This window comes from Macaca fascicularis, chromosome 13 (genome assembly GCF_037993035.2).
Source record: "Macaca fascicularis isolate 582-1 chromosome 13, T2T-MFA8v1.1".
Lineage (NCBI taxonomy): Eukaryota > Metazoa > Chordata > Mammalia > Primates > Cercopithecidae > Macaca > Macaca fascicularis.
The window spans coordinates 91,526,976-91,815,333 of NC_088387.1; the positions used below are offsets into that span (position 1 = coordinate 91,526,976).

The following is a 288,358-nucleotide window of genomic DNA, read 5'->3' on the forward strand; positions in this document are numbered from 1 at the left end:
TTTGTCACTGTGCACTCGCACCCACTGAGCAGTCCACCCCCTTCCTCGACCCACTCCCTGCTGCCGGAGGAACCAACCCTGAGGAACCAAGTCTGCCGCTCCCTTCCCTGGCAGGTGCTGGCCATAAGGGGTTATTTCTTAGATGGAGTTTCAATCTTACAGGATGAAGAGTTGAAGAGAAGGGCCCTTTCTCCAGCCAGCCCATGGGATAGAAAATTCCCATTGTCAGCAAGGTGGATGTAAATGGTTACAGGGAGCAGGCTGTGGTCATTTGTCATTTCATAATGGTTTCTGGAGATTGCACTGCCAACTACTGTCCACAACACCTACTTAGCCCCTGGGCAATGGACAAGGTGGTAACAGGGTCGGTGCCCTGGTCCTGGGCTCACCAGATATGTCTGGGAAGCCTTCAGGCCTGCCTGCACCCACATTTTTGTACCAGATACACGGCTATGCCTTTGCACAGGATGCCCTCTCTTGTTTATTTGCCCTCTTCATTTCTGTCTGGTTGGCTTCACATTTGGAAGCTAATGCTTCACAAACACTGGTTTTTTTTTTTTTTTTTTTTTTTGGAAGGAAAAGGGTGTGTGTACACATACACATGTGTGCATAGGGCAAAGAATAAAGCTTATTTATTTTTTGAGACAGAATCTTGCTCTTTCACCCAGGCTGGGGTGCAGTGGCATGATCTTGGCTACTGCAACCTCTGCCTCCTGGGTTCAAGTGATTTTCCTGCCTCCTCCTCCTCCCATGGGGGCACTACAGGCACGTGCCCCCATGCCGGCTAATTTTTGTATTTTTAGTAGAGGCGGGGTTTCGCCATATTGGCCTTGAACTCCTGACCTCAAATGATCTGCCCACCTCCGCATCCCAAAATGCTGGGATTACAGGTGTGAACCACTGCACCCACCCAAATAAAGCTTATGTATCTTTGCACAGTCCCTAGTCCTAAGCCGGGGCCCCACATCCAGTAAATAGTTAATATTTACTGAATGCCATCAACTTATAAATTACCTCGGCTTCCAGAACACTTACGACCAAATGCTCATTTTGCAAATGAGGTACCAGAGGCCTAGAGAGGGGAAGCCCTAAGTCTGAGGTCTTAGAAGGGCGGGCACCCTGGCTGCTCATGAGAATCACCTGGGAGCTTTTACGGCTCTGGAGGTTCAGGCTGCACACCTGACCAATAAAGTCAGCGTCCTGAGGGTGGGGCCTGGATGCAGGTATTAAGGTTCTGCAGGTGATTCTAATGCGCCTGGCTTAAGAGTCCTGGCCTGGGAGGGAGGAGACAGAGTCTGGCGCCAGGCTGGAGAGAGCCCTGTCTGTTCCCTGCTCACTCCCCACAAGCGGGGATGCTTGAGAGGTCATGTCAAGGGGGCTTTTGGGGAGAGCTTGCAGAGGGAGGCCTTTGGGGAGACGCTATGGTGGGAGAAGAGCTGACTGGATTTGGTGAATGTTTATCTGGAACTCTTCCTGGCTCTGCTAAGGGACTGACACTTTGGCTGGAAGACCCAGGACTGGATGAGGGGTGGCAATCCCCCTCCTACACTCCCCCAGAAGGTTCCTGAGTCCCCAGAAGCTCCCCCAGGCAGACAGCTATGGTGGGATGGTCTTCCCACACACCAGCCACTCAGCCGGCACGACCGACTGCCCAGGACTGGCTGACCTGCTGCCTGCATTGTCTAGGTGGAGCCCTACACCAATTGCTTCAGAAGTAGACTCGAAACTACTTACCGTAAGTAACAAAACCCTTAAGCTTATGTAGCACTTACCAGACTATTAGGAAGATGAGCTTCCATTTTCACTCTTAACAAATATACCCCAAAGTAGGTATTGTCTTATATTTTTGGTGATTGACTTATTTCACTTAGTATAATATCCTCCAGATTCATCCCCGTCACAAATAATAGTTCCCTCTTTTTAAGGGTTGAGTAATATTCCAGTGTCTGTATGTATGCGTCTATCTACACAACACATTGTGTTTATCCATTCATCCACCAGTGGATATTTGTGTTGCTTCCTCGTTTTGGTGCTTGTGAATAATGCTGCTATGAACATGGGAACAGATAAGGTGGTAACCAGTGTAATTGTACCATGGACTATTCAATCAGTTCCCCACCACAGACATTAGGTTGTTTCCAGTATTCTTATGGAGAGGGCTGTGGACTTTTGTTTATGCACCTTACAATTATCTTTGTTTTGGCCAGTGTACTGTTGGAATAGGTTCTTAGAAGCAGCACTGTGGGACAAGGGTAAATGTGTAACAATTATGTTAGACCTTGGCGAGTTCTCTTCTGCTCAAGTATAGAAGAGGGCATGGTGAAATCACCTGACGTAGGCTTCTTGAGGGTACACATGTTGAGCCCACTTTTCTAAGAGTTCAGATACTAATATTTTGGTGAATCATTTCAAAGTAATTTTATTCTTATCAAAAAAATCTATTTTCCAGAAGTAGATGGGCTTGCACTTCTATTATTATTATTATTATTATTATTATTATTATTATTTTTGAGACAGAGTCTCGCTGTGTTGCCCAGGCTGGAGTTCAGTGGCGTGATCTCAGCTCACTGAAACCTCTGTCTCCTGGATTCAAGCAATTCTCCTGCCTCAGCCTCCTGAGTAGCTGGGATTACAGGTGCCCGCTGCCATGCCCAGCTAATTTCTGTATTTTTAGTAGAGACAAGGTTTCACCATATTGGCCAGGCTGGTGTTGAACTCCTGATCTCAGGTGATCCGCTTGCCTCATCCTCCCAACGTGCTGGGATTACAGGCGTGAGCCACCGCACCTGGCCTTCAATTATTATTATTTTTAAATTTTAAATTTGTAAACTTCTCCACGCAGCTTTCATTTAGAACCGGATGCTTTATGAATAACTTCAGGCAATCACCATTAAGAATGTATTGTGCAAAAAGAATGGCTGAGCTGAACACTGTTTGGGGTAAGAGAAATATTAGATACCCTTATCTAGGCTTTCCAGAGGCTTATAATCCAATGGAGGTGATAAGACTGAAACATAACTGTAACATAAGACAGCTTGGAATACAGTCAAGCGAGAGCTGCAGAGAAATATCACCCATGGTAGGAGGAGGACATTTCAAGCTAGATTGATCAGGATAAGCTTCAGAGAAAAAGTGCGATTCAATTAGACTGGGGCTGGTTAAGCAAGCACCTTTCACAAATGAGAAATATGTGCAAAGTTGGGAAAGGGAGAGAGGACATGAGGTTTGGGCAACCAGTTGCGCTGGTATGAAAAGGTTCGCACAGGAGAAAATGCCTGGGAACAAGGTTAAGGCTGGGCTAGAGGACCCAGGGGAGGCAGAGGAGTCTGGACTGTCCAGCAGTTGGAAGGGAGCACTGAGTTACAAGAAGGGAAGCTCCATGATACAACTGGTGTCGCAGGATGATCAAGGAACAAGTCTAGTGCACCAAGACTGGCGTGGGGAGAATGTGGGAGCAGGAAACTGATGGGATGTTGCCAGACCTGCCCAGGTCTGATGCAATAGTTGTGGTGTGCAAAACAGAAGTAAGGACGGCCCTGAAGAGGAAGACGTGGCTGGTAGTGACAGTGTCAAGGAAGGAGGGAACTGCCTCTGCCAACACGGAGAGCCGTTAGAGCTGTAGTATTTACACTTCAAGAAACTTCCCATAAGGAAATGCTCTCAATACTGATCTGTGTGGAGGCAATGACTGAATAATTCAGATGGACCAATTGTTGATGAGATTGTCCAGACACAGCTATGGAGAACCCTTAGGTTCCCAGATATCCCCTGGTGTGGATGGACAAGGCTGCCCAGCCTCTTGATGTCTCTCACTGCACAGGAAATCACATTCATTTGCTCCAGCCTCCCTCCACTGGGAGGTCGGGAAGTTTGATAGTTGTGGTGGACATTTGTGGTCATTTGGCCATCCAGAGTCAGTTCATCCTGTTCTTGATAACAAGTTTAATTTTTGTCTTAAAATTCATCCCTCCCCCATCCATGCAGTCCAGGTTACTCAACAGGCTCTGCAAGTAACCCAGCGCTGTTAACACACATCATGTATCTGGGCAATTGACTGGTTCAGGAATGGGCACTGAAACCCAATACGGGGTTGTTGTTGAGCCACAGGGGCAGCAGTCTCTCTTGTTCTTTCCCACTGGACTTGAACCTGAGAGGATGCAGGGCTGAAGTGGCTGCAGGCATCATGCCACCCCACATGGATCCTGCAGATCAACCCAAGGACAAAAAAAGTTGTCTCTTTAGTAATTTAGTTTAAAAATATTTGAGTATGAAGAGTGCACTGTATATGTGTGGATTAGTATCTTGTGTCCATTCCAGGATGTACTAGCCGGAATTTGAAGCCCTCACTAGAAATCCACCCTCCAGAGAGGGTTGCTTAAGCCTTTTCTATAATTTATCAGTGAAAAAAATAATGCTGAAGGTAAGTAGGTGGTGAGAAACAAAGCCCTCCTCTTCCTTTTGCTTAAACGGAGGACAGGAGTCCCACAAGCACTGGTGCTCTTGGGGCCGGGCCTGTGCTCTTCTGGTCCTGCATTTCCCTTTCCCAGGGAATAACGCTGTGGACTCCCCTCCACATGAATCTATCACACAAGGTGCTCACTTGAGAAGACAGAGTGGGGCATTGCAGAAGGCCCCATTACAAGAGACTCCATGATTCTCATGTGTTTGTTTGCTAAACACATTTTTATACATTTGTCAGCTTTGGGTCCAAGATAGTTATATACTCTCCGACGTGAGGTCAGGGACCGGGGCACAGAGTCCCATTTATCTTAGCTAAGAGTTGGTGATGCTGATATTTATGTAAGATCCCACATTTGTGGAACAACCAAATTGTTCTCAATAGCAAGGCTGTGCTAAGAGATGGAGGAAAAGCAAGTTCTGATGACATTCGTTGAGTCCTGAATTCAATTGTGGTGCCTGGACTTTTTCAGTTGTGGGGGTAGTACATTCTTTTCTTGATTAGGCCACTTTTCTTGACATCTGTGGAAAAAAAAGAGACCTAATTGGCCAGCTTTTTCCTTAACACTAGACACTGCAATGCAAGGCATTGCCGGGGGGGGGGGGGGGGGGGGCGGGGGGAAGTAGCACCTTCACCTGCAGTTACTTGTCGTTCCTGCAAAAACAGAACGTAACACGCATGCAAACTATTTAATTCACTCCTTTATTCTGGGATGTATATTACAGATAACACAACTCAAATACACCATCAGACATTGAAAACTAAGGCCTTTCTGTGAGTTATTTTAAAAACTTGGTGTTTTGCACATAATGATCTTTAAAAAAAAATGAATTACCAAAACCAAGATTCTCTTCTGAAATGACAATTTAATGTAGGTACAGGATAACTTTAGGGCTATAACTAATCTGAAGCTTATCAGGTAGCAAAACCATTTTCGTTTTCTACAGCATAAATAACAGCTCTAAGGCAACCACTACCTCAGCATGAAGCTCACTTCTCCACCTCAGAGTAGTGTTTACCTGCTACAGTGACCAGTGTTTAGAGACCATTTCCCTTTCATAGCAAAGAGGGACTTTACCTAAGAAACAGACTACAGACTACAGAATCCTTGGAACAAGAAAAAGAAAGGGAGCTGTAACTAAGGCACTGAAAGCACATTATTTGTATAAAGAAATGTAAACAATTTAACACCAACAGGCTCCCTCCGTTGGAGTCTTTATTGTAAATGCACACAGGGCATCATAGTCAGGGCCAGAGTTTGAAGTCTGGGTGAAACAAATGTTTCTGCGGAGTTCAGAGTCTTGGCTGCCAATATATGATTTCTAACATGGTGCAGTTGAATTAAGTAATTTCAAAGTGACTCAAGCGGAAGCTGTTATTTCCCTTGAATCTGAGATTTAATAGTATTAACAAGGATTTTATAGGAGTCCTAAATTTACGGGCTCTTTTTTAACATTTATTTGCGTCTTTTATCAAGTTCTTCTAATGAATTTTAGGATTATTTTGGCTTATTTCATCGAGGAAGTTTGGTATAAGAACTTGTTACCTAATGAGTGCCCTTCCTTGTGAGTTCATATTTTAAGTAGCATGGTTCATGTCATAAATAAACCACACTTGCTTTAACACCGTTCAGAATGGTACATTTAACAATTGGACATATAGCACTGTAAACAATTCAAAGTCCATTGAGCTTACCATGAAAGAACTGGAAGTGCGTACGTAGGAACTTGTCCTGCTGCAGACAAGCAGCTGCTCTGGCTCTGGTGTGGTGAGGTGGGCAGGTGTGGAAGGGAGAATTCCTGAGGCCAGTCACAATTATTGAAGCTAAATTAATTTCTTCCTGACACTTTAGTATTAATTGTAAGTAGTTCTAAGTTCTAAACCATTAACTGTATAGTTCTTTAATTTTTTTAAATCAAAGAAGAAAAAGACTTTCACACAGATGAATGTATAGGAAAACACAAATAATGACAATTTTCAAGAGCCTTATTGCAAAAAAAAAAAAAAAAAAAAGGACAATTATTTTTGGAGTTACTATCTCTAATTCTTAAAAAGCAAGTACAGTGTCTATATCCCTAAGTTTTAGTGCTATACAGCATTAAATGTACTTTATGAATTTGGGGTAGGTCAAGTTTGTATTTTATCTTAAACATGTTTTCTATGATGAAAAGGAACAAAATTGTAAAAAACGAGATTTTCCCTTCTAAAGGTTTCAAAGCATTAGAGGGCATGCAATGAAATGTTGTTACACCTTGAACAATGAGCCTCTTGAGTTTGTAGGAAGGGCAGACGGGCTCCATTACCAACTTTGGGGTAGAAAGCACAGCTCTCCTCTTACCCAGCACAAATGCAATCCTGATTATAAAACTACTTGTGTTCCTAAATACAACCAAAGGAAATCTTAGAGAAACACGAATTAGAAACTTCTTTTATTAAGGCGAAACAACCAAAAAAGGTGCTTTAAAAAAAAAAAAAAAGAAAGAAAACAAGCCATAAAACCATGAAGTTAAAGAGCTGGGTATGGAGCAGATGTGCATAATAACTAGCTGCTCCCAGCAGGATCAGAAACAGCTTTGGGGGAGCTGCAGAATATGGGTTGGTGTGTTTCAGAAGAGGCACCAGTTAATACTCTTCCAATAAAAATGATGTGTCCAACAGTGTTCAGCCTCGACCAGTGCTTTCTCACAGAATCTGCTTGGTAAGTTCAGTTCACAATGTGTTTACTTTTCATGGCAATGCATGATGCAATTATTGGGTAGGTCACTGTCAAGCAAAAATGAGATGTAATTAAAGAGAAGGCATTCATGCCCAAAGAGTACATAAAGCAGTAAGTAGTTTCTGAGGCTGGTTCACTGCAGAAGTAAAACTGACAGGTTTGCTAACAGCTAAAGACTTTTAATTGCCTCATATTTTCTGCAGCTCTGACCAGCATCCCTTATATGACCAAAAAAAAAAAAAAGGGGGGCGGGCAGCTCCAACAGAGTGAAAATGACAACAACACTATTCTTTTGCCTCAGAAGGAGACTGGTGCTTGGTGTGCTGGATTTTCCACTGACTCCAAATGACAAGAATATTTGGGCAAACAACTGGTCAAAAGGGGGTTTAAATATTACTATTGAAAAAGGAAGGCTAAAACTAAAAAGAAAGGTCACTTGCTATCATTATAAAGGATTAATTTTTGTGTTTTCATTTTGGTTTTAAGGTAAAATTTGTCAAGGCTACAAGGGGTTGAATAATTTAGGATAAACCATTACCGCCCTGTCTGCAAGCCATTTGTTGTTTTAATGGTAGATGTTAGATACCCACACAAATGTAGAAAAAACAACCTTCCTTTTTTGGTAGGTTGTAAAGAAATATTTCAAAAGACGGTTTCTGACTGGAATAACAGAATGTTCTGAGTGTTCCTTTAAAAAAAGTATGTGACTTCATGTATACCATTTTTAACAAAAAAAGCTACACCTGCCAAAATGTTGTAAGGAAACCAGCACTAAGCATGCAATACTGAGTGTGAGAAAGGAACTTAAACTGTATTACTTCCTATCTTTTAAAATTCAAACTAAAGTTTCAAAGTGGAGAGCCTGTGGTTGCTCCCTGAGTCCAGGTTTTAGCTTCCATGAGAGAAAAGGGCACAGGTGGTTTTCTGACATCTTGGTCAGCACACGATGTTATGAATAATGAAGGGCTTCCTGTCAAAACGCTTGATCAGTTTCACGACAAGGGGGTTCCGTTTTCTGATCTTAAGGATGAGATGAGTTTGGCGCAGGAAGAAGTGTGCCAAGGGAGGGAGCCTGGGCACCACCGGCCTTAGTACCTGGAGGAACAGCGCTCACCTCAGTGAGGTGACCTGGGCAGTCCAGTAACAGCATGTGATCTGGGCCATTGTTGACGAGTTCCAGATCTGCCTCTGGTATGGGGAGTCTGTTAGGATTGGGCCTTTAAGGAAAATGTGTGTGTTCCTTGTCTGCTAAAAGCCTGATGGTTGTTTAATAATATTCTGGCCCAAGTTATTTCACCCCGATCACTCCCTGCTATGTACACAGTATCGAAATTACATTCAGAGATTTAAAAAAAAAAAAAAAATTGTAGCAATTATTTTCCCCACAAAACTAAGTGCAAAATATCTTTAACAAATAATGATGGCAGTAAGAAATATTCGACATAGTCATGCAAAAATGCATCTGAGCTTACAAAGGTTTAGAACATTTCCAAAATATGCCCTAGGTTTTTACAAGGTAAACCTTATAATCTTACTCATTTTTCTTTGAATTTAAATGTGGCTGTTTGTGTAAAAGTCGGTAACATGCAAGTTCTATGATCTCCAGTCCACCAAATATTCTTTCTTGCAGCACAAAGATTACAATGGTGATTATAAAATACCACCGAACAAGACCGTACAAATATATGAGTAGGCACATTGCAGGGCTGAACAGGGTCCAATACAGTATAGAGAGCAATTTGACCACAAAGACCCTGACTTCAGACTTGCAAGGTGGAATGACACTCTGTCCGGTAAAATAAAAATTCTTCTCCCCTTGATAGAAGGAACGCAGCCTCTCTTCTTTCTCTTCCCACCGTTTGTGGCACCACAGTTGAAGGTCCTCCTTGGATGTGGGGAGGGTGTCTATTGGATACCGGTGGACGTGAAAGTGGATTTCCCTGGGAAAGTCTCCTCGGAGGAGGTGCTTCTCTGATTGAGGAATGTTGTGAGGATATGCCACAGTGATATCATGTATAGCATCAAGGTTCTTACCTAGGTTTTGAAAAGATAAAAACATAGATTAAGCAGTGCTCAATTTGGGTGATAATGCTGATTCACACTGCAGGGCAGCACCAGAAACTGAAAAGTCAGGACAGTGTGAACCACAATGAACAAACAAAGGTTAGAGATACTGGTGTTCCTGGACACCTGGGTCAATATTTACCAGTCATCTTTAGTTTTATTTCCTGCTTCCTAATTACCACAACAATCTTTAGAAAGAAAATATCTTCATTTGCAGAAACAGTAATCTGCCATTCTAAAACTATTAAGCACATTAACTCAAATTTGAGATGGGAATTAAACATTACAGGGCTAGCTCCTTAAACACCAACAGAATTCAGTTTTGATACCTCCTGTTATTATACCCATCTCTCCAAATAAAAGTAGACTTTCTCACCTTTAACCCAATGTTACCATGATAGCTACTGAAAAGAAAAACTGAAAATCAGGCTTAGGTGGTGAGAAACGTGAAAAGTTCCATATACTTTTTTGTTTTTAAAAACATCAGCTTGAGCCACAGGGGCACACACCTGTAGCCCAGGTACTCGGGAGGCTGAGGTGGGAGAATCACTATATTGCCCAGGGGTTCAGCCTGGGCAATACAGTGAGACTCAGTCTTTAAAAATAAATAAATAAATAAACCTGAACTCCAAGTAAGATGCTGATCCTGTATCCTGTCATCCTGAATTTAACTTAGGGGGTTAAGTGTTTTCACTTATGTGTTTTCAGCAGTCACAGGCCAGATTGCTAGACGCTGGAGATAGACAGTGAAGTAAGACATGGTCCTAAACCTCACTCAAGATGTTCTCAACATAACTGGGGAAGCAGGCATGCATAAAGGCCTAAATAGACCTTATGGGAACACATAAGGGGTTAGTAAAGGAGAGGAATGAGGTGGGGTAGTGGCAGAGCAAATGTTTCGGTAGAAAAGCACAGTGGGGATGGGAACACTAAACGTAGGCAGCAGCCATGTGTTCCAGGCCCTCATGTTATCATTCTTCAGAATTTAAACTCAATTCTGTAGGTAGCAGAGAAGCATTTTAAATGGTGGAGAACTACTTAAGGATTTCAGACAGAAGGGACCCATATGTTTCATTTTAGCAAAGATTACTCTCTGGGGACAGTGACCCCAGAATGGTTTAGAGAGGACCAGAGGCAAAAGAGATAGAGTAGTTTGATGGCTGTTACAGTACAGCAGGCAAGAAATGGAGAGGAGGTAGGGGCCAAAAAAGACATGTCCAAAAAAGTTACGAGGAAGAACTGATGTGATACTATACAGTGGTCAACTGGATGTGGGAGAATGGGGAGGGGGAGCAGGGAGGAGTGAATCTAGGTTTGTTTCTGGCTCGGGGTACCGAGTAGATGGTGGGGCCATAGAGATTAGAAATGTAGGTGGAGTGTTGGACCTGTAAGGGACCTTGAGGATCACTTAATCCAATTCTTTATATGAGGCCGAGAAGTTTGGTATTTTGCCCAAGGGCACACGGCTTGTTGGTGTGGAGTCTCTAAATGTTACTTTCTTCTGAACCATGTTACCTTCGGTGAGAAACTTTTGATGAGGACTTTGATTACTTACAGAACCATATGAAGCAGACAAAATAATCTGTGCTGACAGAAATCAGAACAGTCAGTGGGAAACAATGAGAAGGGAGCCTAAAGAAATTTTCTGGGTGACACACTCTAGATTCAGGTGTGGATTACATGATGCTTACCTATGTCAGAATAATCAGATTGTACATTTAAGACATGCACATTTGACGCTTTACATTTTACCTCAACAGCAGTAATAAAGATATGAAGCAATTCCCCCACATTTACCCTTTCCACTGAACGGGTTAGGTTATATTCGCTTTTTAAAAAATGATTCTTCAAGTTTTCTGCAAATGTTTCTCAGTCTCCATTACTCTGTGATTTACTTTAGGGTAAGAACCAGGCTTCAATTTGGTTTCATAACTGAATTATAAAACAATCAGCACTTAATGAGAGCTACTTTATAAATGAAAATGCCTACATCAACAGGCTTAGATTCAAAGTTGAAAGGAGAGCCCTTCAGGAGTGCTGTATATTGTTCGTAGGGGGTAGAGGAAGTGCAAATGAAAGGCTCATTGAAGAAAGCTTCAGTGGAGCTGTATTTGAAGACAGACTAGGCCAGACCTGCTTGGCTCCAAAGAAGAGAACTGGGGGCTGGGTACGGTGACTCACACCTATAATCCCAGCACTTTGGGAGGCCGAGGCGGGTGGATCACCTGAGGTCAGGAGTTCGAGACCAGCCTAACCAACATGGTGAAACCCCATCTCTACTAAACATACAAAAATTAGCTGGGCATGATGGTGCATGCCTGTAATCCCAGCTACTTGGGAGGCTGAGGCAGGAGAATTGCTTAAACCTGGGAGGCAGAGGTTGCAGTGAGCTGAGATCATGCCACTGCATTCCAGCCTGGGCAACAAGAATGAAACTCCATCTCAAAAAAAAAAAAAAAAAAAAGAACTGGGCCAGTAGTCAGAAGCCCATGGGAAAAGCTTTGTGACTTAGCTATCAAGAGGTGATTTATTTACCATTTGAGAAAGGGCTGGCTGACCACTTGCCTTGTATGCTACAGTCGCAATTTACACGCTGAAAGGTGGGCTGTCCGATCAAGCATCCAAAAAAGACGCTATTCCATCACTGATAGACTATGATACATTCCATAAGATGTTAATATGTCTCACCTGTTAACTCACTTGCATCAAAAAAACCAAGCAATCTTTCGTCTGTATTACTTCATGAGAGATGAAGCTTTTCCTTGACTAGACAGTACAAGCTAGTTTAATATTTTAGAGCACTCTCTATCTGCAGACCTCAGAGGCCATTCATTTCTGCCCGCCAACTGCGACCATAATCCTTGTTTTAGTTGCCTTACCTAAATGCCACCCACCCTTTTCTCTCACATGGAGGTAAATAAGATGTCTTTGCCTCCTGTAACTTGTCATGCCAATTAGCCAGATTCAGAACTATGTTCACATTCCATTTACTTTCAAAACTCCTCTGGAATCAATACTTCTGCTTCTACCTTCTGCCCAAATACTTCTCTCCTCAATCAGGATTATAGGTCTTCACCAATATCACCTTTCACAACAGCCTTGACCAATCTCCTTTCCCCATGTAGCTCCATCTACCTTTCTACTCAGTCATTCTACACGACTGTCACAGTTAATCTTAAAATCTTAGGAACAGCTCATTCACGTGGCCCAGCCTTTCTCATACAGGTGGTTCCTAATGCTTACGGATCAAACACAGTCATGTGTTTTTACAAATAGGTATTAAAATGGTGAGAAGAATGCCCCTTTCTTTCTTCCTTCTTGACGATCTACAGTAAAGGTGTGTGTGTGTGTGGACCACATGTGTCTGTGGCATTATAATGTTCAGTATAGAAATGGCAAGTTTTGAGATGGCAAGTTTGATGGCACCACTGAGAAATTTTCCTTGATGAAAGATTTTAGCTTCATGGCAGCACCGAGTGTGGAGGGCTGTGGACACAGACTGCCTGGGATCCTGGCTCTGCCTCTTGCTGAGTTACTCAATCTCTCTATGGCTTACTTAGTTCCTGTATCTATAAATTACCTAAGAAGGTTGTTGTGAGGCTTAAATAGCAAATTCTCAATAAAGGCTGTTTACTAGGCTGTACTCTTTTCCTCTAACTTTAGCTCCTGGAGTCCACTGATACCAACATAGTATGTGGGGGGAAATGACAATTCAATACTGTTTCCATACCACTGTCAACAGCACTATTCGCCTGGGCCCTGAGAATGCCAGTTAGAGACCTCCTAATTTAACTTTTCTACTCAACACAAATATTCTAATGAATATTTCACAAAATTGCCAAAAATACTCTCTCTGCCTCAAATATTCAGCCTTTTTTCCTGAAGTATTTCATCTCAAATCCCTTCAATGTCTAGTTCAAATGCCAAGGGTTCTAAGAAGGAGCTTGTTCAAGTACCAAGGCCCAAAGTGGCCTTGCCTCTTGTGAATGCTTAAAGCACATGCACTGATAACCTCATTTGGGTAGCTGGTTGCCATCCTGTGCCCTTACTAGATGCTCAAGTACATTAAGGGCAAGGACCATGTCTTTTCTTTTTTAGACTTAGTAACTAGCACTAGAAAGGCTCCACTAAAAAGGCTCTAGAAATGAGTAGTTGACCAATATTTGTATGGTCTGCTATCTTCTCATCTAAAAATATAGAAGATAATTATAATGCTCTCTCCATTGAGTTGTGTTGACAATTTGGTGAGCTAATGTACAGTGAGCTCTTTGGACAGTATTTGCCATATAGTATAGTTCTTGGATAGTAGCACCTTCTTTTTTTTTTTTTTGAGACGGAGTCTCGCTGTGTCGCCCAGGCTGGAATGCAGTGGCGCGATCTCGGCTCACTGCAAGCTCCGCCTCCCGGGTTCACGCCATTCTCCTGCCTCAGCCTCCGAGTAGCTGGGACTACAGGCGCCCGCCACCACGCCCAGCTAGTTTTTTGTATTTTTAGTAGAGACGGGGTTTCACCGTGTTAGCCAGGATGGTCTCGATCTCCTGACCTCGTGATCCACCCGCCTCGGCCTCCCAAAGTGCTGGGATTACAGGCTTGAGCCACCGCGCCCGGCCTAGTAGCACCTTCTATGACTTGTTCCATGGTATGTTTTTTTTTTCAACTTGGGTTCTACGAAGTCTTGGTTCTGAAAGAATTATAACAATCTTGTGAAGGGGGAAAGGGTTCACTTTACAAAAAGGTAACATTCCAAAAGTTTTTAAAAATTGCTTGTTTAAAATCTAGAACTTTGGAATGATATAATTTAATTAAAATGCCATCTATATTATAAGCAAGTAAAGAGTAACGCTGTAATGTTAGAAACTAAAAAAGACAAAGTGATTAAGGGAACTAGGTGTGGAGAGAAGGAAGAGAGTTTATACCTTGACACTCATTTCCCTGAGCAGTGCTGCAGCCTAGGCTTTCCTTAAGCATCATAGAGACTCGAAAATGTGTTAACTCCAAAAGCGAGAGGAGGAAATGGAGAATCGCTTTTATACATGGAGAGAGAGTCGACTATCTTGATACTTTATATATATATATATATTTGTGTATGTATATAGCAACAGGGGTCTTGCTATGTCACTCAGAGTGGTCTTGAACTCAAGTGATCCTCCCACTTCATTCTCCCAAAGTCCTAGGATTACAGATGTGAGCCACCATGTCTGACCTGTCTTGATAATTTTAAAGCTTTATATTAAGTAAATGTCTCCAAACACAAAAGCCACAAAGCCACATGTAACTCTGTTCTTCTTGACTAGAAGAGCCAAATTCTGTAGAATAAGAACTGATTTCTCATATCCTATCAAGACCTTCTGGCACCATGGCCTCTGGCACAGGGAGCCAGTACCAACAGACAACTGAGCTTCCCCGTATAGGGAACAGGTAAAAGAGGTTAGCATGGCCTTGGGGCTTGGTTCATATGAAAGTGACAATAATGAAATGGATAGTCAAAAGTTGAGATGTGCCTCTTTCATTTACCATTTATAATTGGGCTAAAATACTGTAATATGTAAGAAAAAAATGTTCCTGCAGTTACAAAGGATTTATACTGCCTTTAAATCTTTTGGTATGAAAACAGACTTTTAAATAGGCAAATTAAGGTGGCTGCCACCAGTAAAAGCCATTTTTAAAAGATCTCATTGCTTTTTAGATGCTTTAAATTATTATTTATTTTTATTTTGAGACGGAGTTTCTCTCTTGTCACCGGCTCACTGCAACCTCCACTCCTGGGTTGGAGTGATTCTCCTGCCTCAGCCTCCTGAGTAGCTGAGACTACAGGCACACACCACCATGCCCAGCTAATTTTTGTATTTTTAGTAGAGATAGGGTTTCACCATGTTGGCCAGGCTGGTCTCAAACTCCTGACCTTAGGTGATCGGCCCACCTCAGCCTCCAAAACTGTTGGGACTACAGGCATGAGCCACCGCGCATGGCCAGATGGTTTAAATTATAAATCTAGATGCTGTCTATTCTGTCATCTGCCTATATGGGATTTAGAAAATGGGTTTGTTCTGTTTCAGACACTGTGACTATTGGAAAGTCTCATATTTTAATATTTTATAAAGCCAGCACTGTGTTAGAACAACCACACTCACTGGGGCCCATAGTTGTTTATTCCCTGGAAGAATGAAGCACTTGCTTAATATTTCAAATCTTAATTTTTAGTCTCAGAGTGAGGAAATCTTGAGTACTTTATTCATGTTTAAGTAACAGAAGCTTAAAGGCTATGACTGAATTTTACGAATGTAATATCCAGCATGAAGTGTCTCTAGGCACATCAAGCTGAGCCCATGACTATTACAAGAGTCCCAGCTCACTGAGAATGGGAGGGAGCCCAAATCCTTACACATCTGTATGTTTAAAACAAAAGAATGGAAAGAGGCTTTTGTAGTCTCTACATGCATAGCACAGTGAAGAAATCCAGGTTTATTCATGCCTATGTATCGGATCCAATTACACAGTCCAATGACAGATTAACACAATTTTTTTAACCCAGTGATCTCATAACAACTAAAATTTTTCTTTCTCCATTCCATAATCAAATATATGCAGACTATATAAACATGTAACTTATTTTATTTATTTATTTATTTTTGAGATGGAGTCTCGCTCTGTCCCCCAGGCTGGAGTACAGTGGCGCGATCTTGGCTCACTGCAACCTCCATCTCCCGGGTTCAAGCAATTCTTCTGCCTCAGCCTCCCGGGTAGTTGGGACTACAGGTGGACACCACCACACCCAGCTAATTTTTGTGTTTTTAGTAGAGATGGGGTTTTACCATGTTGGCCAGGATGGTCTTGATCTCTTGACCTCGTGATCCGCCTGCCTCGGCCTCCCAAAGTGCTGAGATTACAGGTGTGAGCCACTGTGCCTGGCCAAAATGTAACTTATTTAAGATTACATTTTAACACCTGCTTTAAAAAAATTAAAATAAAAATCTATTTTCTATTTTCCAGATCTAAATTCACAAATCTAACTGCATGGATTAGAGTTTTGAGTTAAGTAGCTTGTCATCTAAGATGCATCTGTGTTAAAAGGAAATGCTGAGGCTGCTGATTTTGTACATTGTTTTTCAAATTAAAAAGAAAAATTACTCCAAGAAGATAAAATTTGGATTTAGTAACTCAGCAATCATTCACTGTGCCACTTTGACACAGACATGTAACAGTACATAGCTAATAATAAAGCATGACAGATTGGCACTAGTCAGTAGATTTTGAAGAACAGTCTTGAATGGACTAATTCAGATATATTTAGACTAAAAATACCAATAAATAATATACCTTTCAGCTTCAAAATAAAAGGGTATGCATGAAACACTTAAAACCAACTGGTATTAAGGCTCAAACAGTACCATTTTCTTTGAGTATTAAAATACTATTGTTTCCTACTAGGAACATTATTCATTTCTCCTTCTACGTAAGTTGAATACTTAGGGAACAAAAGGTGCAGTCAGGCAGCTCTCAGTCCTGCCTTTGACCAGCTCTATGACTTTGGCATGCTCACTATAAGCCTTGGCTGTAAATGGACACAGCAGTCCCTACCCTCATAGGGTTTTGTGAAGAGCAAATGGGATGTGGACTTTACAGTGCTTAGAGAAGTGACTGGCACATACTCTTCACAGGTTCTTGTTGTATCATCATTATTCTTCCTCTAGGTGGGATAATCACTGTTCCCACTTGATGTGAATTTAGATTTAGGTTGCTATCCTTTACCTTCCTTCTTTCTCTAGATTTCCTTGTCCTTTGAGAGAGATGAGTCTGTTATACGGCGTGATGTGGTTTATTCTCATCATGCAGTCCACTCCTCTCCCGCAGCACAGAAGCAAAGCTGTTTAGAGGACTGACTCTGGCTCTGAGCCCTATTATGTCTGGCATATATTCCTCTCCATTCCTACTAACTCACTCCTTAGACATTTTAAGCGAAACGTAGACATTAAATTGTCCCATGGCATTCAGAATTAGAAGTTGATAATCTGTGCTCTAGGATCACTGGCCACCTGTTCCATCTTTTTGCTGTTGTTGTTTTTTATTAAGTCAAGGATAGTACTCAATCTTTTTCTAAATAAGAACCATCTTGAGCTTCAAAGTTAACCTTCAGCTGGAAAGTTAAAACTAAAAATGGTATACCTGTGAACAGTCTTGCTTATTCAACTTCAATTTGATTCTTTACAGATAGTTTTAGAGACAGCTATTTTCACATTTCTATCCTAAATCTGTTGCACTTTTTGTGTTTTGTATAAATGGTGAATCTTTTCAGTGCTGTTTATCTCTCCCAATGAATACTGGTTCTCTGGATCTTCAAAACAAGTGTAATTTTCTAGATAGAATAGAAATATGTCAACATGTTCCAAAATTTGACTTTAATACATTAATAGATCACTGAAAATCTGAATAACAGTATGCACTTGCTGAGGCTGAAGTTAAAAAAGAAGCAATGTGAAATTTAAATCACAGCTCTTGGAACTCTCACATATAAAAATGAATAGCTGCAAGTGCCTACCTATTAACAGTACTTATCTACTATGTCTATATTTTACTGATAATTTCTACAATTTAAAACCATGGAAAGTTAAGGCTGAGTACATGTTAATTTCAAGCTTCTTCAGTGAAAACATCTGAAATTTGCAAGGAATATTTTTCATATAATGCATTAAAAATAAAAGGAAAAGTAACTTTGCTACTATATTGAGCTTCCTAGCAAGTGTGATAAACATTGACCTCTACTGGATCTGGCAACATCTTGATACTTCAAGGACATCATATTATAATCACACTGGCCCTTCAGCATCCTGAATATTTCCTTCGTGAGAGATGCCAAGTGTGGTGTAGGGCATGCTGTCGTTTATTCTCTAACATTCAGTCTACTCATCTCCCGTAGCACAGAAGCAGAGCCTTTAGGATACTGACCTGAGCTAATCATGGCAACCCTATATCCCTTACTGGTGACTGGTTCAGGAATAAGTTCACCACTCAATTCGGGACAATGATATATGAGAGGTGTATGTCTAGGACTTCTAGAGAAAGTTGCCTTGCTCCCAAGAGAAAGTCCTAAGAAAATCACATACAGAAAGCCACAAGAAAACCACATACAGCTGACATCATAGAGGTCAGAATGGAGACAGAAGGTACCAGGACCTTGCTCAGATGGCTGGGTGCCAAAATCTAACCTTTAAACGTACCCTATTGCTAACATTGTGGCTGTGTCAATGCATTTCCTTACCTTTCAACCTGGTTTGAATCAGGTTTTTGGCTATAAGCAGTTAAAGTACTCTAACTGATGCAGTATCAACTGGTGGGAGTTAATCATCAATTACAACTTACAGGAGAAATTCTGGCATTTTCTATTTTTGAACAGGCTTTCCATTTATTTTGAGTGTTCTATTTACCTTCTACTGTTACCCTAACAGCATGCAAATCTCTGACTGATATATATGTGGACCCTAAGGAAGCATTTCTCCAGTATCACCTTAAAGATTCATACTTTATTTCAAAGTACATTTTGGTTCATGAGGTCAAGTCCCTTTTAGGTGACTCAATGCCTTTCATCCTAAAAAGCCAATGCCGAGAAATGGACTTTTCTTAAGTGAAGAGTTGGGGTTCATAACAACTACAGACAGTCCTACATGTGGGCCTTCAAGATCATTTGAAAAAAGTAGAAGGCTGTTTTCTCTGTGCTTCATATTTAGATATAAAAGTTATTTTATATTAGCATTATCACTTACTTTTTTCATGTGATACTTTATTTCTCTGAATTCGAAAAAAACATTTCCCTTATTACAAAAGGTAACAGAAGTTACTGTAGATAAGTGAAGAAAATGCAAGTCAAGTCTACAGAAGAAAAAAACTGGAATCATACCAACTGATTTCCTTTAAGGTATATATCCTTCCATTTGTTTATTCCTCCCCAAAGTACAGGTGATACTTATACACATAGGAAATGGATATTGTTATAAACAATTGTATCCTCAAAATTTATGTTGATGCCCTAACCCCTAATGTGACTATACTTGGAGATAAGCCTTTAAAGAGGTAATTAAGATTAAATGAGGCAAAAAAAGTGAGGCCCTGATCCAGTACGACTGATGTCCTCATAAGAAGAGGAGGGGACACCAGGAGTGTTCATGTCTAAAGAATATCATGTGAGGACACAGTGAGAAAGTGGCCATCTGCAAGCCATGAAGGAGAGTCTTTAGGAAAAACTGACCCTGCCAACACATGATCTTGGTCTTCTGGCCTCCAAAACAGTGAGGAAATAAATTCCTTTTGTTTAAGTCACTCAGTCTCAGTCTGTGTTATTGTGTTATGGCCTCTCCAGCAGACAAATACATATATAACATATGCCTTGGAAAAAAAAAATCTAGAAATGGAACCATACTATAATACTGTTGTATAATTAATTTTTCGTGCATCTTTCCATTGATGCCATTAAAGACTTTCTAAAACATGTTATGGATGCACAATATTTGATTATATAGATATCACATATAAAGTTGTTTTCATATTTCTAAGTTGTTTCCACAAAAGTCACGTTTAAATAGATACCTTCATAACAAGAATATGAACACCTTAACTAAAAAGGATATGAACACCTTAATAAGCTTTAGCTACATATTGGAAACTGACCAGAAACATCAATTTAAATGCACACCAAGAATGTATAATAGTGCTTTCCTTTTCACACTTTTACTAATGCCTGGTATTGTAATTTTAAGAAATTTGCCCAAGTATATCATTTTGTATATTTTTTTTCTTTTTCTTTTTTGAGATGGAGTTTTACTCTTGTTGCCCAGGCTGGAGTGCAATGGCGCAATCTCAGCTCACTGCAACCTCCACTTCCCGGGTTCAAGTGATTCTCCTGCCTCAGCCTCTCGAGTGGCTGGGATTACAGGCACGCGCCACCACGCCCGGCTTTTTGTATTTTTAGTAGAGACGGGGTTTCACCACGTTGGCCAGGCTGGTCTCGAACTCCAGACTTCAGGTGATCCACCTGCCTCAACCTCCCAAAGTGCTGGGATTACAGGGGTGAGCCACCACGCTCGGCCTCATTTTGTATTTTTATGTCTTTGATGAGAAAAAATAAGCTTATTGGAAAAACACAGTAGTAATATAATGTATTTGTCATCTTCTTAGGGCTTGGCAAGAGTTCTTTACCCTCTACCATATATATAGTAAATGTTTTCTACATACTTATTTTGCCATATAGCCACTCTTGGGTTTACTTTGTTGGATTTGCTCCTCTGTAAATGCAGCTTCATTTTCTTTATCCATTTTCTATAAGTTGTTTGTCACCATCTAGTCAATTTGCAAAGTCCCTTCTTTATCACAGATTATTAGTCCTCTGTACACTGTGTGGCAAGTATTTTTATAAGTCCATTATCTATCGACTTCATAGCATCTTTTCCAACATGTGTGTGTGTCTAGTCAAGAAAATTTCTGTTATAGCTTCTGGATTCCTAGTCTTGTCTGTCAGTCCCTAAATTATACATGTATCCTTTATTTCTCTGAAAGATGAAATACGTTTTTTTCTTTTAGCTTTATAATCCAGCTTTACTTTCTTTCAAATAGATATCAGTTTTTCAAGCAAAACAACTCTTTTCTCCTTGTATTGAAATACCAACTTGGTAAACTATACTTGGCTTCTCCTGGGAAACTGTTTTGCAATACAAACTTGAAGAGCATTTAATTCAATTCCAAAACAAAGACCTTATACGCTTCCCAAAAAACCTGTCCTGCAATTGTATTTGCATATATTTGCATAACAATTTTGGAAGAATTGGCAATTTTCTATCGTCTTCTCATCCAAGAAAATGGCTTCTCTTTCCATTTGAGCAAATGCTCAAATCTTATTTTATGTCTTCTAATAAATTTCAGTTTTCTTCACATAGCTTCTGTGACCTTTTTAAAAAAATTTATTCCTAAACAATTTCATAATTTTTGTCACATAATTGTGAATAGAACATAATTGTGAATACAACATGTGTTTCTATTTCTGTTTTAAGGTAATCACTGCTAGAATAGGGACAAATCTATTGTTGTATGTTTATCTGCAGCCAACTTACAATTTTTTTTATTGTAATTAAACTTGTAGTAGACTTTTTGACCTTATAGATTGCAGCAAAAATGGTTTTATGGTCAATTTTACAGTCTTTTGGTAGTTTTATTACTTTCATTAACATTTACTTTAAAGTTTTGAATTTAAAATGTGGGTTTTAAAATGAGATCTTTAGCATATAAGATGCTTACTGCTGAGTTTTGGTAAAACTCATATTAAAGTAGTTAACTTCTATTTTATTTTCCTAGTGTTTATTAGGAATGGCTTGACTTTATCAAATATCTTTTCAGCATCTAACAGTAGAATTTTGTTTTAAAGAAAATATTAGTCAAAGACCTATATGAATCAAAGTCTTAGTAGTTAAAAGGAAAGAAGTGCAAAGAGAAATTGAAAAATAATAAAATTATAGCGTAGGCTTCACTATTTCTACCATAACTGAACAACTCCAGTAGATAAAAACTAGTTAAATAAAGGAACTGAATAGCTATTGATAAATTTGGCTTAATAGATTTATACAGACCTGTGAGAAAATATTTTAAATGGTCCATTTTTAAGGCATGGTAAGTCTAAGTACTGGCAGCCAGCCTGCGAACATAACAAACTGCATGGCTCATGTACCTAGAAGGTCACAATAAGCAAACAGAATGTAGAGGAGGGGTCAGCCTATAAAAGGGAAGAAAGTTTCGTTATTGGGAAATCGAAACTTAAGTGGAGAAGGGGACCAGGGTATAACCTTGGCGGATAAATGAAGGCGGATAATGAAACTTTGGTGACATCAGAGAAGATTGTAACCCCATAGTACTTGACCAGTGGGGAACTGGTGGAGGGACTTGTGTGCTAGGAGATAAATTATCTGCTGTAGCTGCCCTGGGTGTGCCTGCCCACCAGACACTCGATCTTGCAAGACGCTATTAAAAAGTCTCACTTTTGCTGTTCTTTGTGCCTCCAAGTCCATTCTTTGGGTTTGGATGGGTGAGTGTGTTTCTCACAGACCCATTTGATACTCAAAAATATTTTAAAGGTGTTAGTAACCATGAGCATTTATAAAAATCTGATTACTTACCTAGTGGCAAGACAATTTAAATACATTTTGCAAAAACTGAGACTTTATGATGCACATTCTGACATCGATTCCATAAAAATAATAAAATAATATTCCTCTTTTAATAAAAAGTTTAGATAAACCATGGATAAAAGATAAAAGGAAAATTACGAATTATCTAAAAAGGAATGAAAAAGAGAATCTATAGGATACAATGAAGACAGTAATAAAAAGAAAAATTTATGACCTTACATGCTTCATTACTAAAAGGGGAAAACTGAAAAAGAGGAACTACTCATATTGAAAATTAGAGGGAGAAAAAAAATTACTAAAGATAAAAAGCAGTACTTAATAAAATAAAACTAAAAAATAAATGCAGAAGTTAGTTATTTGATAAGATGAAGAAGATACTTAAACCCTATGGATCTGACTGAGGGGAAAAAGCATAAATATTTAAGATTACAAATAGTAAAGGAAACTAAAATCATAATACAGAAGAGTTTAAAGGATTATGAAAACATGAATCTACACATATGATAAAAATCACAAAGACTTGTATACAACATATACATGTGTAAATTCATGTACTCATAATCCTTTAAATTCATATACGTTGTTTTCAATATCATTTTTGAGAGAGGGCATTCAAAATTCAATGTGAAAACAAGAGCAGTAACAAAGTATATTTTATATTACTGTTGGGCCCAACAAATTTGTTTACAAGTTGCCAAAACCCCTGCAAATGAAACAATAAAAGCCTAAAAGAAGCATGAACATGTGCATAATCTACTAATTTGCTGGTCTTTGAAATAAATGAGACCAGAGACAGCATACTATTATAGTTTCTATGCTCTGATGTTAGGATTGAAGATGATTAATGATGCACATGGCTATTACTATTTATTGAGTGCCTCTGATGTGCCAGGCATTATTCATGCAACCAATTATCTACAGAGCACTCACTGTGCCAGTCACAGCTGTAGTCATCTGGGGCACATGGTTGAACAGAAAAAAAAAATGCTTGCCCTTACAGAGTTTATCAGTGCACACAGTCACTTTTAAGTATCGTAGGAGCCCTTGAGAGATTATTTCTTTTATAGTTGCAGAAACTGAGCCACAGAGAAGTCACTTGTTGAAGATCACAGTTAGTGGTCAGTTCTGTGTGACTCTAAAGCCTTTCCACTATGCTACTCTACTTTCTAAAAATGGCATACTAAGAGCAGGAGCTACAGAGTCAGACTGACCTGGTTTTGTACCCATCAAAACCATAGCAGACTGTTTAAATTACATTCTTGTAAATCTAGAAAATACACGATAACAATACAGATTAACCCTGTAAAAATACGCCCCAATATAAAGTCTAATGTTGTTAATCTCCCTACCATCTTTCTGTGTGATTTTGCTTATAACAGAGTTTACTACAATTTCTTTTCTCCATTGAGAGGAAAAGCAAATTTGGCTGAAGATGGGATATTATCAGTGAGGTAGGGGGCAAGCTGCTGTCTTCAGCAGTAAGACAACTAGAGAGTAGAAGGTGAATGTCTCTGGTTAAGTTACAGATGGCAGTTTTGTCTTTTCCATGGCCCTGGTTGTAATAGCTCTCATTTCGTTTCTAACTGAGCTTATTTGGATCTTCTCTCTTCATTTTTTGGTTAATCTCACTAATGGTCTATCAATCTAATTTAACTTTGCAAATAGCCAGCTTTTTGTTTCATTTATCTTTTGTATTTTGTTTGTTTCAGTTTCATTTAGTTCTGCTCTGATCTTGGTTATTTCTTTTGTTCTGCTGGGTTTGGGTTTCGTTCTTGTTTCTCTAGTTCTTTGAGGTGTGACCTTAGATTGTGCTCCTTCAGACTTTTTGATACAGGCATTTAATGATATGAACTTTCCTCTTAGCACTGCTTTTGCTGTATCCCAGAGGTTTTGATAGATTGCATCACTATTATATTTCAGTTCAAATAATTTTCTAATTTCCATCTTCATTTCATTGTTGACCCGATGATCATTCCGGAGCAGGTTATTTAATGGTCCGTGTATTTGCATGGTTTTGAGGGTTCCTTTTGGAGTTGATTTCAGTTTTATTCTGCTGTGGTCTGTGAGAGTACTTGATATAATTTCGATTTTCTCAAATGTATTGGGACTTGTTTTGTGGCCTATGATACAGTCTATCTTGGAGAATGTTCCAGGTGCTGATGAGTAGAATGTATATTCTGCAGTTGTTGGGTAGAATGTTCTGTAAATGTCTGTTAAGTCCATTTGTTCTAGGGTATAATTTAAGTCCATTGTTCTTTGTTGACTTTGTCTTGATGACCTGTCTAGTGCGGTCAGTGGAGTATAGAAGTCCCCCACTATTATTGTGTTGCCATCTGTCTCATTCTTAGGTCTAGTAGTAATTGTTTTACAAATTTAGGAGCTCCAGTGTTAGATGCATATATACTTAGGATTGCGATAGTTTCCTGTTGGACCAGTCCTTTTATCATTATATAATGTCCCTCATTGTCCTTTTTAACTGGCTGTTGCTTTAAAGTTTGTTTTGTCTGATATAGGAATAGCTACTCCTGCTCACTTTTGGTGTCCATTTGCATGGAATATCTTTTCCACCCCTTTACCTTAAGTTTATGTGAGTCCTTACATGTTAGGTGAGTCTCTTGAAGACAGCGGATACCTGGTTGGTGAATTGTTTTCCATTCTGCCATTCTGTATCTTTTAAGTGGAGCATTTAGGCCATTTACATTCAATGTTAGTATTGAGATGTGAAGCACTATTCTATTCATTGTGCTAGTTGTTGCCTGAATATCTTTTTTGTTTTCCTCATTGTGTTATTGTCTTATAGGTCCTGTGAGATTATGCTTTAAGGAGGTTCTATTTTGGTGTATTTTGAGGATTTTTTTCAAGATTTAGAGCTCCTTTTAGCAGTTCTTGTAGTGTTGGCTTGGTAGTGGTGAATTCTCTCAGCATTTGTTTGTCTGAAAAAGACTGTATCTTTCCTTCGGTTATGAAGCTTCTTAGTTTCGCCGGATACAAAATTCTTGGCTGGTAATTGTTTTAAGAAGGCTAAAGATGGGACCCTAATCCCTTTTAGCTTGCTGGGTTTCTGGTGAGAAATCTGCTGTTAATCTGATAGGTTTTTCTTTTACAGGTTGGTTTCCTGATGTGTTTGCCTTACAGTTCTTAAGATTCTTTCCTTCATCTTGACTTTAGATAACCTGACAACTATGTGCCTAGGTGATGATCTTTTTGCAATGAATTTCCTGAGTGTTCTTTGAGCTTTTTGTATTTGGATGTCTAGATTTCTAGCAAGGCCAGGGAAGTTTTCCCTGATTCTTCCCTCAAATATGTTTTCCAAACTTTTACATTTCTCTTTTTCCTTGGGAACACCAATTTTTCTTACGTTTTGTTGTTTAACATAATCCCAAACTTCTGGGAGGCTTTTTTTTCTTTTTTCCCATTCTTTTTCCTTTGTCTTTGTTATTTTAAGCCTTGTCTCAGCTCTGAAGTTCTTTCTTCTACCTGTTTGATTCTATTGCTGAGACTTTCCAGTGTACTATGCATTTCTCTAAGTGTGTCCATTTCCAGAAGTTTTTTTATCTATGCTATCTATTTCTCTGGATAGCTTTCTGTCCATATCCTGTCACATTTAAAAATTTCTTTGAATTGGTATTCACCTTTCTCTGGTGCCTCCTTGAATAGCTTAACACTCGACCTTCTGAATTCTTTTACTGGCAATTCAGAGATTTTGCCTTGGTTTGGATCCATCACTGGTGAGCTAAAGTGATATTCTGGGGCTCTTAAAGAACCTTTTTTAATCATATTATCAGAATAGTTTTTCTGGCTCCTTCTCATTTGGATAGACTATGCCAGAGGAAAGACTGGGGGCTCAGGAGCTGCTGTTCTGATTCTTTGGTCCCATGGGGTGCTCCCTTGATGTGGTACTCTCCCCCTTCCCCTGGAGATGAGGCTTCCGGAGAGCTGAACTGCAGTGACTGTTATTTCTTTCCTGGGTCTAGCCACCCAGCGGAGCTACCAGGCTTCTGGCTGGTTAATGGGGAATGTTCGCAGAGTCGTGTGATGTAATCCATTTTCAGGTGTCTCAGTCGTGGATACCAGCACCTGATTGGGGAGTGCACTCTGAGGGTCCTTGGTTGTAGTTTTGTTTAGTGTGCTGTTTTTTGTGTTGGTTCACTTCCAGCCAGGAGGTGGTGCTTTCCAGAAAGCATCAGCTGTGGTAGTATAGGGAGGATACAAGTTTGCCCTAGGGCCGTCTGGATAAGTATTTGGGTTTCTCAGGTGGTAGGAGGGACAATAGAGCTCTCAAGAAATTTATGTCCTTTGTCTTCAGCTATTAGGACAGGTCTCAGAGAAAGACCATCAGGTGAGGCCAGGGTTAGGCTGGTCTGAGCTCAGGCTCTACTTGGGCAGGGCTTGTTGTGGCTGCTGTGGGGGATGGAGGTGTGGTTCTCAGGCCAATGGACTTAGGTTCTCAGGAGGATTGCGGCTGCCTCTGTTGTGTCACACAGGTCGCCGGGGAACAGTGACAGGCCACACCCAGCTCCCATGCAGCCTGAAAGGCTGGTCTTACTCTTCCGGTGTCCCCTCCAAGTTTATTTCCAGGCAGCCGGTGAGCAGGGCTGAGAACCTGCTCCAGGCTACAACCCCCCTCACTGAGAAAGCAAGCAGGCCTTTCAGGTTTTGTACCTCCCAGTCTGCCGCATCTTCTGTGATCATATCTGCACTCCCTGTTTGCCACCTTCACCAGATTCTGTCCAGGAAACTTCACATTCCATCAAAGTTGTTACAAAGTTCAGCTGGAAGATTCCTTTTCCCTGTGGTCTTTCCCCAATTGCACTGGCAGTCCTCCCCAAGGACTCCTGGGAGACAAAGTCAGAAATGGCTTCCCTGGGAATGAGAGTGCCCACAGGGCTCTCCCCACTGCTTCCTCTACCCCTGTATTTTGCTTGGCTCTCTTAAATTCATCTCAGCTCCAGGTAAGGTCAAATCCATCTCACATGATCTGGACCTTCAGGTTCCCCTTCTCACACTTTGGTCGCTCACAGATTTTTGGTTGTCTCACGGAGCCTGCAGTGGCAAGCTGCTTCCTTCAAGGGGTCTGTGGATTCTCTCAGCTTTTATGTTTCTGCAGTATTTCTTGGATCGAAAGCCCACGATGTGAGTCTCTACAGGCTGCTCTGTCCATCCGAGTCAGAGCTGCGAGTTAGTTCTGCCTCCTACCTGCCATTTTTTCCCCCTGTCCTTTCTTATAAGGTCACTCATCTCTTTCATGAGGGTCTTCATTCTTACAAGCTAATTTCCCCCAAAGGCCCCACCTTCTAATAAATATGTCACATGGGAGATTGAGGCTTCAATATATGAATTTTGGGGGAACACAAACATTCACTCCACAGCAACATCAAAACATTCATTGTAGTAGTAACTTTTTGTTTAAATTCAGTTAGAACATGAGAGTCAACATCTGGATGAGTAGTTACTGATCCTAAAATTTAAGCAGGGAGAATCACAATACATGAGGGGTAAATAAGAACTTTTAGTGGGTTGAACAGTGTCCTACCAAAATACCTGGCCACTGGAACTTAAGACTGTAATCTTATTTGGAAATAGGATCATAGCAGATTTAAGGTAAGGATTGAGATGAGATCATTGTGGATGCAGGTGTCATCTAAATCCCAAAAAGTGTCTTTACATATAGAAATATAGTGAAGACAGAGGCAAAGGTTGGAGTTACGCAGTGACAAGCTAAGGTATCCCAGGAGTTGCTAGAAGCTAGAAAAGGCAAGGAAGGATTCTCCCCTACAGCCATGGGATGGGTTTGTGGACCTGTCAGCATCTTAATTTTGAATTTCTAGTCTCCAGAACTATAAGAAAATGAATTTTTTATTGTTTTAAGCCACAAAGTTTGTGGTAATGTTTTATGGCAGTCTAGAATACAGTATTCATTAAGAAATATCTAATGACAAGGATTTTTTTTTTTGTAGTCTTGATTTTGGGGAAGAAAATTTCTTCTAAAGTTTTATTGTAGTTTTGAATTATAAAGTGGTATATTTTGAGAAGAAGGAAGCATGATAACCCAACTATATAGAAATAGCTATATATAAAATGGAGACTTTTAATTTTCTGAATCTGTCTGAACAGGTGAACTGCAGGTTCCTATGGAAAATAGGTCCCTACGGAGCTGCCATTTTACAGCAGTTACTACAAACTACAGAGATCTGTTCCTTAGTTGAGGAACAGAGGCTATGATAGTAGTTCTCAAACTCTAGTTGCCTAAGAATACTTGGGGAATTGAAAATGAGTCCTGGGCTTCATTCCCAAAGACTCTCCCTTAGTTTGTATGGCTGGGATGAGGCAATCAGTATTTTAACAAGCACTCCAAGAGGTTATGATCAGATACAGGGGTTGGAAAGGCCACACGGGGAAATACATATTGGGTTATGGGGATGGTTTTCAGCAGAGAGGACCATGGGAAGTTGTATTCAAGAGCTGGGTTCTGGAATCACACAAAATACTAGGTTTTTTTTTGGCTTAATTCCACTCCTTGCTGATGTATGGCCCTGAGAAACATACACAACCTTGGGGAGGATTAATTGAGATTATCCTAAGTAAGTGATCAATGAATGTTGCCTATTAAAATTATTTTAAAATTTACTTAAGGCAACAACAATTTTAACTTACATGATAGAGTGAATTACTAAGTAATAACAGTTAACTACCATAACTTGTGCTCATATAGTAGGAGATTTGTTTAGGGCATTGGAAATAGTTTATTCCCACTTTGGAACCTGGTAGATAAATCTTGCTAGATATGATTTTGGATAACTCTGGGACACGAAATGACTAAGGATTGGAGGGAAAAACTTAAAGGGAAGAAGGCAAAGATAAGCTCTGCCGATACTGCAATTTTGCCTGAAGATCCTGGTGGCTTCTAAGTTTAGTACTCAAAATGAATTCTTGCTGCATTTGGCATGCTCAGCTTATTAATGACAAAGTTACGTACCTGGGCTGGGTTGAATAGTGTCCTTCCTGACCTCTAATTCAGCCCAGTTTCTCAGTTAATCCCAAACCTTTATTCACAAGGAAAACAACCAGAAATTCTTTTAAAAATAGGTGCACGAGTAAAGTATCTTTTTTATTAGCACTAAAATATCTTGTAAAGTTTCATATCTGTAAAAACCTTCATCGGTGGGATAAGACAGAAAGTGAAAGTGGCAAGGAATGCAGACACCTTATAGAGGTTTACTGACTAATGCCAGGGTGAGCTGGAGAGCAGATCTGGTGGTCTGGAGCCTGAATCCTGAATCCAAAAGAGAATGCTATGGTCTTGGTGTTAGAGCCATGTGGGAAGTAAGTTTCATATTACCATCTTTTCAACACCAGTATTCACTCAGCTAGGGCTATAATTACCAGCAAAATTTTTATCTAGTTCTAGTGTCTATAAGTAGTATATAAAGATACAAGGTTAATGTATAATCAAAACTAGTGGTTCTCAACCTTTTTCCTACTCCTAGCAGCTCACTAGGGCAGAGATGCTCAACCAGGGATTATGTAGGAAGATGTGTTTGAAAAATTACCCAAGTCATTACGTGGACTATTCTTGGTCTTCTAAATTCCACATATCTAAAATAACATTAAGAAGCCATATAGCTCTACTATAGCACTTGTTACCTGACTTGTTACCATCTACATGATAGCACTTGTTACCAGACACCTGGCACTAGAGATCCTAATCACTGCAATAAGGCAAAAACAAAAAAGGGCATACAGATCAAAGTAAAACTTTTTATTCACAAACTATGATGTAGAGAATCCTTAGGGGTCTACAAAACTACTAGAACAGGTAAATAGATTTAGCAAGGTTACAGGATACAAATTCATTATTAAATCTATTTCTGGATACTAGCAATGAAGAACTGAACACTGAAATTTTATTTTTTTAACTTTTAGGTTTGGGTGTACATGTGAAGGTTTGTTACATAGGTAAACACACGTCATGAGGGTTTGTTGTACATATTATTTCATCACCCAGGTATTGAGTCCAGTACCCAATAGTTACCTCTTTTGCTCTTCTCCCTCCTCCCACCCTCCTCTGTCAAGTAGACCCCAGTGTCTGTTATTTCCTTCTTTGGAACACTGAAATTTTAAAAACACCATTTACAATATCAAATTTATGAAACACTTGGTAGTAAATTTTATAAAATATGTGCAAGAATGCAAACTATAAAACATGACTGAGAGAAAGACACATAAATGGAGAGATATACCATGTTCATAGACTGGAAAATTCAATATTATTAAGATGAAATTTCTCTACATTGCTCTATAGATTCAAAGGAATCCTAATAAAAACTTCTGGTCTGTTTCTGTGTATAAATTAACAAACTGATTCTAAATTTTATATAGATGTGCAAAGGAACTAGAATAAGAAAACAATTTTGAAAAAGAAAAAGGTGGAGACTGGGCATTAGCTGCTCATTTCAGGACTTACTATAAAGGTTCAGTAATCGAGACGATACTGTAGGAAAGTTAGACATACAGATCAGTGAAACAGAACGGGGTCTAGAAACAGATGAACACAGAAAATCTTTGTGAACTGACTAGGCAACAGTTTCTTACACAGGACACTGAAGAGCACAAATAATAAAGTAAAATTGAAAAATTGTACTTTGTCAAAATTAAACACTTCTACTCTTCATAAAACAGTATTAAGGAAATAATAAGGCAAGCCACAGATTGTAAGAAAATGTTTGCAAACCAAATATATTATAAATAACTTTTATCTAAGATATATAAAACATTCTTACAAGTCCATAATAAAGTAACCCCATGTTTTAAATTGGATAAAAAATTGGAAGTAACCTATCACCAATGAAGGTATATGAAAGACAAGCCCAGGAAAATATGCTTAAAGTAACACTTTAGTTACTATTAGGGAAACATAAATAAAACCACAATAAGATTCTAATATACATTTACTAGAATGGCTAAGTTAAAAAGGCTAACAGTATCAGGTTTTGGTGAGGATGGTGAACAAATGGAACCCTCAAATACTACTAATGGAAATGTAAACCAGTCTACACACTCTGGAAAACCAGAGAATGACAGCATAGGTATGTGCCCAAGAAAATATATGCCCATACAAATTTTTGTATTAATACACAAATGTTTGTAGCAATTTTATACATAATATCCTAAAATTGGAAATAACCCAGTTGTCTATCAGTCCGTGAATGGTTAAAGAAATTGTGGAATATTCCACACAATGCAATACCAATCAGCAATAAAAGGGAATAAACTACAGATTCATGCAGCAATATGCATGAAACTTAACAGCATTATTCTAACTTAAAGAAACCAGACACAGATGACCACATACTGTATAATTCCATTAATATGAAAATCTAGAAAACGCAAAACTATGGTGACAGAAAGCAGATCAGTGGGTTCCAGGGACCAAGGTCAGGGAAGGGGCCTGACTGCAGAGGTACATAGAGAACCTTTGGGGGTGATGGACATGTTTCATATTTTGACTGTGGGTAGATATGTGGCTCTATGCATTTAACAAAAGACATCTAACTGTACACTTAAAATGAGTACATTTTACAGCAAGTAAATTCTACTTCTAAAAGCTGTTTTATTAAGGCATCTCAAATATTTGCCCTAAAAAAATTTAAGTGATATAATATCACAAATCTGTAATATGTGCTATAGTCTAAACAGAGCTTTCTAAAAGGCTACATGGATTCTTGTCAAACCAAAATGTTAGAAAACATTAGAGTTTGAAACAAATGTATTCACATGTATGATTTCAATTTTTTTGGTATTAGAATTTATTTGAAACAAGATGTTTTCCTATTCATTCAAATAAGCATTAACATATCCCACAAGGTTTTCATTATTATTTTGCATCATTTTTCCTTTCCTGGTTCATGTAAGATATAATTCCCTAATTAAGGGATCACTTTAAGTGTAAGCTGACATTTAAAAATTTCTAGGACGTTAATTTCCTTCAGGGTCACAAATAATAACTACCATGTTTTCTTGATACTGTCTAGAAAGGGAAAAGGTTGCATCAACATACTTCTGAAGCAGTTACAAATAGTTCAATTAGAATTCACAGAGAAAAGAAGAAAAATATTAGAAGTGAGAGACAATGTGTTTTGCAATCAGTATTTTAGAAGCATAGAGCTCTAATTTATTAGATTACCACAGTAGTAGCAGGGCTTAGGTGTATCAAACAAAACAAACACATACACACATTCTTGCACCCTTCAATTCCTCCTGTAAAACTCAGAGCAAATATTACAATGACAGTGTGGCATCTAATCTGTTTGGTTCAGATTTGAAGGATGTATTTTTGCTTTTAATCAATGCTATGATACAGAAACTCAACCCATTTGGAAACTGGTTTAAATATCCATTTCAACTTTCTCCTGCTAAGTACTCCCTCAACCAGCAACCAAAATACAACAACAAAACCTTCACTTACTGTTGCAATTCAACAGCAACATTCCCTGTCAGCTGTGCACATGGTGTGACAGCTTGTATCAAAATCACCTTTGAGTAGCTTCTAATTACTCACGCACAGTTCTTACAGATGAAACTGGCCTGGGTAAACTGTGAAGGGTAACTCAGTGGAGACTACAACTCTCCCTCTGTCTAGTGCCTTCTACTCATTTCCAAGGTAGGGAAGGGTCTCATTTCAATCCCTTACACAAGCTGATCAATTCACTGATTATACTCCAACGTGAATAGATGTCGTAAGTCTTGATCATTCAATCAGTCTTAAGATATAACTGGCAAGTAATCTGATTTAGTATTCTTGATGTATTTTTTGCAGTATATAATGCACCTTTCCCAGATAAATTCCTTACCACAGACTCAGAAAGTGCATAAGCCAAACTAGATTTGAAAGCCCAGTTCCTAAGGTTTTATTTCCTTTCGCTTTACACATTTATATAAGTCTTATGGCCAAAGGCTTTTTGATGTGTGGTATCCCTTTTCTCCCAGAAACTTATTTGAGCCTATTAAGCACATGTTTTGGTGGAAGTATGTAAGCTTTTCGGCAGGGAATGAAGGCTACTGGGAGGCTTTGGTAAATTCCTGATCACTGGCCAAAAGCAGCCCCTTAGTACTGTTCAACATACATATTTCCTTAGTCCATTCTGTGTCCCAATTGCTTGGATTTGAGGACTTCATGACTCTGCTTTTCTCAAAAACTTCCAATAACTTCCTCACCATCCTTCATTCTCATCCTATTTCACTGAGAAAAATCAATAAAAAGAAACTTGCACAAACTTGTACCACCCTATCTACTCTCCTACTGCTGTGTGAGTTCGTACACTTTGCCTTCTTTTCTTTATAAGGACGATCTGTCCATGCACGTATTTAGGGCCAATCCCTCCCCCTACGTCCTCTATCTCACCCACTCTTGCCTACTCAGGAACAGAGCCCCAGCAGTTACCCTTTAATCAGTCATTCTGTCTTGACCATCAACATACGATAACTTCTCCCATCATTCCCTCTTGGCTCACCTCTCCTTCTAGTGACCACTCATCTCTGTGCTCACTTACACAGCCAAACTTCCTGAGCTGTCCATACTCACTGTCTTCAATCCTCTTCCATTTCTCTCTTGAACCCATGCCATTAGCTTCTGCCCTCATCACTCCACCAGAAGTGTCCTCGGTGACCTTTATGTACCAAACCCAATGCCTCCCTCCCTCTTGGCTTCCTGGCCACCTTACTCTCTTGGCTTTTCCCCAACTTCACAGGCCACTCTGAAGTCTCCTTTACGGATGGCTTGGTTCTCTGATCCCCAATACTGTACTGCCTACTATTAACTAGGCTGGGATCTTACTCTTCTTCATCCACACTCATTCCCTAGGTGATCTCTTTCAGTCTTGCAACTTTATCATATGTGGTCATGCCTACCAAATGTGTATCTCCTGCCTCTCTCCTTTCTAGACTCACATATTTACTAATTTCATAACTCCCTATGGATGTCTAATAAGTAGCTCAAACTTAACATGGCCTAAATGGAACTGCTTTTTGACCTTTCCCCCAAAACCTGTACTTCCCACAGTCTTTGTTGCAGTTAAAAGGCAAAACTGCCTTTCCTTCAATTCAGGCCAAGAACCTTGCAGTCACACTAGTTCCCTCTCATTTTCTTATACTCCACCCATCAAAAAATTCTATTGCTTCCACCTTAAAATATATCCAGAATCCAGCCATTTTTTTTTACAACCTCACTAATTTTACCTCACTTTCCACTTCTCTTTCCTGGAGTATTATAAATACTTTTCTAATTGGTTTCTCTGTTTGCCCACCTCCCCGACCCACAGATTTTTCTTAACATTACAGCCAGAGTAATCCTTTAATAACCTTAATCACAATCTTATAACCCCTCCCCCTTCACCCTTTCTCCTCAGTGGCTGCCCATCTCGGAGAGAACACCAAACTCTCTTGGTGGCCTATCTGGCCAACATTTACCTTTCTGCCCTCATTCTGTGCTACTGTTCACGTGACTTGATCTGGTCTAGCCACACTGCGTTTCTTGTTCTTTGAACACACTAGGCACACTCTCATCTCAGGCACGTTACTGTTCCTTCTATAAGGGATCCTCTTCCCCCAAATTCCTCTTTTCAGGGGGGCCCTGACTACCCTACTTCAGTCTTCCCTCTTCCTAGATTTATTTTCTCTGTAAGCCCCATCATCTGACACACTATAAACTTTACTTATTTATTGTCTGAATTTTTGTTTATTTTATTCATTGGGGTATTCCTGTGCTGCTTCAGTGAGCTCAGGAAATATATAAATTGAGTAAGCAGAAAAGGGGAAACTGAGCTGAGCTTCTCTCTCTGGGGTACTTCTTGGCAGAGAGCCTAAGAATAGAGCCTTCCCTAACAGCCTGCAGTAGAAAGGTACATTATGAGAGACTGTCACTGGAAAGTAATTGTGATTAATGATCCCCCAGACCATGGCAGAGAAGGCAGACAGGAATTTATGCTTCTGCTCTGGAGCATGAGACATTCTTTGCTAAGCCTTAGATAGATACTCTGCAGTTCTGCCACTATCTGTGCAATCACTATATTATTGTTAAAGCACTGGGGTTCTTCATGAGTTGTCAGGTAAGCTGAGATAATAATGTTTCAGAGGATATGGTGGGAAGTCAAGGTCACATGTGTGTGGTGTTAACAGTAGGTCAAGGGCACTAACGGACCAACATCCAAATAGGCACAGGGCGCCACAAGGACAGGAAGCTAGAGACCTCTTCAATGATGATAAGTGCCTTTTATAGGTTTAAAGAGCTTATGTGAGTTTGATATGCTCCTCTTTCCCTCTCCCTTCAAACCCTGAGACAAATACTCTTTAGTTTATGGCATATTTGACAATGTTAAAACATATAGTGTTGTTTTTAAACTAAAAACATTTAGTTTAAAATGTTCCTGACATTCTGGAATGCAATCCCCTGTGCTTGCTTCATTTTCTCTATGATAATAACAGAAACTTCATTAAACATTCCCGAATAAAGTCTCTTCATTAATCGAGGTATTACTGTAGAAGTATTTGTTTCCTAATCAATTCTCAAGACTATGTCTTTAGAACCACCAACCTCCTCACAGAAAGTCTTCATTTTCTACTGTGCTATTTTTTTTTTTCTTTCTATCCATAGAACACATGGGAGTCCCACCAGCTTGAAAAAATATTTCACAGAGCTGGCATTTCTATCAGTGCAGACACGGCTCTGAAAACAGTAATTGCTGCCTTATGGACATGATACTCTCATTTCTACTCTGACCTCCTCCCAGGAGAATCTCTTCTGCAAATGACCACAGTACTTCACTTGAGTTCTGCGTCATCCTCCTCCTATTAGTTCAAGTGGTCTGCTAAGCGATTCATGAACCACTTCCCTCAGCTGACCCAGATGAAGTAAGCTCTTCTTTGCTGCTATGCCCAGAGCCCAGACAAGTTAAGAATCTCAGCCTGACTTGGCCTGTTATCCCTCAGCTTCCAGTCCTGACTCCAAGATGCCTTCTTTCTATAAGTCTTCACCCTACTGACTCAGGTTCCTACCATACACACCACTGTCTTCTGAGAACAGCACACATGGGGCAGAGCAGAGTCAAGGGGAGAGAAAGAAGAGTTAACAACTCTCAGAAACCTGAAAATAAAGAGGATGTGGCTAGAAATGGGACCTCAGAAAGTTCCACATGCTAGAATGTCTCTCCTTTTGCTTTCATGGCACTCCCTTTCACCCTCAACTGAAAGTGTGAGTGTATACACACATACTCGCTGTTCTCTGGGATTTCCTAAAACTGGAGCTAAATTATAATTAGGACAAATTATATAGTTTATTTTCAGGAAATAAGAATAGCTCCATAAGTACAGACTGATTTAATTTAATATGATTTATCCACTTGTGTATCAAGGTCTGGTGGAATTTGTTTTTAACACCGGAGGATTGTGAATATTAAGATCATCTTTATATTCACAGATCTCTCAGGTATTTAAGACCTTGTTGTCTGAATAGTTATATAAGCCTAGTTATATGCAGCAAATTAGAATATATGCTTTGGTTTCACAGAATTAATTCATGTAGCTTTATGATGTTCACATACAGCAATGCAAACATTCTCATGCACATATAATGAAGGAGGAAAGACTATAAAAGGACCAAAAAGAAAAAAAAAGGGCAAAAAGGTCAGAAGAAAAAGGCTAATGAGTCTGTCGACTACTGATAGGACAAAAAAAAAAAAAAAAGCTAAAAGTAGAAGAGCAGGTAGTGAAGCCAGAATTTAACAAATTAAGGGAGGAATATTGGGGGAAAAGATGATCAAGGAAGAAGTGAAAAAAAAAAAATTAAGCTCAGTATTTGGTATCTATTACATGGACAGCATTAAAAAAATAGAAGAAAAGCATAAGGATGGTAACAGGTGAGGAAATAATAACAGTTAAGTCCAATAAATTTTTTAAAAAGTTGTATTCATGTCTGTGTAGGCCCTTAATTCAGAATATATATCTATGATTTACTTGTTTTTAATAACACTGAACTTCTGGTAAAACAGAAAAGACATTAAATGTGTTGGACCAACCAATTGGAATGAAAATTGATTCCCAAACCCAAGTAACACAAGAATGTACTAACTCTAAGCTCCAATATTTTAATATAAAACAGAATCCGTATTGTTTTTAATGACAGCCTGTTACAGCACTTGAGATACTCTTGAATTTAGCAGAGTGACATCAGACCTAGGCTTATATAACTATTCAAACAACAAGGTCTTAAATACCTGAGAGATCTGTGAATATAAAGATGATCTGAATATTCACAATCCTCTCTGGTGTTAAAAACAATTTCCACCAGACCTTGATGCACAAGTGGATAAATCATATTAAATTAAATCAGTCTGTACTTATGGAGCTATCTTAATCAGAAGGAAATTTAATGAAAAGTGTTAGCTTAGAGGAATACTCTAATTATTATAGGCTAATATTTGTCCACAAAAAGAATTTGTTTCAGGATTAGACAGAGACCAGGAGAAGCCAGAGGCATCAATTCAATAATGGAATGCCTAATTAAATGATAATGAAATCCTAATTATAATGTATTGCTTTGCCCTGCATATAATTTATTTAGCACATTGCTTTTCACAGGGTTTATTAAGGAAACCTAAAAAAATGCAATTACTAAAGAAGGAAAGAAAAAATCAGTAAACTAAAACTTTTTAAGAAATAGAGGAAGTAAGATGTGACAAAGTTCTAGTTATTAAAAAATGCAGGGGGTATGCTGTGTTCAATTTGTACATGTAGAAACTGCATATTTGTCCTATATTCTTCAAAAAATTGGTTATTGCCCTTATGTGCTTAAAATTATGTTAAGACATGCATTCATCACATCAAAAGTATCGATAAAGAGTTAAGTAATTGCTCACTACATCATGGTTATGATAATGATTATAAGTCCTGTGCTAGCTACAGCTACCATGGGAGATTTAAAGACATGGAAGCAATCCTTGCCTTTCAGAAGTTTATAATCTAGTTGAAGTACAAGATATAAACATGTGAAAAGTTAAGTAATAACACAGGAAATGAATACAAGCTAATATAAAATTTTAAGAGAAGTGAGGTGAGTGTAGGAGAGAATGAACACTATGAGTTCAAAGGAGGACAGGATTACTGTGGGCTGAAATGCCTAAACAGCTCAGCACACAAAAAGGCTATCCTGGTATAATACATGCATAAACTAAGTCCTTGAGATTTAGAAGAAACTGGGTCTTCACTATGGAAAATACATTCTAAAAGAATCAAGTGGTTATGGAAAAACAAGTATCAGAATGGAGTTCAAAGTCATTCTCATGAATATATGGGGATTTAATATATGATAAAGGTAACATCACAAATCAATGGAGAACAACAGATTAAGTACACAGTGTTGGAGAAAAATGAAACCAGATCCTCACATCGAACAACACATGTAAAGGACTCCAGATGGATAAAGCTGAAATATAAAAAATAATTACACAATTAACAAAAGAAAATGGAGACGAAGTAACAAGGAAGGTTTTTAAAAACAAGACTTCAACAGCATAGGTTGTAAGACAAAAACTTTTTGATTACACTAAGAATTTCTGTTCAATGAATATGTAATAAAATAGAACATACCTGCAATGTCTAAAATTGAACAAGTGATTATATCTAGAACATAAGAACCAGTGCGAATTAACAAGTCACTATGGTAATCCCAATAGCAATATAGACAAGATATAAACAGGAATGGATAGATGAGGAAACCCAGAAAATAACAGGCATGTGAAAGTTGTTTGTAATCTGACAAAACCAAATTAAAATATACCTATTTGACTGGCAAGGATTAGAAAACTGGATGATACCAAGTGTTCATAGGAATGAGAGGAAACAGGCACCCTTGTGCATTGCCAGTGGGTGTTCAGAGAGGAGTATCTATTATGTAGTATAATTTGGGGCTGGTCAAATTCAGGTTACCAAACCCTATGACTTGGCAGTTCTACTCTTGGACATACAACTGTGTGTCACTTGACAGGGATATGTTCTGAGAGATGTGTCATTAGGCAATTGTTGTCATGGGAACATCATAGCACATACTCACACAAACCCAGACAGCATACAGCCTATGACACACCTAGGCTATAATGGTATGGCCTATTGTTCCTAGGCTACAAACCTGTACAGCATGTTACTGGACTGAATAGTGTAGGCAATTGTAACATAATGCTAAGTATTTGTGTGTCTAAACATAGAAAAGGTACGGTAAAAATACAGTATAGAAGATGAAAAATAGTATACCTCTATAGGGCACTTACCATGAATGGAGTCTGCAGGACTGGAAATTGCTCTGGGTGAGTGAGTGAGGGTGAGTGAACGTGAAGGCCTAGGACATCACTGTACACTACTGTAGACTTTATAAACACTGTACACTTACGCTACACTAAATTTATTTTAAAAACTTTCATCAATAATAAGTCAACCTTAGCTTACTGTAACTTTTTTACTCTAAACTTCTGAAATTTTTTTTTTTTTTTTTTGCGATGAAGTCTCACTCTGTCACCTAGGCTGGAGTGCAATGGTGCGATCTTGGCTCACTGCAACGTCTGCCTTCCGGGTTCAAGTGATTCTCCTGCCTCAGCCTCCCAAGTAGATGGGAATACAGGCGCCCGCCACCATGCCCAGTTAATTGTTGTATTTTTAGTAGAGATGGGGTTTCACCATGTTGGCCAGGCTAGTCTCGAACTCCCGACCTCAGGTGATCCACCCGCCTTAGCCTCCCAAAGTGCTGGGATTACAGGTGTGAGTAAACTTCTAAATGTTTAAAACCTGACTCTTTTATAACACTTAGCTTAAAACACAAACCTATTGTACAGCTGTACAAAAATATTTTCTTTCTATCTTGATTCCATAACCTTTAATTATAAAAACTTTTTACAAAACTTTTTGTTAAAAACTGAGACACACACACACACACACACACACACACACACACGCCTAGGCCTACACAGGGTCAGGATCATCAATATCACTGTCTTCACCTCCACATCTTGTCCCACTGCAAGGTCTTCAGAGGTAAAAACAAGCATAGAGCTGTCATGTCCTATGAGAGCAATGCCTTCTTCTGGAATATCTCCTGAAGGACCTGCCTGGGGCTGTTTCACTGCTTTTACTGTAAGCAGAAGGAATACACTCAAATAACAATAAGAAGTATAGTACAGTAACTATGTAAATCAGTAACATAGTCATTTATTATCATTACTTACGGTATATAATTTTATGTGCTACCGTTTTATACAACTGGCAGCATAGTGATTTACATCAGCATCATCACAAACATATGATGCTGTCACTAGGTGATAGAAATTTTCTAGCTCCATTATGATCTTATGATCCTGCCATCATATATATGTTTCGCCACTAACTAAAACATCATTATGTGTTGCACGACTGTATATCCCAAAGGAATTCTTACACAGGTACACAAGAAGGCATCTATAAGGATACTTCCTGTGATGCTTTTTTAACGGAGACAGTTGGAGGCTACATGGGTGTATGCTTTTAGGAACCTGAATAAGCGACATGTGGAAGGGACACAGCATGAGAAGCTGGTCGTCGGAAGCCAAGCACTAGACAGGCTCAAAATAACACAAATGTATCTTTAAAACAAAATGCTAAATGAAAAGGTGACATAGGAATATAAAACAAAACAAAAACATTTCACAGAAACACAAAGACCCAAAAGAGATACACGTTACATATATCAGAATGACTGCCTATGGAAGAAGAAATGGGAGTAGTATATAGGGATAAAAGAGATCAAGTAAAAAATAGTAAGAGAAACCATGCTCAAGACCAATAATGATAATGCCCTGTAAAGAGGATGACTATTCTTCTGAACCTGAGGTCTTCATTAAGTAATTAAGAGTATTCTTAAATAATTAATAGACACTTGAAATACAAATCAGGCCCTTTAAAATAACCACACACACACACAAAATCTTTAGCTACATTATCCCCTCAAATAATGGCATATTTAGAAAGGAAGAGCTAACACACAATTTTCAAAGCAAGGATTTAAAGGTCAACCTCCCACTGCCATGGAACACTACATGTTTAATACACATCATGGGAAAAGGAGGAGGGGATGGTTTGTCTGAGCCAGTGAAACCCATTATAAACTGGAGTACTACAAGTTCCTAGGACAATATTATTTATATCTCTTTGGTTAAGTGCATCATTTTAGTTTTTGGTTGTAGATCAAGTGATACAATGGAAGCCAAATATTTTAAATATAGGAATGCCTCTGTTGTGACCTCTCAGTTTCCCTTAATTGTCACATATGAATCTATTATTTTACTACAAAGGCATCTGAACTCCAGAATTTGATAAGGTGTATTAGTCTGTTCTCACAGTGCTATAAGCAAATACCTGAGACTGGGCAATTTATAAAGGAAAGAGGTTTAATTGACTTACAGTCCTTCAGGGCTGGGGAGGCCTCAGGAAACTTAAAATCATGACTGAAGGAGAAACAAACATGTTCCCCTTTACATGGAGGCAACAAGGAGAAGAAGTGCTGAGCAAAAGGGAGGAAGCCCCTTATAAAACCATTAGATCTCGTGAGAACTCACTAGCATGAGAACAGCATGACGGTAACCGCCCTCATGATTAAATCACCTCCCATTGGGTCCCTCCCACAACATGTGGGGATTATGGGAGCTACAATTCAAGATGTGATTTGGTTGGGGACACGGCCAAACCATATCACAAGGTATATGTGGTCGTCTTTCTGTAAATCTCACAGCTCTTTATGTGGACCTCTCTTATAGCACTTAACCATTTTTTTAGTTTATGTTAAGTGTTACTGTCAAACCACAACAATTTCTTGGATTAGATTATATACTCCTCATGGGCAGGCTGCATGTCTTGTTTTCATATTCTCCATGTTGCTTTGAACATACTATGCACACAAATACCGGTTGGAGGAATAATTCCTTTATATTTTGATGACTAAGAAAAAAGAAACAAACTGACTGCCAAATAGCATGCTAAGTACTTTCTCGTAAGATTTTATTCAATATTCAACCCCATGAAGTGGGCCTTGATATTTGAAACTCAGGTTGAGTAATTTATAAAGCCTGTAAGGGACAAGGTAATGGTTCTAACCTAGGTCCAATATTGGGAGATAATTCAGAATTTCTCACTTCAGTTTCATCAACTGAAGGTTAGAGGGATTAAGTGATTTTCCAAAGATGTTTAGAGTTTGCTGAGTAGAAGGACTACATTTAAAAACCAGGCTTCCTGCCTCCCAGCTTCAGTTGGCCCTTTCCATTACATCAAAGGACTGGAGCAAAGTCCTCCAAATTGTGCTTTGGTGTTCTCCATAAGCACAGTTTTTAAAAGTTACAATCTGGAAGGATGCAGCTGGTCTTAACATTATCTTTTCAAAAGTCTCTCAAAACATTAGGTTCAGCAGCAAAAGTGTTTTAGGCAAACGGTACACATCTTAGTTTTATCACACTGCAAATCTAACTGAAATTCTTTCTACTTCTGAAACAAAACACCAATTAACATTTACCCACAGGAGAAGAAACACATTGTTCTGAGAATGTGTCCAACAGAAAAGCACTAGGCTAGGGTATGTTTTCCTGCATATCGTTCTGAATGGAAAAGCTTTCCATTACTCTTCCAGGTATGATTATGAATATCTAATTCTGTTTAAAAGAATTATGGCCCACATGTGAATTTTTAAGTGGTTCCTTCATTTACCTGCAATAAAGTGAGAAATTATATGGTTGATTGCATTCTCAGGGTGAGCTATGTTATCTTTTATTCCAATGAATTTACATTGCTTGGAGTAACTTTGCTACTTAATATGAATAAATCTCTTCTTCATTAAAAAAAAAGAACCCAAAACTTTTATATCCAGTCTGACAGAGAAAATTAAATGTTTATAAATGAGTAGGATGACCACACAAACTAATATTCTCCTGTGATCATTAATCTTTTCCTACAGTTTTATCTTTACGGTGCTGCCACTTAGCCAACATTCTCATGAGAACCCATCAGTGGCTCTTGGGGTGACATCTCCTTTTCTCTCTACAGAATTTCTGTTATAGCTGGCTCAGCTAGAGTCCTGGTACAACTTCAGATTTCTCTGACTTGATTCTCTTCACATCTTTCTTTAGATGCAGCCTCCAACATTCTTATCCATGGGTATATATGTGAAAATATTGCTCACACTGAGAAGGTTAGGAAAGACAACTTGGTAACAAAAGTACACTCAACAAGACTCACTCAGAAACATTTGATTGCACATTTAAAATGAAAGCTAAGCTTACATTCTGGTGTGCCTTTCAGTCTAGAGAAGCAGCTCAGTGATTCTAAGGCTGTTTCATATACTGTAGCAGATGCAGCTGGTTAGAGCTCACTTAACAGTGGCAGTGGGGTAGGGGTAGGGTGCAGATCCTGCCCTAAACTCTAAGGTCAAAGTCGGTTTCATGTTAATGTGTCTATGCTCAGGGGGTTCCCTGAGAAGATGTCATTCTAGATCCTATCAGTGTTTAGGGTTTAAAAGAAGTCATAGAATCAGGTCTAGACTCTGATGAATATACTCAAATGAGAACAAATACTTGATACTGCCAAATATAGTTGTAGACTTTAGGAATTCATCATTCAATGATATGGAAGGAGGAAGCTTTTAATCTCATAATTTTTTAATGCATATAATTTTATTTTCTAGAAGGAATTACAAGGAATTATTAATAACTATCTTTTGGAAGAATAATTTGATGGGTTAGGAGAGGGCAGCTTTCATTTATTTTGTTCCTTTGTATATGTGAATTATTTTAAAGTTAGTGTGTCTTATTTTTATCATTTTTTTTTAACTTTTATCTTAGGTTCACAGGTACATATACAGATTGTTACATAGGTAAACTCATGTCACAGGGGTTGGTTGTACAGATTATTTCATCACCCAGGTACTAAGTGTAGTACCTAATAGTTATTTTTTCTGATCTTCTTTCTCCCATCCTCTGAAAGACCCCAGTATCTGTTGTTCCCTTCTTTGTGTCCATGAGTTCTCATCATTTAGCTCTCACTTATAAGTGAGAACATGCAGTATTTGGTTTTCTGTTCCTGCATTAGTTTGCTAAGAATAATGGCCTCCAGCTCCATCCATGTTCCTGCAAGAGACAGAATCTTATTCTTTTTTACGGCTGCATGGTATTCCACGGTGTATATGTACCACATTTTCTTTCTTTTTTTTGTGGAGTCGGGGAGACAGAGTGTCACTCTGTCGCCCAGGCTGGACTGCAGTGGCGTGACCTTGGCTCACGGCAACCTCTGCCTCCCGGGTTCAAGCGATTCTCTTGCCTCAGCCTTCTGAGTAGCTGGGACTACAGGTATGCGCCACCACACTTGGCAAATTTTTGTATTTTTAGTAGAGATAGGGTTTCACCATGTTGGCCAGGTTGGTCTCGAAGTCCTGACCCTCAAGTGACCCACCTGCCTAGGTCTCCCCAAGTCCCAGGATTACAGGTGTGAGCCACTGCACCCAGTCGCCACATTTTCTTTATACAATCTGTCATTCATGGGCATTTAGGTTGGTCCTACATCTTTGCTACTGTGAATGGTGCTGCAATAAACATTCACATGCATGTGTCTTCATGGTAGAATGTTAATCTCATAATTTAAAAAAAACTCACCAACTCAATTATTAATAGAAATTTTATTAAATTATATAGGTTTGTTGAGAGTAATGTCTGAGTATGCCATATGGTATTTAGTTCAATGTTGACTTATTACAGACATTTGATAAATATCTGCTGAATGACTGCAGAGCTGTTCTACTTAGCTTACTGAAAATGTCTCAACCTTGTTAACTATTATTTTCATTGAAGTATCCACAGGAGATATCAAACTGTCTTAAAATAGTAACTTTAAACTTATGTGGTACTAATGACTCATATGTCCCTAGTCACCCAAGACAACTGGTGGTAATGGTATCAGATCAGTCAAAAAGTTAAAAAATTAAAATTCCCTTTCATCTGAAATATAGTCAGGCCTCCATCTGTGGGTTCTACATCTGTGGATAAAAAACATTTGGGAAAAAAAATGTATGGCTGCATTTGTACTGAACATACACAGACTTTTCCCCCCTAAATAATATGTACTATTTTATAGCATTTACTTTATAATAGGTGTTATAAATAATGTAAAGATTTAAAGTATACAGGAGGATTGTCAATAGGTTACATGCAAATAATACACTATTTTACATAAGGAACTTGAGCATCCATGGATTTTGCTAACCTTGGGGGTCCGGGGGGTCCTGAAAGCAATCTCCCACAGATACCAAGAACCCACTACAGTTGTATCTGATCTTCAGTAATGTATCTAAGAAAAGAGCTGCATGATCCACTCAGTCAGGAAACACAGAATGGAATGTTACATGCTAAATTCTTACTTAAAAAATTAACTAAGGCAGTTCTACAATGGGTCTTCAAAAAGTTCATGCAAAATGCCTGTTATGAAAAAACTACACATGGATTTCAAAGTTTTTGACACCAAAATAAACTCATACCAAGTTGTTATAACATGTCTGAAAGGATCTAGTTTGAGGCACTAAGAAGGATAAGACATCAAGTTTGAAAAGAACCCCTGTCAGAGCAACATGAATCCTGCTAGAAGTGCAGCAAGAACATCATCAAATTGATGGTGAAGCTTGGATGGAAGAATGGTGAAATTATTGATGATTTATAAAAAGATTATGGAGACAATATCCCAAAGAAATCAGCTGTTTACAAATGGATAATTTGGTGTTTTTTTGTGACAAGGTCTTGCTCTGGTCCAGGCTGAAGTGCAGTGGGGCATTCTGGCTCACTGCAGCCTCAGTCTCCTGGGCTTGAGCTGTCCTCCTGACTCAGCCTCCCAAGTAGCTGACACCACAGGCACATACCACCACACCTGATTTTTAAATTTTTTTTTTGTAGAGACGAGGTCTCACCATGTTGCCTAGGCTGGTCTTGAACTCCTTGGCTGAAGCAATCATCTGGAATCAGATAGTTTGTTTTAAGGGATGAGTCAATGTTGAAGATAAAACCCACTATGGCAAACAATCTACAACAATTTTCAAAGAAAAAAATGCATCTTATTTGTGCCCTAACTGAAGAGGACCAATGATTAACAGCAGAAACAATAGCCAACACCATAAACATCTCAATTGGTTTAGCTTATACAGTCCTGGCTGAAAAATTAAAATTGAGCAAACTTTACTTGATGGGTGTCAAAAGCACTATGCCCAGATCAGCTACAGACTTTTGTCTACTCTCAGTAGAAATTTTTTAAAAGTGCAATTGAGATCCTGAAGCATTTCTTCAAGGAACTGTAACAGGAGATGAAACATGGTTTTCCCAGTGTGATCCTGAAGATGAAGCACAATCAAAGCAATGGCCACCAAGAGGCGAAAGTGGTCCGCTCAAACCACAAGCAGACTGGTCAAGAGCAATGGTCGCTGCAACCATTTTTGCTTGTTCACTTTCTGGAGGCCCAAACAACAATAATATCTGCTTATTATGGGAATGTTTTGTGACAGTGAGTCAAAGCTTTAGCAGAAAAACACCTGAGAAAGCTTCACCAGGGAGTCTTCCACTACCATAACAACACTCCTGCTCACTTCTGTCATCAAATTAGGACAATTTTGCTAAAGTTTTGATGGGAAATCATTAGGCATCTGCCTTATAGATGATATGGTAGATATGGCTCCTGACATCTGTTTCTTAAAATCATAAAAAATATTCAAAGGGTGCCCACATATTTTCAGGTAATAATGTAAAATGAACTACACTGACATGGATAACTTCCCAGGACCTTCAGTTCCTTAGAGATGGACTAAATGGCTGGTATCATCACTTATAAAAGTGTCTTGACCTTACTAGAGCTTATGTAGAGAACTAAAGTTTATATTTTTTATTTTTATTGTTTAATTCTATTTTCCATGAAGTCCTGAGGTGATAACAGATGAACTATTTTATTTCTGCATTAAATCTTTGTGAACTACCTCCTGGAATGCTTCTAGCTTGAGAGTATATAAGAATGGTGGCACTGGGAAGCCAGGGAGAAAGCAAGGAGTTTGGTATTAGACTGTATTTCGGGTGACAGAGCAAATATCTAAAAAATATTATCCAACCCACTTACTGGAGACACAGGTCAGACCTTTGGATACAGGTTACTGAGAAGCATAAATCTGGGAATCATGTGCAAACAGATGACAGTGACAGTCACAATCAGGAAGATACACTCTAAGGGAGTGACTATTAGAAGAGCTGGGCTGGGCATGGTGGCTTACCCCTGTAATCCCAGCACTTTGGGAGGCCGAGGTGAGTGAATCACTTGAGGTCAGGAGTTTGAGACCAGCCTGGCCAACACAGTGAAACCCCATCTCTACTAAAAATACAAAAATTAGCTGGGTGTGGTGGCGGGTGCCTAAAATCCCAGCTACTTGGGAGGCTGAGGCAGGAGAATCACTTGAACCCAGGAGGCGGAGGTTGCAGTAAGCTGAGATTGCACCATTGCACTTCAGCCTGGGTGACAAGAGCGAAGCTCCGTCTCAAAATAAAAAAAAGAGCTGAAGGCAGATGACTGAACTTTAGGGAATGATTTTCACCCCGGAGACCAGTGAAGGAAAGGAAGTCTGCAAAGGAGACCTAAAAGAAAACAGTTATGAGGAAAATCAGCATGATGGAAAGATACTGAAAAATATGTGAAAGGGAAAGTATAAGATAGATACTCACAGAGGTCTAGGCATACAGAACATTTGAATCTGGATTTTCTGCAGTACAAATCTGGATTTTCTGCAGTACAATCATTCTGGTAACTGGTTTGGCGGCACTGACTGGAACATCCTTAGTTTCCGTCAGGGCAGCAGCAGCCTCTTGGTCTAGCATAACCTTCCCTTGTGAGAAGTCAGTCAGAATTCAAGATTTGGAGAAGTTAAAATGTAAGCTTGGTATTTACACTGCGCTTTCAAAACATAAAAGATAATTTAAGGCTGGGCACAATGGCTCAGGCATGTAATACCAGCACTTTAGGCAGGAAGATTACTTGAGGCCAGGAGTTTGAGACCAGCCTGGCCATGGGGGTACATGGCTGTAGTCCCAGCTGTTGGGGAGGCCAGGGTGGGAGGGTTGCTTGAGCCCCAGCGTTCAAGGTTATTGTGAGCTATGGCTGAACCACTGCCCTCCAGCCTGGGCGACAAGGACTCTGTCTCAAAAAATAAGTAACTTAGAGGCCCTCACACTGTGGTAGGCCAAGTCTCACTGAGTGGTTAAGTTAAATAACTTATATAAGGCCAGTGCCCTTATACAAAGGCTGGAATGTAACAAAAGCCCACCAAGAGTTTTGCCCAGGACTTTCCTGAACCTTAACGCATGATTAAACAAGTTTTATTGGGGATCTGAAGAAACTCCCCAAATCTCTGTGATTTAGCAGAAGACAAGATAGGGGTAATCACCCCAGCACCTGGACCCATTTAGATTAAATTTACTGAGGCTCCAGAGGAAGGTCTTCAAGACTCAGACCTCAGTTATAGATTAGAAGAAGTTGATCACTTATGTCTTTAGATGAATGCACCCTTACACATAGACACATAGCTTAGAAGGTATATAAGCTCTGGAAAACTTTGTAATTTTGAGTTGGTCTGGTGGTAATTTCCAGGCCTTCTCCATGTAACCGGTTACAGAAAATAAAAACTCTCTCCCTCCACCAGTTCATCTGCATCTCGTTATTGCGCCAGGAGAAACAGCAGCCCAACCCTCAGTTTGGTCTGGGAACAACATGATATAAAACAGGGGTCCCCACTCCCGGGACTGGTATCAGTCTGTGGCTTGTTAGTGAAACTGTCTTTGCAAAATTATAACTAAGGAAATTATGATGGTGAAAGAAATCAAACCTAAAGCTGTCCTTGTTCATTCCCGGGCATCGGCTGAACTAACTTTGGGAAGGAATTCATTTCATGGTTTGACTCTGAAACAAAACTGAGAACAGCCCTTTCCCGAAAAGACCCCTTCTTGCCTGGGGACCAGTCTGCCTTTGCAGGACTAACAAATTAGCTACAAGATTAGAAATTACAGTTGAGGGGTCATGCAGCCTCTGGCTCTAAGAGTCTGAACTTCCCCAAACTGCTCCTGGGGATGACATCCCTATTATAAACCCTAAGATCAGTGCTTGAGAGATTCTGCAGACCCTGCACTCGATGGATCTGCTGACACCACCTGGACCAGTAATCTGGCTTAACTAGTTCTGCTATCCCACCCAGGAACAAAGACAGCAAGAAAAACTCATTTCGACCCCCTATGATTCTATCTCCGACCTGACTAATCAGCACTCCCCACTTCTGAAGCCCCTATCCACCAAATTGTCTTTAAAAATTCTGATCCCTAAATGCTCAGGGAGATTGATTTGAGTAATAACAAAACTCCAGTTTCCTGCACAGCCGACTCTGAGTAAATTACTCTTTCTCCATTACAATTCCCCAGTCTTGATAAATCAGCTCTAAGCAGCGGGCAAGGTGAACCCACTGGGCAGTTGCATCAGGAACCAGGCCAAGCAGCAGGCAAGCGAGCATGACCGCCTGCGCTCTACCTCCTGCCTGACCATCGGAGTGTGGAGAGGGGAGCATTAGATTCTCATAGTAGCAAGAACCCTCCTGTGAACTGCGCAAGCGAGGGATCTAGGTGGTGTGCTCCTTATGAGAATCTAATGCCTGATGATCCGAGGTGGAACAGTTTCATTCTGAAACCATCCCCCCCACTCCTTCCCCGATCTGTGGAAAAATGGTCCTCTGCAAAACCAGTCCCTGGTGCCAAAAAGGCTGGGGACCACTGACATAAAAGATTTGCTCATCCATTTCGCTATTAGGCGCTAGATTCACTCTGATCATTCGCTAAAACTGCTATTACACCTTTCTTTCTTTAAAGGTGCAGTTTCAGAGTTGTAGGGGGAAAAATGTATATTTCACTCTTAGTGGGAATCGTATCACTGATGAAGAAATTAAGCTTTCTTAGAATTCTTTTAAAATTCATTTTAGGTTGAAATTGCCTTACATATCTAAACGTTTGAACACTTTCTTAAACACTAAAGCAGTTCTTAACAGCAATACAAAGAGAAAGTCTGAATAAACTAAAAGCACAGTATGCAAATTGGTCTGCCTTAGAATAAATCTGCATACAGTGTCCTGCATTGGTGCATTTTATAAAGGGAATTAAAGCCATGAAATTAACATTTTAATGAAGCAGACAGACTACTGACGTCAAGACTACTCACTGATTGTAGCTTCCAGGTGGCCTAATGAGATAAAAATGAAGTTTATACCTTTAGCTGGTCTAAGCAAGGGCTGTTTGGATATTATGATTGAATTTAAATTAGAAAATACTGCTGTGTACAAACATGTTTAGGTTAGCAAGTAGTCTCTGTAAATCTCCGCACTATAAATGCTTAATTTAAAATAGTTAAGGCAATACACACAAACATTTTGGTCTTTTTTCTAAAGCACTGTCCTAAAACTGGTGGGAAGTTACTGTACTTTGGAAAACAATACAATGGTTTTATCAGAATGACCCATGTTAACTGTATTACAAGTCCATGTAATGTAACCATTAAAAGGGAGCACAGAGGTCATCTAGTGCAACCTCCCACCTGTGTGTGAGGGCGACAAGGACAGAGACGCCTTGAGGCAGCCTTTTTCCTGGCAGGCAGCTCTAATTTGTAGAAATGCTCTTATTACCCAAGGAAATTTGAGGCTGAAGTTTATCCCTCTGGGATTCCCACTCCTTAGTTTGTCCTCTAGAAACAAACAGTGTGATGCTTTTAACTTTTGTGGATAACAATCCTTCAAATATTAAAGCACGGGTTAGCAAAGTACAGCCCATGGACCAATTCCACCTGTGTTTGTACAACCTGAGAGCTATGAATGGTTTTTACAGTTTTTAAATGGCTGGGGCAAAAAGCAAAAGTATAACTTTATTTTATATACCTGAAAGTTCTATGAAATTTAAATTTCAATGTCCATAAATAAAGTTTTATTGGAACACATATTCATTCATTTGCAGTACAACAGAATTAAGTAGCTTGGAAAGTGACTGTATGGCCTGCACAGCCTAAAATATTTACTACCTGGCCCTCTACAGAAAACGCTTACCAATGGTGATTAAAAGACAGCCAGACAGCTGTCAAATCTTCTCTTAGTTGTCTTTTCCCTAAGCTAAGAAGTCACAGTCCTAAAGAACATAGAAGAGATTTCTAGACTACTGGATACATTCCTATTTATCCCTGTCCCTTGCAAGTTGCTGAGGCATGGGAAGAGGGGGCTGAAGGGTCACACTGTTAAAGCCCCAAAATGACACTCATTACATCTGCTCTCTGGCCAGAGTTAGTTGTGCCTTAATCAAAAGGGCACTTGGGGACATGTGTTTCTGCTGTCCCCAGCAAAGAGAGAAGAACTATGTTCTTCCATGGTCCAAATATAGTTATATCATAATTCTTGGTAAGTTCAATATTTAGTGTTTATATTATATAGCTAGGTAAATATTCACAGTATAATTATGTAGTAGCAATTACATTTCTTATTCCATGAATCATTTTTCCCTGGTTAATAATTACCTTATTTTTCTCTTAATTTTCTAGAGACCTGTCACTAACTTAGACCCAAACTCTCTGCTAGAAGTACAAATCTCCTTCCCATACATTCAAATACGCCAGATGATCTATCACTTTCATCTTCTTGGGGCCATTCCTCCTGGAACCCTTCATGTCCCTACTCTGATCAGGACTATAATCTTACATGCATGTTGCACAGCTGTCATCCTTGGATCCTCCTTCAACATAATGATCCTGGAGATTGTCTTCATATGTTGTTTTCCTTGTTTCCTAAATCCTTGAGCACTCTTTTTGGTTTATTCTTTTGTTGCAATATATCCTTCAACAGTTCCCCAAGAAAGGTGCAAAGGAGATAAATTTTATGAGATCTTGAATGTTTGAAAATGCCTATTCTGTCCTCTAATTTGATTGAGAATTTGAGCATGCTCGGAATTCTCACTCGGAAACCATTTTCCTTCAAAATAAATAAATAAATAAATAAATAAGACAAAAATAAAAACAAACAAAAAAAAACAGCAAAAATTGAAAGTCTCCTCCACTTTTTCTACCAGTGTTGCCTTGGACAATGTGATGTCATTCTAAGTTTTGATCTTCTCTTTGGAAGCTTTTAGGATCCTTGCTTTGTTGCTGGTCTTCTGAAATTTAATGATGATTATGATCTGTGTTAGGTCTTTTTCTTTCATTGTACTGTATCTCTAGACACTCTAGACACTCATGGTCTTTTTAAAATTCTAAAATTATTCATTGAATAATTTCTTGCTAATTTATTCTCTGTGGCAAAGCCTGCAACATTCAGAAAACAATTCTCTGAGTGTTTACTTTGTGCCAGGTACTGTGCCATATATATTTTAAATTTCTTACATATATTATTTCACTGAAGCAGCACAATAAGAATGTTAGGTAAAGTTTTATTATCCTCATTTACCAAGAGGATGTTAAATATACCACCCTAGGTCACACAGCTAATAAGACATGAAATTATGATTCTAACTCAATTCTTTCCAATTCTCAAATCCATGCTGTAAACTGTTCCACTGTTCATGGAAGGAAGTTGTATAATCTCCACTTCTAGACATCTTATCTTTGTCTAAATGTATATGTATTCAATCAAAAGACAAGGATGGGAAGCCAGGGCTTAGCTAATACTGAGCTAGTGTGAAGAGCAGCACTCCAGGATCAACCTGCTATCAAAGTAGATGGTCACGATGCTTAAAAACTTTCCACCATTAGAAACACTCCTTTATTTCACACCATTAAAATAAAAGCTGATATTAAATGTGCATAACATAGAGAGAGGAAGAAAAAAAGTCATTAGGAAGGAACTGATTAATCTGTGTGTGAAAAACTTTAAAGAAATGAGACAGAGAGGTGATTATTTTGGATGGAACAGAGTACAAAACAATTCCCAGTGCAGGTGTGTCTAGGCAGAAGTCTAAGACGGCCAAACAACAGCAGGATCTCAGTCAATGATAGGAATTACTGAAAGGGTAAGGTGGTGACCTCTGAAACAAAACTCACATTGTAGCCATTTTACCAAAGGATGGCTTCCTGAAAATTTCTCAAAGTTCTCTTTAACTCTTAGAGTTAAAATACTTTGGACCTGGTATTCTGGTGCAGAAGGAATGAACTATATAACTCCTCCTAGTGTGCATCTTCCAATTTGCTGGAAAGATCTAGTAAGATACACAGTAACAAAATGTCTGGTTTTAAAAGTTCAGCCATCTATCTGCTACACTGTTAACACAGCTACAAGCAGCATCTTTCTCAAACACACTTATCACCCTTTGTTTGCCCATGAAAGCCCTACAGTTCTTTCATTTATTTGTTTAGTTGATTACATCTAACTATTGCCTGCCACCTGAAATCCTATTGAGAAAGAAGCTGGGTGAAAAACAACCAAGTCTCCTACCTAACAAAAGGAAAGCTTGTCAGATGCCTCTTCCCCTCATCATATCTAGGCAGCCCACTGTTGGAGTTGGCCCCAAATGTGATTTGTTCTCAATTTTATACTGTTTCTTGATTGAACTGTTTTGAAGTTTTTATAGTTTAACAATCATTTATATATATATATATATATATATATGAATGACATGCCAATTAAATTATACTATTTAAGGAGAACTTACATACAACATTTATGTCACTTTGTTGGTATATCTCTGGCACTGCATTAAAGGAAGTAAACCTGCCAAAAAAAATGTTTTCATTAAAACATATTGTTTTCTGAAACTATTAATCTTGGGATCTGAAGCTTGCACTGCTGACCATGAGACTGTACTAAATTAGTCATATTCATGTGAATACTGTAAGTATTTGTTGGTGTATTAACTGGCCCACATGGGAATAAACCCACAATCTTGTCCTTATTGGTCCTTAACCAAAATAAATAATACACTGAAGTGAAGTTAGTGTTCTGCTTCGTTGTTTTACCACTTTAATAATTATGTTCACTTACAAAGCAACTTAGTGTTGAAAAATGGCCTAGAAATATTACAACAGCTACTGGCATGTAGAAAAGGAGTAACATATAGTATTCAAATTTAGAATCCCAAAATTCAGGAGCTCTTTTGCAAAACTGTATAGATTATTTGAAACCCTTGTTATAAATATCACCTTGTTATATGGGTAATAATGAACTTCACTGAGTTAAAGGAGTATGTTCTAACCCAATGCAAAGAAGCTAAGAACCACGATAAAATATTACAGGAGCTGTTAACCAGAATAACCAGTTTAGAAAAGAACATAAATTATCTGATGGAGCTGAAAAGCACAACACGCAAACTTCACAACGCAACCACAAGTATCAACAGCTGAACAGACCAAACGGAGGAAAGGATCTCAGAGCTTGAAGACTATGTTGCTGAATAAGACAGGCATTTAAGGTTAGAGGGAAAAAAATGAAAAGAAATGAACAAAACCTCCAAGAACTATGGGATTATATAAAAAGACCAAACCTACGACTGACTAAGGTACCTGAAAGAGACAGGGAGAATGGAACCAAGTTGGAAAATATACTTCAAGGTATCATCCAGGAGAACTTCCCCGACCTAGCAACACAGGCCAACATTCAAATCTCAGGAAATCCAGAGAACCCAGTAAGATACTCCATGAGAAGTACATCATAGACCAAGACACATAATCATCAGATTCTCTAAGGTCAAAATGAAGGAAAAAATGATAAGGGCAGCCAGAGAGAAAGGCCAGGTCACCTACAAGGGGGAGGCCATCAGCTTCTCAGCGGAAACCCTACAAGCCAGAAGAGACCGCGGACTAGTATTCAACATTCTTAAAGAAAAGAATTTCCACCCCAGAATTTCATATCCGACCAAATTAAGCTTCATAAGCAGAGGAGAAATAAAATCCTTTACAGACAAGCAGATGCTGAAGGAATTTGTCACAACCCGGCCTGCCTTGCAAGAAAGGAAGCACTAAATATGGAAAGGAAAAACCATCACCAACCACTAGAAAAACACACTGAAGTACACAGACCAATGACAGTATGAAACAACTACATTAACAAGTCTGTAAAATAACCAGCCAGCATTATGATGACAGGGTCGAATTCAAACATATTACCTTAAATGTAAATGGGTTAAATGCCCCAATTAAAAGACACAAAATGGCAAGCTAGATAAAAAGACTAGACCCATCTCACATGCAGACATACATAGGCTCAAAATAAAGGGATGGAGGAAAATTTACCAAGCAAATGGAAAGCAGAAAAAAGCAGGGCTTGTAATACTAGTTGCTGATGAAATAGACTTTAAACCAACAAAGATCAAAAAAGACAAAGAAGGGCATTATATAATGATAAAGGGTTCAATTCAACAAGAAGAGCTAACTATCCTAAATATATATGTACCCAATACGGGAGCATGCAGTTTCATAAAACAAGGTCTTAGAGACCTACGAAGAGACTTAGACTCTCACACAATAATAGTGGGAGACTTTAATACCTCTGACAGATCAAGACAGAAAATTAACAAAGATATTTAGGACCTTAACTCAGCTCTGGATCAAGTGGACCTGATAGATACCTACAGAACTCTCCACCACAAAACAACAGAATACACATTCTTCTCAGGGCCACATGGCACTTGCTCTAAAATAGACCACATAATTGGAAGTAAAACACTCCTCAGCAAATGCAAAAGAACTGAAATCATAATCGTCTCTCAGACCACAGCACAATCAAATTAGAACTCAGATTAAGAAACTCACTCAAAGGCCGAGTGCAGTGGCTCAAATCTGTAATCCCAGCACTTTAGGAGGCTGAGGTGGGCAGATCACTTGAGGTCAGGAGTTTGAGACCAGCCTGGCCAACATGGTGAAACTCCATCTCTACTAAAAACACAAAAATTATCCTGGCATGCTAGTGCACATCTGTAATCCCAGCTACTTGAGAGGCTGAGGCAGGAGAATCGCTTGAACCGGGAGGCGGAGGTTATAGTGAGCCGAGATCATGCCACTGGCACTCTAGCCTGGGCCTCAGAGTGAGACTCTCTCTCAAAAAAAAACAAAAAAAAACAAAAAAAAAAAAAAAAAACTCACTCAAAACCATAATGGAAATTGAACAATGTGCTCCTGAATGACTCCTGGATAAATAATGAAATTAAGGCAGAAATCAAGAAGTTATTTGAGAACAATAAGAGCAAAGAGGCAATGTACTAGAATCTCTGGAACACAGCTAAAGCAGTATTAAGAGGGAAATTTATAGCACTAAATGCCCACATTAAGCTAGAAAGATCTCAAATCGACATCCTAACATCGAGCAAACAAACTCCAAAGCTAACAGAAGACAAGAAATAGCCAAGATCAGAGCAGAAGTGAAGGACATAGAGATACGAAAAACACTTCAAAAAAAAAAAAAAATCAATGAATCCAAGAGCTGGTTTTTTGAAAAAGTTAATAAAATAGACTGCTGGCTAGACTAATAAAGAAGAAAAAGGAGAAGAATCAAATAGATGCAATACAAAATGGTAAGGTGATATCACCATTGACCCCAATGAAATACGAACAACCATCAGAGAATACTATAAACATCTCTGCAAATAAAAACAAAAAAACTCTAGAAGAAATGGATAAATTCCTGGACACATACACGCTCCCAAGACTGAACCAGGAAGATGCTGAATCCCTGAATAGACCAATAATGAGTTCTGAAACTGAGGCAGTAGTAACCTACCAACCAAAAAAAGTCCAGGACCAGACAGATTTACAGCCGAATTCTACCACAGATACAAAGAGGAGCTGGTACCATTTCTTCTGAAACTATTCCAAACAATTGAAAAGGAGGGACCCCTCCCTAACTCATTTTATGAGGCTAGTATTATCCTGATACCCAAACCTGGCATAGATATATTAAAAAAAGAAAACTTCAGGCCAATATCCCTGATGAACATCGATGCAGAAATCCTCAATAAAATACTGGCAAACTGAAACCAGCAGCCTATCAAAAAACTTATCCACCATGATCAAGTTGGCTTCATCCCTGGGATGCTAGGCTCGTTCAACATATGAAAATCAACAAATGTAATTCATCACATAAACAGAACTAAGGACAAATAGTTATCTCAATAGATGCACAAAAGACCTTTGATAAAATTCAACATTCCTTCATATTCAAAACTCTCAATAAACTAGATACTGAAGGAATATACCTCAAAATATTAATAGCAGCTGTTTATGACAAACTCACAGCCAGTACCACACTGAATGGGCAAAAGCTGGAAGCATTCCCCTTGAAAAACCAGCACAAACAAAGATGCCCTCTCTCACCACTCCTATTCAACCTAGTAATGGAAGTTCTGGCCAAGGCAATCAAGCAAGAGAAAGAAACAAAGGGTATCTACATTGGAAGAGAGGAAGTCAAATTGTCTTTGTTTGCAGATGACAGGACCCTGTATCTAGAAAACCGCATCTCTTCAGCCCAAAAGCTTCTTAAGCTGATAAGCAACTTCGGCAAAGTCTCAGGACACAAAATCAATGTGCAAAAGTCACAAGCATTCCTATACACCAACAACAGACAAGCAGAGAGCCAAATCATGAATGAATTCCCATTCACAACTGATACAAAGAGAATAAAATACCTAGGAATACAGCTAGTGAGGGAAGTAAAGGACCACTTCAAGGAGAACTACAAATCACTGCTCAAGGAAATCAGAGAGGACACAAACAAATGGAAAAGCATTCCATGCTCATGGATTGGAAGAATCAATATTGCCCGAAGCAATTTACAGATTCAGTGCTTTTCCCATTAAACTGCCATTGACATTCTTCATAGAATTAGAAAAAACTCTATTAAAATTCATATGGAACCAACAAAGAGCCCATATAGTCAAGACAATTTTAAGCAAAAAGATCAAAGCTGGAGGCATCACATTACCCGACTTCAAACTACACTAGAGGGCTACAGTAACCAAAATAGCATGGTACTGTTATAAAAACAGACACATATACCAATGGAACAGAATAGAAAACTCAGAAATAAGTCTGCACAACTACAGCCATCTGATCTTTGACAAACTTGACAAAAACAAGAAATGGGGAAAGGATTCCCTATTTAATAAACGGTGCTGGGAGAACTGGCTAGCCATATGCAAAAAACTGGAACTGGACCCCCCTTCCTTAAACCTTATACAAAAATTAACTCAAGATGGATTAAAGACTTAAATGAAAAACCCAAAACTATAAAAACCTTAGAAAAAAAAATCTAGGCAATACCATTCAGGACATAAGCATGGGCAAAGATTTCATGATGAAAACAACAAAAGCAATTGCAACAAAAGCAAAAATTGACAAATGGGATCTGATTAAACTAAAGGGCTTCTGCACAGCAAAAGAAACTATCATCAGAGCAAACACATTCTACAGAATGGGAGAAAATTTTGCAGTCTATCCATCCGTCAAAGGTCTAATATTCAGAGTCAACAAGAAACCTAAACAAATTTACAAGAAAAAAAAAATAACCCCATTAAAAAAGTGGGCAAGGCACATGAACAGACACTTCTCAAATTTATATGGCTAATAAACTTATGAAAAAAAGCTCAACATCACTGATCATCAGAGATATACAAATCAAAACCACAATGAGATACCATCTCATACCAGTCCAAATAGTAATTATTTAAAAGTCATGAAACAACAGATGCTGGCAAGGCTGTGGAGAGACAGGAATGCTTTTACATTGTTGGTGGGAATGTAAATTAGTTCAACCATTGTGGAAGACAGCGTGGCGATTCTTCAAAGACCTAGAACCAGAAATGCCATGACTCAGCAATCCCATTACTAGGTATATACCCAATGGAACATAAATCATTCTATTATAAAGATACATGCACACATATATTTACTGCAGCACTAGTCACAATAGCAAAGACATGGAATCAACCTAAATTCCCATCAAAGACAGAATAAAGAAAATGTGGTACATATACACCATGGAATACTATGCTGTTATAAACAGGAGTGAGATCATGTCCTTTGCAGGGACATGGATAGACCTGGAAGCCATTATCCTCAGCAAACCAACACAGGAACAGAAAACACTACATTTTCTCACTTATGAGTGGGAGCTGAACAACAAGAACGTATGGACACAGGGGAACAACACACAACACACACTGGGGCCTGTCATGGGTGGGAGTGGGGAAAGCATCAGGAAAAACAGCTAATGCATGCTGGGCTTCATACTTAGGTGATGGGTTGATAGGTGCAGCAAACCACCAAGGCACACATTTTTCTATGTAACAAACCTGCACACCCTGCACATATACCCTGGAACTTAAAATAAAATTACTTTGATATAAAGAAACCTCGTATTTGTAATGCACCTATTAAATTCAGCAAAAGCTCAAAGCAGCCAGGTGCTGAAGGACACTGGGTAAGAATGAAATAGCGAGGAATGGGTGAGAAAGGCATTGCAAACCAGGGCACAGGTTCTGGTTGGGAATGGGCATAAAGTGTTCAGGAGGCACTAAGAATCCAAGTTGAGCAGAATAGGAATAAGGTGGAGGCGTCTTGATAGCTCAATAATGCTTGGGACATAATTATACTCAAGATGTTAGTGATTTGAATGAATTACTAAAGCCTAAGAGAAGAAAACATGTGGGTCCACCATAAAAATCAAAAAGAGGGCAGCCTTAAGAGAAAGACATGGAATGGGGAAGAAAAACCCCACAAAGGATAGTGGTCAGGAGGGCTGCTGCAAACCAGTAATAACATATTACAGAGCAGTCCCCAGAAACAAAAGAGGCAAGAGACCGGAAAGTTTCAGTGATAAGAAACGGGTGTGTACCAGACAACACAGGGAAAACTAATTCAAGTTTCAACGAATAAAGGATACATAATCTCTTATTCACAAAAAGGCTATGATTAAAATTAATGTTTAAAAAACATAAATGAGAAGGAAAAGAGGTAAAGACAAAACCAATAAAGTCACCAGGCAATCATTTCTGGAGACTAGCATAACTGAATGGGATAGGCTTTAGGCATATGATTTATTGGGAAAATACAGGTATATATTAAAATAATGCTTATTTTATATTTGAGTAAAATATTTGAGGGTTATACAGCAAGATTCAAATATAGCATAAACTTTGTAGACATCTTTAAAAATATCCAATAAAATCTGCTTGGTTGTTTTTTCCTAGAGAAGTATTAATTATACATTGTTTCATTTAAATTAACATGGAACTCCTAAGAGGAGAAAAGAAAAAAAGATTACAATTTTATACATTGTGCTGAGATACAAGAGACTCTCCCACATAATAGTTAATCTAATAGTGGTAATTGGCTACTTTGGTGTAAACACCTGGAAATTCTGGTTGTGAAAATGTGTGTATACACACATACACATGCACACACACGAAGGAATCTTAGTCACAGAGCTAAATGAAACAGCAATAAGATTTGATGCAAATTAAGAAAACAAGCCAAAAAAGAAGGAATTCATAAAAGAACTCTAATCAAGGATCACATTCATCTAATCAGTTCTCTAAAAGAAACAGATAACTTGATAAAGGAAGTAAAATAAATGCTTGGAGGAGACTCTAGGTGGTATGTGTATGGGTGTTTGCTGTAAGCCTCTTTGAACTTTGCTATATGTTTGAAAATTTTCCCATGAAAGTATTGGAAAAAATTATACGAATCAGGAGGACTGAATACGGAGAAAAACATGTATTCTGGCAGGAACAAGTTTATGAAACTTGATTTTTTAAATTTAGAATAACATATAGACTAAAAATAACATAGATTAAAAGGTCAAATAGCACAATAAAGCTTATAATGAAAAAGGCTCCTAGCACATATCTGAGTTTCCAGGCCCTAAAAACAAGTGTGAAACTATGAAAGCTTTATTAAAACATAAAACCTATATTACATTTCTTATGTAATTTTTTTTATTGTATAGGTGGAATAAAATGAATTGGGGAGTCAGTGGAATGACAAAATTTTAGAATTAGAATTTTAATGTCTTTTTTTTTTTATTTGAGACAGGATCTCGCTCTGTTGCCCAAGGTGGAGTGCAGTGGCATGACCACAGCTCACTGCAGCCTCCACCTCCGGGGCTCAAGCAATCCTCCTGCCTTGGCCTCCCAAGTAGTAGGGACTACTAACTAAACATTTAATCTATGGCCATTCAATACCAAGAATAGGGCATTTAAAGCTCTTTAAATGGATTAATTAGAAAGAAGAGAAACTATTTTCCAGTTCATACTTTTATAAGAATCTTTACTTCAAGTATAGTTTATTAAAGAAAAGTGCTAGTAGTATTACCCAAAGCAATTTGCAGGTTAATACAATCCCTATCAAAATATCAATAACATTCCTCACAGAAATAGAAAACACAACACTAAAATTTGTATGGAATCACAAAAGACCCTGAATAGCTAAAGTAATCCTAAGCAAAAAGAACAAAGCTGGAGGCACCACACTACTTGATTTCAAATTATGCTGCAAAGCTAGAGTAACCCAAACAACATGGTACTGGTAGAAAAACAGATGCATAGATCCAATGGCACAGAATAGAGAACCCAGAAATCAGTCCACACACTTAAGAGCCAACTTATTTTCCACAAAGGTGCCAAGAATATGCACTGGGGAAAAGACAGTCTCTTTAATAATAATGCTGAAAAAACTGAATATTCATATGCAGAATGAAACTAGATACCCACCTTTCAGCATATACAAAAATCAATTCAAAATGGATTAAAAACTTAAATGTAAGACCTGAAACTACGAAATTACTTCAAGGAAACACTCAGTGAAATGCTATAGTTTTTTGGGGTAAGACCTCAAAAGCCCAGGAAACAAAAGCAGACAAATGGAATTACATCAAGCTAAAAAGCTTCTGCACAGCAAAGGGAAACAAATCAACAAAGTGAAGAGATAACCTACAGAATAGGAGAAACTATTTGTAAACTATCCATCTGACAAGGGATCAAGAACCAGAATACATAAAGAACACAAACAACTCAATAGCAAAAAAGCACATAATCTGATTTTAAAATGGACAAAACACCTGAAATAGATGTTTCTCAAAAGATGACATAAAATACCCAACAGGTATATGAAAAAATGATCAATATCACTAATAATGATCAGGAAAATGCAAATCAAAACCACAATGAGATAGGTGGTGGTTCACGCCTGTAATCCTGGCACTTTGGCAGGCCAAGGCGCTTGGATCCCCTGAGGTCAGGAGTTCGAGACCAGCCTGGCCAACATGGTGAAACTCTGTCTCTACTAAAAATACAAAAATTAGCTGGGCGTGGTGGTGGGGGTCTGTAATCCCAGCTACTCGGGAGGCTGAAGCAGGAGAATCGCTTGAATCCAGGAGGCAGAAGATGCAGAAAGCCGAGATTGCGCCACTGCACTCCAGCCTGGGTGACAAGAGTGAAACTCCATTTCAAAAAAGAAACCCAAAAAAACAAAAACAAAAACCCCGGCATTTCACCTCAGTTAGAAGGGCTGTTATCAAAAAGGCAAAAAATAGCATGCTGGTGAGAACGTGGAGAAAGGAAAATGTTCATACATTCTTGGTGGGAATATAAAGTAGTTCCATACTGTTTGCCATTATAGAAAACAGTGTGGCTATTATTAAAAAAAAAAAAAAGATAGCAAGTGTTGACAAGGAAGCAAAGAAACTGGAACCCTGTACACTGTTGGTGGGAATGCAAAATGGTACAGCCACCATGGACAACAGTATGGAAGTTCCTCAAAAATAAAAAAAAATAGAGCCTACCAGATGATCCAGCGATCCCACCTCTGGGTATATATCCCAAAGAAAGGAAATCAGTATGTCAAAGAGATGACTGCACTCTCATGTTTATTGCAGCACTATTCACAACAGCTGGACTCAACCTGTCTATCAACAGACGAATGGATAAAGAAAATGTATTCCATATACATAGTGAAATATTATTCAGCCATAAAAAGAAGGGAATTCTGTCGTTTGCAGCAACATGGATGGAACTGGAAGTAATCGTATTAAAATAAGCCAAGCACAGATAGACAAATATCTCACATTCTTACTTGTATGTTGGTGCTAAAAAAGTGGATCTCATGGAGGCAAAGAGCAGAATTATGGTTACCAGAGGCTGGCAAGGGAAGGGGAAGGTCGGGAGGGATGTAGAGAAGTTGGTTAAGATATACAAAAATAGTTAGAAGGAGTAAGTTCTAGTTTGGTAGGGAAATTATAGTTAATAATTTATTGCATACATTTAAAATAGCTAGAGAGGAAGAATTATTAAGATAATGTTTCCAATGCAAAAAGATAAATGTTTGAAGTAATAGTCCAATTATTCTGACTTGATTGTTACACATTGTATACAGTTATCAAAATATCACATATGCCCCCCAAAATACACACAACTGTTACATATCAATAAAAATTTTAAAAAAGTGTCAGTAGCAGATTGGTAAATAACAGGTCCTATTGGACCTACTTTAATAAGCAGATGATTATTTGTAATCAATGTATAACCACATTTAAATAGATGCTACTAAAATGTTTGTAATGGATTAAACAATCTTCAGTAGTTTTGATCAAATTGTTATTCTGCTTAGCAACCCTGTCTTTGAAATAATGATATGATATCTCAGTTCAGTTTTATAAACAACATAATTCATTTTCAATTGAGAAACTGACATTACTAGGACTTTACTATACATTAATATATCTCTTTTTTTTTCTTTAGACAGGGTCTTGCTCTGTCACCCAGGCTGGAGTATGATGGTGCAATCACGGCTCACTGCAGCCTCGACCTCCCAGCAAGCTCAAGCCATCCTCTCACCTCAACCTCCTGTGTAGCTGGGATTACCAACATGTGCCACCATGCCTGGCTAATATTTTATTATTTGTAGAGACAGGGTCTCCCTATGATGCCCAGGTTGGTCTATGAATATAAGTTAGGAAAGAAAAATAATGCTTTCCTATCAAGTGAACTGATTTTTCAATTTTCCTTTCCATGCTCGAGTTTTGGTTCATTTCTTTGATGTTCTGTCAGTGTCTTTCAAAGATGCATGTTGGAATATGGGAAAGAGATTGAAGAGGGCAAAAAGGTTGACAGTATCCATTCATTCACATTTATGGAGCGCTTTGTAAGTACTAAGTCCTGCACTAGGGCTGGGATCACAAAGATGAACAATACCTCTCATGACATTAACAGTCTGGTAGGGGAGGTAACATGTAAATAAACAAATTATTATACTATGTGATGAGGACAACAATGTAAAAACGTAGAAGATATAGGAACATTCAATGGAAGGAATGACTAACTATGGTAGAAGGGGCAAGGCAAGAAAGTTTCTACGAAGGGCAATAACCAAGCCAATTTTCAAGGTGTATAGGTATTCAGCTCTGGACTAGATAGGGTATTGGAGGCAAAGGGATAAGTAAAGAAAGCTGAAATAGTGTGCAGGGTGTTATTAACTGTTCACATGTCTGTCTCCCTTAATAGACTGTGGGCTCTCGTCTATTAGGGAAGACATGTCTATGTTTTCTTAATTTTGTTTTTTCAGAGCCTGGTCATAGCAAGTGGTCAATAAAACTTTGTAGGAATGATTATTCTATCAGTAATGTAACACACATAACATGAATATAGAGAACAGTTGTTTCTAACAGTTGTAGACAATAACTTAATTTAAAAATTAAACATACTACTTTGTTTAAAGAAAAAAAAAATCAACAAAAAACCAGTTCTAAAAGTACTCTTTCATTTGTTGACCTTAAAGGACGCAACATAAATATTGTACTTAAGGCCACTGCTCAAAGCTCAGCAGCTGGAAATTATCCTTAAACAGTTCATTAGTAACAATTTTGGTGATGTGTGGAACACTAGCGTGGTCTCGGTACTGAGCTAAGCTCTTTACACAGAAGTCCTTTGTTCCTGACAATAATCCTGAGGCAGGTATTTTCATTTTACAGATGTGATCACTATACTCTAGTTTGGAAAGTAACATTATTTTCCTCAATAGCTATAATATTTAGTTCCACTTTCAGTTGTACAAACTGTTTTTCTAATGCCCTAAACTGCAAAAGTCACAATACATGTATCAGTGCTCCAATTTTACCTCGAAGTTGAAGGACTGAGAAGAGGGAACATTTAGGACAGCAGAGCAGCTTTGATGTTACAAATCATGCAGTGTATTTCATTGTGAAATGAAATGTCTTGGCTAGGCATTTCTTTGCTGGTTATTAGTACTTAGTATTTATTTTAATGATATTTAGCACCTTTGAACTTTGTTTTATTTGTGTAAAAATAAAAGTAACCTGGCCCTTTTCCATGCTCAAGTATCAGAGTTTTCTATGTATATTTAATATATTTCCACGCCACTACCTGCTGCTAGATAATTAGTTTCTGAAACTCTTACTGAGTTTCAAACAGTGAAACATAAGATGATCTGTTTTAATGTCAAGTTTCCATTCCAAAGTAAATATGTAATTTGCTTCTTCATTTTCATCCTCCCTGTAAAAGCCATGTCTCATCACTCTCAGAATATAATAATATATTAGGTCCATCTTCACATAAGAATGGGTAATAAATAGGTTTACTGCCTCTTGGTAGGGTAAATAAAATCTTTTATTCCTTCTAATTCATTCTTCACTTCTTTTTAGAAATCACGTGATTTCCCTGCCATCTAATAAAGTTGCTTCAGCTAGGGAATACTAATCGACTACTGTTTCCTATTTAAAAAAAAAAATCTATCAAAAGCCTTAGTTAGAGTATTTTAAAGTCAATAATGGAACTTAAAATAGCTGGCAAAAATTATTTTTAAGTGAGATTTCAAGACACATCTTCACTCACAAATGTTCTCAAATCACTAGGCGTTTATTTAAATGAAGGCCTTTCCTAAGCAGAAGGATCCAGATTTCTTATGGACATAACAGATTCTAAAAACTTCTCTAGATAAAGTCTGAGTAGAATGATTATGTAAATGAAATGAAATGTACCAGAAAGGCAACACTGAAGGCAGACAGATGTCCTTGAGTAAGGAGACATGATTATCACCTCTCAAAACAAAATTCCATAAAATAGAATTTTAAATGCCATACAGAAGGGAGAAAAACTTAGTCTAAATCACCTCTTGGATGCTTTGATTTACTACAACAGATCCTTTCAAACACTGGATGAATGGAAAAAGAATCCTGGCCTATTACTAAACATTGGTCAAAGACATGAGTAGAAGCAGCAGACCCAAAGAAAACGAACTAAAAGATTAGTAGGTAAAAGTTCACCACTCATAATTGGATACTTTAATATGCTTTGAATATCAAAGATAAAATAGACACCATTATAAATAAAAGCTATCTGTGTATATACACATTTGTGTTTTTCATTTGCTTTTCAAGAAGATACCCCACGTACTAAGTACATTCAATTCACTCCAACAACGCTAGTGCTTAAAGACATCTCATCAACACTTTCACAACTTAGGAATGAGATGAAGAGGAGAAAGACATTCTTATTCTGTTGTATGTCTAATTTACATTTTCAGTAGGCAAGTGTCCCTCTGGATGACAGCAATATACTGTCCTGTTTCTCTGCTTTTTTTTTTTCCTCAACATGACACTCTCCTGATTTAGGATAAACATACTCCAGTTATCCACCTTTTTCTCAATTCATCCAACTGAAAATAAAGTCAGCATCCAGCTATGCTGGACAGTACTCTAACACAACATCCTTGAGGAACTATTGTAATTGTGTTGCATACACCTCCCCTACCAGAGAGGACACATTTTGTTCTCAATAAAACTAAACATGGAACAATATTTCAATTGGAAGACATTATTTAATATTTTTAAAACTATTTTGTGAAGTTTACTGTCATGAAAGAACTATGGCTGTAGGAAGTCCCAAGTGAACCTAACTGGAATTTAATATCTGATCAACTGGAAAGCAGGCCAATTTGCTAATGGGTCAATGCCAAATAACCAATTTACAGAATTTACAAAATGTACTGTTTACCAAAATCTTGTCTATCAAGTTTATAGCAATTCATAATGTTAAGTTTTTTAAAATAACCTGTGAAGATTTCTGCAATTTTATTTGACTGGATTTAATTGGGTCTTTTATTAATTCATTACAGCTGAACAACACTAGGGGATAAAGTGGCTGGGTGCTGTGGCTCACGCCTGTAATCCCAACACTCTGGGAGGCAGAGACGGGTGGATCACCTGAGGTCGGGAGTTTGAGATCAACCTGACCAACATGGAGAAACCTTGTCTCTACTAAAAATACAAAATTAGCTGGGTGTGGTGGCACGTGCCTGTAATCCCAGCTACTCAGGAGGCTGAGGCAGGAGAATTGTTTGAACCCGAAAGACGGAGGTTGCACTGAGCTGAGATTGTGCCATTGTACTCCAGCCTGGGCAACAATAGTGAAATTCCGTCTCAAAAAAACAAACAAAACAAAACAACAACAACAAAAAATAGCAAAAAAACAAAACTAAGGCACAAAGAGAAGAGGAGAGTTTGAGGACTCAGAGTCTGGTTAGGAGTTCTGGCTCCTAACTGCTCTAACGATATCTGCAGTATAAATTTTCATCCACTCTCCTCATCCCCATGTATATGCATGAATGATATGGCAGTGGGGAAGAGGTCTCTGAAGAGGATGTTTGGGGGCACAGTCACATGAGCAGAAACTCGTAAAAAGGACAGGAGAGGAGAGCAAGGTGTTTATCCCCAAGGATATGGTCTGAGTCCTAGAGAAAGAGAGAAGATTTGAATTAAAAGCTGAAGGAGATGAAGAAGTGCTTCCCAGGAGGGATCTCCTTCAGGACAGAGAGAGGCCAGAACCACTTGGCCCTTGGAGGGTTGAAAACGTCATCAGCGCACAGAGCCATGCCCTAGGTGTGAAGCAATGTTTCTGGCCTATACAGCCCGCTATGAGGTGACCTGATCAAGGTGGCTTCCTCACATGGATTTTGCAAGGAAGACTTCTACCAGAGGGCCAGAGCTCAGGAGACAGAAATACTTGGAAATTATTGTTGGACATTTGGGGAGAGATGCTGAAGTTTGGCAGCTAGGCTGAAGAAGGCTTCCAGACAGAACTTTTTGGTATTATTATAATCTCATCTGTATCTTTAGGCTAGGAAGACTTAGGGACATTTGGAATTACTACAACACTTAAAGACTGGTCAATTATCTTTTAATCATTGATCTTGGATAAAAATCAAATTGTTCTACTTCCAAAAGAGTTCAACTATTTTTCTAAGGGGAGAGCTCTTAAAAAAAAAAGTTACCATAAACCAATGAGTTATTCATACTAAAGATATTGTTAGGAAAGAGGAAATTATAAGCGATTCAAGTTTGCTTAACTTTTACAATGTTTAGTTTCTTCTTTCTCTTATATTACAAATTCATCCTGTTGTCTTTGAAAAATCAAATTAGATAATAAGCCTATTTTTATAAATATAAAAACCTTATAATGTTACAAGAGGACTTCTCAGACTTCAGAACTTCAAAAGACTAATTTAATGCATCAAAGTCTGTATCTTCAGATCTTAGGGTTTTAAATTCAGTAGAGCTCTTGTCTATTTAAAGTTTCCCTAGAGTGCTTTTCTATTTCTGAGAAATTTAACAATAACAAATAGTTACCAAAAATAAACCCTTTGAAATTACAGTAACCGCATGAGAAAGATGCTGCACCCCATAGTCTCAACATCATAAAAAAAGCACTACCATGTTTAAATAACCACAAATTGCCTAGACATTCTATTAAAAAAAGAGAACAGAAGATTCTTGAAATCTCAGAAAATGATCAAATATTAGAATTAAAAGAGATCTCATAAGTCTTCTAGTTCTATCCTCTTCACTAGTTCTCCCTAAGCTGGCCTCAAGGCAGAGAATGTTTCTAGAGGAAGGGGGTGTCCATTACGATCAAGTGTTAGTGACAAAGTAAGAAAAGACAAGGTCTGGAATTTACCACAATGTGGTCACTTGAGAGAGTGTTCAGGTTTAGTGGAATCTAAGAGGTAGAAGACTGATCACAAAAAGTTTTGAAGTTATTAGGGAAGAAGTGTGCGATGACAGTTCATCAACAGCTCTTCCAAGAAGCTTATATCTGAAGCAAAGACAGATGTAGTGTAGAAGCTTGGAGTAGGGGTGAATGGTGAAGGGGTTATAAAAAGTGTCCATGTAGTTGCATAGTTTTTTTTTTTTTTTAAGTCTTTTTTTTTTTTTTTCCTTTTTAAAGACTAAAGACATTTGAACAACATTAAATGCTGACGATAAGGAATGATTGGTAAGTTAGAGCTTAAAGATAAGAGAAGCGGGGACAAGAGTGTTGAGGATAGACAGGGGAGGCATGAAATTGCTACTGCAGAGAATGAAATGGTTGACTAGGGAAACGAAAAATGGTCAGCCAGCATTGAAGTCAGCAACCGTACTGTGTTGAAGAGTGTCCCCCAATTTAATGTCTACTGGAACCCCAGAATGTGACTTTATATCTGCAAAGAACCTATTTCTAAATAATTAGTTAAGTCACAATGAGGTTATTGTGGATTATGGTGGGTATCATGAGTGGCATCCTTAAAAGTGGGGAGTCACAAGGCAGAAGGCCATATAAAGATGGAGGCATGCTGCCATAAATCAAGGAATGCCAAAGACTGATAGCAACCAAGAAGAGGCAAGGAAGGACTCCTCCCCAAAGCCTTCAGAAGGAGCATGGCTCTGCCAATACCTTGATTTCAGGTTTCTAGCTTACAGACTGTGAGAGAATAAATTCCTACTTTTTTTTTTTTTTTTTTTTTTTGAGATGGAGTCTTGCTCTGTTGCCCAGGCTGGAGTGCAGTGGCGTGATCTTGGCTCACTGCAAGCTCTGCCTCCCGGGTTGATGCCATTCCCCTGTCTCAGCCTCCCGAGTAACTGGGACTACAGGCACCCACCACCATGTCCGGCTAATTTTTTTGTATTTTTTAAGTGGCAATGGGGTTTCACCGTGTTAGCCAGGATGGTCTCGATCTCCTGACCTTGTGATCCACCTGCCTCAGCCTTCCAAAGTGCTGGGATTACAGGCGTGAGCCACTGTGCCTGGCCATTCCTACTGTTTTAAACAACCTAGTTTATGATAATTTGTTACAGCAGTCCTAGAAAACTAATACAGCAACCAAGAGTTTATTTTGGCACTAATCTGCATGGTTTAGGGGATTTTCTCAGCAGAGCTAAAAGCCAGTGCAGGTAAGGAGAAGGCAAGCAGCAGGCAAGACCCAGGAATGCACTTCTGCTGACTGTGTGCCACCCAGGGCAACAGGGCTAAGGTGTTCAAGATACTAGCCAGAGTTTGGTTTAAGCAATGGACCACAGAGTATAACTGAGAAGAGAGAAAAGCATGAACACCGAAGGATGATTATGGATAGGGAAAAAGCATAAGGGCATTAAGGGAAGAGAGATCTTAATGAGACTAAAAATAGCCTAGAGAGTGAGATGTTGCAATTTAACGTTTAACAGGTGGAGCAATTCCTGAAGACAAGATCCAAAGTATGAAGTAGTGTGAATAATGAGGAGATCATGGAACTGGCATGAGTTATCACACAGACGGTAAACTTACCTAAGAGGATGGCTAGACTAGGGAGGGAATGGAGACTGAGCCAGGTGCTAAGTCTCCCCTCTCCAGTGAAACGAAGGCTGAGGCAGAGGATGTAGTGAAGGGTTGACTGGTATCTGAGAGAGGTAAAGGTTGCTATATTTAGATGACAAAAGGCTCAAAAAATGTTCTTTGACTCATGGTATTTTTTGTTTTTTAACTCCACGATGGATAAATCAGAAGTAAATTAAGAACACTATATGGTAGTGAGATACGAGAGAATGAACAGCTCTTACTTGAGAGGGAAACAAGGAAGAGGTATGGAGTCAGGAGACAGCTATGTTTGAATGAAAGCAATAAGGCAGATAGCATGGTCAACACAGAGGCAGTTTGAAAAACGAGCCCATCATCCCAATGATCAAGATTATTTCTCATTTACCCCATATTTACAGAGACTGTAACTTGGCTACAGCATCACTCTGATATATAAAACCTTACCTCTACTCATGTCCTTTAGGTAAGCCTAGAGGGTTTTCTTTTTTTTTTTGAAATACAGTAATATTGGTTCCTTATCAGGGCAGCAAGTGGTTCTTCCACTGGCAAACTTTTCCAGTCACCCAAATCACCGGCACCAAGGAACATTGTTGGAAAGATCACTGATGCTTTATGATGTGCTTGAGACATCACTGAAGAGCATAAAACTTTTATAATATATTAGAGTCTAGAATATAGCCAGTTTTTAAGGATTCTAATTATTACAGAGGCCTGATGGCCCTGAAGAAGATAAAAGTTGGACTAACTGCCATCATAGAACATTTTTTTTCTAAGCTGCATCAGTATCTACAACCAAATTCTGCTACTTAGAAAGCACTGTCTAATTATACACAGAAAATAAACTAGAAAGAATTACAGCAAGAAATCCTGAGAACCTTCCAGGATATTGTCAGTGTGTGGCCATATACCATCAAGCTCTACACCACACAAAGTAGTGATATTCTTTAACCCTCTTCAAGACTGTGACATCTGTACCTACCATATACATTATATCTTGAATGAATTCATTAAAGTCAACAAGAAGCCTTCCTTAGTATTAAAGCCATTCTAGATGTGATTCAGCCAGCCAGAACAGTTAATAACAAGAACAACTGCAACAACAACAAAGCTATTTTTGGCTAGATGCATTCAGTGCGGGTAAAAAAAGGAAGCAAGAACAGGGTAGTCAACAGGCTAACAGGGTAGAGAAGAGAGGTTCATGCATGCAACTACAACACACCCTGAGGAATCTTAATAGAAGTACAGTTAAACTGCTCTAGGGATTCAGAAAAAGAAAAGACCAGTTTGGCTGACAGGATTCGAGAAAGTTTGATGGAGGAGACGGTCCCAAATAGAAATAAAAACAAACACTGCATGTTCTCACTCATAAGTGGGAGTTGAACAATGAGAACACATGGACACAGGGAGGGGAACAACACACAGGAGGGCCTGCTGAGAGGTGGGGGGCTAGGGGAGGTAACTTAGAGGAAGGGTAAACAGGGACAGCAAACCACCTTGGCATACGTATCCCTATGTAACAAACCTGCACATTCCGCACATGTATCCCGGAACTTAAAGTAAAAGGAAAGAAAAGAGCCCTTCCCTTATCTTCTTGTTTATTTCAAACATCCCCATCTAATTCAACAGGAAAAAAACCAAACCAAAGCAAATCTAAAATTCTGAGTGGCTATACAAACACCACCTATAATATACATACCAATAATTAGGAGCCTGAAAAATCCAGTGGGTAGAAATTTAACAGTATTGGTAGAGACTGCCACAAAAATGATGGCAGCTCACTCGTCAAGATTCATTTTCTTCTTTTCTCTCCATGTGCTATCACTTTATATAATACACTGGCCAAATTCGGACAATTTCAGCAGATGGACCTGGAAGTTAAGGGTTTTATCTTTTCCAACCACCCTTCCCCAAGGTGGGAGTATAATGTTTCAGCATTATCTTGCCAGACAGAAACTGCATTGGGGGTTGTGGCGGGAAATCTGTTTACAAGTGGATGGACTAAAACACTGAAACAGAAAAAAAAAAAAAATCAAGTATGTGTTTTTTAGGCCTTGGGTAAGGACAATGGCAGCCAGAGGACAACACTGCTATTGTGGTGATGTAGAACACTATTTTTGGATAGCACTTTAGTGAAACAATGAAACCCATGATCTTGAAGTTTACAGAAATGAAATTTGAGTTATAATTGCTATCTATCTCTATTCCCAAGACAGCAGAAGAGGCATTAGATGCATCTGAGAAACTTCTGGTTTAGCTTGTCAAATTGTAAATTAAGATCTAAATACTGAGTTTTATTTTAACAATAAGCCATACTATCATCCTTTTGATTAATACCCAATAGCTAGTTATATCTGTTGGCTAATTTAGCTTATCTTAAACTTGTGTGCCAACACTTTAAATAAAAACACTTTAGATAAAGAGCTAATTAAGAGTATAAAATAAAATGAACTGGTTTATAGTGCAGAAAAAATGGTCAGCAAAATACAAATATCTGAATTATTAAAAGTTGTGAAGTCATAAAAGAGGATGACCTTTATAAAAGAACAGCAATCTGCTTCAATTTATGTAAATGTTACAAGCTATTAGCCAATGGAACTCAAGGCTGCATAAAAGGTGAGAATTCTCAGGCATATTCCATCATACTCTGTGACATCCAACATTCCCATTTTTTGTAATTGCTGCCTCTTTGATGTTTTCATCCTGAGTTTTCCTCTCCTAGCCAAACCTTGTAGGTCCAATAGAATATGAGGTTGCACTTGGTATACAAAGTTCCTTCAACATAGCACAGTGAGTCAGTGAGTGAGAAATAAACTAAAATAAAATTTTAAAGGAAGGCTACGAGGATGAAATTTTTTAAAGGAATCTGGGCTTATGATACATTATGGCATTTACATCCAAACTATTAGAAAAGTTGCTGTAAAAGCTACATAATAAGCAAAGTTGGACAACAGAGATTGTGCTTGGCATAAGCTCTTTACGGCTAGGAGAGTGCAAATAAGCCAAATACAAAATATCCTGAGCCACAATCACCTACAAATACAATATATTTCACTGCCATTGTAGAGGAGTTAGATATCCTCATAAAATAATATTCTTCAAGGTGGTGCCTGTGGGTTATTAGCCTCATAAAGAATTCTGACAAACATATTCCTATAGAAGTTAACTGATCTCATATACAATTTGATTGCAGTATATCTGTTATATTCATTAATATATTCATTCAATACTTATTGAACAATTTAGCACCATTGCCCTGGGTGGGGGGTGGGGCAGGGGCAGGGGTAAGGAGAGGGGGAAAGGAGAAACAGAGACTGACTGATTCAATGCTTTTACTGTGGTTTTGGAAGCTCCTTGACCCAAAGGAGCTTACACTCTAGTAAAGAGGAAAAAACATATTTTCTAATTACATGATTATTCTTGCTTTTTAGTATTTTTAAATGACAAATAATTGTACCTATTTACGAGGTAGTGTGCTATTTTAAGAGATGTATGCAATGTGTAACGATGAGATCAGTAACTGGCATATCCATTACCTCAAACACTTACTTCCTGTGTTGAGAACACTGAAAATCTGCTCTTTTGGCTATTTGCAAGTATACAATCAATTACTGTTAATTATAGTCACCCCACAGTGTTATAGAACACTAGAATTTATTCTTCTTATCTAGCTGTGCTGTTGTATCCATTAACCAACCTTCAGCTACTTCCCTTCACTTTTCCAGCCTTTAGTAACCACTATTCTACTCTCTACTCCTATGAGATCAACTTTTAAAGCTTCCATATATGAGACCATGCAGAATTTATCTTTCTGTGCCTGATTTATTTTACTCAACATTGTGTGCTCCAGGCTCATCCATGTTGCTGGGAATGATGAGATTTCATTCTTTTTTATGGCTGAATAGAATGCCATTGTATATATTTACACATCACATTGTCTTTATGCATTCATCTGATTATGAACACTTCAGTGGATTGTATACCCTGGCTATTATGAATAGGGCTGCAATAAACATGGGAGTGCAGATGTCTCTTCAACATACTATTTTCCTAATCACCCAGAAACTGTGTAAGTCTTAAGATGGGTTCAACTGTTGTAGGAGACTGGAGGGGGACTGATAGGACTTCCAGCTGAAGAGATCAAGAAATGATCTTCCTGAGATAGGCATAAAGGAACGAGGGTATCTGATCAAAAGCAGAAGAGATGGGAGTACTGCAGGTGGTGGGAAGGAGTGAGCCACTGTGAGGCATGTGAAGTCACCACTTTGGATGGAACTTAAGTAGAGGCAAGAGCCCAGATTGGCTCTGTAGCCCAAGGTTTGAGAGCTTAGCAATGCTCTTACTTGGTTTTAGTCAGCTTCCTTTTCTCATTTACCACAACAACTATTCCAAACTCTTATTAATCACCTCCGTCCCCTTGTACCCCACCATCATCAGCTTACCTAACCTCTGATCTGACAGAGAGCACAGGACCTTCCTGCAAAGCATCCCTCACCTTCTCACCACCTACTCCCAACCATAAGGTACTATTTTGGGATAACTATGATGATGCTAAAGCCAACAGGTCTTATTTTATCTTAGAACAAGTAGTAAACTGCTTAGGAAGGTAATAAACTCTCTTAGAATACTAAGAAGGGAACAATTTACTCACCAGGCTTGCAGTATTTATAAAGTCAAACAAAAATATATATTCATGCTGAACCTTGCCTCCTGCCTTACAAAATGAGGGTCCCTCTTAACCTGATTTCTGTTCCTATCCTCTCCTGATTTCTCAGAAACCTGCTCCATTGTTAATCCTTTCACATTCAGCTGTTCTTCTACATAATCTTCTCAGCATTTAAAAATGCTAAACTCTCTTATTCATCCTTGATGCAGCTTCCCCTTTCTGTTGTCTATGCCCCAGCCCTCTCCCCTTCATCAGGAAACTCCCTGTAGCAGTCATCTAAACTAGCTATCTCCACTTACATCACTCTTCACTTACATCTGGCTCCTGTTGCCTCCATTCTTGTGAAACTATCCTCTCTCTAAGGTCACCAAATACATTATAGTTGCTGCACCCAAAGGACACTTCTCAGATTTTATGTTCAAAGATCTTACTAGTACCTAAAATCCAGATAAACCGCTGATATCTTATAGAGCATATATCCATTACAGCCCATGGATATCCAACCTTGCAAATAGGCCAACTACGCTGGAAAAGTTTGATTCAGATCAAATTGATATTTGCAAGTATAAAATTATGACCATTTACAGCCATAAACATTAAAGACAAGATTTACTTGTTTAAGTCTCAAAACCATTAGTAAAGACATAAGACATTTCTCCAGAGTTTCTTTCCTAGGAAACATCTTTGTAATTGGGATGAATCATAGTCTTTTTCCTACTATATGCCATCATATAGTCTGTAAATACCTCACTCATGGATCAAAGGAAATGTAAAAAACATGAGGTATAATTACTTTTACTGAGTCTCTTTTAACTGAACATAATTCATGCAGAAGTCTCAAAATAAGAAACTATTTTGGGATAACTATCATGATGCTAAAGCCTTATTCTAAAGGTCTTATTTTATCTTAGAACAAGTAGTAAACTGCTTAGGAAGATAATAAACTGTCTTAGAATACTAAGAAGAGAACAATGTAGTCACCAGGTTTGGAGTATTTATAAAGTCATAAATACTAGAACTTTCACAGTTCCTACTCTTTCCTATGTAGTTTGTTAGAAGTGAGACTTCATGACAATTAAGACTACTTCTCTAACTTAGTTCTTGCCACATAAAAAGGCTGGTCTCCACTGCTGAGTATATAACCCTGACTATACTCTCCCAATTTCTTTACCAATTCAAATCCTGCCATTCCTCCAGATCAAACTCAAAGTCCTATTCCCTAAATTCTCCTAATCTGCCAGCCACAACTCTTTTCTACTCTGCACTTGTATGCTGCTTCTGTGACACTGGATCACATACTAACCTCCCAAATTTATGCATAAAGATGTGTTCATTATACATTTTTATTCTGATACTGTCACTAGTATGCCTTGATCACATGATATTAACTACAACACATAGGACTTACCTAAGAATCAGGTCATATGCATTTACAACAAAGACATTTTCTTAAAAATACTTAAATATAAACACCTTTTGTGTATACAACTTTAAAGATAGTATGTACAGAGGAAGCTTTTTGTAGTATGTTTCTCCTTTGCCTAAACTCTATTCATCTGTCAAGTCTAAACAAAATTCACAATATTTCCTGTCAAGTCTTTCTTAATTTCAGTTCTTACTAATGTCCATCCCTAAAGTTTTAAAATATAAGCCTTCGTTAAAACTAATCTAGGCATATAAGAGTGGCTACTGTCTCCTTGAATTACAAAAGGAACAGGCCAGGCGCCATGGCAACAGAGACCCTTTCTAATGAATTTAAGAAGTAAAAAATAAGTATGAATGAATAATGGAACCAACATGGTAAAGATGCTTTTTACTGATCCAAAAGGTTATTAGTAATTTCCATAACTAAAATTAATTGGCAAACTATTTGGTAATTTCTTTTGGATTTAACATTATGAACCTGTTGTGGTCATTAAGACACCATTCTGAATGAAAACAAGTAAATCTTATGAGCTAGAAAAAAAGTGTTCAATTCTTTTTAGGCACCATGGATTATAGATTATGAGTAATTTCCATGTACTCACATAAGGAACAGTATGAAGTTCCTCTCCTGAAACATATGGTCAAGTTGGTAGATCTTCTATAATAATGACATCTAAGATCAGTCCACAAAAATAGGAGTGTTTGTTTTTTAGCTTTGAGAGGTGCTAGTTAACTGAACGTAGATCTGCTGCCAATGAGTGATAACTGTGCCTAGAAAAGGCATTGACTAACACTTCTTCTACTGTAAGTTAGCTCATTACCACTGTAAGTCACCAAGAACTTAATGCAATGAGAAAACTACAGGAAAGCCCGTTTTGCCTTGACTTCTAAGGAGATCGGTGCTAAGGCTCAATGTTTGACTAGGAGGAGCAGCTTTCCTTAGCTTGGATAATACGCGCTTTCCCTTCAAGTCCTATGCACATACATACTTTATTACCTGACTTTGGCACGCTGGGCCACATTTCACTTATTTAGCTTCTGCTAAAGGCCATTTAAAATTCTACGATGAAACAAGGAAGATATAAGTCATAAATAAACTATGACTATACAATAGGATTTTAAAACTTTGGTACTGCAGTCTTACAAGTTATCAGAATTTCCACATGGAACCCCAAATTACTTTCAGCCTACATTTACACAATGCAACATTAACCCAAAGCATTCTAAGTTTTTGGAGAGGAAATCTGTCACTTCAAAGAAAGTGGCTGTGAACATAGAGATAAGACAAACAACTATCAACATAAATTTCTCACATTTAAGGTCTAAGAAATTGTGTGGCAGCCTCACACTTTCAAAGGCTAAGTGTTTAAAAGTTTACAAATACCCATTTAGTGTACGTAGACTATTTAAAAATGTTATATATGGTAAATAATAAGGAATCACAGACAGATGTTTACTTAACAATACTCAGATATTTCTTAGTGAAAAATATTTCGGTCATCAAAATCAGGCAGGTAGCATGAACAACAGAGGTAATTGCCATGGTCAAAGACAAGAAGAAGAATAGCACAAATATGAAGCTTGCTGTCAAGACAGTAAAGACAGTAATCTTTTTCCCAAGGAAAAATATTAAAATGAAAAGATGCAACACATTGTAGATTACTGTCTGTTAGTGTATTATAACCAAATGAGACTATCACTGGAAAAGGTACTTCATAAAACAAAAATTGAGAAACAAATGTAAATTAGTGGTTTCATTTTAATTTCCCCTTCAAGTACCATTTCCTATGAAAAAGAGATGAGTGAACCACAATGAAATTATGTGGATTAAGTTATTAATTATCACAAAATACAACACTTAAAAATATGCATTTTGTGTACATATGCACTTCTGATAGATTCTCAACATCAGTAATCTTACCGAGTAGGATCATCCTTGGAATTTACCCCATGTGGCCAAATGCAATACTCTTGTGTGGAGGGAGTGAAAGTCACTGAGAACACTTAAGCTTTACCCTCCTACGTAACTTCACTAGGGGAAGGCTGCTGATTTAGAAGTTACTGACATTCTTTCAATGTCTTGCACTTTATGCAGTGCAGAGTAGCCAACGTATGATAAATGAACCTGGACTAGTTTTGCTCAGCCCAGATTCTACGACAAGGTGAGTTTGCATGCTTTTTAGCAGTCAGATATGTATAGGGAGCCTATGTGGCAAAATATATATAATAATATATTGTTACATGATATATTAATATAATTTTATATAACATAAAAATATAATCTATGCAAAATAAAGTGGAAAAAACTACTTTCATTTAGAGAGCTGTGCAAATAACTTTCAACATTAATAGGTAAACAATTTCTGTATTTAGTTTCATATTTTTTACAAGTGAGGTATATGAATTTGGTTTTGCATGTGTACACACATATACACTCCAGCAAGTGAGTACTGTTTTAATATTGCTTTGCAATACTCAACACAAATATCAATTATGAAAAAATACAAAAAAAAAGGTTCTAATAATTGGAAAAATGCAGATAGAATATTTTGAATAAGGAAGAAAAAATCGATAAAGCTAAAGAAAAGGCACAGACTTTAAAAATAATGAAATGGACATATGTCAACAACAAAGAAGAAACAAGGTAAACCTTTTTTGGACAAACCCAAAAAAAGAAGCATATATATTCACAATGAAACTGCATACTGTATAAAACCAAAGGGCAGGCATAAGCTCCTGTTAAGATGAATTTCTGGATTCAAAGGTCCACGGGGTTCAGACTCAGGTCAAAATCTCACCTTGGCTGAGAATTTTGCTTTTCATATGAACAGGAAGCTAAAGTGTATTGTTACATACATTTTGCATATTCACTGAAACTCTCTTCTCTATTTTACTGGAAACGAGATTCTAAGTACATAAACATGTAGTGCCCATCTGCCACACAGTGAGTAAACAGCATTGTGATGACACAGCTACTCACACCTTCTGCAGTTGTTTTCTATCTCTCACTTTTGCCCTCCAATGGGAAACCAACAAAATTATTTCAATGTATGTAACAATATTCTTTTTAGTCAGTGTACAGTCTACAGAAAGTCATCACTCAAAGGCAATTCCACAAATTTTACTCACAAAAGCTGCTTCCAAAATTCTGAATTTTGAAATAAACACATTTTGTAAAGGTCACTGTTATCAGCATTTTTCAGTGTGTCATTCTTAAAAAATATATTAAACATTATACAGGGCACCAATATTTAGGCACAGACATGCCTTATGAATAAGTAAAATACAACTGTATATAATTTTCACTCATCTATGAAAATGATAATCTAATAAAGAACATATATTTTGAAAATTTTTTATTAATGGTGCTATAAGACACGCAATAATTATAACCCAGACCTACCTTTCACAATAGTAGGCATTTTTATAGCTGGCTGGTGGTAGAGAAATAGTATATAATAAACCCAGGGCAGAATTTTTCTCCTATTGAAGTCAAGTGGTACAGAGAAACACAAGGTTGCAATAACTATCTGTTTAACACCATATTAGAATCTGAAACTCATTGAGATACAAATATAGGAAACATTTAATTAAGAACCACATTTCCATATTGAATTTTACATGATCACATGCCAAGACCTTATTCATTTAAGTTACAAATGACGTTTTTCTGTAATTCTCTTCTAATAGTATACATAATCCAGAAAAAAAAGTACCCTTTTATCCTCCAGTAGTTAAAAAAAGAAGAGAGTGTCTTAAGATAGTTATTATTTGCTGTGCATCTGCCTCAGGTGGCCCTCTGGCACTGCCATAAATCTCATCTGTGTTGCAATGAAAGGACTCCATATAAATTAAAATCTGTAAGTGTCTGATCACTAGACTGAAGGGGGTAGGAAGAGCTGCTAATCAGATGTGCATATGTGTGTATGAGAGAGATGCTAAAATTAGGTCATCTTTAAGAATTTGTACCAAACTATAAATTTATTGAGTACCTATAATATTCCTGGCATGGTATTAGGACCTCGGATATAAAAACAAATACGGCACAGTATCTCTATTCTAAAGAAGCTCAAGTCCAATGAGAGAGATGGACTAAAAAAAAAAAAAAAAAAAGCCACTAAAAACCTACTGGTTATTAACAGAAATGTATAGATTATGATGAGAGTAAAAAGAGGGAACTCCAATAACCTGGAGAGGTCAGAAAATTGTTTGAAGTGGAAAAGACACTTAAGCTGTCTGGAGGAACCCATGGGAGCTAGCCAGATGAACAGGAACAGTTTGAGAGAAGAAACAGCATGAGTAAAGTGTGTCCCACATGACTGGAGTGAAGAGAGGGCATGAAGTCACAGCAATAAACAAGACCAAAAGAGCCACACAGACCAGGACCTGAGCTTTCAGCAATGGTCCACTTACTATGTGCAAGCATTGCAGAGGATACGAAAAACACATACTCCTCACTGTTTTCTAAGGACATGCTGGCAGATCTCAGTTTGGAGGGAGGCCTTCAATTCATGTGTGAAATCTCAGTAAGCTCTGTAATTTCCCTCAGTCCAACTCCTAGATCCACTTACTACTATCGCCCTTGACTCTGCAGCACTTCATGACACAAAGTATCTGTAGAACAGATGCCTTACAAAGAAAAATCAAACTCAGCGTGAACTAATTGTCATCCAATCCTCAGTGAGTGAAATACTTTTTAGGGAGAATCGTTTGAAGGACATGCAGTCTATCTATACCTTTAGAGTTGAGACACTCTAAATCCATATAGAGTCTCAGTGTTTTGAGCTTTTATGAGACTGCTCTTTCTCATGTAATGGAATGTGTTTATTCCATTAGCCAACATGGACAACCATGATGAGTCTATGTGGAGTAGTCCTAAAAATTTCATTGTATTTCCCATAAAGATTCTGTTCAGGATCTTGGTCATGAAATGTACAATGTGCTCTTTGTGAAAAGCCATGGGAGATATTCCAAGTTTTTCAAAAATGCTTCTTTTAATCATCTGGCTTGCTTTGACCTTATACACATGGTCAATGATACTTCGGTTTCCTTGTATAAAAGGCACAGAAAGCTCAGGGCCAATGTTTGGACTCGTATTATACAGGAATGTAGAAACTTATAACATGTTTTGTACAGTAACCTCACATCTAGTTTTTAAAAAATTTACCCCTATTTTCCCTTACCTTGATTTCTTCTCTTACTTTTGGTGCTGCTGCTATTATTATTATTTTTATTTTATTTTATTTTATTTTTTTTGAGACAGAGTCTTGGCTCTGTCACCCAGGCTGGAGTATAGTGGTGCAATCTCAGTTCACTGCAACCTCCGCCTCCCAAGTTCAAGCAATTCCCATGCCTCAGCCTCCTGAAGATCTGGGATTAAGAGGTACGTGCCACAATGCTTGGCTAATTTTTGTATTTTAAGTAGAGATGGGGTTTCGCCATCTTGACCAGGCTGGGGCACTGCTATTATTATATGATACATATTTATGTTAGCCATTTTAAATCTTTATTGGAACATAGGGTATAAAATTACATTGACCAATTAGTTGATCGGCTCAAAAAATTTGAAGGGTATCTATTATATGCCAGGCCCTGTGCTAAAGGCTTGAGAAAAAAACAGTCAATGAGATAAACAACTACGCAAGTGATACTATAGTAAGAAAAATGTACATAAAGCTAGTAGGAAAAGCATTCATACAGGGAATATAAAGCAAGGTACCCAACCAAGCCAAACAAAATCAGGAAGGTTTCCTGGATGACCTGTTATCTAAGGTGACATCTACAGGTTGAGGAAGAGGATACCGTGGGGAAGCCTCAGCATACTGTGCACTCTGGGAAAGAAGTGTGGTTCAATGAGGCTAGAACAAATGGTACAACTAGGGAGACAGGAGATACGGCCAGAGAGGTAGGTCATAGAAGGCCTGGGTAAATCATGTTAGAGTAGATTTAACCTTGGAATTCTGTGAGACCTGACTCCAATGCCTGGACACCTACCTCAGTGTGCTGCCACCCTCATTTAGAAAAAGGCTTGACTCTGGCTACAAAGTGGAGAAAGGACTGGTTAAGGCAAGACCAGAGCTAGAAAGACCAGCTGAGCAGCTGTATGATAATTCAGAGAACATACAATGAAGGCCCAGACCAGTATGGCATTGCGAATGAAAAGAATTAATTTGAGAGATCCTTAAGGGGTAGAACCAAAAGGCCTTGTTTGGGATTTCACAGCATGTGAAAAGCAGAGCGGGGTGAGCCAAGAATGACTCCCAGGTTTCTGGCTTGTGCAACAGGGTCAATGCCTTTAGTTTCTTCTTTATTAATTTTCCAATTTTTTAACAGTAAGTACGTTCTGTTTTTACAATTTAAAAAACTATTATCTATTTTTAATAAAAAATGAACCAGTGTTGAGAAAATCAAGTCATCAAGCTATTTCTGCAATTTGATGGCAAAAAGAAAGAAAACGATTGAACTAAAATTTTGTTTTCCCTCTTTCAACCCAGGTTCTGCCAGAGAATGGAACCACAATTTGAAAGGACAGAGAGTTTGAATGTCATGTTTTGTTTTGTTTTTTTAAAGATTAGAGAAATGGAGGAGGAACTGGTAAAGGCAGAAATCAGAAAAATAAAAGAGGCTTACAAAAAGAAAACCCTATATATATATTTTTTCATTTAAACAGAACTCACAGTAGAGCCAAGGATATCAGGCAGAAATCTTGGAAATAGAAAAAAACAAAAATCTACAAAGAATAATTTTTTTTTTTTTTTTTTTTTTTTTGCATTTGAAAAACTGTAAGCTTATTATACAGTGGAAAGAACATGAGCACTGGAACCAAAAAGACTTGAGTTTAAAGTTCCTCTGCTCAGCAGCAGTATGACCCTGCGAAAGTTGCTAAACAGAGCCAGGCTCCACAGGTGCAGCACAGGGCAAACTACCACCTAGCTTAGGTAGGAGAATTAGGGGATACGTATGAGTGGTGAAAGAAGTAGCGATGAGTCTAGGTCCCCATCACCAGATTGATTCAATAGGTCTGAGCTTGGACCTCAGTATCTGTATTTTTAAAAAGCTCTATGGTTGATTCTACTGCATGGGCAAGGTAAAGAAACGTGCACAACTCAATACCTGGCACAGAACTTGGTGAGTGTTAGATGGTTGTTTTTAAGTACACAGATAGGCTTCTATCCTTTTTCATTAAGGCTATCATGACTTTTTTCACTAAACACAACAAGATCTGTCCTAAATGAGCAGCTCAGATTTTTCGCTGGAGGGAAAGTGGGGGCGAGGTGGGCAGTGACTAAAAGGAACAAAGAAAAGAATATGAATTCCCTTTATGGTCTAAAGCAATACCATGGCATTTGAAAATTCAACATGAAGAGACATCAAAGGTCTCTGACATGCGGTCATGTATACTTCTCCTGGGGCAAATTTGAAGAATTTCTGCTTCATGACGTGCAGGTCACCAGGCCACTTAGGTGATCTGGGTGCTTATCCACTGATCAGTGTACAAACTTCATTTAGGTTTTGTTGCACTCTATCATGTTCCTTGTAAAATGGTCTCAAAAGCTACTAAACTACAAAAATATTTCTAAAACTGAGGAAATGGAAATTGTCTCAGAAAATATTCTAGCAAATGTCAAAAGTCTACTGTACAACCACATCTTATTTAACATAACGGAAAGGTCTTATCCAATTTCATAGTTTCCAGCAATAAAAGGCTGTATGAAAAGGTCAGAGTGCATGATATATAATGCACCCAATATTTCAATAATTTGTCTTTCTTCCTTGCCTCCTAAAACATGCTGGCTGTTTCGAAAGGGTAATTGAAATGCCACCCTGGGAGAGGCTTGCTGACTATTATAAATGCAATGTGAGCCACAGAGAGGGGTTTCTGTTGGTCACCTTTAGTCCTCCACTGTAGGCCACAGACAGACTGGATTGTTAGCTCTAAGCACTAACCAAAAATCTAAGAAATTAAAATAGTTTAACAATGCTACTGAAGACTACGCTGTCTATGATTGGTATACTGCTTTTATTTCCTAGGTAGCCATCAACTTTCTCAGAGCACATGAGAACTATTGTAGACAAACATCAAGAGTCCCACAAACAGGACTGTTAGACACTAATTATGTAATCTGCATGTTAAGTCAGCAATTCTCTCTCTCTGAATACAAACTGAAGAATTTGGTTCGGGGTGCTGATCCAAATTACCTAGTGGGAATTTAATTTTTATTTTGTGGTTAACCCTGTATTCCCCTGGAGTAATAGTGGAAAGATTACATCCTTCATTCCTTTATATTTAGAATTTAAGCATATGAGCTAAGTATGGATTGAAATATAAACTGCTTTCTTTGAATTCAAAAACAAGTATTTCAAACCTAAAACTCGAACAAATCTATATGATCTCAAGTCTTAATATATGAGCCTAAAGATCAGAAAGCCAGGCTGGGCCCCTTTCTGAGTCTTAGATTCCCATTCTAAAAGGGAACTCTGGACTAGATGACCTCCAAGATCCTCCTCACCTCCGATCACTAATGAAACTTCTCTATTTATTCACTTGAACCCCAAGAAATGAGAGTTGCCCTCAGCTCCCCACCTGATGCCTCCTTGGCCTCTGCCTGCTCTGCTCCCCCCCCATTATCTCAGGCAGCATCACAACCAGCCGCCTGGTGACTACCATCTCTCCGTGTTCTGGCCATATAGCTTCTTTTTAAATTCTTTTCCTATTAAACTCTTTCTTAAAGAAAATATTCCAGCTCACTAGTGTTAGAAAGGTGCCTAATGATCTGGAGATTTTGTTAACTAAAATCATACTATAAATACAAGCAGCAACTAGTTACAGTAGAAAGAACATGAGCTATTCAGTTAGACAAAGTGTATTCCAACAATTTTGATGAGGTTCTTTACCTCAATTTCTGCTTCAGTGTTGCACAATGAGATAAATATTTATAATGGTAACTACCACGTACAGTTGTTGTGAAGATGAATTGATCATGGGCATATAAAACATACAGCATAATGCTAGGTACCTAGTAAATGCTCAGTTAATGTTAGCTGCTATACTATTATAGTTATCCTCATCATATTTTTTATTTTTATTATTATAGTATACAAGTCCCATTCTATGTTTCTAACAAATAAAATCATCTAACTGTTGTTTTCTAACTGAAACAAATGGAATCATCTGTTTCTTTTTACTGATATGGGAGGGATGCTGGGGAGACCAGCTGCCACAACTGGCAGGAAAAATTACATATTGTGGTTGCTGACTAGTGCTTGGAGTGAGGACTAATACACATTCACCAAAGTTATAAATCAGTTTGCTACTAAAATATTTTCCAGATTTCAAAACAGAGCTCTATAGATTGTTCTATGATGTCAGAAATACCTTTAAAGAAATCATTAAATACTGTAAAATGGAAAAACATTGTTGAATGAGAAGGGTGAGTCTAAGTTACATGCCACAGTAAATGGTATCAAATTAAAAAAAAAAAAAAAAAGCATCACTACTTGAATGTCTTCGTGCCTCTCCACCCCACTCCACAGGCATGAAGAACCATATTCTCCATGAACTTCTATGGGTAGATGGGCACTCACTAAGCACATCCAACAGGAATGTCAAGCCCACAAGTCCATGTCATATTAGTTGTAATCACAGAATTTCAAAAGCAAACCAAACTAATATGGATAACATTTTTGGTTTACCATAGCATGTGATTTCGAATTGATTGTGAACCTTTCTTTAAATCATGGGTACGTGGTTATAAATATGCTTCATCTTGGCAGGTTATACTTTTTATCTTAAAGCATATTAAATCCTAAAAGAACAATAGTGATGCCACTGAGGGAAAGAAGAACTTCGTACCTTTTCTTACATAATGGTTCAAGACTTTTCATGTTATGCACAGCAGTTTTATGAAAATGTATCAGTTACCAGATGAAGGTGGTAATTTGTCACAGAGATCACCATTACAGAATATGCTTACTGGAAATCAGAGTGAAGAGCAGAAATGTGCAAAAACAGTTCTTCTGTTAGCTGACTGTGGGCTTTGAATTGTTATAAAATTAACACTTCAGTATGTTTCCAAATAGTTACTTCATATGTGTGTTATTTGTATGTACAAATGTGTATAAATATATAAACTTGCAAATATGCAGAACTATAATTAAAAAGTACAATTGGTTTTCATTTACATCAAAACTTAAGCATTTAAATGGGTGCGACATCATCAACGGAATCACTTTCTGCTCATATATGCCCCCGAATAGACGTAGTTTGAAAGAAGTGTGATATGAGCCACAAATAAGGAAGAAGAAGGTTCTATCCCTGACTCAAGTAACCTGTGAAAATGTACTTACCACAAGGTGGATGCCAGTTCTACTATAAAATAGTAGAGGCAGTGGCACTTCCCTTCCTACCAACCAGTTACTTGGTGGACTGAGTGAAATAATTAAAGTAAAATTATTTTTCAGATTGTTATATTTCTCTATAGCTTAAAATAGTAAGAGAATGATATATTCTCAAACCCTAAGAGCTGAACATATGGTTAGTTTAAGTGATAAGATTTTTTTCTTTTTTTTTTCTTTTCATGAGTACTAGAGGAATGGATTAAGTGATAAGATACTCTTAAGACACTTTTGGCCGGGTGCAGTGGCTCATGCCTGTAATCCCAGCACTTTGGGAGGCCAAGGCTGGTGGATCACAAGGTCAGGAGATTGACGCCATCCTGGTTAACATGGTGAAACCCTGTCTCTACCAAAAATACCAAAAATTAGCTGGGCGTGGTGGCGGGCACCTGTAGTCCCAGCTACTCGGGAGGCTGAGGCAGGGGAATGGCATGAACCTGGGAGGCGGAGCTTGCAGTGAGCCAAGATAGCACCACTGCACTCCAGTCTGGGCGACAGAGTGAGACTCCATCTCAAAAAAAAAAAAAGAAAAAGACACTTTTGCCACTTGGAGAAATATCCTAAAATGGAATTATAGCCTAACTCTATACATACATACATATATACACGCACACATACACACACACATGCACATATACACATATGCTATATGTGTGTGTATATATATAAAAGTATGTAACATAGAGTTATGTCTGTTCCAAAAAAGGGGAAAGAAGTTTTTACAGAGATCTCTTTTATATCTCTCAAGAATACACGGCAAAACATTTTAGTACATAGGTCAACTTGGAATAAAAACACAGTATCTCATTTCTTGAGATAAAGTATTAAAACATATTTTATAAACTCTAAAGGGCTATATATAAAGCTTAGCAATTTTTGCCACTTTCATTAAAAAGTACATGTTGAAATGGGTGCTTACCTTCTCTTAGACGGTCTACCACGAAAGTAAAGCCTGTAGTTCTTGGATGTAAAACATATTCATATTTCTGAAGTCCATTCTTTTCAGCAAATGCGTTACTTCGAGCCTTGCTGTTTTCTAAACAAAACAATGGACCATTATAAATCATTAACTAAAGGGAAATAAATGAGGTAAGGAAAGAAGTACAGAATTTTTTTTGATAAAAATAGCAGTTAGTTATTCTATAATGACTGAATACTGAGTCAAATGAGAAGATACAAACATTGCAGATGATCCGTTATCAAGATCCCAGACCTACTTATGTAACCAGACCCAGGTTTGGCTATTTGCTGCTCAAAAGGCCAAGTTTAGTGGGCGGGAAAGAAGGTTTTAAACAGAGAGTCAGCAAACTGAGAAGATAGGGAACTAGTGTTCTAAAGTCCCATCTTAAGTTTTAAAATTTATCATAGTGTTTTCAAAAGGAAACTTGCTATGGGAAATGTGTGGATGGCACAGGGTCTGTGTGTCTTGTTCTGATGGCTATCTTGGGTAACTGGCCATCCAGAGGTCCACTTGGCATTATTTTACTTCAGCCTGGTGGTAGTGGACTAATCGTTCACAACTCCCCCTAAGTGGAAGGATTCCACAGGGCCTCCATGCCTGGTTTGTTTCAAAATTAGCCTCTGGAATTTCTAAGCAAGCATATAGTAGATAAGCATACATGGTGCAAGGAAGTGTCTAGTGTAAAAAGAAGGAAAACAGAGTTTCAAAGTACATTTCGAGGCTATATTCTAAGACTAAAGAAAAAAAATGTTAAAATGCATTTCAAAGCTGAGATGCTCGGTTATACTTACCAGAATTAAAAAAAATTATAAGAAAGGCATAGATTTTTATACATTTTCTGAAATTCATATTCAAATATTTTAATTTCTTTAAAAGATTTCATAAAAGTCAACATTCTATGAAAATAAAAATGCTAATAAACTAAAATTTTTGTAAAACGATCCCTGTATAAGAAAATTGAAATATTAAAATATAAAATGCTAATAAAACAAAGACACTAACAAAAAAATATAATGACCTAGACATCCAGAAGAAATAACTAGCAATCAAATATATCAGATCAACATTCTTTAAAACCCAATAATTTAAGCCTTCCATGTAAACTGAAATATCTGCCTTGCTCAGGCACAGAGTATGCTAATATCCTAACCCAAACCACTCCATAACGGAATGGGCACATGATTAGCACATCATGTACAAACATCTGAACATGGTTTGGCTGAATATAGTTACGGAGTCAAGTACATGTTCCAGTTGTTGGCAAAACCTTCTTTTTCCATTCCATGAGGTAACTTTACAAGTTCCAAGAAGAACCAAACCCATTATTCAGCAAATACATTTGGAAAAAGTAAAGTGTTCAGAAATTTGGCCTCAACTGCTGGGAGAGATCATGAAATACTTTCTGATGACAGCAGATGTTAGAACCCGCAATCCTCAGCTACATTCCGAAATTTATAAACTATTATTCCCAGTTACAAGAAAAATACCTATATTGACACAACTTTACTAGGAGTGAATTTGAGATCACTGAATCTTCAAAGTCTCCAAAAACCATAGATGCCTTCCACAACACTGAAATATTCAAAGAACACTCCTATAGAAGGTGTTACATCATTTCATGATAGAGGAATTGAGCCAGGCAAGTCAAAAGTAAAGCCCCTACACATGAAGAGTAGTAAGTTCCTCTCATATTCATTTGAAGATATCCTGGGCATGGGGCTACAAAACAATACTTATATTATAGACAGCTGACAGGACCTTAAACGGGATTCGGAATCCCAGAGACACCACAAAGATGAGTAGTAACTACCCTTTAGTTTGGTCTTTCAGTTTATAAAACTCTGGGGATTCTGAAAGCAAAACTGAACTGTTGTAGAATGTGAGTACAAGTATAAACAGCTCTAAAACAAATAGTCACAATGTGGGAAGGTAAAAATGATCAGAAATACAGAGAGATTAGAGATGCAGACTTTTCCATCTACCCCCTAGTTCATCTACCCATCCCCAGACTCCGTTATTGCTAGTAAGTGCACTAGCATCCCACTTTCTGACCACAGCCTGTCTTGTCACGTTTCTCTCTATAACTATCCTACTCCTGCACTCCTTCCACCCATGGGACTACTAGCAGCTGTTCTCAAACCAGCTGGGCACGTTCCCACCTCAGGATCCGTGCAGTTGCTGCTCCTCCCTTCACCCAGAATGCCTTTCGCCCTTACAGCTGCATGGTTTTCTGCTTTGTTCATTTAGTCCCTACCTAAATAGAAACTTAATAGAGAGGCTTTCCCTAACCATCCTGAATAAAACAGCACCCTACACTCCCTCTATGACTCTCTATCTCCTTATCCTGCCTTATTTTTCTGCATAGCACTTAGGACTGACATATTTTTATTAACTTATTAGTTTATCACCTGTCTTTCCTCATAGAACGTAAAGTTCATGATAGTAGGGATAAAGATCCAGGCACTCATATACGAATTAAAAAGAATAAGTTGTATGTATATAGTAGGTGTTAAGTTATATGCAATAATATAATTGTTAGAATCTTTCCAAATCAGGGAAATGGAACCCAAAATCATCATATACTAATTGTGATGACTAATTTTATATGTCAACTTGAATAGGCCATGATACTCAGGTATCTCATCAAATATTATTCTAGATGTTTCTGGGAAGGTGTTTTTTAGAAGAGACTAATATTTAAATTAGTAGACTGAGTACAGTAGATGACCCTCCACAATGGGAGTGGGCCCCATCAAATCAGGTGAATGAAGGTCTTAACAGAAAAAGACAGAGGTGCCCTCCTCTCCTCAACAAGGAAGAAAGAATTCTGCCTCTAGACTGCCTTTGGCCTTGAATTTCAACTGCTTCCTGGGATCTCCACTCTGCCGCCCTACCCTATAGATCATGGACTTACCAAGCTTCCACAACTATAAGAGCCAATTCCTTAAAACAAATCTCAACCTCTTTCTATATATACACATCCTACTGGTTCTCCTTCTCTAGAGAACCCTAACTAATATGCCAATACAATATAGAACTCCCTAACCCAAGAATAAAGAATAAATACGGATGGGTGCACATATGTCTGCATGTGACCAAATGATTCAAAAGAAATGGACCAACATTAAAATAGTGTTCACTCATGGGCAGTGGGATTATAGCAAGTTTTGTGCACACTTCTATGTTTCCAAATTTTCCCTAATTAACATATATTGCTTCCATTAAAAAGTTATAACCAACAATAAAATATGAAGATAGAATATATGTAAAGTTAGATTTAAATGCACTAATTTAAATGTACATGCCAGCTAGATTCAGAACTTAAATTATAAAACAGTCCGACTGGGCTGAAAAATCCAGTTTAAGGTTAGTATGGTAGTAACTAAACACCTTTTAATTAACAGATACTTTTTCCAAACTGGAGATATTTTGTTAGCCTATTTTTAAAAATGATTTTTTTTTTTTACCAGCTCAATACAATTATCTGTATTATACTGTTAAAAAAATATTTAAAAGCTTCAGGATCAGTCTGTTTTTTCTCCTTGGCAAAGTCTAGCTTTAAAGGTAAATATCATTTGCATTTAAAATATATATGCAACTACATCATGTAATGGTGAGCACTCTGGACTCCAAAATTATGCAACTAGATGTAGAGTTCATCACCTATAAAAGGAAACCTGAGAACAAATATCGAATGAAAAAAGGTTTACATATACATTTTATGACTCTGAAGGTCTAATGTATGAACATATTAACACTAATGTAGCAGTAACATATGACCTTTCTTTCATTAGTTTTTGTTTACCAAATAACTTTCAGAGTTGACATTCTTTGGTGTATATTTTCGCATTCACAAATATAAATCTATCATTTCAGTAAATTGCTTTCTATACTCAAATAAAGCTGATATTTCAATATCGAAATTTAGGTATTATACATTCTAAATATTATAAAATTTAAATATGGCCACCTATCCCTTATAATTTCCTAACGATAATTTAGTTCTGGAAATCAACTTACAACTTACAAGAATATATTTTCAAGCTTCCACAAGCAGCCATTATTATCCTCAGTATTATCCTCTGTTATACAACCACTTTTAGAATCTCAACTGTAAAAATTCAAATATATACTACACAGTTGGCATATATTTTAGAGATCTGACTAGTATATAAAAAGTGCTACCGTTCATTTAGCTCAGTTCCATCTGCAATAGATGTGTCAAAGATCTCTTAATTGCTACCTACAGTAAATCCTAAAATACCTTAATTTCCCTTAACAATTATGGCTCAGTCACCTATTCACTTGCTTAAATATGTATGTAATGTCTATTTTTCATCTTGAACTCTCTTTTGTAATGAGTTCCATAAATTATTATGTCCACAGTGTGAACAGTATGTTCATTTACCTGTTCTCCTCTCTTAAATTCTAAGGGTTGCCCTTCTTAGTCTATTACCAAAAATTTGAAAGTTCAGTTCATGTTCTACCTCTCCATACTACTTGAGATTTTAGATTTCAGTTCTCTCCTGCTTCAGCCTGTCTTCCCTTATACAGCAGAGCTGTAAGATCCACTGAATCCTTCTCAAATTCTGCTGTATTTTTCTTGAAGTTATCGGGACTATTAAAAGCAAATTTTGGTCTTTTGAGTCCAAAGATTCTACAGAAGTACTTTCTGTCTAAGCTATGCCCCCACCGCCACTCCTCCCAGTATCAACCAGAGCAGTTCTGCTTTTATCTATCATCTAACATCCTTGATAGACGGCTTCATCTGCAAAAATAATCCATGGTTTAAAAAGTGTGAAAACTATTGATTTAGTAAGGATGACAGACTGTTGAGTATTTTGTTTATAGTTTTTGTAAGACTTTCTTGAAATCCATTGGCAATTCCTAGCCTATACGGTTTAAAATCTGGTAGCCAGGTGTGGTGGTAGTATCTGGTGTAGGCCCAAATACTATAGGCTTGAGCCCAGGAGTTCAAGGCTGCAGTGAACCATGATCATGCCACTGCACTCTAGCCGAGGTGACAGGCTCAAAGAAGAAGAAAAAAAAAGTTTAATATTTAGGAAGGCAGAAAAGTTATAAACATGTCTTCCTGTGTCCTCGCTACAACTCAATGATGGCTGAGTTTTCTTGAAGAAGGGCAAAGCTATTCCTGCTTGTAGCAAGGATAGGGCTTAAATATCAGGAGACAGGTAACCTGTTAATGTAAATCAACAATAACTGAAATTAGTTACTCTCAGATCTTTTTCTTATGAGGAAGAAGCTGAGGAGTAGGAAGGGTTTAATGGATAAATACCTTAGAAGAGGATAAGAGAATATAAACAACAGGTAGGGGAGGATAAACATTATCTAAAACATGATTTTAAAACTACGCTTACATAAGGATAAAAGCCTGATATTTTAAAATATATTCTGAGGCTTAAAATATAAAGTTCAAAGATGGCAAGTATGAATAATATGACCTCTTGGAGTTGCCTACTATAAATTAAATGGGCTAGAAACCAAGAGTTCTGAGTCCTAACATGCTATTGATTAACTGAGTGACCTTAGGGATGAGCCATTAATTTTTTTGTTTTGATTTGTTTTGTTTTGAGATGAAGTCTCGCTATGTAGCTCAGGCTGGTCTCAAACTCCTGGACTCAATCCATCTTCCAGTCTCAGCCTCCTGAGTAGCTAGGATTCCAGGCATGGACCACCACACCTGGAAGAGCCCTTATTCTTATTGGTGTTCAGTTACTTCTTCTGAGAAATGAGAAGTTTAGACTACATGATTTCTAACTGTGCCAAACCCAGGCTACCTTACCTGTGAGATCAGTCCCTTCTGGGAATATGAGGAGTTGAAGTGGTTCGTGAATATCACAAAAGTAATCAATCATGTCTTCAAAATGGCTCTTGTCATCCTTCCATTTCCTATGAATGAAGATATAGGCAGCAGCCTGCATGGCCCAACCTAGAATCAATTTAACAAGTATTTACCTATAATTTTATTGCCAATATCCACATATTATTGAATACAATATTTCAGTTTTCTGGTTTTACTATAAATTATTTATTATCATAAATGCTTCATGATATACCATTAATTCAGCACTGATCTTGGCTTAAATAACTAACATATATATATGAGAAGATCCTAAAAGAGATTTGGTAATCATGAGGTTTGCAAAATTCTCAAAATTATCTTTTCAAGCGAAAACTAGCTATTAAAATATTAAGGAAAGAATTTTTCCTTAGTATTTATCACTAACTTATCCAAAATTTTAACAATCCTAGCTAAACAGATATTTTAACCAAGATACCTACAGGAGATAAAAGAATACGTGCTGACAGCTTACAGAGCAGTAAGCAAAAGACTGTTGTCAAGTGTGTAAGCATTCTCTTTAATATTTCCCTTCTGATACTACTCGTCTCTAAATCCAACTGCTATTTTCAATGTTAGCCACTTTCTATTGCATTGAAAAGAAAAGGGAAATTGTGTAATGGTACTAAACACACTAATCAGAGTGTACACTGTGACTACATTCCTTTTCTCTAGGGCAAATCACTCTTGCTCTTTGAAGAGGGAGTCCTAGATGTGCCATGTTTAGATGACCAGCCATCTCCCCCTGGCCACAATGACCAGAATTACTATGGTAGATACCTAACTGAGGCAGCCAATCCAATAGTCTGTCCAATAGCCCACAAAGCATGAAGAGCTTGGGCAAACACAGTAAATACCTAGGCCAACTAAATGTTCCCCCTCAGAAATTTCACCGAGGACCACAGAGAAAACAGACAAGTTGGTAGCACACAGTCAAATGGACAGACCAAAGAGCAGAGGGGCTGAGGCAGGATAAAAACAGCATACAAGAGGCCACGTGCAGTGGCTCATGCCTGTAATCCCAGCACTTTGGGAGGCCGAGGCAGGCAGATCACCTAAGGTCAGGAGTTCAAGACCAGCCTGGCCAACATGGTGAAACCCTATCTCTACTGAAAATACAAAAAATTAGCCAGGCGTGGTGGCAGGTGCCTGTAATCCCAGCTACTCAGGAGGCTGAGGCAGGAGAATCACTTGAACCCAGGAGGCAGAGATTGCAGTGAGCTAAGATTGCACCATTGCACTCTAGCCTGGGCAACAAGAGTGAAACTCCATCTCAAAAAGAATAAATAAAAGCATGCAAGAGTGAAGGGCAAAAGCTCCAGATGAGCCAAGCCCCCTAAAGCTGACTATGATTCATAACAAAAGACAGTTTTAATCTCCGCAAGTCCTGGCCAGTCTACAGATCCACCTCTTGGATATCCCTGAGAATCCACCTCTCTTCCTGCTATGCAGGAATAGAGGAATAATAAACTCTCATTATTTCAGCTAGTGGTTCCTTGCAAGCGAAGAACGCAACTAAGACAACAGCTATCATCATTTGGTAAATACAGCAGTACCCTGAGAATACATAAAAATAATGTATTTAACAGTGATTAAATACACACATAGCCGGGCATGGTGGCTCATGCCTGTAATCCCAGCACTTTGAGAGGCCGAGGCGATGGATTACCTGAGAGACCAGCCTGGCCAACATGGTGAAACCCCATCTCTACAAAAATACAAAAATTAGCCAGGCATGGTGGCGGCTGCCTGGAATTCCAGCTACTCGGGAGGCTGAGTGGGGAGAACTGCTTGAACCTGGGAGGCAGAGGTTGCAGTGAGCTGAGATCGCACCATTGCACTCCAGCCACACAACAACGTAGTTGGGCAATGGAGCAAGACTCCACGTCAAAATAAAAAATACACACACACACACACACACACACACACACATACACACACCACGCTTTATTTGGTTTGGGTAAGTCCAAACTAGAATACTGTATTTTACATATATAAATAAGCATGTATTAAAAAGTTCACTTCAGTGTATAGGTCTTGCTGATAAGCATTCAGTTACTAGTCACTATAATGTCAGTCTCATCCACCAATATTGGACATGACCCCACACTGCCTGCTCCCACACATCTGTCCTTCATTGAGGACACTTAGGCCCACAGAGCAGTGTGTGTAAGCAGTACAGCTCTGGAGTTAAACCACCACAAGCCAGCTGTTCACCCTTCAGACCCAAATATAAAATGAGCACAATGCAACACTATTTACCTGAGGGGGATTGATGTGAGAAACAAATAAGATTATTTAGCACAGAGTGTTCAACAGGTAGGCACTATTGTTATAATTAACAAGTTACAATAATATCAAGAATATAGCATCAGGGATTGTAAAATGTAACAAAAGAGTTCCTATTCACAACAGCAAAACCAAAATGTGCAGAAATAAACCTAATTACCTTGCAAGAGTCACATGAAAACAATTACTTAACTAGAAAGAGATGGAGAGAGTACACAATGTTTTTGAACTCAACCAGTGATGCCAATGATCTCCAGTGAAAATTTCAATAGCATGAGGGTGTGTGAGAATTTGGCTATTTGACAAAGCCAAAAACTAAATAAAGCTACAGATTATCTATAATAATAAAAAGGTGAGAATATTCAAGATAACTTTGCAATAGAATAATAAGCAGGAAAGACATGAACCATTAAACAAGTGTATTATGAAGCAACAATGATTAAATAAAAAGTATACCTGCAAAAATAGGTGAATGGAAAAGAATGCAAGACTTAGATAAAAGTCCTTGAATATGTTAAGGATTTGGTACATAATAATGACAGAATTTCAGATGAGTGGGTAATGACTGAGTTGGTGTTTTTAAAACATTTTTATAGAGGTATAACTTACAGTGAAGTGTTCAAACAGTAAGTATATATAGGTATAGAGCTTAATAAATTGTCACATATACATATATGCCTGGCTGTCACCCAGTTAAGATACTGAACATTTCTAAAATCCTCAGATGCTCCCATGTGTCCCATTCCCAGTCAAACCTTCCCCTCCCAAAAGAAAACCACTACTCCAACTTCTAACACCATAAATCATACAAGTAGAATCACACAGTATATACTCTTATGTATTTTGCTTCTTATGCTCAATAATTTTGTCGATGAGATTCATCTATGTTGTTGTGTGGCAGCATTTTCTTCCTTGCAATGCCAGTATTGATATAATTGCTGGTGTCAATTATATAAATATGCCACTGTAGACCAATATACAGTTTATGCTTTTTATGAAGATTCCTTGTCTATTAGGAATAAAGCTAATACAGATAATCTTGTACCTGTCTTTTGTTGAACATGAGCACCCAATTATGTTGAGTAGATAACCAGCAGTGAAACTGCTGCCTCATAGGGTTTGTGTCTGTTCAGCTTCAGTAGATAGCACCAGTTCTTCAAAGTGATTATACCAATTGACACTCCCACCGGAAATGTTCCAACTGCTCTATCTATATTTTCCCCAACACTTAATCTTAGGAGTTCTTCTCATTTTAGCCATTAGAACTCACGTGTAGTAGTTCTGATTCACATTTCCTGTATAATAATGCTGAACACCGGTTTTTGTTTGTTTTTTGTTTTTTTGTTTTTTGTTTTTTTTTTGGAGACGGAGTCTCGCTCTGTCGCCCAGGCTGGAGTGCAGTGGTGTGATCTTGGCTAACTGCAACCTCCGTCTCCTGGGTTCAAGCAATTCTCCCGCCCCAGCCTCCCGAGTAGCTGGGACTACAGGCACCCGCCACCATGCCCGGCTAATTTTTGTATTTTTAGTAGAGACGGGGTTTTTGCCATGTTGGCCAGGCTAGTCTCAAACTCCTGACCTCAGGTGATCCAACTCCTGGCCTCAGGTGATCCAGCCACCTCGGCCTCCCTAAGTGCTGGGATTACAGGCGTGAGCCACCACGCCTGGCCAACTGAGCACCTTTTCATATTCAAATGAGTAATTCAGATTTCTTCATTGTAAAGTACCTCTTCCAAACCTTTTTTTTTTTTTTTAATTGATTTGTCTGTCTTTTTCTTAGTTTTTGGGATACGAAGTCCATCAGCTATAAACACAGACACACACATACACATATACAGAATATAAACATGTAATCTTCTCCACGTACTTGGTGTTTTCTGTGTCCTGCTTAAGGAATCTTTGCCTATCCCAAACTCATTAGGACATTATTCATGTGTTCTTCTATTAGCTTTACTGTTTTAACTTTCACAAGTTTATGCATGATCCATTTCAAATGAATTTTTGTGGATTATGTGAAGCAGAGGTTAAAACTCTTTGTTTTCTGAATGGACATTCAATTGACCAGTGGCAATTATTTAAAAGGCCAAGAGATTATTAATTTAAATAAAACATTTTAAAAGCATTATAAAAGAAATACATGTACTGTAAAAAAAAAAAAAAAAAAGTCAAATAATACAAATATAAGTAGACTAAAACATAAAAATACTCCTTTATCACTACTTCCCTCAATTGTACTCTACCAGTCATAATCTCTTATTTGTAATCATGATTAAAAATTTGATGTGGGCAGGGCACAGTGGCTCACGCCTGTAATCCCAGCACTTTGGGAGGCCAAGGCGGGTGGATCACCTGAGGTCAGGAGTTCGAGACCAGCCTGGCCAACATGGTAAAACCCTGTTTCTACTAAAAATATAAAAATTAGCCAGACGTGATAGTGCACACCTGTAATCCCAGTTTCTCGGGAGGCTGAGGCAGGAGAATTGCTTGAACCTGGGAGGCAGAGGTTACAGTGAGGCGAGATTGTGCCATGGCACTCCAGCCTGGGTGACAAAAGTGAAACTTCATCTCAAAAAAAAAAAAAAAAAAATTGATGTGAATTTTTCCACTCCTTGAGAATTTGTTACATATATGATTGGTGCTTTTAAAAAACATGTTAGTTCCAGTTAAGACTGGTTGTAAACACACATACACAGGATCACACCTTCTACACTTTCCTACAATGTGTTTATTTCATTGACCATGTCTACACATAGGTAACTACTTCATTTGATAAATAACTGCATTGTATTCTCTAGTAGCAATTCTCAAACCAGTTTTCTCTTTTTAATTTTCCAAACTTGTATGAACTGAGTTTTGTGAAATTCAATGAGTTAGTAGAAAAATAATCTCACACATGGATGTGGTAACAATGTCACATTATTATAAGCGTTTCTAGGCCGAGCACGGTGGCTCACGCCTGTAATCCCAGCACTTTGTGAGGCCGAGGCAGGCGGATCACGTGAGGTTGGGAGTTCGAGACCAGCCTGACCAACATGGAGAAACCTCGTCTCTACTAAAAATACAAAATTAGCCGGGCATGGTAGGGCATGCCTGTAATCCCAGCTATTCAGGAGGCTGAGGCAGGAGATCGCTTGAACCCAGGAGTTGGAAGTTGCAGTGAGCCAAGATCGGGCCACCGCACTCCAGCCTGGCCAACAAGAGCAAAACTCTGTCTCAAAAAAAAAAAGAGTTTCTAAATACTTACTCTAACTTACTCTGTTTCTATTCTTATCTTACTGTGGAATTTAACAGTTTGCTGACTGGTATTGTTATACAAATCATACTTCAATAGCACTGCTCTATGGTAGAGATACACCCTGATTGTCTAGTACCCTGTTATCATTCAGGCTACATCCTGAGAATTTCTTCTCTTTATGATAAAAGTTTATGCTGTTCACATTTATTGGGATAATTATTTCTTTTCCTGATATCTCATTTTATGTTTCCTGTTTGTTATACTCCCTTGCAGTTTTTTGCTCCCCCTACCCTGGTCCATTTTTCTCCCATTTTCTGTCTTAATTGAAATTAATTTCCTTTGTTCCCTCCCTTTGTTCTCTAATGTGGAAAGGAGCAAGCTATAGCCCATGGACCAAATCTACTCTGCTGCCTGACTTTGTATATATGGCCCACAAGAAGAATGTTTTGTGATGTGAAAAAATTACATGAAATTAAAATTTCAGTGTTTATTTATAAATAAGGTTTTATTGGCATTCAGCCATACCCATCTGTTTATGTATACTGCCTGTGGCTGCTTCAGTATTACAATGACAGAGGAAATAGGTACAAGAGAGATAGTATGGACCACAACCTAAAATATTACCTAGTCCCTTACAAAATAGTCCCTTTTTGACCCCTATAGTAGTGGTTTGGAAATTGTATACCCCGTTTTCTTCTTTTAGAATTTGCCCTTAAAATATTTTCACCCTTCTATTTTTGACAAATGCATTTAAACATCTAAGTCTATCAACATTGGGTTAATAAATAATAACCCCCGAACAAAAAAGCATGCCCTCAATTCTATCACTAATTAGAGTTTAGTTTAAATTTAAATTTCTTAAAATAGTAATAATATTAAAAAGGATATGCTTTCCTCTTGCCTTTCTTATAAGATTTGTAGAAATCACCCAACAGCTGCAAAAAATACTATTTTACTGCAACAGCAATTATATAATAATTACTGTAAGTATTATTATAACTAACACATTCCTTAAACTTGACAGAAACATTATTATTTAGATTTGACCATAAGTTTGCTGGCTTCTTTGCTCATCATTTCTTCTTGTTGCCTATGTCTTTCTATTAGTTCTCCTCAAAATAATTTATTTTAAAAAATGTCTGAGTCTTTGCATTCCTGAAATGTATTTGTTTTATTCTCAATTTTAGAGGCTAGTTTGGCTAAAAACAGAATTTTGCAGTTCCAAATCATTTTCTCCTCAGAATATCAAAGCAATTTTCTGTAGTTTTCTATCATTGAATATGGCTAGTAAGAAATCTAGCTATACAAATTTGTACAGATAGCTAAGTTTTCCTAATTGGGTAATTTATTTCTTTCTTCTGGAAGCTTTTATAATTTTCTCTTCATTAAAAGAAATTTAATGAATTCCTTTTATAGAAATTTATTAGAGTTAGTCTAGGTATGGAACTTTTTTCATTAATTCTGCCCTGCAGTTGGTAAACTCTTCTAATATTTGAGTCTTTCTTTAATATAGAAAACATTCCTTCCATTTAAGAAGATACATTTTTTTATCTTCATCCTCTCATATTTTCACCTGGAAATTCTGGAAATTCTGTTAGATGTTAAAACTTCTGGATCTCTCCTCTCACACTTTTCATTTCTTTGCCATTTGACAACTTTAAGGATAATCCCTTGGCTTGATCATCTAACTAATTTGTCAGCTAGCTATACCTGTTCTACTAATTTAGTTTATTTCAAAAATCATATTCTTAATCTTCAAGATTTGCAAGGTCTTTTTCATAGCAGCTATTTTTAGGAACAAATTGTGTAATTATAATAAAAAGGTTTACTGTGTGCTTACTACATGTCTAATATTGTTCTGAGCATTTTTCGCTAATTCAATTAATTCTCAAGACAACCTTATGAAATAAGTAAAATTATTATCCCTATTTTATGAATGAGGAAACTGAGAGACATTGAGGGCTAAAGACATGGTAAGTGGTAAAACCAGATTTTAAACACAGGCAGTCTGACACTAAACTTGATGTTTTTAAATCACTGTACTAAACAGCCTCTCTGCATAGATACTTCAACTTTCCACAGGTATTAATTACACATAGTTTAAATTCTCCTCAGATAATTATTTATTCATCAGAGATTAGATTTTCCAGTTTTTAGTACTAGATACTGTTTAACATTTTCCTTGAATGTTTACTAATTCTGCAGAGTCTCATACTTGTAAAGGATGTTCTAGACTGAACAATACTGACAGATCGAATGTATTTCTGCATTCCAAGTGAGAAAACTTCTTGCTCCCCATGTGGGATGGAAGTGGTAGCAATATCCATGAGGTTTTGCTATAAAACTTTTCTAATATTTTGTTCTATCTTCTAGAAACTCCAAGCCAATATTTCTAAATATTTTTTACTTCCTTTAGCTTAAATGTTTTTCTCTTTTTTTCCCCATAAAAAAAATCACAGGAATACCTGGCAAGGGTTTTGTTTTTTTCCCATTTCATTGTCATCAGTGCAAATTTTATCCACGTTTAAAGTGTTTCTCAGATTTTTCTTAATGTTGAGATCCTCAAAAATCACATTTTAATGACATTTATTTCATATTTCTATGAGCTTATGATAGTGCAACCTGTATCGTTAAAATTAGTATATATAATTTGTCTTTTTCATACTTTTCCACTGCGGGATATTCTGTCTTTAACCTGAATTTCTCAGACGAGGGCTGGGAGTCTGGCAGGTTTATAAAGATAGAATCTGTATATCCTGGCATAGCTCCACTACCGCTATCTTCTTTCTAAAACCTCATTTATGTTATCAGCATTGCCTTCTCAAAGCAGTTGTAAGTAATCCCTGGGCATACTCTATTGTCCAAACCTAGCTCATCATTTTAGAACACAGTTTTGACTTACATTCCCTTTTACCAAGTTTTAGAGTTGCCTAGGGAGGGAAAAAAATAACTATTTACTTGACTGTGTATTTTGGCATTATGCATTCTTAATAAAAAGTAAGGCTTTTTACAACTTTTTTTTTTCATTTCAGTGTAGATGAATATAATTTAGGGAGTAACGAAAACACCAGCACTACTCACCAATGCTCTAATAACTGAATCTCAACAATAGGGTAAAATTTATCACTGTTGTACTCATAGTAACTCAATATGGCATCTACTATGGCACTATGAATACGACACCAGAAACAAAAAGCAAGGCAGAAGAAAGATAGACAACTGCTCCTTCAACATTATTTTCAATCCTGAATAAAGGATGTGGATGCAACCAAGGAAATGCTACCCATAGTCCTCTATTAAATGAGAATGAACAATAGGAACAGATGCAAATTTTATACAAACTTTTATCACAAAGATCATAAGAAAATACTGTATTTACTGAGTGTGGATCTGTCCATAATAATAGTAGTTATACAAATAAATCAGGGAATTAAGTAACAAGTAGTTATACTTTTCAGAATTTCAACTTTTATTAGGGTGCTAAATGCTGGATAGACAAAGTTAGGGAAGATCTATCTTTTCTGAACTCACATTACAAACTGAGTAATGCTCTCCACATCCCTCTTCTAAGATGATTAATTTCCACGAAGGCTTTTAAAAACTCTGATGAGAGGTAATTTTATGACCTTTTTGCAGCAATAATCCTGTTGTAGTATGCCTGTATCGTTAGGTTTCAAATGTGACTGTGCTGAAAATACAAGATAGAAATCAAAGTATAAAATATGAGCAAGTAATAATTACATAATATTCTAACAAACTTAATTCTAAATATAATTTCAAACTTGAAACACCAAAAAGTGGAGAAAAATGGAGAAACCACTTGTACTACAAATTTCACTAGACTCCACAAACATAATCATATATACATGCAGACAGTAAAAATTCTTGCTTGACACTGAGGCTTCTTGGTTGTGATTACAATTTTGGGGTTCATGTTAACATGAGAGAGACCAAACTAATCTTTCATATTATATGAGATTGGAAATTTGACCAATTTTCTTAATGAGTTATTGTCTGAGATATTTCTTCCTGTTGCAAAACTGATTCCTAAGTACATTGCTAGCTGTGCACACTGAGAGGACCTATAATCAAAGACATCCCAGTAGCGATTAACATATGGTAGGCAGAATAATCATCCCCCAAAAGATGTCCACATCTTAATTCCTGGAACTGTGAATGCACCGTGTTATACGGCAAAGGAGAATTAAGAGTGCTAATCAGATGAATTTAACGTAGTGAGATTAGCCTAGATTACTCTGGTGGGCTCGGTGTAATCATAAGTGTCATTAAAGGTGGGAGAGAAACCCCATAAATATATATATACTTACTATGTACCTATGAAAATCAAAAATAATTTTTTTTAAGTGGAAGAGGGAGGCACAAGATGACTTAGTACTGATGTGAGAAGGACTCAACCAGCCAATGCTGGCTTTGAAGACAGAAGCAGCAGCCACAAGCCAAGGAATGTAGGCATCCATTAGAAGCTAGAAAAGGCTAGGAAACAGATCCCATACCAATCCTACAGAAAGAAACCAGTCCTGCCAATGCCTTGATTTCAGCCCAGCAGAACCCACATCAAACCTCTAAAACTGTTATATAATAAATTTGTGTCCTTTAAACCACTCTATATTTGTAGTATAAGCAGCAATAGGAAACTAATAAAGAGCATAGTAAGTGCCTAGATTTTAGTTTCTCACATCATTCTTCAAAAAAAGGGATCTAGGGCTCCTTAGAGAAATGCTGAGTCTAGGGATGGGGCAAGGAAGAATACAAGATGAACCTGGAGAATTTAAAGTGCCAAAAAATAAGTGGTTAAAAGAAAAAAGATGGCAGTATGTCAAAAGGACACAAGAGCCAACCTTCAGGAACTCCCAGGCTGGGCGCAGTGGCTCATGCCTATAATCTCAGTGCTTTGGGAAGCCAAGGCAGGAGGATGGCTTGAGCCCAGGAGTTCAAGACCAACCTGGGCAACATAGCGAGACCCCCCACTTCTCTACAAAAAAAAAAAAATAAAAAGTTGTTTTTTAAAATTTATTTTAAATTAGCCAGGCAAGGTGGCATGTACCTATAGTCCCAGCTATTAAGGAGGCTGAGGCAGAAGGATTGCTTGAGCCCAGCAGGTCAAGGATGCAGTGAGCTGTGAACGCACCACCACACACCAGCCTGGATGACAGAGCAAGACCTTGTCTCAAGAAAAGAAAACTCCCAATGGCCAAAGCTAGCCATTACTTTCAGTGGCAAAATAATGATAGTACCGGATTATAATCTAAAAAATAAAATAAATATGAATGAGTCCATACTGATATAATTAAATTACTAATTAAATAAATGGGGAGTAGGGGCAAATTTTTTCCACAGAGGTACGAATAATATATATAAATACTCTACGCTCCAGGAGGTGGAGCTTCATTCCTTTCCTCCAACAGCCAGCCTTTGAGTGTGGGCTGTGCTTAGTGGATAGAGTATGTAAATGTAAAGGGGAAAACAGCATCTTTGCAGTAGAAAAACCTGACAGATACCACCTAACTAAGTGATTAAGATTAACATCACCAGTGATAAGTCAGGCTGATATCATGAATCTCTCTGATACGAGAAGGGTACTTCACCTCTGCAGTATTCTACCCCCAAGCCTACAGCTCTAGTCTAATCATGAGAAAACATCAGAAAAACCCAAACTGAGGAACATTCTACAAAATGTCCAACCAGTACTTTTCAAAGGCACCATGAAAAGCAAGAAAACACTATCACAAAATGAAGAAAGACTACGGAGATACAATGACTAGAAGCAAGATAGTATTCTCAATTGGATCCTAGAACCACAAAAGGACATTAGTGGAAAAACTGGTGAAGTCTGAATAAAGTCCATTGTTAACAGTATTGTATCAAAATTAACCTCTTGTTTTGACAGATATACCATATAACATCAGAGAAGCTGGGTGAAAAAGATAGGAAAATTCTCTGTACTGTTCTTACAAATTTTCAATAAATCTAAAATGATTCCATATAAAAAGTTTACTTTAGAACATCTATTTGTTGATGCAAACTTCTGTTTGACTAAAAAAATACACAAATAATGGCCATTTTCCATTCAAAATCAAGACCTAAATAATCTTATTTGGAATTTGCTTACTATACCATATTACTTGGTTGTCATAATTGAAGATTATCAGTAACAGCATTTCTAAAGATATAGTTTTGACATTATTTTCATTGTGCAAGAACATTTTTAATTCTTGGCTACATAATATGTCCCTGCCTGGTATTCATTACACAGCAGTGTAACACTCAGAAACATCTGACTTCAAGCATAAGGAAAATATTTTCTGTAAGATTTGTTATAAGAAATAAATGGGGAAAAGCCATATATTTTCAATGACATATATAATAAATACAACAGCTAATTCATTTTCCCCCCAGGTCTTACAATGTTGCCTTTCTCTTTTAAAATACCTGCACAATTTACAGATACTCAGCCACAAGACAAAGAACAACAAAGAAGGCACTGGAGTCAAATTATCTATTAAAGTTACCAACTTTGAGATACAGTTGGGTTCATCTTGCATATCTTTTCTATTATTATTGCAAACTGCCGTTTCAAAGTTGGTTTAAAACTGATTATTATATGATTTATTTCATTTGTGTTTTTCCACCAAATACAAAGTAGATTCAAAACCCTAAATCTCTCTCCAATTCTGTATTTCTTTCTACTGAAGTTACCGTTATAAAAGCATGTCTTTCAGATAATTTTAGAATGTAATTATTAATTTAAGCAAAGGAATTCCTCAATTTTCAGCAGACCTGAGGGTACTAAAAGTAGCAGAGGTGAAATTCGCTTCCTAGCTCACATCTGGGATATCTAGCAGCCTAACGCAATGTAAATCTGCTGAGGTATTAGAAATAGTACACATCAACAGGATATCCAATTTAGGTAACCAATTGCATTAATGTCAGTAAGTGATTGATTAGATAACCTTAAAGCTCCGAGCCATTTCTCCTGGCCAAAGAAACTGTCAACTTCACACAGCTCAGGGCTTGAGCTCTATTCAGAAGTCAGCTAACATATTCAAAACAAAAGCTTCAGTTAAGTTACTTAGATTTCAGTGCCATCCTAAAAAATTACTTAGTTCTCAATGTCATTCTAGAAAGAAGGGTAATCCTGGTAAACTGCCTGGCAGATGATTTAAATGAATTGAACCTTTCTTTTCTTCCCAATGGAAGAAAGTAAGGACTAAGCTCTAATTTTTTATCTTGCCCAAATTCCTTTCTAAGGGATCTAGGGAATCACGCCCTACAAACCATAAATTCTCATCACATGAGCTTTGTTTAACCCTGTATATTGTGACTTACTTTCCAGTCTTACTCAGGCATAACAAGGGAAAAAAATCAAAATGTTTTACCCCAAAATATATTACCTTGCCATACCTTGAAATTGCCTTGAAAAGTCTTTTGTGGGAAAAATCCACATTCTATAGAGAATCCCCATCACCCTTTGTTTTCCTTCCTTTCTTTCCAGATCTGGGAGATAATCAACTAAGCGCCAGACACCCTTTTGAATCTGATAAGAAACATTTTACAACCTGCTCTCTCTCTCTGAAGTTTGCTATCTGAGAGATTCCTCTGCACAAAAAAACTTGGTCTCAGCAATCCTTTACCTTAACCTAAACAATCCTTTCCATTAATCCCAGGTCCTCACATAAACTCAGCCAATTGTAAACCAGTAAATGTTTAAATTTACCTATAGCCTGAAAGCCCCTGCTTTAAGTTGTCCTGCCTTTCTGAACCAAACCAATGTATTTCTTAAATGTATTTGATTGATGTTCCATGGCTCCCTAAAATATATAAACCCAAGCTGTACCCCGACCACTTTGGGCACATGTTCTCAGGACCTCTTGAGGGCTGTGTTACGGGCCATAGTCAGTCACATTTGGCTCAGAATAAATCTCTTCAAATATTTTACAGAGTTTGACTCTTTTCGTCAACAAAAGTATATCTCCACTACTTACCAGGCCATGCATTAAAACTCATCTCGGCCAAGCAATGCTGGCAACCAAAACTACAAAATCAACAATTACCAAAACTTATGTTTCAAATGCCAGTAGAATTGCTAAAATGAAATAATTTGTTATACATCTAAAAATAAGCAGAGATGTATGTGTGTCTTCCAGGCAACAGAACTAAAATATGTTTAATATATTCTACTTTACTTGATGGTTTTCATAAAAATTTTCATTCGTGACTAGCATTAATAAAATTTACTGAATGAGGAAATCAAACAATGGATACATTTCTCATGGCTTGGTGAAATAGGGGAAAACAAGTTACATCAGGATGCTTTTGGCTTTAAATAACAGAATACTAATCTAAAAGTCATATAAACAATTTGGGTTTACGCTTCTCACATAAAATAAAGTCTGGCCCCAACGCTAAGTTCAGGAGCCGGGATCTCCCATTCTACTATGCCATCCTCGTGATGTCTGAGGACCTCCCCCTCTTTGAGGGAATGTTTGCAAAAGCTGCAAGCCTCAGGTGCTAACACAATACTGACCACAAGCCGAAAGGGAGTGGCATTGGCCCCTCACTGACTTCTTTCATCTTATTAAGGAGGAATATCTTTCGCAGAGACTCCAAGACTCTCCCATAAGACCCTTTGGTTAGACTGGCTCAAACAACCATCCCTGCTGACAGGAGGCTGAGAAAGCCAGTATCAAGTATTTTCATTCTCTGTCATAGGATGTGTGCATCACCGTGGTTCACTGTTAAGATTAGTAAAGTCCTACTTCTGGCCTTTAGTTGTTAATATGTGGAATAACACAGGGGAAGAAGGCTGTTGTGAAGTTTTATATGATCAGTTAATAGGATATCATAATCTAATAAATGCAATAAAGAAGGCCAGGACATCAGAAAGTTTGCTGTGACAGTAATAGCTATAGTATAGTTAATAAGTAGCCAGGAATCCTTGACTAGAAGCCCTCTTTGAAGAAAGAGTCACAGGTGGAGCTTCAAACACACTAGCTGCAGAGATTCATTCCAGGAAGGCTCGAGCTGTTGTTACTTTTGGGTAATAAGGCACCTTTGCCTAATGTAGGTAGCAAAACTGATGCCTATGATTGCACTAAAGGAACTGGCAGGAGTGGAGTGTTACTGAGTCCCATGGGGCGTCTTCTACAGTTTGGGAAGGGACAACTAGCATGTACGTTTCCTGGCACAAAATCACCAATAAGATGAATCGATTCATCTTAACAGATTCATCAATAAGATGAATCCATTCATCTTATTCTTCTTGTTATGAGCAGGAGAGCAGCATGAAATTGTGTTGAATTAAAAAAAGAAGCCACCAAACTGGATAGAGTCGAAAATATTCATGACTTTGTTCTAATTTTAGTGAATGTCTGTTTTAAGTAGGAGGAAGCTGGTAAGAAAGGGGGTAAAGTTTCTTTCTCACAGGAGGTAAAGTTAGGCATTACAAATTTTAAATATGTCAAATAGACATCTATTATTTATGGTTAACATATGATAGTATATAAAATTAAGGTGACTTCAATAAATTTAGTAATTCTTAGAACTGTGTTGGCAATGGCACATTTATTTACACAAATTTATAATGTTTATAAATACATCAATAAACTACAGATCAAACTGGAAATCTGACCACATGAGTCTTTCCAATTCCCATATCACTACATTGAACCACTTTCATGTTAACAGCAGCATGCATTACAATCATGTTCCTATAGTGTACTAAAAAGGTAAACAACACATTGTAACTGAGTTGTTTTTATTCAGGATCTTTAAAAAGAAAAATTCATATGTAAAAATACCAACAGCATGTAAAATAAAATTCTAATCATTTCATCAGATTTGACTAAAAAATTATTTAATATTTTGGCAGTTTATATTCTGGCAGACTGAACTTCTGAACAGCTTCCTAACCAGTTTCCATTATCCTGTGAAAGCAGACCACTACAGGAACTTCTACATATGCAGTAACAGTCTTCGTATGTCCTGAAGAACTGAGAATGGATGAAAGCATTCATCAGAGGCCACGCTGTTCCTGCTGGCTTCTCTCTGATCTCACTCTGAATAATCCAGATATATTACAATGTGTGACTTTCCTAGTTTTCACCACTACACTACATTGCAGAATGTAATGCTTTAGAATTCCAGAATTACATAACAATTTAATATGAAATCATGATGTCATATCAGGAAAATTTCTAGCTTAATCCATGACTTGGCCAGGTTTTAAATCACTATCTCTTTAATATTACTCTCCTTTTCATGCTTTCTAAAAGGCTCAAACTCTTTTCTCACTCTAGAGTGATTAATGATCCAGAGAAACCAAGAAGCCATGAGTTGGGTTCGTACAATTGGCACATGCATTTCCTGGCACAAAATCACTAGGCAAATGGACTTTTTATGACAGTTTTAAGTTTAATATTTCATTTCACTAGTTATTAAGTGGTCATAAAATTGGCTAAAAGTAAAAATCTACATATGCAGTACCATCAGAGAGATGGTAGAGAGTTGAACTCTATGAAACATTTTTTCTTAAAATCCATTCTGTGTATCTTAATAAATTCTAAACAGTTTAGTTAATTTAACAAACTCTTTATAACTTGACCTAAAATCTAAATACTCATAATGATTTATTTCCTACCCTGTTACATAGGTCTGTTGCTTTTATACTTTAAGAAAAGAACTTTCTATTCTAAACTCTCATCCATTTCCCAACCTGGCATTACAGATACAGTGTTTTCCTTTAGTCATTTGCACAAGAATTAAATAGACCAGATAATTATATTCTAAACATCTGGTAAGCAAACATTTATTTGAAAAAAAAAATGTGAACAGCAATCTTAAATACACTCCCTAAAATTACACCAAATTGTCAACAAGTTAAAACTGGTATAGTCTCAAACAGTATATAGTTGACCACTACAATGCATCCATTCTTTTCCCTATCATTTCCTCCTACAAACTCCAACTTTAATTCCCTTTTAAACTCTCATTGGCAAACATGCTGTTTTGTTTGCTGTTTACATTTATGCCTTGATTAAATTACTCTGTATTTGTTTGCTTTCAAGGTTCTAAAATCTTTTTTTCTCCAATCCAAAATCTGTTCCCATTAGTAGCTTGCATTCTCATGAAATCCTATCAAGCTTACAAATAGTTAAGAGCCTACAATGGGTAAGGTACTCTATAAATAGCTTATAACTCAGGAAGGAAAAGAAAATAAACAAATGGAAAAGTTAAGACTGAAATACTTAAATGGGGCTCAAGACGAGTTTTCCTCTTGTCTTGCAGGACAGGTTTGGAATGATAAAAATGACTATACCAGTACAGAGTAGGAGAAATAAACACTCAGTGGTCAAGGAAAGAGATTATGGACCATAAGTCTAATATGAATTTCTGTAAGGTAAGGGGTAGGAGAGTGTATCCACCTTTATAAACCAATATCCAAAGTGGGCCTCGGGATAAACAAGAGAATAATCCCTTAGGCACAGGACATACATCAGGTATTCAAAGCTGATACAAGTAACACACAGAGAGGAAGTTGAGAAGACTCTAGCCCTACTGGGTATTTAAGGGTGGGACTGAAGGAAGGGAAGGATAATCCAAAGGACCAAGCTATCAGAAGCTCAGCTGTAACCTGGAAGCTACTAACAGCATAATTGGCAAGAGAATATTTTTATATTTTGAGAAAAACTAGGATTTGGTAACTAATTGAAGAAAGAATGAGTCAGAGATGATTCCTGTATTGCACAGAGAGAAACTAAGTAATCTCTAAATTTTATGTCAAGTCTAAAATCCTATGCTTCAGGAATCTTTTTCTTAACAGTTAAAAAGGAAAAAAGTCCTTAAGCAGTTTCCATTTTCTAGCATGATGGAGTTAAGACTCTATCGGTCAAATCGTCTCTGTAGAAAACAATGACAAAATTTGGACATAAAATAAAGGTAATCATCAGAAGGTACTAGAGAGGGAGTAGAAGCAGACAGACTGGTGGGAGTTCATGTTCACTTGCAAGAAGGAAGATGGAAAGCTCTAAGAGTATGTTCCCTTCTCCAAAGCTTTCAGCCTCGGGCTAAAGGCAGTCCACAGAAAAATATGTGGATACAACACACAACTACAGCAGTGCTGAAAGAAAATGTATAGTCCTAAACACCTGTGTTAAAAAAGGAACATGGTATCAGATCAAAGGCTTAAGCTTCAATGTCAAGAAACTAAAAAACTTTTTAAAAAGCAAATTAAGCCCAGAGAACATAAAAGTTAGGAAATAATAAAGATAAGAATAGAAATCAGTAAAACTAAAAACACAGATTGATGAGGGGAGGGGAAGAAATCAATGAAACCAAAAGCTGATTATTTTAGGGGAGAGGGGCAAATCAAAAAAACTGACAAAACTCCAGCCAGATTGAACAAGAAAAGTGAGAAATAAAGGAAGGGATTAACTACAGACTCTTTAAGCATTAAAAAATTAACAAAATATTATTAACAACTTGATGCCTTAGTTTGACACTTCAGTTTGACAACTTAGATAACACAATTTCTTGAAAAGAAAAATTACAAGAAACAGAAGTAAAGAATTCTATAACAACTCAAAAAATTTAGTTTGTAATTAAAAAGACACCCACTAAAGAAAATTCCATGCTTAGATGGCTTCACTGGTGAACTCCTTTAATCATTTAAAAAGGAAATAACATCAGTCCTATACAAACTCTTAACAGAAAACATGCAAGGAGAGAACACTGACCATCTGATTTTATGAGGTCACAAACAGATATGTATCTCACAAGAAAAAAGAACAAAATCCCTAATTAACACAGATATAAAAACTCTTTAAAGCTATTAGCATATTGAATCCAACAATATATAAAAAAGTTAAGTGGAGATAATCCTAGAAATGTAAGGTTAGTTTACCATCAGAGATTAATCAATGCAATTTAACATATTAATAGAACAAGGGAGAAAACTCATCTTATCATTTTAAAAGATACAGAAAAAGCATTAAAACCAAATTCAACACCATTTTATGATAAAAGTCACAGCAAATCAGGAATAGAAGGGAACTCCTCAACCTAATTAAGAGCATCTGTGAAAAATCTATAGTTAGCATTATACTCTACAGTGAAAGGCTCCAGGCTTTCTACCTAAGATCAGGAACATGGCAAGGATGTCTGCTCTCAACACTTCTACTTAACATTTTACTAAAAGAATAGCCACTGCAGTAAGGCAAAAAAAAAAAAAAAAAAAAAGGTATAGAAGTTGAATATTAAAATTAAAATAATATTTACATACAAGCAATGTGATTATGAATATAGAAACCCTAAGGAACCCACAAAGCAGGCAGAATAGTTGAATTCAGAAAAGTTGCAAGATACAAAACTCAACTGCATTTCTATAAACTGGCAGCAAACAACTGGAAAGTACAAATTTAAAACAACTCCAAAATAGCATGAATCAAACATATGCAGAAACAAATCAAATGCAAGTTGTGAAAGACCTTTATATGAAAAACTACAAGTACTGCAAAGGGAAATTAGATTGAATTAAATCACAATAAAAATCTTGAGGATTTTTTGAAGAAATTACCAAGCTTATTTTAAAATTTTAATAGAGAGGAAAAATACTCAAATAGTTGAAAAAAATTTAAAATAACTGTTGATTTCAATTCTTGCTATAAAATTACAGCATCATGACAGTATGATACTGATGAAATAACACTTACCGGACAACTAATTTTCAAAAAAAGGAGTTAAGTTAGTTCAGTGGATAGTGGGCAGACTTTTCAATAAAAGCTGATGGAAAACTGGAAAGCTGTATAGGAAAAAAAATAAACCTTGACCCTGCCTCACAATAAAAATTGCATCAAAATGGGTCATACATAAAGTTAAGAAGTAAGACCATTAAACTTCTTGGGAGGAGAAAATATTTGTGACACAAGGTTAGACAATGAAAGAACAGTAAGAAGAAATGGATTAAAAAGACCTCATGAAGATAAAGTTTGCTCTTTGAAAGACAGGTTTAAAAAAAGTAAAAAGGCAAACCACAGTCTGGGGTAAAAAATTGCAAAAATCATATCTATAAAGAGCCTATATCCAGAATTTTCAAAGAACTCTTACAGAGCAATAAAGAAGAAACAACCCATAAAGGAGAAAATATACGACTAGAACCATCACAAAACATGCTGTATGAGCATGTATGAATGGCCAATGAGCACATGAGAAGAGGATCAAAATCCCTAGTCTTAAAAGAAAAATTGTTGCCACAACAAAGGCACAAAAATAGCTGAAGTCAGAAAGACTGATAATACCTAATGCTGACAAGGATATGGGACACCTGGAACTCTCTCTTACATTACTGGTAAAAATGTAAAATGAGAAAAATTGTATGGAAGTAAATTAGAAAGTTAAAGACACATTTACCATATTATCTAGGGGTTTGGGTGCAAAAGGGCACAAGGATACAACTAACTCATCTGTTGTGAGTTACATGACGATATGCAATTTAAAACTGGTTAATTTTATTGAATATAAGTAATACATTAAAAGTAATAGAAGGGTATGGTAAATAAAACAGCATGGTACTTACGCATAATAAAATAAAACCTGATAAAATGTGACATTTTCACACTAATCAAGAAAAGATTACTTATTCAGAAAAGAGTACTGGGCTGAGTAGCTATTTGGGGCGATAAACAAGAAGTCCCTTTCCTCTAGATTTTTTTGTTTAATAACTTTTTTTTTTTTTTTTTTTAAGAGACAGGGTCTTACTCTGCCACCCAGGCTAGAGTGCAGTGGTACAATCATAGCTCAATGTAGCCTTAAACTCCTGGGCTCAACTCCTCAGCCAACCAAAAAGCTGGAATTACCATGCCCAGCTCTCCTAGCTTAGACCAGAATAACCATGACAAGTGAAACCATAAAAGCATGATGGAAAAGCTAAGTTTGCTATAAAATCCAGATGACATAAAAGATTAATCAGTTTGCACAAAAACAGTATTTCCACTAGAAAAAAAAATAACCTAAACAAAGAAAAAGGACAAAAGACAGAGGAAATATTAGCAACTCACCCCAGACAAAATGTTAATATTTCTACTAAGAATTCGTATAACCCAAAAGGATAAAGACTAACATTCCAATAGAAAAATGTCCAGCCTCTGCTGGGCGCAGTGGCGCGTGCCTGCAGTCCCAGCTACTCGGGAGGCTGAGGCTGGAGGACTGCTTGAGTCCAGGAGTTCTGGGTTGTAGTGCCCTATGCCTATCAGGTGTCTGCACTAAGTTCGGCATCAATATGGTGACCTCCTTACAGCCGGGGACCACGAGGTTGCCTAAGGAGGGGTGAACCCGCCCAGGTCGGAAACGGAGCAGGTAAAAACTCCCGTGCTGATCAGAAAAATGTCCAGCTTCATCACCTTTAAGAAAAATAAATATGGCCGGGGGTGGTGGCTCACGCCTATAATCCCAGCACTTTGGGAGGCTAAGGCGGGCGAACCACGAGGTCAGGAGTTCAAGAACGGCCTGGCCAACATGGTGAAACCCCGTCCCTACTTAAAATACAAAAATTAGCTGGGCATGGTGGCAGGCGCCTGTAATCCCAGCTACTTGGGGGCCTGAGGCAAGAGAATTGCTTGAACCCAGGAGGCGAGGTTGCGCCACTGCACTCTAGCCTGGGGGACAAGAGGCAGACTTCGTCTCAAAAAAAAAAAAAATTAAAAAAAATAGAAAGGAAAAGAAAGAAAAATAAATATAAACCTACATTGAAATATCTTCTTTATCTAACTATGTTTGACAAAGACCCAGGTATTTCATAGCACCATGTTTTTGAGAGTGTAATGAAACAGCATATATATCATTGTTTAAAATATAAATTGATTTAATCCCTATGGATGGATATGGACAATATCTCTCATATTCTGATCCAGGTTTCAACTCTTGCTGATAAATTTAGTTTTATGTGAAATACTGCATAGACAAAGAAAATCACTGCAACATTATTAGTAAGTGCTGAAGATTGGAAAAATTTAAACAGTGGATGGGTTAAAAATATCATGTATCCTTAAATACTATGATATCATTTTAAAATAATGCAGCAATAGATACACTGACATGGAATAATCTCCAACATATATTGCTAAATACTTTTAAAATAATATGAAGAACAGTATATGTATTTTGTTGCACCCATTTCTATTTAACAAAATTAAGTGGAAGAAAACAATCTGCTTGTTCATGCATGGAATAGCTCTGAAAACAACTATTAACAACTGTTTTGGGGAAACCGAATGACTACAGAGCCAGGATGAGACAAAACTTTATTTTCTGTATACAACTCTTTGTAGCTTTTGATTTTGTACAATGTACCTGTTAGTTATAATACATAAAAATTTAAGTAATTAAACATTTTATTTAAAATTAAATATTTTTATGCCTTGACTCTAGAACTAAATAGACCCGGTTTCATAATTTATTGCCACTCCATAGTATCTATGTGGAACAAGGCAAATTATTTAACATTCTTAAACTCCATTTTCTTTAAGAGGATTATGTTATGATATGCAGTTGTGACCTTTAAATAAGATAATGTATATAAAATCCCTTACACAGTATTCTGCACACAGCACATAATAACAAATTATTAGAGATTCTTTTACCTTTTCCTTCTCCTGAAATTATACCCAAATTGAATCATTCAAATTTTTTTTTGACATCTAATTTAAGATGGACCATGATTAAGAAGTACAAACCATTTATCCAAGAGAAGATTTCTTAAAATGATTAGCGGTTTACTTTAGCATGATCCATACACAGTGATATAAGGTTTTTGTTTACATAGTTTTATAATACATGTTCTTAAATAAATTGAAGGTAGACCAGCCAAGCCTGTTAAAACAGTATATATAACATTAAAAGAGAACATTTAGTGGTGTCTAGATCCTGACTAAACATGCTTGGCTCTAAAGTTCTATTTTTTAAAAAATTAGCCAGGCATCATTGTGCAAGCTTGTATTAACAGTTTTAGCTACTCAGGAGGAGGGTGAGGTGGAAGGACCACTTGAGCCCAGAAGTTCAAGACTGCAGTAAGTTATGATCATGCTACTGTACTCTAGCATGTGTGAGAGTGAGACTCTGTCAAAAAAAAAAAAAAAAAAAAAAGGGCCGGGTGCGCAGTGGCTCACACCTGTAATCCCAACACTTTGGGAGGCCGAGGCAGGAGATCACAACATCAAGAGATCCTGGCCAAAACGGTGAAACCCCATCTCTACTAAAAACACAAAAATTAGCTGGGCATGGTGGCGCGTGTCTGTAGTCCCAGCTACTCAGGATGCTGCGGCAGAAGAATCGCTTGAACCAGGTAGGTGGAGGTTTGAGTGAGCCAAGATCGCACCACTGCACTTCAGCCTGGGCAACAGAGCCAAACTCCATCTCAAAAAAAAAAAAAAAAAAAAGTTCAGGGGAGGTTGGTAGAGTTCAGTAGTAAAGCCATCTGATCCTGAGCTTTACTTTGCTGGGAGATGTTTTTAATAATTGATTTAATCTCATTACTTGTTATTGATCTGTTCGGGTTTTCTATGTTTCCCTATTTCAATCTTGATAGCTTATACGTTCAGGAATTTATCAATTTCTGCTATGTTTTCCAATTGGCTGGCATATAGTAACTCATAATATTCTCTAATGATCTTTTTTATATCTGTAGTATCAGTTGTAATATCTCATATTACATTTATAATTTTTTATTACATTTCAAATTTTTTTATTTTTTTATTTTTTTTGAGATGGAGTCTGGCTCTGCCACCCACACTGCAGTGCAGTGGTGCAGTCTCAGCTCACTGCAACCTCCACCTCCTGGGTTCAAGCGATCCTCCTACCTCAGCCTCCCAAGGAGCTGGGATTAAAGGTGCCTGCCACAACGCCCGCCTAATTTTTGTATTTTAGTGGAGATAGGGTTTCATCATATTGGCCAGGCTGGTCTCCAACTCCTGACCTCAGGTGATCCACCCACCTTGGCCTCCCAAAGTGCTAAACGCATGAGCTACTGCACCTGGCCTAATTTTTTTTTTCATCTTCTCTCTGTTACTTAGTCTAATGGTTTATCAGTTTTATTTATCTTTCCAAAAAAATCAACATTCCGTTTCATTGACCCTTCATATGTTTCAGTCTCTATTTTGTTTAGTTCTGCTCTAATCTTTCCTTTTGCTAATTTTCAGTTTGGTTTGTTCTTGCTTTCCTAGTTCATAGAGGTGCATCAGGTGATTTATTTGAAATCTTTTTACTTTTTTGATGTAGGCATTTACTGCTATAAGCTGCACTCTTACTACTGCTTTTGTTGTATCCTATAGGTTTTGGTATGTTATGTTTCTATTTTCATTTGCTTCAAATTTTTTTTATTTCCTTCTTAATTTCTTCACTGACCCATTGGTCATTCAGAAGCATGTTTAATTTCCAAGCATTGGTACAGTTTCCAAATATCCTCTTGTTATTAATGTCTAACTTTATTTCATTGTGGTCTGACAGGATACTTAACATAATTTCAATTTTTTAAAATTTGCTGAGACTTGTTTTGTGGCCTAACACATGATCTGTCCTGCAGAATGTTCCATGAACTGATGAAAATAATGTATATTCTGTGGCTGTTAAATGAAATATTATTTAAATATCTGTTAGGTCCACTTGGTCTATAGTGCAGTTTAAATCCAGTATATGTCTTGATTGATTTTCTGTCTGGATCATCTATCTGTTGCTGAGAGTGAGGTGTTGAAGTCCCCAACTATTACTATATTGGGGTCTAAATATAGATATATTTGCTTTATATATCTGGGGGCTCTGGTGTTTAGCGCACGCGTGTGTGTATTTTATTGTTACATCCTCTTGCTGAATTGATCCCTTTATCACTATATATTAATAATTGCCTTCTTTGTCACTTTTTATGTTGTGGGGTTTTTTTCTTTTTTTAACTTGAAGTCTATTTCATCTGATACTCTATACCTACTCCTGCTCGTATTTGGTTTCCATGTGCATAGAATTTCGTTCTCAATTCCTTCATTTTCAGTCTATGTGTATCTTCACGGGTGAAGTCAGTTTCTTGTAGGCAGCATATAGTTGGGTCCTGCTTTGTCTTTTTTTAAAAATTCATTCAGCCAGTCTATATTTTTTAATTGGGGAATTTAAATGCTTTACATTCAAGGTTATTAATATGTGAGCACTTATCCCCACTACTTTTAAATTGATTTCCGGTTATTTTGTATATCCTTTGTACCTTTCTTCCTGTCTCATTGTTTTTATCTATGCAATTTGGTGATTTTTCTGTAGTGTTAATGTTTGAGTCCCTTCTCTTTTTCATCTACATGTCTGTTCTATCAGTGTGTTTTATCTGCATGTTTTCATAATAATTAGATATCATTTTTTTACTCCAGATGCAGAAGTAATTAATCATTTCTTTTAGAGTCAGTCTAGTCATGATGAATTCCCTCATTTTCACTTGTCTGGGAAAGACTATTTCTCCTTTATTTCTAAAGAATAGCATTGCCAGTTATGGTATCCTTGGCTGGCAGTTTTTCCTTTCAGCACGTTGAATATATCATCCCATTCTCTCCTGGTCTGTAAAGTTTCTGCTAAGAAATCTGCCATTAGTCTGATGGGGATTCCCTTTTATGTGATTTGACACCTTTCTCTAGCTGTTTATAGAATTCTCTCTTGACTTTTGAGAGCTTGACCATAAAATGCCTTGGAGAAGCCCTTTTCAGGTTCAACCTATTTGAAGATCATTGGGCTTCCTGTATCTGGATGTCCATATCACTCCCAAGACTTGGACAGTTTTCAGCTATTATTTCATTAAGTAGGTTTCAATGCCTTTTTTCACGTCTTCTTCTCCAACTCCCATGATGCAAAAATTGATCACTTAATGGTGTTCCACATGTTCTGTAAGCTTTCTTCATTCTTTATTTTGATCTGACTGGGTTACTTGAAAACATGTGTTTTCAGGTTCAGAAATTCTTTCTTCTTCTTGATCTAGTTTATTGTTGAAGCTCTTGATTTTATTTTTATTTCATTTACTGAATTTTTCAGTTTTGAGATTTCTGATTCTTTTTATGATACCTACCATTTTCCTGAATTTCTCATTCAGATCATGAATTGTTTCCTGATTGTGCTGAATCCTTTATCTGTGTTCTCTTGTATTTTGCTGAGTTTCCTTAAGATCTTTATTTTGAATTCCTTTTCAAGCATTTGATAGGTTTCCTTTACTTTGGGGTATATTAACTGGAGCATGTTTGCGTTCCTTTGAAGGTATCAAGTTTCCTTGCTTTTTCACATTTCCCGTGTCCCTACACTGGTATCTGTGCATACAATGGAACAGCCACTTTTTCCAATTTTATGATATAGCTTTTATATGGAAAAACCTTTTCCTGTAGATATGCTGTATAGTCTCAGTTGGACAGGACACTTTGACTTTGGTTCCGTGCAACAACAGTAATATAGACTCCATATGATTTCTTCAGCTTTCATCAACATCAGTGGTGTCTACTGAGTGCCTCACTGGCCTAGGCTGCAGCTGTTTGTGGATGCTCTGGTGTGGCTTTACTGGAAGCAAGAATGCTGGGAAGGCAAGTTTTTTTTGACCCTGGGGGGTGAACACACGCATGCACACAATGCTCTACCACTAGAAGGGACAGAATTGCCGGCACGCCCCAGGTGCATGCCATTCTACTCTTAATCTTCTTCTCTCCACTCTTAGCACTCTTAAATTTGTAAAGATGGGAGGGCAGAAGGAAATGTTTTGGAATTTACTTCTCTTCATAAATCAATTGAAAGCTTATGGCATTATTTGTCTTCTCATACTAAAGAGATAGGTGATACATGGTTTTCTTTCCTCTCCTGCTTGATTTCATAAATTTTTCACAATTAGGGTGAAGAAAAATACACAGTTGCCATTGTCCTTCAAAAACCTCTGTAAGAAGACTTTTAATTATGGATTCAATCTCTATTAGACACATAACTGTGGCTTTTTCATTTTCTGTTGATGTCAGATTTTGTCAGTTGCATTTTTCTGTATTTTTTAAATCTCATATACACTTTTAAAGTCATTGGCATAATGTTATTCTTAATATCCTGTTAGTATATCTCATGTAGAATCAATCTTGCTACTGGTAATATGTGCCTTCTCTTTTATATTTATCAGTCCTCTTAGGGATGTGGCAGTTTTTAAATACTGACATCTTTGACACATCTTCAATCTATGGGGTCTATGCTCCGTCCTCTAGAATCTTTGAGGATAGTAACTGCTTCCACCAATATAACATATGGTAGGAGTGATGTTGTTTGAATTCTAAGGCTAGGTCATAAAATACCTTGTAGCTTCTTGCTGGTTCTCAAGTGAGACTGTTCTCTAGGGAAAGCCAGCTGCCATGTAAGAAATCTGACTGCCCTGAGATCACTATATTGGAAAAGCGGCAAAGAGAAAGATAAAGCTATAAGTACAAAGGCAATTAAAACACAAACAGTTGACCAAGTGCGGTGGCTCAAGCCTGTAATCCCAGCATGCTGGGAGGCTGAGGTGGGCAGATCACGAGGTCAGGAGATTGAGACCATCCTGGTTAACACAGTGAAACCCCATCTCTACTAAAAATACAAAAAAATTAGTCGGGCGTTGTGGCGGGTACCTGTAGTCCCAGCTACTCAGGAGGCTGAGGCAGGAGAATGGCATGAACCTGGGAGGTGGAGCTTGCAGTGAGCCGGAGCTTGCAGTGAACCGAGATAGCGCCACTGCACTCCAGCCTGGGTGACAGAGCGAGACTCCATCTCAAAAACAAAAAACAAAAAAACAAAAAACAGTAAATCAACTACAAACACCTTACTAGTCTATCCTGTGAGGGCCTGCCCTTTGCCCTCACAAATCATAAACCATGTCAGTACACTAATAGAGGCATGGTTTAAGAGAGTACATAATTTAAATAAGTAAGAAGTGTTACCTAGGTAAACCACAGAAGTATAAATATAATTAATGAGGCTGTCAGGAGGATACAGTGGGTACTTCATATACCCATGGGAATAACTGATTTGAATATATTTATAATCTGTCCCCTCCCTTATTTCACATTAAGTAGTAAGTTGAGAAAGGAGGCCATTTATTTTTAACATGCAATGCTGAAATATCCCTACTTCTGCAACACACAAGGCACATGTTGTATTCCTAGCCATTTAAAATAAACATTTCCAGGAACTTTAATATTATACAAGCAAAGTAAAAAGACTTTTTAAAAATTTTAAAGTTATAGATTGGGGAAGTTCAGAAAGTACTAGCACCTAGTATAATGAATGCTTGGAACCTAGGTATTCAATTAATATTTACTACACGAATATCAATCAATCCGTCAATGTCAAGTAGTTTATCAGCACAGACCAGTTTCTGGCCAAAATCACAAGTACTACCTGCAATAAAAAGTTACTAAACTATTAATTCATATCCTTCAATGTGGTGGTCCTCAGATACTATATATCCATTTCCTTGAGAATAGTTTATTTTCTCTTTCAGAGTAAGATTTTTTTAAAAAGAGATTAAAATAAAGTCATCTGCCATAACAGATCCACTAAAGACAAAAGAACCTGAGATTGTTTTTAGCCCAATGAGGAAAAAAATGGAATTGCTTTAATGCTTATGTCAGTTTTACAGCAAAATGAATGAGCCACTTAAAATAATGTATGAGTAACCTACCAAATCCAGGAACACTTTTGAGACTGGCTTTGAGGCAAATTTTCTCCAATCTGAGGTAGCTATATCTCATCAGACAATTCCACAGGAACATCCAGTCCATTCTTGTCCGATGGTTCATTATAATGACACTTCTTTCTCCAGGAACAAATGCATCGCCAGTTATAATCACTTTTACACCAAACATGGTCTCCAATAATGCCTAAGAAAATAATACAGATATAGAGAAAAATATGATTTTCCATAGGTAAGTTTTATCATGCCCTATAAATAAATCTTAAGATTTCCAATATATAAAAGTTAGTATTTCCCATGATCCTTGCTTCTATAATAAAAAATTGGGTGGTGACGTTATCTAGAAGAATGAGAATATCAAGCACTATTTCTATTTTAAGTTTCTGTGATTTCCTAATTTAAAAAATGCTAATTATCCTTGAAATCAAGATACCTTATTAAGTAAAAAGAAAGTATAAAAGGTTGTAGTATATCAAGATTCTACTGTGTAATATTTTAAGGATATATATATATGTAACATTATTACCTTTTTTCTAGAAAGAATAGTCAAAGAATTAGCACTGGGTACAGGGGAAAAAATAACCCAGAAAGTTAAACTGTTCACTTTATAGCCTCCTGTACTATGATGTTTTAAAAACAAAAACATAGATCTTACTTATTTTGACACTATATAAAGAATAAATTAACTATACATCTACTAAAATACTACAAGCCTTAATACCTGGAACACAGTAATGTTCAAATATTTGCTGAATTTGCTTAATTCACTTTTCTGATGGGCCAGGTATACAATACATATGAAATATTTAGAAAAACAATATATTACAGACTTACGAGTTCTTGAAAGTAAAATAACAGCTTATAATAAAACCTGATTATTGATTTCAAACTCCTATTTGAATTCTCAAATTATTTACATGTAACAAATTTACTAGTTAATATTTGACTTATTAATAGAGAAATTTATCTAAAGGCAAATATACAGTACAGAATCAAAAGTTCTCTTTGCGAATATCATGATAATCTTAAACAAGGTACAGCCAATAGACAAACTGTGGTGTACTCATATAATGGAAAAATTATACAACAATTAAAGTAGATGAACTACAAGTACCTATAGAAACATGAAAGATACACAGAAGCATAATTTTGAGAGACAGCAAAACAAACAAAAATATATACAATAAATGTCAATATACAAGACTTTCTAAAAGATTAAGATATTTTAAAGATGATTATATAGATGCTAAAATTATAAAGAACAAGAAGAAAATAACTATCTTAAAAGTCAGACGAACTTCTACCAAAAGGAGGGTGTTTTGATTGGAAGTCTAGGTAGCTTGCTGGAGAGCTGACAATGTTGTATTTCTTGACCTAGTTGACAGTTACCCTCAAAATTTTTCATTAAATTGTACATTTGTGTTTTAATAACTTTTTGGTATGTTTGCTATACTTCACAACAAAAAAGCATTTTTAAAAAAATGAAATATGAAACAGTAAGACTTTGAAACACATAATAGGATCAATAAAACACTGGTTCAAAATAATATTAGCTAAAGAAATATACTAGAAAGTAAAAAGAAGTTAGAAAAGTTTTATGTCCAAATTGCTACAGAGTCAAGGTGTTAACATCTTGATACAAAATCATTTGGACTAAGTAGCTACAGATATCCCATAGGTCCTCATTAAGTTACTTTCCCACAGCTGAGGTTCACTTTCAGCATGGGTATTTAATCCAGTACCTATTATGTCCTAGAAGGACGGCCTCCAAGAGGTCAATAAAAATGTATTCCTCTTAAGCTGTATATAAAGATATGTCAATGTGTACACATACTTTGTTAAGTAAAATGCTTGCAGTTTTCATCAAATTTTCAAAAGGGTCCATAACTGCTCAACTAATTATAACCCCTACTCTAAAAAGTCCCTTGAAAGTGAAATACCTACATGTAAGACCTCCTGGTAAAAAGGATCATGGCAGAGTCCTCCGGGCTTGGACCCACAGCAAAAAATGTCATTTTTTTTTTCTTTTGAGATGGAGTCTCGCTCTGTCACCCAGGCTGGAGTGTAGTGGCGTGATCTTGGCTCACTGCAACCTCCGCCTCCTGGGTCCAAGCGATTCTCCTGTCTCAGCCTCCCGAGTAGCTGAGATTACAGGCACCCGCCCACCACGCCTAGCTAATATTTTGTATTTTTAATAATGACGGGATTTCACCATGTTGGCCAGACTGGTCTTGAACTCCTGACCTCACGACTCGTCCACCTCGGCCTCCCAAAGTGCTGGCATTACAGGTGTGAGCCACCGCACCTGGCCAAGAGTTAAAAATCTTAAGCCTATAAATCCCAAACCTCATACATAACCCTATATATGCAATCTCTAACATATGATACCTATGGATTCCAAACAATCCTTTGCTTTTCATTATGAAAAATAACAAAATTTAAAAATCCAAGACTGGGATGGGTGTGGTGGCTCACACATGTAATCCCAGCACTTTGGGAGGCTCAGGCAGGAAGATCGCTTGAGGCCAAGAGTTCAAAACTAGCCTAGGCAACATAGCAGGACTCCAGCTCTACAAAAACATTTTAAAAGCTAGGCATTGTGGCACATGCCCAGAGCCTTAGCTACTCAGGAGGCAGAGGCAGAAGGATTGCTCAAGTCCAGGAATTTCAGGTTACAGTGAGATCTGACCACACCACTGCATTCCAGCTGGGCAAGAGAATGTTGTCTCAAAAAAAAAAAAAAAAAAAAAAATCACCTCCACCACCACCACCAAGATCGGGTGTCCAGGAACATCTCATATAACATGACATTCTCTCCTTTGACATCCAGCATTCTATCAGAATATGCCTGAAGGTTATAAATAACCTTCTGGGCAGCCAAGATCTCAAGTCCACATTAATCAGTTGTAATACCAGATGAGACATATCCAGTCAACCTATTTACAGCTCCTGCAAAGGCAGAAAAACAAATATACTACACAGAAATAAAGTTGTAATATCTATAAAGAACTCCAGAATTCAAATAATCCAGACTAAAAGACTGGGAAAAAAGACACTATTCTCATATTTATTTTATTTCTAGTATACGAGAGAGATAATAGTGTCAACAGTAATAAATCTTACAAAATTTTATAATGCATTGTTTCTTATATTGAAGAGTAACAATTCTGATAATTTTTACCTAATTGGTCAAAGATTTCTCTGTGTATTATTTAATAGAAATATGGAAGCATTTTCCAAGGATCTTTTATATACCACTACTTACTATGTCCAAGTGTTCCATCGTGTATAAAAACACAAAGATGAGAGTGGTTCCTCTCAAGATGACAGAGAAAGTTTTGCCATCATGCCTGCTGCTCTCACTCTCATTTATCATTCTGATGGATCTTTATTTAGTCTGAGGTAATAACAACTCATCTCCACATCTGCTTTTGCTTTTCAGGTTCAGCTTAGGTCTGGTTACCCAAATCTCTAGCTACTTGAGGCTTTGCAATCCCAACTCATTCTTCAAGACACTGAGCACCCACTTTGTTAAGAGCAACAGTACAGACAAAAATCACGTTCAGCAATCTATGTTTATTGAACATCTGTTTTATGCTAGGATTGGAATGGTATCAAAAGATCAGAAGGCTGTGGAAGAAACCTGTGCCCTAGGTAGACAGTTAGAAAATGACCTCTAAATTCTTAAGGCATGATTTATGGTGAAAGGACAGAACTCCAAGTAATTTTCATAATCCCAGGTAGTAATCAGACTGTTTGGTCAGAGTTAAGATTTTGAGAAGCAAAAACTGCTCTGAGCACATGCTGAGTTTGACCCTTACAGTATTGATTATGTTGAACAGAACTGTCCAAAAATGAAAGGAACAAAGACATGCACTCCAAATTATAGAAACATTCAAACAAAGACTGAATGGTCACCCTGCAGATTGTTCTTGAAGGGATTCTTGCCCACAGAGTTAGGTTAGACAAAGTGACCTCTAAGTCTCATCTAATTCTAAGATTCTAAAACACTTCACTGCTATGCCTCTTTTAGCACAGAAAATGTGCTCCTTAAAAATAGTAAGACAAGAAAAATCTTGCCAACGAAATCATTTTAATCCACAAGAGAAACTTAACGAAAGAGAAGATCATTTTGTGACTATTTTTGTGAAGCAATAATTAGTTTAAGTGCATTTATCCTAATTTATTTTTGGTGGAAAATTATTTTTAACTGTTTGGGATTGCTTAAAATAAAGTACATCAATAAGGGATAAGAATAAGTTTCAGATTAAATTCACTTTGAATTTAAAAATAATATATTTTATTATTGCTTAAAAACTCCTTTAGCTCTCTGTACAAGTATGAGATAAAAGGCGATTAAAGACACCCTTGAGAGTTCCTCTCCATTTCTTTCAACAGAGACATTCATTATCTCAAAACTAGGATATCAATTTTTCTGTAACCTAGCTATAAGGAATTCAACGTCTATACATTTCTTAACTAAAAAAACATTCTCTGCCTGATATGCTGTAACTAGTAAACTAAACAGCTGAGTGACAGCAGTTTTCCAAATGTATACTAATTTTTTACTAGTACTGTGGTAGTTAAATCTTACCTATGTGTTAAACTGTCCAAACAGCTAATAAGACAAAAGTTAGGAATAGGTGAAATTATCTTTGAAAATCTCCTAGGATGGTGCATCTCAAAAGATTACACTATCAGTAAGTCCAGCTCGGCCAATCTTCTCCCAAAATTGTACTATATTGCTATTACCCTACCTGACCATCAGACAAAGTGATTGGTTTGTATGTTGTTTAAAAATATCTATCTTTAAACATAAGAATCATACTCAGTAGAGAACCACTCATACTTCCCATTTCATCTCATATGAAGCAGAAACAATTCATTCTCTTCTCTGCCCACTATTCCCTTACCTATCTTAGTGCATGTAATTGAAACTGTACAAATACTGTGGGTGTATAATGTAATTCTGCAGTAATAGTAATGCTACTAATATTAATAACAGTAGAAACAGCTACTGCAGAATTTTTTTAGTAACTTGTCCTATGAATACCAGCATTTCTTCCAGAGTAAGAGTTTTAACTGTGTACATGGCTGCCCAGAAAAAAAAAGACATTTCCCAGATTCTACTACAGTTTTTAGCTGCTCTTACCAGTAGAGTAAGCAAAAGTGATACGTGCAACTTGCTATGTACTAGACACGTGAGTCACTGATATAGAAAGAAAGCATTTGCTCTAGACTTCCTCCAGAGTGGGGCAAAGAAGTGGCAGTGACCCAGTCTTGACCAAATACAAGAGGACATTATACCAGGCTGGAGGCCAAGCTAGATGGATTAACAGGATAGAAGACATCTGAACCCTTGATGACATCAGGACCCTTTGATGACCTCAGAGACCGTAGGTACCTTGCCAGCCTGGCCCTGTAAGTCAGTACAGTTCTACCGTATTTGAGCCACTATATTTTGAATTTTCTTTAAAACACCAGTTTAGCCTAAAATATAAAAGCAAAACTAAAACTAAAACTAAAATTAATATAATACCAAATATTTACTGTGTATCTACCAAATGGCAAGCATTATACTAAAAAGGCTATATATTTATTATCTCGTTTAATCATTATGATGACTTTCTGATATAGGTAGGTAGTATTAAGATCCATTTTTATAGAGATGAAGAAACAAAAGCTTACAGAGAGGCTAAGGAGCTTAGCCAAGTTCAAATGACTAGAAAGTGGGAAGGCCAATAGTGAAACCAAATACCTGTCTGCAATGTCTGTGAAAATGCTCGCTCTCCAAAAATTAGTGACTGGACACTGTAAAAGCATTACAATTATATTAATGTTTACCAATTCTCAGAACTCTCAAGGTTTTGGCAGAAAGATTCAACAAAAATGTGTGGTTCATAATTAAAAGATTATATACTACAGAAAACAGATGACATTTAGAAAATGAAGTATAGTAACAATACATGACTATTACAAAAAATCATTTAACCTCTGAATGTTTGCTTTACAATCAGATATACAATTCTGAATCTAGAATAAATCTCAAAGATCATTTACTCCAATTTATTTTACAGATGATGAAACAAACACTAAAAATAGTTATATAAATGACACGAAAACAGTCAAATGTTTCAATAGGAAATGTCTGATTTTACGATGACAGTAACATTACTTAGCATACAGTTTGTAGATGACGTTTTAGAAGTATCTACTTGTGATGATTAATATTATGTAAACTGAACAGTATTCTTATTTTACTTAATACATGTATATAGAGAAATACTCACTTTGTAAATAGAGAGTGATAGTGGTTAAGCAACAACATAAAATGAGTATTTTATGGTAAATGGTATGTTTAGGGTTGCAATGAAACACTGGGCTTCATATCATTAAAGCTAATTTTAAAATGTAACTCTAAAAATTAATGGTCTGGGAAAGTCAACTTCTGTCCTCTAAAAGAAAAAGATTTTTAGTCAAATGAAAGCCAGAAAAGAAATTAGTCAAGCTCTGTAAATTGACAATTAGGATAAGACATTTTAGGTAGAGGACTATCATCTTCACAAGGACAGAGATCATATCTGTCCTGTTCATCACTGCATCCTAGCAAAATGCTAGGTACACGGTAGACAATAACAAGTTGCTGGATGAACATTAAGAGATCCTGCCAACTATTCTTGCAATCCAATCACAAAACAAAGCATACTTATATTAAAAAAAAGCAAGAAGAAATTTTGCCTAAAAGACCAGCCCTAACAGAGTAAAAGGTACTAGACATCATCCAGCTGACTTAAAGGAAAATATGGCTATAATTAATAAATAGACGAGAAATCTCAAGAAAGTAACAGAACCAATAAAGAACCCAAAATAAATTCCAGAACTTACAGTATTTTAAATAAAAATTCACTAGATGAACAAACAGCAGATTAAAGATAATAGAAGAAAGGGTCATTCAGCTTGAAAACAGATAAATAGAAATCATTCAATATGAAAAATACAGGGGAAAAAATACAAGGGAAGAAAAGGAAGAGAGCCTTTGTGACATATGTGACAAGATAATCAATCTAACATACATGTAATTGTAGTTCCCAAAATGAGAAGAGAGAGAATAAGGCAGAAAAAAATGTGAAAAAAATAATGGTCTAAAATTTCCCAGTTAAAAAAAAGAACAAAAACCAACCAACCTATAGATCTAAGAAGCCCAATGGAACACAGCAAAACACATTCAGCCCTCTACATCCTTGGGGTCTGCATTTGTGAATTCAACCAATCATGGGTCAAATATATTCATGGGAAAAAAGGATGGTTGAACCTATACTGAGAATGCACAGACTTTTTTTTTCTTGTTATTATTCCCTAAGCAATACAATTCCCTAACAATAACAACTACTTACATAACATTTATGTTGTATTCGGTATTATAAGCAATCTAGAGAATATTTAAAGCATACAGAAGGATGTGCATAGGATATGTGCAAATATTGTAGAGACTTGAACATCCATGGATTTAGGTATCTATCAGGGGTAGGGGGCACTCTAGTACAAGCAGACAGTCTCCTCTGGTGTGTAACTTACCACAGGTAGGGTGAGCCATGTTGCCACAAGGCGGTTGTTGATCCAGCGATACCAAGACGGGTTTACAAACATCAAAGGTAAAAAGGGACCCAGCATGAAAATGCTTCCAAAAAAGCTTCCCCAAAACAGAGTCAGTATAAAGTAAATCCCTTTCCATGACGCCATGATTCTGAAAGATATTTAAAAAAAAAAAGGATATATTTTGTTACTATACATTTAACAGCTTGAATTCAATTTCAGGATGATGGAGCATAAAATGATCACTAATTTTAGGGCTACAGAAAGGCTCTAATAAACAATATAATTGCCTGAATTTCAAAGAGGTGACCCTCCTACATGCTCTACTGGTCTAAAAAGTTGCCAGTACATTAGAAATTTATATTCTCTGGTCGGGTGTGGTGACTCACGCCTGTAATCCCAGCACTTTAGGAGGCTCGGGGGTGGGGGGGGGCGGGCGGGCGGTGGATCACTTGAGGCCAGGAGTCCGAGACCAGCCTGGCCAACATGGTGAAACACTAAAATACATCTCCACTAAAAATACAAAAATTAGCCAGGTGTGGTACTGTGCCTGTAATCCCAGCTACATGGGAGGCTGAGGTAGATGTTACAGTGAGCTGAGATCGCACCACTGCACTCCAGCTGGGACAACACAGTGAGACTGTTTCAAAAAAAAAGAAAGTGATACTCTCAACAGAGCAAATATCTGACCTCCAAAAAGAGTTATCTAGTTTAAGAAGCCTTTTTTTAAAATCATAAAACCATGTATTTTCCTTTCTAAGGTGTTATCTAACACAAACTCATAAAATATTCCAGAGTGTTTTCCTATCCAGAACTAGAAGCAATTGACTGAAAACTACAGACAAGTTTCCCAAGTTGAGTACAACAGTCCCCACTTTGGATCCATTCCAAGACCCCTAGTGGATGCCTGAATCACACATTGTACTAAACCCTTCATATACATTACATACATACCATGATGAAGTTTAACTTACCAATTAGGCGTGGTGAGAGATTAATAATAACTATTATTAATAAAGTATTATTAAGTAAAATAAAGGCTCCCTGAACACAAGCACTGCTATACCCCGACAGTCAATCTGATCACAGAAACAGCTATTAAGGGACTAACAGGCAGGCAGGATAGCATATATTGCATCAACGCACTGGACAAAGGGATAATTCACATCCTGAATGCGACAGAGAAGCATGGCATCAGATTTCATCCCGCTACTCAGAATGGTACACAAATGTAAAACCCATCAGTTGTTTATTTCTGGAATTTTCCATAAAACATTCAAACCACAGTTGACTTTGGGTAACTCAAACTGCGGAAAGCAAAACTGTGGGTAAGGAGGGGACTACTATACACCTAAAAACAATGGCAAGTTAGCAGAGTACATTGAAATTTTTTAAAATCCAGAAATATTAATTCTTTATATTAGAATCTGAAAATAACATCTTGGGTACTTGGTCTTTAATTGGCTTTTTATGAGTTGAAGGGTTAAGTAGAACTTAGACTCTTCACTGGCTATTTCCAAAGATTACTGTAGGGGGTCCTGATAACCAGAACATCATACTGATGTTGGAATGCTTGTTGGAAACATAGTCTAATATGAATAAACATTTGATTTTACAACTTAAACTATGTTAGAGAAAAACTGTGTTTTGCCTCAGAATAAAATTGTTAGAAACATTGAAATGATGAAAAAAAATGGCCTTAAAATCTATGTAGCAAAAAGGTATCTCAGAGATCAAGACCTCTGAATATTTTAAAAGAATCACAACAGGAAACAGAATACATTTTCAAATGTCATGGTGCTTTTTAAAAATATCAGACAAACAACAAAACAGGTCAAATCCCTTAAAACACACAATTAAGACTGACAGTATACTAAGTTTTTATTTGTTTGTTTGTTTGTTTTAAGGTGGCGTTTCACTCTGTCGCCAAGCTGCAGCGCAGTGGCGCGATCTCGGCTCACTGCAAGCTCTGCCTCCCGGGTTCAGGAGGTTCTCCTGCCTCAGCCTCTGGAGCAGCCGGGATTACAGGCGCGCGCCACCATGCTCATCTAATTTTTGTATTTTTAGTAGGGACAGGGTTTCACCTTGTTGGCCAGGGTGGTCTGGATCTCTTGACCTCATGATCTGGTCGCCTCAGCCTCCCAAAATGCTGGGATTACAGGCGTAAGCCACTGCGCCTGACTGACTACTATTTTTAAATTTCTACTGATACTTGACAGTACCCTGTAGAAAATCCTTCAAAGTACAAACTGAATAAACATCAACTAAGAGCTGGCTTTTTGCTAAACTCTAGATCTAAACTTTTAAGAGGTGGGGTAATGGAGTAATAATGGAAAAAGACTACTGGAAAGCAGCAGGCTGAACAATTCCCAGAGCTCACACATGGGGCCTGGAGTGGTCTGTTACCACCTATCCTCAACTTTCCTTTCTCTGAGGCTCAGGTCTTCCTCTTTGCATTGATGACACTATAGCTAGCTTCTCCCCAGAAAAAAGAAAAAAAAAATACCCTACAAACATCTAAATTTGGTATTCTCAATGCCTACTTCCTTTTATACACCCGCCCCGCCCCCCAGTCCTGCAATGCTGCTGCTCTATTTGAAATCCCTGTAACTACCTTTATCTACTGTTGTTGTTTTTTTCTGCCAATTAGTGATTAGCTAGCTCTGTGTTTAGACCCTCACCCCTCAACTCCCTGCAGAGCTACACTTCACATTGTATCCATATATAATGCTTCCCCCATCAAGGCTCTGGCATGCTTCTTCCTCACCAATTTCTGATTTGATGTGATTAACAGAAAAAAATATATAAAGTAACTTAGCTATCATATAATAAAATATTTTCATTATGCAGTGATGAAGCTGAGGCTCAGGAGAGTTAAGAAGACTTTCCTAAATCCACACAACAAATTAGTAGCATCAAATCTTTTCTGCTTACTGCTGCTTCTGCTATATCATGCTCTCTTTCTCCTGTGAAGGAGCCAGAAATTAGCCCTGAAATATGTCTCTAAACATAGACTTAAACGGGTAGAAAGGTGTGTGTCACATGAATATACTGGGATTACTCAGACCAAATCTAATCTAAAATTATTTCCATCCTACTTCTATTCCTTCTCTTTCAATCATTTGTTGATTTTCAATGATTCAATAAACATACAAAGATATCCCAATTACTGTGTGCCAGACACTATGTTAGTCATCTGGAGATTATAACAGTGAATATGACAGAAATTGCAAAGCTCTCACAAATCTAATGGTCCCTCCATCTCTTCCTTATGAGCTCCTATGTGGCTCTGCATTTAATCTAGCCCTATTCTGTATCTTCTTCCAAGTCTCAAGAGTTTGATGGACAAACTTGGTTCCAAATTATGCTAGCTATATACTTATTTGGAATAGCTAAAAAAAAATTTTTTTAAACAATAAAACTACTGACAATACCAGGAGCTGACAAGGATATGCAGCAACCAGAACTTGCAAACACTGCTGGTGGGAATGCAAAATGGGATGGCCACTTTGGAAAAGTTTGGCAGTTTCTTAAAATGCTAAATAGACACTTACAACAAAATCCAGAAATTCTACTCAATATCTAAGACAAATGAAAATGTATGTTCACATAAAAACCTATACATAATTATTTACAGCAGCATTATTCATAATTACCAAAAACTGGAAACCACCCAATTGTCAGTCAGGGAGAATGGATAAACAAAACCATAGTACATCCACACAATGACATACTACTCAGAATAAAGACAAACTATTGATCCATGCAACATGTTGAGTTAATCTCAAATGCATTATGCTGAACAAAAGATATGGTTTTAAAATCTTTTACTGGATTATTTCATTTATATGACATTCCAGATAAGGCAAAACCAAAGGATAGGGAAACAGATCAGTGGTTGGCAAAGATTAGAAGTAGGGAGATGGTTTGATTACAAAGAAACAACACAATATAAATTTAGGGGTTGGTCAGGCACGAGGTGGCTCGTGCCTGTAATCCCAGCACTTTGGGAAGCCGAGGGGAGCAGATCACGAGGTCAGGAGATCGAGACCATCCCGGTCAACATGATGAAACCCCGTCTCTACGAAAAATACAAAAATTAGCTGGGCATGGTGGCGCGTGCCTGTACTCCTAGCTATTTGGGAGGGTGAGGTAGGAGAATCGCTTGAACCCGGAGTCGGAGGTTGCAGTGAGCTGAGATGGCGCCACTGCACTCCAGCCTGGCAACAGAGTGAGACTCCCTCTCAAAAAAAATAAATAAAAAATAAAAAAAGAAGAAGTTTAGGGGGTTGAGGAAATTGGAAACTGTTCTATTTCCTGTTTAGGTTATGTTACAGGAAAGCTGTCCTGATCCAGACCCCAAGAAAGGGTTCTTGCATCTCACACAAGAATGAATTCAGGGCGAGTCCACGATGCAAACTGAAACCAAGTTTATTACGAAAGTAAAGGAATGAAAGAATGGCTACTCCACAGACAATGCAGCCCTGAGGGCTGCTGGTTGCCCATTTTTATGGTTATTTCTTGATGATATGCTAAACAAGGTAGGGATTATTCATGCCTCCCCCTTTTAGACCTTATAGGGTAACTTCTTGACATTGCCCTGGCATTTGTAAACTGTCATGGTGCTGGTGGGAGTGTAGCAGTGAGGACCATCAAAGGTCACTCTTGTTGCCATCTTGGTTTTGGTGGGTTTTGGCCAGCTCCTTAACTGCAACCTGTTTTATCAGCAAGGTCTTTATGACCTGTATTTTGTGGTGACCTCCTATCTCATCCTGTGACTTAGAATGCCTTAACCATCTGAAAATGCAGCCCAGTAAGTTTCAGCCTCATTTTACCCAGCTCCTATTTAAGATGGATTTGTTCCAGTTCACACACCTGTGACAGTCACAAGACTATACACATTTGTGAAAATCCATAGAAAGTATATTTTTTAAAAAGGGAACTTTACTGTTTGTAGATTTTTAAATAAATTTTTAAAAAATTATGCTATGTGATATAAAATCTGACAATATTTACTGTTCTCTTATAATATGGGGAATTCCAATTTTCTGGATTATTTCAATTACAGTAACACCTAAAATGTAACTAGCTTTTAAAATATTCCAGGCACTGTTTCATGTATTTTACATGTCGACCTGTTCACCAGTCACAGCAATCTCATAATGTAGGTATTTTCATTACCTTAATTTTACATATAAAGCTATTGAGGCAGCAAGGGGTTAAGTAACTTACTAAAGCTACACAGCTAGTAAATAACAAAACTGGAACTTGAAGCCAGGTAACTTGGTGTCAGAGTCCACACTCAGGCTAAAATGTTACACTATGTTTCCTTTTCAAGAATATATTACATCTGTAGTTAAATATATACCTGTTTTTAAATAGGCTATAAAATAAAGATTTACAATTATAAACTAAATGTTTCATACCTCATACAAAAATTATTCTGAATTTTAGAATTCATAGAAACTTAGTGAGAAAGCCTTATGTCTTTCTTATCTTACTGTTACTGGCAGGTCTTTGTTCTTAGAGCTCCCAAGATGGTGGTGGGCTGCTCCCAAGATGGCAGCAAGCCTTCTGCTCTCTGACCTGGGGGGTTCTTGGCTTCACGGATTCCAAGGAATGGAACCTTGGGCCATGCGGTGAGTGTTATAGCTCCATTAGAAGCCGTGGGTCATGGAGGAGAACCATGGAACCCAGCAACTAGTGTTCAGCTCAATTAGGACAAACACACGCACTTAACCACGCAGAAACAATGGCGAGCCTCTAGCCTGATCGGGAGTGGCAATGGGCGCCTTGCTGGATCAGAAGCATAGAGGACACCGTGCCAGATCCATAGGGGTGAAAGTCAATGGCTGGTCTGCAACAGCAGCATTCAGCAGTGGTGGACGGCGAGCGAAAGTTCAGCTCGAGCCCTAACAAACATGGACCAGAAGAGTGTGCAGTTGCAAGATTTAATAGAGTGAAAACAAAGCTCCCACACAATGGGAGGGGACCCAAAGGGGGTTGCCACTGCCAGTTCGAATGCCTAGGTTTACATCCTGATCACTGTCCCTCCCCCTGTGCTCTCAGGCGATAGATGACTATTTTTTTTTACCTCCTGCTTTTAGCCTAATGGGTATTTTAGTGAGCTCTCTTTACTACCTGATTGGCCGGGTGTGAGCTGAGTTACAAGCCCCGTGTTTAAAGGTGGATGCAGTCACTTTCCCCAGCTAGGCTTAGGGATTCTTAGTCAGCCTAGGAAATCCAGCTAGTCCTGTCTCTCAGTTCCCCCATCTCAACAGGAAAACCCAAGTGCTGTTGGGGAAGTTGGCTGACAACCACTCTAACTGCTTCCTGCTGAACTGGGGCATAGAAGGGGGCATGCAGTTGAGATTTCCTCAGGAGGGGTGCCTTTGATGTCATCAACATCAGAGCATGGGCTAGCAGGCCAGTCCAGGGATCCGCGGTAGATCTTAGTCATGGACTGCATCTGGGGCTCCATTTAAAGAACCATTTGTAGTTTTACAGCATCGACTCCAGAAGAGACAAACTTAACAAGGAGGTTAAAGATACAGGGATTGAAATGTATGGCCTGAAGTGCAGGGGGAGGCACATCCAACAGTTAGTAGGGTTTGGGGATCAGCATAAGCCAGTATAGGCTGGATGTGTTCCTCACTGAGGGCCCAGGTGCCTTCGAATAATTTTAGCCCTAAGTATTTAAAACTTGCTGTGAGCAGAGCTGAGCCTTTGGTTTGGATACCTTGTAGCCACAGGTGGCGAGGAACTTTAAGAGCGTTTGGGTGGCTTGATGGCACAGGGTTTCTGAACGGGTGGCTAAAAGTAAATCATCCACATACCAAAGGACAAGAGTGTCCAAGTATGAGAAGTGGCTCAAGTCTTGGGCTAATGCCTGTCCAAATAGATGGGAGCTATCCCTGAACCCTTGGGGTAAAACAGTCCAGGTGAGTTGAGACGTTGAGTTTTAAGGATCTTCAAAGGCAAACAAGAATTGAGAGTCAGGATGTACAGGGATGCAGAAAAAGGCATCCTTAAGGTCCAGGACTGGAAACCACTCTGCTTCCTCTGGTATTTGGGAAAGCAGAGTATAAGGGTTAGGTACAGCTGGTACAGAGGGACAACAGCCTCGTTGATAATCCTGAGATCTTGCACTAACCTCCACTGTCCGTTGGGTTTCTGTACTCCTAAAAGTGGAATATTGCAGGGGCTACTGCATGACCTTGGGCTTTTAGGTCCTTAACAATCTTCTGGAGTCCTTGTTGGGCCTCAGGTCTAAGAGGGTACTGCCTTTGCTAGGCAAAGGAGGCAGAATCCTTTAGTTTAACTTGAATGGGACGGGCATTCTTCACTCGTCCATATTGTCCTTCTGTTGCCCAAACTTCAGGATTAATTCCTTCCTCAAGCAGGGGACAACAAACAGGTGTTCTTTCTCCTATGTTCAGGTGTATAATGGCTCCTACTTTTGCTAGGATGTATCTCCCTAACAAAGGAGTGGGGCTTTCAGGCATAATTAGAAAGGCATGTGAAAAGAGTAAAGTTACCCAGTCCCAACTTAGTGGCTGGGAGAAGTATCTAATGACTGCCTGTCCTAGGACCCCTCAAATAGTGACAGGTCTGGAGGACAGCTGTCCGGGACAGGAGAGTAAGAATGAGAAGGCTGCATCAGTGTCCAGGAGACAATTAACCTCCTGGCCCTCAATGGTCAAGCATACCTGGGGCTCTGTGAGGGTGATGGCATAGGCTAGCACTTGCCCCAGGCACCCTCAGTCCTGCTGCTGGATCATCTGGTTAACGGCTTCTGACTCAGAGGACTTTCGTCTGCTGGGGCAGTGGGCCTTCCAGTGATTCCCTTGACATAAGGGGCATGGACGAGGGGGCAGCTTATTTCTATTCAGACAATCTTTTTTAAAATCTTTTTTAAAGTGTCCTTGCAGACCACACTGGAAGCAAGCCCTGTTAGGCATTCGATTTGCCCAGCCTTTTCCTGTTCCAAAGCCTCCAAAGTTCACTTGCCTGAGGGCCTTTTTTTATCCCATTTGTCCCGTTCCGCCCGCTCTTCCTCATCACTATTATAAAAAACCGAGCTTGCCAGGTTCAATAGGGTTTCCAAGTTTTGCTCTGGGTCTAAGGTGGACTTACGAAGTTTTTTCTAATGTCTGCAGCTGACTGAATGATAAACTTATCTTTTAAGATTAGTTGGCCTTCAATAGAGTCAGGTGACAGAGAGGTATGCTTTCTCAATGCCTCCCTTAGTCTCTCCAGAAAGGCAGTAGGATTTTCTTCCTTTCCCTGTGTTATAGTGGACATCAGTGAATAATTTATAGGCTTCTTCCTAGTGTTCCTTAGTCCTTCTAGCACGCAAGTTAGCAAATGTCTGCGGCACCAAGCTCCATGTTCTGTGTCCCCAGGAGGGTCTACACTGGGAACTGCCTGCTGGCCTGTGGGGAATTGTTCTCTTTCCTCTGTTGTCATCCTATCATTGACCTGACTGAGATACCAGAGATCGCCAAACTCTTGGGCTGCAGTTATGGCGGCACTTGTCTCATTTGGGGTTAGTGTCTGATCTAGCAGTAACATTGTATCTTTCCATGTCAGATCAAAGGATTGTCCTAACCCTTGTAAAATCTCAATATAGCCATCAGGGTTATCTGAGAATTTACCTAGGTCTATTTTAATTTGCTTCAAGTCTGAGAGGGAAGAAGGTACATGCACGCTGGCTGGGCCGAATTCTCCTCCTCCCACTGCTTGGAGGGGGCATAATCCGGGAATACTTGCACTCCTTGGTTCATTGTTTACCCCTTTGCCTATCTCCTTTGGAGACAGTTTGGGTTGAAGGGAGGTCCTTATTAGTTGGGAAAGGAGCCAGGGGGACACCGGCATAGGGAAGTAGACTCTGAGGGCTTCCTGTACGGCATAAATTACACTTTTTACATAATTGTGAGTTGTCTCTTAATGAAAAGAAAGTTTGCACATACGGCACGTCACTCCTTTTGCCCTCTTTTCTACAAAAGAGGTCTAGCTGTAAGATGGTGTTATAATTTATACTTCCCTCAGGAGGCCAGGTTTCTCCCACTTGAAGAGGATATTGTGGCCAGGCGGTACTGCAGAAGAATATAAGTCATTTCTCTCTTAGGGTCTGAGGGTCAAATTGGTCCCAATTCTCCAGAATACATCTTAGGGGCGTTTTTGCGTTGGGGGAAACGTTTCCCATCTGGAAAAAGAACATAGGGATGCCAGCAGCCCTAGTCATTTTCCGATGAGCATTAGTCCTACGGCGTCCTCTATGGTCCTAATGCTTATTCCTTTCCAGGGTGCGTAACCACCCATGGACTTCTGCTTATCAGATTAGTTACGCTCACTGATGTAGCAGTCCTGCACTTGTTTTCCCACCTTTCTTGACCGACAAAGAAAGGGGTCTGGGCTGCTGGATTCCAGTGGTCCTTTACCAGCGTGCCCAACATTGCCTTTGTGCTCAGGGTTGAGTTCTAGAGCTAGGATGGGTTCCTAAGTGTTTCATAACAAACCAGTTGCCCCATCAAGGTGCATTCCCATAAACAATAGTTCCTAGAGGGTGTAGATAACCTTTTGAGTCAGGATTGAGATAGATTTTTTTTTTTTTTTATGATAACCATTTTTATCCAAAGCAAACTTCCTTCATGCCTGGGGACTAGACCGTCTAAGGCCACAAGATTAGAAGTTAGGATAATATATGTTACACTGTTAACTTTTAGCAACTTTACTTTTATTGAAAACCTTGTAAGTCTGGAATTTCAATTATCCTTTGCTATTAATAAGACTTTGTTTAGTCTAAATTAACTTAGAATTGGTATAGATCGTTCCTTCCTGGTTCTGTAAGTACTTTAAGGCTTGGCTGAGTGCAAACAGCTCGCACATTTGAGCAGACCAATTATTAGACAATTTTTCTAACTCTGCTTCTACAAGAGTTTCCCTATCAATTACTGAATACACATTCTGTTTTTTTTCCCTCAATCACCCAGGAGGAACCATCTATCATCCTATCCTGAAGGGAGTTCCTCCTAGGTCTGGTTGGAACTTTGTATGGTAATTAAGATTTAAATCCCCTGTTAGGAAATCTGCTGGGTTAAGGGAATTTTCAGTGGTTAATGTTAAATCATCTTCTTCTAACAGAATAGCCCCATACTTTAATATTTTTGAGTTAGTAAGCTACCTTTTTTACTTAGGATATTTCTGAACTGGTGAGGTATGCTCATGATGAGCTTTCCTCTAAAAGTTATTCTTCTACTTTCTTCTGCTAGCAAAGCAGTTGCCGCTACAGATTGAATGCATTTGAGCCATCTGTGGGTTACTGGATTAAGGATTTTTGATAGGAAGGCTACGGGTTGTCAGTGGCCCCATTGCTTTTAGCTATGCCCTTGTTTACACTGACAGCAAGGTGGGTATTAGAGTGTTATAGGGTCAAGGAGAAGACCTTCAATTATCAATTACAGGTTTTAAATTTACCCTGGCTTTTAAAGGAATAGGGTACACTGTTTTTTCTTTACTACTTCTCTTTCTCTCTTTTTGACTTTCTGTCTCTCTCTCTCTCTCTCTCTCTCTCTCTCTCTCTCTCTCTCTGACTCCCTTTGTCTCTCTGCCTCTCTCTTTTCCCCCTCTCTTTCTCCCTTCTCTTTTGATAGATGGATTTTGGGAACATAGCAGAATGACATTGCCCCCATTTGCCACTATAGGAATATGCTCTTCCCTTTAATTTACTCAATTCGCTTTCATCCTGATCTGTTATGTTGTGGTAGACCCAGTTTCAGTTGTTAAAGTACTGGGTTATCATTCTAAGGCCCTGGCCAAGGAGTTGAGGCTTGGAGATTGTATTGCGGGGTGGGGAGGGGGGAAGGGCCGGTAACCTGGTTAGAAATTGGGAGGAGAGCATCTTAAATTAATGGGAGAGCAATCCTCCCAGCCATTTACAAATCTAGGGCCCTGGCAAGGGTGGTGGGGAACGGGTCCCACATAACTGCCCATGTCAACAGCTGTATACCTGAACTGGGAGGGACACCAGGGACAAGACTCTCTGGGTTCATAGCCTAGATGCCTAAGGACACAGTGGAGAGCTTCCTCAGATCCCTTTGGAAATACAACTTGCTCTAATACTTGGGAGAGGAAATGAAAGCCTGAACCATTAGTACCTAGGAGGCAGGGATCGGAGGAAGTAGATTCAGAGGTAAGGAGAATTTTGGGGCTACACTTTCAAGAAAGTGGTGGTTGGGACCCAGGAGGTATGGGTCAGAAGGAGAGGTAGGGGCGCATGCATCAGCGACTGTGGAGTAAAGACTTCTAGCTGCACCATAATCTCGACCGGCCAATGCCAGGAGTTCGGGATGATAGCTTTCTGCCTCTAGCTGGCCCTCGGCTTCCCCAGGAAAATTGTAAAAGCAGGAGCTGGTTCCAGGCAGACCAACGCTCCCAATTCAGAAGGGTTGGGGGCTGTTAGCCTTTTCCCAGAAAGCCTGACACCTGAGTCTTAAGTCCGGCAGCCACGCTAATCATTTTTAAATGGCTGACAGATGCCCAGTATTTTCCTCCGACTCTAACGAAGGATAGAACAGAATAGCAAGTGTAAGTGGTCCGATATTACTCAAGGCTTTGGAGAATCCCTGTATAGGCCACCAGATGTTACTGGTGGGTCTTTGTTCTTAGAGCTCCCAAGATGGTGGCAGACCACTCCCAAGATGGCAGCAAGCCTTTTGCTCTCTGATCTGGGGTTCTCGGCCTCACGGATTCCAAGGAATGGAACTTTGGGCCATGCGGTGAGTGTTATAGCTCTATTAGAAGCCATGGGTCATGGAAGAGAACTGTGGAACCCAGCGACTAGTGTTCAGCTTGATTAGGACGAACACATGCACTTAGCACGCAGAAACAATGGCGAGCCTCTAGCCTCATCGGGAGTGGCAATGGGCGTCTTGCTGGATCAGAAGTGCAGTGGACACCGTGCCGGATCTGGAGGGGTGAAAGTCAGCAGCGGGTCTGTGACGGTGGCGTTCATCAGTGGTGGACGGTGAGTGAAAGCTCAGCTGCAGCCCTAACAAACATGGACCAGAAGGGTGTGCAGTTGCAAGATTTAACAGAGTGAAACCAGAGCTCCCATACAACGGGAGGGGACCCAAAGGGGGTCACCACTGCCGGTTCAAATGCCTGGGTTTATATCCTGATCACTGTCCCTCCACCTGTGCTCCCAGGCGATAGATGATTGACTATTTCTTTACCTCCTGCTTTTAGCCTAATGGGTATTTTAGTGAGCTCTCTTTACTACCTGATTGGTCAGGTGTGAGCTGAGTTACAAGTCCTGTGTTTAAAGGTGGGTGAAGTCACCTTCCCCAGCTAGGCTTAGGAATTCTTAGTCGGCCTAGGAAATCCAGCTAGACAGGACTATCATTACCATCCCTCAATACCTAATGTAATGTGTATGACACCAAAACTTGGGGAGGTGCAAGGAATGGGAGTTGCCAGCTTCTGATGGAAGAAAGTTGGGTTAAATAACTGACAAACTAAATATTTAATCTTTTTAAAACCCTTTAAAATAAAAAAGGTGACATAATTGAAAAGTAATTAAAAACACTGCAATTTAGTATCACATTTTGTGCATTCTTTGCATAATACTGATACCTTTTTTAAAAAGACATTTGAAAACTAACTGCAGTTTTAAAAGGGCATATAACATTTTATTGACAAATAACAGAGATAGGTATAACAGAGATAGAGAAGTGAACTGTAGATAATCCTGAAAAACTATGCCTACTTCAAGTGTAACCTAACAAGTTTTCCCAAATGACCACTTTCCTTTCAGCGAATTAACAACAATCTTAATAACCTCACTAATTTCCTAGCTCATAATATGATTATGATGCTTACCCATGGTGTCTAACCACTTATGGTTCAAACCATTGCATCACCAAACAAAAGATAAAATAGAACACATGAACCAAAATACAGCCCACCTAGACTTCTTACTCAGTTGCATGTGTTATTCCTAGAGCACGACAATGTGGGAGGACATTCCCTGACAAAGATTAACGGACTCCATTATGGATACCTATAGTCCCTTGCTCAGGAAGGAAACATTTTCATAGAATCTCCCTAGTTATTTTATTCACGTAACAAGTCAAGTGTTAGCAACTAGTGTTACTCTCAGAGTCTAATAGGGAAGCTAAGTACGAAAATAAATTATTGCAATTCACTGTGATACATGCTGTAATAGAGGGATAGGAGATATGCAACAGGTGTTAAGGGTAGATCAAAGTAGACAAGATGAACTCTGCTAACAGGGATTAAAGAAGGCTTTAGACTCTTGGAGGATAAGTGGTTGTGGGAGGGGAGAGAATACTCCAGGCAATAACCTGCAGAGTCACAGAAATTTGAAACAGCATGGCTTAATCAGAAAACTTTTAAAACTCGTATTACTGAGGTACAGGGTACACAATGGGGGCGGGGGGAGCGGGGGTTGCAAGAACATAGGCCTGAGGGAGAAAGTACACACACCCAGGCCAGGATAGCCAAGAAAACCACATTTGACAGGTCACTAGGGGTGGAGGAAAAATATCTAAGGCATATGAGTCATGTTTTAGGATACATGTTAAAAGTGAAATGTATATAAACGTTTCAAAAGTGAAATGTATATAAACATGAATTCAATCAGTATACAGATTAATTTTATTAAGAGCCTTCTCTGGATCTAAACAGAGAGAGCATGGGACTTGTTGGCAAAAATCCCAGGACTGACAGACGCTGGTATCACAGAGGTCTGTGATGCAGCTCCAACACTCAACAGCCAGAGGATCACAACCACATTACTTAACCTGGTCACTTCACTTATAAAGTTAGGAGGTTAGGGAAAAACCTCTCTGGGGCCTCTACTAACACAGGAATTCTAAATATAGGCTATCTTTTGCCCACTGAATACTTATCAGGAACTTTACAGAGGGCTCTTGGCATTTACATATCTAACACCTAGAGATTCAACTATTCATGAATAATCCAAAGGTCATAACATGGAAGTAATCTGCTGAAACTCAAAGCTCAATTGTGAACACTGCAAGGCTGATGTCAAAAAACAAACCATTTAGGTAGTAATAAATGACTCTGGCCAACTGTCTAGTATCCTAATCTCAAAAAGCCTTTATTCTCTTCTACTTACTTCATACGCACTTCTTTGGGGAAGTGATATGCTATAATAGATTTGTAAATGTGAAGGTTCAAAAGGACCTTGTTATATCCCTTGACAATGTCAAGTATGTCCTAACACTGGCACTTTACATTCTCACCTCATCCAAACAGAAGCCTCAAAAGCAAGCTGTTGATTTATCAGTAGTATTTACAGGTAAAGGAATGAAAGATTTAGTTCCATTAACGAGTCCCTGACACTTTATATTGAGTGAGGTAAGAAACCTATAACCAAGGAGATTCGCAGAAAATGCAGTGTGAGCCCCGAAAATTTGAGACAGATCACAGTTAATTTAGAAAGTTTAATTTACCAAGGTTGAGAACAGGCACCCGTGACACAGCCTCAGGAGGTCCTGATGGCATGTGCCCAAGGTGGTCAGACCACAGTTTGATTTTACACATTTTAGAGAGACATGAGACATCAATCAACATAGGTAAGATGAACATTTGGTTCCATCTGGAAAGGTGGGACAACTGGAAGCAGGGAGGGGGCTTCCAGGTCATAGGTAGATAAGAGACAAATGGTTGCATTCTTTTGAGTTTCTGATTAGCCCCTCCAAAGGAGGCAATCAGATATGCATTTATCTCAGTTTGCAGAGGAGAGACTATGAATAGAATGGGAAGCAGGTTTGCTCTAGGCAGTTCCGAGCCTGACTTCTTCCTTTAGTTTAGTGATTTGGGGGGCCCAAGATATTTTCCTTTCACAGAGAAAAGAGTTCAATTGCAGAGAGTTTAAAGGCCAAAAAGTAAACAATGAATAATAAAAGCATATAACAAATTAAGCATATTGTTTAAGCAAATGCAAGCTCATTTATTCATGAGACTAGGGGTCAATAAAGTACACACAAAACCACCCATCTACATTATACTACAGTTGCACTTCTTACATGTTACTCTAGTAACTAGGGAACCCTAGAAATTCCCCATTTTTTCCAAAAATATAGGAAAATGAAAAATTAACATGTGCTGACTTACATATATTTATTGATATTTATCTATTTAAATACATATAGCTAAATATAGCAAACTATATATTTATATATAACTACACATTAATAATTAATCTAAACTCAGTTTAGATTCAACAAATTTTCCAATGAAAAGCCCTAACACATCTTTTGTGAAATATGTTCATTAGTGATCAGTAAAATATAAAGTACCATTTTCCTTCTATCTCATTAGAAAAACTGAAAATACTCACAATATTTAACATTGGCAGGGTTATAGATACAAATGTATTTTTCTATCTTGCTACTAATATTGTAAATTAAGTACCACCCTTTAGGTTAGTAATAAGGCAGTACTTGTCAAGACAAAATGTGCATGTTTAATTAATAATTATACTTCAAGAACTCTATCATGCAGAAATATTTATAGGAGTTCACAAAGAAATGGGTACAACATTGTTCATGTAAGTATAATTTGTAACAATAAACAGTGGGCAATAATAAAGCCTACCAATAAGAGAAGGGGGAACATTTATTTTAACATTTATTTTGAAGTACTAAGCAGGCATTCAAGAGAATACGGAAACTCACATCATCTGATATGATAGGGTATCCTTGATACGCAGTAAATAAAACCAAGTGCAAAATATAACAGATGGCATGCTCCCATTTTTGCCTTAACAAGTCAATTTTTTAAAAAATGTATGCATCTGTGTATATCTGTGCATGTCAGTACATGTATTTCTAGGTGTATTAATAGGTCTGATTTCAATAGAGGGGCATAGTAAGCTCAAGACTATGCCACAAAGAGGCTATCTGGAGATAAATATCCTCTCCTTAATCTCCATCCACCCTTTTATCTCCTGTAAGGGCTTCCTTCCCCTTGACCTCACCCAACTGGAAATAAGGGAAAAGGGCACCCCCTGGGTCTCCTGAGGCAGACAAAAGAAAAGAATGTTGAGCGTGTCCAGAGGGCAAAGAGAAGACATCCAGTAGAACAATATGAGCATAAGGAAAATGAGGAGTTACAAAGCATTATCTAGAATATGATAACCTTTTACACATACATTATACAGTGTCAGGCTTCTGAGCCCAAGCCAAGCCATTGCATCCCCTGTGACTTGCACATCTGCCCAGATGGCCTGAAGTAACTGAAGAATCACAAAAGAAGTGAAAATGCCCTGCCCCGCCTTAACTGATGACATTCCAACACAAAAGAAGTGAAAATGGCCGGTCCTTGCCTTAAGCGATGACATTACCTTGTGAAATTCCTTTTCCTGGCTCATCCTGGCTCAAAAAGTTCCCCCACTGAGCACCTTGTGACCCAACCCCCCTTTGACTGTAATTTTCCTTTACCTACCCAAATCCTATAAAACAGCCCCACCCTTATCTCCCTTCGCTGACTCTCTTTTCGGACTCAGTCCACCTGCACCCAAGTGATTAAAAAGTTTTATTGCTCACACAAAGCCTGTTTGGTGGTCTCTTCACACGGACGCACATGACATTTTGGTGCTGTGACTCGGATCTGGGGACCTCCCTTGGGAGATCAATCCCCTGTCCTCCTGCTCTTTGCTCCGTGAGAAAGATCCACCTACAACCTTGGGTCCTCAGACCCACCAGCCCAGGGAACATCTCACCAATTTTAAATCGGGTAAGCGGCCCCTTTTTAACTCTCTTCTCCAACCTCTCTCACTATCCCACAACCTCTTTCTCCCTTCAATCTTGGCGCCACCCTTCAATCTCTCCCTTCTCTTCATTTCAATTCCTTTCCTTTTCTGGTCGAGACAAAGGAGACACGTTTTATCCATGGACCCAAAACTCCAGCGCCCCCATCACGGACTGGGGACGGCAGCCTTCCCTTGGTGTTTAATCATTGCAGGGACGCCTCTCTGATTACTCACCCACGTTTCAGAGGTGTCTGACCACGCTACAGGGACACCTGCCTTGGTCCTTCACCCTAAGTGGCAAGTCCCACTTTTCTGGGGGAGAAGCAAGCACCCCACCCCTTCTCTCCCTGTCTCTACCCCTTCTCTGCTTTTCTGGGGGAGAGGCAAGCACCCTGACCCCTTCTCTCCCTGTTTCTACCCCTTCTCTGCTTTTCTGGGGGAGGGGCAAGAAACCCGACCTCTTATTTTTGAACCCTGACCTCTTATTTTTGTGCCCCAACCTCTTACTTTTGTGCCCCATCCTCTTATTTTGTGCCCCAACATATTTTTGAACCCCAATCCCCTATTTCCACGCCCTGACCCCTTTCCTGCTTTTCTGGAGGGCAAGAACCCCCGAACTCCTCCTCTCTGTGTCTCTACTCTTTCTTTTCTCTGGGCTTGCCTCCTTCACTATGGGCAACCTTCCACCCTCCATTCCTCCTTCTTCTCCCTTAGCCTGTGTTCTCAAGAACTTAAAACCTCTTCAACACACACCTGACCTAAAACCTAAATGCCTTATTTTCTTCTACAATGCCACTTGAACCCAATACAAACTCGACAGTAGGTCCAAATAGCCAGAAAACGGCACTTTCGATTTTTCCATCCTACAAGATCTAAATAATTCTTGTAGTAAAATGGGCAAACGGTCTGAGGTGCCTGACATCCAGGCATTCTTTTACACATCGGTTCCCCCCTAGTCTCTGTTCCCAATGCGACTCGTCCCAAATCTTCCTTCTTTCCCTCCCGCCTGTCCCCTCAGTCCCAACCCCAAGCGTCGCTGAGTCTTTCCAGTCTTCCTTTTCTACAGACCCATCTGACCTCTTCCCTCCTTGCCAGGCCGAGCTAGGTCCCAATTTTTCCTCAGCCTCCGCTCCCCCACCCTACAATCCTTTTATCACCTCCCCTCCTCACACCCGGTCTTGCTTTCTGTTTCATTCCTTGACTAGCCCTCCCCAACATGTCCAGCAATTTCCTCTTAAAAAAGCGGATAGAGCTAAAGGTACAGTCAAGGTTAATGCTCCTTTTTCTTTATCCGACCCCTCCTAAATCAGTTAGCGTTTAGGCTCTTTTTCATCAAATATAAAAAACTTAGCCCAGTTCATTGCCTGTTTAGCAGCAACCTTGAGATGCTTTTCAGCCCTAGACCCTGAAAGGTCAGAAGGCCGTCTTATTCTTAATATGCATTTTATTTTATTACCCAATCTGCTCCCAACATTAAATAAAGCTCCAAAAATTAAATTCTGGCCCTCAAACCCCACAACAGGACTTAATGAACCTCACCTTCAAGGTGTACAATAATAGAGTAGAGGCAGCCAAGTAGCAACTTATTTCTGAGTTGCAATTCCTTGCCTCCACTGTGAGACAAACCCCAGCCACATCTCCAGCACACATCTCCACAACTCCAAATGCCTGAACCGCAGCTCCCAGGGGTTCCTCCAGAAACTCCTTCCCCAGGAGCTTGCTACAAGTGCTGGAAATCTGGCCACTGGGCTAAGGAATGCCCACAGCGCGGGATTTCTCCTAAGCCGTGTCCCATCTGTGTGGAACCCCACTGGAAATTGGACTGTCCAACTCACCTGGCAGCCACTCCGAGCCCCTGGAGCTCTGGCCCAAGGCTCTCTGACTCCTTTCCAGACCTTCTTGGCTTAGCAGCTGAAGATCAACGCTGCCCCATCTCCTCAGAAGCCTCCTGGACCATCACAGACGCTCTGGGTAACTGTTACAGTGGAGGGTAATTCCGTTCCCTTCTTAATCAATACGGAGGCTACCCACTCCACATTACCTTCTTTTCAAAGGCCTGGTTCCCTTGCCTCTATAACTGTTGTAGGTACTGAAACTAGGCCTCATAAAATTTAGAAACTAGGCCTCATATAGAAAAATTAACACCAGGTGGCTCTGGATAGGGTCCCACCCTGCCTCGATAGGGTCCCACCCTGATAGGGTCCCACCCTGCCGATTCCGGGAAACAACCTCATGGGGTCCCACCCTGCCAATTCCGGGGGTCCCACCCTGCCTCGAAGTTCCAGGAATCAGCAACTCCAAGAAAAAACCTCATAAGGTCCTGCTCTAACCAATTAGAACAAGACACCTTGCTCAGGCCATAGCTAGACCCAATTACCACGCGCCTAAAGCTTTGTTTGAATTTCGCGCCTTAAGCTGTGTTTGAACTTGTGTTTGCCTATATAAACAACCTGTAACAAGCACTCGGGGTCCCAGGGCCAACTTAGAGCTTGGGACCCTAGCGCGCTAGTAATAAATAACTCTCTGCTGTGAATCTCGTGTCGGTGATCCTTCGCGGCGACCCCTGCCCAGGAGGGAATCGACAGTTCGGTTCCAACAGTACTGACAGCCAGGCTTCTAAACCTCTTAAAATTCCCCAACTCTAGTGCCAACTTGGACAACATTCTTTTATGCACTCCTTTTTAGTTATCCCCACCTGTCCAGTTCCCTTATTAGGCCAAGACATTTTAACTAAATTATCTGCTTCCCTGACTATTCCTAGGCTACAGTCACACCTCATTGCCGCCTTTTCCCCCAGTTCAAAGGCTCCTTCACATCCTCCCCTCGTATCCCCCCACCTTAACCCACAAGTATAGGACACCTCTACTCCCTCCCTGGTGACTGCTCATGCACCCCTTACCATCTCATTAAAACCTAATCACCCTCACCCCACTCAATGCCAACATCCCATTCCACAGCACGCTTTAAAAGGATTAAAGCCTGTTATCAGTCGCCTGCTATAGCATGGCCTTTTAAAGCCTGTAAACTCCCCTTACAATTCCCCCATTTTACCTGTCCTAAAACTAGACAAGACTTACAGGTTAGTTCAAGATCTGCACCTTATCAACCAAATTGTCTTGCCTGTAGGTTAGTTCAAGATCTGCACCTTATCAACCAAATTGTCTTGCCTGTCCACCCCGTGGTGCCAAACCCATATACTCTCCTATCCTCAATACCTCCCTCCACAACCCATTATTCTGTTCTGGATCTCAAACATACTTTCTTTACTAGTCCTTTGCACCCTTCATCCCAGCCTCTTTTCACTTTCACTTGGACTGACCCTGACACCCATCAGGCTCAGCAAATTACCTAGGCTCTACTTCTGCAAGGCCTCAAAGACAACCCCATTACTTCAGTGAGGCCCAAATTTCTTCCTCATCTGTTACCTATCTTGACATAATTATCAAAAACACATGATAATGCTGATCGTGTCCGGCTAATCTCCCAAACCCCAATCCCTTCTACAAAACAACAACTCCTTTCCTTCCTAGGCATGGTTAATGCGGACAGAATTCTTACACAAGAGCCGGGGGACCGCGTCCTGTAGCCTTTCTGTTCAAAGAACTTGACCTTACTGTTTTAGCCTAGCCCTCATGCCTGGGCGCAGTGGCTGCCACTGCTTTAATACTGTTAGAGGCCCTAAAAATCACAAACTATGCTCAACTCTCTACAGTTCTTATAACTTCCAAAGTCTATTTTCTTCCCCCAACCATCGTTCAAGACAACGCTTATGCTGATAAGGTAGCTAAAAAAGCAGCCATCAAAAGGCATCAGATTTCATCACTCAGGACAATGTTTATGCTGATAAGTTAGCTAAAAAAGCAGCTAGCATTCCAACTTCTATCCCTCAAGGCAGTTTTCCTCTTCACATCAGCCACTCCCACCTACTCCCCTGCTGAAACTTCCACCTATCAATCTCTTCCCACACAAGGCAAATAGTTTTTAGACCAAGGAAAATACCTCTTTCCAGCCTCACACGCCCATTCTATTCTGTCATTTCATAACCTCTTCCATGTAGGTTGCAAGCCGTTAGCCCATCTCTTAGAACCTCTCATTTCCTTTCCATCATGGAAATCTATCCTCCAGGAGATCACTTCTCAGTGTTCCATCTGCCACTCTAGTACCCCTCAGGGATTGTTCAAGCCCCCTCCCTTTCCTACACATCAAGCTCGAGGGTTTGCCCCTGCCCAGGACTGGCAAATTGACTTCACTCACATATCTCTTAGTCTGGGTAGACACCTTCACTGGATGGGTAGAGGCCTTTCCCACAGGGTCTGAGAAGGCCACTGCAGTCATTTCTTCCCTTCTGTGACATAATTCCTCAGTTTGGCCTTCCCACCACTATACAGTCTGATATCAGACCAGCCTTTAATAGTCAAATCACCCAAGCAGTTTCTCAGGCTCTTGGTATTCAGTGAAACCTTTATATTCTTTACCGTCCTCAATCTTCAGGAAAGGCAGAACGGACAAATGGTCTTTTAAAAACACACCTCACCAAGCTCAGTCACCAACTTAAAAAGGACTAGACAATACTTTTACCACTTTCCCTTCTCAAAATTCAGGCCTGTCCTCGGAATGCTACAGATTCCAGCCCATTTGAGCTCCTGTGTGGACACTCCTTTTTATTAAGTCCCAGTCTCATTCCAGACACCAGACCAACTAGACTGCACCCCAAATAACTTGTCATCCCTACTATCTTCTGTCTAGTCAGACTCCTATTCACTGTTATCAAATACTCATAAATGCCCTGCTGGTGTTTACACTGCTAGTTTACACTGTTTCTCCAAGCCATCACAGCTCCCGGTGCGATCCCAAACCGCTACTCAAAATTCCCTCTTAAAGTAAATAAATAATCTTTGCTGGCAGGGCTATGCTGAGCCTCCTTAAGCACTCTCTAATTAGATGTCCTAGGTCCTCCCAGTTCTTAGTCCTTTAATACCTGTTTTCTCTCCTCCTTTTATTCAGACCTTGTGTCTTCTGTTTAGTTTTTCACTTCATACAAAACCGCATCCAGGCCATCACCAATCATTCTATGCAACAAATGCTCCTTCTAACAACCCCACAATATAGCCCCTTACCACAAGATCTCCCTTCAGCTTAATCTCTCCCACTCTAGGTTCCCATGCCACCCCTAAACCCGCTTGAAGCAGCCCTGAGAAACATTGTCCATTCTCTCTCCATACCACCCCCCAAAAATGTTCGCTGCCCCAGCACACTTCAACACTATTTTGTTTTACTTTTCTTATTAATATAAGAAGGCAGGAATGTCAGGCCTCTGGGCCCAAGCCAAGCCATTGCATCTCCTGTGACTTGCAGGTCCGCCCCAATGGTCTGAAGTAACTGAAGATTCACAAAAGAAGTAAAAATGCCCTGCCCCGCCTTAACTGATGACATTCCACCACAAAAGTGAAAATTGCTGGTCCTTGCCTTAAGTGATGACATTACCTTGTGAAAGTCCTTTTCCTGGCTCAAAAAGTTCCCCCACTGAGCACCTTGTGACTCCCACTCCTGCCTGCCAGAGAACAACCCCCCTTTGACTGTAATTTTCCTTTACCTACCCAAATCCTATAAAACGGCCCCACCCTTATCTCCCTTCACTGACTCTCTTTTCGGACTCAGCCCACCTGCACCCAGGTGATTAAAAAGTTTTATTGCTCACACAAAGCCTGTTTGGTGGTCTCTTCACAGGGACACGCATGACATACAATGGTTAATTTTTTATATTTTTGCTTACGTGTATTTGTTAATTTTGATAAAACAAATGTGTCATGAAATAAAATAAGAATTCCAAAAAACTAAAAACTAAAAAGGTCTGAAGAGATTTCACATTAAGATGAAATATCTAATTTTGCTCTCTCAAAAAACACACTAAAAATCCCACACCTACAAAGAATAACCAAAAAAAAGAACAATATTTTAAAAGCTGGAAAGCAGAAAGCCAAATGTTGACTATGTTGGCAGACCTGAAAAGACAAAGTGTAAGCCAGCAGAGGAAAAAGTTGAGAACAAACCCACAGAATCCTCCTAAGGCCTGGGAAGCGGAAGCATCAGGTACTGCTGGAGCAAATGGAGAGGTATGGCAGTGTGCCAAAATAAAGATGATTAGGTAATGAGGGAGGGGTGAAAGGAATGAAACACATCCCCCATATATCTCCCAACTCCCTGAGCCCAGCACGAGCCCAGCACAAACACATTCCTCCATATTTCTTTCAAACTTCAGAAAAACATCACCTGGGAAATCTCTGATAAGGACACAGCGGGAACCAATAAAAAAAAATGCTAACCAATTGTAATGCTGTAACCGAGAGAATAACCTTGTTCCCCTGTAACTTTACATATCCTGTTTACATCGGGCTATAAAAAGCAAGCACTCGCATTGTTCGGGGCCCTCTTGTATGCTGTGGAATGGAGGGACCAAGTTCGAACTTGTAGTAAAGATCCTTGCCGCTTGGCTTTGACTCTGGACTCTGGTGGTCTTCTTCGGGGAACAAACGGTCTGGGTATAACAGGGGCAGGTGGATTTCTAGATTCCCTTCTCTCTCTGCACCTCTGGGTAACTGTCCCTCTCCTACCCCAGCATAAACCTGCATGCCTATTCTCTAGAGAAGGTAAAACTGAGTTTCCCAATTAGGAAATGCACAGTTTAGGGCATGGTTACCATTTTAAGAACAGTGGGATTGAGTGACCATATACACACTGAATTCTGAATGCTAAAACCTCAGACCATCTTCCCTGGATGAGCTCTCAAGATGGCTGGCAACAAGATCCTTAGTCCTATGCCAGTTGTCCTATAGAACATTCTGCAATGATGGAAACGTTCCCTAGTTATGCTATCCAAAACTGCAGCCATTAGCTCCATGTAGCTACTGAGCATCTGAAATGTGGCTAGTGCCACTGAGGAAATGAATTTTTAACTTAATTTTATTTCAACTTAAATAGCTACATGTGGGTAGTGGCCACAGGATTGAACAGCACAGTCCTAGGCAGAAGACAGGAGTATATTCTCTGGGAAGTCTGACCAGGTTATGAGGAAAGACGGAAATACAGAAACAGGCCAGGCGTGGCGGCTCGTGCCTGTAATCCTAGCACTTTGGGAGGCCGAAGCAGTCAGATCACTTGAGGTCAGGAGTTCGAAAATACAGAAACATTGAGGGATTCCCTAATAAACAGCTCACATAAATCACCCTCAGTAAAGCCCAAAGTTCACAAGCCTCACCTATGTGCAAGCCTCTACTGGCTTTCTAAGTCACCTATTTTTTATTAGGAACAGATAATGAGACCTCTGAGCAAACACTCTAACATGACATTAGAGACTAAACTAAACAGGAAAAAACAAAGTATACTTGAAGGAAATAAACTATTCAGGGGAAAAGAAAACTTTAAAGAAAACTATAACATTTTCAAAAGACAATAAATACTGCAATCAGGAAACAATAACATATTCTTGTGGGAAAATAAAATGAAGAAAGGAAATATCCAGAGAATAAAAGAGCTACTGAAAGTTTAAAACAGCAAAAATGATTAGCAAAAATTATATACAACCAAAGAGTTAGAAAGTAGAGAAAAAATCTCCCAAAAAGCCCAGCAGAAGATGAAGAGATGGAAAGTAGAAAGAATATATGAAAAGGCCAAGACATGACGTCCCATATGCCAGTAATACAAGGGCCAAAAAGAGAGTTGTGAGAAATTGGAGAGGGGGAAATCAGCAACAACAATCTCAAAAAAAATCCCCCAGAACTGGAGAAAATGACATTCCACATTAACAGAGCCTATTAAAAGCAAAGATAATGGATGAAAACAGATGTTCACCAAGGAACACCACTGTAACTTACAGAACAGTGGAGACAAAGAACGTTCCACAAACCTTCTAGAGAGGAAAAAACAGGTCGCATACAAAGGACTAAAAATTAAACCAGCTTTGAACATCTCAGCAGCCAATACCAGGAGCAAGACAAAAACAACAATGACTGCAAGACTCTAAAGAAAATTATTTCCAATCCGTCCCTGTAGCAAGTGTTAGAATAGTTAGTAGAAAAACACTATCAGACGTGCCAGGTGTAAAAGCGACTTCCCATAAAATCTTTTAAAAAGAAGTTACTGGGAAATGGGCTCCACTAAAAGAAGTAAACAAAGACTAACAGAGATTTGAAATACAGCAAACAAGAGATCATCACAGATGAGAGGTCAACAAAGATGATCCTGAAAGGGAGATTTCAGGATGACAACTATACATTAGGTAGAGAAGGCATTCAGTCCAAATTCTGAGAGGATGGCACAAGAGGAAGACTCTCTGAAAGCTGTATCACCAAAATCCTTGCTACTAAACAAACCATCTGTTTGAGTAGAGAATAGAATGCCCAGATGAACCTGGCACAAATTCTAATCTGTACTTGGCTTCTTGACCATGTGCTAATAAAATTTCTGCTCTCCCTGCCACATCTGGCTTCCACATCAGCTGATAACACTAATTTTATCTGTCATTAAGTACTCTTTGTTGGGCGTGGTGGCTTACGCCTGGAATCCCAGCACTTTGAAAGGCCGAGGCGGGTGGATCATTCGAGGCCAGGAGTTTGAGACCAGCCTGACCAACATGCGAAACCCCGTCTCTACTAAAAATACAAAAATTAGCCAGGCATGGTGGCGCGCATCTGTAGTCCCAGCTACTCGGGAGGCTGAGGCAGGAGAATCATCTGAACCCAGGAGGCGCAGGTTGCAGTGATCAGGCCACTGCACTCCAGCCAGGGGGACACAGTGAGACTCTGCCTTAAAAAAAAAAAAAAGTACTCCCTGCTTTGACCTAATCCTGAAATATGGAGACAACACATGGTGAATTTAGAAACAGAAAATATATTCCCACTGGACAGCTATACTATTCAACAGCCCATTCATGTTGAAAACTCTCAATAAACTGGGCTTTGAAGGAACATGCCTCAAAATAATAAAACAGTCTATGACAAAAACCACAGCCAACATCATACTGAATGGGCAAAAGTTAAGGCATTCCCCTTGATAACTGGCACAAAACAAAGATGCTCTCTCTTACTACTCCTATTCAACATAGTATTGGAAATCCTGGCTGAACAATCAGGCAAGAGAAAGAAATAAAGAGCATCCAAATAGGAAGAGAAGTCAAATTATCCCCGTTTGCAGATGACATGAACCTATATCTAGAAAACCCCAAAGTCTTTGTCCAAAAACTCCTTAAGCTGATAAACAACTTTAGCAAAGTCTCGGGAAACAACATCAATGTATAAAAATCACTAATATTCCTATACATCAACAATAGTCAAGCCGAAAGCCAAATCACAAACACAATCCCATTCACAATTGCCACAAAAATAATAAAATGGGAATACAGTTAATCATTAAGGTGAAAAGATTTCTACAAGGAGAACTACAAAACACTGCTCAAAGAAATCAGAGATGACACAAACATATGGAAAAACATTTCATGCTCATGGATAGAAAGAATCAATATCATTAAAATGGCCATACTACACAAAGTAATTTATAGATTCAATGCTATTCCTATTAAACAGCCAATGACATTCTTCACAGAACTAGAAAAAAACTATTTTAAAAATCATATGGAACCAAAAAAGAGCCCAAAGAGCTTTTTGCTTACGTTTGCCAAAGTTGGAATCATCATGCTACCCAACTTAAAACTATATTACACGGCTACAGTAAACAAAACAGCACGGTACTGGTACAAAAACAGACACACAGACCAAAGGAACAGAATAGAGAACTCAGAAATAAGGCATCACACCTACAACTATCTGATCTTCAACAAAGCTGACAAAAACAAGCAATGGGGAAAGGACTCACTATTCAGTAAATGACTCTGGAAGAAGACTGAAGCTGGACACCTTCTTTACACTATACAAAAAAATCATCTCAAGATGGATTAGAGACTTAAATGTAAAACTCAAAACTATAAAAACCCAGAAGGCGACACTATTCTGGACATAGGAACTTGCAAAGATTTCATGACGAAGATACCAAAAGTAACTGCAACAAAAGCAAGAATTGACAAATGGAATTTCAGAAAACTAAAAACTTTTGCACAGCAAAAGAAATTATCAACAGAGTGAACTAATGGAAAGGGAGGAAATTTTTTCAAACTATGCATCTGACAAAGGTCTAATATCCACCATCTATAAAAACCTTAAACTTACAAGCAAAAAAATCCATTAAAAAGTGGCAAAAGACATGAACAGGCACTTTTCAGAAGAAGACATACATGTGGCCAACAAGCATATGAGAAAAAGTTGAACATCACTGATCATTACAGAAATGCAAATCAAAACCACAATTAGATACCATTTCACACCAGTCAGAATGGCTATCACTAAAAAGAAAAAATAACACGTGCTGGCAAGGTTTCAGAGAAAAATGAATGCTTATATGCTACTGGCGGGAATGTAAATTAGTTCAACCATTGTGTTAAACAGTGCGGCAATTCTGCAAAGACCTAAAAAACCCACAAATCCCCTTATTGGATATATACCCAAAGAAATATAAATTGTTCTATCATAAACACACGTGCATGTGTATGTTCACTGCAGCTATTCACAATAGCAAACACATGGAATCAACCTAAATGCCCATCAATGGTAGACTGGATAAAGAAAATGTGGTACAAATACACCAGGGAATACTATGTAGCCATAAAAAAAGAATGAAATCATGTCCTTTGCAGGAACATGGATGGAGCTGGAGGCCATTATCCTAAGCAAACTAACGCAGGACTAGAAATCCAAATACCACATGGTCTCACTTATAAGTGGGAGCTAAAGGCTGAGAACACACTGACACACAGGGGAACAAAACACCCTGGGACCTGTTGAAGGGTAGAGGGTGGGAGTGGATCAGGAAAAATAACTAACAGGTACTAGACTTAATATCTGGGTGACAAAATAATCTGTTTAACAAACCCCCATGACACAAGTTTACCTATATAACAAACTTGCACATGTAAGCCTGAACGTAAATAAAAATATTTAATAAAAAATTTTAAAAGACATCAATTAATCCCTGTTAGAATTATTTTTTGTTATAATCTCTAATCAAATACTCCAATAGAAAAGCAATCCTTGGGAGTCAGTTAAAACAAATATATCAGACAACTTTATAATTTTTCCAAGACAACTATAAGCAACACATTGATTTTGATTCAAATGACAAAATCAAATACACAAAATTAAAGTGAACACTAATGTCAATTATTGCATATAAAGTATATGCATATACAATAATAGTCATTATTACAAAATTATCATTAGCGATAAAAATAGAAACATTTTAAAAGACAGCTAAAATAATCAGAACCTGATTACTGAGGTTATTCTGCAATCTGAAGGAATTTAACTATGTTCATTATTTATATACCACTCTTCTTGTAAGCTTCACAACTAGACACAAACTGTTTTTTTCCACAAACATTAGTGAAATATTTATGAGCTAATTTCTTTTAAATCTATAGATAGATGCTAATTTGCACAGCCTCATGCTGATGAACTGCATTTTCTAACTGCTGTTAAAGAGTTTATGCAAGCCTTTCTGTGCAATCTACAAGGATCCATGTAATTTTCTTTCAGAACTTAGTAACATAAACTGTCCTGTCTGAAGAAATGGTATGCTTCTTTATTCCCCCAATGAGAACTGTATTTGTTTTCCTTTTGAGTCTCAAACGCTCATAGCTAAATTTAACATTCAATTCCAGGAAGAAAGATTGTGGCTATTACTATCTCTTTCTCCTCTTTCAATCTTTTATTTGTTTTTTTTTGTTTGTTTGTTTTTGTTTTTTTTTTTTGAGACGGAGTCTCGCTCTGTCACCCAGGCTGGAGTGCAGTGGCCGGATTTCAGCTCACTGCAAGCTCCGCCTCCCGGGTTCATGCCATTCTCCTGCCTCAGCCTCCGGAGTAGCTGGGACTACAGGCGCCCGCCACCTCGCCCGGCTAGTTTTTTGTATTTTTTAGTAGAGACGGGGTTTCACCGGGTTAGCCAGGATGGTCTCGATCTGCTGACCTTGTGATCCGCCCGTCTCGGCCTCCCAAAGTGCTGGGATTACAGGCTTGAGCCACCACGCCCGGCCTTATTTGTATTTTTAATAGCATTATCACGTGTCTTTTATTACAAAAAACTTTACTTTTAGGAAGCAACTATTAATTAAAAATAGAATGTCCCCATTAGTGACCTTACTCATCTTTACTTATTAATTTTAAAACAATGTCTCTATTAAAGTATGGTTTTGAGAAACCACTAGAAATATTTAAGAATTTATGTTAAAAATATTCCAAAGCCAGAAAAGTATACTCCTTTAATAAACAGATCATCAAAAGAAAAAACCTTTATCCATTTGGAAAAAAGAAACAGACAACAGGAAAGGAACAAACTACACAGTTTCATTCTTCCAGAAACAGTAAAAAAAGAATAATACTTTCTTAGGAACAAAAAGAAGTTACAAGATAACAAGCTTTTTAGTTAGGGAGAACTTAGGAGAAATAAAAGCCCAGTTCATCAATTCTGAACAAACACAGCAGGACAGTTAAAGAGCAGAATGGGGCCAAACTTCAGTTATATGTACCCAAAATGAAGCAAGGAAGGACTCTGAACCATTAATGGATTCAATAAACAAGCCTGATAATTCCCTGGGGGGAGTCTATTCTGAGAGTTCTTAAACCAGAATAAAGGTGGTTCGGATTATCTCAAAATGACATGATGTATCTCTTATTACTTACCTCTTGAGGTTTACTGAAAGGTTTAGTGTGAATTAAATATTCACAGTTCTCTAAACCCTGATATAATTATCTTGCTTAAAATTCAAGATAATACATAGAAGCCGAGTATATGTTGTATGGTTCTACTTATCTGAAGTTCAAAAACAGATAAGCTACATGATAATGTTACAAGTCCGAGTATTGGTTATCCTTGGGAGGTGTGGAGCAGGTATAGCAACTGAAAGCACTAGGGACCTTTTAAGATTTTGGTAATAAATGTGTCTTGAATTGGTTGTTCGTTACACAGAGTGCATTCACTTTATTAAAACTGAAATTTGTGATTTATGTACTTCTCTATATGTATATTATAACCATATTCACCCAAAAATGTTACATGTATAAAATAATTTAACCTGGATATTTTATAAATCATCTAATTAGACATATGCAATTTATAGGAAGAAAATACAAATGGTCAATAAATATACAAAGAAATGTTCAACTTCACTATTTTCAAGAAAAACAGTAAAACTTGATTCCCCTCTCCTGTAGATGGTTTAAAAAAAAAAAAAAAGTATACGTTTTGCCCCTGATATTCTAAAAATCATTGTTCGTGTCCTTGCCTTCAGAGCTGGAGAGAGTATCAAGTGGAATACCCAATTTAGAGAGCAAACTGATAAGTAGCTACTGCTATTCTGAGAACCATTAATTCCCTCTTAGTATTTACCCTAGAGAAATATTCAACTGAATGTACAAAGATGTTTCCTTGCAGCATTGTCTGTAACAGAAAAAGGAGAAACATTAATGTCCACTGATGGGGAGAGAGCTAAACTAACTATGGTACATCCAAATACTATGACACAATATGCAGCAGCTGGAAAGAATGCAGTCAAGCTGTACTTTCTAAATTGATCTGCTCTCCAAGATGTATTGCTAAGAGAAAATGCAATACCATTTTTGGAAGGAAGAAAATGCAATACCATTTAAGCTCCCCCAAAAAGCTTAATGCCATATGGTTTATATAAATAATTACAAATGCACAGAGATCTGTCTAGAAGAATACCTGCCCATGACACATACGGGCCTCTATGGGATGGGACAGCTGTGACTGAGGATGATGGTCAAAGGAAATTAAACCTTTCTCTAATGTTTCATAGAGAGTATTTCCATTTGTTATTTATAGGGTAAAAAGGAAAGAAGGGAGAGAGAAAAGGAAGGGGAGAGAAAAAAGAAGTAGCTTAGCCATAGCCAAAGTAAGCTGCCTGCCAGTAACTGCGATTTTTCCATGATCCCATAATCAAAGCAAAAATGATTAATGTTAAGGTAGAAACAACCCATACCGGCTTAGGCAGATGATTGCTTGCCATACATTAAGCCCAAAGTAAATTTTCAAAGACAAATTAGAAAGACTGAAAACATAAATTGAGATAGGAATGATAAAAGTATCTTAGTAAACTAAAACTACATTGGTACCGCCAAGGATCCTGAGCCTAATAAAACTATCATTTGGTTTACTGAGTAGCATTTATCTCTGTCCACTTGAAGTTTAAGCTCATGTTTTATTTTTCCCTTCATGAGACACAACCAGAAAAATGTATAATAAAAGAACTAAGTTATGAAGGCATACAGACTGTCAGAAAGCAGATTTACTGAAATTAAATACATCTACACAAAATATGAGCCCATAAATACATATGTTACATGTAATATGTTATATATATGTAACGCATATTATATGTAATATATGTAGTATATATGTTTATGTAGTATATATATGTGTAATATGTTATATGTGTTTATATATACACACACACATATAAACACACACACACAAGTCCCTTAAGCATGAAGAAAGTTCTAGCAGAAAATAGATATTTAAAAAGTCACCAAAAACAGAATGGTCATTCCTGACTATACTCATGTTTACTTTAGTCAAAAGCATATACTTAAAAAAAAAGAAAAAGAAGAAAGAATTTGTCTAAATTTACCAAGTTAATCATTTCATTTAAACAGCAAATAAGCATCAATGAGTCAGTCATTCCACAGTCATTAAAAACTCATATATTATTTGTACTATCAAATATTAACCATCTTTGGGCAAAGTACAAGGATAGTAACATGGAGTCTGCACCCTCATATGGGTATCACCTAGGTGGGGAGAGAATAATGTATTTCAATAAGGGAGGAAGGAAATGACAAAAAAGAATATATTAAATGCCACATTCTGAGAAAATAAGCAGGTATGTGATAGGGAGTTCATAAAATCTTACAGGCCTAGATCTACAATTAAAATCACTGAGCTTTAAACATCTTTCAGCACACCTATGAAGGAAGTGAGGAGCCGGAAGGTTGAAGGTCCTGGTTTGTACTCACAGAGGCCAGTTGTGACAGTCAGGCTAAGACCTCACATCTCCTGTGACCAGCTAAGTGTTCTTTCCATTAGAAAGGAGCCTTTAGAAGGCTAAGGAAAATCAACTAAAACACAGAAAAGAAATTAAGATACAAACAAGGCCTAAGTCTTGAGGGAGGACAGTGCTCAGTCAAGCTAGGACAAAATGCAAAGACATAAAGAAGCGGACTTCTTGACATTATTTTTTATGGTACACACTGCACAGTGATTGGTTTAGTCACAAGGAAGTTTTTCCATGGTCTCAGATTTCTGTTTGGTTTTGTTTTCTCCAAATTGTTTCAAACAATCTGAATTATTAGCAGCAAACTTTTTTAAATGTCACCATTTTTTTCTGCACAAATAGCAAGTACACTATATTTCAACAACTTCCTGTTACTACACAAAGTTTCCTTACAAGATATAGAAGTTAAAACCACATAAACCCACACTAAGTGGAACTCTACTATGTGAAACCATTTCAGAATGATTAGGGTAACTCTAGTATACTCCACCTAGCTGTTATTTAAGGGACTGCTTTTCAACTTACTATGGTCCTCAAAATGTTACACATAGAGTTACAATATGATCCGGCAAGTCCAGTCCTAGATATATAAACCCAAGTGAAATGAAAACATATGTCCACACAAAAAAAATATGAGATAGGAGACCCGCAGGACTTGTTTTCTGGTCACAACCCTACTGGTCAAAACAGGATCTGGCCCAGACAGGATGAAGTGAAAAAACAGGCAGTCATCCAACGATGGCAAGGAAAGCAATCCCTAGCTGCCCTCATTGTCCATTAGCATAAGACACTCCCACCAGCACCACGACAGTTTATAAATGCCATGGCAATGACCTGGAAGTTACCAACCCCTTCCTTGGCAAGGGCCTGGAAGTTATGGCTCCTTTCCTAGAAAGTTCTAAATAACCTGCCCCTTAATTTGCATGTAATTGAAAGTAGGTTTAAGTAAGTATAAGTGCAACTGCCAAGAGACCATACGTTGCCTACTCTGGGCCTGCTGCCTATGAGTTAGCCCTGTTCCGCAAGGAACTGTACTGCTCAATAAATGACTGCTGTCACTGGCTCACCCTTAAATTCTTTCCTGGGTAAAGCCAAGAATCCTCCTGGGTTAAGCCTCAATTTGGGGGCTCACTTGTCCTGCATCAATAGCAGCACTATTCATAATAAAGGTGGAAACAACCCAAATAGCCTTCACTTGTTGAACAGATAAACAAAAGTGGCATATCTATCAGTAGACACTATACTAAAAAAAAAAGAGCAAGAGAGAGAGATGAGGTACTGACACATGCTACAATATAGATGGACTTTGAAAACACTATGCTAAGTGAAAAAAGCCAATCATTAACGGCCACATAGTAAATGACTTCATTCATATGAAATGCCCAGACCAGACAAAGCTACAGAGACAGAGAGTAGATCAGCGGTTCCCTAGGGCTGGGGTTAGGGGGACCGTGGGAATGTGAGGTGTACTAATTAGTACAAAGCTTATGAAGGGGGGGTTCTAAAATTAGACAGTGATGATGGTTGCACAGCTCTGTGAACAGTCTAAAAACAATTGACTTATACAGTTTAAATGAGTGAATTGTATATGTGAATTATATTTCAAAACAAAAAAATAATAATATGTTACTTAGCTGAGAGATTACCAAGACATGAACAACTAACCAATTCTGCCCTGGAAGCCATGAATGCCGAAGGAAAAGAGAAACTGTGAGGATACCCATCGCCTTACAAATTCGAAACAAGAACAAACACAAGCAAAGCAAGAGAACAAAAAGGGACCAAAAACTAAAGAGTGAAATCACTGAACAAAAAAACACTAGACAAAAATACATCAAAATGTTACCAATGGCTGTCCCTGCATAGTGAGACTATAGTTTTTCCTCCCTCCCTTACTTTATTTTCCAAATTGTGTGCAACTAGTATTATTTTTACATATTAACAAAAAATATCCCAGCAACATCTGTTCCGAAGACAAAAATCAGAAGTTGGAATTTCTTATATTAAAGGACTGGACAAAAGTCCATCACTAACATACGTATCACTGAGGGTAGCATTAGCCACTAACATAAAGTATAAAATTTGAATTATACAATGTTAAATGGGTCCAATGTTTTTCATATATATAAAAGTTGATATTCAGACATTAATCTTTTTTTCTAATATAAAATTATTGATATTCACTGGAAGGCATAAAATACCACTGTTTCAGAGGAGGGCATCCAATAAGTCATTTGACTGGACAAGGAATAAAATGCTTTCCTTCATGTTTCATATTATATCAATTATTTTTTCTTTTCTTGAGACAGAGTCTCACTCTGTCACTCAGGTTGGAAGGCAGTGGTATGATCTTGGCTCACTGCAACCTCCACCTCCTGGGTTCAACTGATCCTCCCACTTTTGAGCCTCCCAAGTAGCTGGGACCACAAGCGTGGGGCACCATGCCCAGCTAATTTTTTTTTTTTTTGTATTTTTTGATAGAGACAGGGTTTCACCATGTTGACCACCGCACTCCGCCTACAATCAAATCTTTAAAACACAAACTGCTCATATTCTTTACAAAATCTATAGTTATGTCATTATCTTTAATAAAAGACTTTTTTAAAGTTACAGATTAATGCAAACTGAATGAACACACCACCATTTTGCCAAATAAAACAAAGACATCTGTTACCAAAGCACTGAGGGTTTGGTCTAGGTCCCTGCTGCTTGCAGCACAGAAAGCCAATCACTGAGATGAGTATTGCCAGAGAAAAAGGCTTTAAGTGGATGTGCAGCAAAGGAGATGGGAGATCAGTCTCAAATTCACCTTCTTGCCCTACTAGAATCAGGAGTTTATAAGCAGGAAAGAAATGTAACTACACACACACACACACACACACACACACACACACACAGAGAGAGAGAGAGAGAGAGAGAGAGAAAGAGAGAACAAAACAAAAAATGGAATTAGGGAGTGGTATGGAAGAGGAGACGGTCAACAGGCAGCAGGTGCTTGGGTCGGTCAATCATGACGGGTGAAGAGGCTGGTGTCTCACTGTCCAGATACAGTGATTTGGTAAGTTTCAGTTCTCTTTATACTATCTGGGAGGCCTGATGGTTGGTTTCCTGAAAAAGTAACTCAGATAAGACAACAGTAACTTTCTCGGGTTTTAAGCCTGCGAGGGTCAATTTCTATGTTTATTCAAAAGAAACTATAAAATCAGTTCCACGCGACAAGTGGGCTGGTTTCACATCTGTCATTCATATTATTTTTTCTTTTAACAGATACAAGCAAAATGATGAAAATATTTAAATCAGTTTCCCTCTTACAACCTGTTCTTCACATAGCAAAGGGTAGTTTACCCACAATGATTCATGAAATGTCTTCAAGGGTTTGGCCCCCTAAATCTGTCTACTATGTATAAGTATTTTTCTGCAGAGAGGATCCCTAACATTTTTCAGAAGTGTTTGTAACTAAAAAGAGTTACGGCACTATTGCTTTAGAAAAACAATTCAGCGGCAGCCAAAGACAGTCTTCTGCTAGAAACAAATTCTAGAGACGTGCTTAACTCTCATAAAACTATACTGTGTAATTTTCATTCATGAAACAAGCTTATCTAGGCAATGAGGTAGAGCCACAGATAAAGCATATATAGTCACTATTCTACAAAATAACTCTAACCTGAGAAGTCAAAAAACCATGAAGTACTGAAGAAAAAGTAGAAATAAAAGATCTATTTCTTATATATATATTATAGGTAGTATTATTTTGTTTCTACTTATTGGCATTAGATTTTGTTTATTAAATACTTGAGATGTTTTCATGATTAACATATCATAATATGAATGGAATCAAATAATTTTTTATTCAAAGCATTTCTGATTGAATTCTATCAACTAAGGAATTCTGTGTGAATGTTACTAATGTTAATAAAATGGGTGGGTTTTTTTTACTTATTCTCAAAGACAATGGCTTTATATAAAAGTATATTTTGTACAAATAGTAACAGGGTTAATTACTGAAACATCTGCTTGGCTATTAAAATGCTGACCCTTTTATTCTCTAGATTTACAAAAATCAAAGTTAAGTAACAGATGGAGAATGACCATACAACTCTATTTATCTTAAAGTGTTTCATGTAGCACATTCTTACCATTAATAAATAAAAACATATAGTTAATGTGACTGCCAATAAAAAGACTTTATTTGGTAATAAAATCTCATGAAGGCTTAAGAAAGGTAACTGGTACTCATAGGATTTTTTAAAAATTATTTATAGGGGCCGGGCGCAGTGGCTCAAGCCTGTAATCCCAGCACTTTGGGAGGCCGAGACGGGCAGATCACGAGGTCAGGAGATCGACACCATCCTGGCGAACATGGTGAAACCCCATCTCTACTAAAAAAATACAAAAAACTAGCTGGGCGTGGTGGCGGGCGCCTGTAGTCCCAGCTACTCAGGAGGCTGAGGCAGGAGAATGGCGTGAACCCAGGAGGCGGAGCTTGCAGTGAGCTGAGATCCGGCCACTGCACTCCAGCCTGGGCGACAGAGCGATAATCTGTCTCAAAAAAATAAATAAATAAATAAATAAAATAAAATAATTTATAGGATATACAGATGTAACTCTTTGATGGAGAGACTATTTTCAGAACAGTATAATCATTAAAATACTATGGAAGACATCCTTGAAAATCTGATCAATCTAAAAACCACATTGCCTATACAATCATATACCATGGAAATTCAGAGTTCAAAGAGGCTTTAGAGATAACTTAGTCCACTGGCTTGCAAACTTCTGGACCATGAAACTCTTCATCCAAAAATCCCACCAAGAAGTCTCATATAAAACAAGTAAAAACACAGCAGCAGGCTGGGAGCGGTGGCTCACTCCTGTAATCCCAGCACTTTGGGAGGCCAAGGTGGGTGGATCACCTGAGGTCAGGAGTTCGAGACAAGCCTGGCCAACATGGAGAAACCCCGTCTCTACTAAAAACACAAAAAATTAGCCAGGCGTGACGGCGGGCACCTGTAATTCCAGCTACTCGGGTGACTGAGGCAGGAGAATAGCCTAAACCCAGTAGGCAGAGGTTGCAGTGGACCAAGACTGCACCACTGTACTCCAGCCTGGGCAATAAGAGCAAAACTCCGTCTCCAAAAACAACAACAACAACAAAACACAGTCTCTATTTCAGAGCCCAATCCCACTCCTCACCTCTGCCAGGACCTCTCCTTCTTAGAGGTGTTAAAGAACATCATCTGAAATCAGTGGCCCAGGTAAACCCTTTCTATTCTAGATGAGGTAACAGAGATCAGATTCACTTTTGACAGTTTATTTTCCTTACTGCTAAGAAAATTTTTATCCAGACTGCCTGGTAGTTGTTTTACACCTTATATAATCTTCATTCAAAGTTAGTCACAAACACATAACTTTAGAGATAGAAGGAGCCTAAGGGCAGGCTTCCCACTCTCAGTATGGTCTCTCCAGTCTACTCTACCTGTATTAAAATTGGTTGCATTAAAAATGAGTATTTTTTCAGAAATCATTAAAAGACATGGAAGAAAAGAGAAATACCGTATAAAAAACTTTACATGCAATATTCCAATTCTCACAACTCTGTAAGGCGGTGAACCATATATCCATTTTACAGATGCAGAAAGTGAGTTCAGAAACATTTAAACATGCCCACGAGAGAGGATAAAGTAAGAAACCATGAGAGAGGATAAAGTGAGAAACCATGAGAGAGGATAAAGTAAGAAACCGTGAGAGAGGATAAAGTAAGAAACCCGTTAGGCAGGCATTTGGGGTGGGCCCTTGCTTGTTAAAACTCCTTCAAACAAAAAAGCCTGAAAATCAAACTGCAGGCCCCACATAAGAAAGAGCCCATGTCCTTCAATGGAATGCTTACTCTGCGAACCCAAAACCCTTTGGACACATTTCCCTCTCTTGGCATGCCTTAGTCTCTTACTTTTCATCTACTGACATATGTCTACCTTTCTGTAATTAGCCACAGGCTAAGTCTTCATTTATATAGGGTGAATCATCACTTCAGCCCCTGATTGGTCCCAGGCCAAGCTTTCACTTCAGCCCCTGACTGGTCCCAGGCCAAGGTCCTGGGCCGAGCCTCCACCTCTGCCTCCAATTCTTTACACTAACATACCTCTAAGCGGTGCTTTCTCCAAAATAGCCTGCAGACCAGTCAGCATATTCCTCGTCTTTCCAGTCCATAAAATCCCTGGATCAGCCTCACAGCTGGCAACCCTCTTTCAGGTCCCCTCTCAGTTGTAGAGAGTTTTTCTCTTTCGCTTATTAAAACTTTTGCTCCAACCTCACCCTCGGTGTCCATGCTCCTTAATTTTCTTGGTCGTGAGACAAAGAACTCTGGGTAACACCTCAAACAAGACTGCTTCACCTAGACCATATAACTGGCAAGCAGCAGAGACAGGATTTAAACCTACATCCATTTAACTCCAAATCCTGAACTGTTTCCAATAAACAACTTTACATTTGTGTAGCACAAATTCCAGGCTATGAAAGAAAGGAGGACTCCATGGTGCAGGCAGAGAAAAATGCCATACATTGTTCAAAATAGTATCAGAGTGGCAGTTATCTACTAATATGAATACCCTAAGTTACTGGCATTGCTGAAATGAGGTGATGAAGAGTATGGCTGACAATGCATTAAAAAATAAGAAGAAACAGCCGGGCGCGGTGGCTCACGCCTGTAATCCCAGCACTTTGGGAGGCCGAGGCGGGTGGATCACGAGGTCAGGAGATCGAGACCATCCTGGCTAACACGGTGAAACCCCGTCTCTACTAAAAATACAAAAAACTAGCCGGGCGTGGTGGCGGGCGCATGTGGTCCCAGCTACTCGGAGGCTGAGGCAGGAGAATGGCGTAAAACCCGGGAGGCGGAGCTTGCAGTGAGCCGAGATCGCCCCACTGCACTCCAGCCCCGGCGACAGAGCGAGACTCCGTCTCAAAAAAAAAAAAAAAAAAAAAAAAAGAAGAAACAAAGTAACAAGAAGACCAACAAAGCTAAGCTCAGTTTAAATTAATGAGGCCTAGATTATGAATGTAAAGAAAGTTTTAAAAATAACTATTCAAAGAATCAACAATGAGAAATTGAATCACTAAACTTAAGCAAAAGCATTAAGTCCAAAAGTGAATGAGAAAAAAATTTGTCAGAGGCTGCTACAAATGAGTAAATTACAATTTATTTACAACAAAATTATTTACAAAAGAGTAAAATGTTTTTCAGATATTTAACAAAATGCTACAAAAATAGTTATTAATGCACAGTCTACCATTCTTAATAAAAACTCAGTTTTTCTCTAAAAGATTTTTATCCTTGATTATACCTAGAATCCTGATAAAAAAGCAATTCAGTGTAAAGGTTAAAAAATATAAAAAGTTAAGCTACTTAAATTCCACATAACTAATAATTACAAAAGCAACATTCTAGAAGTTATTGGGGATGGCATTTCTCCAAGAAATTAAATGAGTTAGTGGGATTAAAGTAAAAAGGAACTGGTATTAGGGTTGCCTTGTATTGTGTTTACTCCAAGCACTTTGGTTTATATCAGAAAATGTGGAGTCTAGAGGATATATACAGGGCATCTTCCCTAAGTATCAGTTTTACTATATTTTGGAAAGAATACTTTTACCTTCATACACAAGCACATAAAGTAGATCATAAAAGTCTCATGAAACTTACGATCTAGCAGAGGAATCTAATTCTGAAATAAGTAAATAGTGACATTGTAATAAGGGCTATGAAAGCTATAACAAGAGTTGTATGCTCTTACAGGAAGGCCAGAAATAATAACAGTAGTAGAGCTAAAGTAGAGAAGTTTTGTTTTGGTTTTCAGCTTTTGTTTATGGGTTTATTGGGGGCTGCCGAGGTGGAGATAGGGCTGAAGAAAGCAGAGTGTGTATGGTATCCCACATCCCTGGGCAGGTAGGTGTTTGTTAGATTCAAGGAACTGAAATGAGATTCAGATAAGCATTTTTAATAATAAAAAATAGGACCATAATATCTTTATAACTCTAGAGAGGGAGGATGCTAGGCTTAACATTAATCCATTGCATTTGCATATGACACATTACATAGAGTTTACAAATCACTTTCCATTACACTCTCATTTGACCTTTGCGGCAACCTACAAGACAGAAAAGGTAGGAATTTTACAAACAAAAAAATGGGTTTGTGCCCAAGTCATAAAGCCAGATAACGGAAGCACTGGAGGTATCGCTGATCCTACTGAACATCCTCTAGTTATCATATGCGTGTCCACATGTCCACCACCTATACAATACCCGGAAGAAAGACCCCAAGAAACTCCACTAACTGAGAGGCTACTCTGTGCCAAGGACAGAATCAGAGGCAAAAGGTACAGTGAGCTGGCCTTACCCTACAGGATTCCCGCAACCAACTAATTCAGAAAGAGGGATCCCAATATGGTTTGGGTCTGTGTCCTCACCCAAATCTCGTGTCGAATTCCAATCCCCAATGTTGGAAGAGGGGCCTGGTGGGAGGTGACTGGATCATGGAGACAGATTTTCCCCTTGCTGTTCTCATAATAATAAATTCTCATGATATCTCGTTGTTTATAAAAATGTGTAGCACTTCCCCCTTTCTCTCTCTTCCTCCTGCTCCGGCCATGTAAGACAATCCAGCTTCCCCTTTGCCTTCTGCCAAGATTGTAAGTTTTCTGAGACGCCCCCAGCCACGCTTCCTGTACAGCCTGTGGCACCATGAGCCAATTAAACCTCTTTTCTTTATAAATTACCCAGTCTCAGATAGTTCTTCACAGCAATGCAAGAACAGACTAATACAGACCCCAATATATTATGTGTATCTCCACAGCAAAGAAGTCAAGAATAATACATAACCACCTATCTCATCAAAAAACAAAAAATGTTTTCATGTAAATCTTTAGAAAAACCATGAGGCAAAGAAGTTTGATACCTACTGACTGCTTAGACTTATACTCCAGGACTCACACTCTACTAACAACCACACCTGTGTAATCCATCCAACACCCTCTCCTCTGTCCTTTCACCCCCACCCTTACTTTCTTTACCTATGAAATGAGAAGATTGGGGCTCCATTGGTGGTTCTCAACAAAATGGCACTACCCATCTAACAGCATTTTGGAATCTGTTGGTGATTTTTCTTTCCTTTTTTTTTTTTTTTTTTTTAACTTCTAGCATAATCATACCTTATATTGCATTTTAAATTACATTCCTTTCATTTTTCCTTTATATTGCAATTAGAGAATTATTACTATATTCTTTTTTTTATGGGGTAAAAATTTTCATTAGGAATTTCATTTCAGGACACTGAGAGTATTAGAGTATTAGTAAGGAGAGTATTAGAAATATTTAATATGAAAGGGGGGCTATGGATTAGACAGAATTAAACATTAACAGACTAGATGGTCTTGAAGGTTCTTTCCAGTTCTATAATTTACTGATTTTATGAATATTTTGAGCACAAATAATGAGACAAAGAACACTGATAAAGAGAGTGTACATAATGATTTGTGGGCAAGAACAAAAAATCCTAAATCTGCTTCTGCACTTGATTAAATAATTAAATTTGTAGGAAAGCAATTACATCTTACTGCCTAAAATATTACATAGCAGAATACTATGTACTTTACTTTTAAGAAAAGATTAAAATGTCAAAAGCAAAATGATCTTATAATAGGAACTGACAAACCCAAGTTCAAAAGGAAGTTCTGGGATTGGCAAAGATTCAGCCCATATGTCCCAATGATCAATTTAAAAAAAAAAAAAAAAATCACACTTCATGGAATGGTTATATTGTGAACCAAACCTGGAATCATTAAGATAAACATATAGATTTAATATACTTCCCTCCACCCCCAAACAGAGAAATTGGTGATACATTTCAAAAAAAATATCAAAAATGATTAAAACAGAAAGATGAAGCTTTGAGGATCAACTGATCAATTTTTCCATGGGAAGAGCACAGGAGAGAATACAGAAATTAAGAAGACATGGCACCCCTTGAGCAAGCCAACATTCCAAAGCTACTGCAGATGTTTTTTTGTTTTTTTTTCAAAAAAATAAATAAATAAAAGAATGCCTACTATAGGTTAGGCACCCCCCATACACACACTTACATATATGTATGTATACTTATATTTACAGGTTTATATTTTTGGATATCATAACACTTAATAATCATAACCTTTCAAGGCAGATATTACTGTCCACTTTCACTTAGGAACAATATGAGGTTAAAAGACAATACAGGGATTTCCAGCTATCAGGACCATGTGAAACAAGTCTTTCAAAAATAAGCCTAAAAGCCTCTGAAGAAAAAAGCTGTCGAAATTTACACAAACTTGACTCTGTAGAAGAGTTCTGCTAAACTTCACCCACTGACTTAATATTATATATGAAACTATTTTGGTTTTGGTTTTGGTCTTTTTGTTTTTTGGTTTTAAGACAGGGTCTCGCTCTGTCGCCCAGGCTGGAGTGCAGTGGCGCAATCATAGCTCACTGCAACCTCAAACTCCTGGACTCCAGTGATCCTCCTGCCTCATCATCCTGAACAGCTGTGACAACAGGCACACACCATCATAACCTGGCCAATTTTTTTTTCTATTTTATTTATTTTTAATTACTTAGTTGGTTATTGAGTTATTAGACTGACTGATTGTAGAGATGGCAGGATCTCACTATGTTGACCAGGCTGGTCTTGAACGCTTGGCCTCAAGAGATCCTACCACCTCGGCCTCTCAAAGTGCTGGGTTATAGGCACGAGCCACTTTGCCCAGTCAAAACTACTTTTTAAATAACTAATGCCTCTATGTACTAAGAACTTCCATGACCATTACCTAATTTGATATTTCAACATTTTATCTTAGTTGGTATCATATTTAAGATATTCATCTGATTTGACAGCCCCCATTATTCTAGTCCATAAAGGAAGAAGAAAAAAGATCAGTGGTACCAGGGGTTAGGGAGAGAATGTGACAATAAAGGGATAGCACAAGGAGTTTTCTAGAGCGACAGAACTGTTCTGTATCTCGACTAGAGTTGGGGGTTACACAACTACACATATATTAACATTTACTGATGTATGTCAAAAGAAAAAAAAGTCAGTTAAAAAAATTTAACTGCACTTCTTTAACAGCATGATCTAGAACATACTTGGTATGAGAATATTCCTCCTGGACTTCATTTGCTTTCAATGCCACAGTTTTTAGCTCATGAAATAAAATGACTTTGTAGAAATACTTCAGTCCTCTGATTGTTCAGTTTTTTATGTACGTTCTCATGAAACAGTTGCCAATTTATTTTTTAAAACATCACTAAGTTCTATTGATATATCAACATTTTAAAAATCCAAGTTATAACAAAGTCAGACTTCACAAAAGTTACTGCCTTCCAAATTTCCTTGAGCTCCACTATATGAAAGTCTGTATTAAATAATAAGAAAGTCTATTTTAAGTCTCTGCTCACAACCATTTCAATCTTAGGAGGGAGGGAGACAAAATTTACTGAGTATCTACCTCCACGTGTGTGTCAGACATCACTGCAACTGTCTTGCTTCACTAGACAATCTCACCACCCCTGGGAGGGCGGTGCCTTTCCAGTTTTACAAACAAAAAACATGGGGTTCAGTAGGTTAAACAATGTAGCCCACGGGTCTGGGCTAATAAGGTAGTGGTGCCAAAATAAGCCAGAGCTTTTTTAAAAAGAGCTAATTTTAATGTGCCCCAAAAATAAGGGGATAAATTTACAGTATGTGGAAATGTATAAATGAAATTCACAGTCAGTGCAAAATACTGATTTGTCATCTCTAAAAATAGACAACTGTCAAGTTATTTGCTATGTGATAAAAATTCTTCCAACCAAGAAATCTGAGATTATGCTAACAAGTCAATTTCATGCACTAGATTTTACTAGTAACAAAGAAAGCAAGCTCTTCAGTATTGCTTATTACCAAGAACTAAAAATATCTAGCATTTTAGGTCAAGAACATAACTTATTAGTGATGTTCATCACATAAGCAGTAACTCAAGGAAAAAGTATCCTATACCCAAAGGGTTTTTTTTTTTTTCTTTTCTGTTTTTCTGCCCCCAACTCTTAACTTCTTAAGGAGTTCAAACTCCTACTGTTAAAATTCAAGGTCTTCTACAGCCTGGCCCCAAGTTAATTTTTGAAATTTCCTCTAACTATTCAGCTTCTTAACGCTATACTCAAGCCACAGCTGAATTCTTTCTATTGCCCAAGCTCAATTTATACCTCATGTCTAAGCATCTGCTCATATACCCGCTTTACTCCTCTTAAGGAAATTCAACCCCATCCTACAAGACCAGCTCAATTCTCTCTTCCTACAGTAACCCTACCCAAACCATCAGTTCAAAAAAGTCTCCTTCTTTCCCTAGAAGTATAAGACTTATCTATTCATAACGTACATAGTGTTATTGTGTAAAACTGATATTTATCTCACTTTTTTTCATGTATGTTTTATTTCTACACGTCAGAGACCTGTTACATCTATTCTTGTATGATCCTTACCTACTGGGTAGCCAGAAAATGTGTATTTTTTAAAATTTTAGGTTACAAGTTAAATAAGATGGTACTTAAATATATGTATTGATACATATGATATATAAATGCCTAATGTATGCTCAACCTAGACATAGCATTACAGTTTCCCTTTAGGAATAAAACCATTTAAAACACACATTTTTTATCTTTTTTGCAATTAAAGGTTCTAAGCAGAGTAAATCCAACAGCAAATTCCTATATTCCCTTTTCTTATCACTAATTTAAATTATTATTTGGCCATGTACATTTCTCCCAGAAAGTACAGTTACACCATCTACATATAACATACAAAAGTTGTGGAGTACTACCACAAATGCAATTAATAGGCTAAAATTAAGGCATAAACAAGCAGCCTTAGAAGTGGTAGCTACAAATAAATATTCACTCTTGGGAAATTAAAAATAAATCTACAAGCAAAATATAAATACAAGCTGGTACTAAGGCCATCTGCTAAGCTTTTAAATTCTAGTGGGTTATCTATGCACATACTACCATATGAAATAATGAGAGTCAGAAATACAGTAAATCATAAGGTCACCTAGTTTAATAAGGCAATACGACACAATGGTTGACAGCACAGGCTCTGGAGGCAAACTATACAGACCCTGTCTAACTCCATTACTCACTCCACTAACAACGTAGCCTTAAAAGCAAGTTAACAACCTCACTGTGCCTCCATGAGTAATAACAGTACCTACCTCAGGATAAGCATTGAGTTAATATATGTAAAGTGCTTAGAAGAGTGGCTGGTATATGGTAAGTGCTCAATAAATATACTACTGAATTACACATGGCACTAATATATTTACTGTTTCAATTAATATATTTTATCAAACATATACTTTTATCCATGGCCAGTATATTTACAGATGTACTTGGGTTTACCAGATACATACTATCTTCTATTTCACCAGATGAGTTTCTTTCCCATATAAACTATACCTTCTTTCTCATTTAGGACTTTCTACAATAGCAATATCCAACAGAAATATAATGTAAGCCACAACCGTAATTTTAATTCTTCTAGTTGCTATGTTTTTTAAAAGTAAATAATATATTTAACCTAGTATGTCTAAAATGTTATCATTTCAACATGTAATCAATCCAAAATAAATTAACAAGACACTGTACATTTATTTTTTCATACTAAGTCTTTGAAATCTGGTGTGTATTTTACACTTACAACATATCTCAATTTGACTAGCCACATGACAAATAGTCAGTGCTATGTATTAGTCTAGTAGATGCCATATTGGACAGTGCTGCTTAATATACTTCTGCACATAGCTGTGTATACTGCATACTGATGACTACAAAAGTAAATATTCCATGCTGTATTAAATTTGTTGAAAACAAGTAACAATTTGGTATTATAATTCAAAATCTTAGACTTTTCAAACAGGAAGCATTTAAAGTACCTAGTTTCTCAAAACTCTACTTTACAGATGAAGAAACCCAGAGAAGTAAAATAATTTAGTGTATTGTAAGGGTTACCAGGAAAATTTCCTTTTTTGAGTCCTAAGTCTTCCTACAATCAAACTCCTCTTCAAAATCAGGGTAGCCCTGGGCCGGGCACAGTGGCTCGCACCTATAATCCCAGCACTTTGGGAGGCCGAGGCAGGCAGATCACGAGGTCAGGAGATCGAGACCATCCTGGCTAACATGGTGAAACCCCGTCTCTACTAAAAAAAATACAAAAAATGAGCTGGACCTGGTGGCACGCACCTGTAGTCCCAGCTACTTGGGAGGCTGAGGCAGGACAATCACTTGAACTCAGGAGGTGGAGCTTGCAGTGAGCCGAGATGGCGCCACTGCACGCTAGCCTGGGCGACAGAGTGAGACTCCATCTCAAAAAAAAAAAAAAAATCAGGGTAGCCCCTAAATTAGCTAAGACTGTGGTCAGACTATCCAGGTTTGAAGCCTAGCTTGGCCACTTAATAAGTGAAATTTCCAACCTGTTACTTCCTCAGTTGTAAAAAAATAGGGGTGATAATAGCAGTACCTACACATCAAGGGGTTGTGAAAATCAGATGAGTTAATACATATAAAGTATTTGGAACAGCAACTGGTGCAGAGTACACATACTGAGTAAATGCTGGTTATTATTAGTTATTAAAAGGAGGCTGGTATAGCTAGATTAAGACACATCAGTTTGGATTTAGACACAAACGCTTCACGTGAAGTTTAAGAGTGTGACCAGTTTTTTGCATGTTTTAAGTGCAATGGTGGGTTGCTTGTACAGAAGCAACTAGAGTCCTCACTGGCTCTCTTCAGGATGGGGTGGGGCCACAGAGCACGCCCTGATCCCTGCCTTACACAGACCTCTTAGCAGAATTACCCTTTCTTCCTTGACCAGATGGGACAGAATAGGCTCTTTCCCCACCTTGTCTTGCCTATGTAGTAAGAAACCGTGAAGAAGTTGTACTTCTTGGAGTGGAAATTCCTCCCTTTCTTCCCCACTGAGTCTAGGAAGGTAAAGAAGATAACATTAAATATGCTTTCACTGTACTCACATGTTGAGAACCGTATTCTCCAAGCCCACTCACTTGTGTGGTACAAAGGTGGAAAGGGGAATGCTGCTATCAGAACTATATCTGAAATACAAAATGTCTTTAATAAGATTAAGATACTTGCCAGGGTCACATTGTAGCAGATCTAGGGCTAGATCTATAGTCTAAGTCACATGTTCTCAACTGTAAACCAGGATGAGGTCATATGCTAACATATCAGTACAATGGAAAACTGATCCTGGGCCAAAAAATGATTACAGATTGAGAGGAAATGATTTGATGGTTTAAGATACAAAGTTCGAGTCCATAATTTTAACATTGTAATAGGATCTGAAGAATCTCCTTATGGTCAAGGTGACTGCCTTTGGGGAGCATCATTTGTTAATTCCTTATGGAAATATAGTAATGATATTGGAAACAGACACTGAGGACAGAATTCAGGATTGCTGAGAACCTAACACGAGCTTTGCACTGACTTGTTACACAACTCTGCACTCCAAGACTCTTTCTAGCTCCACAATTCTCAGCGTCTAGGGAAAGGGGTCTAAATTAATGCAGCCTAGGTGGCTGGAATCTGGAATGTGGGAGTTACTGAGTGCTAAAACTTATTTCCAGAGGAAAAAATGAAAGATAGTATCTAAGAGTCAGAATCTGAAAAAGCAAGAGTCAGGGACAACCAAGCTGTTTTCAATATAAACCATTAAAAGAAAAGAGAAAGTAAGGACAGTTCCAAGGTCAGTGCCATCAGGCAATTGCCATGTTGGTGAGGGATGTGGCTGCAAAGTCAGCACAATCTCAATCTGAAATCAGTCATTACTGAGCATGAAGCCAACATTACCTTTTTTCTCCAAGTTATAAATGTATGATAATAATCTACTGTTACTTTAGCAGCAAACTATGAAGATTGCACATACATGACCAAATTTTAGTGTTGGAAATTTTAAAACCTTACAGCCAAAGTAATCTGATACAAATTTACTAATATTCCTAATGATTGCTGTGATTCACGGTCTCTAGACCTAACTGGAAAAAAAATCATGTGATTCACTGTGGTAACTACAACTACTACAAAGCCAAACACTCTAAAAAGAGCAGTAAGGAAACCAGAGTTTTTCCCTGGGTTGATGCTGAAGACCTCTAAAGCTTTGATGGTTTTTCTTTTTAACAGCTTTATTAAGATATAATTCACATACCATAAAATCTACACATTTAAAGTGTACAACTCCACGATTTTTGGTATATTCAGAGTAGTGCAATAATCACAATTTTAGAACACTTGCATCACTCTCACCCTGGGTTAAGGAGTGCTTGTGGTCTGCTCTCCTTAACAGCTCTTTCTCCAGGTAGCCACATGGTTTCTATTCACCTGGTTCAGCACTTAGCCCAAGAGTCACTCCCTCAGACAGGACTTTGCTGACTGTACAACTTAAATTATAATACCAGCGTCATGTAACACACTTCAACTCCACCTAACACATCTCATCCTCATTTAACACACTTCAAGCCCCACTCATATTGCTGCCCACTCACCCTAAATCTCTATTTTTCTTAGGACTGGTTGTATTTAGCATTTCAAATATTTTACTTATTTTCTGTTAACTCTGAAAGGCAGATTTTTGTTTGTTTTATTAACTGCTATACTCCCTGGGGCCTAAAACATGACACATTGTAAAAGTTTAATGTTTACAGAAGGGAAAAAGGGAGAGAGAGGAAAGAAGGAAATGGCTACCCTACTACAAATGTCATTATTTTATGTCTGTTTCAATTTATTAAATTATGGATTTTCTATATCATTTTTCTCCTTTATAATCAAGGACGACTAATCAGAGAAAACTAAAATAAATGAAGGTCACTGAACTTAACACCATTGCAGACTCCAGTATCTATGCTTTAAAGATTTGTTCTCAACTTTGCCTTCTTTCAAGTCTTTACTGAGTGTCTTAGCTGGGTACCATGGGAAATACAAAAGAATTGTAAAGCAAAGTCACTTTCTTCCAAAGGCCTACCATCTATGTGAGCAAGACATGTATAAATTAAATGCATACCATCTTTCTTTCTGCCTTTGTTTTCGGTTCTTAAAAATGTGAATTAAAAGTACCTAGTAAATATCATAGAATTTTAGGAGAAAAAATAATCTACGTGAACTAGCATGGTCAGTAACTACCTCCTAGAGAAAGTAGGTTATTATAGTAGGTGGAACTGAAGTAGCAAATAGCACCAAACACATTATGGCTTAACAAAGTAATTTACCTCTTGCATATGTAATAATCACAGGGTGGAGGAGGAAGGCTCACATTGGTGGGGCAATTCTCTTACATAGTCATTCAGAGACCTAGGCTGCTTGCATTGTGGCTCTGCACTTCCATGGTTTCACATCACCTAGCAAAAAAGGAAAGAATGTGGAGGAACACTACATATCATTTTCCACTCACATTCCATTGGCTAGAACTCAGTCACAAGGAAAACAAGAGCTAGCTAGCTCCAGGTTCAGGATGAAGAGAACAAATTCTAGTAGGAATTTGGTAGTCTCTGCCACTGGAGGATTTGAAATGAACAAGGGAGGATGGGTGGCACATAACTGGGAAGGAGGGAACCACATGAACAAAAACAAGCAAATCAAAGCTAAGTAACAGTACACTGGAAGAGTGAGGACAAGTCTGGCTGTATTCTGGGGAGCAGCGAGAGAAGAGTAAGGGTGGTTAGTTCAGTGGTTCTCAAACGCTAAACTTAAAACCAATCCCCAATATATGTCAAATTTTCTACCATTCTACAATGAAATGAGAATAAATACAAGTTCATATCTTGTTAATAATGCTGAATTTTATAATTCAACTTCTGTAAGATATATAATGTGATAACAATATAAAAATTTCATGCTGTAAGTTTTTATACTAAAAAAAATTTTTAACAGGTCAGTTAAGGCTGTCAAAAGTTCTTTCTAAGATAATGCTCTTTCCTGACTATAACAAAGTCAGTCTTTATGCCATAGGCAATGAGGATTTACCGTCACTTTCCAGTTTATCATGTATTTTTAGTGGTTTAATATTTTCTAACAAGCCTGTATTGCTTTGGAAATTAGAAAAGATTTATTCCTAAAAGCTGTAAGGGTTTAAATATACAAAACAAGAGTTATCTGGGAGTGAGCAGAAAGGCTTACCAAACCACACATATAAACTATACTCAAAATACATGCTGAAAAGGTAGAAAGGTATCTGACTCTTCTGAACCCAATTTCAAACTATTCTATAAACATATAACATATATGACAAATACTAAGCCAAAAAGGGAGTTTAAGAAAGTAGTAAATTAGCATGCTAAGAACAATCTGCTATAGCATTAATCCAGATGTTCCTATAGCATTAATCCAAAGTTCCATTCCTAAATGAACTACTTTTCACTAAAAATGGCATTATCTTCTATTTTCCTATTTACTACAGGTTACATAGGAAAATGTTTAGTTAACATTAAATATAGCAATGAAGAAAGTAAAGTGCTCTTTTTGCTAGGGAAATTCAAATGTCATCATTCAACCGTGAGATAAAAATAAATTTTATTTGGAACGAAAGTGTTAAACTTTAATCTTAAAAAAAGTAAACACTTAAGAGGAACTATTTATGACCATGGAAATGTGAATTTATTAAAGAAAGAAAGTTATTTCCTAACCTCTAATAAAATAATAGTTCTATAAAAAATCACTTCTTCAACCTTTCTTCCTTACATATCACTAATGGCAAGTATTGAAAAAGATGGCACTGCACATGACACCTCCTTAAAAATAGAGAAAAAAGCTGTCCAAAAAACTAAAATGGTACAAATTCCATTAACTGAAAGTCTAGTGTAGTGCTTCATTACGTTCCAAACACATCATGTAAATGTTAGCCATATATCTTTCCAGTCAAGTTAGAACTATTCAGCTAAGGGGGAACCAAACCAAATGAAGCCGACCATGCATGGAAAACATCTGCTGATAATTTCTAAAGTTAATGGTTTCTAATAGTAGTATATATCTCTTATCACAATGCTTTCCATGGAAAATATGCAATTATTCACTGGTGAAAGATCACACTAAGTGACTTGTTAATATTACAAAAACCAGTAGTGGTACCATATAGCAGTCTGTTCATGTTTGGATAATTTAATTAGTCAGGGTTTAATAAACTTTCTGCTTAAGTGAGTTACTGGTTTTAAAAAATCTAACATACATATACCATACCACACCATAGTAAAAGATGTGCAAAGTTATTTCTACAAACAGAATTTTAGGTCACTGAAATTCAATTTAAAACACATATGGAAAAATGAAATATTTAATAAACAGTTCAACTTAATTATTTTAAAATGAAATCACTTTTTTAAAACTGTCAGTCAAATATGTTACTAAATGTTACACTCTCAAATGTACACACAGTTAAACACTCTGATCATAATAGTTCTAGTCATATTAAAATTTGATGGCTAACATTTATACAATGTGTGGCCAAGCTTTCCTCTAAGCTCTGGACAAAGAAACAGAAACTAGATCTGCATTAGAGATTTTATTCTGCACAACACAGTTCTTGCCCACAGTACTTTCCTAGCGCTATTATCTTAAAATTACAATAAAATAATGTTGGTTAATGGCAAAGCCAGGAAGTTATAATGAAACTGAGAAGACCCTAAAAGTTTAAAAGTCTCAAAACTAGAATCACATTGTACAATGAGTAAATACATTAAAAAATAATAATAATAATGCCAGAATTATTTCCAAAAGAGCCCTGTGGCTTTCAAAATGACTGATTTGGGAAGGCCACAATACTTACTCCCACAATGCTGTCACTACTTACAGTATTTTTAGAACTCCTTTATGGGAAATCCCTGCAGAACTTTTAGCACATTCTATTAATTATCCTCAATGAATGGTAACAAAGCTCCAAACTTTGAAAGCGAATTTGAGTTTTTGAAGCAATTAAAGAGTCTCATGGGGCCTAATACAGAGAATATGATGGATCAGCAAGCAGGGCCACTTATATTTGGTCCAAAATGAGATGTAAACATGAGTAATAGACTAATTTTCCTAGGAGGCCTCCTGGGAAGACAAAACCTCTAAGGTGACTGCTCTGAAGCCCATTTCTCACCTAGTTATCAATGTAACTCAATTTCACAAATAACCGGCATCCAGTTCAACATTCCCATTTTACTAACGAGAAAATGAAGTTTCTAAAAAGGTAAAAGAAATTTCCCCAAATCACCAAACTATTTAGTGGCAAACTGGGGCCTAAAAGTCAGGTCTCCTAATTCCTATTCAGTACTCGTTCCCATTCACTATGCTGCCCATAAAATTTAAGGCTTGAGAATAAAGTAGAATTGCTTTTAAAATCCATTAGGAGTTTTAGTTTTAAATTCAAGTTAAGACAACTGGAAATGGATATGGTAGGTCTAGACCCTAAACTGGGTCTGGTTTGCAATGCCAGAGCTCTTATAGCTCAACCAAAATGTAAGAAAGTGGGTTTGCTTATGCAGACATTAAAACAAAATTAAAGATGAGTTTTCATCATCACTAGTAGCATTTGTTGAGCATTCACTATGCCAGACACTTTGCCAGGCTCTTTTGCTTGCAGTGCTTCATTAAATCCTCAGAACAACCCTATGGAGGTAGACACATTATACCCTCACTTTAAAGATAAAGACAGTAGGTCTACTAAGGTTAAATCATATAATCAGAGTTACAAAGTGTGGCAGGTTGTATTTTCTAAAGATGGTTATAAAAATACATTCTTTTTCTTAATAAACTTATTTACTTTAGAGTAGTTTTTAATTTTATTTCATTTTATTTTTATAGAGACAGGGTCTCCCTATGTTGCCTAAGCTGGTCTCGAACTCCTGGGCTCAAGTGATCCCCCCAACCTCAGCCTCCTGAAGTGCTGGAATTAGAGGTGTGAGCCACTGTGCCTGGCCTAGAGTAGTTTTAAAATTGTGATGATAGGACAGAATTTCCATATACTCTATACTTAGTTTCCCCTAATATTAATGTCTTATATTAGTAGATACATTTGTCACAACTAATGAAGCAATATTATATTTGTATTAACTAAAGTCCAAATTTATCTAAATTTCCTTAGCTTTTATCTAATGTTATTCTGCACCAGGGTCCCATTAGAATACCACATTACATTTAGCCATCATGTCTCCCGTGGCTCCTCTTGGCTATGACAGTTTCTCTGACTTTCCTTGCTTCTGATGATCTAAGATTCTAAAAAGCTGAGACCGGTCCCCAAGTGTATCTTACACCAGAGAGGGTGCTTCTTAACCATACTACTAAATAATTTCCTGTAATCCAAATTGCTTGTCCTTAGGTTTGTTTTTTGTTTTTTGTTTTTTGTTTTAATAGAGACAGGATTTCACGATGTTGACCAGGCTGCTCTTAATCGAACTCCTAGCCTCAAGCAATTCTCCTGCCTCAGCCTCCCAAATCACTGGGCCTAAATTGGCAGACATATCACATTTGGAAAGTAGATCCTACAGCAATGCTTTTTCTTTCAGTAACTACATTACTACACAGTATATTCAAAAGAATATATGAATGAGCTATCATGGCATATAAGACTATGTGGCTTCAAAATATAAGTAACATCATTCTCAGTGACAAGACCAAGCAAGTTATGTATTAATATTTTTTAATAGCCATACATTCTTTCCACACAGTTTTGGAAAGATATACACTAGAGATTTTTAAAAATATTCAAATAATTCCTGCTTTCATTTAATGGCAGGAGTGCTTATAAAATATTATTAGATTTACTATACACATTTTAGGATTAAGTTGTAGCCAGTGCTAATTATAACATGCCTGGAAAAATATCTAACCTACACTGATTAAAATTCTATTTATAAAGGAAAAATCTAAACCACAGAAACAGTGCTTAGTTTAGAACAAGAACATGTACATAACTGCCAAATGCAATCCCTATTTAGATGTCTGTCTTACTGAACACTGTAATCACAAAAAACCAAAATGAATTTCTAAGTGTTTCAAGATGAAATAGCTTTTGCATAACTTTCAAGGCTTGTAATTACTTCCTTGAAAAGGTAAATAATCCAAGTTTCAATTTATTTATAATACTAGTTCTCTAGAAGTTAACAGATTGAATACTCAGCTTTACTATACATGGAAGCCTCCTACAAAATTCAGAATCTCTCAAATTAACAATTAAATGCTAACCAAAGAAAAATTACTGGAAGTCAAAGGCCAATACTAAGTTCCTACAGCCATTTATGGATAATGCAAACCCCTAGGCTTACTGAATGGGTTTTTAAGACTCCTCAAATACTTGGGGATAGCAAAGTATAAATCTAAACTGATTGCCCAGAAAAATGAATCATTAACTACACACAGTCTCTGCTTCCTCACTTCCCATTCCCTCTTCAATCAACTTCCCTCTTCAGTCAGCTTTCGGCCTCTACCATTCCACTGAAACCACTTTGGCAAAAGAGTCCACTTTCATGTAGCCACATCCAAGAGCTACTTCTCTGTCCTCATTTTACTCTACCCTCTTGGCAGCATTCCACACACATGGCCACTTCCTCCTTGAAATGCTAGCCTCTCTTGGCTTTTGTGACACCACTCTCCAGGTTTTCTTCTGACGTTGGTGATCCTTCTCTCCTGGTTGGATTGGTTGGCTCCCCCTCCTCTACCGGACCTCTAAATGCTGAAGCTTCCTATCACTCAGACATCAGTTGTCTTCTCTCTATCCTCTTCCTCCTTCCTCTTTCCTTTGCGCTATCTTTATGCTGATATTACCAAAATACCTCCATCACATTATCTTAGCTCCAGACCCACAGGTTCATCTACTTACCCAACACTTGAGTGTAATCTTACAATGTAAATCCAGTTACACAATTTCCCAGTTTAAAAACCTTTAACGGCTTTCCACTGAGCCTAGAGTAAAAATCGAATTACCACTCCCCTTCCACCTCCGTGCTAACCTCTTCTGCCAGGTTCTCCAACAGGCCACTTCCTACCTCAGGGCTTAGTACAAATTGTCCAGGCTACCTTCTCAGACTTTGTTTCACTACCTCTGTTTCTTCCTTGAGGTTTTAGGTGTCAGCTTAATGTCAACTCCTTAAACAAGCTCTCACTAAGGCTGACCACTACTTAAAGCAAGTTCCCCTCAATAGTGATTCTGTCTCAGTCCTGAGTGCTTCATTTATGGCTCTCATTACAGCCAGCGGTTATTTATTCATTTGTCTGTTTCCTTGTTTTCCACCTGTCATTCCCTCTAGAATCTTAGTTCTATAGTTCTGTAGTTGTAAGGACCATACTGATATTGTGCACTACTATATCCTCAGCATAAAACCCCAGCACACTTTGAAAGAGCTCGAATTTTCCCGACCCCAGAAACAGGGTCTCACCCTATTGCCCAGGCTAAACGTGCAGTGACGAATCACAGCTCACTTGAACTCCAACTGATACCCTCGCCTAGGCCTCCCAAAGAGCTAGGATTGCAAGCATGAAGCATCATACCCTGCATGAAAGAGCTCAATTTCTACTTGATGGAGGGCTTAATATAAAAAAGAGAAAAAGTCAGATAAATTGATCCTGTCACTTTATATTTTTGCCAGGAATTCAAAAGCTAGTATAGGCCGGGTGCAGTGGCTCACACCTGTAATCTAAGCACTTTGGGAAGCCAAGGTAGGTATATCACTTGAACTCAGAAATTGGAGACCAGCCTGGGTAACATGGCAAAACCCTACATCTACAAAGAAAAAATACAAAAATTAGCCAAGCATGTTGGTGTACACCTATAGTCCCAGCTACTCAGGAGGCTGAGGTGGGAGGATAGCTTAAGCCCAGGAGGGGCATGTTGCATCAGCCAAGATTGGGCCACCGCACTGCACCCTGGACAACAGAGCAAGACCCTGTCTGGAAAAAAGAAAAAAAGGTAACAAATGTGGTTCAGCTGACCAGTCTTTGGCCATTTTGCTATTTTTATATGGGGTCCTTTTTATTAAACAGAATACTAATACAACAAGTATAAAAGTATTAACAGGAAAATAATGTCACTTTACATCCAGAATATTTTTAATAGCCTCCAATGTGCTTTCAAAGGTTTATCTCTATGATGTAATGAAATGCAGTATAAAAGGATGAAAGTGTTTACCCTAATTGAAATACAGAAGGCAGGGATTATTTCCATTTTACAGATACAATCACTAAGGCAAAGAGGTCAATGAGTTACCTAAAATCACAGATGTTTAGTGGTGGAGCTGAAGTCTGATCTCAGTTTTCCTGGCTCCCAATCCAGTCAATCTTTTGTTTCTTTTACTTTCTTCTTTTTTGTGTTTCATTTTGGTACATACTTTCAGCCTTCTTAAAACTGTAGGGTTCAGTAAAATGTACAAACCCTAAGTATATGACTCAATATTTTTAAAAGTCAATATATCCAGACTGAGACAGAGTACTGCCTGCAACCCAGAAGCCTCCTTCATGCATGTCCCTTCCCAATAATTAACTACTCCACTGGTAACCACAATTCTGAATTATATGACCATCATTAGTCTTACCTGTCTTTTAACTTTATCTAAATGGAATTAACAAACATATACACAGCCAGGTGTGGTGGCTCACACCTATAATCTCAGCACTTTGGGAGGCTGAGGCAGAAGGATTGCTTGAGCCCAGAAGTTCTAGACCAGCCTGGGTAACATGGTGAGATCCCATCTCTCCCAAAATCGCTCAAGCGATCCTCCATAGATGGGCATGGCAACGTGCGCCTGTGGTCCCAACTACTTGAGAGGCTGAGGCAGGAGGATCACTTGAACCCCAGAGTTGGAAGCTGCAGAGAGCTATGATCGCACCACTGTAGTCTAGCCTGGATGAGTGAACGAGACCCTGTCTCAAAAAAAAGTATATACTCTACTGCATCTGGCTGCTTTTATTCAACATGTCTGTGAGAGTCACCCATATAAGTAAGTGCCAAAATGGTTTCTTCTTTTTCATTGCTGTATGGTATTTCACTGTATAAATATCCCAAAATGTATTTATTCTGTTTGACATCTGTGTATTTTTCAAGTTTGAGCTATATGAATAACGCCATTACAAACATTCTTATTTTGTAGATGAAGAAACAAAGGCCCTAAAAGGGAAAAAATACTTAAAGAAACAGCAATTGGGCAACCAAGTATATCCCAGGAGGCTTGATTCCCCTTTTACAATGTAACACAAGTCTGCAAGTCCATCTGAATCTTAACCTAAAGATTTGTTAAATTATTGTACAATATAAAACCAAGTCTTAAGTTACAAATACTATGCCAAAGATTACTGTAGTTTCTGGTTATGAAAGTTACTTTATTTGTGTATGTGTGTCTACGTCTGGTTTTTCAAATCTATCTAGCTACCTACTTACCTATCTATCTATTTATTGACAGGCTGTCATTCTGTCATCCAGGCTAGAGTGCAGTGGCACAATCATGGCTCACCGCAGCCTCAAACTCCTGGGCTCAAGTGATCCTCCCGTCTCAGCCTCCCAAGTACTAGGACTATAGGCACACACCACCACACTCAGCTAAGAAGTAACTTATTTTTATACATGTAACTATTCTATAGAGATTTACCTCCTCTACAGTCAAATAAAATTTTGTTTCCCAGATTAGAAATGAACCAAATTGGGAATTCTATCAAAATATGAACAGAGACAACAGTCCCAACTTATGAGCAGGTAGCATTCTAAAACTCTGCATTTAAATCAGCTGTTTGGAATTCAGATGCATTTTCCCAAAAAATTACATTATACAAAGTGATTAGGTTTTCAGGTCAGCCTACAAAAGCCAACTTCACAAAAATGTACCTGAAAATAGCACTAATAACAACACAGTCTTTAACCACTATGAATAAATGCTTAACTTCAAATAATGATTTATAAAACTATCTCCTAACACCCCAATCTCTTGTTTTAACTCCTAAAGTGTGGGAGGCCCAGTTCCAAATGCTTCTGTAACTGGCTTATGCCTTTTTTTTTTTTAACCCCTCACTAACACTTTTGACTTTATGTTCCCAAATCCTGGGCCACAGAATTCAGACCACAGAATTCCTTAATTCCTATCCCTTAAATAATAACCCTTTGAGATTTTTCACTGCTAGAGAAACTTTCTGGGGGGAGAGAGAGAAATTAGAAAAATAGAAGGAAAATAGTAAAATTTCAAGAAGTCTTAAAAAGTTGGTCTGTTTTTACCAAAACGGGCATGGAGTCAGGCAGGATTTTCCTAACCTCCTACTTGCATTAAAATATCCTTCTCGAGAGCCCTGCTCAATCTTTCTAGACTTCTTAAAATCCTAGGCTGGGCACCTCTGAGTGTCTCTCCTTTCACTAGGAAAGTCTCCAATTTAATTTCTTCTCACATTCCTTCTCATTACTCAGTGATAGCCTAAATGGAAAGATAAAGTGATATGTTGATAACATCAAGTCTTTAGGTATGCACAGAAGTGAAATCAGGGAGAGATGAAGACTAAGGGGTGTTCAGGCCATTGGGGTCACAATCTGTGACTTAGTTGTGTACCCATTAGAGGCTATATACAGATACTTTGGAGCAAATAAACCATTTCATAAATGGACACCAAAAAAGTTTCCAGAAATGAGAACAATCTACCTTATATACCACAATATAATATTCTTTTCCTCTTTAAGGCTTACATTACCTTTCCAGTAATTAGACTGAAGATGTATTCTATATTTTCTCCATACAACAAGCACTGACCTGAATACACCGCAAACAGGTACAATGCAAGGCATCAAAAGGCTAGCTCTAATTTGATGAAATTAATTTACCTGCAAATGGAGAAATCGATTTCTATTCAGTCTAGGTGATAAAAACTAAAAGAACAACAGCTACCCTAGCCTTAAAATCCAATAAAGAACACGGTAAATGTCTCTGAAAATCAAAAGACACCTACAAGTCATAAATGCCCTCAAAGGATTCTTAGGCATAGGAATGAGGAGTTGATTCACTAAACCTCAAAGAATGGATGTTTTAAAGGAAAAAGAAGATAAGACTGTGTCATTTTATCAAGTAAGTCTTTACAGTAAGTAAAATACCTTACAGGCCAAAAATTAAAATGAACTGCCAAACTTATGTACAAATTATTAACTATCACTTCTGTGACTGAAGTTAATATGAGAATCATACACTTAAGTGTAACAATGTAAAGAGGTATCCAAAAGTAATTTGAGCTAGCTTAATACAGACAACTAAATACACCCTCAGAGAGCTGACAGCCTGTAAACCAGCAGTCCCCAGGCTTTTTGGCACCAAGGACTGGTTTCACAGAAGACAATTTTTCCATGGAGAGCAGGGGCAGGGGCAGGGGTGGTTTCAGGATGATTCAAGCACGGTGCATTTATTGTGTACTTTATTTCTATTGTTATTACTACACTGTAATACATAATGAAATAATTATACAACTCACCATAATGGTAGAATCGACGGGCGTCCTGAGCTTGTTTTCCTGCAACTAGATGGTCCTATCTGGAGGAGTGGAGGATATGAGACAGTGACAGATCATCAGGCATTATATTCTCCTAAGGAGCATGCAACCTAGATCCCCTGCATGCACAGTTACAGGGTCTGCATTCGTGTAAGAATCGAATGCAGTGGTGACGAATCTGAGCGGAGGTGGAATTGAGGCGATAATGCAAGTGATGTGGAGTGGCTGTAAAGACAGATGAAACTTTGATCGCTGGCCTGCCATTCACCTCCTATCCACTATTATTTTACATAAACTAGTCCTGGTTCCACCACTTACTGTGTGAGCTTGGGCAAATTATTTAACCTCAGTGGCCCCAATATCTACAAAAATAAATTGGACTAAAAGTGGCGGCTACTTAAAGACTATTGTGAGGATTAAATGACAAAGTAACTGTCTTCAGCAGCTCTAGGAACAGAGTAAATGTTCAATAAAGGTTAGCTACTATTATTTTATCCTCTTGATTAGTTATTTGAAATCACATCTATGACCTATACTACCTTTGGAACCCTCACAACCCTCCAGGACAGTGCTTAAGGCCCAGTGAATGTTCAATATTTAATGGCTGAGGACTACTGGTTTATATGGAAGCTAGAACCACGAAGCTGAAGAAGACTTTAGAAGTCATCTGGAGAAGTTTCACTCCATTCAACAATAAGACTCATAGGGGATTATCACATCTTTGCTTGAACACTTACAGCGACAGAAACTTGCATCTCAACAAAGCATAAAGGAATAGTTCTAATTATTAGAATGTTCCTTGAGATTTCATTACACTGACTACTGCTTCTCAAAATATTTCTGCAAGGCTGAATTCACTAGAGGGCATCACATATTAGGAGAAACTATATCAGAAATCATCACTAAAAGGAAGGAATCATTCAACATTTATTCTGCCTAAAAGAAAAATACTGGGCTGAGTTGTATAAAACAGGCATGCCAATTTAAAACTTATTCTATTTAAACATGCATTAAAATGTTCAGAATGAATTACAATGAAGATTCTGACAAATTAGGTCGAAAATCACAGTAACTGCAAATGCTGTTGTATAGGTCAGTAATACAGATTAACACAGGGCTGGGACTCTTTCCAACCCCATTATATAGCTTCCCAATAATTGTATACAATTTCAATGGTTACTTGTTTACCAAAAAAAAAAAAACCATACAGTACCAGATTACATTTAATACTGCCCCTTGCAGCCAGCCTCCAAGTCACCACCAGCTATCCAAAAAAAGACCCAGTGCCAAAAAGAAAATTATAAGTTTCTATAAGACTAGTAAGGGACCATGACTCAATTTTGTAATCCCAGAACTATGGAGTCTGAAACAGAAGTATCACTTGAGCCCAGGAGTTCTAGACCAGCCTGGGCAACACAGTGAGACCCTACCTTTACAAAAAACTTTTTATTAGCCAGTGGTGGTGGCACATGCCTGTAATCCCAGCTGCTTGGAAGGCTGAGGCAGGAGAATCGCTTGAGCCCAGGAGTTCAAGGCTACAACGAGCTATAATTGTGCCACTACACTACACTCCAGCTTGGGCAACAGTGAGATCCTGTGTCACACACACACAAAAAAAAGGCTAGCAAGGTAAATCTGAACCTGGATTTGTGTATAACTAACAAATCTAAGGCCAGGTGTGGTGGCTCATGCCTGTAATCCCAGCACTTTCAGAGGCCAAGGTGGGAGGACTGCTTGAGTCTAGGAGTTCCAGACCAGCCTGGGCAACAAAATAAGACCTCATCTCTACAAAAAATTTTTATCAAATTAGCCATGTTTGGTGGCGCACACCTGTGGTCCCAACTATACAGGAGGCTGTGCCAGGAGGATCACGTGAACCCAGGAGGTCAAGGCTACCATGAGCCGAGATTGTGCCACTGCACTCCAGCCTGGGTGACAGAGTGAGGTCCTATTAAAAAAAAAAGTTAAATTATTTAAAACCAAATCATTAAAACTGTTCATTCATTAACCAGGTAATGGTACAATTTTAAAACCTCATCATGCTCAAAGAGGATCCAGAACTGTACTCAAATATCTGTGGCACATGCTTGTATTCCCAGCTACTCAGAAGGCTGGGGCAGGAGGATCACTTGGGCCCAGGAGTTCAAGTCCAGCTTGGTCAACATAGCAAGTCCCTGTCTCTCAAATTAAAAAAATCTTTTAATCCCCACTCACGACAATTCACAGTAATATGTAGAGAAAAACATGATGGAAAACTAGGCATGATTTATAGCACAGCTCTACACTTTATCAGATTCTGTTTGATGGGAGCTATTTTACAACTCTGTAGGCTATAGGTTAACTGAGGGACATGTAAATTCTATCCTGTCAGGCAGGAGGTTCAGTTGACCTCCTGGGCCTCTCCCCAGCTCTCCCTCCCCAACAAACCAGTTTTGTCTCCATTTGGGTCCATTTCAACATTTCTTTACTCCATATAAATTTGTGGGTTATATTACTTTTCTATTGAACCAGGTATAACATTTGCCTTCTTCCCTGATTATGAGTTTTTCTTTTACACATGTATTTTCATAGCTGCAAAGTCATTAACACACTACACAGCTTTCTTATTATTGGTAAGATGTTGTTTGATACTCAGATACCAACACAAAAACAATCCAAACAGCAAATTAGACTGGAAAGGTCCACTGCCCATGTAAATTAACAAACAAGCCTTTGGGTTTTGAAAATCAAACCCTTATAAATTTCACTGGTATAAATTAAGTCATGAGCACCGCATAAAACTAGGAAACCAGGTTTCAGAACCTTCAGAGCCAATATTCAGACTGCAGATAATGAAGTCATGAACTCTAGCAACCACAACCTGTTGCCCACTCATCTTCATTCCCTGTAAACAGTTAAAACAACTGAGGAAAATGGTCAATCCAACAGCACAATGTGCTTCAGATGATTTAAAAAAATAATTTTGGTAGACTCTGCTCCATAGAACGCATCCATGTTCATTTATCCATCCACAGAAGTAGGTTAATTTTTATGTCACTGAAGAAATCAACACAAAAACTCTTTGTTTAGGTTCATAAATTATCAAGATTATAAGGAATTAGAGAAGAAATAAAGGGATGAAAAAACATGTTGATAACCAAATTAAAGAGGATGTTCCAGATACGGGTGACCCAAATCAGGAGAATCAGGTGGCTTTTAAGACTACCAGGTTCTCTTCCGTCTAACTGCTCTCTTTATCCCAACGACACTAACTTAAAAGAACATAACAGATTCAGATTCCTTTTACTATAAGAAGCATACAACCTTGTTCTGAACTTTTTATATATGTATACACACACATATATATGTCTTCATGTATAGCATATGTAACTGTCATATGGTAGTTATGTAATATAGTTAGACACATATAATTGTCTAACATATGTAACTATCATACACATATAATTGTCATATACACATAATGAATTAATCAGAAACATTCACTCCAGACAAACTATTTTCCAAGATGGAAATCTGCTCTCCCCTGACTAGTGAGGCCATGGATACATGGTACACAAATATCAACTATATTCAACAAATCATTTCTTTTTATTTTCAACTCCAGAGAAGATAGAAAGGCGCAATTATGATTTAATGCAAAAATAGTTGCAACACACTATCCACAGCCAATCTTTTTTCTTCCTCATCACTGTGACTTAAAAGTTTCATCTAATGCATGGCACAAAATGTTCCATTACAAGGTATGGTGGGGGGCAGGTAGGAGGGATTGGCAAGACTTGTGGAGACAAAATATTCTAATAGAACCTGGATTTCTTCCTATAAATATTTAGGAAAACTGAAAATTCCTGAAATTACTTGGAAAGGTAATCACCTCCTGACTCCCTGCAAAAAATATTTTTAAGATCCGGCCTACCATAAATATTTTGCATAAAACCTATCTGAATGTCATTAAAATGCCTACAAAAAAGACAATAGAACACTTTACCAAATGCAAGAATAATGTACATTCTAACACTAGGGGCACTTCCACTTTTATAAGAAAAGAAAAAGTTTCCATTTGTCTGAGCAACTTCTGATGCAACATTAGTAATTACGGTCCTTTCCTCCAGTGTAGGCCTCAGAAACAAAAACCAGTTGATGTTTATAAACATTTATCTCAAATCAAGAAAGAAATTAACACAAAATAAAACATCAAAAGGCTTAATCTGGGCAAATTTTCCAGTTTTACAAGCCAGTGACAAAAAGTAAAGCCTTAGAAGGGGATTAATTGTCAACTCCAACAGTTTAGAGAGCAAAGCCAAATAAACAAGTGGAACCTTCTATTCAGTGAGTTCTGAAAGTCTTGTCTCAAAACCTTTTCCATAAATGCTTTCTGTATATTCTTGCCCATGTAAGCCCTAAGGACAAAAATTGTAACTATGTGGATGTTTCTTCTGTTCTCAATTTTGAGACTATGTCCCATAAACTAGTAAAAACTTTAAATTAGCTTCTTTAAAGTTTTCTAGTTAACTCCACTCAGAAGAATGTTAAATATTTAAAAGAAAGAAAAGGGCACTATGAAAAACCCACAGCAATGGTTCATGACAATGATGTTCATACTTCATACTCAGGGGTAAAGTGACTATAAGCTTTCCCTCTAAAATCAGGAATAAGACAAGGATGATTGCTTTCACCATTGTTATTCAACATTGAACTAGAATTTCTAGTGAGAACAATTAGGCAAGAAAAAGAAATAAAATTCATCCAAATCAGAAGGAAGAATTTGCACATGACATGATCCTATGTATAGAAAATCCCCAGGAACCTGCCGGGCGCGGTGGCTCAAGCCTGTAATCCCAGCACTTTGGGAGGCCGAGACGGGCGGATCACAAGGTCGGGAGATCGAGACCATCCTGGCTGACACAGTGAAACCCCGTCTCTACTAAAAAAATACAAAAAACTTGCCGGGCGAGGTGGCGGGCGCCTGTAGTCCCAGCTACTCGGGAGGCTGAGGCAGGAGAATGGCATGAACCCGGGAGGCGGAGCTTGCAGTGAGCCGAGATCTGGCCACTGCACTCCAGCCTGGGCGGCAGAGCGAGACTCCGTCTCAAAAAAAAAAGAAAAAAGAAAATCCCCAGGAACCCACAAAAATACTACTGGAGCTAATAAACAAATTCAGCAAAGTTGAAGGGTACAAGATCAACACACAAAAATCAACTATGTTTCTATACACCAGCAATAAACAAATCAAAAGGAAAATTAATAATTTCATTTACAATAACATCAAAGGAATAAACCTAGGAATAAATTTAACCAAGGAGGTAAAAGACACTTTGAAAACCACAAAACATTAACAAATTAAGGAAAATCTAATCTATGGAAGGATACACCAGGTTTAGGGATTAAAAGACAGTGCTGGCCAGGCACGGTAGCTCATGCCTGTAATCCCAGCACTTTGGGACGCTGACGTGGGTGGATCACTTAAGGTCAGGAGTTCAATACCAGCCTGGGCAACATGGTGAAACCCTGTCTCTCTACTAAAAAAACAAAAACTAGTCAGGCGTGGTGGCACACACCTGTAGTTCCAGCTACTCAGGAGGCTGAGGCAGAAGAATCACTTGAACCTAGGAGGCAGAGGTTGCAGTGAGCTGAGATCACACCACTGCACTCCAGCCTGGGCAACACAGTGAGACTCTGTCTTTAAAAATAAATAAATAGGCCGGGCATGGTGGCTCACGCCTGTAATCCCAGCACTTTGGGAGGCCAAGGTGGGTGGATCACGAGGTCAGGAGTTCAAGATCAGCCTGGCCAAGATGGTGAAACCCCGTCTCTACTAAAAATACAAAAAAGTAGCCGGGCGTGGTGGTGGGTGCCTGTAATTCCAGCTACTCAGGAGGCTGAGACAGAGAACTGCTTGAACCCGGGAGGTGGAGGTTGCAGTGAGCCAAGATCGCACCACTGCACTCCAGCCTGGGCGACAGAGCAAAACTCTGTCTCAAAAAAAAAAAAAAGAATAAATAAATAAAAGACAATACTGTTATGGCAATACTACTCAAAGCAATCTACAGTTGCAATTCAATCTCTATCAAAATTCCAATAACTTTTGCAGAAATAGAAAAGCCAATCATCAAATATGAATGGAATTGCAAGTGGTTCCAAGTAGCCAAAACAATACTGAAAAAGAACAAAGTTGGAGGACTCATGCTTCCCAATTTCAAAACTTACTACAAGGCTACAGTAATCGAAACAGTGTGGTACTGAAACTACCTTTGCAAAATTATAACAGTGAGAAAACACTAACACAGCTGACTCCATCTTGCTTCTAACCTCATTAGCTAACTGTCTTTGCTCATTCCTGCACATAGGCCAAGCTAACTATGGGAGGAATTTAGTTTATATTTTAACCTTAAAGGAAGTATAATAGTCCTTTCCCAAAACTAATCCCCTCCTTGTTTAGAGACCAAAACCATCTTTGTAAAAACTAACAAAAGGACACAAGGTCCAAATTATGGTAGGGGCCTGAATTCTGCTAAGACTTAGGCATAGTTAAATAATAACAAGACACTATTTTGGTTGTCTTTTTTGTAATTATTTACTAGACAAGAGTCACTAGCCAGTGGTCATAAGACTTGTAACTTCCCCGATTACCCCAATAGATTACCTCATTATTGTAAAACCCAAGGCTGATTCTTGAGGTATTTTTCAGACCTAGTATTCTGGTGGACCAACTGACGCCACCTGGGTTACTCATAACATGAAATTGGCTCCACTGGCCCTGTAACCCCCACCCAGAAACTGACTCGGCACACAAGACCATTTTGACACTCGTGTGATTTCATTCCTGACCCAACCAATCACATGCAGATTCTTGCTGGGCATGGTGGCTCATGCCTGTAATCCCAGCACTTTGGGAGGCTGAGGTAGGTGGATCACTTGAGGTCAGAAGTTTGAGACTAGCTTGGCCAACATAGCGAAACCCCGTCTCTATTAAAAAATACAAAAATTAGGGCCGGGTGTGGTGGCTCACGCATGTAATCCCAGCACTTTGGGAGGCCAAGGCAGGTGGATCACGAGGTCAGGAGATTGAGACCATCCTGGCTCTCTACTAAAAATACAAAAAATTAGCTGGGCACAGTGGCACATGCCTGTAGTCCCAGGCGGGTGTGGTGGCGGGCCTGTAGTCCCAGCTACTTGGGAGACTGAGGCCAAGACCTGTAGACCAATTAATTGAGAGTCCAGAATTTTGACCATACATCTATGGCCAACTGATTTTCAAGATGGGTGCAAAGACCATTCAATAGAGAGAGAATAGTATCTGTAACAAATGATACTACTGGCTAGCCACATGTAAAAGAATGAAGGTGTCCTCAAACTCACTCAAAATCTATCAACAACCTAAACACAAAAGATAAAACTATGAAATTCTTATAAGAAAACAATGGTAAATCTTCACAACCTTGGATTTGGCAAGGGATTCTAACATGTGACACCAGAAACATGAGCAACAAAAGAAAAAAAAAAATCAATTGGACTGCATCCAGATTAAAAACTTTTGCACATGAAAGACCACCATCAAGAAAATTAAAAGACAACCCACAGAATGGAAGAAAAATTCACAAGTCAAGGGTCTGGTATCCAGTATATATAAAGAACTCTTACAACTCAACAACAAAAAGACAAGTAACTTTTTTAAACGAGCAACGGACTTGAATAGACATTTCTCCAAAGAAAACATACAAACGGTTGACAAGCATATGAAAAGCTACTCAACGTCATACATCATTAGGGAAATGCAAATCAAAACCACAATGAGTTATCACTACATACCCACTAGCATGGGCACAATTTTAAAAATGGAAAATAACAAGCATTGGTAAGGATATGGAAAATTTGCAATCCTTATATATTGCTGGTGGGAATATAAAATAGCAGTTTCTCAAAGAGTTAAATAAACCTTGAAAACATTATGCTAAGTGAAGAAGACACAAAAGGTCACATATTGCATAATTTTATTTATATGAAATATTCAGAATAGGCAAATCCATATAAACTGAAAGCAGACTGGTGGTTGCCAGAGGCTGGGGAGAAGGGAGCAACTGCTTAATGGTACATAGTTTCCTTTGGGGTGATAAATATGTTTTGAAACTAGATAGCAGTGGTGGTGGCACAACACATGAATGTACTAAATGCCACTGATTTGTCCACTTTAAAATGCTTAATTTCTTGTAAATTTCACCTCAATTTAAAAAAAAAACAGATATATATCAAATGGCTATTTTTTCTTCCAACTATGCACAGTAGAGGTCATTTAAATGACCATAATGGAAATTTCAATTAATTTTGCAGGGCAAGCTTCTGATTACGACACAATAAAACTAAGAATTAATAATTCAAAACAAACAACCCTAATGATTAGAAATTCTTAAGCCTTCCTATATAATTGCTGAATTAATGAAAAAAATTAAAAATATACAAGACTTGTAGTTCCCAAATGCTGATGTGCATTCAGATTACCAAGGAGTGAGGAGCTTGTTAAAAATGCAGAAGCTCAGGCCCTACACCCAGAGTGTTAAGTAGAGTTGGAATATCTGCATTTTTAATAAGCCTGCCAGCTGAGACTGATATTCACCAAAGTTTAGAACCAGTGCAAGAGAATATTTAGAAAAAATATAAAGACATTACATATCATAAGTTACAGGATTCATACAAAGCTGTACTGAAATACTTTCTAAAATAATATTTAAATAAACAGAACATAAACTAAGCAATCCAAATTTTAAAATCAAGCAGTCAAAATTTTAAAATAAAAGGTATGATTAAAAAACAAAAATAGAAATATGGATGACAGTAAAAATGATTGATTGGATAACAACACACAGAAAGGGTCAGGCACATTGACTTACGCTTATAATCCCAGCACTTTGGGAAGCCAAGGTGGGAGGATCACGAGTCCAGGAGCTCGAGACCAGCCTAGGTGGCAGTGAGACCCTGTCTCAAAAAAAAAAAAAAAAAGGAAAAGAAACATAAAAAGACAGCGGAACTTTAAAATGAGCTTGGTTCTTTATGAAAAAATTTACAAAGTCCTAAAAATTCTAATAAAATAAAGAATTATCAAATAGGTAAAAGCAGAATTAGGAAATTAATCATTTTTATTCAGGCAAGAAAAATAAGTTTGTCAATAAACTGAAAAAAATACAACTTATCTAGACAACTCTTGAGTTACTTTATCAAAAATATAAGAAGTTGTATGTCATTAAAAAATAGAAAAAAATTAATTGTAACATTAGTTATATAATCTACCACTTGGTTGAAAAAAATAAAATTTGTACAGCAGGGGGAAAGTTTTAACAAAATGTAATGGACTTGAAATTCTTTCTGTTGTTCTTTCTTCACTAATAAGAGAAATAAACAGACTATTGTCCTCGATTCAAAAGCAAATCTGAAAATAATATAAATGATTCTAAATTACTCATTTTCCAGGCTTAAAAAAAGTCAAAATATTTCCCTATGAACTTTACTATTGAGGTTAACTTTTCATTTTAACGTCGTTTTGGTAGACTGTTTAGCCTGTTACTCAACACTGAAAACCAGTAAATAACGGTGATCAGCAAAGAGGAGATAAGAATTAAGTCATTCACAATAATTAACATAGTACATATAATGAATCTTTGTTTAATAAAAGGGAGACAGCCCTTTTGTCTTTAGGGTGTTCAGTAGTTTCCTATGGCTGCTGTAACAAATCACTTGGTGGCTTAAAACAGAAAGTTATTCTCTTCCACTCCTAGAGGCCAAAAAAGTCTGAAAGCAGTATCATTAAGAACAAAAGCAAGGTCACACTCCCTCCAAAGGCTCCACGGGAGAGTCTGTTCCTTGTTTATTCCAGCTGTCGATGGCTGTGGGAATGCCTTGACTTGTGGCCCTAACACTCAAATCTCTGCCTCCTGGTCACAGTGCCTCCACCTCCTCTGTGTATATATAATCTCCCTCTGCCTCACTTTGATAAAGATACACAGGATTGCTTTTAGGGACCACTCAGATAATCCAGGATAAGTGCCCTAGACATCAACATCCTCAATTTAATTACAAAAACCATTTTCTAACATACAAGGTAACATTTCACAGGTTCCAGGATTAGGACTTGAGTATTTTAGAGAACCATTTTCAGCCTACCACAGACAGTCTCTTTAAAAACCTAACAGGCCTGGCCAGGTGTGGTGGCTCATGCCTGTAATTCCAGCTCTTTGGGAGACCAAAGTGAGCTGACTGCTTGAGCTCAGGAGTTCGAAACCAGCCTGGGAAGCATGGCAAAACCCCATCTCTATGTAAAAAACAAAACAAAAAGTAAATAAAAATTTAAAAAGAACAAAAACAAAAAAACCCTAATAGGCCAAGCTTTTTTGTCAGGAATTAGATCCTATCTTAGTTTCCAGATTCACAATGCCAAAGTCATAGGCCTTCTGACCCTAGACGTTGCAAACAAACACCACTGAAATTAACTCGGGAATTTCATCAGGTGCACAGGAAACTATCACAGGGTATATCCATTTGTTCCAAGAATACAAGAGAAGTTTTGTCTGTTTTACTGTTTGAGTTAAATTCTGCTCAAATTTTGTAGTCTCAAACTACCTATCTGCATGTATCTGACATGCAAATAAAAACAAAGCGTTCTTTCTCTTCTATATTGGTAAGAAGGGGTCTTTTTGTTGGTAAGATTTTCTTATTGCTCCAACATACTTTATAGAGTTGGGTAATAATAAACTAAGTTTTTAAATAAATTTGAGACAAACTACTTTCCAAAGGCAGCAAAATTTATTTTTATCCTCTAAATTTTTCCAGACACACAATTTCAAGACCCACTAGCCCTTGAATCTCCTCCAGAATCAAGCAGTTTCATTCCATAAAATCAAAATAAATTCCAGATGAATTAAGAGTTACATGTAAAATATGAAAACATTATAGAATTACAATAGGAAAATGAGCCAAGAATCAAGAGTCACATACAAAAAGGAACACTAAAAATAGGCAAAGAAATCAGACTAATGTAACACGATACCATGTTTCCAATTACTTTTTCATATTTGACAATGATAGTATCCAGCAAAGCGAGGGTATAGGAAAATAAGGCCTCAAACATAAATTGCTAAGAGAATCAACTGATAGAGCCCTTTTAAAAGACAAATTCAGCATGGCTGGCAAATTATAAAATGCATGTACATTTTTACCCAATATTTTCATTCTAAACTTCTATCCTACAAAAGTACTCATAAAAGTAAGAAAATATAAGATAAAAATGCTCATGGAGGCACTATTTGTATGTGAAAATTAGAAATAGTATAAATGTCCATCAACAGAGAAATGGTTAAATTATGGCATAGCCATATAACTGGAATATTATGCAACCAGTTTTTAAAAAGTGAAGCACAATCGTCTCAACATCCATGGGGGATCTGTTCCAGGGCCTCTTGAGGACATCAAAATCAACAAATGCACAAGTTCCTCATATAAAATGATATATTTGCATATAGCCTGCTCATATCCTCCAACATACTTTTCTCTAAATTACTCATAATATCTAATACAATATAACTGCTATATAAATAGTTATATTGTTTAGAGAACAATGACAAGAAAAAAGTCTGTACATGTTCAGTTGAGACAATTCTTTTTCAAATATTTTTGATCCATGGTTGGTTGAATCTACGAATGTAAAACCTGTGGATACAGAGGGCTGACTAGACATTAACATAAGCAGTCATTCAGAAAGGCAGACATGACATGTGAAATGAAGAAAGCAACTTACAAAATAATAAATGACTCTGTTTTTAATTAAAGGAGAAAACAAAAAGAAATCTCTATGTACAATAATATGTTTATATATTAATAGAAACCATGTTTTCGAAAAATCTTATGACATAGAAAAATCCTAATAATATAAAGTGAGAAAAGTAGGCTACAAAATTTTATAGGTAATAGCATAAATAAAAGTAGCACTATAAAATAAAGTTATCAACTATCTCTGAGTAATGTAATTCTGATCTGTTCTTTATATATTTTTTTATTTTCCAAAATGTATAAATATTACTTATATAGCATTCAAGTTAACTTTCTTTATTAAGAGAGAGGATCTTGCTATGTTGCCCAAACTGGTGTTGAACTATTGAGCAACTAAAGCAATCCTCCTGCCTCAGCCTCCCAAGTAGCTAGCACTATGGTCAGGAGAGATTCTAACCCTAAAAAATACCAAGAGATTGGGTATAATGATGTGAGTTCATGTACAAAGAAGACTTTTTAAAACTATCTATTTACCAAATCTTATCTATGCTGAAGAATGATCCCTCATTCAGACTGGTTACCTTGAATATGTTTATTCTCATGTTCCACTACCAAAAATATTTTTGAACTTTTATAGTTTAAAATTTCCTTTGATCAACTCAGGTAACAGAAAAAAAGGTAATTCTTAAAATTAGTATTAACTAACATAATCATCCAACCTCATCACATAGGCTAGCCCTGAAATAGATTCTGGTTCATTCTAAACAACTCTAGCTTCAAAAGACAAAGATTAGCACAAGCTCTGTCAGTTAAAACACTATGCTGCAACTTTCAACTTGTCTGGGGACAAGGAATAGACCCTGGTGTCAGAAGTTTCCCCCAGGTAAACTTAAGTATTCACTGTCATCAGCACTGTCTTTCCAGTTCACTCATGGTCTTCCTGAGCAGAAGCGGCCTACCCTCAGTCACAATTCTCAAAATCCTACCATCTCTTCAATGCTAAGCTCAAGATACACCTGTTTAGTGAAGCTGTGCCTCTTTTGAACTCCAGAAGCATCTTATCACCTATACTACTGACTTGGTCAGCATGCGTTATTTTTACACAGACATTCTTTTCATATACTCTAACTTTCCAATTATACTTTACAAGTAACTAGAAGACACAGTTTCATCTCCAGTGCAACTTGCTGGAGATAAAAACTGAGTGGCCCATCCAAGAAACACAATAGGTGTTTGTTTCCTTTTGTTGTATATAAAGACTGGGACAGCATTAATTTGAGCCTATGGTACTCCAGTGGGCCTTGAATGGCTGCCTGCAAATCATGGGTTTGTTTTATCCTACAGTAATGGAGAGTAAAGTTCTGAGTTCAAAAATGATGCGATAAAAGTTCAATTTAGAAAAAGTGGTTCACCGCAGCCAGATGAGAGGAGGGTAATAATGTCTACAGCAAGGAAGATAGTTGGCCTAACATAAAGGGTTAAGTAAAGGGCTTTAAAGTCAGAAAGCACTGACTTTGCCAATACTTCCTTGCTCTGTGACACTGGGAAAGTTATGGCTTTCCTTTCCTTACCAGTAAAACAAAGATGATAAAACCAGACCTGGGCCACACCTGGTGGCACACACCTGTAGTCTCAGCCACTCAGGAGGCTGAGGCAGAAGGACTGCTTGAGCCTAGGAGTTCAAGACAAGTGGGGGCAACATAGTGAGACTCCGTTTCAAAAAACAAACAAAACAACAACAACAAAAACACCAAGAACTAGAAACAAATTTTTAAAATCCTAGGTCTTACCCAACCATGGTGGGCATTACATGAAATAATGCACACAGCACACATGCCACAATGCCTGTCAAAGGGTAAGCACACTGCACTCTGAGACCAATTCTCTGACACCAACTAGGTGTTCTACAATTCAATTCAATTCTGATACTACCTGGAGTTACTATCAGATCCCACAAGTTAAAGAGCAAGGTTTCCAACAAGACTGCCCTCACTTCCGACGTCCCCCCCAGGCTATCCACACTAATGTCCAACTTGGCTACGAATTCAGAGATTCCCAAAACTTCCCTTCAGTTTCAACAATTCTCACAGAAATCACTGAAAGCACTATACTTAAACAATCACAGTTTCATTACAAAGGCTACAACTCAGGAACAGCCCAATGGAAGAGGTGCACAGAACATGGGCAAGGTCTAGGAAAGAGGGCAGCGGGACGCAAAGCTTCCCTGCTCTCTCCTGAAGAAATCCAGGTGTCATCCTCCTAGCAAACCAGTACGTTCACTGCTATTCCAGGGTTTTTATGTGGGGCTTGATGACCCAGGCATGAGTGATTAAATCACTAGCCAGATGACTGGGCTTTGCTATCCAGTCACTGTCCCCTCCCCAGAAACCAAGGTCTCTCTGATGTGGACAGCTCCTTTCCTGAACTATCTAAGGGCCCACCCACAGTCACCTTATCAGGATAAACTCAGGTGTGGTCAAAAGAGACTCTTGTTATGAATAACAAAAGATACATCTATAAGGAAATTCCAAGATTTTTTGAAGCTCATTGTCAGGAACCAAAGACAAAGGCCAGATATAATAGATTCTTCATCATATCACATACACAAGAAATAGAGACTATAATTTCAGAAACTGACCAGTAGACTACTGAAGTAATGCAAAGCATAAAGATCAGGAGAAAAAACATCAAAAGCATTACAAAAGCAGCAGCAATAGAAAAAGGCTGAGGGGGAGGGTGTCGAAATTATCTACAAAAGTTCAAGCCTGGACAATTAAATAGACAGAGACAGACATATCCTGGCAGGAAACCGAATATGGGATTGAGAATGAATTTAGTTTTAATCAAATTGAGACTGAGGTGACAGCCAGAGATTGCAGATGAACACTGGGCAGATGGAGATCATGAGCCTAGAGATGAGAGAGGATATGGTCAGAATCAGTTGTCAGAGTTATCCACATAGACAGAACGCCCCCCACCCCACCAGACTCCCCAAACCCTCACAAAGGAGGATACCACCAGCTAATGGTGTCACTTAAGCTGCTATGTCAAACAAAAGCAAGTTACTGCATGCAGCAGAGAGTGTAAGGGATAACGTCTAAAGATTTAGTATTTTTGACTCTAAACAAAATGGTACCTAATATTTAAAATAAAGATCCAAAAAGAATCACACAACCAAATGCCAAACAGAAATGCTGAGTTTGTTCTTTCACAGAAATGTATTACTTTATTTTCTAAAAAAGGACATTTATCTCCCTCCAACAGAAATACTTATTTTTCAATGAAAAGGTTATAGAACAAGCATAGAACATGTCAACAATACAACATAAACAGGAACAACTATGATCAATTCAAAAAGCGTTGTGTTCAGATACATGAAGCAAGACAAAAACCTCAAGCATCTAAATCATTACAAAGACTTACCCAAAGCTTTTAGAGTCCTGCTTTTTAAAGTACGTTCAGTAGCTAGAAACTGTCTCGTTAACTGACCATGGGTTCAGAAGTATCACAATTTACTTTCCCCTGGAATGCACATATCACATCATCCATTTGTTGCCAGCTTCCCAGAAGAGAGTACCCACTCTGTATTTCAGCCTGTGAACATGACAAATGGGAGAAAAAAGAGAAAGCAGAGTTTGGGAACAGTGCACTGGGGTAATCGGATGGTTCATGGAGTAAACAGGTTATGGGCCCAGGGACCTGAAACATCTGAGTACTGAATGGATTAACGCACAGGGCAACTCAGGAAGCTGGGTCATAGTGCTTGGGAAGAGAATGCCAAAAGACTGAGGTGAGAGCCCAATATGCATGCCACCTCTGTAAAGATCCAGAGAGAGAGGGCAGCTGAAATGTTAACACTGGCCAGGTCCTTGGAGCTTCCGCTTCTCCCTGAGCCAGAATTGAACAGCAAGGGCAAAATCACAGCCTAGATCCCACCCCAACTGTCAGGCCTCTGAGCCCAAGCTAAGCCATCATATCCCCTGTGACCTGCGTGTATACATCCAGATGGCCTGAAGCAACTGAAGATCCATAGAAGTGAAAATAGCCTTAACTGATGACATTCCATCATTGTGATTTGTTTCTGCCCCACCCTAACTGATCAATGTACTTTGTAATCTCCCCCACCCTTAAGAAGATTCTTTATAATTCTCCCCAAAACATTGCTCTCAACTCCACCGCCTATCCCAAAACCTGTAAGAACTAATGATAATCCACCACCCTTGGATGACTCCTTTGTCAGACTTAGCCCGCCTGCACCCAGGTGAAATAAACAGCCATGTTGCTCACACAAAGCCTGTTTGGTGGTCTCCTCACACGGACGCGTGAGACATTTGGTGCCAAAGACCCAGGTCAGCGGGACTCCTTCAGGGGACCAGTCTGCTGTCCTCATCCTCACTCCATAAAGAGATCTACCTACGACCTTGGGTCCTCAGACCAACCAGCCCAAGGAACATCTCACCAATTTTAAATCAGGTAAGTGGCCTCTTTTTACTGTCTTCTCCAATCTCTCTCAATATCCCTCAACCTCTTTCTCCTTTCAATCTTGGTGCCACCCTTCAATCTCGGTGCCACCCTTCAATCTCTCCCTTCTCTTAATTTCAATTCCTTTCATTTTCTGGTAGAGACAAAGGAAACACATTTTATCCGTGGACCCAAAACTCCAGCGCCGGTCATGGATTCGGGAAGGCAGTCGTCCCTTGGTGTTTAATCATTGCGGGGACGCCTCTCTGATTATTCACCCACGTTCCATTAGTGTCTGATCTCCGCGGGGACGCCTGCCTTGGTCATTCACCCACGTTCCCTTGGTGGCAAGTCAATTGCGGGGACGCCTGCTTTGGCTGCTCACCCATGTTGCAGCCCAGGGCTGCTCCCCACCCCCTTCTCCGTGTCTCTATCCTTCTCTTTAAACTTGCCTCCTTCACTATGGGCAACCTTCCACCCTCCATTCCTCCTTCTTCTCCCTTAGCCTGTGTTCTCAAGAACTTAAAACCTCTTCAACTCTCGCCTAACCTAAAATCTAAGTGTCTTATTTTCTTCTGCAAATACCGCTTGGCCCCAATACAAACTTGACAGTAGTTCCAAGTGGCCAGAGAATGGCACTTTCAATTTGTCTATCCTACAAGATCTAGATAATTTTTGTCGAAAAATGGGCAAATGGTCTGAAGTGCCTGACGTCCAGGCATTCTTTTACACATTGGTCCCTCCCTAGTCTCTGCTCCCAATGAGACTCATCCAAATCTTTCTTCTTTCTCTCCTGTCTGTTCCTTCAGTCTCCACCCCAAACTCTGAGTCCTTTGAATCCTTTTCTATGGACTCATCTGACCTCTCCCCGCCTCCCCAGGGTGCTCCTCACCAGGCCAAGCCAGGTCCCAATTCTTCCTCAGCCTCTGCTCCCCGACCCTATAATCCTTCTATCACCTTCCCTCCTCACACCCAGTCTGGCTTACAGTTTCGTTCCACGACTAGCCCTCCCCAACCTGTCCAACAATTTCCTCTTAAAGAGGTGACTGGAGCTAAAGGCATAGTCAAGGTTAATGCTCCTTTTTCTTTATCCGACCTTTCCCAAATCAGCCAGTGTTTAGGCTCTTTCTCATCCGACCCCACTAAATATATACAGGAATTCCAATATCTAACTCTGTCCTACGAATTAACCTGGAGTGACCTAAATGTCATCCTAACTTCTACCCTCTCCCCAGATAAACAGGAAAGAGTTTTTTCTCTAGCCCAATTTCACGCTGATAACCACCAGCTTCACGAGCCAGACCTCCAGGAACGCATTAGAGCAGTTCCCTGAGAAGATCCCCAGTGGAACTACAAGCAGATTCCCCACGTATAGCTAGGCGAGATTACATGGTTTCCTGCCTAGTTGAAGGGCTTAACAAGGCATCTTACAAAGCTGTTAATTATGACAAACTTAAAGAAACTACCCAAGGTAAAGACGAAAACCCAGCCCAGTTCATGGTTCGCTTAGCAGCAACCCTTAGATGCTTGACCACCCTAGACCCAGGGGGACCAGAAGGCCGCCCTATTCTTAATATGCATTTTATCACCCAGTGAGCTCCTGACATTAGAAAAAGCTCCAAAAATTGGAATCTGGCCCTCAAACCCCACAACAGGAATTAATCAACCTCGCCTTCAAGGTGTACAATAGTAGAGAGGAGGCAGCCAGACAGCAACGCATTTCTGAGTTACAGCTACTTGCCTCTGCAGTAAGACAACCCACAACCATGTCTCCAGCATACAAGAACTTCAGAACATCCAAGCCAAGGCTCCCAGGGGCTCCTTCAAAACATCCTCATGGATCTTGCTTCAAATGCCAAAAGCCTGGCCACTGGGCCTCAGAATGCCAGCAGCCCAGGATTCCTTCTAAGCTGTGCCCTATCTATGTGGGCCCCCACTGGAGGTCGGACTGTCTGACTCACATCAGCGCTGCTCCTAAAGCCCCTGGAGCCCAAACCCAACATTCCTTGGCCGATTCTTTCCCAGATCTCCTTGGCTTAGCAGCTGAAGACTGACGCTACCCGATCACCTCAGAAAGCCCCCTGGACCATCAGGTAACTCTTACGGTAGAGGATAAGTCAGTCCTGTTCTTAATCAATATGCAGGCTACCCACTCCACATTACCTTCTTCTCAAGGGCGTGTTTCCCTTGCCTCCATAACTGTTATGGGTATTGAAGGCCAGGCTTCTAAACCTCTTAAAACTTCCCAACTCTGGTGCCAACTTACACAATACTTTTAAGCAATCCTTTTTAGTTATCCCCACCTGCCCAGCTTCCTTATTAGGTCGAGACATTTTAACTAAATTATCTGCTTCGCTGACTATTCCTGGGCTACAGCCACACCTCATTGCCGCCTTTTCCCCCAGTTCAAAGCCTCCTTCGCATCCTCTCCTTGTATCTCCCCACCTTAATCCACAAGTATAGGATACCTCTACTCCCTCCTTGGCAACAAATGATGCACCACTTACCATCTCATTAAAACCTAATCACCCTTACCCCACTCAACGCCAGTATCCCGTCCGCACGCTTTAAAACGATTAAAGTCTGTTATCACTCACCTGTTACAGCATGGCCTTTTAAAACCTATAAACTCTCTTACGATTCCCCCATTTTACCTGTCCAAAAACCGGACAAGTCTTACAGGTTAGTTCAGGATCTGTGCCTTATCAACAAAATTGTTTGGCCTATCCACCCCGTGGTGCCAAACCCATATACTCTCCTATCCTCAATACCTCCTTCCACAACCCATTATTCTGTTCTGAATTTCAAACATGCTTTCTTTACTATTCCTTTGCACCCTTCATCCCAGCCTCTTTTCGCTTTCACTCGGACTGACCCTGACACCCATCAGGCTCAGCAAATTACCTGGGCTGTACTGCCGCAAGGCTTCACAGAAAGCCCCCATTACTTCAGTCAAGCCCAAATTTCTTCCTCATCTGTTACCTATCTCGGCATAATTCGCATGAAAACACACGGGCTCTCCCTGCTGATCGTGTCTGGCTAATCTCCCAAACCCCAATCCCTTCTACAAACAACAACTCCTTTCCTTCCTAGGCGTGGTTAGGTACTTCCGCCTTTGGATACCTAGTTTTACCATCCTGACTAAACCATTACATAAACTCACAAAAGCAAACCTAGCTGACCCCACAGACCCTAAATCCTTTCACCACTCCTTTCCGTTCCTTAAAAACAGCCCTAGAAGCTGCCCCAACACTAGCTCTCCCTAACTCATCCCAACCCTTTTTCATTACACACAGCCAAAGTGCAGGGCTGTGTGGTCGGAATTCTTACACAAGAGCTGGGACTGCGCCCTGTAGCATTTTTATCCAAACAACTTGACCTTACTGTTTTAGCCTAGCCATCATGCCTCCGTGCAGCCATCCTACTACTTTTAGAGGCCCTCAAAATCACAAATTATGCTCAACTCACCCTCTACGGTTCTCATAACTTCCAAAATCTCTTTTCTTCCTCACACCTGACACATATACTTTCTGCCCTCCCCAGCTCTTTCAGGTACACTCACTCTTTGTTGAGTCTCCCACAATTACTATTGTTCCTGGCCCAGACTTCAATCCGGCCTCCCACATTATTCCTGATACCACACCTGACCCCCATGACTGTATCTCCCTGATACACCTGCCATTCACCCCATTTCCCCATATTTCCTTCTTTCCTGTTCCTCACCCTGATCACACTTGGTTAATTGATGGCAGTTGCACCAGGCCTAATCGCCACACATCAGCAAAGGCAGGCTACATTGAGGCTACTGCTCTGGCCCCATCCACTACCTCTCAGCAAGCCAAACTCATTGCCTTAATTCGGGCCCTTACTCTTGTAAAGGGACTACGCATCAATATTTATACTGACCCCATATCCTGCACCACCATGCTGTTTCATGAGCTGAAAGGTTTCCTCACTACACAAGGGTCCTCCATCATTAATGCCTCTTTAATAAAAATTCTTCTCAAGGCTGCTTTACTTCCAAAAGAAGCTGGAGTCATTCACTGCAAGGGCCATCAAAAGGCATCAGATCCCTTTGCTCAGGACAATGCTTATGCTGATAAGGTAGCTAAATTGCAGCTTGTGTTCCAACTTCTGTCCTTCATAGCAGTTTTTCTCCTTCTCATCTGGTCACTCCCACCTACTCCCCCACTGAAACTTCCACCTATCAATCTCTTCCCACACAAGGCAAATGGTTCTTGGACCAAGGAAAATATCTTCTTCCAGCCTCAAAGGCCCATTCTATTCTGTCATCATTTCATAGCCTCTTCCGTGTAGGTTACAAGCTGCTAGCCCGCCTCTTAGAACCTCTCATTTCCTTTCCATCGTGGAAATCTATCCTCAAGGAAATCACTTCTCAGTTGTTCCATCTGCTATTCTACTACTCCTCAGGGATTGTTCAGGCCCCCTCCCTTCCTTACACATCAAGCTCGGGGATTTGCCCCTGCCCAGGACTGGCAAACTGACTTTACTCACATGCCTCGAGTCAGGAAACTAAAATACCTCTTGGTCTAGGTAGACACTTTCACAGGATGGGTAGAGGCCTTTCCCATAGGGTCTGAGAAGGCCACCGCGGTCATTTATTCCCTTCTATCAGACATAATTCCTTGGTTTGGCCTTCCTACCTCTATACAGTCCAATAACGGACTGGCCTTTACTAGCCAAATCACCCAAGCAGTTTCTCAGGCTCTTGGTATTCAGTGGTGCCTGGTTTTACCTCAAACTGCCACCCTTAAGTCTCACTTTAAGTAGACAGAAGATCTTCAGTGACAAAGTACACTCCAATACTTTCACCCTGATGAAGTCCTATTCTTTACTTTTATACTTACTCTTATTCTCGTTCCCGTTCTTATGCCACCCTCTACCTCTCCCCAGCTATCTCCACCACACTATCAATCTCAGTCACTCTCTCCTAGCCGTTTCTAATCCTTATTTAACAAATACTTGCTGGCTTTGCATTTCTCTTTCCTCCAAAATCGCAGAGGCCTTGACTTACTCACTACTAAAAAAAAAAAAAAAAAAGGTGGGGGGGGGACTTTGTATATTGTTAAATAAGAGTGTTGCTTTTACCTAAATAAATCTGGCCTGGTATATGACAACATAAAACTAGCTCCTTCAGTGTCTTACTAGCCAATTCATGCATCTCAATTTCTACCCTAAGTTTTCCTCCATAAAAAAGTAATCCCTGTCCAACTTTCGCTTCCAGCAAGATCAAATAGATGTAGTTTTTCCTACTGCTCTAGCTAAGTACAACTAAAAATCCTAGCCACTATATGTAAAACAAATACGGGAAGACTCTGGACTCTGAAGCTACAGATAAGGCAAACCAGATAGGCACCTTGGGACCCATGGAAAACATGGTGGTGAGTTCCCTGGGTTTTCTTTTCGCCTCAACATATACCACAGACAACGAGCTTAAAAACAAAAACAAACAAAAAACAAAACACAAACCCCTGCTCTCCTAAGCCAAAGAACTGAACAACAACATGCCCTCCAGCCAATACCACAGAAAAAAACTGGCCCACCCCCACCCACAAAAGCAAAAGCCATGTGGGGAGCCTAAGTTTCCACCCTTATGAGGCAGTAATGTTGTTCAGGTGTGTCTACCCCTTATCCCTACAGGGGAGATACTGGAGAATTCTAGACTTCCTTCCCTGCCAGGTGGTAATAAAACCACCTTCCCCTGCCAGGGAGTATCTGTGGAGACCACCTGGAGAGCCTGGGTTTCTCCTCCCACCTGGCAGTAATGAGACATCCCTCCTGATCCCTACTGGCGTGGTATCTATCAGAGGAGGCCTAGAGTCAGTTTCACCGCAGCCCAGGGGTAAGAAGGCCATCCCCTCCCAGTGGTATTAGTAGAGTCCTAAAGAGGGGCTCACACTCCTACAACTGCCCAGCAGTAATGAGGACGCCCACTTTGTGTGTCAATGGATCAGTTCCTCAAAAGCACAAACTACCACAACTCACCCAAAATTAAATGGATTATCTGAATAGCCCTAATAACTGTTAAAGAAACTGAATGAAGCCTTCGAAAAAGAAATCTGGCCCAGATCATTTCATTAAAGAATTCTACCAACGTTTATAAGATCAATTCTACACAATATCTTCCAGAAAACAGAAGCATAGGGAGCACTTCCAATTTTTTTTTTTTTTTTTTTTTTAGACAGGGTCTCACTCTGTCACCCAGGCTGGAGTTCAGTGGCATGATCACGGCTCACTGTAGGCTCAAGTGATCCTCCTGCTGCAGCCTCCCAAGTAGCTAGGACTATAGGTGCATGCCACCACATCTGGCTACCTTTTTAATTTTTGTTTATAGAGTCAGGGCCTCCCTATGTTGCCCAGGCTGGTTTCAACTTCTGGGCTCAAGCAATCCTCCCAGAGGATGGTTTCGGGCTCCCAGATTACAGGCGTGAGCCACCACACTCAACCTAAAAGGGAGATCTAACTGCAGACAGAAGTGGAGAAGGCCATAATGTGACCATAGAAGGAGAGATTAATAATATAACCATAAACCAAGGAATGCCATCAGCCACCAGAAGCTAGAAGAGGCAAGGAGCAGATTCTCCCCCAGATCTTCCAGAAGTGGCATGACCCTCTGACACTGTGATCTTGGCTGACTGATACTGATTTCAGAATTCTGGCCTCCAGAACGTTGAGAAATAAATGCCTGACGTTTTAAGCCACCGTGTTTGCAGTAATTTGTTATGGCAGCCACAGGAAACTGGTATAAATACCTCCCCATCTCCAAATAAATATGTATGCAAAAGGCATACATATTTGACTAGCCTTAAGTACAAATGCAAAAGAGAAAATCAGATACAATTTCAGAGTTCCTCATTCAAAATAATATAACACTCCTAATTTTTTTATAAAGTATAGATAAAAAGAGAAATAAATACAGCTTTGGAAATTATATCCACTGGATCCAATTATATCCAATGTATACTCAGTTCCCTGAAGATTAGCCTACTCAATAGACAAGAACTGTTTATCAAGTAGCCTAGCAAAATTGAAGACTCAATCTTTATTAACTCTGACTTCTAGTATATTTCTTCTCTGAAGGAAAGAGAAGCTAAATTGTATAGGTTTCATTACTACCATAAAGAAATTCAACAAAATAAGGTCACTCTGGCACTCCTTGGAGTCCTCTAGATTATTTCCATCCTGCTTCTCCACCGCCTTCCCATTCTTAGTGAACAAAGCAAACATAATTCTTGCTTTAATTTAATCAATTGGTCTTAATGAACCACCACGTTAAAAATATAAACAACCTAGGGCCAGGTGCAGTGGCTCACGCCTGTAATCCCAGCCCTTTGGAAGGCCGAAGAGGGAGAATCAGTTGAGCTCAGGAGTTCGGGACCAGCCCAAGCAACACAGAGAGACTTCATCCCTAAAAAAAAAAAAAAAAAATAGAAAAATTGGCCAGGTGCGGTGGCACATGCCTGTAGTCCCAGCTACTCTGGGAAGCTGAGCTGGGAGGATCACTTGAGTCCATGCATTCAAGGTTACAGTGAGCTGTGATCAGGCTACTGTAATCCAGTCTGGGCAACAGAGTAAGACTCCGTCTCTACAAAAATAAAAAATGAAAAAACCTAACTTTAAATCTGCAGTCACTCTCATTAAGAAGTATGTTAACCCAGTAAACTCTTCAGGTTGAGCACTACATCATAAAATTTCATTATGTGTATGATTATAACACAAACAATAAACCTGGTAATATATTTTACTGAATTTCGAAATGATACAATGGAACATGCAAGACTATCAAAACAATCATTATAACACATGAAAGGGGAAAAGGCAAAAAGGATGTCTCATTTAAATCTCCCACATTATAGACAGACTCACCCTAAGTAGCTACAGTAAGTTACATTCAGCATGGATATTCAGAAACTTTGGACATAACTTGTAATACAAGGCACACTCACTGAAATAATCCCTTACACTTAAAGCCACACAAGTACAGTATATTTTAAATTTACAGTACATTAAAATAGGCATTATAGCATAGCAATTAAGAGCACAGACTCTGAAACGAGACTGCATAGGTTCAAATCCATGCCCCGTACCTTCTTGGGGCTTCTGTTTCCTCATAAGCAAAATGAAGATAATAACAGTACTTGTATTTACTTCACAGTGGAAGCTGAGAGGGTTAAAGGAGTTAAAAACTTAAAGCATTTAGAACAGAACTCAGTATACACCTGGCACTCACACATTATTAAAAGAGAGGGTCGCTATTACTACCTATGGTCTTCATAACAGTTTCATGGCTACCATGTTTACTTTTCATCATAGAAAACCTAGAGGTGATGAAATCTCAGTGACCTCTGTACTGAAGGCATTGATTTGTGTTTATCTCCTTCTCTACACAGTAAAGCTCAAAGACATAAATCGTGTCTTATTTAAAACTCTGTCCCCATTACCAAGTCCATGGTGTGTGTCCAAAAATGATCAAGTTTAGTCAAGAAATATTTTGGTGTTTAAGCTACCCCAACTTTCAATCATTTTCCTCCCTAACTCTACACAGGTAAATTTTTATTTAAAGGCTACACAAAAAGAAAAAAATAATTCTAAGACAGTATTTATATTATGAAAGCAGAAATGGTCAGAGCCACAGCCAAGGCTGCCTTTCCCAAGATACCTAAACATTCCAGTGGGGCAAGAGTCCCTGTTAAGAGTTAAAAACAATCCCCTCAGTCCATGCCCCCAGTCACATGGAGCTGGAAGAGCTGGAAAAACTGCCACCACCACTCATTCCTCTTTCTTCATCATTTATTCTTATCTTCATCTAGCATTTCCCTTCTTTGTGACACCACCACTAGATACCAGCTCACCACATGCTATCCCTCTCCTCCACGAGTTCCCCCAAGGGAATTAACTATATACACTTACATAAAACAGATGTGATCTCCTATTTGAGATTAAAAACTAAGGGTACCATAACTCTTTCCTTTATCTTTGTCCCTAGAACAGTAATCCACTTTCTCTGAGGAAGTGAACAACTGAAGTCTTCAGGAATCTCAGCTGTGAAAGGCTGCAGACGGTTCTGTAACCACCTGTGAAAGGCGGTTAATCCTCTACTGTCAGCTTTCACTGATGGCAACCCCTCATGTGTCTCTTCCATTTGCCTCCTGAGTTTTTACAGTAGGATCCCTATGGCCCTACTGCCACAAGGAGAGGACAAGGTAAAGGTGTGAATAAACCTCATAAGACTTTCTTGGGACATTACCTCACAGCCATAGGGAACACACTGAAGGTTTTTCTTAGCTCACTGCATTAAAAACCTTGCAGCCAAAGGAATTACAGCAGTCCTCATTATCCAATAGCAATTAGTGTCTCATGGGGAGAGGACCACACAGCCATTTCTCTTTAACAAGGACCATATTTTGTAATGAAGAAAAAGAGATCTGCTTAGAATTTTCCCAAAAAATAAAACAAAAAAATCTATTATGTTCATAAAATATCATGTATTATATTGATCAAAATTTAGATTACACTTTGCAATTATGCATTAATTCTTAGGACAAAAAACTAATGAATAGATGGAGTGCTTGGGGCACAATTTTGTGACCAAATTGTAAAACAGCATGATGTGACAGCCTTAATTTCACATTTGCCTTTTGCAAAACAATTATATAAAAGTCATTTTAGCCAAAAAAAAAATTATGCTTTTCTTCATTTGTCTCCTGGAGCCTCTCACACCCCTTTTAAATTCTTTTAAAGTACCTCTTTCATAATTATCCCTGCTGTTTTTTCTCATTTAAAGTGTTCTTGCATTGCCATACTCTCACTAGAGCCTCTTTTTTATTATTAAAGTATGTACATAAAGAGCACAAATCTTCATATTTTTACACATTCTGAATTTTTACATATACATATACCCATGTAACCACCACACATCTCAATGTATAAAATGTTGCAAGAAGGTTCCCTCATGCCCTTTCTCAGTCATTACCACCACCACCACCAACCCAGAGTAATCACTATTCTGACTTCTGTCACCAGAGAAGTACTGTACTTATTTCTGAACTTCATTTAAATGGAATCATGCAGTGTACAATCTTCTGTCTGACTTATGTCTGTAAGATACATCCATGTTGATACATATATCCATAATTCATTGTCTTTTATTGGTTTTGCAGTGTTTCATCTTATAACTGTATCACAATTTACTCATCCATTCTACTGCTGATGTACAATTGGTGCTGCAGTGTTTCATCTTATAAATATATCACAATTTACTCATCCATTCTACTGCTGATGTACAACTGAGTTATATCCAATTTTTGATTATGAATAAAGGCATTATAAACATTCTTTAACATGTTTTTTTAGTAGGCACAAGCATTAGTTTCTCTTGAGTATACCTAGGAACGAATGTAAGCATTTGATCATGGGTAGGAGTAGACAAAGCCACAGTCTTCCAAAGTGACTGTACCATTTGACACCCCCACCAACAATATGTAAGAGATCCAGCTGGTCTACACTCTTGCCAACACTGGAACTGTCCATCTTTTTAATTTTAGTTATTCTGGAAGGTGTATAGCAGTATCTCATTATTGTTTTAATTTATATTTCCCACTGACAAATAATGCTAAGTACCTTTTTATATGCATACTGGCCATTCTGAGACCCTCTAATAGAAAGTGCCTGTTCAAGACGCCTACACATTTTTAAAATGATTTTTCTCATTAATTTTTTTATGCTACACATACACACACACACAGAGCATGAGTCCTTGGTCAGATATATAAATTGCAAATTTCTTCTTCCAGTCCATATTTTGCTCTTCATTTTCTTAGTGGTGTCTTTAGATGAAGAGTAGTTCCCAAGTTTAATGAACTCTGAAGACAAATTTATCAATCATTTTCATGATCAGTGCTTTCTGAGTCCTTTTTAAGAATCTCTGCCTATTCTAGGCACTAGTTCTTTATTTGCACTTATGGTTTCAGCAGTTCTCCCCCTAGCTTTGACTTCATGAAATCCTGCCTCTTTTGCAAGAGTTGCACCCCCTACCTTGTAGTCGATTTGCACTGCATTCATGTTATGTTGTTAGGTGCTGGACAACTTTAGTGTTACACAAGTTCAAGTGGAGATCAGCTTTAAAACTAGAGAAATCATCAGTGATTACTTCCATATTACAATGATTTCTGTACAAATATATTCAAAACCTAATGTAAAAAGGAAAAAAAATTCTAATACCCATTATCCTAGCATTTTTCCCCCAAACATACCTTAAGATGATTCTTTCTACATCTTTTAAACAAATAACTTCCTGCTCTATCCTTTTTCCTAAATTAGTTAAGAAGACCTCCAATTTCCAACCATATAGTTCCAAAGAAATAAACCTTACTCTTACGGCAAGCACGTATTCCCTTCCACAACCCTGTTATCTTCACATCCAATCACTCTCACAACATGCTTTCAAAATGTGTGTGGAATGTGAACTCTGCTCTGCCACAGCCAATGCCTGGTTCCTTCCCTCACCATCTCTTGTCTGGACTATGCAAACTGTCCTTAACTGGTCTCCTCTTTACAGTCTGTCTTTCACCCTGTCACCAAAGTCACCTTTCAAAAACATAAAGTTGAGGTTATGCATCTAACGAGCTCCTTCTACAGTTCCCACTGTCTGCAGGATAAAGTCACTCTCTTAGCTAAGAGTTCACAACCTGGCTCTAACCTTTCCTGGCTTCCCTCCCAGCAACACCTACAATACTCTGGTCTGACCCCTGGACACCATGAGCTCTCACTTGTCCTGGCTTTGCTCTGCTTCTCCCTATGCCTTTATCCTCCAGTTAGCTCCCTTCCTCTTCTGGCCAGACCCACCCCAGAAGAAGTAACTGTTCCCTTTTATGTGCTCTCACAGCTCTCTGCACCCACAACTATATTTGAGTTCTTATCACACTTTATTAGTTAATCATTTATTTATTTGTCTCAACTGTCTACAAACTTCTGGACCTGGGACTTCTCCCTGAATTCCTCAAGGGTAGGGTCAGGAGTTAATGTTTACATCCTAAAGACTTGGTGGGGCTATTCCATAAAGGTTCAATGAAAGAATAAATGTCCTAGCCACTTTTACTCATCCTATTTTTTCAATAAATAAAGACTGGAAAAATTAGCACAAGTATATCAAAACAACAAGCTTAACTAAAATCAGTTTTCTTTTAAAAGTCCCCCAGCAAATTATTCTTTTAAAAAAATGTAATAAAAACAAAAATCTCAATTACTGATTTGTGCTTCCTGATAGAAATTAGTCATAACTGGCCAGGCACGGTGGCTCACATCTGTAATCCCAACACTTTGGGAGGCCAAGGCAGGCGGATCACCTGAGGTCGGGAGTTCAAGACCAGCCTGACCAACATGGAAAAACCCCGTCTCTACTAACAATACAAAATTAGCCAGGCGTAGTGGCACATGTCTGCAATCCCAGCTACTCGAGAGGCTGAGGTAGGAGGATCACTTGAACCCGGGAGGCAGAGGTTATGGTGAGCTGAGATGGTGCCATTGCACTCTAGCCTGGGCAACAAGAGCAAAACTCCCTCTTAAAAAAAAAAAAAAAAGAAATCAATCATACCTCTGTTTCAAAACAAATTTTTAACTAATGGGCAACAAAAGTAAGATGAATATACCACTTAACCAAGGTAAATGTAATTGTTACCACACAACTGGATGCCAATGGAATAAAACATGATTGTTTACACAACTAAAAGATCACAAACAAAACTACTGGCTTGAAATATGTGTTCATTCTAGGACATCGCTGGAGCCTTTGAAAAAATATATATATACATAAAAAATGAAAAATTTGTGCATATATTAATGTTTCCCCTTAATACGTAACACATCTGTATGTCGCAGGAAGATAGTATGCATAGTGGTAGTAAGACAGTAAGAACACAGGCTGGAAACACAATGCTAATTGTGTGACATGGACAAATTACTTAAACGTCAACGTGCTTCAGTTTCCTCATCTGCAAAATAAAGATAATAAATGTATCCACCTCGCAGTGATGCTAGACGACTGAGTTGGCACATGTAAGTCCCCGATTCAGAGCCTGGCATAGTACATGAATGCAGAGGAATAAATTTCAAATATTTTCACTGTGTTTTTTAACTTTTTTTAAGCCCTTTTACACACACTGTCTTTTCTTTTCCTCCCAACAGTTTGAGATTGTTTGAACACGAAATACTAACTTTAGAGATAAGACACCAATAGTAAAGTTGTATGATTACCCTTTTTTTTTTTTTTTTTTGAGACGGAGTCTCCATCTGTCGCCCAGGCTGGAGTACAGAGGCACGGTCTCGGCTCACTGCGAGCTCTGCCTCCCGGGTTCATGCCATTCTCCTGCCTCAGCCTCCCGAGTAGCTGGGACTACAGGCACCCACCACCACGCCCAGTTAATTTTTTTTTTTTTTTTTTTTTTTTTGTATTTTTAGTAGAGACAGGGTTTCACCGTGTTAGCCAGGATGGTCTCGATCTCCTGACCTCCTGATCCACCCACCTCGGCCTCCCAAAGTGCTGGGATTACAGGCGTGAGCCACCGGCCCGGCCACCCTAAGACATTTTTAAGTGGCAGAGTTTGGACTAGAATCCACACATAATCTTAACCCCAGGCCAAACTGACCAAATCTCCACGGATCCAGTTTGGAAGGAAGAATCTTTTGGGTTTTCCCCATTGCTTCCTCCTCGTTGTTAGCAACAGACAGCCTAAAGACCTCATGGGGGCAAATGCAGAGGACCACGTGTTCAAACTAAAAAGTAGAAGAAGCCTAGCTTTCACAGAAACTGACACATAGTTGGCCCTCCAGAGATGGCAGCTATTGACTGAAACTTACAAGCACTATTACATTTTTCTCAGTTACAGAACAAAGTACTACTCCACAAAATCAAGTCTACTACCAAAAACAAAAGTCACTTAATACTATGCTTATCTGTCATATCAAGCATATCTAAGTCCAATGTGCAAAAGAATCCTAAACAAAAAAGTGGTAAGATTTATTTTTACTAATCTCAAAAAACATGTTTCACAAAAAGGGCTTTCATCATCAGTTTTTTGAAAACTAACCCAAGTAGTTATATTTCACGACATGATGTTTCTTTGAACAAAAAAGTTAACGATATGATTAAATATTTCACCTTGGTAATGCCTTCAACACATTTGTTCAATACTTTTCTTGGGCTTAAAGTGACTCTCAATCCCTAATCTCATCTACTGCCAGGTACACAAGAAACACAGTTAATGAACTTTAAAGGCAGATGCAATGTTTCCAGGGAAGTCATCTGAACCAGAGAAGTACAAGCAAGCAAATCATCTCCACCACCACGTCTAAGTGCCTTATCTTTCAACTTCTTTTCTTCAAATGGGCAATTAGAAGCTAAAATACACCTTAAAAATCAGGTTTGGCATCCGCCCTGGCTAGGGCCTACCTTTCTTTACGCGGCACTGCCACTCTGGCACCTACAGGCAGGCCTTTGGCACCTACAGGCAGGCCTTTGGCGCCTGCAGGACTCACAGGGAAGGCAGCCCCAGCCCCTGCTCTCCACAGCTCTCGTCGAAGCCCTGCACGTGGTGGCCACTTGAGACGTTTTAGTGGATGGGATTCGACAGTGGCTGAGCTCAGGTTGCGTTCCGGGAGGGCGCAGCTCCCAGACCCGCTGTGGTTGCAGGAGGAAGGTTTTGACGCTCCTAGCGTAAACAGCGACGGGACACTCTTCGCCCCGCTGCTACCTAGCCCTCGCTGCTCGCGCGGCCCCTCCGCACCCGACGCCTCCGCCAGCCTCCAGGATTCATTTCCCTGCGCCTCCTCCCACCTGAGCCAGCGACGCCACCGCCACCTGCACCGGACCCCAACTCCCAAGCCAGGGGCCGTTACCCGAGGTCGCGGCCCGGGGGAGGCCCACGTCTCAGGAGGAAAAGCCCGGGCTACAGCTCCCGCTCCTGCACCTCTAAGATCCCCCGGCCGCCGCCATTTTCCTTGCGCCGTAACCCCACCTGACAGTTCCAGCCGCCCACCTGTGACAAGCAGGGCACGCCACGCGACGCCGAGTGGGGTGCGTGGGCAAGCTGGGACTCCGTAAGGGTCACAACCTCCGAGCGGAACCCGCCGTTAATTCATCCAGAAGCGCGGAGGCGTCCGGCCGTCGCCCTAGTAATGCGTCCCGGAAGGCTACGTCCTGATTGGCTGCAAGAGCCGTGTCGCAACGGCGTCCCCGGCTGCGTGGGAAGCCCGGGTCCGCGGCGCCCCGCGCCTGCTCCACAGCCCGGGATACCCCCGGGTGCCTTTCTTTGAGAGCTCCTTTAAAGAGGCCGCGCTTATTTCCTCGTCTGTCCTCCTGGAGAGGAGGGACCCACGGAACGGTGGGGTGTAAGGATAAGAAAATAACGAAATAGGAAATTAGCGGAGGTCATTTGTCCGAGGAAACCTAATGTTTCATTCAACCCCTAGAGCTGCAAAATGGAAAACAGAAATCTGGGAGTTTAATTTACAAGCCTAAATTGGGTGCGCGAAGACACAGGACAAATCAGTAATAGAAACAGCTCTAGAACCCAGGTTCCCTCATCAGGAGCACAAAGTTTTTCCAGCACGCTCAGTGTTTCCCCAGTCCTAGAAAATGTTTCCTCCCAGTTCCCATAGCAACTTCATCACACTGCTCCAAAGGTCTCCTTCACCTACCATGGTGTGTCTGTCCCCTAACCTACTAGATTGCAAGCCCCTGAACGGTGGGGACTGTGATTAAACCCCTTTTCATTTCCCTTAAGCAATGCCCTCCTCAACTTGGCCTTCAACAAATACAATAAGAATCTTATAAATAATAAACATAGCTACACATCACACACAGCCAGTCATCAGTAGTTCATGTGTGTCTATACGTTTCATCCGTTTATTCAACAAGGCACAGAGGAGTGAATATTTTTAAAATTACAAAGTTCCTGACCTCACAAAATTTATGGTATAATAATAATGACCGTCTACATTTTGGCTGCATAGCTTCAACATAGCTAAATTATATCCCGAAATTCCCTGTAAATCAAAGATTCCTGTGCTATTTTCCTAAATCAGCTTCATAATTTCTCTAAGTTTGTTCCAGAACATTTTAGTATTTAAGATGTGCTAAAATTGCATCAGAAAGTGAAGAATGACTACAGAGAGAAACACCAGAACAAAAGTCAATTCTACCAATTATGCCTATGACCTTAGGCCTCCTTTTTACCTTTAAAATAAGATTACTGGAATAAAAGATCTCTAAATTCGTTTTTGTTGTTGTTAAGAGTTGGCCTGGCTATGCTCCAGAACTTTCAAGGGCTGTGCTGTGGTTCTTTGGGGGCTTGCCAGAGGCTCTTCATAGCTTTTGCAACTCCATTGCAGAGAGTTCTAGCATCATGAGGTGTGTCCTGTGATACAGCCCAAAAGGCAAGGCTGCACTAACTACAGAGGACAGAGCTGGGCCCTTTCTTTTTTCTTTTTCTTTCTTTTTTTTTTTTTTTTTTTTTTTTGAGACAGGGTCTCACTCTGTCACCTAGGCTGGAGTGCAGTGGCGTGATTGTGGCCCACTGCAACCCCCACCTCCCGGGCTCAAGCAATCCTCCCACCTTAGCCTCCAGACTAGCTGGAACTACAGGCACCTGCCACCATGCCCAGCTAATTTTTGTGTTTTTTGTTGAGACAGGATTTCACCATGTTGCCAGGCTGGTCTCAAACTCCCAAGCTCAAGCTATCCACCCACCTCGGCCTCTCAAAGTGCTGGGATTAGAGGCTTGAGCCACCGCACCTGGCCCTGAGCCCTTTCTTGATCTGAGCTACTCATCACTAGCCACCTTCCACATCAACTGCTAAATGGATAGGAACAGAATTCCCAAGGGAAAATATGCTGATTTCTAAACTCTAAGAGATCTACTAAATGTCATGTCATGCTTCTTTCCTTTTGGTAGAGGTGCAAGGTGTAGTAACATGTTTTTCATTCTGGGAAAAATGTCCTGACATGCCTGAGATCATTGGACAACTTCAGCATCCAAAACGATGTGTAGTTTACATAATACTATTATACCAGGATCATTCTTTGTTTTGATACATGTTTTATGCTTACACAAGATGTTGGCGTAAGGGGAAACTGGGTAAAGAATATATGGAAAAATCCCTGTACTCTTTTTACATCTCTCCTAAGTCTAAAACTATTCCCCCAGTTTTTTAAATAATTATTTTAAAATATCACCAATGTAGCAAGCTCCTGAATTCTTGTGGGGTTTATCCACCTTTGAAATGTATGTATTTCTTCAAGGCGTCTGGAGAAGTAGTCCCTGACCATTTTGGCACCGGGGACTGCTTTCATGGAAGACAGTTTTTCCATGAACAGGGTGAAGGGTGAAGAGGGTGATTTGGGGATGATTCAACCACATTACATTTATTGTGCACTTCATTTCTATTATTATTACATTGTAGTATATAGCACTTAAAAAGTGGTGTTAATCTGTGCTCTGCTGTCCCAAAGGGACAAGTTTCTGACTCTTTCCTGACCCCGATAACAGAGCATCACAGCTGATGAATTGTTGAACCTCATGAGCCATTGACTTAATAGTCACATTTAATAGGGCACTCTCTGTAATGCTCAGGGACACGCTATGACACACAGGAAATCTCAAGTCCTAGTTCTTATTGTACTTTTGTTATTATGCCCATGTAATTGCTCCCTCTTCTTCAAAATGTGAGAGTAATAAGGGAAAATCTGTGCTCCATAACAGACCTCAGAAAAGAGTCAGGTACATCGCTGCCAATAAAATCGGAGCAAGTCTCTCCCAAGGTAATGAATACAAGGAACATGCAGCCCAGTGCCAGCGGAGGCCACAGATACTTAACTGGAGGCCCAGAGTGGCCCATTTATTATAGCCTATAGTCTCCCTGTTTGCAAAAACTTCTATGAATGAGACTTAGCATTACCTAATATCATCAGTCATCCAGTGAGATTCTGAAATTCAAAAGGCATTTGAAATGAAATGTTTTGATTTCTTGAGACGTAGAGTAAGACATGTCTTTGGTAGCTGAGGAGTTTGGTGCTAGAATGTACAGCTTGGAAGTAGTGACAAATTTACATTAACACAAAACAGCTGTGGAGTCTAATTATTAATAGTTCTGATTATTCTCTTTTTGCTCCATCTCTCGCCTTCCCCATTCCCCACCCCCATCTTTTTTTTTTTTTTTTTTTTTTTTTTTGAGATGGAGTTTCACTGTTGTTGCCCAGGCTGGAGTGCAATGGCACCATCCTGGCTCACAATCTCCGCCTCCCGGGTTCAAGCAATTCTCCTGCCTCAGCCTCCCGAGCAACTGGGATTACAGGCATGTGCCATCACACCTGGCTAATTTTGTAGTTTTAGTAGAGATGGGGTGTCTCCATGTTGGTCAGGCTGGTCTCGAACTCCTGACCTCAGGTGATCCACCCCCCCTCAGCTTCCCAAAGTGGTGAGATTACAGGCATGAGCCACCGCGCCCGGCCCCACCCCCATCTTTATGCTAACTTGTCCTGCTTTCCTCTCCTGACTCCCTGGTCTTTTGCCTCTGGCAGGGTTTAGCCAATGGGAGGCCCTGGCTGGACTCTGCAGGGTGGGCTGAGAAAGAGCTCAAGGCTGCATTCTCCTGGCTCCCTCCCTGTGGGGCTGCAGGGTGGCAGTGGCTTCACGCTTCACCTACTCTAGAGCCCAGCTCTCACTGGGTTCTGGGACCCACTCCCCGCCTTGTCCCTTCAGGCAGGGCCCACAGTGTGCGATGGTCTAACTTACTGTATCTAGCCTCAGGGTGCTTCATTCCCCTCTGTTAATTTCCCTTAACCTTGATTGTACCTTTGTGGTCTCAGAATTAACTCTAACTTAAAGATGACATCCGGGACTCAGGTTCTTTCATTTCTTTTTTTTTTTTCCTTTTTTTCTTTCTGTTTTTTTTTTTGTTGTTGTTGTTTGTTTGTTTGTTTTTGACACCAGGCTAGAGTACAGTGGCATGATTTCATCATAGCTCACTGTAGCCTGGGCCCCAGAGATCCTCCTGGCTAAGCTTTCTTAATTTCTTAGAGACAGGGTATTGCCATGTTACCCAGACTGGTCTTGAACTCGCAGCCCCAGGCAGTCCTCTCACCTCAGCTTCCTGAGTATTTGGGATTACAGGCGTGAACCACAGCACCCAACCAGCTCAGGTTCTTTCTCTCCTTCTGCCCTGCCTTCCTTAGCATATTGGCCTTACATTTTTATGTTTATTGCCTCAGGGCCGCAAGATGGTTGTCACAACTCCAGACATCACAGTCATATTCAAAGGCAAGAAACAATGGGTCAGGCGCAGTGGCTCACACCTATAATCCCAACACTTTAGGAGGCTGAGACGGGCATATCACCTGAGACCAGGAGTTGGATACCAGTCTGGCCAACATGGTGAAACTGTGTCTCTACTAAAAATACCAAACTTAGCTGGATGTGGTGGTGCATGCCTGTAATCCCAGCTACTCAGGAGGCTGAGGCAGGAGACTCTCTTGAATCTGGGAGGCAGAGGTTGCAGTGATCTGAGATCGTGCCACTGCACTGCAGCCTAGGCAACAGAGCAAGACTCCATCTCAAAAAAAAAATAAAAAGAAATGTTTGTTACCTTTTATTTATTGTTTCTCTAAATAGTAACGACCCTTAAGACCCCCTTCCAATCTCTTCACCATCTATTTTCGACCCCCACTGAATCATCTCTGATGACCACATAATCACTGTGAGATGGCCATCCCGATACCTATATTGACTGTATTTTCTTATTTTCTGTGTTCTCAATGCTTTGTCATTTGAGGCCTCACTAAAGAACTACCTCTCCCAGGGTTAGCTAAGTTCTTGAGATCTCAAATAACTCTCCCAGGACTGTGCCTTTCATAAGCAAACCAACTAATCCGGACACACAAACCCCCACCTTCTCTAACTGGTTCTTACACTCCAAGCCAATATTCCTCTGCCCTAATCACCCCAGGACTAATGCAGCAGACAACTTGGGACAGCTTCTACACCCCAGAGCCTGCTGAGATCAAACTAGCCTATCCTAAGCCTGCGTGCCCTGCCTTGCCCATTCCTTGCCATAGAAACCACGAGAAAGGCCTTTCCCATGATTTCCTCCTGCTTTGTGTGTATTTTTTTTTTTTTTTAATTTTTATTTTTAGATTATGAGATCTCGCTATGTTGCTAAGCCTTGTCTCAAACTCCTGGACCGAAGTGATCCTCCTCACCTTGGCCTCCAGAAGCAGTGGGATTACAGGCGTGAGCCACTGCAGTTGGCCTGCTTGTGCATTCTGACCAACCTTTGTGCTCCCCGCTGTGGGCCCACGTGGAGTGACATGTGCTGTCATCTTGACTGTAACAAATTATCTTTTCAATAGAAGTTATATCCCCATCTTTTGGCTGTGCCATACCTGAATAACAAGAAAACCTTTTAAAAACAAACCCCTTCTTTTTCTTGGTGGTTTTCTAACCATTTGCCCTCTCTACCCAGGGACCAGCTCTGTGGAGATCTTGGTCCTAGCCTACAATCGTTGTATAATACGATCCTTCCCTAGAGTGGGCTCATATATCCCAGAGTCTTCCCACCAGAGCTTCTACAGCACAAACAAATCTTGCCCTGCTAATATTCACCACCTCTGGAAGTATAACTTAAGTTATGCCAAAGACCACATTCTTTCAGGGTTGAGGAGAAAGAAGTGGGACTGTAGGAAAATAACTCCATATGCTATAAACTAAGTGATTTAATTTTACTATGACCCCAGAAATAATATATTATCCTCATTCTACACATGTAAAACCAAGGCTCAGTGTATTATTTTCCTGTTGCTACTGTAACAAATTACCATAAATTTAGGGGCTCAAAACAACAGAAATTCATCATCTTCCAGGTCTAGAGGTCAGAAGTCCAAAATCAGTTTTATTGAGTAACGTCAAGGCGTTGGCAGCATTGGTCCCTTCTGGAGATTCAAAGGGAGAATCCATTTCCTTTCCTTTTTCAGCTTCTAGTATCTGTACTACTTGTTCTGTGGCCTTTGCCACCATCTGTAAGGCACATCACTCCAGTCTCCGTTTCCAACATCACTTCACCTTCTCCTCTTCCACAGTAAAATCTCTCTCTGCCTCTCTCTTAGAAGGACATTTGTGATTACATTTACGGCCCACCAGATAATCCAGGATTATCTCCTCATCTCAAAATCCTTAATTTAATCACAATTACACAGTTCCTTTTGCCATATATGGTAACATTCTTAGGCTCCAGGAATTAGGACCTGGATATTTTTGAGAGCTATTCTTCAGTCTCCCACACTGGGATTCACGGGGCTAAAATCAAGGTGTCTGCAGGGCTGCATTGCCTCTGAAGATTCTAGGGGTGATTCCATTTCCTTGCCTTTCTCAACTTCTAGAGGCCACCTGAGTTCCTTGCCTTGTGGCTCCTTCCTCCACCTTCAAAGTCAGCTGTGTCGCATCTTCAGATCTCACACTGAAAACTCTGCTTCCATCATCACTGAGCCTTCACTAATTCTTACTCTCCTGCCTCTCTCTTTCCTTTATAAGGTTGGGCCTAGAATAATCTAGGAAAATCTCATCCGCAAAGTCCCTTTTGCCATGCAAGGTAACATATTCACAGATTTAGAGGATTAGGACATGGACATCTTTGGGGGGCCGTTATTACTGCCTACTACATACGGACCAAAAGCAGTCCCTGTGGTTGCTGGGGAACAGGGTGGGAAGGAGGAGAAGGGAAAGGCTACAAAGGAGCAGTAGAACACTTTGGGGGAGAAGGTTAGGATTATCTTGACTGGATGATGGTTTCATGGGTGTACACACGCATATGTCAAAACTTAAATTGTACCTTGATATGGTTTGGCTGTGTCCCACCCAAATCTCATCTTGAATTGTATTAATAGTTCCCATTATCCCCATGTGTCATGGGAGGGACTCTGTGGGAGGTAATTTAATCATGGGGGCAGTTACCCTCATGCTATGCTTGTGGTAGTGAGTGAGTTCTCACAAGATCTGATGGTTTTATAAGGGGCTTCCCCCCGCCGCCACCCACTTTGCTCTCATTCTTCTCCTTCCTGGCACTGTGTGAAGAAAGATGCCTTTGCTTCCCTTTCCACCACGATTGTAAATTTCCTGAGGTCTCCCCAGCCATGGAGAACTGTGAGCCAATTAAACCTCTTTCCTTTATAAATTACCCAGTCTCGGCCGGGACGCAGTGGCTCCCACCTGTAATCCCAGCTCTTTGGGAGGCCGAGGCGGGTGGATCAGGAGGTCAGGAGATTGAGACCATCCTGCCTAATACGGTGAAACCCTGTCTCTACTAAAAATACAAAAAATTAGCTGGGCAAGGTGGCGGGCGCCTGTAGTCCCAGCTACTCGGGAGGCTGAGGCAGGAGAACGGCGTGAACCCAGGAGGCGGAGCTTGCAGTGAACCGAGATCATATCACTGCACTCCACTCCAGCCTGGGCAACAGAATGAGAGTCCTTCTCAAAAAAAAAATAATAATAAGTTACCCAGTTTCAGGTATGCCTTTATTAGCAGTGTGAGAACAAACTAACACAGATCTTTAAATATGTGCAGTGTGCTGCATGTCAATTATACCTCAATAAAGCTGTTAAGAGAAAACTAAATGAGAAAATAAAACAAACACAAAAAAAGCTGAGGCTCAGAAATCTTGACTAAGTCTGCAGAATTAGATGGTGGTGTAGCCAAAATGCACACTCAAGTGAGTCCATGTCATGCCGAAGGTCATGCCTCTGATGGTGCCTCACTTCTTTATTCTCTCTTCTGTATAATTGAGATGGTAATACTTGCTCCTTAGGAATGGGGGTACATACTAGATGTCCAATATATGGTAATTTCCTTCCCTTTTCCCTTTTAGACCTACCGACTAGCCAGTTTCTAAGTATCCTGGAGCATATTCTGTTTTACAGAATCTGAAAATTATTACTTTCTTCATAAAAGAGAGAAAGGCATCCAAGAAAAATACGGTATGAAGCCAACAGAGTAGTAAATAGGCCTTACCTTCAGGTATTCTCAGCTATAAATGTCCCAGGCTATAAAATGCAAAGCAACACCCAGAATCAGATATACATGCTTTATTCGCAGAAATCTAGGCTGGTTCATTTTGTTGCCTCGTGATGAGAGACAGTTTCCAGGAACAAATAGGGGGAGGCAAGCATGTGGAAGCTGCCCCATAGTTAGAAACAATGATATGAAAAATGATTGCTGTATCCAAGGTCACAAAGCTCTTTTGACTGATATGCCATGCTTGGGTCATAGTGGTGAAATGAAACAGAACAGTACTCCTGGCTGGTTAAGAAACCCGTCTGTTTCCAGGATTTCTTCAAAAGAAGACAACGTCATTTATGTGTTTTTATCCTTTGTCATCAATGTGTTCATGTGTTTAGAAAACAGCGTCTTCTATTCCTGGATAAATTGAAAATAGCTTGAAAAAAGAGTCCTCATTTCCAGTTTACCCTGGAATTCTTCCCAGGATACTATATACCATGGCTTCCCTATCTTGGATGGGGCTGCCCTAGGCTCTGATTCAAGTTCACCTTGGATTCACTTCCTGTTTCTTGACCTCTGTGTTCGTCTCTTCCACCAAAGTCATGCATGTTTCATGATCACATCAGCTTGTGTTGGTTACATCAATCGACTTAGGGAAATAGGGATAAATAACTCAAGGAAAAAAAAAATCAACAACAGGAGGTGAGAGAATAGTAGATGTCTCAATCCTTGGTTTGTCACTAGAAAACACCATCCAGTTCATCGACCTGTAGGCAAACTACCAGTAAGAAGTGAATTTAAAATTTATAGTCATGGTTTCATAAACGCTAAGCATAGCAAAGACAGCGAGATGCAATCCAGTTCCACTGCCACATACCAACTCTGTATTTGAGGCAAAGTAGTTTGACTTCCCTGAGCCTCAGTTTTCTCATTTGCAAAATGAGAATAATAAATAGTTCCTGCCTTGTGGAGCTGTGATGAGGTGCTAGTACATGTAGTATATGCTTAGCAAATGAGAGTTGCCTTCTTTTTACTTCTTCCTTCTATCCATCTCTATCTAATTTGGCTTATGAATTTGCTCCAGTTAAATGCCTCGGGGAGATGAAAATGTGAATGTCAATCAACCTAGAAAGAAAGTGCTTATGCACTATGACCCATGGAGAACCATTAGTCCTCAAAAGCACTGGGCGAGTAGGCAGTTGTGGCCTGCAGCCACAATTTGGCACTGAATCATGTCCTGTTTAGCATTGTTCACTAATTGTTTCAAGTTATTTTCCCTCTCTGAGATTCAATTTCCGAGCTAGTTGTAACATGAGCTTGGATGAGATCCTCTTTAAGCCCTGTCTAATTCTTCTCAGTTCTCTTTTCTGCTCCTATACCCCCATTTACATACAAAAACTCAGAAAATAGAAACAACTATGGAAAGCTAAGCAAATCCCTTACACAGAGCTCAGATTCTCTCCAGTATGATATCCAGGCACAGTTTGGGGCCTCTGGTTGCTGCCCAGAACTCTCACCATTCTGCACCATCCTATTATAATACAAAGTCAGTGTCTGTGACACTCAGTCTCCACCCCACAGCGAGTATCTGATGACAAGACGAACTTCTGAGCTCAGGGGTTCAAGACCAGCATTCAAAACAGTTCCACTAGAATAAGTTGGTTCAGAGAGTCACTGAAATGGTCACACTTTGTGCTTACTCTCAAGAACCATGCTTCTAAACTTTAGCTATGCATTAGCGTCACCTGGGGAGCTTTCAAAATAGCAGAGATCATCATTGTATTTGGTTTAGGATGGGCCTAGGCAGTGGTATTTTTTAAAAGCTCTCCAGGCAATTGTAAGTGCATTCAAGATGGAGAATTATTGATTTAGGTCGGATACTGGAGTGTAATTATTGGGGCCCACCTCTGAGTTTCTGGACACACCTGCAATAACCCTGACAGGCTCTGAGTAGGACTGATGTTGGGTGAATCAATGGATGAATGAACAAATAACTGTGAGATAGTATAGTGGCAAGAGTGTTGGACCAAAGGCCAGAAAACCATATTCCCAGCCCTGGCCCAATCACTGTGTAAATACTGTACCAGCAATTATTTTCCCTGAGCCTCCATTTGCTCTCTTGTGAAAAGGGGATAATAAAATCTGCTTTATGTGAAGATAGTGCATGTCAAAGTGCTTTGCATATGTGTATATCATATTGAGAAATTGTTAAAAATAAATCACAGCAGCCATCCTAGCCAACTGTTTTTTTTAAAATAAAACTTGGAACTGCGAATTAATGCAGAAATTGACTGTAGGGTCAGAGTGGGAAGCAGACTCCACACTGCAGCCATGTGGTTCGTGTTCCCCTAGTTTAAACCCAGTGTGATTACTGTATTGGGAGATCGCTATAGGATGTTTGTGCCCCCACGCCCAAATTCATATGTGGTAGCCTAATCCCCAATGTGATGGTATTTGGAGGTGGAGATTGTGGGGGGTATTCATGCCCTTATAAAGAAGAGCTCCCTCTCCCCTTCCATCATAGGAGGACACAGCAGAAAGCATCATCTGTGAACCAGGAAGCAGGTCGTCATCAGACACGGAATCTGCCAGCACCTCGATCTTGGACTTCTCAGACACTAGAACTATGAGCAATACATTTTTGCTGTTTGTAAGCCACCCAGTTTATGATACTCTTTTTTCTTTTTCTTTCTTTTTTATTAAGTTATTTTTTTGTTTTGTTTTGTTTTGTTTTGAAATGGGGTCTTGCTCTGTTGCCCAGGCTGGAGTGCAATGGCACGATCTCAGCTCACTGCAACTCTGCCTCCCAAGTTCAAGCCATTCTCCTGCCTCAGCCTCCTGAGTAGCTAGGATTACAGGCACGCACCACCACACCTGGCTAATTTTTTGTTTTTTTGTTTTTTTGGTTTTTTTTTTGAGACGGAGTCTCGCTCTGTCGCCCAGGCTGGACTGCAGTGGCCGGATCTCAGCTCACTGCAAGCTCTGCCTCCCGGGTTCACGCCATTCTCCTGCCTCAGCCTCCCGAGTAGCTGGGACTACAGGCACCCACCACCTCGCCCGGCTAGTTTTTTGTACTTTTTAGTAGAGACGGGGTTTCACCGTGTTAGCCAGGATGGGCTCGATCTCCTGACCTCGTGATCCGCCCGTCTCGGCCTCCCAAAGTGCTGGGATTACAGGCTTGAGCCACCGCGCCCAGCCCTGGCTAATTTTTTGTATTTTCACTAGAGACAGGGTTTCACCATGCTGGCCAGGCTGGTCTCGAACTCCTGGCGTCAAGTGATCTGCCTGCCTTGGCCTCCCAAAGTGCTGGGAGTACAGGCGTGAGCCACCATGCCTGGCCTTTAAAAATTTTTTTTTGAGATGGGATCTTGCTTTGTTACCCAGGCTGCAGTACAGTGTTACAATCTCAGTTCACTGCAACCTCCCTGTCCTGTGCTCAAACAATCCTCTAGCCTCAGCCTCCCAAGTAGCTGGGACCACAGGAGCTGCCACCACGCCTGGCTATTTTTTATATGCTTTTTTAGAGATGGAGATTTCACCATGTTGCCCAGGCTGGTCTCCAACTCCTGGGCTCAAGTGATCCCCCCACCTTGGTCTCCCAAAATGCTGAGATTGCAGGCATGAGCCACCACACCCGGCCTAGTTTATGGTATTCTATTGTAGCAGCCCTAATGAACCAAGACAGGGATCATGAAGCCGTGGTGACTGACCAACATCCCAACCCCTGCCAACAAGCCTTGCACCTCAGGTCCCACTAAGGCCCCTCCCCGGCTGCCTTGTTGCCATCTCCCTGTTTCTCAGCACAGTTCTGGCTCGGAGTAGGTGATCAGGGGATGCATGAATGAGTGTCCCTGGATTTCTGAGTGCAGCTTTAATACATGCCTCTGCCTTTTCTGTTGTGGCAACTTTCTGGACCACCCATCTGACAACTTTGGAGTGGTTTCATGTAAGGGGCATGAGTCTGCTGACTCCTCAGTGTGGATGCCCCCTACTGCCACCTGTGAGAAGTTCCCATTCTCCTGCCCCCAGCAATTTGGGCCCCCCACTAGTCAGACCAGTCTTGGCTCTTCATGAAGGGGAATGTGGAATTCAGACAAAACACATGGTGTTTGCCCAGGATCTTGCTGTTTTCATTTATGTTTTTAAATAACTTGTTTTTCTTATTATTACAAAGTAACACATGTTTGAAAAAATTTGGAAAAACCAGGCAAGCAAATATTAAGAAAGTACAAATCTTTCACAAATCCCTCAATCTGAGAGAATCACTGCTTAATGTTCTTATTTTTGTGTATCCACCAGATACGCACACATGTATACATACATGTTTAGAAAAATTGGGTCATCCTGTACTTAGCCATTTATAACCTGCTTTTTCACTTAATAATGTTCCACTGCCTGGAAGAGTCATCTTGCCCTATTATTTACCTCGAGCCCCATGTGTCCACTTCTACTGCCATGAGTTGCTTACGGTTATTTACAAACTGAGCAACATAAATTAGAACAGGACAAATCAATCCGGTGTGCAGGGCTTTTCTAGCTAACTGGCGCCTGGTAATGGGTGCTTTCACCAGTGGTGTCTGCTCAGTGACAAACCCTACATGTTATAAAATATTTGTTTCATCAAGAGCTCCAGGGCTCAGGCTGTAACAGAAACAACAAGTTTACGGAGCAGCCATACCCTTAAAACTGCTATGGTTTCTATGAAACTGGAAAATTCCATTGCCACAGCCAATGTCAACAGGCAAGAAAGGAATGCAGGCATTCAAAGGAAGGGAAGAATTTGACGAACAGACTATGGGTAACTGGCAACAATTCTGTGAAAATGACCAGAAGGCACCGGCTTCTGTCATCGGGGTTCAGAAATGAGAGTCCAGGCATTGGCCCTCCCTGAAGCAGGTAAGGTAGTAAGCCTGTAATATATGTTTGTGTAAAGAAGAAACCTAGGCTAGGGTTCTGGCAGTGATGGAACTAGCTAACAGCATCCCAGAAGCCCCCAGCCCTCCCCTGGGGGCTTGTCCCCCAATCTTACAATACTCCTTGGCCAAGTGCCCACGTGCCCACACCACAGGCCACCTCGAGATTCTTGCAGATGCTGTGCCTCCGAATGGGAAGCTTGATGGCTGCTGAGGGGAGGAGGTGGGGGCTTGCAGGGAGAGAGTTGGGATTCGGACTGAGAGAGAGTGAGTGGGTGTCACACGCATCACATGTCACGCAAGGAGAGATTACATTCAGATCCCTTCTAGGTTCATACTTCCCACCAAAATTATTGCAGAAGTCTCTGAACTGGGACCCCTTGTTTCTTGATGCCCTTCTTTACCATCCATTAACCAAAATGCCACCTAGAGTGATTTTCAATTACCTTCTAATTAGATAATTCTTATTTAAAATGTTCTTTTCTTCTATTTATGGAAAGCAAGTAGTACCTGCACATTGTTTAAAAATCAAACACAACCAAAAGATCCATAATGAAAAATGTTAGTCTCTTGTCTCTGCTCCCCACCCATTCCCTACTGACTTGCCCCAGTTCTGGCTACCAAAGGCGACTACTCCTAAACTTTTTCTTTTCTTTTTTTTTTTTGTGGCAGTTCTGGTGCTTAGCTTCATATTCCTTAATATCATGCTTATATTGTTATTTCCTGACCCCTCAATTTTAAACTTTAAACTGCCTCCTTTTTATGTAGATGAGGATTTTAAAAAGTGTATAAACAGCTTTATTGAGGTATAAGGGACATAGAATAAACTGCATGTATTTAAAGTCATGTATTTAAAGTGTACAGTTTGGCCAGGAGTGGTGTCTTGCACCTGTAATCCCAGCACTTTTGGAGGCTGAGGTGGGAGGATCACTTGAGCCCAGGAGTTCAAGACCAGCCTGGGCAACATAACATGACCCCATCTCTACAAAAAAATAAAAAATTGACTGGGTATTTTGAGACCCTGTCAGAAAGAAAAAAGAAAGAAAGACAGAAAAAAAGAAAGAAAGAAGAAAGGACGAAAGAAAGGAAGAAGATTAAGAAAGGGAGAAGATTAAGAAAAAGATTTTGTGCTAGAAAAAAAAAAGAATAATGAATAAGCACATGAAAAGATACTAGCACTAGAGAAATGCAAACTAAAACCACATTAGATTAACTCAAATTTAGAAACCTGACCATACCAAATGTTGCCAAAGATATAGAGGAACTAGAACTCTCACACTGCTAGTGGAAATACAAAATGATAGAACTACTTTGGAAAACAGCTTGGCAGTTTCTTAAAAAGGTAAACGTGCACTTACCATATGATAGTGTATGATTCAGCTACTCCACTCCTAGGTATTTACTCACTAGAAAAGACAGCAGATGTCGATACAAAGACTTGTACAGGAATATTCGTAACACCTTTATCTGTAATAGCCCCAAACTGGAAACAGCCTAAATGTCCATTAAAGCTGAATGGATATACAAACTGTAGTATTAGGTTAGTGCAAAAGTATTAGGTTTTTGCCATTGAATGGCTTTTGCACCAACCTAATATATTCATACAGTGGGCTACTACTTAACAATATAAAGGAATGAACTATTGATATATGCAACAACATGGATGAATCTCAAAGTCATTATGTTGAGTGAAATAAGCCAGGCCAAAAGAGTACATACCATGTGATTCCATTACATAAAACTCTTGAAAATGCAAGCTAACCAATAGTGACAAAGAACAGATCAGGGGTTGCCTGGGAATGGTGGCAGGAAAGAAGTCAGAGAAGGGGGTGGCTAAGGGATGAGAATACTTCTAGAGGTGATAGATATGTTCATGTTTTTGATTGTGGTGATGGTTTTGTGGGTGTACCTAAGACCAAATGTATCAAATCATACATTTTATTTATTTATATTTATTTTAACTGTTTTTAGAGACAGGGTCTCGCTCTGTAGCCCGGGCTGGAGTGCAGTGGTGTGATCATGGCTCACTGCAATCTCAGACTCATGGGTTCAAGTGATCCTCCTACCTCAGCCTCCCAAGTAGTTGGGACTCCAGGAATGTGCCAACATACCTAGCTAATGTTTTTTACTTTTTAATTTTTTTGTAGAGATGGGGTTTCGCCATGTTGCCCAGGCTGGTCTCAAACTCCTGGGCTCAAGCAGTTTGCCCACCTCGGCCTCCCAAGTGTTGGGATTACAGGTGTGAGCCATGGTGCCCAGCTCATTCTGCCTTTGTATTATATTGTTACATGTTTGTATTTATATTATATTGTTACATTTTATGACTATATATATTATTATTCAACCAAGGGGTCAAAATTAACATAACCAAAAATATTAATTATTGCTTAATGATATCAGTGTTAATGATATCAAATGCTGCCTGATGTGATGCATTCAAAAAGATAATACATTACAGTTGAAATAGCCTTGCCTAAATGCATAATTTAAATCGCATCGTAAGACAAAATCAGACAAACCCACAAGGGAAATTCTAAAACACAACAAGCCTATGCTCTCCAAGAAAAGCCAATATCCAGAAAGACAAAGGAAAGCTGAAGAAGTGTGACATTGGATTGTATCCAAGACAAGATGTTTCCCTGTTGAAAGGCCAGATCTAGCTCTAGACTTACCTGGACTGGGTAAGTCTTAGCATCCAAGAGGTTCGGGGAACAACGTGGTGACAGAAGTTTTTAGGCAGCAGTGGGTGGGAAATTCAATGAATTCTGGAATCACAGATCAGGAGGCAAACGAGGTGGTGCCTAGGGTGAGGTATAGGGGAAGGGGCATGAAGCTTTCATACCCTCTTTTGGCAGGCCATCCTCTGGGAGCCTCCACATGTTCAGCTATCCAGAAGTTCCTTATTCTTCTATCTTCTTTGGTGAAGTGTCTATTCAAATATTTTGCCAATTTAAAAAACTGTGCTTTTTTCTTACTATTGCGTTTGGAGAGTTTGTCATACATTCTGTATATAAGCCCTTTATCAGCTATGTAGTTTGCCAAGATCTTCTGTGGGGCTTGTCTTTTCATTCTCTTAACAGTGTTTTTAGAAGAGCAGAAGCTTAAAAATTTAGAAAGTACAATTTATCAATTTGTGCTTTTTGTGTTGCCTAAGAAAATGTTTGCCTAATCCAACTTCATGAAGTTTTTCTTCTATGTTTTTTTCTTGAAGTTTTATAATTTTAGCTTTTACATTTAGGTCTGAAATACATTTTGAATTCATTTTTATACGTGGTGTGAGATATGGCTCAGTTATTATATGTTTTTGCATGTGGATATCAAGTTGTTCCAGCTCTATTTGTTGAACAAACTGTCTTTCCTATACTAAATTGCCTTTGTATCTTTCTTGAAAATCTATGGTCCCTATATGTGTGGGACTATTTCTGGACTCTGTAATTCTGTATTCTGTTTCATTGATCTATTCATCTGTTATTGCACCAATGCTAAACATATTTCATTACTGTAGCTTTATAGTAAGTCTGCAAATCAGGTAATATTAGTTCTCTAACTTTGTCTTTTTTGTTTTTCAAAGTTGTTTTGGCTCTTCTAAGTCCTTTGCATTTTCATTAAAATCAACATCAATTTCTACAAAGACTCCTGCTATGATTTTAATTGGGATTACATTGAATCTTTATATTAATTTGGGAAGAATTGACACATTAAAAAATATTAAGTCTTCTGATCCTGGAAAATCAAACCTGAAATATGCCCGAGCATGGATCACGCCTGTAATCCCAGCACTTTGGGAGGCTGAGGCAGGAGGATCACTGTAGCCCAGGAGTTCAAGACTAGCCTGGGCAACATAGAGAGACCTTGTCTCTATTTAAAAAAAGAAAAAAGAAAAGAAAAAAAAAGAAAAAAAGAAGCTGAAATGCGGAAATACTCAGTTACAGAATTGCTTTTCTGTTATTTTCTAATATTTTTATAATATAGTTATATCAATAAATAGTATTTTCTAAGAATTTGCCATGTGCCAAGAACTGTGGAATATTTAGTTTAAATCTTACAAAATTCTACCCAGTTAATACTATTATTAGTTCTATGTCACAGATGAGGAAACTGAGAATCAGAGAGATTAACAGACTGCTTCAGAACACATAGCTAGTAAATGGTGCAGCCAGACTTACTTTATATTACTTTTATAGTTTTAAGACCAGACTCTATAAATTGCCTTCATCTAAACCCTCAAAGCTAAGCTTTATTTGAGCAAAATCCCACCAACTATACCTGTCCCTCCAGCTAGCTCCAGCTTTTATTAAATGAGATAACCAGTGGGAGAGAAGTTCATGGAATTGAGAGGAAAAAAAAAAACCAGCTTCAAGTGAACTGTAGCTCAGTCCTTGGACTGGCATTGCCTGCAGGGTTGGCCCCTGGCCTGGACATGGGACCTGAAATGTGGGAAGCTGGTTTCTTTTTCTTTTTCTTTTTTTTTCTCCTTTTTTTTTTTTTTGTACTTCAGAGACACCAGAGTTAACATTATTTTTGATTCTGGGAAAAAGAAAAGAAGTTGTAGAGCAATGCTCTTTCCTCGCTAATGATGTCTGTGTGAACTTCTATGGTTCACACTATCCTTGAGGTTTATCACATCTGAACCTGAAAATCACTTTCCAGTTTGACTTTAACTCCATGAATCACCCCTTGTGCTCCAGGATCACCCCTCCAAACAAGACAGGGAGGTTGAAACTAAGAGGAAAATGACTTTTAGGGGGTCTCAGAAACAGAAACTTTTCACATTGAGCATGGTTTCTCTAAAAAGTAAATTTGAATTAGAGAGCACAATATTGTTCCTTAAGATTACTGGTAAACAGGAAGTGCAGCCTGAGGCCCAGCACGCAGAGATTCAGGAAAAAGAGAGGGTATTTGGGGGCTGTCAACATTTTATATTACTTCAATTTTGATTTAGGGAGGTGGAAATTTCCAGTCTGCGTCAGAACACCCCTAAGGGGACAACAGGAAGATAGAATGGGAACTTTGGGTTCTGATATAATACAATTACTCCACAAATACTGTCTGGTACTTAGCTCTTGAGACCCAAGAGGTGTCTTCGGACTGAAAGGACTACACACCAAAAGACAAGTTGAAACTGTCGCATATTTCAGGGGTAAAGAACAAAAGCATCACGCATTGCTTCTGAAAATCAACTTAGAGGGGAGGTGAGAGTGAGCTATGGAATTTCTTCATCATTTCTTGTCTTCTCTGTTGAGAAGTAAATAACCAGGTCTTTCCTGATTCATCAGACTTAGAAGCACACACATACACAAACCCTAACAATCCTATCAGAGAGAATCTGAACATGAGATAGGACGCAGCACATAAATAAAAGCAATTCTACAAGTGATGAAGAGATGGAAGACTCAGATAGCATGCACAGGAGTGTTTACTATGTAAGACAGACAGCTTTGGAGCTAGATAAAGAAGACAGAATAGTTATTTCCTGGGCTCAGCCATCGAGATAAGGGCTGGTGGATACCCTGGGAAATTGCAAGCAAAATATTACAGCTCATGAAGGGTCTCTGCCCAAGACCAGCTAGGAACTCAGTAAAGCAATAACCTTGAGACTGTCACGTATCAGAGCTTGAGATGAAAGTGGCCTCTAAGGTCGGGTCTGAGTGGCAGGAGGAAAACTGGCACCAGCAGAACGTGGACTGGCCTATGGGCAAAGTACAAGGGGGAACAATAAAACAAAACGTTTCAAGGTAGGAAGAGATTGTTGGTGATGGACTGCTGGAAAGAGATTTGGGAAAATGTTTTATTACTTTTGGATGCTGACAGCCAATGTATCATATCCAAGTTTCCTGATGGTGTAGTAATAACAAAGGCAAAGCAATAATAAAGGACAAGGTAATGAAATAAAAAAAAGATTTATTTTATTTAGTTACTAGGGTTGGCAAAGGCACAGGTGGTACAATGCAAATAAATGGCGAAGTCCAGTGTGACAGGAAGAAAAGGGAACATGTGAGAACCAAAGAGGAATGAGGAAAACCTAGGGGTTAGAATGGATCGTTTGGGCAAAGAATGAGAAAATTTTGTGAGACATTGGAAAATTGGAAGCATTCAGGGATCTTGGTCCTTTTCTAGAGAAGAATCCTATTGTCTTATATTATTATGTCAGTGAACACATGTGGGGGTCTCTAAAGTCAAGGGATCATCCCCACAATGAGAGAACCCAATAATAGTTCTGCCAAATACCACAGAGACCCCCAGCTTCTGAGATCCCCAAGCTTTGTGGTTCCTGAGTGAGGAGACACAGAAACCGCAGTGTAGGATTTGGTATTGGCCTTTTTAATCCCTGTACATGGAACATGTGAGATTTCGCACAGACTTGAGGCCTGCATAAATCTGACTTGGTGTTTTTCAGACTCTGCCCCTCACCTTCTCTGTATCTAGGTCTTTGCTGGAGCCCTGTGTATGGTGAACCACGGCTTTCCTACCTAGGCTCCAAACCCAGTGCTTCTAATCCTGCCTTCCAGATTTTACTCTTAGTTGACCCATTGGCATCCTATCCCAGGATCATCAATTCAGAATCTCCATCACATTTGGGTGCAGTGGATCATGTTTATAATCCCAGCACATTGGGAGGCCATGGCAAGATCACTTGAGTCCGGGAGTTTGAGACCAGCCTGGGCAATGTGGTGGCTGTCTCTACAAAAAATAAGAAAAAAATTAGCCTGGCATGGTGGCATGTGCCTGTGGGGCCAGCTACTCAGGAGGCTGAGGTAGGAGGATCTCTTGAGCCTAGGAAGTTGATGCTGCAGTGAGCCAAGATCCCGCCACTGCACTCCAGCCTGGGTGACAGAGCAAGATCCTGTCTCAAAATAAATAAAGAATCTCCATCACCAATGAGTATTTATCGGGTGACCACAAGGTACAATAACTCCCCATGTACACTCTAAGGTGGAAGAGAAAAGACCAGTTTGGAGAAAGGATACATTTACAAACAGATAACTTGTCTCATACTCCACAGAAAATCAATGACTTTCTCCTTTTATCTTCGTCACCACCACCACCACCATTTTTATCATCATCATCACCATCATCATGATACAAATAGATATTCCACTTGTGGCTCGACTAGGCTGACAGCTTTATGTGTAATATGTTATATAATCTTTCTCCCAATATTGTAAAGAGAGCACTATTTATCATCCCCTTCGTACAGATGAGGAAACTGTGGGTTAGTTTGCTCAAGGCTAAGCATCTGGGGAGTGACGCACCCGGCAGTCAAGTCTAGAGCCTGCCACCTTACTTATTAGCCTACGCTCTTGCTTAAATCTTCTACTTCTCCTTATCGTCTTATTTTTCCTAGCTCAAACATGAGTTCCCCTACAGGTTCAGTTGAGGTACATAGCAGGTGTTCAATAAATAATATTTGTTCAGTTTATTTGAAATGGGCTCACTGATACTCACAGCTGCATCATGAATCCACTGGCCTTATGGAGCCTGCTTTGGAGGGTTTTATCTTCATCACTTCATCTTTTCTTTCTTTTTGAGAGAGAGTCTCACTCTGTCACCCAGGCTGGACAGCAGTGGTGTGTGGATCCCTTCTTTTTTTTTCTTTTTCTTTTTTTTGAGACGGAGTCTCGCTCTGTTGCCAGGCTGTAGTGCAGTGGCACGATCTCGGCTCACTGCAACCTCCACCTCCCAGGTTCAAGTGATTCTCCTGCCTCAGCCTCCCGAGTAGCTGGAACTACAGGCGCACACAACTACACCCAGGTAATTTTTATATTTTTAGTAGAAACGGGGTTTCACCATGTTGGCCAGGATGGTCTCGATCTCTTGACCTTGTGATCTGCCCGCCTTGCCCTCCCATAGTGCTGGGATTTTAGGCGCGAGCCACTGAGCTGGGCCTGTGGATCCCTTCTTTCATCAGTTGAGGTCCTCCAATCAGCTGGCCAGCTTTGAGCTATGTGAAGTAACACATTTTCAAGCCTCGAGCCCTGGGCCACTGTGACCCAGTGTGGGGAAAAGAACAGAGCAAATTCTCATTATTGGCAGCTCAGTATTTTATCCACAGCGGATGGGGACATACAAGACTCCGAGGCACAGGCGGCTGCCAGCCTGACTCAATGTCTTGGCACTCTTTATGATTGTCACGGAAAAGCTGAATCCAGAATGAACATCTGCCCAGGCTAGTCAGAGAGGAAACAGCTCTTGGTTAGCTAATTAATTGCTTTTTCATCTGCATCAGATGATTCTGTTTTAGTGCAGTGGCTTTAACACAAGGGTCTGGGAGCCTGGATTTACTCTTTTCACATTTCCCGGGTGGCAGTAGTAGGTCCTTGTACCTCCCAGCCCAGGTCCTATCCTGTCTGGCTGGCTCCTTGAAGAAGAAAAAGACCTTACATTTGTCTAGGCAGACTTATTCTTTCTTGAAAGAGTGAGCATCTGAGTTGGAGGCCTTTATAGCCTATAGTTTTTGAGAGTGGGGTCCACATGTGCCTCTCACTATAGTTCAGATGACTTCACCCATGATGTACCCAGCACCCACTGCATGTAATGATAGAACACGGGTTCTTCCAACCTAGTCTGGTGTGTCTGTGTGATGTGAGAGGGGAGGGCAACAGATAAGATTTATACACAGAAGCAATAATGGAACAATTCAAAATAATGTGTGTTCAAGGGCTAAATTGCTTAGCAGTTGTGCAGCTACAGGGAGAGACCAGTTAAACCCACAAAGTCCTTGGAGGATAAAAGAAATTTAGAGAAATGAAGAGGACCTTCTTGGAAGGACAACATGTACTGAGTGGTGGAGGTGGCACTGAGAATCCCAAGTGTGAGGAGGGCTAGGCTTTCTACAGTACAGTCTGGGAAGTAAGAAGACTTGCTATAATGGAGCCCAGGGTTCATGGTGGGGAACCCCATGTTTCCTTCTCCTAACATTTTTCCAGAGCCTTCGCGGCATCACTGGCCCGTGTTCCAACTGTCCCCTGCATACAGTTCTCTCAAGCTGTTTTTAACACTTGATTACCTTTAGCCCTTTATAACTGTGTTCCCCATTTTTAGACAGTAATCTGCTTGAAGCTGAGGACCGTGGCTTATTTGTCTTTGCCTGGCACAGAAAACACGATCCATAAATGTGTGTTGAATAAATGAATGAATAAACACTTCATTGGAGGGGAATTGAATGAATAGACTGGCTCTAGAATGAAACATGCTGTTTGTGCCAGGCATTCTGACTCATTCTGCCTTCAGATGAACAGGGGTGGCATTTTGGGCTTAGAGTAATTTATTCAATCATTTATGTACTCAAAAATTGTGTGTTGAAGGCCTACTATGTTCTCAACACTAATATAGAAGCCGTTTTATCAACAGTGGTAAAACAGATAAACTCTTATTCAGGTGGAGCTGACATTCTTATAAGAAGGATAGATAGGCCAGGCATGGTGGGTTACGCCTATAATCCCAGCATTTTGGGAGACCGAGGCAGGCGGATCACGAGGTCAGGAGATCGAGACCATCCTGGCTAACAAGGTGAAACCCTGTCTCTACTAAAACTACAAAGAAATTAGCCGGGCGTAGTGGCAGGAGCCTGTAGTTCCAGCTACTCAGGAGGCTGAGGCAGGAGAATGATGTGAACCTGGGAGGCGCAGCTTGCAGTGAACCAAGATCGATAGCGCCACTGCACTCCAGCCTGGGCAACAGAGGGAGACTCTGTCTCAAAAAAAAAAAAAAAAAAAAAAAAAAGGATAGATACTCAGGCCTGCTGGAGAATTAGTGAGGCTCTATGCAAAACGGAAATTTAGGGTCTTTTGTTCAAATAGCAGGAGAAGAGTGGTGTTGTTAAAGGTATTAAAATATAAAGTTTTTTTTCTTTGTTTTCTGCAGTTTCCCTCTCAACTTGTCATGGCATTTTAAAATTTGCTATATAAGATCCTTTTAAGAAAAATGATCATTTAAAAATTATCACCATAAATTTTATCATTTATGTTTATGTTGTATAATGCCAGTTTTAAATATAAGCATGAGAGTATGTAATGAAATTACAAAATTCATATTTTATAGCTCATACATGTGTGTGGACTTCGTTTTTTAGCAGAACAGTGAAAACTGCATAAAACTAATTCAATTATTTTTATGTCATTTCCTAATCTATGACATCCTACCAACACCGCCCGCCTTTGGCATGCTGATGAGTGAAGAAGGTCTAAAAAGACTATGGGTTGCCCAATCTTTCCCTTTCCTTCTATGCCATTATTTTCTGTGTATGTGTGTAATTGAGGCACTGACAGTCCCCTGAGGCAAAATGAGAACTTGCTTCAAATGTAGAAAGAAAGCAATGGAGTTCCAATAAACACAAATGACCACGGAACCTTATCATATCTTCTTTTTTTTTTTTTTTTTTTTTGAGACGGAGTCTTGCTCTGTGCCCTGGGCTGGAGTGCAGTGGTGTGATCTTGGCTCACTGCAACCTCCATCTCCAAGATTCAAGCAATGCTTGTGCCTCGGCCTCTGGAGTAGCTAGGACTACAGGGATGTGCCACCACGCCTGGTTACCTTTTTGTATTTTTAGTAGGGACAGAGTTTTGCCATGTTACCCAGGATGGTCTCGAACTCCTGAGCTCTGACAATCCACCCACCTCGGCCTCCCAAAGTGCTAGGATTACAGGCATGAGCTACCGCTCCCAGCCCCTATCATATCTTTTCTTACTCATGTTACTTCCCTGTACTGTATTAGGATTGGCTTAGAATGTGCCTTTGTAGAACCACTGTGTATTTAAAAAGAACCACAAAACCTTTGACCTTCTTTCCACTATGTCTTTTCCAGTATGTGTCTTCCTAAAAGGGAGCTCTGAAAAGCCCACGACAGTCTTGTAAATGTTCATTAGAAAAGCTTAGACCCAGAATATATGCTCGCCCGCATGGCTCAGTGATACGGGAATTAAAGGATTCTTGAGTAAAAGGAATGAGTGTATTTGTCTTTGTGGCAAGGGTGTTGGGGCGATACTGGAGGATATGCGACAATGTGTGTGGGTGGTGAGTGCATGTCATGCCTGGGCGAGGCTTAGAAGGGGTGTGGTATGTGTTCCTGTGCGTATCCCTGTGTGTGTGTGTGGCGGGGGGTGGTATTTGTTGCACATGTTTTGTGTGTCTGTGTGATTGGTAGATAGGGTTTGTGGTGTGTTTGTATATGTGTGCAATATGAAATGAATGTTAGTTTTAGTTTTCTCAGCATACTTTTCTCTGGGCTGTGTAGCCCGCATCTTTTGTTTCCCCTGAAATGCCAGTCTGTTCTCATGTTCTTCTAAGTAAAATAACATGCAGCTTTTAGACATTCACAAACAAAACCCAGTGGTTTTTACTGAGTCAAGTGTTCCCTGGGGCTTTGCTTTTTTTTTTTTTTTTTTTCCTCTTCTCCTTCCTGTAAATCCATTTTATGCGTTGGAGCTAGAAGATGACATCTTGTTACATCATGTTAGACAGCACCATAATTTTTTCCAGCAAACCATTTCCAATCTGGCTAAGCAGACAGAACTGAACAATGACAACCCAGCAGAAATAAAGGATCGGCTCGCAGCCCTGCAGGGTGGACTCGGAGGAGCCTTGTCCCCAGGTCTGAGGTTGACTCGCTGTGTTTTAAGTCTTAACTTCTTAGATTGGGGAGGAAGAAATCTGTTCAGGTTCGCAGCTCTTCCAGTGATAATGCACAGTCTTTCTCTGCTGGAGCTGAGGATGCCTGTTGTGGGGAGGGGCCTCTGCAAGGGGAGGGAGCAATAGGGTGAGACTGATGGCTTGCCTGAGGTCCTTTCTATACTATGCACAGGTCAGGCCTGTCTTTTGCTTTCCAGCTGCAGCTGCTATTTATAGTCCTGTCTCTGTTTGCTATTCTGCCTGTGACCCCTGTAGTCAGCTCAAGGCCTGTGTTTAAAAAGAGCTCTTCTATGCTCATGTTCAAGCCCACCACGGAGGCTTTCCTTTAGCAATCTGTGTGCCAAAACTCAGTGAAAGGGCTCTGCAGGTCCCCTCCCCACCTCCTTGTATGCCATGCATCAGATCGGGCGTCAGGGTTCCCTCAATGCTGCCCTGCATCTCCACCTGCAGTCTGTGTTGTGGTGAGAATTAGTTCTAGGTGGGAGTTGTGCTGTATCTCTTACTTATTGTGGGTGACCTGCCAGAGTGTCCCTTCCAAACAAATCTCATTATGTCAGCCTTTGGCCTAAAAATATTCACTAACTTACTAGCTGTACTGCCTAGATAACTAAGACAAAAAACTTTAGGATCTATAAAGTCAGGGATGCGTATGAATACCAAACTCAGAGCTAGGTGATCCAGGTTTGAACCATAATTCCAAACTATGTGACTCTGAGCAAGTCGGTGACACTCTCTGAGCTTCCCCATCCTGCTTGCAAAGAGATTGCCTGCTTCGCAGGGGTGGGGATGCTGCGAGGACTAGGATGAGAAAGTAACCTGGAAGCCCCCCTACTTGCACATTCTGCTAGCTCAACTTCTCAGACTTCCCAAAAGAATGTGGCAACAAATGAAGGTGGGGAGCAACTGAGATGCTCTGGAGATCACAGAGAAAAAGATTGCTAGGTTTGACTCCATCCGCCAGTAATGGATTTTTTTTTTTTAATTGAAAAATACTTAAGATTGAAACTTAGAAGGTATGTGTATATATTGTAAATTTAACACAGGTCAATAAAAACCAGTTGAACACATACTGCATTCCAGTCAAGGTAGTCAACACCAGAGATATCAAGAACACACAGAAATAATTCAAACAAAATGTTTTTGTGATTCTTATCACAAAAAGGGGAATTATATCAAAACAACCACAAAGAGGATCCAGAACTCAATCTCACTATATAAATTTAAAAGGTGATAAATATGAGAGTAAGAAAAGATTATTTAATAAGAACTATGTGTATCACTGGTCATAAATTTGGAAAATATTTTGTTTAGATCAATTCTTTATATCATATCATACAGAAAATGGTAATGGGCTAAGAATCATATATAAATAGACAAATTATGTGACGAAACTACAAAAATTCAGCATAGAAACAGCCAGATCAATAGAGAAATAGGTTCTCAATTTTGGAGCAATAGAAGAAATCATGAAGATTGACAGGCCCAAATAAATATTTTAAGAGCTTTCAAGTAGTGAAAACTGGTAACTCTAATATAAAATACCAACAGAGACTGCAGAAATATTTTTATCAATCATGGTAAAGGGTATGTACTGATACTTTAAAAATTATTCATTAAAAAATATAAAATAAAACATCGAGATTTCAATAGATGAATAAAAAAAAGAACAAGTAATTTACAAATTTACAAACAAGAAACTATAGATTGCCCATAAACCCCAGAAAAAGTTTGTTGTTATAATTAAATAAGTGTAGACTACAGCAACGTCGAAACATCAATTTACATTGTTAAATTAAAGGAAGTTAAAATGTGATGGTCAATGATGGTCTGGTTGTGAGTGACACTGGAGAGCCATACATTACCGATGCCAATGTGAATTCTTATAACCTGTCTGAAAAATAAAATGATAATGCATATCAAAACCCATAAAAATATTCACACCCGGCCGGGCGCGGTGGCTCAAGCCTGTAATCCCAGCACTTTGGGAGGCCGAGACGGGCGGATCACGAGGTCAGGAGATCGAAACCATCCTGGCTAACTCGGTGAAACCCCGTCTCTATTAAGAAATACAAAAAACTAGCCGGGCGAGGTGGCGGGCGCCTGTAGTCCCAGCTACTCGGGAGGCTGAGGCCGGAGAATGGCGTGAACCCGGGAGGCGGAGCTTGCAGTGAGCTGAGATCCGGCCACTGCAGTCCAGCCTGGGCGACAGAGCGAGACTCCGTCTCAAAAAATATATATATATATTCACACCCTTTGAGCTTAATGTCGGTCTCCAAAGGGTTTATACTAAGGAAGAAATAAAAAACTGAAAAGCTTCATGATTGACATTGTTTAAATTTCGTTTAATAGTCAAAATTGATGATAAATTAAATGCTGAACAAAAGGGGCACAGCAAGGAAAAGTATGATAACTATGAGCCTTAAGAACACTATGTAGGTATTAAAATAATGATAATAAAAAGGTTAAAATACAGAAATGTTTATGATAAAATAATTAAAATGAGGCTGGACATGGTGGTCCATGGATCACACCTGTAATCCCAGCACTTTTGGAGACCAGGGCAGGAGCGCTGCCTGAGGTCAGCAGTTTGAGACCAGCCTGAGCAACATAGTAGGACCTCATCTCTACAAAATTATTTTTTAAAAATTAGCTGGGCATGGTGGTGTGAGCCTGTGGTCCCAGCTACTTGGGAGGCTGAGGCCAGAGGATCACTTGAACCAAGGACTTTGAAGCTGCAATGGGCTATGACTGTGCCACTGCATTCCAGCCTGAACAACAGAGGGAGACTCTGTCTCTAAAAAAAAAAAGATAAAAGATAAAGTATAAAATTTAATATTATATAAATACAGTATAATAATTATAATTATGTAGAATGAGTTATACATTTTAACAGAACCAAAAGAAAGTATGCAAAAGTATAAAAATAGTTGTATTACATTATGCAATTATGATTGTTTTTTAATTAAAAAGAAAGATTCCTTAATTGTGCTATGCTGACTTGATTTGGCAAAAAAAAAAAAATAATTTTTTTAATTAACAAGTAAAAATTGTACATATTTATGATGTACAACATGACACTTTAATATATGTATACATTGTAGAATGGCTAAATCAAGCTGTTTAACGTGCATTACTTCACATGCTTTTTTTTGTGTGGTGAAAACACTTAAAATCTACACTCTTGGCGACTTTGAAGGATACGATATATTGTCATTAACTGTAGTCACCGTGATATACAATAGATCTATTGAATTTATTCCTCCTAACTGAAATTTTGTGTCCTTTGGTCAACATCCCCCCATTTCCCCCACCCCACCCCCAGTATCTGATAATCACCATTTTACTCTCTATTTCTGTGAGTTTGACTTTTTTAATACTCCATGTAAAAGTGGGATGATGTGATATTTGTTGCCCTGTGCCTGGCTTATTTCACTTGACATAATGTCCTCCGGGTTCATCCATGTTGCCACAAGTGACAGGATTTTCTTCTTTTTCAAAGTGGTTTAGTATTTCATTTTAAATGTACAATGCATTTTCTTTATTCCTCTGCTGATGGATACTTAGATTGATTCCATATCTTGGCTTCTGTGAATAGTGCTGCAGTGAATATGGGAGTGCAGACAGCTCTTTGATATACTAATTTCTTTCTTTCTTTTTTTTTTTTTTGAAATGGAGTCTTGCTCTGTCACCCAGGTTGGAGCACAGTGGCATGATCTTGACTCACTGCAACCTCTGCCTCCTGAGTTCAAGAGATTCTCCTGTCTCAGCCTCCCAAGTAGCTGGGATTACAGGCACCCGCCACCACGCTGGGCTAATTTTTGTATTTTTTTTAGTAGAGACTGGGTTTCGCCATGTTGGCCAGGCTGGTCTCAAACTCCTGACCTCAGGTGATCCGCCCACCTCAGCCTCCTAAAGTACTGGGACTACAGGCGTGAGCCACCATGCCTGGCCTGACATACTAATTTCTTGCCTTTGAATAAATATCCAGTAGTGGGATTGCTGGACGGTATGGCAAGTCTATTTTTAATTTTTTAAGGAACCTCCATACGGTTTCTCATAATGGCTATACTAACCTACATTCCCACTAACAGAGTAGAGGGCTCCCTTTTCCCCATATCGTCGCCAACACTTATCTATCACTTTTTGGGTGATAGCCATGCTAACAGTTGTAGGTGACATTTTGTTGTGGTTCTAATGTGCATTTCCCTGATGATTAGTGAGTGATGTTGAGCAACCTGTTTGCCATTTGTATGTCTTCCTCTTTTTTTATTAAAATTTTTTTCTCTTAAATTTTATTTAATTACTTTTTAAAATTTTTCTTGTAAAGATAGGGTCTCACTATGTTGCCCAGTCTGACCTCAAACCCCTGGCCTGAAGCAATCTTCCTGCCCCGCCTCAACTTCCCAATGTGCTAGGATTACAAGCATGAGTCACAGCACCTGGCCCTTGGCTCATTTTTTAATCAAGTTGTTTGTTTGTTGTTTTAGTATTGAGTTATTTGAATTTCTTACACATTTTGGATAGGAAAAAAATATTAAGAAGAAGAGAAAAAAATCCTCTTCATATTGGCCTGAACTTAAATTCTGGGTATATTTTAATTTTAGTTCTTGCTACTTCTATTTTGACCTGTTGTTTGTAGACAGATCCTCCCATCCTCATCCCCAGCTCCACCAGAGGGCAAATTCCAATGATCTGGCTGCCACTGGCTTCCTGATAGAGTTCTTTGTGTTACCATGACCGTGGAAGCAAACAAGAAAGGATATGCTTTATTCTGATCACTTCAGGATTCCCAGCTTCCCTTTCTCCATCCTATAGCAGCATCCCTCTTGGCCCCACAGGGCCTGCTTGAGAAGGGCGCATGCAGCCAGCCCTGGTCACGTGCTCAGCTGTGTCACAATAGTGAGAGGAAAGATCAGGCTAGCTGTTTACAAGTACATAATCTCAGCATAGGCAAGTAGTATGGAGAAGGTTGAAAAAGAATTCCTGAAGGAATTAAGAGTTATCTCTTATTCCTCTTCCTTTCTATTTTCTAGTTTCTTTCTTAGGGCCAATTCTTGAGTCACTATTCTTTTCTGTAAGTTGACCCTATGTGCACCTACACATCTGTTCAGCAGCCTTGTAGTGCCCCACTCCATTCCACGCCCACAGCTTACAAAGATGTACAAGATACAGTCCCTGATTTCAAGGAGCTTGCTCTGCAGCAGGAAAATAGACATTAAACCAAAATTCTTCCCTATAGAAATGTGCTAAGTCCCAAGACTGAAATCTGGCATCGCACTCTGGGAAACATCAAGAAGGTTCTGGCCCAACCTGGACATTTGGAGATGGCATGAGGTGGGGAGCAAAGTGGGGTTGGAGAGAATGGGGTGCGATGAGATGGGATAAAGGATGCTTGAGACAGAGGAAACAGTATTAGCCAAGACCAGCCTGAAAGGAAACAAGCAGAGTGAGTTTAAGGAAAACTATCTTTCAGCTCCCTGATGCTTTTAAAAATGAAAGCTATTTTAGTGGCTGAGACCAGGATCGACTCCTTTCCGTCTATTTATTTATTTATTTATGAGGACAGTGGCTTGCTCTGTCACCCAGATGGAGTGCAATGGTACCATCATAGCTCACTGTAGCCTGGAACTTCTGAGCTTGAGGGATCCTTCCACCTCAGTCTTTTGAGTAGCTAGGATGATGGGTGCACACCACCATCGCTATCCTGTCAGTCCTTTTAATTATCCAGCTCTGCTGGAGAAGCCTCTCTCTCTGACAGCACGGTTGGAGTAGAATGCAGCGGAGCGATCATAGCTCACTATAACCTTGAACTCCTGAGCTCAAGCAATCCTCTTGCCTCAGCCTCCTGAGTAGCTGAAACTACAGGCAAATGCCTGTATTTTTATTTATTTATTATTTATTTATTTGTAGAGACTGAGTCTTGCTTTTTTGCCCAGGTTGGTCTCAAACTCCTGGCCTCAAGCCAAACTCCCACTTCTTCTCCTAAAGCACAGGGATTATAGGTCTGAGCCACCACGTCCAGCTCCAGGCAATTTCTATTTGTGAAAATGCTTAGATGTTATTAACTTTTCCTGGATGAATTCTGAGGTGTGTATGAAGAACTCAGGTTAATGTAATTGCTATATTTAAAAAAAAAACACTTGGTATTATCAAGTTTTCTGTATCTGAGGAATGAACCAATGAGTTTATTTCAAGTGCTATATACAAGAAGGTAGCAGTTAAAAAATAATAAATAATTGATTTTTAACAAGAGTGCCATGATCATTCAATAGAAAAAGATGGGTCTCTTCACCAAATGGTGCTGAGACCACTGGATATCCACATACAGTAGAATAAATTTGAACCCTAAGTCTCACTTCATATATGATAATTAATTCAAAATAAATTGAAGACTCAAATAGCAGAGCTAAAACTATAAATCTGTTAGAAGGAAACAGTTATACATCTTCATGACCTTGTATTAGGCAATGGTTTCTTAGATATGGCACTAGAGCACATGCAAAAAAATTAAAAAATAAAAAAAGGAACAGAGAAAGTAGAGAAATTGGACTTTATCAAAATTAAAGACTTTTGTGAATCAAAGGCCACTACCAAAAAGGTGAAAAGGCAACCCACTGAATGGGAGAAAATACTTAAAATCTGATAAGAGTCTAGAATATATAAATAACTTTTATAACTCAACAACAATAAGACACACAACACAATTTAGATATGGGCAAATGACTTGAATAGGCATTTCTCCAAGAAGATATACAAATGGCCAATATACAAATGGCCAATAAACTCATGAAAATATTCTTAACATCATTAGTCATTAGTGAAAAATGCAATAAAAAATCAAAATAAGATACTACTTTACACCCATTACGATAGCTATAATAAAAATAAAAAATAAACAGAAAGTCACAAGAATTGGTGACGATGTGAAGAAATTAAAACCCTCATATACTGCTAGTGGAATGTAAAATGGCACAGCTGCTATGGAAAATAGTTTGGCAGTTCCTCAAAAAGCTAAACATAGAATTACCAATAACCCAACACTTCCACTCCTAAGTATATACAAAGGAGAATTGAAAACATATGTCTGCACATAAACCTGTACACGAGTGTTCACAGCAGCATGATTCATAACAGCCAACAAGTGGAAACAATCTAAAAGTTCATCAACTGATGAAGGGATATGCAAAATGCAGTCTAGCCATACAATGGGATATTATTTGATCATAAAAAGAATTAAAGTACCGATACATGCTGCAACATAAATGATACTTAAAAACATTACACTAAGTGAAGAAGCAAGATGCAAAAGGCCACATATTGTGTAATTACATTTATACGAAATATCAAGAATAGGAAAATCTGTAGAGACAGAAAGTAAGTTAGTGATTCCTTAGGTGTGGGGGCCGGGGAGAAAGGGATGAGGAGCTAATGAAGGGAAGAGGGATGAAGAACTTTCATTTTGATGTGATGAAAATCTTCTGGAAATAGATAGTAATGATGGCTGCACAAGTTTGTGAATATACTAAAAACCACGGAACTGTACACTTTAAAATAGTCAGATGTTATGTGAATATTATCTCAAAAAAATTTTTAAAAAGGAATGCAGAGAGACTTTAAACTTTACTACACTGAACCTAAGCTGGCACTTGGGACTCTACTGTGACCATAAGTGAGATGTTACAATTTGAGAAGCACTTTATGCTAAGGTTTCAGCTGGGAATGGTGGGAAAACACCAGTAAGACATTGGCTCTATCCTCAAGGTGCTCATTCCCTGTTGGAAGACACAGGCCCATTGCACTAACTAGAACGCAAGCCAGAAGACAGTAAATGCCACCGTGGAGAGAGGTGGTTCTGCTGGGATGCAAGGGCAGGAGTGGTATATTCTCACTGAAGGAAGACGGGAAGGCCTTACAGAAGAGGAGACATTGGAATTGGGCTTCTAAGGATGAGTAGGAGTTTAACAGGTGGAGAAGGTAGGGGAAGAGCCATCTAGGCAGTGGGGCCAACTTGAGCAGAGGTCTGGAGGTATATAAGGCATTCAAAGATATTCACATTAAGTGGATGGTATGATTAAAGCTATGGTTTCTCTCTTCTTCTAGCTAGCACTCAGTCATTGCTTTTTATTAAACATCATAACCATTATCCACATTGATCCTTGGCTCTCGTCTCACAGAATATGAGCCTCCGATGTAAAAGTAGAGAAACAGAAATGTTGTTGAGCCTTGGTAAGGCTCGGCAACATTTCTTAAGTTCTCTTGCTGTGTCCACATCCTTTTTTTTTGTGAGACAGTGTCTCGCTCTGTTGCCCAGGCCAGAGTGCAATGGTGCGATCTCGGTTCACTGCAACCTCTGCCTCCTGGGTTCAAATGATTCTCCCTGCCTCAGCCTCCCGTGTAGCTGGGATTACAAGCACCCACCACCATGCCTGGCTAATTTTTGTATTTTTAGTAGAGATGGGGTTTTGCCATGTTGGCCAGCTGGTCTCGAGCTCCTGACCTCAGGTAATCCGCCCCCTTTGTCCTCCAAAGTGCTGGGATTACAGGCATGAGCCACTGTGCTAGGCCTCCATATCCTTCTTAGGGTTGTCTGCACACTGGGACATTTTCAGCCCATGGCTCTGCTCCTGCATGTCTCTCCATTCTGAGAAGCCCTCTTTGCTGCAGTGACTGGCTCCATCCACCTGCCAGACAGACAAGTTTTTCTTCCCTCTTGAAAAGGCTTTTGCTTGATGGAGGAGGAAACCAGGGAGGAGGGAAAGAGACACATCTTATTCTCCTGAGAAAAGTCATCCTGACTGTCTCCATTGGCAGCTGGCTTTATTTGGCTTCTATTTGGATGGTGAACCCATTGCCTTGAGGAGCTTGGGGAGACAAGTGCTTCTATAAGAGGAGTTTGGTACCTAATGAATTGTTCAGTGAGGAATGCTAAGCAGAAAGCATTCTGGAAGGAAAGACATATTTTCAGTATTGAGCCCTGAGGCTCCTAATGCCTCCCAGACGAAAAACTAACAGAGTGATCCTCCCAAGTGTGCATGACTGACATTTGCTCCCCAATGCACTAAGCATAAGCCTGTTTTATTGTGTTTACAATTTTATATCTTCAGACCGTAACTGATTTATTGCAAACATGAATGTCCTAGACAGTGGAGATGTCCAGTCTTTTCTCTAAAGCCAGAGCTAATCCTGCACCAGAGATCCAGTGTGATGAACTCTTCAGTGTTCCCAGACCTCATGTGCTTATGAGAGATCAGGACAGGGAGACATCTGGTCTCAAGCAGCTCTACCCGGGGTAGAATATTGTCCTACCCAGGAAATGATCTTGGCAAATGAAGCCTGTGTGCCTGCCGGGGGTTGAGCCTCCTGCCCTGTGACCCCTGAGTATAGAGCAGAGGACTAGGCAGTGTTGTAAATATGCTCCTCCCAAATCCAAATAGGAGATGTGGGATTTAACACTATCTTCTCCTTGAACCACTTGATAATTTTTTTTCAATCCCAAGAAAACTTAATTCCTGTTCCACGGTCTCTAGTTCTCTGAGGGATAAATGCTCTGAAATGTAGACAAGGACCAGATGTGCAGCGGATGGGTCAGTCGGTACTGGGAGGGAGGAGGAGGGAGAAGGGAGGAGGGAGAAGCAGGCCTGAATGTCATTACTTGCAAGGGTCAGGGGGGTCAGTGACAGTGGCAAGAAACAGATTTTTCCAGCTGCTTTCAGGCTGAGATTTGTACTGCATAATCTGAATGCTTTTATCTGTTTCTGAAAATAGACAGGAATTTTTTCCACAGGCTGCTCCAATCTGGCTATGGAGACGTGAGGGAGGATTGCAGGGAGACAGTTGTATGTAGTCCAGTAAGTACGTTTTGTGACCCCCCCCATCCCGCCCAAACAAAATGAGCCTTTCTCCATTTTGGCTCTGTGGAGCCACATTATCTTAAAGCCTCTCAGAGTCAGGAGTCAAAAGTGCTGGACATACTTTCCATTCTGAATTTTGTGTAGCTTCTGATACCTTGAGCTATTGTTTATTTTTACTTAAATAGTCAGGATAAAAGGCCTTTGTGAGTTCCTAAGTACCTGTCCAGATACTGGTTTCTTGAGTCTGCACAGAAGGACATATATGGGAAACATGAACAACACAAAAGAAAATGGTTTGATCAGAAATTACAGTTTATAGTGATTACCAATTCCACAAATCATATTCTCCTCCTTTATCCTGAATTTAGACTACAAAGAAGCATCACAAATTATTGACAAAGATATTCTGGAAGGTTAACTCTGGATTAAATCAGACTTCATCTCTCTCAGCAGCTGGTCCCTCTCATCTAAGATCAAAAGGATCTTGAAACTTCCGAGTGAACTGCTGTCAAGCAAACAGCAGGAGAACCTCTAATATTATTTACATAGCATTTTCTTTTTCCAATTATGTATTGGTTTCTTCTTGGTGCAAGCCTAGCTTATAAATGTGGAAACCAAGACACAGGGAAAGAAAAACAATGTTAAAGGTCAGGTAGAGAGTCAGAAAGGGAACTGAGAATAAGACAGGCTCCTTTTAACCCACAGATAAATGTGTCTAGATATCACCTCTACTTACTGCAACAATCCTTTTCAATCGCTATTCACCCATCTACCAAGAATATGAAGTCATTTGTGCTGAGGGTGCAGTAAAGCATGCCAACTTCATTTTCCAACCTGGAGTTTCTTGGGCCTATAGGAAACCGATTAGAGTCTTTGAGACTGGTACATTTGGGGACCTTGTTTGCAACGTTCCTCTGAAGTAGAACTTGTAATGAATGGAAGCAAGAGAAGAGTGCCAGATTATTCTGGAATGCTGTCAATATCCTGTGTCTCTAAGATTCTGTTGTTGTCCTTATGCCCAAAGAGCCTCATGATTAACTCAGGTACCAGTGAGGAGGAAAAAGTAGAAACACGAACTCTCATAGTCACATACCGCAGGCCAAGGTCTCTGTCTAGGAACTGCTATTTGTGAGTCAATTTCTTGATGATGTGTTTTTTTTCTGCTCCATACCATGCTGGGTGTCAAGTGGAATGTCTTGTTTATCAGTCCTCCAGGACCCCCACACCTGGTACTTGTGGCATCACGACGATTGTCATAGTCTGTGGGAAGGTGACTACAATCTGCTGTGTGTATAATGCTGTGTGACTCCCAGTTGTCAGCCACTCAGTCATTAAGCAGAAGAAAGAATGGGAAGGCATAGAGATCAGAGGGAGAAGGACAAAGAGATACAACGAGAGTGACAGGAAGGAAGAAAAAATGACTGAGAAACTCATAATGCAAAGTGGGTAATGGGTTTTGAAAATAACAGGGTGAGCCAAAGAGAAAGGGACAAATTATTTAGCAGAGAGACTGGAACATATACTGGTACCTCCACCTACTGTACCCCAAGCCTTGTGTTGAACCTGGAAAAACAGTCTGGCCCTGCCAGGGACTCCCAAGCACAACCAAACACAGAGCTTCAAAGGAAAGAAGAGCAGGAAGTTGGTGGGTTTCAGGTGCTTGGAAAAGAAGTAGGCTGACATCTGACTCATCCTATTCAACTGAAAGCACCTAGCACACACAGAAGCTTTCAGATGAGATCATCTGGTCGTGACTTGCAAAAGACTCTGATTTGGTGGCATATGGGGCTAGGTACTTTATCAACATTTTTCCTTACTCTTCCCAGCACAGCAAAAGGTGGGTAGAATTGCAGCTCTTTTATAATAATAAGTAATGTTATGGAAAGGAAAAATGAAGTATAGAGAAGGGATAGAGAAGGGACAGACTTTAAAAAGGATACTAAATATCAAGAAATACAAACACACACACACAATAATAAGAAACACACACACACACAATCATAAGAAACACACACACACACACACACACACACACACACACACATACACACAGACATTGTTTTCCTTGATCCCTTGAGAGGTAATACGGTAGGACAGACAACACATGTGCTTGAACATCAGAAAGACGTAGGCCTAAGCCTGCTTTTGCCACTTACTGACCTTGAGCAGTTGGTTTAACCTCTTTGATCCTCAGTTTTTTCATCTGTACAGTGGGAAAATAATTCCTACCATTCAGGGATCTTGTGAGGGCTGACGATGAGATGCGTACAGTGCCTGGCATTGGTTAGGAGATCAGTGACTGTCAGCCAGGATTATTCTACTCTCTGTTAGCTTCTAGCAGCAGTGTGAGGACTAACTTCTCCAGGCAACACCTCCACCTCCCTAGTAATTGTTGTTTTATGGTACTTTGGAAAGGAGCTTCAAGTTCATTTGGTTCAAGTCATTCCTTTTGTGGTCCAGAAAGGTGGGTGGCTGATTCAACATCACAGCTGGGAGGTAGATCAGTGGCAAAGCTGGGTTGGCACACCTGGCTTCCCAGACAATACTGCTTCCTCCTTACCTGTCTGCTTCTGCAAAAATGATGACTGGAACATCTTTGTAATAAGTCTTCAGAAGAAAAAATATTGGTAAAAATAAATGAACCAGAGGCCTCCCCTTTCATTACTTTGCGATCCCTTTACACACCTGGGTTGTTGTGCAAAGCAGATAAGCTCTCCATCTTGTGGGTGCTAACACGGGCATCAGGGAGATTTCTTACCAATGTGCTGGCAGCCCTATCAAACCTTCACATGAGCTTTTTTTTTTTTTTTTTTTTTTACTTTCCTGGTGGAAGCAGTAGCAGTGACTTGCTGCCTTGGGATGCTCTGTCCACTAGCCTTGGCTTATGGGAATCCATCCAATGACTGTGCAGGAAGTCATCTATCTAAACCCTCTTTGCCAGTAAGAATGTTTAAAACCGGCCAGAACCTCAGGGACAGTTCAGCTATTAATGGAAAGTAAATCAAATCTGAGGCCCTTAAAGACCCATGTGGTATAAACTGCATTTCCATAGACCTGAAAGCACATCTAGAAAGCCTTCTGGAAAGAAAGAGGGCCTTAGCTTCATCCTAGGCTGTGACTGCTTATGTTAGTAAGGATCAGGCAAGATAGTTAATTCATCTTTTATAGAGCCAAGAACTTTCCAGAGGTAGAAAACAGGAGAGCAGGGTATTTGGGATGAAAGGAGAAGGAATAATCCAGCCTAGGAAGAAAAGCAGCCTAGGATGATATCCTGACCCCAATCTCGTCTCAGGGCTGGGTTCAACCTCCAGGTCTTCCTTTTCCTTCAGTTGGTTGAGAGAGGAGAGAAGACCAGAAATGGGTGAAAAAGAAGGGAAGCCTTCCATCTGTCCCTTACAAAAAAAGGACTCTCTTACCATGTCCTGTTAAGACTCTCCTTCCAGAAAATGGGCATGGAGGTGCCGATTAGGGCAGAATCCATTTCTCAGATGCCAGCTCACCATCAGCATCTGGGTGGAGGGAGGCGTTCATGCTGGCCAGATGTTTGTAAGGCTGTGGTAGTGAAGCCAAGAACCCCTGCAGACAACCAATGTCCTACCGAGTCTAGGACGAGTCTGCTTTGCCCTCAGCCTGTGGAGTGCCCGTGCACAAGGGAAAAGGCAGGTCAGATCAGAGTGGGGATGCGAGGGGACCCTTTCTAAGCCAAAGGCCCACTTCAGTTCCAGGCAAAGAGGGTCTCCCTTTCTTCTCCCCCAGCAATTCCTCAGATGATTACTTCACACCCAATTTCCTTCATGCTCACATAAGGAGCCAGCCTCAGGGTCTGCAGTTTGGGAGGAAAGCTGCCTGCTCACCCCTCCTCTTTATCCTACACACAAACACACACACACACACATGCCTGCAAGAGTTTCACTCTTCACTGACTCTATCAGCCCAGCCTCATTTCCTTCCACGGCAGGGCCCTTGGAGCCCAGCGCTGAGCTGGTGCTGCTCTAAAAATAACTGTGTCCGATGTGATGAATGGGAAGGCATTTGCTCTCCTTTTCCTGCCTCAGCGCTGGGGCCTGAATCATGTTGGGAAATGACATTCTGTTAACACAAGCACTTTTGTTTCCTCCTGTGCTCTCTTGCCATCCGGTGGGGGCCCTGGCCTGGACTGGCTTTCAATTTTTAAAGCCTCCCTGGGGGTCCATCCATACCCCCATCCCCTGACATTAAGGAAAGCTTTAGACAAAGAGAAACGGAGAGAAGCATCCTGTGCCTCCCTGGGGGCATGCTAAGGACGTGAGGAGGCACAGGTGGCACAGATACGACCCCATCCCTACTTCACCAGGAAAAGCTGAGCTGACCGGACGTCCAGACCAGGAATGTCTCTCGAGGTCAGGAACCAGCCTCAGCTCGGCACTCGGCTCTGGGCAGCTACTCGACGAATGACTGCAGAGTGGGAAATGGGAGGGTCCCAGCCCGATAATGACTCCCTGCTTCCATCTGTGAGTGGCTCTGATGCCACATGGAATCAGGCTTGTGGGGGAGTGGGCCTCAGCATTTTGGGCAACGTATTTTGAGGCTTCTCCTTCCAGAGAAGCAGCTGGGCTTCTCTGGACTTTGTTCTAAGTTCTGTGAAACCAGGCATCAAACCTACTTACCTTTCCATACCCCTAGGTCCCAGTCATCATGCCTGGCTCGGAAGAAGATCTTAATAGGTGCTTTTTCGTTCGAACAGAAATAAATAGCATCTAGAGAGTCTTGGAGGGAGAACTAGAGTCACTCAGCTTTTTAAAGAACAAAGGATGGAGTCTCTGGAATCTAGAGATTTAGGCAAAGCCCTCATGCTGGGCCTGGAGAAAGATTATTTATTTATTTATTTATTTACTTATTTATTTATTTACTTATTTATTTATTTTATTTCCTTTTTGTTTTTTAGAGACAGGGTCTCACCATGTTGGCCGGGCTAGTTTCAAACTCCTGGGCTCAAGCGATCCTCCTGCCACAAACCCTCAAAGTGCTGGAATTATAGGTGTGAACCACCACATCCGGCTGTCAGATCATTTCTTAAAGCTCTTCCTCTGCCCTTGACTCTATCCCAACTCACAGGCCACTTGGGAACCCATGACTCTCCTCTCTGGAGCAAGGATTTGGCAGCTTATCACCCTCAGACAGAAACCAGCTCCTCCTGCGAAGCCTCGCTTCTCGTCCCTAAGACTCATTTCTGGTTTTTGTCTTGCTTTTGTATGGGATCTTGGTTTAACGGAACTTGTTTTAAACATCCTCTTGGGCCCCCTATCGATCCTCTTAGCCTTTAACCTATTCTCAAAGTGACAGAAACTTTTGGCTTCAGTAGTAAACCCATAATAAATCCGAAATCTAGGGAATCCATGTTTCACAGTTTCAAGAGAGTTTCATTGTTGGACTGGGGCAGAATATAACCAGCACCCATGCATGGTCATCACTCCCATCTGTGTGTCTTTAAATGTGTAGGGACCCCGGGGCAGGTCTTAGTGGCTGCTTGCATGCTATGTTATCCAGCTCTCCAACATGTCTCCCCACTCCTTTGGCACCCAATCACACACACGCCTACCCTGAGAGGAGATGGGGAGCATGTGGGCCTGAGAACAAAAGCCTACCCCCTCAAGGTGGCCAGGACAGGCTTCCAAGCTGTCAGTGAGTGATGGCAGCAGACAGGCCCACTATGACTGGCAGAGGCTGATGCATACTCATGAACCTATGGGACACAGATATGCTATGACTGGAGAAGACACAGGTTCACGTAAATAAGAAGCTGAGATTGGGGAATCTCTAAGGGCAGAAACTCAGGAAGATACCATAGGAGACTCAGATTCCAAAAATGGGGGCACAGAAATGTATCAGCCCAGTGACTCACACCCTGTAAGTGCTGGTCATTGATGAAGAAGAGGAAGGAATTTGGGAAGGAGACATTGGCCCCACCAGATCTTGTTGTGACCTTAGGTATCTTCATTGGTAAAATCAGGAGACAGGGTTGACCTCTGAATCTGTGATGCTGTCATATTTTGTACTTAAAATTGGAGGAATCAGGCAATAGGAGGAAGAGAACAGCCTCTGTGGTGAGATGGCCAAATGGTTCCTAAAGAGAAGGCTTCCCTCTGTCCTTTCAATTTCTTGAATCTTTCTCCATAATCCCTTGTAACAAATCAAAATGCTCTTTCTTAGAAGGCCTGGACTCCATCTTGGTGGTTAGCACCTCCTTTAATTTCTGCTGCACAGCCTGTCAGCTCTCTCTCCTTCCCTCTCGTCCCCTCCTAGTTGCCCTTAGGTGTGGCTTTTTCCCTCCTGATGTCTCTGACTGCTGAGCAAGTGGAACCCTTCTCTCTGGGTTCCCCAGGCTTCAACAGAGGTCAGATTGGACTTGACTTCAGCCGGTCCTTTGACCACCTGAGCAGTGTCCTTTCCCATTCTCCCACTCGCAGATATTTCTTCAGAGGTGTGTCCCTAGTTTTGGGTATTCCTTCTCCCAAGGCAGCTCTCCCGAAGATCTCTGTGCTCTTGCCTGCTCCCCAAATTTCTTTTGTGGCCACTCCCTGAAGGCCTGTCCTGAATCAGCTCATGCTCATTTTGTCCTTCCCAATATTTGTTGTTTGGACACACAACTCTGCATCTCTGCTTTCTTGGTCTTGCCCCTTCTCCAAGACTTTCATTTTCTGTTTTTACTCTAGCTCTCAGAGTGATCGCCAGGGCTAAGCCTAGAAAGATGCCACTGAAGGGAAAGAGATCTTGCAGACTGGAACTTCCCTACCTCTACCCCCACCCCCAGTTATCTCTATTGAGAAATGGCTACCAGGCAATCTCTAAGAGTCTGGGGAACTTTATGGCTGCTAGATTTCAGGGGACTATTCTGGATGTTTCCAGAGTGGAGCCAAAGCTCATCTTCAGGATATTTATATGGCGACCAGAAATCTCCAGTGCTGGCTGATGCCAGGCCTTTGCATGAAGTGCTTACTTCTGCTAAATTCTGTTTGTAGGAGCCTCCTCCTTGCAGAGGATGACACTCCCTTGCTGAGGGTTAACTGCTCAGGAAGCTTTTGATCTGCATGTGAAAAAGCAACCAAAGTCAATCCAGCAGGCAGCCCAGTTTGCTAGCTCTCTCCTTTTCTTCTCTGTCTCTAGATGACATCCAAATAGCCCTGTTCTGATGAGTGCCAGAGAGTAACTATTCTAAAATTAAAGGGCAAGAATGTCTTTTCAAAAAAACATTTTTTAAAAAAACTTGGGCTCTGCAACTTAGCCTTTCCCTCAGTGAGGTAGGCTTCCAGGGTGGCTGGTTTCACTGCTGTAAAGATAAATGGGAGGCTAAGTGGGGGTGCGCGCACCTCCTGGGGCCATGGCTGGGGACTTGACAAGTCATTTATTCCAGGGCATAGCCTGGCTTCTCGCTAACCTCCAGTGTAATCTCAGCCAAAGAGAAACCTGAAGTGGACGACCCCCAGCGTGGGTCCACTGCTTCCCAGTCAGCACCTCCCAGCATCTGGTGGATGTGCACAATTTGTAATACTTTTGAGGATAATGACTTGGTTTCATGGAAAAAGGAGAATTGGTCCAAGATAATGTCTGGTAAGCCTTGACATTCCACCCTGAGGCGATCCTACACTCATGTAGAATCACCGAACAGCTGCACGATCATATTACAGAATCTTCCTCAACAGCCAGTTTGTCATTGAATTCATCCCCAAATTCCAGCTTTTCTCAAACAAAAGGAGCCCTGATGTGGGAGGAGCTGGAGTCAGCCAGATGGAAGAGAAGTGCAGATTGCCAAGGCTGGGAGCACCCTTCGAATGTTTTGGTCCCATCCCTCTCATTTTGTATGTGAAAAAACTGAGATCCAAAGAAAAGGTGAGAATTTCCCAAGGTAACCCAGTGGAAGAGCTGAGTCAAGAGGGTGGGACTCTTGAATCACAGGACCCCAGGCCAAGGTACCCACTCGCCTCTTGGGGTTGCATGGCCCTCCCTGACCTCATTCCCAGAGAAGCCTGGGGAATGCGGTTCTTGGCCAGAGGAAAAGTGATGGAATCGCTTTAGTGAAAAGAAACAAAGCTGTATTGTCAGGAGGATCCTGAGTCTCCCAAGTCTGCCAGGAGAAGAAATCTTGCTGTTTTAGAGGGAAAATGAGGAGGAGGTGGTGGCAAAGTCCAGCTTTTATGAAGCCATAAATACAAAGTTAAACAACATGAAGCAAGTTGCCTGGGTCTGTAACACAAGTAAACTTGTATCCCTGGAATCCTTTTGGAGGACCAAACAGAAAAGAGCAAATAATAGTAGCCATTCAATAGCAAGACTTAAGCACCTACTTGGGGTAAGATATTGTACTATTGTGCTAGGTGCTATTGGGGATAGAGGAGAAAGTGTGGGCAGAGAATATTGTTCCAAGAGCCAGTCTGGTGCCTGTCAATAGCAATGTTTTTAGAGGCACACACACATACACATACACATACACATGCATGTGTGTCAAGGAACGAAGTATTTTATAAAGCCCAATTCATTTTCTTTATTCCTAGATCATTTTCTATCTTTTTGGGCTGTTATTAATATAACCTTCTCAATTTTTAACAGTATCCTCTGAATAAAGTGTTGGCAACTCTCCTGAGTGTTTTTGAAACTATATTGGTTGATGAAATCCAAAAGTCTGGCAACTACAGATGTGGTTGAAAGGACCTAGGCTCTAAGGATAGAGAGAGATGGGTTCAGATCTAGGGTCAGTCCTTTATTAATTATCTGCCTTGGGAACATTTCTTAACCTTCAGAGTTCAAGTTTCCTACCTATGATACAAAAGTCCCCAGAGCAGTGAAGCCTTCCTGTGGAAGTACTCACAACTGTTATTCCTCATCTCTTAGAAATTGTGCGTGTGTGTTTGTGTGTGCACACGTGTGCACCTGCACTGTGCTAGGAGCTGTGTGGGAAACAGGCAGGCTTTAATAGCCTTTACTCTCACGGAGCTGAAAATGTTGCCGGCGAGACAGTCCACCTCACCAGAAATCATGAGACAGAGGCAGAAAGTCTAGCATATCTTTCTTCTCCCCCAGAACAATTTCTTTGGTTTGGTAAAGGTGACAGGAATTTTCAGAGATTGCTTTCCACAGTTCACATTATATTGTTTTTCCATGGCTGGTTTCAGTTTATACTAAGGCTCCCTCAAAGCTCATAAAGTTCCCTTTAAAACCTCATAAAATTTCACCTGTGAATATTTATTGCCCACAGGATGTGAGCTGTGTCCGTTTGATTTTGATAGATTTACCATTATTAAACATGGACTCCTACTTCCCACCAGCCTTGTGAAGATGGCTGCCTCCTCATTTAGTGCAGTGGGCAATCCTCTCTGCTCCCCCGTGAGGAAATATTTCAGCTCCCCGGAAATGAGCTCAGCCAGTGGGCAATGATTCTTATTCCCAGGCTCCTGAGGTTCAGGAGTTTGCTCCAGCTCTGGGCAATTGATATGGTCCATAAAAGTCACTCCAACTCACTCCAGCCTCCCAGACTCCTCCCAGATGCCATTCCCAGGAATCCATCCACGAATATTTGTTGACCTCCACAGTCAGAGGTATCTGAGACATTACAAGGATGTTAAAGATGTTCCTTCCATAGTCAAGCGAAAGTCTCAAGTGCATAAAAACAATTCAAATTAATTTCTTCTATTGACCCCAAACTCATCTCCCAGGAACATTTGCCCACTGGCCCTAATCCTATATGATGATCCTACAAATATTTGCTGAAAGGCATCATGTTTCTCCTTTAACTTTCTCTTTTCCAGGCCAAATAATAATCTCACCACTCCATTGAATCTGCTTTAAGACCCTGGTTTCCAGACTCTTTCCTGTCCTGGTTGGTATCCTCTGGGGCTCCCATTAGAGCATGTGTCTGAATCACACTGGAGTCAAGAAGAGTCTGTAGGGATGGATCTCAGTCTGCCTGGCTGAAGATCCTCGTTCCCAGGGTGAAGAATGAACCTGGCTGTGCAGAGCACTTCAGAAGATGTCAGCCAGTGCCCGAAGTTCACAGCAAGTTCAGACCCTGGTCAATTAAAGAACAGCTCTGGAAAGTCCAAACAGGCAGATAGAGTGCCTTGATCAGAGAATCCACAGCAATTTAGGGGTGTAGGCTGCAGAGTCAGAGTAGAGGAAATAATACAGAAATACAGGCTGGGATAATGTAGAAAGAGAAGGAAGCTACCTACAACTAGATGTAACCCAAGTGCCTAAGTCTCACGCCTAGGGGATACAGAGTCCTGGGTCTGAATGACATGTGGGAGGCTCAGAGGAAGCTGGAGGAGAAGTCTAGGTGAAGAATTGTTGTTTAACCCTAAGGTGTAATAGAAGGTGAAGCCAAAGCTGCTGACCTACTCCTTGTTGTATTATCACGATTCCTTTGCATGAAAGTGCAGACATCCAACTCATACTGTCTTATGCACAAAGGAAATCTATTTGTTCATACAACCCCAAGGTACTGGTACTGAGGGTAGGTCCTGCTTCAGGAACTGTTGGACTCAGGTGATTCTCTATCTGCCAACTCCAAATTGATGTTCTTTCAGAGAGGTGTTTCTGAGTGGTAGATTCTGCAGCTTTTGTTCACTTATTCTCAGCCTCAAACTCAACTGAAAATGAGCCTCTGTTTCCTAAAAATTCTAAAATAAAGTCCCAGAATTGGAATTGGATCACGTGCACATTTCTGGAGCTTGGAGGTGGAAGTCTAACCTTGTAATGCAGAGAATGATGGAGAAGGAATTTCCCCAAGGAAAATGGGACTGGATCCTGGTGAAGCACAGATGATAGATGTCTACACGATGCCTCACTCCAGATTAGCTCTGGAGCTGGGGTACTCAGTTTCAGGCTGGGGCAGTGGAAAGAGCTGGCAGTTGCCATGAGCTGAGGGTGTCTGCCAATTGGAAGGCCTCTTTTTTGTCAACATTTATCTTAGCACTTCAGACATGGTCCAAGCAGCAAGGGGCACAAAGGGACCTCATCTCCACATTGCAGGCCCTGTCCTTTAAGGAAAGCCCAAGTGTGGATTGTAGATGCCCCTCTGCATTCTCAACGCTCCTCCTGGGGGTGTGTACTACACTCAGGAACTTGCTTTAGCTCTGTCCCTTTTCAACACCAGGTACATTTTGTGGGGTGAAAAAAGAACATGTAAAGCAGTCTTGCTTCTCCTCTTCTTGATCTTCCTCTGGAAGTAATCATAACAAAGCCTCATCATATTCTAAAATTAAAGGTTTGGCTCAGTTTGGTAAGCCTGTGTTTGACTCGGACACAAATGTCATCCCCAAACTCAGCTCAGCCGTGGATCCGCACTGAGTTGTTATTCCCCTCATCTTAATCTCAGCACTCTCTTGTGAAGACTTTGTGGGAGAGGGACACTTCTCTGAGTAGGGGCTTCTTGGAGAACTAGAGTGACTCCATTTTTTCCTGGGGCGTTCTTCTTTCTTCTGTTTGGACAAGAAGAATCTGTCCTTCCCTGTCCTCCCTTTCAACTCTTCCACTCTTTGAGCTGGAAATTTTCCTGACAAAGTAAAGATGGAGGTGACAAATCATATTTGGGTCACATTCCTAGGTCTCCTCCTCTTGGCTACCCCTAGGCTAAGGAGTCTGGAAACCGTCAAATGATTCAGAATGAGCTGAATGGGTTCTTCATGCTTCACATTTGGTGCCAGGGAGCAGAGCAGTGGCTGATGCAAGAATTGAACGGAGCAGGAGTTGAGCTTGAAAAAAGAAAAAGAAAAAGAAATCGGCTGTAGCTAAGGAATCCTACAAAAAGTATTTACAAAGAGCACTCCGTGGGGGCCCATGCATGGCTGTAGATCTCAGGTTGCTGCTGGAGGCCAGGTAGAGCTGGACTCTGCCCACAGCATGTGCTCGCTTGATACTTACAGGATTCCCTCTCTGTTCCTAGGACCTATTCCTGTCCAGGGCCATTGACAAGGAGTAATCAGGTTAGGCAATTGGAGAAGTTAGGATAGGCTCAGCAAAATCTTGGGAGGATGAACAAATGTCACTTATCACATCCACAGGTGACAAGCACGCAGCCGTGGGGAAAAGGCGCTCATAGGACAGTGAGTTGTACCACGCTGTTCTTCAGCACCTTCGGCAGGCTGTGCATGCAGGCTGATGACGGCAGCCTGCAGGTATGCCTTCGGGAGCAGGCAGCCTCCTGTCAATGGAGAAGGCTCACTGGGTCACTGTTGACTCCATTTTTCTTCATTAATCCTCCAGGTCTTGCCCCTCTACCCCCACCTAACACCCCTTCAGTCCACCGATCTTCTCCGGGATCCTGCCTTATTCTACTCCCAGACAGTTTTAAACCTGGGGGACCATTATCTGGTTTCTCTGGGGGTGGGGGCTAAAGTGGGGTGGCCTGGTGCTTCCCCCGCGCTCCTCCCAGTCAATCTTGAGCATAAACTCTCTGTCTTGTTTTCTTCAGGGAGTCTCCTTTGGATTGTCAAGAGCCTTTTCTTCTTCCAGCAAAACTCTCTTTGCATAAATTAAAAAAAAAAAATTGGTTTTTAAAATTTTTGAATTTGGAAGTTAAATGAACAAAAAAATGGACTTTTTTTCCCTTTGAAGTACACTTCGAACAATTTTTAAATTTCGTATAAGTAAAATAACTTGTGGGGTACAGGGCGGTTTTGAGACGTGGAGATGTTGCGTAGTCGTGAAACCTCGGCTTTTAGGATAGCCGTCACCCAAATTACCTGTATGTAACTTCTCACCCCTCACCCCCCTCTCACCCTCCCACCCTTCTGAGTGTCCAGTGTCTATTGTTTGAATAATCTTAATTCCCCCCACCCCTGCAAATGACGCAGATGTTTTGAAGACAATAACTAAGACTGAGGAATTGTAAAAAAGAAAAGCACAAACACTGATATTTCAATATGTGATTCTATTTCATTCTCATTGCTTCTTTGTGTGGCCAAATAATTTGGGAGCAGAAAACCGATATCTACCAATAATCTTTTTAAAATATATTTTTATACATATTATTTATATATTATATAAATAATTATATATAAATTGTATTTATAAAATACATTTATAAATATAAATTATATATAAATTATATCACCACTACACAACATCTCCATGTCTCTAAACCGCACTGTACCCCCACAAGTTATTTTACTTATGCAAAATTTAAAAATTGTTCAAAGGGTACTTCAAAGAGAAAAAAGTCAATTTATTATATTGTTATATAAATAATATGTACAATATAATTTATATATTATATTATATATTTGTATATTATATAATAATGTGATTGAGATTTTTTTATATACCACACAATTCACTTGTTTAAAGTGTATGAAACAGTGGTTTTTATCCTATTCACAGAATTGCCACAATCTGTCCATACAGGTGGTTCTTTCGGAAAGTAGACACTGGAGCAATAGTGATGGATTTTGTTTTTGGTTTTGTTTTGAATTCTACAAAAAGTCCAATTCACACATGCTAAACTGCCCAATGTAAAATCTAGCACCAGAGTGTTTCCAGGGCACCAGCACCACCTATCCACCTTGCTTAGGGTAGAGGGAGCTTCCGTTCATCAGTGAGCCCAGCCCTCGACACACATTGCATTATGTAATCTTTCTAAGATGATTCACCCTACAGGGAAGAATATGATTCTTATTTTTCAGACGAGGCAACTGGGGTGATTAAAAGTTACCCAGCTAGTAAGTGGCAGAGTTGGAGATTTTAGTGCAAGTCTGTGTGAATCCCAGGCCATTTCATCCAAAGCTCTTTCTCCTGCCTTAGACTGCCTCTGAGGACAAAGGATAGCATGGGAGTGTTCTAGAAAAGTTTCTCTGCTTTCATGGGCTTGAACTTCTCTACTATTCTGAGAGCCCTGCAATGGAAATCTATGCCAGCTGGGTGTTTTCAAAATGTGGTTTGAAATGACTGGTTTGTCTGAGATGGCCATCAGCTGAGACTCCAGAGACATGGAGAAGGCTTTTGTCATGGGCCTCCTCCAAAAGGAGCAGATGACATGGCCTTGTGTCTTGAGCCCAGATCATGAGACCCTGGAGAATGAATGCCTCTAGAACCATCCTGGTACTGCCTCAGTCCTGGTGACCCAGTAACCTGGGCAGAAGGGCAGTCTCCCAGGCTTTGACCCCGGGACATCCTCATCCTGCATGGACCAGAGCCAGGTGGAGACAGGCCTGCCCCACCGTTAACCCTCTGCCTTTGACCTCTCTTCTTCCTTTGACTTCTTGAACCCTTTTATGTATTTTCTTATGTCTTCCTACCTCCTTATTTGGACTTGCTCTTGTTTTTGTTTTTGTTTTTTGTTTTTTTCTGTTCCAATGAAACCCTCACAGCAAAGATTTAAGTGAATGACAATACCTAGTGTTGGTAAGTGGATGGGAAAAGAGTCTCGTTTACCATTGGTGGGAATTTAAAATGGTGCACCCTACTTGGAAGGCAATTAGTAGTATCTGTGAAAAGCTTTTGGACTCAGCAATTTCAGTTCATGAAAGTAATACTATAGAAATACTTGCACAAAGGTATATGCACAAAGAACTTTTTTTGAGACAGGGTCTCATCTGTTGCCCAGACTGGAGCTCAGTGATGCAACCACAACACACTGCAGCCTCAACCTCCTGGGCTCAAGCAATCCTCCCATGTCAGCCTCCCGAGAGGCTGAGAATACAGGTGTGTGCCATCATTCCTGGTTAATTTTTCATTTTTTGTAGAGATGAGGTCTCACTGTATTGCCCAGACTGGTCTCAAACAATCCTGGCCTCAAGTGATTCTACTGCCTCAGCCTCAAGCGGTCCTCCCACCTCCGCCTTCCAAAGCGCTGAGATTACAGGCAGGAGCCGTCGCACCCAGCCTGTTAGAGCGAGCTTTGTAAATCGGAAACCATCTAAACATCCACAGTAAGGAACTAGTTATGTAAACTGGTATGTTGATATAAAGATACTTTGCAGTCATTAAAATGGTAGTGCTCTGTATATTTTCATAGAGTCAGCCAAAGTTATTTATACATAAGTGGTTGAGAACAGTATGCACATTATGATAGTTAATATTTATTATCTACTTACTATGCATCAGGCATTTGTACTTTCACTTATTGTCTTATTCAATTATCAAAGCAAACATACGAATATTATTATTGTTCCCATTTTCAGACAAGGCTTTACAAAAAAATTTACAGATCTTGTCCCAATGCTGCACAGTTAATTAGTAGCCAAGCCAATATGAGAACATGGATCTGTCTCGCTCCTAAGCTTTCCAGTGTAATCACATTTTTGTAGACAATATGATAATATGCATGGATGTTAGCACAAGTGTTAAGAAAACAAAAATTTGCTTGGAGAACTGCCGTTTATCCTCCTAGACTCCTTGGGTGTTTACTTTCTCTCTTTCCATTTCAGGCAGAGTCAGTCACCCCCTCTTGGGTGCTTCCAGAGCCGCTGTGAATATCCCAAATACCCCTCACCAACCTCTATCTCAAACATTAGCTTACATGTTTGCCACCACTATTATTACGCTCTGTCCTCACCAGCTAGGTCTGGCTTATTTGGTTTTATAACCCCAGTGCCTGGCACAAAATAGATAGATGGCCTCAGAACACTCATTGAAATCCTAAAGGAGTTTAATACTCATTGAGCCAAAGGTCAGGGGGTCAGGTTCAAGGTCACGATATCAGGGCAGATGGCCACTGCTGCTATTCTGGGGAAAGGGCCTGGTGGGCAGATCAGGGAGCTAATCTCAGTTGCTCTTAGGATCACTGGAGCAGAGTTCTGAGCTCCAGAAGGAAGCCTTCCACAGGGCCAGAGCAGATAGACTGGGAAGCTAGTGAACCTAAAGCTTTAGGACCCGTGAAGGTCCTGTATTAATTTTGCATTTGTAATTTTGCAACCTTTCTGTGAGAGAGGGTTCCCCTAGGCCTGATATGGTGGCTCATTCCTATAATCTCAGCACTTTGGGAGGCCGAGGCAGGCGGATCACTTGAGCCCAGGAGTTTGAGACCAGATTGGGCAACATGGCAAAACTCTGTCTCTACAAAAAATTCGAAAATAGCCGGGTGTGGTGGTGTGTACCTATAGTCCCAACTACTTGGGAGGCTGAGGTGGGAGGATCACCTAAGTCTGGGAGGTCAAGGCTCCAGTAAGCTGTGATTGCACTACTGCACTCCAGCCTGGGTGACAGAGTGAGACCCTATCTCAAAAAATGAAAAATAAAAAAAAGAGAGGGCTCTCCCACAGGTGGCATAAGGTTCAAACTCCACAAAACCTGTGTTGCTGCCCTGTCCAGAACTTTTCTATCCCAGACACTTCTCCCTCCTTTTTTCCTAAGGTGATCTTTCCTTAAATGTCCCCTTAAATGTCACGTGTCAGTGTTCTGAGCATCCCTGTCATCAATCACCTTAATTGTCATCACTTGCACTTCAATGCGAATCAATTGCAAATCAATTACATTAAACAATGCAAATCAGTGTTCCCCAGGAAGATAGCTTGGGTGTCTTGGGTCTCTATGGTGTTGAAATATTTTGGGAAGCCCAGGAGAAGCAGCATATTTATCTGTTATCAGACCTCAAGGGTCAACTGAAATGTCGACTGGTGTTGCGCGAGGCTGCAACTGAAACTTCTCATGTGGGAACACTAGGCGCTTCGAGCTCATCAGAAGCCTGATTGGCAAATGCATTCATCTGTGATTAATTAGAACATAGAGCAACAATGTCATCTTAATAGGGTCATTAAAAATAAGTCATTTAATTGCTTGGAGACCAACTCTTTCAAAAGCAAATGTAGGGGCCCTTAGAAATAAAAATATTGGGAATTCCTCCTGTAAATCTTTGCTCTGTAGACTGATTAGCCTCTCCAAAAGCAGAGCAGATCCCAAAGCCACAAGGGAGTGGCTCTGAGCACATGAGATGAGATTGAGTAGAAAACATGTCCACTCACAGCAGCTCTGTCTCCCGCCCCAGCCTCCGCCCCCCTTCAGGGCTCCTGGAAGCCTCTCTTGGAGGGAGACAAATGGTTTTCATTTAAGAAGTGATCATTGGCTGGGCGCGGTGGCTCACGCCTGTAATCCCAGCACTTTGGGAGGCCGAGGAGGGCGGATCACCTGAGGTCGGGAGTTCAAGACCAGCCTGACCAACAGGGTGAAACCCCCCATCTCTACTAAAAATACAAAATTAGCCGGGCATAGTGGCGTGTGCCTGTAATCCCAGCTACTTGGGAGGCTGAGGCAGGAGAATTGCTTGAACCTGGGAGGTGGAGGTTGCAGTGAGCCAAGATTGTGCCATTGCACTCCAGCCTGGGCAACAAGAGCGAAACTCTGTCTCAAAAACAAACAAACAAACAAAAAACCAACAACAAACAGAAGAAGTGATTATTTAGTGACTCCTGCACACCCTCTTTCATGCAGCCCCTGGCCTCTGATTGCACAGCCTGTACCAGGAGGTGGGAGGAGAAGCCGGCATGTGGTTTAAGAGTAGTTGATCTTTTTGAAAAATCCCACATCTTAGCCCATCTCTCAGCTCCACATGATCTATTCTCAGAAAATGCTAACCGGCCAGAAGGAAAGAGCAAGAGAAGAAAAGGAGGAGGGCAAAGAGTAAAAGAGGAGAAAGGAAAGAGTGACAGTGAAAAGCAAGTAAGAAAAGTGAAGGGAGGAAAGAGAAAGATGGAAGAAGAGCGGGTTGGATGGCAAAAGGGAGAAAGTGTGAGTAGTGGTCCTGAAAAACGACAGTCTGTGATGAGATATGGCCACAGTACGAATGGTGTATTTTAGAAACCTTCAGGAAAACAAAAAACAAAAAACAGGTACTTTTCCCACAAATGTAATGAAGACTCCTCCTTAGCCCAGGTGTCCCACCCTCCTCCCCGAGCCCTAGCACAGCATCCCTTCCTTCTCAAAACCCACTTCACCAACATATGCTGTTAGTTTCTGCCACCTAATCTGGGGAGTCCTACGAGGTAATGGGTCTTTCAGGATGGTGATGGGATCTTGCAAAGCCAAAACAACATAGTGGGACAATTGCTCAAGTGATTCCTGACATAGCACCACCTGGGGTAAACACAGGCCAGCGGCTGAACGGCTATGCACAAGCACTCAGTGCCAGAGGTGGAGTGGAGCTATGATTCAAGATAAGGAGGAGCCTCCCAGGCAACGAGAGCGGCAGCAAAGCGCAGCACAGCTTCAACCCAGGCTCTTGCACTGGCTTTTCTTTGTCTTTCTGGTTTTATTATAAATATACTCATATAAAAATAAGTACCACTCCACTTTTGTATACAACTTTATAATTTAAGCATTTCCCGTGCATTCTCTCATTTGATCCCTTTGCACTTAAAATTGTTTTAAAATTAGCTAAATGTTCAATGTTTTTATAATTTTCCTCACTCGACCCACATATTTTCCACAAACATTACTGGTCTATCACTTCCCTATACCCGCAACACATGCAACAACAACAACAACACATCTTTTCACCTTTTTTCTACGTCTTTTCTAAAGCAGGCTTTTCCTCCTCTGGCCAGTTCTCATGACACTGTAATTGCAGGTTTTTGCAATTTTGCTTTCCTGTCTACATCTCCAGGATTGTAATCTTTTGTTCCCTTTTCCACTTACCTCTGACAAAAGGTTTGATCTTTGCACCTGTGGCTTGACTCTTTACCTCCTCCTTCCACGTTAGCTTAGCCAACTCTCACCAGGTTCTTTCAGGACCAGAGGACAATTAGAGGCACAATTAGATAAAGTGTTGGCTAATCACCTCTGTCTTGTGTCTCACTCACTGCAGCTGCTTTTCTGCTCCTCGATATTATTATCGTGATTATAATTATTTTGGAGAAAGAGTCTCTGTTGCCCAGGCTGGAGTGCGATGACATGACTTCAGCTCACTGCAACCTCCACCTCCCGGGTTCGAGTGATTCTCCTGCCTCAGCCTCCCCAGTACCTGGGATTACAGGCACGCACCACCACACTTGGCTAATTTTTGTATTTTTAGTAGAGACTGGGTTTCACCATGTTGGCCAGATTGGTCTTGAGCTCCTGACCTCAGGTGATCCGTCTTTGAGCCTCCCAAAGTGCTGGGATTATAGGCATCAGCCACCGTGCCCAGCCTATTATTATTATTATTATTTGAGATGGAGTCTCGCTCTGTCACCCAGGCTGGAGTGCAGTGGCATGGTCTCAGCTCACTGTGACCTCTGTCTCCTGGGTTCAAGCGATTCTCCCACCTCAGCCTCCCGAGTAGCTGGAATTACAGGCATGCACCACCACGCCCGCCCAGCTAATTCTTTTGTATTTTTAGTAGAGACGGAGTTTCACCATGTTGACCAGGATGGTCTCAAACTTCTGACCTCAAGTCATCCACCTGCCTCGGCCTCCCAAAGTGCTAGAATTACAGGTGTGAGCTATCATGTCCAGCTCAATATTATGTTGTTTTGAATTCAGCTCTTTAATTATTAGCTGAGAAACCTTGGGGAAGTTATTTAATCTCCTTGAGCTTCACTTCCCTGATTCTCAGTAAAATCAGCGTACTAGTAGAACTGAAAGTAGGCTTGTGGTAAGACTTAAAGAGATAATGATGCACAGAACCTCCTGCCTGGTAGGGGGTGGGTGTCTATCAATGTCAGTTCCTAATCTCTTCATTGCACTTTCACATCTTTCTGACTAATTAGGAACACAGCATTATTGGAAAACCACTTGACTGTGGAATCACTAGACCTATGTTTAATTCCAGCTTTTGCCTCTTTGGACTAGACCTTCATTCTAGTCTCAAGTAGCACATGCCTAAAATGGTGACAATAAACATCTTCTGTATTCACCCACCAAGATGGTTGTAAGGATCAAATGGAAGGTGTGTAAAAATGCCTCTGAAATTCAAAAGTGACATTCCGACACAATTCTTAGTGATAAGACATTCTCTGGGACAGTACTGGGTTGACCCACTTCCTTTTTATTTTCCTGTCGCTTCCTAAGGAGCCTTTTAAGATTTTTGGTAACATTACAATAAACATATTATAAAATGTATTATCTTAACCTTGTAATTGTACAGTTCAGTAGTGTTACGTATATCCACATTGTTGTGCAATCTTCGGAACTTTTTTCATCTTGAAAAACTTAAGAGGATTTAAAAACATCCTTCTCTCTAGACTACCAGCATCTACTGTGTAAGGCTTCACGGTATTTCCCTTTTGAGATTTCCTTCTTAAGCCCTCTGTGGCAAAGGTGGGTCATTGAGCCTCTACTGAGGCAGCCAGTCCAGGAATATTTTAAAGTTAAATCCTGGAGATGGGCCCATGGGTTGCCCCTGTGCCATCTGGAACCTGTTTTTTCCTCAGTGAAACTCTCCCTTCCTATATCTTTGCAATGGTAGAATCAGAATTTGGCTTCCAGTGGTACCTACTTTTCTTTCCACTGTCATCACAACCCTAAGATGGCTTAAATGGCTCAAGCTGGCCCTCTTCCTGTTCCTTCTTTAACAGGAACAAGGGCATCCTCCTGGGGAACAGCCTCTCTCTCAGGCCGAGCTCGTCCTTCTCTTTGGGGCCATAGCTCCACTAGAAGGACCTTGACTATATTCTGTAAAAGAAAACCTCTGCCAGCAAATGTTGCTTCAAATGTCTTGTTTTCTCGGATTAATTCTAAATGATCCTTTAAAAACATTTCCCTTCTTTTTAGCTTTTTACTTCTTTCTGCCTCTTTTTCAAAGTGAACTCCTGGGCTCTTAGAATAGAACTCCTGTTCTGTTAGAGAAACTTTATCACAGGATAGTAAAGGCAGATGCTGAGCAGCCGAATGATCTGAGCTGTATAACTTCGGGTAAAGTTACTCTCTGGGCCTCAATTTTCTAATCTTTAGAACAGGTATAAGAATATCAACCTTTTTTGCCACTGAGAATTTTTGTGAGGATATAACAACAAAGAATAATGGGCAAGGAATTTCCTCCCAGAGAGCAGATCTAGAGCCTGCCTGCCAGATTGGTTGGCTAGGAATTTTACTTTACTGCCAGCGCAGAAACTTCTCTTTTTTTGTCACCAGTAGGATTTGATAGGTCTATGGTCCAATGTGCATTTCCCATTTTTTTCTTTTTTTGAGTTGAGTTGTTTTTATGTGGTTTTCTGGTTTCTCTCTCACCTTTGTGTATCTGAGGCATTAGGGCAGAGAAGCTGTCTTTTCAACTTATGGACCATGGTCATGAGAAGCACATGCAGACCTGACAGGGAGCTTGCACAGTAGCCAGTGATCCTGGACTTTGGACAGGACAAGACTTTGGTTTTCTTCATCGGTGATGACGGCATGAGAATACACACAGGAATAGGAATGTCCATGGATGCCTAGGAGTCAGAAGAACAACTGAGGCAGATGCCATTCAATAACCCATCAATATCCATTCTCCTGTTGTGCCTTTCCAATGCAGATGTGAAAGGACAGTTTTGTTTTGTTTTATTTTGTTTTGAGATGGAATTTTGCTCTTGTTGCCCAAGCTGGAGTGCAAAGGCACGATCTCGGCTCACTGCAACCTCTGCCTCCCGGGTTCAAGTGATTCTTCTGCCTCAGCTTCTTGTGTAGCTGGGATTACAGGTGGGCACCACCATGCCTGGCTAATTCTTTTATTTGTACTAGAGATGGGGTTTCACCATGTTAGCCAGGCTGGTCTCGAACTCCTGACCTCAGGTGATCCAGCCACCTTGGCCTCCCGAAGTGCTGGGATTACAGACGTGAGCCACCATGCTCGGCCTGTGAAAGTACAGTTCTAGATCTCCCAGCTTCCTGGCTGCTGGGTGTGACTGTCATGCAGTTCTGACCAATGAAATGCAGGTGCAAGTACCCTGGGGAGTCTTAGCTTCCTGAGTAAAAGCCCAAAGCCTTGTAAGGAGATAGTCCTTCACCTCTTCACCTTTCCCTTCTTCTGCATTGAACATGGATGAAAGCTAGAAGTAGAGTGGCCAACTTGCAACCTCGAGACAACAAGTAAGAAGATGAAAGCTAGCAGGCCACACCTCCAGGGAGGGAGAGGAAGTGCTGAGTCCCCAGTGGGAAGACTGAGCCATGGCCCCCAATGACTGGCTACTTCTCCTCCTGAAATGTGAACCTCCTGTTAGTTTAAGCCATAGTTGGGCTTTCTTTTATTTTGTGGTTGATTGCAATCCTAGGTTGTACAAGAGCAGGCATATTAAAATTTTAAAAATTAGCAACTATCCCTTGAGAGTGGGGTCTCCCAAAAGCACTTAGGTGGGTGTGCGAGAGGCGTTGGCTACTTGAGGAGTGAAGAACTTAGGTGATTCTGGGACTGAAATAGAGAGCAATCTTTTGAACCTGGGGCTGTGAGGTTTAGAAGAGGCTGAGAAGTTTGTCTCTTGTGCAAGAGTTCATTTGAAGACAAGCCACTCCTTGGAAGATGGTTGATGGGACTCTTTGGAGACTCAGCCCAAGACATGAGTGTAGAACAATGGATCAGCAGAGCAGCACTGAGACTGAACCAACTCCTGAATGTACTTCAGGCAAATTTAACAAGGTGGGGTTGAAATGTACATAATACCAGCATACTGCCTTCTCACTAGGCTCTGACAGTCACACCCATTTAAGCTTTAGCTACCCGTTTAAACTTGAAGAGTTTCTTCGCAAACTCTCTCTGTCTTTATTTTAGGTTCTATTTGAAAAGGGTCAACTGTCTTTCTCTGCACAAATAGGAAAATTATACTCATATTTTGATAATTATTGCATTTTGAGTGTTTGAGAATGGGGTTGGGTTCATTTTTCCCAGTTATTGCTAGTCTTTGTTTTCGGTTCTAATTGAAAAGGGTCTATTGTTTTTGTCTGCATGAATAGGAAGACTCACGCTCTGAGGAGGGGCAGGGTGCTGCTAATGACCCTCCCAGGTGAGGAAGTACGGAGAGTTTCACTGAGCTGGAGCAGAGAAGGGAAAACTCAAAAGATGGGAAAGCTGCAGAGATTCTGCCTCCACCTAAGATTTCACAAGCTCTCCCTCCTTGAGCAATTGATTTTCTTCCCAGCATCCCTACCTTGGTTTAAATTAACACTACTTCACCGTACCAGTTGATCATTGAACCATTTTTTTTTTCATACTTTGCTACATTTGTAAGAAATCAAGTGGTCCACTGGGGTCTGGAGGTCCACTGTGAGGTCTCAGCAGTAAAGTTACAGGACTCAAGAGAATGGCCCCTTTCATCAGCCTTGTGGTGCTGCTGTCTTGAGCAGTGATGTCTGTTGTGACCACCTGCAGAGCTGCCTGTTGCGTGGCTCTCTTTGGATCTCTCTCCGCTCTGTCCCATACTCTGTCTTTCTTTTTGTCTTCTATGTTATTAATAGTTATTATTGTTTTTCTTGATTAACCTTCTCTTTCTTTACTCATCTCCATGAGTGAAGGTTTATGGAGACTTTCCTCATTTGTTCTTTGATTTTTACTATGTCTGTTCCATTTTCTTCACCTGTATAGGGGAAAAGGTGCTCTGCATTGGTCACTCCTGCAAAAGGGGAGAGCTATTTTTGTTATTTAAAGTCCTTGGCTTGGTGCCTCCTTTTGATTATTTTTAATGTAGTTTTAACATGTCCTAGTTCTTCACGGCATTTTGAAAAGGGAGAGAGTCTCCTTTCCCCTTAATGATTCCTATTTATCGTTTTAATTTCTTCCTGTTTCAGTAGGAATTTGCATATTCCCTATTTGATCTTGCCAAGTTTCCGAGATTTTGAGAATTCCATTTCGATCAGGAAAGAGAATCTTGGTCATCACCCCACTCCCATGAACCATGTGTCTTTGGGTCACTTAGCTCTGTGTACCTCAGTTTTTCCACTTACAGCAAAAACATACTTTCCCTAAAGGCAAAGTGCTGGATAAGATAACTTCTCAAGCATCTCTACTGCTTTAATATATGATTTTATTTTATGTGGCAAATTTTAAGGATGCAGGAGGGTCAAGGCTCAGTAGTTACATGTGTGAGCAATGGAACCAATCTAGATAATGCATATGAAAGGTATTTGAAATTGTAAAGTGCTGCACAGGTTTTTTTGTTTTAATCCCAATAATGTGACATAAACTTACCAAAAGAAGAGAGAGAAATGGGCTAATAAGAGGCACAGGATATGTACGAACTAGAGGTTGTTACAAAACAAAAACCATCCCTTTTCTGATCATTGCAAAATTAACATATGTACATTTATCTTTTTCTTTTTAATGGCTATATAATATTCAACTTTACGAATATGTATGTATATATTCATATATGTATACTCAACTTTGTGGATATGTGTGTATATATACATATATGGATACTCAGCTTTACGGATATATGTGTATTTACAGATATATGTATATTCAACTTTACATATATACACAAAGGAGAATATTATATAGCCATTAAAAAGAAAAAGTAAAGCTACGTGTGTTAACTTTGCAATGGGTTCCTGATACAGTGTTATGGGAGAAAGTGGAGTGCCAGACAGGAAGCATAGCTTGATTCATTCGTTGATGATTTGTTCTCCTATCTACATATCTACAAAATCATTCTCCTGTATAGATATAATCGTTCTCCTATCAATGAGATAATTAAGTTGCTTTCACTTTTTTCTTATAAATGGTACCACAATGAACATTCTTGCACATATATATATTCATGCAATTATTTCTGTAGCATATTCCCAGAGGTAGTATTGCTGGCTTCTAGGATTTGCTCACTCATAGTTTAATAGCAATGAATCCTAAATCCTTTCATCCATATGTTACTTTTCATTTTTAACATCTGTCCCTTTTCCCCATGATGACTGAATTTCTCTCTCTTCCTTTAAAATATGACATTGCTCTAAAATATTTACATTCTTACTTTGATGCGGAAATTCTATTTCTGGAAATTTATCTTATAGATATAATTAAGGATAAGTGCAAAGATTAGCTATATTTATTATTAATAATAAAACAATATAAGCAGTAGTAACATTACTATTATTAAATATCATAGTATTATGATGACACCATGTAAATCTACAAGTACATTATTACTTGACAATGTTGTCCTTATTACTATGTACCTATTATATTCCAGGCATTGTATAAAGTGTTTTAAATACATTATTTTACTTAATTCTAACGATAGGTTTTGGTGTAAGTACTATTAGTAAAACCCAATGCCATGGATTAGGAAAAAGGCTTAAAGAGATTAACTTTCCTGGAGATATACAGTCAATAAAGAGGAAACCTGGGAAGTGAACCCAGTTCCTTCTACGTGCATGGAAGAGTTAGGAGAGCGTTTGGAAGATTGCCTTTAGGTTCACAGGTTTGAGAATATTTTTAATTATCTTTTTGGCTTGTTTATTTCTTCTGATTTTTTTCTATAATGATAACATGTTACTTTTTAATAATAAATTAAAGCAAAGGCTTGAAAAATAATGAGATCCAGTTTGACCAGAGTTTGTTTACATATTGCAGAAAGACATTTGATTATTGAAATTGTTTTGAGGCCGGGCGCGGTGGCTCAAGCCTGTAATCCCAGCACTTTGGGGGGCCGAGACGGGTGGATCACGAGGTCAGGAAATCGAGCCCATCCTGGCTAACATGGTGAAACCCCGTCTCTACTAAAAAATAAAAAAAAAAAAAAAACTAGCCGGGCGAGGTGGCAGGCGCCTGTAGTCCCAGCTACTCGGGAGGCTGAGGCAGGAGAATGGCGTGAACCCGGGAGGCGGAGCTTGCAGTGAGCTGAGATCCGGCCACCACACTCCAGCCTGGGTGACAGAGCGAGACTCCATCTCAAAAAAAAAAGAAATTGTTTTGAATGCTTCCAAAATTTATTCTACATATTTGATATTTTAGCTTGTTTCAGATTTTATCTGTAAATTTACATAAAATAATCAGCTTTTGGGGGGAAAGTCATGAATATTTGTGAATTCATTCTCCTGCTTTTTCCTGTTTCTCTTTCACCTTTGTTCATCTTCCCACCAACCTCCCACTGCTTTTGAAAATTCACATTCCTTTCCGTACTGTATTGCCATTTATGAGCTGTTGGGCTCTGATATACCTTTGGACTATCAGCCCTGTCTCCTGACCCTGCAGAGTTCTATGGAACCCTTTTGTTCACTTGTTAGGAAGGTAATTTTAACAACTTGACATATTTAGCTAGGGCTTTACAGTTTAAAAGTGCTTTCACATGCATACTCTTATTTGATTTCCCCATATTTTCCTTTACAGGAAGCAGGGATAATCTTATTAACCCCATTTTACAGAGGAGAAAACAGCTTTACTAAGTTTCCCTTCACCAAGGCTACACAGCTAGCAAGTGCAAGGCTGAGAGCAAATCCCAGACCTCTGCATTCCAAGTCCAGTAGTCCTTCCTTCCATTCTCTCATACCACCTCTGAACAGTTATCAAAGGCCACCAGATAGAGGACAACTATTCCCCAGACCCAAAGACTTCTATCTTAAATAGGTGGGCAGATCCTTTTAATATCCAAAATAGGACCCAGGCAGTGATACCAATCAAGGTAGCATTGGGTTAGAAGGCCAGCCTTTTCCCAGACGTGGAGCAGGCACAGAGCTATCCATGGTCCTGAGATCGCCTGCCCTGAGCCCGTGCTGACCACTGCAGCCACCGCCCATCTGACTTGCTCTTTACTTGTCCACTACTGCATAACTTAGTCTTTTGAATCTCACTGACTGTTCTGTCTCGTGTGACTTCTCTTTTTTTCTTGGTTATTATTTCAGTGGGTTTCAGGATCAGTGGTGTCTCTTGGTCCAAAGTTTTATGTATGCTCTATAAAAACTTTACCCTGCATGATTGCCATCCTTAAAGCAAACAGTAAACTCAGTTCCTTGAGAAATAGTGACTGTCTCTATTCATCCCCAGCTTTGAAAAGTGAAAATCAACCTATGTCCAGTTTTTCTTTCTAGCCTTCTGCATACTTATGCACTTGTTTCCTGTGTATCTGGCTTAAGTCCTGCTTTACCAATACTTTGTTAACATCTTTTTCCCTTCAAGTCTTTTTTTCCCCCTCTTACCTTTGCCTTCTTTGTCTCTTTCCTGTTTCTTGGGCTGTATGCAATACATTATTTCTATTGCCACTTACCTATTTCTGAGGTTTTTAATTACAACAATAGTTAACAAATATGTTCCTTAGCTTTGATTTGTCTTAGTTTCTCTGGCTCAGGGTTTCTCAAAGAATGTCTCAGAGTATATACGAATCAAAATCCCCCATGGCATTTAAATTTCTGGATTCCATCTCTGAGCAGTTCTTCTGCTTTAACTGGGGCCCTTTTCCATCTGATTTCCCTTCTTACGGACTTGGAGACTCCTGTTCCAATGAAGCATTGGCCAGCACATGAGAAAGTGGATCTGAGCTGTGCCTCTCCAAACCCTCACATTACCATCGCTATCAGCGTCTGTTCCTGCTTCACAGCCCTCTGCTTCCCACTGGACTGCGTGTGGTTTGTGACTGTCGTATGCTCTTGTATGTAGGCCCTCCAGCTCCTCCTTCCCTCCTCTTCATCTTCCACCTCAACCCTGCTTTTTCTTTATTTCTCTTTTTGGATAGCCTGCTTGAATTTCTCTAGTGTTTCCTATAGCTCTAGTATCTAGCTTGAATATCCCTGGTAGTCCTATAGTATTTTCTTACTCTTCTCTTTTTTCTCATTTTTTTGGGGAAACATGTGCTTTCATCTCAGGAAGTGCCATTTATAAGGTAAAGCTGGTCTAGCTCTTATGATAAAATTGTGGGGAAAGTAAAATATGTATCATAATTTCTTTTTACAGATAAGGAAACTGAGATCTGGAAAACTTAAAGTTCAAGATCACTGACAGAGGTGGTACTAGAATCCTGGTCTGAAGACTTTTATATAGCAATTTAATTCCACAAATACTTCTTGAGTTTCTTCTCTATGCAAGGCACTGAATCAGGCACTAGAGAAGCAATATGGAGAAAAACTTCCCTCTCTGGTTTTATGAAGCTTCCAGGAGTCATTAGGAAGTTAAGAGATGCCCAAATGACACAGTACCAGGTGCTGTGTTCAGTACTTCAAGCTCTAATACATTTACACATGAAATATAATGAGATCCAAGAGGAAGGAGGGAATACCTGAATGCTTTTAACTAAAGGGTAGGGAGAGATGGCACAAAGATGAATTACTGGGCATGTGAAGTTTGAGATGGGCATCAGAAAATGTGTAAAATTTCCAGTGGAAATACACTGCATGTTTGGAGAATACCCTAGGGATTTCAGGCTTCAGGGCTGAGATATTTGAAAATAAGTAGGTTTAGGAAGGTAACTTGGGGCTGCATCATACAAAGACTTTAATGTCAAGCTAACGGAGGTGGGTGATGTCTAAAACTCTTATCATTCACACTATTGCCTTCACACATGCATGGGATAAATGCAGAATCCTAAGTATCACTTTATAAATAATGGCACAAATTCAGGCACAATGGAGAATGCACCAAAATGACAAGACCAGCACAAGAACTCCAGAGCAGCGTGGTGACAGCACTTCTGAACATCAAATGGGGAACCAACCCTCAGAGTTGCTCAGGAGGGGACAATCCTTTATCTCATAAAGCTGACATCTGCTACTCAGGGCTTGTATTGGCTTCCCCTGAGTGTTCTACACCTGAAATATAGTGTTTACAGCTGCATCTTGAGGTCTTTGTCGTATCTTTCACATTGTGATAACAGTGAATACAAATTCCCATAAATGCTTTAAGCCACTTTAAAGAAATGGGGGAGTGTGGAGTAAGACAACATTTAAATACCAAGCAAAGAACTAACTTTTCTAAAGGATATAGTAAGCAGTGTGTGGCTAAAAATAGCCACCTGTTCCAGGTCAGATCCCAAATTGAAGAGCTCTTCACATACCAGATTCAAAAAGCATCTGTCACCAGTAGCCATGGCAACAGCCATCCCTGAACAAATGTAGAGAGATGTTTTTGGAATAGGGCTGGGAAAGGAAGTGGCCATGACAGTCTCCGCAGAAGGGGTGAGCCCTTCTGCTCCTTTCCTGGCTGAAGCTTCATCTTACTTTCCCATGTCCCAGGCCTTCTAATTTTCTACAGTCATTGGTTCTTGTTTTCTTCAAAGAAGCAGTTTATAGAGTTGGTTAGTGCCTATTTAATGGGCTGGACAGGGAGAGGAGACGGGAGGTAGGATCGGACATCCCACTGGCACTACAGAGATGGGATGGGAGGCCAGGCTACTTGAGGGGATTGGGGGAGGATGGGAACTTCTGAAGAAGGGGTTGGTGTGTGCTGTATTATTTTGCTGTTCTCATGTTTTCCTTGTCAATGATCCTCTTAAAATGTGTTTGTCACTTCATGTTGCAATATTAAATCCTGTATGTCTGGGTTTTTTGTTTGGTTTTGTTTTAATTGCTTTTAAGGAGTTTGTAAACTCCTCGAGGGCAGGTAGTCCTCTTCCTGGTTTTCCCCATAGCACTGAGAAACTCCTCCAATCTGTCGTAGTGTTGCTTGCATGACACTGCACTATGAAATCTTCTTAGGGCTCGGAATGCCTACCCAAAAGCTGTATTTAGCCTCCCACCTGTCAAATCCTGGAGTCCCCAGTTTTGAAAAGTGGTTGAAATGTGTTAAGTAGTTGTGTTGTCCTTGAAGACATTTGTAATCTATGAATGAGATGACTCTGAATTAATGTGCACAATAAGCTCTCTTCAGTGTATGAATAAATGTAAATGAATAAACATGCTTGTGATGAAGTTGGTGATGAGGGCAGTTATGTGAGGATTAAGGAAAAGCCAGAATCTTCTGAGTGTGTCCTCCATAAAGTTTAATAAGGAAGACATCTGGCCACTGGAGAAAGAAGACTGAGAGCAGACTTCTCATCCAAAGAGGGGTCAGCTAGACTTTCTAAAGACAAAGTCAAGATTTCTTGGGCATTCTTGAGATCTTCAGTAGATGAAATCTGAACACTATCTGGGTTTCTTTAGGAAGAGCTCTTCTTAAGCACATAGCTCTAGATCTTGGTTATTTCCATGGTATTCTCCTCATTTTTTCTTGCTTACCTGATGAAGAAGATAATCTATTTATTAAGCACCTATACCCATGTGTCCTTCATGGTGCATGAAGTCCTAGGCTTAGCGGGTGCATGGGACCATTTGGTCACTCATTCATTCATTCATTCATTCATTCAACAAATCTGTCCTGAGGGCTACTGTGTGCCAGGAATTGTGCTGGGTGCTACATAGTCTCTGTCCCATGGACCTTACTTTTGGATAAGAATAGGAAATTTTTGGCCGGGCGCGGTGGCTCAAGCCTGTAATCCCAGCACTTTGGGAGGCCGAGACGGGCAGATCACGAGGTCAGGAGATCGAGACCATCCTGGCTAACACGGTGAAACCCCTTCTCTACTAAAAAATACAAAAAACTAGCCGGGCGAGGTGATGGGCGCCTGTAGTCCCAGCTACTCGGGAGGCTGAGGCAGGAGAATGGCGGGAACCCGGGAGGCGGAGCTTGCAGTGAGCTGAGATCCGGCCACTGCAGTCCAGCCTGGGCGACAGAGCCAGACTCCATCTCAAAAAAAAAAAAAAAAAAAAAGAATAGGAAATTTTTATTGTTATAATGGTTCTTGATGATGGTGATGATGATAACCATCCCAGCTATAGCACAGGCAGTTCTGGTTAGTGCATAAGTGTATTAACTATTTTCTATATTCTTGATTCTTTATTTTCTGTATTCCTGATGCTCTGGTGTGTAGATCCTTGCTGATCCTGGAGAGACTGTTCCTCCAGAGCTAGCTAATTTCTAGATGTAGCACACCTTTTATATGCAAACCAACCAATCCAGATCCCATACCTGCCAATGCCTCCTTTATGCAGTTCTCAGTTTGAGCTACTATCCCCCTGCGATAATCGCCCCAGTCTTAGGAACCACGCAACTAGAGGCAGTCCCTCCACCCTGAGACCCCACGGAAACTATTTTATCTAGCCAATGCTAGACTTGTCTAGCTTGCTTACCCTGTCTCACCCATTCCTTCATGCAAAACTACAATAAAGCGGGCTGAGTGCGGTGGCTCACACCTGTAATCCCAGCACTTTGGGAGGCCGAGGGGGGGCAGATCACAAGGTCAGGAGTTCGAGACCAGCCTAACCAACATGGTGAAACCCTGTCTCTACTAAAAAAAAAAATTAGCCAAGCATGGTGGTGTGCACCTGTAATCCCAGCTACTCAGGAGGCTGAGTCAGGAGGATCACTTGAACCCAGGGGATGGAGGTTGCAGTGAGCCAAGATCGCACCACTGCACTCCAGCCTGGTCAATAGCAAGCAAGACTTTGTCTCAAAAAAAAAAAAAAAAAAAAAAAAACTACAATAAAGCTCTTGTCCATGCTTTCCCCTCACTTTCTTTGCCTTCTGACCTCATGTGGCTCTACATGGCCTGGCATGCACCTTCCTCTTGGGAACTGTGAGTAACAACATATCTTTTCAATAGCAGTCATCTTCTGATCTGTTGGCCTAATAATAATAATAATACAGATGCTTCTCAACTTACGATGTAGTTATGTCCCAATAGACCCATTGTAGGTTGAAAATATCATAAATAGAAAAAGCGTTTAATGCACATAACTTACTGAACCTCATAGCCTAGCCTAGCCTACCTGAAACATGCTCAGAACACTTACATCAGCCTACAGTAGGGCAAAATTATCTAACACCGAACCTATTTTATAATAAAGTGGTGAATATCTCACGTAATTTATTGAATACTGTATTGAAAGGGAAAACCAGAATGGTTGGATGGGTACTTGAAGTACAGTTTCTGCTGAAAGTGAGTCGCTTTTGTACCATTGTAAAGTAAAAAAGTTAAGTCAAGCCATTGTAAGTTGAGGAGCATCGGTAATAATAACAACTACATTTTAAAACAATAGGAGCTCAAGCTCTAGAGTCAGATCTCCTGGATTCAAGCTCATCTCCACCATTTAATGGTTATGGAGCATAGCCTTAGTTTTTCATCTCTAAAATAGAAACTATAATATCTAACTCGTTGGGCTGTTAGGAGGATTGAATGATATAATTCATATAAAGGACTTAACTCAAAGTAACTGCCATAGGTAAATGCTAAATAAATGTGAGAGCTCTCTCTTTCTCTCTCTAGGAAACAGAATGTGAGGCCTATGCCTTTTAAAAATTATTTATTTATTTTTGGAAACAGGGTCTTGCTCTTTCACTCAGGCTGGAGTGCAGTGGTGTGATCACAGCCCATTGCAGCCTTGACCTCCTGGCCTCAAGTGATCCTCTAATTTCAGCCTCCTAAGTAGCTGTAACTACAGATGCTCACCACCGTGCCAAGGTAATTTTTAAACATTTTAAAATTTTGCATAGAGATAAGGTCCTGCTTTGTTACCCAGGCTGGTCTCAAATGCATGGCCTCAAGTGATCCTCCTGAGTTGGCCCCCCAAAGTGCTGGGATTATAGGCATGAGCCCTCACACCTAGCTTACCCAGGCCTTTTTGAAACCTATAATCAAATGGAATTTTCTAACAGTCCTCATATTCATGATCTTATTTGGTACTTATAGCTCTTTGTAGGGTGGTGGCGGGTGGTAACTGTTTTATAGACAAGGAAATTGGCACTAAAAGAGTACTAGCTAGACAATGGAAAAGGCTGGATTGGGATGCAGCTCTCATGACAACTCATTCTTTCCACCTGGCTTTTCTACTGAGAGGCCAGATGTGGAGTGGATAAGGATTTGGCAATCAGACAGACCAGGTTTAAATGCCAGCCCTGCCACTTATTAACCTTGCACACACTGAGAAAAGTTGGAGGTCTCTGAGCTTTCATTTTCTCAACTGCTGAAAATGAAAATAATTTTTCATATGTTACTTAATTGAGGCTTTTAAAAAAAGATTTTAACCAAAGTTGGTTAGAGTATGGTAAAATAGCCCTCTCATATACGGGGAACTCTCGTTTTCTTATGAGGAGTATTTAA

At 39.5% G+C, this 288,358-nt stretch overlaps 1 protein-coding gene and 1 long non-coding RNA gene across 31 annotated transcripts; one reads left to right on the plus strand and one right to left on the minus strand.

Moving 5' to 3' along the window:
* Nucleotides 1-5,143: 5,143 nt before the first annotated feature.
* On the minus strand, nucleotides 5,144-221,203 carry LCLAT1 (lysocardiolipin acyltransferase 1). 30 transcript variants are annotated; one of them, XM_065527221.1, is made up of 11 exons: nucleotides 221,056-221,203; nucleotides 204,965-205,135; nucleotides 198,673-198,757; nucleotides 189,773-189,831; nucleotides 179,584-179,712; nucleotides 177,337-177,417; nucleotides 130,254-130,422; nucleotides 122,667-122,865; nucleotides 94,381-94,527; nucleotides 88,536-88,652; nucleotides 5,144-9,209 (listed from the first exon to the last, which is right to left on the minus strand). In XM_065527221.1, the coding sequence occupies exons 7-11, from the start codon at nucleotides 130,416-130,418 to the stop codon at nucleotides 8,707-8,709; spliced, it is 1,131 nt and encodes a 376-aa protein (XP_065383293.1). In that variant the 5' UTR covers nucleotides 130,419-130,422; nucleotides 177,337-177,417; nucleotides 179,584-179,712; nucleotides 189,773-189,831; nucleotides 198,673-198,757; nucleotides 204,965-205,135; nucleotides 221,056-221,203; the 3' UTR covers nucleotides 5,144-8,706. The 30 variants fall into 30 exon arrangements, with proteins under 30 accessions (XP_065383293.1, XP_073868151.1, XP_073868146.1 ...); XM_074012050.1 differs by having other exon boundaries at nucleotides 220,916-221,203; XM_074012045.1 differs by lacking the exon at nucleotides 177,337-177,417.
* LOC141408354 (uncharacterized) lies at nucleotides 79,288-86,709 on the plus strand. Its single transcript, XR_012422517.1, has 2 exons — nucleotides 79,288-79,383; nucleotides 82,485-86,709. It is a non-coding gene; the product is annotated as an uncharacterized lncRNA (long non-coding RNA).
* Nucleotides 221,204-288,358: the final 67,155 nt, after the last annotated feature.

Coding starts and splice junctions, on each gene's coding strand:
- LCLAT1 (XM_005576201.4), bottom strand. CDS start 130,418: ATGGCGTCATGGAAAGGGATTTACTTTATACTGACTCTGTTTTGGGGA. Junction 122,866..130,253: donor CATGGCTCACCCTACCTGTG/GTAAGTTACACA, acceptor TTATTTTCTTAG/GCATTATTGGAGACCATGTT. Junction 88,653..94,380: donor AGAAGGGACTGATCTCACAG/GTAAGGTAGCCT, acceptor TGTTTTGTTTAG/AAAACAGCAAGGCTCGAAGT.